Source organism: Puma concolor, chromosome E4 (genome assembly GCF_028749965.1).
Source record: "Puma concolor isolate L17-30 chromosome E4, mPumCon1.1.hap2, whole genome shotgun sequence".
Classification (NCBI taxonomy): Eukaryota; Metazoa; Chordata; class Mammalia; order Carnivora; family Felidae; genus Puma; species Puma concolor.
Window position 1 is genome coordinate 7,000,981 of NC_141683.1, and position 287,647 is coordinate 7,288,627.

Sequence of the window (287,647 nt, forward strand, 5' to 3'; positions counted from 1 at the left end):
CAAGTCTATGAGTTGTGAGTTGGTACCATCCCCCATGTTATAGATAGGAAAGTTAGTGACTTATCCAGGGTGGCTCTCCCACTAGGAGTTTGAACTTGGATCACCTTTTAGGAATGTCTGTCACAGAAGAACAGCATCTAGTAGCCTTTGGGGTTAGGACCCAGCCTATAAAGGGAAACATTTCTTAGGGTCAAGATGATCTTTAAAAGACCTTTAAATCACTCACAAAGATAGTACTCATGCTTCTGTGGACACAGCTTCATACGATAATTCTTTTTTTTCTTTTTAATGTTTTTATTTATTTTTGAGACAGAGACAGAGCATGAGCAGGAGAGGGGCAGAGAGAGAGGAAGACACAGAATCTGAAGCAGGCTCCGGGCTCTGAGCTGTCAGCACAGAGCCTGACGTGGGGCTCGAACTCATGGACTGTGAGATCATGACCTGAGCTGAAGTCGGATGTTTAACTTACTGAGCCACCCAGGTGCCCCTTCATATGATAATTCTTAAGCGCACTAAGATTCCTGAATGATGAGCTAAAATCAAGAAAAAACCAAAGGAAAGTCTCTATAGAGCTGTCTGGACATTCAGACCATTCTGCTGTGAAGAAAACCTAAGTATTTCTATTGCCTACAAGATTTCCTCTATATTGATTAAAAACATTTAGCTTTTGGGGCGCCTGGGTGGCTCAGTTGGTTGGGTGGCCGACTTCGGCTCAGGTCATGATCTCACTGTCTGTGAGTTCGAGCCCCGCGTCGGGCTCTGTGCTGACCGCGCAGAGCCTGGAGCCTGTTTCGGATTCTGTGTCTCCCTCTCTCTTTGCCCCTCCCCTGTTCATGCTCTGCCTCTCTCTGTCTCAAAAATAAATAAACGTTAAAAAATTTTTTTAAAAAATTTAGCTTTTATGCCTTAATATATGTCAATGGATTTGTCTGTTGTGGACAGATTAACCAATAACTAGGCATCTTATTTTAAGGGTTAGGTTCTAAAATTGGTATTTAAATATGTGCACGATATGACTGCACCGTGTACTGTGTTCTCTGGTTTTGGCCGGTGAGGTATAATTTCTATAAAATCCAGGGATCATCAGAAGTTGTTAATTATTGATGCAGCGGATAATGTGACCTGTCTTCTAGTGTATGGCACCCTTTTTCTAAGAAGTGACCCACTTGTGAGTGGGATGGAGCTGTATTCACATTACATGGCCCATTGGTCTCCAGTTTAGAGATAGAGGATGAGAACATGAAACACACCCGACCAATCAAATTCCTCCTCTCAGGGTTCTAGAACTGGGGCATCAACAAAACTAGTCATTCTCTCCTGTTCATTTAAAGTGAGAGAGAACTAAGGCGTCTTTTTAGGCTAACCATCTTCAATAGCATGTGAAAAGAAGCAGAAAAGTCTGATCTGCTGAAAAATAGGTTAAAAGATGTGTTAGGGATACACAGGAGGGAGAGAGAGAGAGAGAGAGAGAGGAGAGAGAGAGAGCAGAAGTGAGGAGAGAAGACAGTTAACTAGGAACTAGGCTACTAGTGGCTAATTTGTACTTTTAACTCCTTGTGAAGCTTAAATGTACCAACTGGGTTTGGTTTCTGTGAATACTCATAGAGTCTTTTAAGATGTGTGTGTGTGTGTGTGTGTGTGTGTGTGTGTGTGTGTGTGTGTGTGTTCAAGTTACACTCCTTACTTCTATCTTGTATTTTATTTCCTGAAGCATCACCAAGGTGTCTAATCCCTGGCCATTTGGAGACAGAAATACCATAGTTATTTCAATTGTTAACACTTGTATTTACTTGAACCTTGGCTTGCAGACCAGAAAAGATTTTGAAAAGTCATCTTGAACATCTCCTTACTTCTAATGAATACCGCATCTTGTCCATTCCAGATCTTTCCTATTTTTAGTAAAGTCCAGGTAGGGGAATTCTATACTCTTGTCAGTAACTCATTTTTAGTGTAAAACAGTCCTCATAATTAGGATGTATTACCTCCCATGCAACATAAATCATTCTGATTGCAATGACTCATGTTTCCCAAGCCAAACCAGGGGGCAAAATCTATTCACACAAGAGTAACAAAATGGTATTTTTCCACATCTGTTCCCACAATTGTAGGAATTCCAGCCTTACTCAAAACTCGATCAAACAGCTCTGAGAGTCTCCAAGAAGTTTTTTCTGTGTATTCCATGAATGACTCCTCTCAGCTTTGAAGTGGCACTTGCTTTTTCTTTCCTTCCAGCCGTGGCTTCCTGTAGCAATGGCTGTTGTCAAGCATGAGAAAACATAGCCCACTCCCCCAACCTGGATGGTCTTCCAAAACGGGGGCTCCAATCTGATCATTCCTCTTGATTCTTTAAATGCCCACTCACATATTTTGGTAAAACATCACCTTGGCTCTTCCTTGCCTTTTTTTTTTTTTTTTTTTTTTTTTTTTGGTAGCGTCTTCTTAAGAGTTCAAGGTCAGACTCCAAATTTGGCTGAGACTAACTTGAGTGAGAGACAAGGTATTTTTCTTAGAGCTCCTCCTTACTTTTGACGCAGCCTATGGAGTAGAACCCCCTTAAATACTTGTGATTGAAGACACATACCTGTAGGTGTCTCTTCTTTATTAGGTTCTAGATTTACGGAATTATTACGCTGCTGTCCGCATGTGACCTGTAGTCTCACCAAATCTGTGAAATTATTATCCTCTGGGTGCATTCTTTATGGTGGTGCCAAATAGGTAAACTACTCTAGACCGCAATATTTGGGGACGATTCTAGGACCCTTCCCAGGACCAGACGTCTGGAGTTGTCTCAGGCAAGCACCCAGCCAAGGGCCTCCAGGTGCTCAATATACATTTACCGCCTTAAGCCAAGTGTCCTGGCCTCAGTCAGCCTCAGACCTGACTTCAGATTTTCTCACTGAAGAGCTTTCTTACGAGTTTTACCTCTTCTCTTTGTAAAATAACCCTGGTTCTAGTTTTTTCTTAGTCTCGTTTTCTACCTTTGGTCCTCTCTGTGGCTGCCCTCTGAGCTGCCTCCAACTTCTCTGTGTCCTCTTCTATATGAGGCATAGACACCAAAGGCCACTTTCTGACTGAGCTTAAGGGCCTTGTGGGGATATAACACCTACAGCATGGCTCTTCATGGCCATTCCAGCTGGAGGTCTCCTTGGCGCCTGGTCCTCTTATGAAGTATCTCCTGCTCCAGACTTACTACGGGAATGTCCTTCCACGGCCCCCTTCTCCTGTCCTTCTCCTGTGTGCCCTGTGTCTCTTCTTGCTCGTCTTGGGGGCTGTGCGATCCTCTGTTGGCTGTCAAAATGCAAGCAGAGAAGAGACAGTGATAGCACAGGCCCAGAGGAAGGGGGTCTCTTTAGGAGGAGGTCATCTCTCAAGGCTGGGTTAGGTGTTCATAACCTCTCTGTTGCCATCTACTGTCCTCCCCGGATCTCCTGACCTAGAGTCTCAGCTTGCCTTGCCTTCCCTGTACTCATGGAGAATCAGGACCCCTGGGACAGCCCAAGCCTGTGCTTGGTCAGGAATGATCCACGCTCTGAAGGGTTAAGGACAGGGGCCTTGATGGATGGGAGAAAAGTATCAGGGAAATGAGGAAGGTCTTTTTCCGTGTCCCTTACACTCCCCTTTCACATGGTCTCTGGCCATAGCCATGGATAGGAGGGAAAGAAAAGAGGAAAAAGGAAAAAAAAAACAAACAAAAAAAAAACGCTTGTGTTTTCATTTAGCAGCATGAATCCAGGACAGCAATAGACCCACAGAAGCAACAACCAACTGGGAATTGAGTGGAAAAAAATAGGAATCCTAGAACTATGAACTGTCCAGTTTTTTTGGTGGGAGAGGGAATCGGGGGAGGGCTTAAATAAAATATTTTTGGGGGAGGGCTCAGCTCTGGGCTTTCATGGATAAAACACCAAAGATCAACTCCATGTGTGTGACCCAACTGTCCTGGAAACTTCAACTGGAAGAGAATCCAAAACTTAAGTTGTGCTTATAACTTCAGCCCAAGTAAGAAAAATGAGGTGGGGGGGGGGGACACAGGGTGGGGACCAAGTCTTAGGTGGTGGGGGAGGGCTTGGGGACGCATGCGGTGGGGACATGGTGGAAGGGAGCTGTGTCTTTAATTCTGTCCTATGGTTATACATATTTTTTCTTCTATGAATGGGTTTTGCTGTAAATTATAGCTTTGCCCGCGGTCCCTTGGGTCAAAAGACATAGTCTCTAAACAGAAAACAGCTCTGATTGGTGACTTTCCTTTTTCCCTCCCCAACCCCCTTCCTAATTGAAACCAAATGTGCAATATATTGGATGCTGGGATCCCTGGCGCTCTCCCAGGAATCCTCAGAATGTGAGGTTTCTCTCAAAGCATCTTGCATCAGCCTGTGGACGTATGCCTGCCACCGGGCTCCTTCGCCGGCAAAGTGGAAAAAGAAGAGTTTCACAACAGATTCGTTTCTGGGGGGGGGGCTGGGGGAACGTGGTGGATTATAACTCTGTTTTCTTCTTTCCAAATCTGTGTGCTCCTCCTGGACGAACGTAAGTTATGTCTTTTTGTTTTTCTTTCCTTTTTTCCCTTTTCTAAAAACGAAAGTTCAGAGTGTACTTCTGATGTCTCAGGAAAAGTTGTAAAAAGGAGGCAGGAGGGGGTTTCAAGCCAGGCGGGGAAGGGAGAGGAATAGAGCACCGTAGACTGGAGAAATCCACGGTCTCACATTTTGGTGGTGGTGGGGTTCCTGGATTTATATTTACGGAGGGAAGAATAAGGAACACTAAACCAAAGACGACAGGAGCAAAAGGAAGGAATCCATAGAGCTGCAGGGTACAATAAACAGCATTAGCAGAGTTGAAATTGTTGGCAGGCAAGACAGGCCGATTGCAGAGCTGGTTCGGGCAGGGGGAAAGCGGAGCAGGGGAGCCAGGTTTTAGGCATTTCGTGGTGGACTTGAGAGTCCCGAGCCTTGGAGAGGGCAGCTTTTTGTACTTTCGTTTTCTCAGCAGCACTGTTGACTTCATCGTGAGAAGGGCCACTTGGGCAGAGGGGCGTCTTCAGGGCGAAGTTTGGGGTGGCCGGGAGGGGGGCCTGCGCGCAGAGGACACTTTTCACCCCACCTGGCTGGCCCGGGGTGCCTTTCCCTTTGTTATCAAATGACTTGGGACTGTTTGCAGCTGGGACCTCTGTGTCCTGGCCGAGGTTCCAGAGTCCCATCCGGGGAGAAAGAGAATTTTTCCAAGTGGCTGAAACTCTCCTGCCAGCAGTTTGAGGCGGGAGCTCGCACCGTTCAAGCCAGTGGAGGGAGGGGGGGGGGCAGCACCATCTTGCCTACCGTTTTCTGCACCCTTTCCCTTGAGGAGCACGGAGTTGGAGCTCTGGAAAGAGCCTTGGAGATCCACCCGGCCCCTCATCTCACGGATGTCGGAAATAGTAGCAAGGAACTGACATGTTCAGGGACGTAGGGCTTGTGGTGGTGGAGCTCCAGCGGTGGGGCTGAAAATTAAGTCGGGGCTTTCTTTGCTGCAGATCTCTGGCTCCTTCCGCCACCTACCTCTGCTTTCTTCTTCATTTCATGGCTGAGATGATGGAGGCACTTTAATAAACAAGTCCCCACAAGGACCCTAGTTACCAGATGGGAGGATGCTAACGGTGGTTCATCCGCTCGTGGTGTCTGTGCTTGTACGGTTGCCCCTTAAACAACAAGGGTCGGGGCATTGACCCCCCCCCCACCCCGCGCATTGAAAACTCACATATAACTTTGGGCTCCCCCCAAAACTTAACTACGAATAGCCTACTGTTGGCCAGAAGCCTTACCCGTAACAGTCGATCAGCACATACTGTGTATGTTATACGTACGTATATGTGTATATATTATATACTGTCTTCATGCAATAAAGCAAGCGAGAGGAAAGAAACTCTTATTGAGAAAACCATAAGGAAGAGAAAATACATGAGCAGTACTGTACTGTATTTACTGAAAAAAGTCTGCGTAAGCAGATCTGTGCGGTTCGAATCCGTGTTTTTCGAGGGTCAACTCTATTTGGTGTGTGTGTGCGTGGAAAATAAAGAAGCTAACGCTGAGGGTTGACTGTGCACCACACTCCATGTTCAGAGCTTTCTATGCAATATTTGATGGATTTTCACAGTTCTGTACGACATGGTTCCTATTTTATAGGTAAGGCTATGAGGGCTTAGCAAAGTGGAAGGACTTGCTCAAAGAAATGCAGCAAATGAGTTTGAAAGTCATGTAGGTCTGACTCTAAAACCTGTGCTTTTTTAAAAAAATCATTTGCATTTTGTTTTTTTATGTTTTTAAGTTCATTTTATGAAAAAGAGCGCACAAGTAAGGGCAGGGCAGAGAGAGAGAGAGAGAGAGAGAAAGAGAGAGAGAATCCCAAGCAGGTTCCGCACCACCAGGATAGAGCCCGACATGGGGCTCGAGCCCACGAACTGCAAGATCATGACCTGAGCCTGAAATCAAGAGTCGGAGGCTTAACCGACTGAGCCACTCAGGTGCCCCAACATTTTATTTTCTTTTAATTGAGGTTGTAATGACTGGATGTTTGTATGCATTAGGAAGTGAACCACAGTCAGTCCAGTTGCCATCTGTCTCCTCACTGGGTGACCCCAAACTGTTTTCTTGGGATAGGAACTAAAATCCAAGTCCCTAGGCTGTAGTGCACCCCTTACCCCTCCACACATAGAGTTAGTTACTTTTGGAGGTGAAGTCCCCATTTCCTTCTGTGACTGCGAGTGACAGTGCCAGGCTGCGAGGACAGTACGGATCCTCTCCTGAGGCCATTTCTGTGCACGTGGATGACTATTTATCTGGACACGGGAAGGGGGCTGCAAGTGGGCATCTTTGATGGGCTAATTTCTGTGCGCTTGGTAAATACTTACCCTTGTTATGCAAGGAGCCTGGGATTTAGAGTCAGAAGAACCAAGTTCAGGTTCTGGCTCTCCTTTTTCCTTGGCGTCTGTACTTACTCCATGGGAATAACAGCCATACTTTTCGGCATCGTTGTTTGCAGAGCTATTGGACACACGTGTGTTCGGAAGGCTATGAAGGGCTTGACCATACCCGTTCTTCTAATGATAATCGTTATCAACACTGGAACCCACTGTGAGGCAGTCCCTGTGCTGTTGTGGCAGCCAGTGCTGGGGCCAGCAGGAGGGTGGCTGTATGTGGCCATGTAACTCTGCAAGGAAGGCCTCAGTCCTTAGCGTCCATCTCTTCTGGGTGGAAGCAATCCCTCCAGGTTTTCTAGCTGGAACTCCCCTCTGGCGGCCAGGCCTGGCCATGACTCCTCACCCAAAGAAGGCAGTGGGGGCGGAAGGACACCATGTTGTTCAAGCATCCCCTGCTTCTGCCTCTGTCCGCACTGCCTCTGAACACGAGGGGTGTAGTCAGGATCAGTTCATTGGTTTCTCCTCAGAGGAGATCAGCTTTGGAGGAACTTTGTATCTAGCTGAGGATAGATCCTTGGCCCAAGACTTTTTGTCATTGGCACAGGCGCATCTCACCCTGTCTCTTACCTCATGTTCCCCCTTCTGTGCCTGGAGTCAGCAGGACTACAGCTGCTCCCGGGGGTGGGGCTGGAGGGCCAGTGGGGCCGTGGGGAGGCCCCTGCCTCTGCTTCTGGTTAAGGTCTGTTTGCTTTATAAACACCAAAGGTAAAGGAAGTGGGGAAGGCATTTTCAGAATCTTTTACCAAGAATCCTCAGATTGAAACTTCCAACGGTATCTGTGTCAGTGGCATAACAGAAAATATATGTATTGGTCTCTGCCCCTGGTTCTTGGCACAGAGCCCCTGAAGTCCTCATAGTTTCCTAAGTGATAAGAGCACTGGGGCATTTTTGTTCTAGTCCTTGGTCTCTGGCTCTGGTTCCTGATGCAGAGCTCCTAAAATCCTCAGAATTTCTTGGGTGATGGGAATGTCCTTTTGTTCTAATGAGGTGACTCTTGGTGGGCTCCTGGATGGGGACTGGTCACCAGAAAGACTGAGCCATGATTAGAAGCCTGGAATTTTCAGCCCCACCTGCTCTCCTCCAGGAAGGGGAGAGAGGCTGGAGAGTGACTTAGTGATCCATCATGCCTATCTGATGAAGCTTCCATGAGAACCCCCAAAGTATGTGGTTTGGGGAGCTTCCAGGAGGGTGAACACTGCCATGAACCGGGAGGGAGGCACACCCCAATCCCACAGGGACAGAGGCTCCTGTCCTCGGGACCCTCCCAGACCATCCCTATGTATCTCTCCTTCTGGCTGTTCTTCTGTATCTGTTGACATATCCTTCTTTATGTAATAAACTGGTGAATGTGTTTCCCTGAGTCCTGTGAGCTGTTCGATGAGCAGCTCAAATCTGAGGAGGGGGTCGTGGGGACCTCCGATTTGTAGCCACATCAGCTGGAAGTTGCAGACCTACTATTTGCAATTGATGTCTGCACTGGAGGAGGATAGTCTTGTGGGACTGAGCCCTCAACCTGTCGGGTGTGCTCCAACTTCAGGCACTTAGTGTCAGAATTTCTGGTTGTGGAAAATCCACAGAGCTGGTGTCAGAGATATTGGGAGTGCGTGAGGAGAGGAAACAGTGTTTTTCCTAGACAGTGTCTGAGCGCAGAGTGGAAGCATCACCCAAAGGAGCCTCATCACCTGCCACTCTCTTCTAGCCTGTTAAGTCACTGTCTTCTTCTCTTCTTTTTTTTTTTTAAATTTTTTTTAACATTTATTTATTTTTTGAGAGACAGAGAGAGTGTGAGTGGGGGAGAGGCAGGGAGACACCAAATCTGAAGCAGGCTCCAGGCTCTGAGCTGTCAGCACAGAGCCCGATGTGGGGCTCGAACTCATGAACCATGAGATCATAACCTGAGCCAAAGTCAGAGGCTTAACCGTCATTGAGCCACCCAGGCACCCCTGTCTTCTACTCTTCTGATCGAGTCACTCCCCAGACTTTAAGTCGGATGAATGACCTATCACACATAAGGGATGTAGTTCAGACTTTTCCCTCTGATTGCATTTTTAATAGACATGCTAAAAAAATTAGAGTGACCACCCCCTTTTGTTAATATCACATCACTCTAAATTAGTGTTAATAACTCTCAGACATGCTTCCCAATCTCCCCTTTATATGAGCCACCTTCAGGCACTTTACATCGCCCACCTCTCAAACATGCAACCCAAACACACGTCTCACTGGCATCCAGATAGCTCACCTCCGTCTAAAGACGGACCTCCACAGACATGCTGAAGTCCTGTGCCACCTCACATAAATGGTGACCATCTGCAGTGCAGACACACTGGGTTCTTTATGCCCCTTCCCCTGTTGGAAGCCGTGCACCATATGAATCGACTCTCTCCCAGCAATGACGACTCAGTCCAGAAATGTGCCCAACATCCCCAGGCATCCGAGCGTCTCTGAATTCAGCAACCATCCACCGTGAGGGCTGTTCCCCAGTAAATTAGAAACCTCGGTGGAACTTAAGGACCTCCAGACCAATTACATCAGAGTATCTGCAGTGGGGGTTGGGAACCAGTACTTTGAAGTGTTCCCCAAGTGATTTTATTGTGAACCTTTGCCGGTAAATGTCCATGTCTGTTGCCTCAGCCTCTCCTTAGCATGGATGAAGGGCGGGCAGGGGAGAGAAACCAGCCCAGGCTACGTCCCCCTCTCCTGTTGTCCTGTAAAGAGTTTCACTCTTAGTGCCTCTCTTCTCTGGTCGGCATACCTCCCTCCTCTAGTTGGCTTCTCTGAGCTTCGTGAAGACCTCCTCGTGATGGGCACGACCTCCCTTTTCCCCTTAAGTGGGAGCTTGTGCAGGCTGCAGACTCTTCCAGTGTGAAGTCGGCCAGACATGGGTTCCAATCCCAGCCTGCGCTCACCTGCTCTGGGACCCGGGGCGACCTGCTCAACCCCCCTAAGTCCTGGTTTCCCACCCTGCGAAATCAGGACTATAATCCCCATCTAACACGCATCATAAATGCCACCCCTGAGCCCTCAGCGTGATGTTGCTCGTGTAGTTCATAGATGATGCCGATGCGGATGATTTTTATTATTAGTTCAGCGTTGCTGCTTGGTCCCCTTGTTGAAGCACAAAACATCAGCCCAGCTGTTTTCCCGCGGCCCGGTTCTTAGTGCAACAACATTCACCTGCCCAAGGCCACCTCTGCCGAGAATACCACCCAAAGTGCTCTCGCAGCGGAAAGGACATGGGCTTAAATTCTGGCTTAGCCCCCACTTATTAACCATGTGACCTTGGATAAGATACCTAACCTCTTCGAATCTCCTTTTTCTCATCTCATAGGTTTGTTATGAGAAATGGGTGCCATTAGATATGCAGGGGGGCCAGCAAAAACCCTCACACATGGCAGATGTTTTGAATAAATAAATGCCCAGTAAATGGTGTCCCTCTCAGTTTTCTGAGGGAACCATTGATTCCTTATGGTCTAAAAGCCTACCATGTATGCACCCTGGGGATTAATATCTTGGGTTGATTCCTTTCATTTGAACGCTTTGACTAGATCATGGATGTGATTCGTTGGAAAATGGCCCTTTGGGATTTGAAAAGACAGTTATCATGTCATGTCCTCCCCTCACCTCCTCCTTCCCCCACCGCATGCACCTTTACCCAACATTTCCCTTATTACCTGACACACACTTGCGCCTACTACCATCTCTTCATGGGGAACTGATCACAAGAGTGGATTACTTGGCTTGGGGTCTGCACAACACCAGGAGAGAAAGGATTGGCAACTTGGGGCAGGTAGGGAAGAAGGGATCATAGAGGTTGTACATTGGGCAGGCTAATCGCACCACAATGGCAAGACTTAGGGTCCATTACAACGAAAAGACAGCCCCATTATGATGAGAAGTATGAGTGACAATTACTACTGCTGTTGTAACTGAATGTAAAATGCATTCAGGAAAGGGAGACCTGAGTTAACAAAAGAGAAATTCAAGTTTTGTGCTTCTGTATAAGTCCTCCAATATCAGACTGGTCCCACCAAAGCCTCCAAGCTGGAGGACGGGGGGCAAACTGGACTTGCCTTGTTCGCATTCACCTGTTTTTCTGTCCTCCTCCTCACTCCCAAGTCCCTACCTCCCTTCCCCATCGTGCTACACTTCTCTGGAGTTTCCATCTGTTTATCTCTGGTTGCTCTGGGTTCCATTTTATTTGGTTTTATCCCATTCAGCAAGCATTTATTCACTGCCTGTTAGTGTAAGACACTCTGTTTAAAATTTTTAAGTAACCATAGCTTAATAAAGGAATTAAGATGTCCAGTCGTCTCTCCAGGAACATTCACCAGAACACCCATCACCTAATGGCTAAAGTGATGGTCTCCCTAAACTTTCTCTGTCTCTTTTCATCTCACTTGCATACATTTGAATTTGTCATGATAGAGCCAGTGTTATTCAGACATGACTTGGTTGAAAATAATTCTCTTCTTATTTTGATTTCCTTTCTCATTTTTGCTTTCCTTTCTGTTTAACGTGGAACTCTTTGATGTTTCCAAGTTGCTGTGATTCTCCAAGCAATGGCGAATCCCAGCATTTGGTAGGGTATATACGTTTTAGCTGGAATCTCACCTTGGCCTCCCGGCACTGAGAAAGGTCAGGTCTGGCCCAGTGCAAGTATCACTGAGGCCTGGAGATGCGCTGAAAAGGCAAAGGGCTTAGACTCAATCCGAAGCCCCTGGATTCAGCTGGGATTCTCTGGGACCCTGGGCATGGTCTGCAGTGGCTCCCTCGGGGGAGGGATTGTGTTTTGTGCCTAGAGAGATACCAAAGAAGTGTTGGAGGAAATGACCTACTGCTCAGAGGTTAATGCCACCTGCTCCATAGTGTGGGGGCCAGAGGGGAGGGTGTGTGAAGCATAGAGCCTCGTGTTGAAAAGGCAGTGAGGGAAAAGAACGCGTGGTAAGGTGTTGGTCCCAGCGCATCATTTTCAAGATTTTTAACCTCAGACAAGTCTCTTATCCTCGTTGGGCCTCAGTGTCCTCATGCCGTGCCTATGAAGTTGGTAGGTAGGTTGTGTGCCCTTTCGGACATGTTTCACAGGGAGCCAATCCAGCACAATTCACCATACACAAGATTGTCTTTAGGGTCTTATGGGCTTAGGCAGCCACAAATGCATTGAGCTGGGAGATGGATTAAAAAGAAGGATGAATAATCTAGTTTTTTTTTTTTTTCATTTCTTTCTTTTAAAATTTTGAACACTGTAGGAGTTCAGAAAAATCAAACAATTAAAGGCTTCGGGAACTCTCATGTCCAAGAGAAGTAGTTTCTCCCTGATTTCATGTCTTTACACCAATAGTGCTGGTTTAAAAAAAAATCAAAATTTTTAATCCATTATGAATATTATAACATTCTGGAAAGCTCTGTCATAACTTTGTTTTTTCTGAATTCATTTATTTATTTCTTAGCCAATAATTATTGTGTGCTCGCTCTCTGTTAGGTGCTTCTCTAGGTGTTAGTGATCAAGAAGACTAGGGACGCCTGGATGGCTCCGTCGGTTGAGCGTCCGGCTTTGGCTCAGGTGGGATCTCGCGGTTCGTGGGTTTGAGCCCCAGGTCAGGCTCTGTGCTGACAGTTCGGAGCCTGGAGCCTGCTTCAGATTCTGTGTCTCCCTCTCTCTCTGCTCCTCCCCTACTTGTGCTCTCTCTCTCTCTCAAAAATAAGTAAACATTAAAAAAATTTAAAAAAAAAGACCAACAAGATGATGGATGTTTATGATCACTCATTACTTTATTATTTTTTAATGTTTGTTTATTTTTAAGAGAGAGAGAGAGAGAAAGAGAGACAGAATGTGAGCAGGGGAGGGGCAGAGAGAGAGGGAGACACAGAATCCAAAGCAGGCTCCAGGCTCGGAACTGGCAGCACAGAGCCCAACGTGGGACTCGAACCCACAAACTGCAAGATCATGACCTGAGCCAACGTCGGACGCTTAACTGCCTGGACCATTCATTCATTATTTTAGATAATCACTACTTTACATTCTGGGGACAAAGTTCAGTTTGGAAAATTGGTATCCAGAATTGGGTTAATAAGATTTTACTTTTTAATTTTTTAATGTATATTTATTTTTGAGAGAGAGGGGGAGAGAGAGAGAGAGAGAGAGCGCATAAGTGGGCGAGGGGTAGAGGGAGGAGGGACAGGATCTGAAGCAGGTTCTGTGTGACAGCGGCGAGCCTGATGTGGGGCTCGAACTCAGGAACCGTGAGATCATGATCTGAGTTGAAGTTGGACACTCAGCTGACTGAGCCAGCCAGGTGCCCCCAGACTTTGCTTTTTAAATTTGAACCGTAATTCAAAAATAGTGTCCTTGCACAGTGATGTCAGCAGAGCTGGATGTTATACAAAAAAATAAGATCCAAAGTTTAATATTTTATTCTTCATAATTTATTTTTTTAAAAATTAATAGACCTTATGTTCTAGAGCAGCTTTAGCTTCACAGAAAACTGAGAAGAAAGCCCAGAGTTCCCACACACTCGCTTTCCTTTTGTACACAGTTTCCCTATTAACATCCTGTATTATTATTACGTTTCTTTCTTTCTTTCTTTTTTTTTTTTTTTGAGAGAGAGGGTTCAAGTGAGTGAGGGGCAGAGAGAGAGAGGGAGAGAGAGAGAGAGAGAGGCAGGACTCACACCTGATGCAGGACTCAAACTCACAAACTGTGAGATCATGACCTGAGCCAAAGTCAGATACTTAACTGACTGAGTCATCCAGGTGCCTTATTACATTTCCTTTTTCTTTTTAAAAAATTTTTAAGTTTATTTATTTTTCACAGAGAGAGAGACAGAGACAGAGACAGAGACAGAGCACAAGTGGGGGAGGGGCAGAGAGAGAGGGAGACACAGAATCCGAAGCAGGCTCCAGACTCTGAGCCATCAGCACAGAGCCCGATGCAAGGCTCGAACTCATGGACTGCAAGATCATGACCTGAGCTGAAGTCAGATGCTCAACCGACTGAGCCACGCAGGTGCCCCTACATTTCTTTTTTTAATCAGTTACTCACTACGTATTTATTAAACATCCGTTGTATGTTCCACACCAGTTATTATGGGGGTAGAAATGAATAAATCATATTGACGCCCCTCAAATTGTTTATAATGTTGCATATCTACAATTTGGAGGCTCTTGTTCATTAAAAATTTTTTCTTGTGCACTTGGTGCCTGCCTGATTCAGGGTTAAGGTTTAGTACAGTGCCTGGACATAGCAGACATTCAGTGAATAGCTGTCGAATATATGAAAAACGAGAACGAAAGATCCAGAAGTAGAAGACATAATCACTGTCCTTAAGAACTTGGGAAACAGCTGACACATATGACAGGGACTAGATAACGTTTCAAAAGTAGAGAAAATAGTATTGGATCTCAGTAAAGGACACATTGGTATAGGCAAATAAGGCATAAAGCAATCAGTGACCATCCCAGCTTCTTTACTGGGATTGTATTCCTCACCTTCTGGTCACCATTGTCTTTGGTGCCATGGTCTTCACATTATTGTCATAATTCTGGCCACCATTATGTGTCTGAATACCAAACATTAAAAAGCAAACTTCCACATCCCCACAGTAAGGCCAGAGAAGTGTGTGTATGTGTGTGATTGTAGTAGGTTTAAAGTGCCCCTACCCCAATACATGCCCATTTCTTTGCTCACCAGGAGCAAAAGGACTTAGGCCGGGTAAAAGGGCACCACCTTAACCCTCACGGGGGCTGTGCAGCCAGGGCATCTCGCAGGACTGTAACTTCCCAGGGGCACGCAAAACTTAAGAGGAGTGGTGAAGGGTCCAAGGCTGCTGGCACTTGGCCTTGAGGACGTGGCCTCTTGAGACCCGGGGAACAAGCTGATCCGAAGAAGAGAGCAGCGAGGGACAAATTCACTCAAGAGTCGTTAATTGTTCCTGGGACAGAGGTAGTTCTAATTTTTAGAATGTTTACATTATGTAGAGTTTTAAAATGGAGATAATAATGATAAGATGATATCACAGGAAATCAAAACGAAATACTAATCCTAATAAAAATCCCAGTAAGTTATTTTTCAGATACTGACAAAATGATTCCAAAGTTTATATGGAGAGGCGGGAGACACTGAACAGCCAATCCAATATTGAAGAAGAAGGACAAAGGCTTACTCCAAAGTCACAGACAGTGTGGTGTTGGTGCAGGTGTAGACAAATAGGCCAATGGGACCGGATAGAGAGCCCAGACTAATACAGTCAACAGATCTTTGACAAAGCAGCAAAGGTGATACGATGGAGAAAAGACAGTCTTTTCAATAAATGGTGCTGGGACAACTGGACATCCTTGTGCAAAAAGAAAACAAATAAATCAAGACACAGAGCCTTCAGAACAATAATCTAGAAGAAAGTCTAGGTGTCCTCAGGTGACTTCAGGTATAGCAATGACTTGTTAGACACAACACTAGGGATATGATACTTTCTTTTTTTTTTTTAATTTAATTTTTTAATTTAATTCAAGGTAGTTAACATGCAGTGTTATATTAGTTTCAGGTGTGCAATATAGTGATTCAACAATTGTATACATCACCTGGTGCTCCTCACAACAAATTCACTCCTTAATCCCCATCATGTATTAAATACCTGATTCTTGAAAGAATCAATAAGCTAGGCTTCATCAAAATGAGAACCCCCTGCTTTTTGAAAGGCAATGTCAAGACAATGAGGATACAAGCCACAGACAGGCAGAAACTATGGGCAAAAACTCAGTTGATAGAGGATGGTTATCCAAAATGTGCCAAGACCTCTTAAAATTCAATGATAAGAAAAGGAACAGTCTGATTAAAAAGTGGGCCAAAGATCTGAACAGACTTCCCCCCAAGGAAGAACACACATAGCAAGTAAGCAGATGAAAAGATGTTCAACATGATACGTCATTAGAAGACCTCACATGAAAATGGCAGTGCTTTACCACTGCATACCGGTTAGAATGGCCAAAATCCAGAACACCTACATCACCAAATGCTGGTGTGGGTGGAGCCACAAGAACTCTCACTTGCTGCTGGTGGGAATGCAAAATGGTGCCGCCAGTTTGGAAGATAGTTTGGTAGGTGTTGTTGTTTTTTTTTTGTTTTTTTGTTTTTTAATAAAACTAAACATGCACTTACCCTATGATTAAAAACTCATGCTCCTTAATGCCCAAATGAATTGAAAATATATGTCCATCTAGAAGCTTGCCTCAGGTATTGGCGATGTTTATAGCAGCTTTGTTTGTAATTGCCAAATGCATAACCTGAACAGGTAAACTGTGGCACACCCAATGGAATATTATGCTGCGGTAAAAAGACGTTAGCTATCAGGCCCTGAGACGACTGAATGCCTATTACTAAGTGAAAGACGGCTGATCTGAAAAGGTTGCAGTCTGCAACTCTGACATTCTAGAAAGGAGCAGAAGTCTGGAGACAGCAGCAAGATTGGTGTTTGCTGGGCGTTAGTGGGAAGGGAGAGATGAATACACCGAGCACAGGATTTTTAAGGCACTGAAACTATTCTGCACGATACCAAATGGTAAACACGTGTCATTATAACTTCATCCGAATGTACCACCCCAAGAGTGAACCCTAACGTGAATGCTGGACTTTGGGTGAGAGTGATACATCAGTGTAAGCACACTGATTGTAAGAGATGTACCACTGTGCTCTAGGATGTTGACGCGGCGGAGGTTTGGTGTGTGTTGGGGGCCCAGGGTGGTTGATACAGGAGAACACTCTAGTTTCTTCTGCTCAGTTTTTCCATGAACTGAAAACTGTTATAAAGTCCCAAATCCCAAATTCCCAGCACTCTGATTTCCTCCTGGCTACTTTCTTATTTGAAGACAGACCTTTTTTTATAGTTATAATGATGAACGTTTCTATTTAAAAGCTATTAATTGTATTTTTCAGATAACTATTGCTATTGCATCATAACTTCAATAATATCTTATTTAATAAAGATAATGGAGGCAAAACCCTTGCTATCAATGGTTGAAACTATTGATAAAGACTAATGGGTTAATATCAGGTATTTGGGAAATCTGTTTGCCACATCATTCAAATTGTAATAGCTATCACCTTAAATAACAGTCATATGGTTTTTGTTTGTTTTTCTGGTCATTTGTTTAAAAAATTTTTTTTAATGTTTATTTATTTTTGAGACAGAGAGAGACATAGCACGAACAGGGGAGTGAGGTCAGAGAGAGGGAGACACAGAATCTGAAGCAGGATCCAGGCTCCGAGCTGTCAGCGCAGAGCCCCACGCGGGGCTCGAACTCACGGACTGTGAGATCATGACCTGAGCTGAAGTGGGATGCTCAACCGACTGAGCCACCTAGGCGCCTGGTCATTTGTTTTAATTAACGCAACATATAAATATTCTCACTTAAAATCATAGTATGGTAGAAAGAGTGGAATAGGCCAGGTTAAAAGAGTAAGCTTCTTATTTTTACGTTTTTATTTAAAGTCCAGTTAGTTAACATACAGTGTAATACCTGTTTCGGGTGACAGTATAGTGATTGAACACTTCTATACATCACCCAGTGCTCATCACGACAAGAGCCCTCCTTCATCCCCATCACCTATTTCACCTACCCCCCACCTACCTCCCTTCTGGTAACCATCAGTTTGTTTTCGATAGTTGAGTCTGTTTCTGGTTTGTTTCTCTCTCTCTTTCCCTTTTTTTCCCTTGGCTCATTTGTGTTGTTTCTGAAATTCTACATATGAGTGAAATCATGTGGTATTTGTCTTTCTCTGACTGGCTTATTTCACTTAGCATAATACGTTCTAGTTCCATCCATGTTGTTGCAAAGGGCAAGATTTCATTCTTTTTTATAGCTGAGTAATATTCCACTGAATATATATACCACATCTTCTTTATCCATTAATCAATTGATGGAGACTTGGGCTGTTTCCATAGTCTGGCTATTGCTGCTATCAACATTGGGGTGAATGTATCCCTTTGAATCAGCATTTTTGTATTCTTTGGGTAAATACTTAGAAGTGCAATTGCTGGATCATAGGGAAGTTCTATTTTTTAACTTTAAAAAAAATGTTTATTTTTGAGACAGAGAGAGAGAGAGAGACAGAGTGTGAGCAGGGGAGGGGCAGAGAGAGAGGGAGACGCAGAATCTGAAGCAGGCTCCAGGCTCTACACTGTCAGTACGGAGCCTGATGCGGGGCTCGAACTCACGAACCATGAAATCATGGTCTGAGCTGAAGTCAGATGCTTAACTGACTGAGCCACCCAGGCACCCCTTTTCAACTTTTTGAGGAACCTCCATATTGTTCTTCAAAGCAGCTGTACCAGATTGCACTCCCACCAATAGTGCCAGAGGGTTCCCCTTTCTCCACATCCTTGTCAAAACCTGTTGTTTCTTGTGTTGGTGACTTTAGCTATTCTGACAGGTGTGAGGTGGTATCTCATTGTGGTTTTGATTTGTATTTTCCTGATGATGAGTGATGTGGAGCATCTTTTCATGTGTCTGTTGGCCATCTGGATGTCTTCTTTGGAGAAATGTCTATTTATGTCTTCTGTCCATTTTTTAATTGGATTATTCATTTTTGGGGTGTTGAGTTTTTAATTTTAATTTTGCCACCTGTTAGCGGTTCAATTTTGTGCAAGTCTTTTTTAAACCTGTCTGCATTTCAGTTTTCTCATCTATACAGGGCAATATAAATTTTCTATGTCTTCTAGTCCAATTAATGTTAGTCACGGTCCATGTCAGCACTCACACCATTTTCACTTTTATGGCTAAGTCTTCAATCGCTACAGTGTCCACGGAAGTTTTCACCCCATCCCAGGTACTCTGAATATCTTCGTCTGTCCTCGTATGTTAGCTAAATGCCACCGTCTCTAAAGGCCAGCCTGAGTTTCAGATCCTCTGGCCACCTCAGATCTTACTTCTTGGAATCCCTCATGTTTTGGGTCATAATCACCTCGTCTAGCAAGGAACATGTCTTAGGTGATCTCTATAACTCACTGTGTAGCCTAACCCATTAGTGTTTGCTGACCTGTCAATATATATTCTATTAAGGTCTTATTATATGCCTAGCACAGTGTTGTTTGTTGCTGAGAACATTCTCAGAGGGCTGTCATTGAAGCCTCATATACTATTGTCTTTGAGGACGTAAGGGAGTTCAATAAATTTCTCTTGCTTGGTTATTCTGTGAGATCAGGATGTCCAGAGAGGCAGGTGACCGAGAAATGGTGTAAGCACTGGGCTTGCTCTGAGGAGTACTGGCCTCAGTTCCTGCTTCTCATGAGCTGTGAACATTGAAGAAAGGAACTAATGTCTTCATGAATACAAATGAAGAGGAGTAAACTCACACGTGAACACTTGGTGGACTTTGGGTATGTAAACACACGCAGGGCTAATTTTTAAAAAGCAGAAAGTAGAGAATAGTTATTCCCAGAGACCGATGACTAGTCAATCCGGATATCAGGATATAACCCCAAACTTGGTTTGACGATGGGCAGAGCTGGTGTCTTTCTCCTGATCACTCTTCTTCTCTCATGGGTTTGCTCAAACCTCTGAGACAAGAAGTCCTTACGTTTCACCCTCTTCTCCGACACTGAGTGTTCACTCTTCTCTGAGACCCCTCTCATGTAAGAAGAATCATTAAAAAAAAAAAAAAACCCTCTCATTTGAACATTAAGTGTCATGTAAAAAGCGAATTAACTGTTGTTTAATATCATGTTTGGAGGTGAAAAAACTTTTAAACCTTTCGTTCAGTCATTCCTTGCCAAAGGGCTGTCAAGTTAGGATGTAAATTCTAGACTTACGTGGATCCCCCAAAGGACTGTGAAAAGTGACTTTCTAATCCTTTTGCTGTGTTTTTGATGGCCAACTTTGTTTTTGCAGGATAGGAGGTGACTGATGGTCTTACTATTATCTCTTCATGACTTTGCAATATTTACTTGCCTTCCTCATTTTTATGAGCAATGGTGCTAACTTTGGCCCCTCTCCTGGTTCCACAGGTACCCCACATCCTCCAGAAAAAGGTGGGGGACGCTCTGCTGTGCTGTATGCTTAGTTGGAGAAAATTCCAGTTCTAGGATCCCGGGTCTCCCTACTTTAATTTTCCAATTGATCACATAGTTGCCAGCATTTATGAAACATATTCAATCAAAGACACTCCGAAAGTCTAATGTTATCCTATGAATGAGATGCAAAGACTTTGCACTCGCTGGTGATCCTATCACCCGGAGCTTCAGGCCTTGGGCAGAATAGTCTGGGAGACAGAAGGCATGCTGAAACAGGCCGAAGGTCTCATTTCCAGGCCTAACCTCCCAAGGAGTACAAATCCTGAAAGGGATTTCAGTGTTTAAGATATAAATCCTCATTTGAGTTGGGCAGGGCAAGGAAAAGTCTGGTGAAGTTCTTGGGCAAGTAAATAGAAAAAAAAAAAAAGAGTTCGACACATTACAAATGGCCCCATATTTGTTATCTGCAGACTGTATGGAACACACGAGTCCTGGTCTCAAGTGAGATGGTGCGTGTGAAAAGTCTAGATACACTTACGATGTTGCTTTGCACAAAGGTGATTAAGGCACGAGCAGGGGCATTTCCAGTTTCTTTTGGAAATAGGCTGATACTTGGTTTTCCAAGGAAGTACTGAAAAAATCACAAGTGAAAAAAAAAAGAAACTTTACTGAATGTTCTTATACTTACTGCTATATTATAGTGGTGTTTTTTCTTTTTTATAACTAAGTACTTGGTGGGGTGAGAGGGGGAGGGTGCCACAATACTTCCAGTGCTCAGAGCCTCTAAAGGTCTCGCTCCAGTGCTTGGTAGGAAGATAAATCATAATTGTTATTGCCGACTCGTTCCCAAATTTATTCAGCCACAGTTCCTCGGGGCTGTTGGAGAAGTACTGTGATGCTATTCAGAAATACATTCAAATCCATCCCCATGATGACGTTATTATAGTTCCTACTGTGTGATCCAGCGATACGCATTAGGGAAGTGGTACGCATCCACCCCACGGGTCACGAGGTGTTAAAACACATTCTCCTTATTAAATGAAGGGTTAGGTGAGCGTGGTGACAAGGCACAGTGCCATCTAGACCCACGTCATTTCTTCTGATCACATCTCAGCAATTCCCGGCCACACCACCAGCCACAGTTCTTAGGGCCAGGGATATGGCTTCAAGTATAAGGTAAATGGTGTTCCACATTCAAAGAAGATATTCTCTAGCGCCGCCCACCTCGGCTGCTCCTGCCACCCCCCCAGAATAGTACTTTTGCTGATGCTGATGTAGGGTGCTTTGGAAAGTTAACGAAATGGCACAGGAGGCTGTGCGGAACAGACATGCTGCGGGGGGTGGCTTTGGTCATGGATTTCGGGAGGAACGGATTCTCCGCGGCTTACCCTTGGTGAAAAAGGGGGAGTGGAAAAGCTTTTCATGGGAGACAGGTGCCGATGGACAGACTCAGCTCGCTAAACGTCTTCCCTTGGGATTATCCAATTCAATGTTCCTCAAACCTGAACACTGTATAGACATAGTTTATAGGAAAAATTTTTTTTGCAGCCTCTCAGGGTAATTGATTATATGGACATCATTAAAATATGTACAAACGTAAAACTAGGTTTCTGCTTCTTACGCTTATAGTTCTTTTGCAACCATAAAGCCGAACCAGATTTAGAAATGAAATCACACATAACTATAAACTCAACAAAATAAATTAAAAACATTATTTTACTGTGTCAAATGATGTGGTTGGTTGAAACTAACCACTAGTGTGGGGGGGTGGGTAAAGATAGAGTGGAACCAGGTGGCCTCAGGGCCTGCTCTATGTTTAATCTGGGTTATTTATTTATTTATTTATTTGATAAAAAAAATTTTTTTTAAATGTTTATATATTTTTAAGAGAGAGAGAGAAGCACAGTGTGAGCAGGGGAGGGGCAGAGAGAGAGAGGGAGGCACAGAATCTGAAGCAGGTCCTAGGCTGTGAGCTGTCAGCACAGAGCTCAACGTGGGGCTCCAACTCACAAACCATGAGATCATGACCTGAGCCGAAGGTGGACGCTTAACTGACTGAGCCACCCAGGCACTCCTATTTAACGTTTTAAAGTTTATTTATTTTTGAGAGAGACAGAGACCCCACGAGTTGGGGAGGGGCAGAGAAAGAGGGAAAGAGAGAATCCCAAGCAGGCCCCACACTGTCAGGACAGAGCCCCCCAATTGGAGGCTCGAACTCACAAAACAGTGAGATCATGACCTGAGCCAAAACCAAAAGTCACCAACTGAGCCACCCAGGCGCCCCTAATCTGGGTCTGTTATTTAAATGTAATTAATATGCACGCAGAAAATGCCCATTGGTATAAGTATGTTAAAGAAAGTGTTAATAATAGCCTCAAAGGTTTATAAGTCCAGGAAAATCGAATCTCATACTTCACCAAACTTGGCGAGTAGGAAATGGTCAAATGTCAGTTTTAATGAGGTATCATTTGATAATTTGCTAACTTGTCTATTCACTTGAAGATCAAGTTTAGCGTTGCGGCGGTATTGAAATAGCTACAGATGAGTATCTTGTGCAGTTACTACCAGAGTTAGAGACAGAACCATCCCGCTTTGTGTATTTCTGCCTCAGGTTTCTGCTTAGGAACCGGTAGGTGTCGGGATGTGGGGAGTCAGAGTCCGCTCCACACATCTGCTCGCAGCACGAACGTGGCACTGACGTCTGTGGTGAGCGGACTGAACAGGCCAAGCCATTCCGTGACTCGGCTCTCCCACCGTGTCCCGTTTGTGATTGGCTCTTGACTTGATCTGGCTCCCATCAGGCATCCGTGCAGTCAGGGACACAAAAGGCAGCCACTGAAAGTGCATGGCAGTATCGTGTCCCCATGAGTATTGTATGAAGAGTTTCAAATGATAGAATCGTAGATACAAAATTTTAAAAATTCTCCAAATCTTGTGGGCTGCAAGAAAACACTTACACTTGGGAGATACTGCTTTAAAACTAAGTTCAGACTTCAGTTTTCTCAGGAAAGACTTTCTCATCCACCCTCTCTCTTTTAAATGTTTATTTATTTTTATTTATTTATTTTTGGGAGGAAGAGAGAGGGAGAGTGCTCTCTTTTAAATATTTTAATAATTAAATGACCAGAGGGCGCCTGGGTAGCTCAGTCGGTTGAGCTCCTCTGATTCTTGACTTCAGCTCAGGTCATGATCTCACAGTTGGTGAGTTTGAGCCCCACATTGGGCTCTGCGCTGACAGCATGGGGCCTGCTTGGGATTCTCTCTCTCTCTCTCTCTCTCTCTCTCTCTCTCTCTCCTCCCCTCCCCTGCTTTTTCTCTCTCTTCCTCAAATTAAATAAATAAACTTTAGAGAAAAATAGAGAAAATATAATTAAACGGTCGTGATGAATTCAGTGATGTTTATTGTGTCCTAAGATTTATGTGAAGCCCTTTTTATAAATATGATCTCACTGAAACCTAATGATAGCTGTGTGAGGTGGGTATTTTTCCTATTTTACATAGAAGGACACACGGCGTGAATCACACAGCAGGTCGGTGGCAGAGTCAGAATTTGCATGTAGGTCTTTCTCATCAGCACACCTAACTTTGTACCACTACTCTGTTCCTCTCTCTGCGCCTCAGTTACATACCATGAACTCCCCTTGCATCGTAAGCAGGCACCACTGTTTATAATGAGCTCCTTCTAAGCCTGTCTTTTCCACTGGCCAGTGGGTCTCAAACTTGAGTATAGGTCAGAATCACCTGGAGAGATTTTTTAAAAATGCAGATTCCAGGCTCCACCACAGACTTAGTGAATAAGACATTTTTGGGGCGCCTGGGTGGCTCAGTCGGTTAAGCGTCCGACTTCGGCTCATGTCACGATCTCGCGGTCCGTGAGTTCGAGCCCCGCGTCGGGCTCTGTGCCGACAGCTCGGAGCCTGGAGCCTGCTTCGGATTCTGTGTCTCCCTCTCCCTCTGCCCCTCCCCTGCTCATGCTCTCTGTCTCTCAAAAATGAATAAACTTAAAAAAAATTTTTTTAAAGAAATTTTCTGTAGTGTCCAGGGAAACCTGTATTTTTTTTTTTTTAAATCATTTCCCTCAGGTGATTTTGTTGCAGGTGTATACCTTTGATGCATTTTGAGCAAAAGTGTTTTCGACTGTGGGTGCCTCATGGCTTCTAACCACCTCTGCATCTCAAGGACTTGCTTGCTAAACGTGTGTTGAATAATTCAAAGAATGAATGAAGAAACAATTGTTGACAGAAAATACATTCTTGAGAAGAACACTTTTGGCCAGACCTTTGGAAAATTTAGAGATACGTGCTTAAATATCATGTAATATACTCAGTCTAGACTCTCCTCTGGGGGCTGCCCGTGGCAAGAAGCCTGCAAGAAGGTAGCAGAAAGCACAACTAAGTCTTGAAGAAAAAGAACAAAAACCCGCCGGGTCCTCCGGGATGGGACACAATCCGTCTTCTTCCGGTTGAAGAAAACCAAGATCAATCGAATTAGAAAAGCTTAAATGCCTTCGAGGGCCAGAATAAGGTTAGTTTCCCTAGCGTGTTATAGGCGTGAAGTTTTCTGCTTAACTTACAGTTCTGAGGTCAAATGTAGATTAATTCCTTTATTTAGCAAGAGGGTTTTTTTTGAATGCTTCCTAAGTGCCTTGAATGTCGTAAGGCATAGTCTTTTTTTTTTTTTTCTTCCTGAGTTTATTACCCAGCAGAAAATTCAGGAAACAGTAAAGCTGTGCAAATGCACGTGGGGCTAGGTGGCCAGTGTCTACAAGCGCGAGAAGTCGCGGAAGGGTTTGTACAGCCAGGGTCTGGAGCTGGGAGCTGCATGAGCCCGGACAGGATTGGATGGGCAAGAGGCAAAGAGCAGCAAAGTTGGAGACTTGGCAGTCAGACTGCTTATGGCCTGCCAGCTCAGTTGACACAGAGGACGTGAGCCCAGCATGGTGGAAGTTGCACGGGGAAGCACCGAGAAAGGACGTTGCATAGCTGTGCTTTCTTACGTTAAGGGGAGCTTTGGATGCTGTGGAGTTCAGAATGTTCTTTTGTGTCTTGAAGCAGGTGAAGGATTGTTTTAAGAAAATGAGTGTCCCTGTAGGGGGTAAGGTAAATGGCAGGGGAGAGGGGGTTGGGTCAGGAGACTTATTAGAAGGCTGTGGTCAGTGTTCCAGATGTGGTTGGGTTTGGGCCAAAGTGGTGAAGTGAGCCAGGAGAAGCCTGAGCAGCTGTGGAAGTCCCTGGAAGGACACGAGGAGAGAGCATGGCTGGTAATGGTGCCCAAAGCCCAGTGACGCCCGGTCCTAGCAACGTGTGGCCGTGAACACCCAAAGAGCCCATTTTCCCACAAGAAGTCTTGGTTGGAGATCAGTGTCCGACGCTTGTGGCCAGGACCCCAAATTTCCCAAATAGCTGTTTCAGCCTTTGTGGCTGGCAGAACAGATGGCTCTCAGACTGGGACTGTTTGTCGTTTCTCTCTCCTTCTCTGGCTCTCGTCACTTCCCCACCTGGTTCCCACACTGAGGACCTGTCAGTCTTGACACGTCTGCTTGGGACCGACAAAGGAATCTTGCTAATTAGACAAAGGTGGCGTCTCCCAAAGTGTGATCCCTGGAAACCTGCGGGGTTTTGAATGGATAACAGCAGGAGCAGGGCAAGAGCCTGCGTTCCGTGGTCAAATAAGTTTGAGAAATATTCTTAGAGAGTGACCCAGGTTTCTTTGTTGCAGGAGTCGCCGAGGTCTTTAATATGGTCATAAGCATCTCAGCTGTTCAAGAGAGGGGTAGCTTATAGCACTCCACAAACTTTCAGGACCATGGAGCTCATTTTTAAAGAAGTGTCTTAGGGGCGCCTGGGTGGCTCAGTCGGTCAAGCGTTCGACTTCGGCTCAGGTCATGATCTCGCGGTTTGTGAGTTCGAGCCCCACGTCGGGCTCTGTGCTGACGGCTCAGAGCCTCGAGCCTGCTTCCGATTCTGTGTCCCCCCCACCGTCCATCCCCTGCTCATGCTCTGTGTCTCTGTCTCTCAATAATAAATTAACATTAAAAAATTAAAAAAAAATAAAGAAGTGTCTTAAGGGGAGAGGGCTTCATGGCAGAAAATAAAGAAGTGTCTTAAGGGGAGAGGGCTTCATTTGGAGAAATTGGAGACTAGGGAGTTTGTCTTTAGAATAAGACTCCTGCACTAAAGGTTGGCAGTGAAATGGAAAGAAACAGGAGACTGGAATTTTGGTCTGATTCTCCTACTAACAGCTTATCTGGTCACTGAACTTCCCTGGGTCTGTTGCCACAGAGGTCACACTAATAGTAGACGTACTCGTAAGTTCTTTCAACCGTAGGAATCTATAATCGTGTGCACATTCAGAAAAAGAACATCAGCTGTGATTTTTCTGTGTAATAAGCCGGGTGGCAGAGACAGTGGTGGGGGACCTCAGGGCCGAGGGGCGGTGACAACGAGATGAGTAAGATATGGTTTGAACCCTGAGCTGATTGTGTGGTTGGGCACAGTTACAGTGCTGGACTGATGTAGCAGACATAGATCAATGAAGTTTCTGGTTTGTTCTCAGGCTCCTGTGAACATATCATATGGTGCACCTGCAAGGTTAAGCGGCTAAGTCAGTGCTAATCCCCAGCGATCACTTAACCATCTCGTTTCAGTTTTGCTACTAAGCAGTTGTGAGGCCTTCGATAAATCAGCCCTCTGGGCTTGGGTTTTCTTCCTCTGCGAGATAAAGGAGTTGGGTTAGATTAAGGGCTGCGGGTGTTGTGTGACGAGGAACTATTTTTGAGTGAAGTTTTTAAGTCCCAGGACTTACCTGGAGATGTTCTTCCTCCAGCCACTCAAGGCAGACAGGCCCCAAGGCTTTGTCTTCATTGTCTTTCTTTTCCTTATTCCCAGATCATTTTTTAAATTTCCAGATCATTTCAGCCGCCTCAGACTTCTCTTACTGCTTTTATGTATTTGATGTTTCAATAGGTATCTGTTGCACCAAACTCCCTTGAATGGCAGACCCAAGTTTCTGTCTGCTCAGCGTGTTTACCTGTTTCCAGCTTTAAAAAATATATATTTTTATTTATCTTATTTTGAGAGAGAGAGAGCGAGCGAAAATGAGGGGCACAGAGAGAGAGAGAGAGAGAGAGAGAGAGAGAATCCCCTGGGTAGCTCAGTACAAGTCTTTTTGCCCCAGTGAATAAACCCCAAGTATAATACTTGGTAAGCCCCAGTAATACAGTGAAAATTTGGATCTTTTCTCAAATGTTGAATACTTCAGTTGCCTGCCTTCTTAGGAAACTAGAAGGCAGAAGAGAGCTGGACTAATATAGGTGACGTCTGTTCTTGTCGCGTGGCCACTTTATTCCCATTAAGTTCCGTGTCCTTTGCTGGAGACAGTGGCAACTTAGAGTAGCGGTTCAGCAACCCACCTGGACGCTGTGACACCACACAGAGTTACACATTGTTTTACCATCTAATGGAGGAAAGAGACCGGCAGAAAAGACGGAAATGATGTAATGACACATGCTAGAATGCAAGCACCCCAACATGTGGAACAGAAAACCCTAGGTGAGAGGTAGAGTGTGCTCATACTTAATTTAAAAAAACATTAGCAAAAACTGTACATCCATATATTTACATTTATGTGTCGATAGTTCTAGAAGACTGCTCAGGTAACTGATAACTAGCAGCATTGAAGAATGGGGGCGATAGTCTGAGGGGGAAGTGAGACCTACTTTGATTGTAAGCTATCTGGACAGCCCTGGTAGCTCTGGAGACACTCCCAGGGGATCTGTGAGAGCAAAACTATTTCCACAATAATCCTAGGATGTTTGGCTTTGTTTCGCTCTCCTCCCACGATTATATGGTGGAATTTTCGAGAGGATGCATGATATGTGATATTGCAACAAATTGAATTCAGAAGTGGATATGAGAATCTGTGTTCAATTAAGCCAGATATTGAAGAGATTTTCTTTATTTTGAGAGTGGGGAGAGGGCAGAGAGAGGGGGAGAGAGAGACAGAGACAGAGACAGAGACAGAGACAGAGAGGGAGAGAGAGAGAATCCCAAGCAGGTTCCACGCCCAGCATGGAGCCCGACACAGGACTCAATCCCATAACCCTGTGATCATGACCTGAGCCGAAATCAAGAGTTGGACGCTCAACTGACTGAGCCCGCCAGGTGCCCCTCAATGAGAGTTTTTTTTTAATGTAAACTAATGCCACTGTTCTCACTAAGAATTTTTTTTGAAAATAGCTATTGTTATTTAAAAAATTATGTTAACACATAATCATCATAATTTAACAATAATTTTTAAGAACTTAAACATTAATAATAAAATTGAGTAATTATTATCTTAAATAAATAGTAAATGTAACATTCTGTTTAAGTTTCTAGATTGATAGATATCAATAGGTGTAGCCCTCCTAAACAGACTCTCTTTGAGATCCCTTCAGTGCCTGGGGTACTTGGGAGGTGTCAAATTGGAAAGAAAGTGCGAATGATGCAAAAGTTTGTAATGCTGGGGCGCTGGGTGGTTCAGTCGGTTGAGTGTCCACCTTCGGCTCGGGTCATGATCTCACAGTTCGTGAGTTTGAGCCCTGGGTTGGGCTCTGTGCTGACAGCTCAGAGCCTGGAGCCTGCTGCAGATTCTGTGTCTCCCTCTCTCTCTGCTCTTCCCCTGCTCACACGCTATCTCTCTCTCTCAAAAATAAAGATTAAAAATAAATAAATAAATAAATAAAAAGTTTGTAATGCAACATTGCTCTCCCTCCCCCCCCCCCCATAAAGGGATATCTACAAGTGGTCTGGGGTTCAGTGCTCTAGAAAGTTCCAAGTCCTGTGGCTTGAAGCAAAGACGTTGTGACAACTGAAGACACACAGAAGCCAGCTGTCGTCGAGGACCCCGTTCCTCAGAGAATGTTCTGCACCCATGGATGTAAGTAAGGCCAGTTGCTGAAGCTGTCACCCCATGAGGCCGGGGGCGAGGGTAGGAGGGGAAACCACCTGCTACCAGTGTGGCCTCCCTGGAGCCCCTCACTTACCTGGCTGGTGTCACAGGGAATGTGGAGCACGCGGGTTCTGTGCCGAGAGCTGGTGTCAGCGGAGACCATGTGTTGGATTGTATAGGAAAGCTGATGTTGAATGTCAGCTCACTCCTCAGACTTCACTGATCCAGATGTGGCTCGCGCCAGGTTCGCGGCTGATCCTGGGGTGTCTTCCCCAACTCTGAGTGGCCCAGGGTATCTTGGTCTTCCCTGTCCCGACAGGACCCACTGGAATTTCGGGGTTCCTACGTCGATCTGGGTCTCTCCCAACACTCCGATTACATTCATTTATTTATTTTTTTGTAAGTTGCCTTCTTCCAGCAATAATTTGAGGTGGCTTAGAGAAAAATAATAATTCACAGAGCTACTAAAATCGGGGTCATTGACTCAGAGTCCTATAATAAGCTTTGGAGGAGCTAAATATATGAGAAAAGCCAGCCTGGGGTACTTACTGTAGATAAATGCAACCCTTAGCCCTGGGACGCAAGGCAGAAAGAGATGTGTGGGACATCTCAGAGCATCCACGAGCAAACTAGGAAGCATTCACCCACCTCAAGGTGTCTGCTCTGGGTGAATCTTTGTCTCCATGGGACTTCTCAGTTCATCCTTTAGCGGACTCAGATCCCATTAATGAATCTAAAATTCTAGTAATTCCATGAGTCTGAGACCTTTTCAGCCTGGAGCTCACCAAAGGCACAAGCCATGTTTCCTTCACGCCGGCATCTCTGGCCTCCAGCATGGGGTCTGGCTCACAGAAGATGCTCGGGGAGAACCTACTGACTTCCATCCATATGGCTTCTGTAGAACTCGCTGAGTGAATGGATGGCTGAGTAAATAATATGGACCCATGAGTCCTCGGGAGTGAAGGATGAGGGCAGGAGGGACAAGTGGTATTTTCTCACATTTTCCAGGAGATTTCTTCTCACTGTCAGGATGTTCATTGGATTATACACTCCTTGCCATTTATTATGTAAGGACTAAACCTCTTCCCCATTTCTCCTTCACCTCCTTGTGGTGAGAAAATATCTTGGGTCCGTTTCTTCCCACAGATCGCCTTGAAACTAATGTATTTCCTTCCTTCCTTCCTTCCTTCCTTCCTTCCTTCCTTCCTTCCTTCCTCCCTCCCTCCCTCCCTCCCTCCCTCCCTCCCTCCCAATAGACTTCAAGTAGACTCTTGATACTGGAAGAGCTAAAAGGTCTTCACTGGAGCCTTCATGATGTGCAGTTGAGAATGAATAATTCATAGCTACAATTTAACCACTAACCAGAAGTTATTGCAGATTTTTTCTATTACACGAGATTCCTCAAACATGATTCATCTGTGGATCATTCCACTTTACCTTTCAGAAGCTATCACTGTGGACTTTTCTTCCCCTGCCACCCGATCTTAAGTGACTGTTTCCAGAAATTACTATTTCAGTATCCACGGCGTGTGCAACCTACAGCCTTGTCTTGTGAAGCCCCATCCGGCTGCCTCCCCTCACGTCCACTATCATGTTACACCGAGAACTATTTCAAGTCCTGCTCCCCCAAGACAGAATCCTTCTGGTCTTTTCCGGTGACCAACGTCGGCTTCCTCCTTTTCTGAGAATGACGACATTAAGTATTTCATTCTGTCCAGAGACTTCAATCTCAGTTTCCTGTGTCTCCTATTAATAGGAGGACCAAGTAATGTAACATCTAAATGGAACACTTGCGAGAGAAAGGCAGTGTTATTAATAGATGCTCTGGAACATGGGGCTGATCCCAACGTAAGGTCAAGATCTGGCATCAGTCGCAAATACTGAGGTTAACAATAGCCTTTGGAGATCAACTCCTCTAGTTCTGTTTGGTTGTTTGTTTTGGGCCCCAGGGGGCTCTGGGGTCCACCCAGCCCAGCCCAGTGTTATACAAGTCCATGGAGACCCTGTCCCCTCGTGGATGTTAGAGCTCCCAGGGGACACCATCAAACTCACCACAGAACTGGTGGCCCGTGTTTGTGAGCCAGCATAGCACAGCCTGTCTTCCCTGCCTTTTCCTCCCTCTTCGTCCCCTCCTCTGCCCTCCCCCTCTGCTCCTTCCCCTTTGGGTCTTCATTCCTTCACTCTGCCCCCCCCCCACCTCCTCCCCCCTCCGCACCTCCCTCCTCTCACTTTTCTCTTTTTGTCTCCTTCTCTCCATTTGTCACTCACACTGTCTTCCTTTCCCTCTCTCTCCCAAAATGGCTCTTCCAGCTTTATTGGAGAGCAGCTCAAAAGAGTAGTACTGCCAACGTTAGCTTCTCCTTTAAAGGAAAAGTTTGTATTTCCAACCGGAGCTTGATTCTCCCTCGTGACTTAGAAGCTGTCTTTCTCCCATTGCAAGTGGCCGAGGGCTGGTCTGTTTCTCATGAGTGTCTTGGGTGGGAGGTTCTGGTTTCAGGTGTCCCGGAGGACATGTTTTCCAGGGCATGGCGACCGCACAGCCTGGGGGGTTGCACGTGGGGGTGGCGTGGGGACAGGTGGCATTCGGAGTGGTGACCGGGACAAACCTGGGAGGCATCTGCCTGTTACAGAGCACGTTACAGTTGAGATAAATGAAGCGCCGTGACCACACTGCTACATAAACCTAGGCGTCTGAGATTTTGGAGTTTGGCTGTGCCAGGATCATTACAGGAAGGACAAGGTCAGGATCGGTGTCTAATCAGAGAGCCACAGCTATTGTGGGTGTGCCACGAGGCGAGGAGAGAAGAGACTGGTTAGGAACTGAGGGACATGCCTGCCCAGGGGAAGGGAGGCCAGGTGTGCAGCTGGCTTAGACGTTTCTAGATGAAATGGGCTCAACAATGTTCTGAAAAGCATGAACTGCGAATGGACGGTGGTGATGTACAAGGAACCGTGGGGCTGGAGAGCAGCGTGGGACCCAAGGACTTTGGGTAACGGCTTTACTTACAAAAATAGTAGCTGTTACGGGGCACCTGTGATGTGTGAGGGACTCCGCAAGTGATTTGAAAGCATACGGATAGGAGTGGGGGATCATTCCAGCCCAAGTGCTCATGGCCAACAAGAAAGGGAAGGAACAAAAAAAAGAATCGTGTTCAAGGAGGTGCCCAGAGGGTGGTGAGTGGTGATGGTAGGGGATGGCACTTGTGGCTGGGGGGGTCCCCGACTGTGGAAGGGGTGGGGCTGGGGCCAAGCATGGGGGTGCCAGGCAGCGGTGCAGTATGCAGAGGGCGAGGTATGGGTTGGTCACTAGCGGTGGGGCTGACCTCAGCAGTGAGGACGAGGAGTGAGCAGTGGACGAAGATGGCACTGGGCGTGGGAATGGAGGGGAGGGGGCAGATGGCAATCAGTGGGGAGCAGAGGGTTAGGACCGAGGGGTGGTGGAAGAGAGAGCTGGAAAGGAGGGTGGCTGCCAGACTGGGAAGAGCTCTGACTGCTGGCTGGTCTGTGACATCTGGACGCCATCTTAGGGATTCAGCATCTGCGTGGGATGTGCCCTAGGAGTGACTTTGCTTTTGAGGATGCCAGTTTCAGATGCCCCTCTTGCTGAGTGGGGGTGCAGTTCTGAGCCAGATTTAGGGGGGAAATATTCAGACGCCTAAGAATATATATGCGTGAAACACGTGGAGGCAGCATGTTCTAAGGTGTCAGTCTCTTGGTTTTGCTTTGATCTTCACAGCTTATAAGAGATTTGAGGGTCAGCCACAGACTGCATCGCCCTCAGGGTACATGTAGGGCTGCTAGCAAGAATCTTATTTCCATTGTTTCCATTTTCATTGCCTTATAATTTCTCATATTATATTAATTATTTTAGCCTGAGATTGTGGGCTGCAGGAATGATGTTAAGTGTTCCTGGCTGGCAACATTTCCTGAATTTCTTTCTGGGCTTGAACCTATTCAAAATTCTTGCTTCCTGGGGCATGGAGCTTCGGGTTCCTCCCCTTGTGATGGATGAGAGGGGTTGGGGTATCCCTTCTAGACATTCATAGTCTTTGTCAGGATTTTTCACTGCTGTCTTATTGTCTTAGACGTTCATGTGACCTCTTACACTGATTAATTTCTTTATGTGTATGAGCTCCTCCTCCCCCACCCCGCCCCCACCAAAAAAAAAGACTGCAAGAACCTCTTAGCCAAGGTCTGAGTCTTTTTGTCAGGTGGTTTTGCTTTTGTGTAACATCTAGCGTAGTATTCCACATGCATTATCTATTGGGGGTTGAGAAACAGGGTTGGTGGTGGTGGGCAGCTGGAACCCATCTGCTCCCATGTTTCACCCTGGAACTGGGTTTTATAGAGGATGGTCCAGAGCAGATCTTTGCTAATCCAAGCCTCATTCACTGATAGCATCGGTTTCAGCTAGGAGCTTGTTGAAGACAGAGTTGCATGCCTTAGACCTCAGAGTCTGTAATTTTTTTTGTTTTTAGTTTTTTTGGGGGGGGATATACATATAGAGCATGTAAGTGGGGGAGAGGGGCAGAGGGAGGGAGGGAGAGAGAGAGAGAGAGAGAGAGAGAGAGAGAGAATCTTAAGCAGGCTCCACGCTCCATGCAGAGCCCAATGAGGGGCTCAGTCCCATGATCCTGGGATTGTGACCTGAGCCGAAATCAAGAGTTGGATGCTCAGCTGACTGAGCCCCCTGGGCACCCCGTAATTTGATCGGTGTTTGAGACACACTGGTCCCCAGATGTAATGTGTACAAAGCACCTGAGGATTGTGTTAACATGCAGCTTCTGATATTATTTTAGGTTCCTTAGGTAATAGTAGACAAGTAGACCTCAAAGTTTTCTCATACCAAAGCAGCAACTTCCTTCCTAAGGGTGTCAGTGAACATCATTCACTCCTCAAACTGATACTCCTGCACAGAACACAGGGTTTTTGTCAGGGTTTGGCACACGACGGCCTGTGGTTGAAATCCAGCCTGCTGCCTGTTTTTGTAAATAAAGTTTTATTAGCACACAGCTCTGCTCATTTATTTGCCTAGTGCCGATGGCTTCTTTTGTGCTACATAGGACAAGGTGAATAGTTATGACAGAGACCTTATGGCCCACAAAGCCTAAAATACTTACTATCTGGGCCTTTACAGAAAATTTTTAAAAAGTTTGCTGGTAGTGGCTGATGAGATGAACCCAAAATATTTCCTTGAAGTAAAGGAAATAGTTGTAGTCTTTTGCCCCAGTGGCAAAATTTGCAAGCCCGTCTTAATCTATCATGGAGAAGCTAAATTGTAAAACAATTCCCTAGTGGGCAATGAAGTGTCTTGAGCCCCAAATCGATCCAGATATCAGTACCAAGGAGTCTGTGACTTTCCAAGGCCCATTTTATAACAACCTCCTCTAAAGAAATGATTGTAATTTTATTGAGCTGACTCCTTCTTCCACAAATCGATTCCATGAACTGTTCAAAGTGAGTTTTGACTTTCCCCAAGAACTGGGAGGATCCAAGAGGAGGAAATCCTGAGGAGAAATGTCCGGGACCAAGGAATCAAACAGCCTGGAAAGGGTTGGGTAGAATCTCCTGAAACAGTAGCCTCAGCCCAGCCCACCTCTGGGCTGTTCCCTGGGCAGCCAGACTCAGACAGTGTGGGCTCGGAGTCCTTCTTTCCATTCCCTGGGAGAATCCCACCACCTGTCTCTTATTTGGGGTTTGTGAATTGTGAAATGATGGCACACTCCGGCTCCAGGCTTGCTGCGTGTATGCCAAGCATACAGAGACGGAAGGCAGAGGCTGGGGCCAAGGAGCAGGAAGTACAGAAAGGGGGGCTGCTGGCCCGAGGCATCTGCTCTGCAAACACAGTGGAGCAGGGGGGTTGTGGGCGGAGAGAAGGCAGCCCCATGTAATCGCTCGAGGATGTGGGCGCGCAGCTCTGATCCCCTGGCTCTCCTTCCAGAACCAAATTTCAGAGGAGATGGGTATAGGAGAATTAGGATCCCTTTTCCTTGTCCAGGGGTTTTCCGGGGCCAGCGTGATTTAGCGTGGGATTCTATGGGATTCTTTGCTGTAGCCCTTGGAGCTCTACACTTCCTTTGTTTCTTTTCCCATTGTCTGCATAGCCCGGGACACTAGCAGGGTTTTTTTGAGGAGGTGTAGACAAGAGTGAGGAGTCCCCTCTCAATTCCAGACTTTATTTTACCTCCAAACTATTCTGAGAGGTTGTAGGAGTGAATTGGTGCCTCCTGTATTGTTATTTCTTCTTTCATCCAGAGGGTGGATATCCATTGAAAGCCTACCATGTAACAGGATGGTGGGAAAAGCATGAACTGGAGAGTCAGACAAACCTGGGTGCAAATTCTGGTTTCTCCACTGTAAGCCCCCCACTCCCCACTCCCGTTCCAGTTGGCAGGTTTCCTCCTTCCTCACCCCACTTTCCCCACATCTCCCTGAATCTTCGGTCGGGCCGGAAGATCCCTTCTCTTTGTGTTTGTTGTAGCCCCATAGTCTGGCTGCGTACAGTATGTTCGGGAAATCATCTGTTCAGGTGTCAGCCTCTCTCCCCACATTTTAAAGTCATCCATGGCAGGGATCTCTGTTAATAGTTTTTACCCTTAGCTCCCGATACACCTGGATATTATGGTGATTCTGCTAAATGGATCAGTTGGGATTTGGTAGATGACAAGTACTGGAGAATCATGAAAATACCTGGAGACGTCCTAGTCCACTTTTCCTGAAGTGAATGGTTGAGGGGGTTGGGGGGAGATTGGATCTGGAGACCCAGGCTTGTGAGGCACAGCTTGGGTGGATGAGTTGACAATGGACAAGCAGCTCTGTGTCTCCCCCAGAACATTATACGCTCACAGCAGTGGGGGCATGTCTTATTTGTTTCTGTGTCCCTTTATATTCTTAGGTACAACCAAGAAAGTGAGTAATTAGACAGTTGGATTTTGATGGACAGTACAAGACCAAAATCTTCCCGTCAAATCTCCCCATGTTCGTGACGTGCATCTATCTTGTCTTGAGAGCCTGGAGAGTGGAACCATTATGTAAAAAACATAGATTTGGGGAGAAGAGAGTAAATTCAGTTTGAAACACGTCGAGTGTGAGATCTGCCTGTCACACACGCAGGACTGGAGAACTGGAAGGAGGTGGGGGCTGGAGCCTTGTGACTTTTCACATGTCTGGGTTAGTTCCCCAAACTAGACCCAGAGCTCATGGTATAGCCTCTGTGGCACTTAATGTGTACCCATTAAAAAGGACCTGGTACATATTTACTGGTCCACTCTAAGATATGGGGCTTCCCACGTAATAGAGATCTGCTGCAGATGCTTGAGCAGAGCTATAAGACGATATAAATTTTGCCCCAGAAAGACTCGATTTTGCTGCAGTGTACAAGAAAGATTGTAAGGGAAGGAGGCAGAGGTGGGGAAGCTTGTTAGGAGGCCAGCAAAAGGGCAGGTGGGCAGTGAAGGAGTCTGAGCAGAGCTGTACCAGGAGGAAAAGAGAAGAGGGGGGTTCTGACTATGCAAGAGACTGGTGAGTTGGCTGGCTCCATAGCATCAGCCCTAGCAAATCTCCTTGCTCTGGGAGGAGCAAGGACCAGCCATGTGTGGCTTTGGAATGAGAGCCAGCGACTGCATCCAGAGGGAGATGATGAGAAACACACAGGCCATGAAGATCAGGAAAGCACCATTAATCTTTTCGTTGCAAACTACTCTCCAGAGCCCTGGGAGAGGGTGCAGAAGCCTGTGTGTGCGGACTCGGGCCCTTTACTAGGAAATACAAGATGGAATCCCCCTTAATAAGCACAAAAGAGACAACATCCTGGAATCGGAGAGGCTGGGAGAGGATGGGGTGGGGTGGGTAGTGAGGAAAGGGAGGGGCGGAGCACTGGTCAGAAGACAGGGGAAAGGAAAAGTGGTCCAGGGTGAGTAGACCTTGAATTTCATAGAAGCTGTATTTCTCTCCCCACCCCCCACCCCCAGTCTAATTTTATGGAGAATTTTTTCCTCAAATATGAAATTAAAAAAAATTTTTTCCAGTTTATTTATTTTGAGAGAGAGAGAGACAGCACAAGTGGGGTAGGGGCAGAGAGAGGGAGAGAGAATTCCAAGCAGCACAGAGCCCAGCATGGGGCTTCAGGTCACAAACTGTGAGATCATGACCTGAGCCGAGATCAAGAGTTGGATGCTTAAAGGGCACCTGGGTGGCTCAGTCAGTTAAGCATCCGATTCTTGGTTTTACCTCAGGTCATGATCTCATGGTTCATGGGTTCGAGCCCTGCATTGGGCGCTGTGCTGACAGCTCGGAGCCTGCTTGGGATTCTGTCTCCCTCTCTCTCTGCCCTTCTTTGCTCACTCTCTCTCTCTCTCTCTCAAAAATAAACAAATAAACATGAAAAAAGTAACACAAAAAAGAGATGGATGCTTGACTGACTGAGCCACCCAGGCACCCTAAGATATGAAATATTTTCGAAATTAAGGAAAAGTCATTAAAACAAAGAAACTACTTTCATTCAATAAAAACTCTGGTTTTTAGAGTTACATGTTATTTATACATATTGTAATGCCCCCAGCATTGTAAATCAATTCGATGAGGTGTGTGAATGACCTTAAAAACTGTCTATACTATTTGATGTAGGAATTTCCCATTTATGAATCTATTCTAAGGAAATACTCTGAAGGGGACAAAAGTTACACACAACAAGGTAGGTAGCATTAGGTAGGAAAAAGAAATGATCTAAAGGCCCAGCACTGAGGGTATGGTTAAATATACAGGTTATAAGCCTTTAAAATGATGGTTTTGAGAATTAAAAAAAAAAATTAATGTTTATTTTTGAGAGAGAGAGAGAGCACATGAGCAGAAGAGGGGCAGAGAGAGAGGGAGACACAGAATCTGAAGCAGGCTCCAGGCTTGGAGCTGTTAGCACAGAGCCTGATGTAGGGCTCGAACTCACGAGCGGTGAGATCATGACCTGAGCTGAAGTCGGATGTTTGACTGAGTCACCCAGATGCCCCTCGTTTTGAGAACTTTAGATAATTTCAGAATTTATGGTTTTATATTAAGTGAAATTAGAAGTTTCAAAGTTACATAAAGGTATTAAATAGTGATGTAACATCCACAGAACAAAAACTCTGAGGAAAATGTGTCAAAATATTAACTGAGTTTGATTTTTTATTAGCTGAGGAGCTCATAGCAGCCATTTTGGTTCTTCATAAGATTGAAAGTTCATAAATAAGCATGCATGGCTTCTCTATTAGAAAAGAAAGAAAAGAAGCTATGTAAGTTTTTTTGAAGAGGAATGATATTATGAAGGAGTAATTGTAGTTTTCAGAGAGAAAATATGAAAAATCAAGGTGGGCTCTTTCCTTCCCTGGGACTCTGAAGGTCTTTCCTCACTCCCAATCGGATGTCCTCATGTGTGCCTGGGGACAGAAAACAGCAAGTTTGCTACCTGAGCTCTGCTCTCACACACGTAGTAGTTCTCTGTCATCTACATGGAAAAAAGACCCAAACCCCTTGGTCTCCTATTCAACATCTTCCAGAAGCAAATCCCAACTCGCCTTTTCCAGTTTGTGTGTATTTTCTATGTGTATTTTCTCCTCAGATCAAATCCCCTCTCAGACTTGCTATTTCTTGTATGTGTCCCCACCTTCCCATTTCTGAACCTCTGCTTGTTCAGGGAACAGCATGTTCACAGAGCGAGTACAAAACACGGCCAAGCAGGCCAGGGGATTGGTTGTGCTGTGTGGTCCTGGCCAGCCCATCTCACCGCTCTGATTCTCACATGGCGCACCTGTGACATGAGGGAGGTAGTGGACGGTTGCCAAGCTTCCTTGCAGCTTCAAAGCCGGGCGAGCCGTGTTACCTCAGTGTCCCAGGAGGGGACAGCTGTCTGTTCCTTGCCCCACATTGTAACTGCTTCCCTTAAGTGTCCCTCCCCCTCTCCACCTGTCAAATCCTGCACTTCCTAGCTCTTGTCCCTTTTCCTTCATGACGTGTCCCTTGGGGTTCTGATGAACAACATGTGTATTGGCCCTTTGGCCCCTCATATGTACTATGTCTTCTCAAAACCATGGCTCGGGTCAAGGATATAACAGATACTCCCATCTGCATAAAAATTCAACTCCACGGGGAAAAAAACAAATTAAGTGAGCTTCTGGGATGAAGTACGTACTTCTCTAGATCCTTTGTTTATGGTCCAAATAGAGCCCAGCTTGTGATCCCCACATACTTTGGGGGAGAGGGGCATATAGATCATTTACAATATTCCCTAAAATCCTAAGAAAAATCACACGTGGGCCCCACAGCAAGTCTGTTTATTTTGAGTCAGAGGAATTTTTTTTCTTTTTTAGCCAGCACATAAATGTGAACTTCACAGCCCGCCCTTCTGCCAACCACTGGTTTGACCTTCAGCTCATGGGTAGCTCCTACCGTGACCAGAGCCCTTCTCTCCCTTCAGATTTCTACAAACACCTACCTCCCCTCCTCTCTCTCTACTACCCATACATCCACATGGGACAAAACGAAGAGGTTGGTTGAGCTGAGATGTACCAGAACGTTGAGGGCATCGTTGCCATGTTCCAGCCCAAAGGCCACTCAAGAAGAAGGGGATCAGAGTCATCTTCTGACTCAACCTCACAAGAACAGCCAGGGCAGCTGGGCAGTCCCCGGCTGTTTACTCTGTCTCTGCCCATGGAGCATTCTGTTTCCTTCTGTTTCATATTAACAGCACAAGAGACTGGGAGCTGCTTAAGGGCAGAAAACTTGCCTTGTTCATCTTTGTAGCTCTTTCTAGAACCAAGTATGGTGCTAAACCGAGGGGAGGCCTTCGTATTAGTGGACTGGATGAATGAACACACAAAGGACAGACATACTCTGATGGCCCTGGGGGCAGTGTGAACTGTGGAGAGCTCAGGGTGATAGCCAGGGCGGACCACGGGCCCTTGCTCTGACTTACTTGTTATGTAACCTTGAGCACGCCTCTTCATCACTGTGGGATGAGTTCCCACAGCTGAGTTTCCCAGCTGTTGAAAAAGTGTGCATGCGTGTGTGTGTGTGTGTGTGTGTGTGTGTGTGTGTGTGAAGTGGCTGGTGATTGAAAATGTGTACCTTCAGGAACGTGTATGTAAAATCGTCTGGCATAGGGTTGCAGTTGAAGAGTAGGCATTTATGTAACACTTTTTTCCCCTTAAACATTTGTAAAATTAAAGGAACCTGAAAATCATCAAATAAACATAACTCAATAATCTCAGCATTTAAGAATGATATAAAATGAGAAGTAAATTTTCCCTTTCCAGCCGTTTCTTTTTTTTTTTTTTTCTCATTTATTTATTTATTTTTTTTTATTTATATATGAAATTTATTGTCAAATTGGTTTCCATACAACACCCAGTGCTCATCCCAAAAGGTGCCCTCCTCAGTACCCATCACCCACCCCCTCCTCCCTCCCACCCCCCATCAACCCTTAGTTTGTTCTCAGTTCTCAACAGTCTCTTATGCTTTGGCTCTCTCCCACTCTAACCTCTTTTTTTTTTTTTTTTTGTTCCCCTCCCCCATGGGTTTCTCTTAAGTTTCTCAGGATCCACATAAGAGTGAAACCATATGGTATCTGTCTTTCTCTGTATGGCTTATTTCACTTAGCATCACACTCTCCAGTTCCATCCACGTTGCTACAAAAGGCCATATTTCATTTTTTCTCATTGCCACGTAGTACTCCATTGTGTATATAAACCACAATTTCTTTATCCATTCATCCGTTGATGGACATTTAGGCTCTTTCCATAATTTGGCTATTGTTGAGAGTGCTGCTATGAACATTGGGGTACAAGTGCCCCTATGCATCAGTACTCCTGTGTCCCTTGGATAAATTCCTAGCAGTGCTATTGCTGGGTCATAGGGTAGGTCTATTTTTAATTTTCTGAGGAACCTCCACACTGCTTTCCAGAGCGGCTGCACCAATTTGCATTCCCACCAACAGTGCAAGAGGGTTCCCGTTTCTCCACATCCTCTCCAGCATCTATAGTCTCCTGATTTGTTCATTTTGGCCACTCTGACTGGCGTGAGGTGATATCTGAGTGTGGTTTTGATTTGTATTTCCCTGATAAGGAGCGACGTCCAGCCGTTTCTTTTAATTCCCCAGAGATAACTGCTTTCCTTAACATTCAAGGTTTTATGCTTATTCTTCCTGATATTTTTCCAAAGTTGCACAGGCTTACCTATATGCACACATACCCACATTTCCAAATGGAGCTAGTCACATCTATTTGTCTATCAATTATCTATCTATCTCCCCACCCACCTATCATCTATCATCTCTAGGTCAGTTACTTAAAACAATTTTTAATATATATTAAATTTTTTTTAATGTTTATTTATTTTTGAGAGGGAGAGAAACAGAGCACAAGTAATGTTTATTTATTTTTGAGAGAGGGAGAGAGAGAGAGAAACAGAGCACAAGTGGGGGAGGAACAGAGAGAGAGGGAGACACAGAATCCAAAGCAGCCTCCAGGCTCCGAGCTGCCAGCACAGAGCCCGACGCGGGGCTCAAACCCATGAACCGTGAGATCATGACCGGGGCCGAAGTCACTCAACCGACTGAGCCACCCAGACGACCCTCTAGCTACCACCGCTTTTGCAATGTTCTCAAGATGATATCCCAGTGCTGAGGCTGGCTTAGGTGCTACATGTGGCCCGAGAGTTACAAAGGACACCCCAACAATGACAGTGACCCCCCACCCTACCCCAGGGCAGTGTCTAAAAGGGGCCTGTGGGCACCTCATTAAGATTGGCATTAATAGACATCTTCCTCAATTATCTGCAGGAAATACCAGCTTTTATTAAAATATTTTTAAAAAGATATAAAAACAGCTGCATTGATAGGCAGTTACTGGAGACCAAGAATTATTTCATAGAATTGGAGAGAGGCTGGCCGGAAGGAGAACAATTCAGCCTGGAAAAATGCAAACTGATGCAAAGAACTTGAAAAGTCTGTAGGGAACGGGGCAGGGCCTGGGCTGAGACAGTGAGGCCCTTCCCTCTGGTGACAAATGTAAAGGACAACTGTAGAGAAGACCCTGTGACCGGGGCGCCTGGGTGGCTTAGTTGGTTGAGCATCCGACTTCGGCTCGGGTCACGATCTCACGGGTTGTGAGTTTGAGCCCCGTATCGGGCTCTGTGCTGACAGCTCCAAGTGGATTCTGTGTCTCCCTCTCTCTCTGTCCCTCTCCTGCTGGCACTCTGTGTGTATCTCTCTCAAAAATAAACAAACATTAAAAAAAGAAGTTTTAAAAATTAAAAAAAAAAGAAGATCCGGTGACCAAGATGAGTACAATTTTAATACAGTATTAAAATAGTCAATTTGGCAAACTAACCCATGGGCTGGTGGCCTGTTTGTGAACACAGTTGAGTTGGAAAGCCCCTGGGAGTGGGCACTGAGCAGCAGGGGGCCTCCACACTAATTCTCTGACACACGGAAACCCTGGCTAAGCATGTGGACGTTAGACACATCAGACCTTAGTCTCCGATTTATGGGACGAATACTGCTGAGGAAAAAGAATGAATGAATTTGACTATTTTTGTTAGTTGCCTGGAGCTGCCTTAACAAATTGCCATAAACTGGGTGGCTTAAGACAATAGAAATCTATTGTCTCACAGTCCTGGAGGCTAGGAGTCCAAAATCAAGGTGTCCGCAGGGTCGGGGTCCCTCTGGAGGCTCTACGGAAGCATCCTTCCTTGCCTCTTCTACTTCCAGGGCTCCTGCAGTCACTCCAACCCCTGCCTCTGTGGTCACATAGCCTTCTTTCCTGTGTGTGTCTCTATATCTCTGTGTACCTAAAACTGGGGGTTCATACTGCTACAGGGGGAGCACCCGGCGCAGCAGGCATTCTGGCACTCGTACGTCACAAGGCGCCCACAGCAGCCCCTCTACCTGTCTTTGCTCTACTCTCTTGCATCTCTGCCATCTAGAACAGGGCATGGCATCCGGCTGACACTCAACGAATATTTACTGACTGGATGCATCTTTTCAAGGGCTACCCCGGATGGCATCATTCAGTGTTCAACCAGAGAAGCAGAACTGGTAGGAGATATACGTCGGGAGGTTATTGCAAGGACTTGGCGTAGGTGACCTCGGGGGCTGCCTCGGCCCGTGCCCAACCCGCAGGGCAGGCCACCAGGGAGGGCAGGCTGGGGATCTTGGTGCTGGGCTGCAGCTGCTGTCCCCAGTGGAACTTCTTCTGCAGGGAAGGCTCAGCTCTGCTTTTGTGGCCTTTCAACAATCAAATCGGTTCCATCCAGATTATCTAGGATGGTCTCTTATATAACGTCATCAGATGATGCACTTTAGCCACATCTACAAAAACAAGTTCACGCTAACCCCTAGATTAGTGTTTGAATAGCTGGGGACTAGAGCCTAGTAGTTGACAGACCCAAGACTATGGCCCCCATGATTAAAGAAACTGTTGCCCTCTAGTTTTCTCTCGGGCATCGACCACGTAGCTAATATCAGCCTGAATATTTCCGACGGTATTGACTGAATTCGGCTCTGCTGCTGCCTCTGACCCTGAGCTGCCTGTGTCGGGTCAGATACCCAAAGGCTCACATGGTCTGGAAGGATAAGTGGCTCCTCTCTGATTTGCCAGAAGCGAGCGGTTATGTTAGCTGAGGAGCCGGAACATTAATTTCGGAGATTTGACTCTGGTGCAAGTTCTGTGGGGCCAGAGGGTAGGAGGATGCTTTTTGCGTTGGCCCCAGTAAACATTCTCTGCTTGTTACGGTGGTTGAAATTCTGGACTGGATCTTTTATTCGTGGGCCAGGAGGTTCACAGTAAATTAGGGGTGTGGTCTGGCCTCTGCACGCTGTCAGCACACACACATGCTCTGTGACATGGGGGCTGCCCCGAGAGACCACAGGCGGCGGTCTGGGGTTGGGGGGGCGGCGGGGAGTGGTAGAAACAGCACTGGACTGGGAATGAGCCCCTGCTGCTAACTTCTCACCGGTGAGGTCCATGGTCAACATGTCCTGATACGGACAGTGCCAGGCTAAGCAGTAGGCTTTTAGGATTGAGTGGTGAGCAAGACGGTCCCTACCCCTCGTCCCCTCCCGAGCTTCCTGTTGAGCAATTCCAATGAGTAGTAACGATCACGTCTTTATTTGTGGCTTTCATTGAAGAGTAGTCGGCACACAACATTCCATCAGGTTCTGGTGCACAGCACAGTGATTGGAGACCTCTACACGCTCGGCCGTGCCCACCGTGAGTGCGGCCGCCCACTGTCACCATGCAGCGCTATGGCAGGGCCCTTGTGGTCCCGGTGCTGCACCTCTCCTCTCCGCAGCTTACGCATTCTGTAGATGGAAAAATGGTCATAGCGTTACTATTTCCTGAAGGTTATCGTTTCCCAAGGGTGTGGGTTATGCATGCGGACGTCGGGGGTTAGTGTGGCTTAGGGGCGGGGAGCCTCTGGAAGGAGATGATTGATTATTAATGCCTTTCCTGCCTGGAGTCACACCCTTCGTCTGACCCTCTTTTCCTGTCCTGTGAGTCCCCTCCCTCGGCTGTGTTGAGCGGCCTGGGTCTCCGCCCGCCTGGGCCTCCCCTCCTCAGAGACCTCTGTCCATCGAGTCTCTCCAGCCTGACCTTTGCCCAAGCTCTTGTCTTGAATCTCCAGCTGCCTGGTGGAAAACCCCTGGTGGAAACCTCTAGTAGACATTTCAAAGGCGCAGCATCTGTGCAAGAACTTAATGTTTCCATTATATTCTTCCTTCCCTTTCCTGTCTCTGATAAGTTTGTCACGATTCTTTTTTCTTTATTATTATTATTTTTTCCATTTGGGTCAAAAACTTCGTCATCTTTGACCTACCCTCCCTATCATGCCTGCCAGTCATTAGCCCCACCCTTTCTGTTCCCTCAAGTCTCTTCTCTCTTTATTTGTCACCCCGTCTGGGCCACTTTTCCCGACAACCTCCATATGGCAGGTTTCCCTCCATGGTAGTCCGTCCTTTCCAGAGCTACCAGAGCTCATGTTCCTGACAGACCTGGCGGGGTCACTCTTACTGGGAAGCCTTCAGTGGATCACTGCTGGGCTCCGCGGCCAGACGCTGGGCTTCTAAGCCCGACCCTGCCACTTAAACCAGCCGGGTGAGCTTGGGCAAGCGATTGCCCACCCTGTGCTGCGCTGTGTCCCCTGCAAAAGAGTCATGCCCATCTCATACAGGTGTGATCTGCTTAAACGGGTCAGTCTGCACGGACAGTGCTTGTAAAAGTGCCTGATGTCCTGGGAGCATTCCATCCGGGTAGATCCTCTGGACCCACGTTCCTCCACGTTTTCTCTCTTATGCCTGGACTTCAGCGTTTTTCTAACTCTCATTGTGTGTCATATGCCAGAATCGTTGTTTGCAAACTAGTCCACGCACTAGTGGCTGGACCTACATGGATATATGATGTATTTGTCTTTCTTCACATCCCGCTGAAGACTATATATATACACCCCTGTGCACATACAGTAGACTATACACACACACATATACATATAGATTTACATATACTCTCTTCTTTGTTTTTTAATTAATGGACTCACTGTTCTGATGATGCTTCTAAATTAAAAAGACTTACTTGGGCAAATCCCTACCCATCGTGTGACAGTAAAAGAGTCATTTTTCAAAACTATCCAGACGCTGGCTTTTCATCACACTAATGATGAGATTCGCCTATTTGCCAGTGTTCCCATCTTTCTGATAAGGGTGGACGGTGCTGACTGGTCTCAGGAAAAGTTTCTCAGGAGCAAGTTCTCAGGGACTCTCTGTCCCTATGAAACAGACCCGCTCAGAGACACGGAAAACTTCTGAGATGAGCTCATGGAGGTACTTTCCTGTGATGAAAATAGCAATGCGAGCTAGTGCCGGGGACTTCAGGTTCCCAGAGTATAATTAGGAGTTTTCCCGACTCATTGCACACTGTAATTCATCATTATGTGCGTCCTTTAATTATGGGCTCTAATTGTCCATTTTAGTTCTGTAATTAGATATAAAGACGTTAATTTTGTAGATATTATAATCAACTCAAATGTCCTTCCAGATTCTTTCCCCTACCCTGCCTTTTAAAGAACATTAATACATCATTAAAAGGCTCGTGCGTGGAAGGAGCCTCGCAGAGGGCACCTTTTGGGAGCCAGTGGTGCCTGGTTCAGGAGGGATATGGAGGCATTATCCTGCCTGTGTCCCCCATAGACCCCCACGGGGCCCGATTCCACATAGCAGCTTCGTGTTGGAGGCATCATGCCGGGTCCAGAACAGTGAAGAACCCTTTTGACTCATCTAGAGACAATTTTTCTTGACTAGAAAATTTAAAGGTGACACCAATGCTTACTGAATCATGGGAGAGGAAAGAACTCATGTTACGGCAGCTCTGGCTTTCTGTTTCTCTCGTGACTTATTCAAGATGAGAATATGAGGCATTTTGGTTTCATGAAATTTGTATTTTTATTTATGTATGGGCAGCAGATTATCTATTTATCATATTTATCTGTGTATTTATATATCTATCATCTATCACCTATTATCTATCAATCTATCTATCTATCTATCTATATCTATCTATCATTATCAGAGAGAGAGAGAGGGAAGGAGAGAAGTTGCTTTACTTTTAAAAAGATACCACTGCAAACCTTAATTAAACTAGAATTCATTTTGTAGGTACTGTCAACAAGTCAGGTCTTCATTTTTCCTCCATCTATAGCACTCTTAAAAAAAAAAAAAAAAAAGACTAACTCCCGAGTTTTAACCAGTGGCTTATGCTATGCCCATTTTATTCTATTTATTCTACGTACTTACCTACTTGCCCCCATTGATAAATCTAGGCAAAAAGAGGCAATGTGGTAGAGTAGAAAGAGCCTCACTCGGGGTTCTGGCCCCTTTCTCGTCTCCATTACTCAAATACACTGCGTGATTGTGCCAGTCTCCGACTTCATGTGCTGTCTATATGCTTCTGTCCCTCAACTTCCTGTCTCCGGCCCCGGCCTTTCCTCTTAGTTCCGGACACAGATAACAATCAGAGCTCTTGATATTTCCTCTCGGATGACTCATAGGCACTTGAAGCTTCGTGTGTCCCAAACCGAATTGGCTTTTCCTCTAAACTCTTTGCTCTTTTCTTCCCAAACTCAATCAGTGGTGACACATGCACTTAGCCAGTCAGGCCAGAACGCTCAGTCATCCTTGATCGTTCCTTTTTCCACCCATGAGCCGCTAGCAAGCCGTGTTTTGCGCTCCAGAGCAAAGCAGGTCTGCCGGGCTCCCGCCGTTGCCCTGGTTCTGGCTGCCATCACGGCCTGCCTCGTGACCATGACCATGGTAGCTCTTTGTTTCCACCTCCAGTGCTTGTCTGTCCCCACCTTTCCTCCCAGTGCAGCAAACACAGTGGCCTAAAAAATATACGTATTAGTTGATGTCACTCCCTTGTTTAAGCTTTCTCATTGATTTCCTTTGCATAAAACTCAAACCTCTTCACCAGCTGCTGTAACACAATGCCATAGACTGCATGGCTTACCCAACTGAAACTTACTTCCTCATAGCTCTGGAGGCTAGCAGGTCCAAGATTAAGATTGGGAAAGGTTCAGCTTCCGGTGAGAGCCACCTTCCTGGCTGTCGACCGCTGGCCACCTTCTTGCCGGGTCCCCACAGGGCACAGAGGGAGAGCCTGTGACCTCTCTGGTTTCTCTTCTTACAAGAATGTTAATCCTATGGGATCCTATAGGATCCACCCCCACCCTTATGACCTTATTTTAGCCTTAATTGCCTCCCTATAGGCTCTGTCTCCCTATACAGTCACAGCAGAGGTTAGGGCTCCAAGGTAGGCATTTGGCAGGGAGGGGGGACAATTCAGATTACAGCACGTCACTGTGGCACGGGGCTCTCCACCCACTCTGGTCGTCTCCAACCCAGCCACTCAGGTTTCTTTTTGTTTTGAACGGGCCAAAACCCTTTTCTGCTGAGGCTTTTCTTGCAGGCTATTTTATTTGCATGGAGTACCCAGCTTCACCAGACCTTTCTCCTGGTGGCTCCTTCTCATTCTTCAGGTCTGGGAGTCATCTCAGGGAGGGTGTCCCCACCTACAGAGACCCTTCGCATTCTCAGTCACTGTGGGCTGGTTGTTTCTGTCACAGGATTCAGCATACCCCAATAACGTAGACCCTTAACTCGCTGATAGGGTATCCAGCACGTAACACAGAACCGGGAACACGTTAGATACTCAGTGACAGACGCCGAAGAATGAACGAACCAGCAACAGGGACTGTGCCCTGCTAGGAGTTAATAACTCAGAGCAGGATTAACCCTCTTTCACAGGTGATCAGTGAACAGGGCAAAGTGTGACATTTATCTTTTGATGGGAGTGGACCACCCCTTCGCTGTATGTACTGTTTCACCAACAAATCTCCCCTTTTTCCTCCAATTTTTTTTCATCACAGTAAAATACATGTAACATAAGAATACCGTGTTAACCATTTTTAAGAACACAGTTTCGTTACATTAAATATACAGCGGACCCTTGAACAGCACAGGGTTGTGAGACATTGACCCCCTGAACGGTCAAAGATCTGTGCATAACTTTTGACGCCCCCCCATCTTAACTACTAATAGCCCACTGTCGACTGGAAGCCTTAGTGAGGACATGAAGAGTTGATTCACAGATTTTGTTTGTTACATGTATTGCATACTGTATGGCTACAACCAAATGAGCAAGAGAAAGGGAAATGTCATTAAGAAAATCATAAGGAAGAGAAAATGCATTGGCAGTATTGTACTGTGTTCATGGGGGAAAAGTCCATACAGAAGTGGACCCATGCAGTTCAAACTCATGCTCAAGGGGCAACTGTATTCGTAACATGCAACCATTACCGCCCTCTCTCCTCACGGCGCTTTCGTCGTGTAAGACCGAAATTCTCCACCCGTTAGGCAGGAGCCCCCCTTTTCCTCTCCTGCCCAGCCCCTGGCTACTGTCATTCTACTTTCTGTCTCTGTCAAAAATGCTTTCTACTAAGACTCATCTACTTGGTCTCCAGGCTTATGACGTTATGCTTCTTCCCTTTTGCTGTGAACACACAGTTCAGTCAAGAGACTGAATGTGAGTGGTGCAGAACACCGTACAAAGCTTATCTGTCATCTGCTAATGACATTGTAATTATTGTTCTTTTGGGTTTTTTTTTAAGTTTATTTATTTATTTTTGAGAGAGAGAGAGAGAGAGAGAGAGCGTGAGCGTGAGCTGGGGAGAAGCAGAGAGAAACTGAGAGAGAGGATCCCAAACAGTGCAGAGCCTGACATGGGGCCTGATTCCATGAACCGTGAGATCATGACCTGGGCCAAAACCAAGAGTCGGATGCTTAACCGACTGAGCCACCCAGGCATCCTTGTAATTATTGTTAATAAAGTATCAATGTCAGAGACCCATGTAGAGTTGTCCTTTCTAGAAGCACTTTAATGGGGAGGGATAAATGGTACAAACCATTTTCACAATTGGGAACTGAGCAGAAACACTGCTTCACTCTGCAAACCCTTCCCGAGAGCTCCTCGTGGTCCAGGGACCGTGCTGGACGCCGCACATGAAGAAGTGTGTAGTACAGAGATCAGGGGCTAGCGGACGGGGGCAGATAGACGACGACTGGAAGAAAGGGACGCGTTTGCTGTGCCACTCTTGCCACAGGTTGGATGGGATCGCAGAGGCGTGCGGTCAGTTCTGTGGGGTGATGATGGTGGGAAGGGAAGGCTGGTGGTCATGTCATGTTGGTGGGGTGTTTACCCGGCAGAACGAACCCGTGAGCAAAGGCCTGAAGGCTAGAGAAAGGCTGGGGCTTTCAGGGAGCCACGCTTTGGCCCGCTGAAGCAAGAGGTACAAGGAGAATATGCCAGGCCCAAAGACTTTCACATAGTAGGCACTCAGTTAATGTTTAGTAAATAAATGAGTGGGTCACAATGGCGGTCTCACAATGAGACTTCGAGAGAGGGGCAAGATCATGGAGGGCCTTGTGTGCCTTGCTGGGGACCGCGGTGGCATGGAGAGGTAGCCCCGGGGGATTTCTCTAAGCAGTGCAGAGGGAGAGACAGTCAGGTGAAACGCCACCACCTGGGCGCTGATTGGAACGTGTAAGCACAATTAAGTTGAATGCATGTGTTGGAGAGAGTTTGTGTGTGTGTGTGTGTGTGTGTGTGTGTGCGCACTTGAGTTGGAATACGTATGTGTATGTTTGGGGGAGTGTATGTGTATGTGTATGTTTGGGGGAGTAAGTTGGAATGTGTGTGTATGTGCAAGTGATTTGGAGTGTGTGCGCGTGCGCTGGAATGCCCTATATGTTAGTGCAGTGGAGCGTGTGTGTGTGCATGTGCACAAACATGCGTAAATGCGAGTGAGCGGTGAGGAATGCTTTCTACTAAGACTCATTTATTTGGCCTGAAGGCTCATGAAGTTATCCTTGTGCCTTACTTCCGATCACATGCTCCAAGTCACATGCAGAAATGGGCAGAACAGCTCAGACCAGTGATTCCGTCCTGACTCACGCTAAGCCGCTTCCAGCCAAGTTAATTAACTGCTCCCTCCTCGTGCTCACACAGCCCTTTGCTCTATAACACTTGTCACACCACTGTTCTTAAGGGTTTATGTAATACTTTCCCCTTGCTAGCCTGTGAAATCCCTAAGGACGGAAAAGTGTGTCATTTCTCTTTCTGTCCCCAAAGCCTTTTCGGGCACGTAGTAGGTTCTCAGCTAATGTTTGTTAACAAACTAAAGGAAAAGCAGCTGTTTTGTAACTTATTTAGCCAAAATTGGCTGGTTACTTAGAAAATCTCATTATTGCCTCCTGGACTTAGGAAACAACAGTAATAATGGTTACCAATTTTTAAGAACCTACTACATGCTAATTACAATGCCAGGTACATTACGTGCAGTGTTTTTAAAAAAATTTTTGTTTTCAACGTTTATTTATTTTTGGGACAGAGACAGAGCATGAACGGGGGAGGGGCAGAGAGAGAGGGAGACACAGAATCGGAAACAGGCTCCAGGCTCCAGGCTCCAGGCTCCGAGCCATCAGCCCAGAGCCTGATGCGGGGCTCGAACTCACGGACCACGAGATCGTGACCTGGCTGAAGTCGGACGCTTAACCGACTGCGCCACCCAGGCGCCCCTGTGCAGTGTTTTTTTAAAAAAATATTTATTTATTTTGAGAGCCGGTGGGGTGGGGTGGGGGAGGGGAAGGAGCAGAGAGGGAGAGAGAGAGAGAGAGAGAGAGAGAGTAGGCGGGGGAGAGAGAATCAAGCAGGTTCCACTCAGTGCAGAGCCTGATGCGGAGCTCGATCCCACCACCGTGAGATCATGACCTGAGCCGAAATCAAGAGTCGGATGCTTAACCGACTGAGCCCTCCAGACATCTCTCATGTACGGTGTTTTTTAAAGTCCCCCGAGGTTCAAAAATCCTAGGAGGTAAATATTATCAAGTGCCTTCTACAGATGACACAGGTAGGCTCTCTAAGGTGAAGTAACTTGCCAGATCACAGTTGGAAAATAGATACAGCCGGAACCAAAGCCTGTGACCTTAATTCGTGTGCTCTCCATCCTGCTGTTCCCCGCGGTGCCCTATCCCCAGCTCTCTCTTCCCCGCACAATGGGAAAAGTTGCTCCTTTTCCTGTAAGGAATAAAAGGGTTTAATTTGGTCAAAGGGCAACAGTGTTTCCTCTGTGCTCAAAAGGAGGTTTGGCCAATCACAGAAAGGGAACCAAAAACAATATTATCCCAGAGACATGGCCAGTCTGGGTTAGCGCCAGCTCTGGATGCTGTGGGCTGGTTCCCAGGAGTGCAGGAAGAATGATAATCGTTCAGTTGAGATCCAAGCTCATGGCGGCGGGATGAGGCTAGCGATTCCCTTTCCCTCAAATGTTTGCCTTTTTCTTTTCTTCCCCAAGGATCTGGACAGGATGTTTTCTACCCCTGGGGAGCCACTTCCCAATTCTACTGTTACTGGGTTGAAGACTTCAAATTTATTGTGGGTTTCCTGTTTCCAACTCTGTGTTGGTTGCTTTGGTGGATTTAGACAAAAGGGTGAGGCGTTTCTATCTCCAGATTGCCTCGCATATATAGTTGGTATTCTATTAATATTCTATTTGTCGATGGGTTTTCATTGGCTAGTTACTCTTTGCAAGTCTCCATTCATGGATAAATCGCGGTTCATCTTTGCAGTCTCCTCAGCTCTTTTCCAGGTGGGTTTCTCATTGTCAGGGGTAACGCAGGGAGGCGGAAGAAGCACAGAAGGGCTTACAGCAGAGACAGGTGGGAGCATCCGAGGGAAGTCTTCTAGCCAGTTTCTTCCTTCCTGACTTTTCTACACTCTCCAGCTTGGATGACTCATCCACACAGACTTTCCATTTAGCGTCTTGGGGCTGAAGGGCACCTCCCAGGCAGCCTTCTGCTGTGGGAACCAGGCAGAAGCCAACATGGGGGTATGAATTTGGGGGAAGTCAGTGATTTCAGGGCTCCTGGAAGGTATCCTACTTCTGAAGTCACTTCCTGGATATTATTTTTATTCTCTCAGCTTTGGGCTCAGATCTCTAGATACGCTGTTTGTCACCTCTCTCATTTCATATTATTGATGTGCCGGGGTTTTGGCAAAGGTTTTGTGGTTGTTGTTGTTTGTTTTTAAGAAATTTCTATCGATGGGAAATCCTCAGACACCTCTTTCGTAGGCCCCAGGTCACAGAGTTTTGGGCAACTTGTAGGGGAAGCGGGGCATGAATTTGGTGAAACCTGAAGTCAGTAAAGGTCACTCTTCTGGGGAGACACTGAGTTCTGCACAGATCTGTCCACAGAGGATAGCACTAAAGAACATGGCTCTGAATCCAAACTGTGAGTGAGTTCAAGAATCAACTCTCCTACCTACTAGTTGTGTGACCTTGGGTAGGTTAAGTAACTTGTTTGAGCCTTAATTTACTCATACGTAAATTAGCGATGATCGTAATTCCTAACCTCACAGGGTCGCTGTCAGCGTTCAATGAAGCAATAGATATAGAACACTAAAAACAGTACATGACACATAGTAAACCCTCATTAAAAAGCTATTGTTAATACTTGGTTGCTAAAGGTCTGTCCTACCTGGTGTGTCAACCTTTGTCAAATAAATCCTCTGGGATTTAGCATTAGGAACCTACGCCTGCAGAAAGTTAGGGTGGGAGGAAACTTAGAGGTTGTCTAATCCAAACATCTCTTTTGTAGATGAGGAAATGTAGGCCCCAGGTCACAGAGTGAGTGACTGAGGCATGAGAAAAGAGCGTCCAGTCTGCTGCCCAGGACGCATTTCTCACAAAGCTGGCCACCCTCCAGGTGTACCTCACGTCTCCCTGTAAATCCATCTCCCGACAACCACTTGTACACTTCCAATTTCTATTAGAGTCTCTCAGATAACGAGGTAGGCTGTGTTCAAAAACCCCAGTGAAGTGAAGAAACTGCCCAGCCGCTGGCCTCCAGCTTGGTTTCGGTGAGGGGAGCTCAGTGGAGTCTGAGAGACTGGGAGACCCATGGGTAAAGGAGAGGCCTTGGGGCAATTTGACATGGAATGAGAAATGTAAAAATTCTCAAAGATGTCGATGGACATCTTATTTTTAAATCAAAGACTTGGGTAAAATGTTGTCATGATGCTTCCTGCAATGCTGAGGCACGTTCTTAACAAGAGCAACACTTCCTAGCTTCTTTCTTTCTTTCTTTCTTTCTTTCTTTCTTTCTTTCTTTCTTTCTTTCTTTCTTTCTGTCTGAAGGCCTCAGTTCATTGGCCTCAGACATAATTAGAGCGACATCAGGAAAACCGGACTCCTTTGAAAAAAAAGTGTAAAAATAAGACAACCAAATCTTGGAGAAAGTTTCCTTTCTGGGGGAGAGAGCTTTACTCAACATCCTATCAGCTTGAACGCATTCCAGTCTTTTTTCTATAAACGCCAAGTCTTATAAAATTGAAACTACAGAGCTAAACATTTCTAAGAAAACCCAAGTCCTGTTCTTGGTTCAGTCAGGGACTTGCTGACTTTTCTCAGGGAAGTCAGTCTGGAGAGCACTGCATCCTTACATTGAGGGTTGGCATCCGCTTCTGCGATGGAGTGTGGTAGAATGGAGAAAGTATGCTCTGGAGCCTAAAGGTCTGGATTGAAACCAGAATTTAAGCCTGAGCTCTGCTTCCCCATTTGTTGGATGACCTTGAGAAAGTGTCTTAACCTTTCTGGATCTGTTTTCTAGCCTTTATAAAATAGATTACTGCCACACAGAGGTCGCATATATTGTTGAATGTGTACTGTGCCCAGCCTCGACGAAGGCGAAAGGTTTCCAGGGCCTCATGCGAGAAAACAGCTCATCTATATGGTCTTCAGCTGCAGTTTGGTTGATTGACTTATGCCAATTTACAGTTGTGGGTTGATTGAGAATCTTTGTTGTTTTTCTTTATGCTGGCTCCCCAGGTCCTCTTCTCTCCATGGTGACAGGGGTACTTAGCAGACCATTATATCCTTCTGTTTTTATTAATCAAACCATCCAAACCCGCCTAGATCCCAGGAGACCCTGCATGGATGGTGGGGGTGGTAGGAGAGTGAATGTTTCCAGCCCAGGGATGTTCACAGCTGAAGGGAGCCATGACTTGTGTACGGAACTCTGCTTCTCTGCCCTGAGTCATCTGATTAGCTGCTTCATTTTTAAGGGAGGAAATTTAATTTTGGGTCCTCTTTGGAACATTCAGGGGACTCTTGCCATGTTCAGAATAGCCTTGAGCTATAACCTCATGAGGCCCCTGATGTGTCTGTGTGTCTGCTTTGGACCAGACCCAAGGTTCTGCCCTGTGTCTTATCCACAGTGAGGGTGGAGGGTGGGGAGGGTCAATGTTTATCTTGGTGGACCTCACTTGAGCTGGACACTGCTGCTTTGTTGGCTCAGGCTGAAGTATGCTTCTCCTTTTTTAATTGGCTAGGGACTCTCCCCCAGGCACTTGGTCTGCCAGTGATTTTGGCCCCTGCTGCTCAGACCCTTGGGGATCATAAGGAGAGCATATTTCCCTCTGTCTGCCCCAACCCAGCAGCAGTCAGTTATGAGTGGCATGCATGGTTGCAAGAACTATCAGACCAAAGGTCTAGCCAGTGACCTGGAACTTTCCTTCTTTCCCTAGCGGGGAAGGCTCCCTGAGCAGGTGGACTTGTTAGAATATGTACAGCCTGTGACAAACAACTCCAGGGACCAGAACTAGGTGGCCTGTTTGCTGACTAGCCCAGGCTGGTGAAGCGTAGGGCTATTATCGTGTTAAGGATTAAACAAACTAATATATTAGATTGAAACACATGTAATTGCTGACGTTTTAACTGTTTTGAATCTATAATGTAACAAAGATAGCAGAGTGCTCTAAAAACATGGCTCAACTATGTGCTATTTGCCAGAAACGCACTTCAAATGTAATGATAAAGCCATGTTGAAAGAAAAAGGATGAAAAAAAGTTATATTATGCAAATATTAACCCAAAGAGAACAGGAATGGCTGTATTAATAGATGTGAAAATCCTTAACAAAAAATTAGCGAATAGAATACAATAATGTAAAAAAGAATTGTATACTATGACCAAGTGGGATTTATTCCAGGTATGTAAAGATGGTTCAGTATGGAAAATCATAGGATCATATTAATTGATATGGAAATAGCACTTACAAAATTCAAAACCCACTCATGATAAGCACTCTAAGCAAGTTAGCAATAGAAGTGAGTTACCTCAACTTGATAATGAGCATTTAGAAAAAGTCTACAGTTAATAGCACACTCAATTGTGAAAGACCAACTGCTTTTTTCCCAAGACGATGCCATTTATAATCACTCAAAAACACTGAAGTGTAAATCTAATAAAACTTGCACAGAACTTGTATGCTGAGGACACCTAGGTGTCTCAGTTGGTTAAGTGTCTGACTTTGTCTCAGGTCATGATCTCCCACTTCATGGGTTAGAGCCCTGCATCGGGGCTCATTCTCTGATAGCTCAGAGCTTGGAGCCTGCTTCTGATTCTGTGTCTCTGTCTCTCTCTGCCCCTCCCCTGCTCATGCTCTGTTTCTCTGTCTCTCTCTGTCTCTCTCTCTCTCAAAATAAACACTATATATAAAAGAACTTATATGCTGAAATTTGTAAAGCACAAGGAAAGAATCAAAAGAACTAAATAAATGGAGAGACATACTATGTTCATGGATTAGAAAATTCGATGTAGCAAAGATCCCAATTCTCCCCAAACTGATATACAGGTTTAACACAACTTCTATCAGAATTTTAGCAATTTTTAAAAAATTTTTAATGTTTATTTATTATTGAAAGAGAGAGAGAGAGCACGAGCAGGGGAGGGTCAGAGAGAGAGACAAGGACACAGAATCTGAAGCAGGCTCCAGGCTCTGAGCTAGCTGTCAGCACAGAGCCAGATATGGGGCTCAAACTCACCAACCATGAGATCAACACCTGAGCCAAAGTTGGATGCTCAACTGATGGAGCCACCCAGATGCCCAGAATTTTAGCAATTTTTAAAATGAATATAAACTAGATTATCTTAAAATTTAGATGAAAAGGGCAAGGAACTATAATAACTAGAATAATTTTGAAAAAAACAAAAGAATAAAGTGGGAGGAATCAGTCTATCCTATTTGAAGACTTATATAGCTATAGTAATCAAGACTGTCCTGACAGATCACCACAGTAATCCGTGGTACTGGCAGAAGAGTAGGCACATAGATCAAAAGAACACAATAGAGAAAATGCCTCTGTGTGGCTTTATTTTGCGAAAAAGCTCTAGACTCAGATTCAGGAGACCCAGGTTTAGGTCGCAGGACTAGTATTCACTTGCTGCATGCCCTTGAATGAATGACTTCTTCCAGTTATAAGTCTTTGATTCTCTGGGTCTACATCACTTAACTTTTTCTGTCTCAGTTTCCTGTTCTATTTAATGGGGACAACCTGCCGTCTCTTCCTTATAGCCTTCTGTTTGACCAGGGATGACAAAATACCTTTCTATTTTTTGTATAAAGAATTCTACAAGCTGAAAGATTTGCTACCTTGATTATTGTCAATAATACACCTCCACACCATGAGAACTCTACTCTGTGCACCTGAAGCCAAATGCCAAGAACATTAGTGTAATGTGTTGTTAATGTGGTTTCTTTCTTCCCATCTAACACCATCAGTTCTTCATTTGGACTTCTTAAGAAGCACAAAGAATAGGACTCATTTTTGAGGAGCTATGTTTAGGGTTCTCTAAGTCCCAAAGTTCCAGACTTGGTTATGTGAGCTCTTGAGAATGTCTGTGAATAAGAGATTTTATAGTTGTTTAAGAGAGGTTCAGAGAGAGATGATATGTTTCCCAGTAGACCGATTCTGCTTGTGTGGGCAGAACAATCTTGAAATGATTCAACCAACCAACAACCAACCACTTGAAGAGGATTTTATGTAAATTCATGGGGTGTGGGTACCGGGAGCTTTGCAAGCCATATACATGGAATACAGACACACAGATACACACATGCATGCACACACACATGCACACACACACACACAGACTAATGCCACCTTATGTGATTATTACCATAAATATTCATGGTTAAAACCAAGCAAAACATTTTTAAGCATATATGATGTTGATAACACCTAACCTTGAACTGGGTCACAGAACTTTTCCTTCTCAAACTATATATTAGAATAGAGTGAAGCAGAAATAGTTGTGGTCTTTCATATAATGTACAAATGCAATGGGATAATTGGGGGCCCACTGCCTTAAAGTCATTTCTCCATGTATCTTATCATGGTGTGGTTACCACAATACTCCTACCATTTTCCATTTCTCTAAAATACAAATATTTTATGTGGAGGGTCAGCAGAATTATTTATAAACTAGCTTCTTAGACCGGGAGCCAGTTTGCAGATCTGGGTGAGGGGCCTGGGTCTAATGCCAAGGCTCCTTTAACAAGATGTGTGTTTTCGGACAGGTCCACTGGTGTCCCACAGCCTCATAGTTACCTGCACACTGAGGAGGTGGAACTGTATGCTCGCTGAAGTCCTTTCCAGGTCTTATATCTGAAGAGACAGCGTGCTCCACAGGTGAAGAGACTGTCTTACCAAAATAAATACTGTGGAATTCTTAGCCACTCTTTTTAACCCTTTGACCCATTTAACCCTTGAAGCATCCTATGAAGAGGCTTTGTTATTATTCCTATTTTGCAGATAAGGAAACTGAGGCAGAGAGAGGCTGCAATTTGCCTCCGGTCACGTGGCTATTAGTGGCAAAGCTGGGCTTCCTATCCATATGGTATAGGATCTATATCCTGGACCTTCAATTCATCACCAGACAGTGCTAGACAACTACTAAAGAGGAGAGACTGTGTCCTCTGTCTTGTTTGCCACACAGCTTTGTATAGGTCCTCAGTAAACATACATCGTTCTTATTGATGCTGCTGCTGCTGCTGCTGCTGATGATGAAGTCAACATTTGTTGACTTCTATTGATTGCAGCCTCCTGTATTGCAAAGATTGTAGCAAAGCTGATGGTGTTAAGCTTCGTTTTCTCTTGTTAATGTTATCCACGTAAGGGGAAGGTTCTGCTTAAGGGCCCAGGAAGGATCCTGACAGGGTGGAAAGTGGGAAAATCCAGAGCACGAGGAAGGCAGTGAGGCTGCCACGCTCTGGGCTCTTCTGGCCTCTCCTCTGCCTGCCATTGTCTTCATTTCATGACTGGTAAGGTGGTCTTGTGGGTTCCTACGAGACAGAGTTGCACCTCTCTGATGTCCCTCCAACTGCCCTGAATATGGTAGCAGGAAGCAGAGGCCGGTCATTACCTAGACCAGGAACACTGACAAGGGTTTGCTCTTTCCCGTGCACCCAGCACACTTGTCGTAAGCCTAAGAACAAGTGTGGCCACCATGGCCATAAAATGGCACGACTGCTCGCTATCCCTTCCCCTGCCTCTGTGAGTTTGGTGCTGATGATGTAGACTTTCCCTCACAATGTGAGAGCTCACTTATGATTTCTGAGAGTGATCATGGTCGAAGAGCAATGTTGCTTTGTTTTGCATTTTTCCTTAAATTTTGCTTTATTCATTTTATTTCATGTTGTTAGTTCTGTGTACTGTTAAAAGGACATAATCAGAGATGTTTTCGCAGCTACCCCAGGAAAAGAGCTCTGATCCTAGCAGCCAGTTGCCCTGGGTGTTCTTGTCCCAGTTCTGGTTTTAACTGAGTGTGATACTATGATGATACTCTGACCCGTGTTCTCTCGTGACCCAGATTTCTGGTGGTGATGGAGCAAGTGCCTCATGCACTGAAGAGGTGATGCTGCCTGGGCCATGGTGGGGATGGGGAGAGGTTGAATTCTAAGACCTCGACCTCATCGATTCTGGCTAAATTGCAGTTACACACCTCATCCCATCGCAAACGATGCGTATTTGGGGGTACACATGCCAAGCACTAATGAGGTAGTAGGGTGGGTCGTTTTTGCGGGTACCCTTTCATATTATGGTGCGATCAGAGAAGCAAAGCATGATGTAGGGGAGCCTCTGGTGTTTTCCTCACAGTTTTTGAACCGGCAACCATATCTACTAAAACTTTCCAGGCTGACTCAGTGCAAAGGTGATTGTTTTGGAAAATTTGAATGAGATTGGTTGGGGCAAGTTCAATGTTATGCAAGTAGAGCGATGGGGGCACTTGAAAGAGCCTTTGCTTTGGACTCATTCTAAGTGACTTTTACCAAGGGGATTACTTGAGCAGGGGTCAAGAGGGAAACCAGGAGACCAGCATATTTCTCCAGTCCAAACACCAGCACACACGAGTGGGCACAGTCTTTTGTCCCGTTCAGCCCGAGACTTCTTCGCGTCTTCTTTTGTCTCCTTTACACCGATACCTTTCCGCCCTAGTGTGAGGGGTATGCTATACTAGCCAGCTGTGTGTGGCGCCTACAATTTATCAGATACTTCCTAACTGTTTCACACATGTTCCCTCCAAAGCCGTGTGCAGTAGGTACAGTTGTTATATTTTTACTGATAGGGCAACCGAGGCACAGACAGGTTAAGTGTCTCACCCACGGTAAATGAGTGCTTCGGTCAAGATTTGAACTCAGGCAGCTCCTGGCTCTAGAATCTAGACTCATAACTACAACCCTGCGGTGTCTCTATAAAATCTACCAGTGTGTTCTGAGCTGTGCGTGTGTTAAGAAAGACTCTGCCCTGACTCACGGAGGAGGGGTGTCCGGGGGCGGGGGGGGGGGGGGCGGTGCGTCAGTAGAGACGATCATCCAAGAGCTGTCCTGGTTTGACCTGAGATGCTGGGGCTTCCAGAACCCCGGCTGGAGAAGGTCCAGGAAAGGACAAAGGGGTAGAAGGTAAGTTGAGAGTATCCCTGGCACCCAGCCCTTGAAATTCGGCCGGTGCTGGGCGAGAACCAGCTTGGTGATGCTGGCTCTCCTCAGACTCTTGTCCGCGGACTGATACCCTGGTGGCTTTGTGTCTGTCCACTGATGATGGAGACCCAAACCCTGAGGTCCGCTCACAATGTACTGCCAGAAAATTGCACCCCCCCTCCCCCACTTTTATTGCATGACCCCGGTTTTTAAATTCAGTCCGACGGACTGGACTTTGTTCTAGTCATCGGTGCTGGCTTCATGTGCTGTTCTGTGCATCTTTTCAGGCTGGCGTCAGGGCTGCCCCGTGGGCTGGGACCGTGGCTCTGGGGCCAGTTGCAGTGTGGTTAACCGCTGCAAGGACAGTGAATGGAAAGATAATCATGCACTGTCATGTAGCTGAATTCATGACTTTGCACATGAATCCACATGCGTGCCCACTGCGCGTGGCAATGGCCGGTCCAAGTGCCTGAAGAGCCCTCACCACAAACAACCCTGTCGGGAGGTGCGGTTGTTAAACTCATTGTAAATTGAAGAAACGTCGGCACAGAGAGTAAATCACTTGCCCCAGGTCATCCGGTAAACAAGTGGAGGAAGTAGAATAGAAACTTCTGCAACTAAGGACCCTCATCCGTGCTCTTGACTGCCAAGGCCATCCCACCTCTCCTAGGCTAGGCTTTCTAGGGGTTAAAGTGATGAATAACGTAGGACCTTCCCTCCAAGACTGTCTCATCGACTTAGGTTTTTGCTAGTTTGGGAGTTTACTTTAAGTTGATGGACTTCCGGAAAAAATGTGAAGTGTCATTTACAAGTAATAGTTCAAGTTTTGTCTCAAGCTAATTCTTCAAAGGGCTCACTTACCAAGAGCACAGAAGACAACGCTGAACCATTAGGAACGAAGATCATTTAGTCCCATCTTATCTGTGGTATAAGAATAATGGCCTTGTATGCCGAACACATCCTGTGAGTTGGGCATTTTCTAAATAATTTACGTATATTTCCTCACCTGATGCTCATAATTGCCCTTGGGAAGTGGACCATGATTATCCCCATTTTATGGAAGGGGAAATTGAGTTTCGAGGATGTTATATAACCTGCTTATAGTCACACCGTTAGTAAGCTGTAGGCCTGGCTCAGGAATCCGGGCAGCCTGGCTCCAGAGCCCCATGTTCTTAATTAACCACCACTCCAGGGTAGAAAGATCACTGGGTTTGGGGTTAGGTCACTCACACCGGCTCTGCCAAAATGTCAACGGGCATAATGCCGGCCAAGTCACGTCTTTTCTCTGGTTCTCGTTCATTCATTCAACAACTATTCATTGCGTACCTACCGTGTGCCGGGCATTGTTGGCACCGGGCACGTCCCGGTGAGTAAGACAGACTTGGTCCGTGCTGGGGTAGGCCTTACAGTTGAATTTTCGTTTTCTTGTTTGTAAAAGAGGAGAATTAAAACATGTTAAAAACATTGCTCATCCCTTTGAAAACACATGCCTTTTTTTATAACTGTAAAACGGTTCCTCCTTCCCTAGTGTTCTTTGAAATTTCCGAGTGAATTACCATGACTAAAAATAAGTTAAATCAATTATAAAATTGAGTAATTTTTGTTTGAATTACACTGGCCCTCCTCCATACCCCGAGGGTGAGTCTGATGCATTGGCCCCCCCAGCCCTGGGCTGTCCTTCCGTTGACAATCCTAGGGATGGTGTTTCCAATCCAACAACAAAGGGACCTACAGTTCGTCTTTTAATTGCTTTGAAATGCCTGGGTTTTGTCTTTTTAATTTGTATTCATTCTTTTGCTAATTTGTGGCTCCTGGGTGTGTGTGGCAAATAAAACTTTGCTCATTCCTTTTACTGAAAACCCCTTACCCCCACCAGGCACTGTTGTGAGTCATGAATTCGTTCACCAACTGACGTTCCCTCATCCTGTTTATGGAGGGAACAACAAGGGACATGTCCTTGTGGCTGACATAGGGGCCCAGGGTTCCCTCCTCATTTAGGGACCCTGTGAGTTGCATGAGCTTTGGGCTCTGGGAAGCATCTGGGCTGTTTTTATTGGGATTTGCCTGGGAAACCAGGCTTCCCAGAGCTCTTAGGAACACCAACTGGCTCATCGATGCCCCCTGAGGCTTGGGCTTCTCAAACAGACCTCCTTGCCCTTGACCCTGCTCTCGCCCCCGGGTTGTTTTGTTGCTTCCTGGATGCGGAAGGTCTCTGGGGATGGTGGCACCTCGCTGAGTAAATGAGCACCACGTGCCGGTTGGTCGGAGGAGTAGAGAACAGGATTCTTTAAACATTTTTTAATTTTATTAAAAAAATTTTTTTTAAATGTTTTATTTATTTTTGAGAGAGAGAGAGGAACAGGGAATCCAAAGCGGGCTCTGTGTTGACAGCCTCAAGCCCCATGCTGGGCTCGAGCTCGCAAACTGAGACCGTGACCTGAGCCGAAGTCGGACACTCAACTGACTGAGCCACCCAGGTGCAACTCCCCCCTTCAATTTTTTTATTTTGATAAGAACACGTAACATGAGAACTATCCTCTTGAACACATTTTGAGTGTAGGCTACGTTGTTGTTGACTGTAGGTGCAGTGTTGGAAGCAGATCTCTGGAGTGTGTTCATGTTAGCTGAAACTTTATGCGTATTGACAGTAAATCCCCATTTTCCCTCTTCCCCCACCAGCCCCCAGGAAATCATCCCAGCCTTTGACTTTATGAATTTGACTATTTGAGATTTCTCATATAAGCGGAATCATGCAGTACTTGCCTTCCTGTGTTTGGCTTGTTTCAGTTAGCATGGTGTCAGTTACAACGGGAAGAATCTGCTTCCTTGTGTTCCAGAAGGAATGGTAGGTGGGGGAAAATGCAATTTAAATGTTTTTTAAATGTTGACTTATTTTTGAGAGAGAGAAAGACAGAGCATGAACCGGGGAGGGGCAGAGAGAAAAGGAGGCCCAGAATCCAAAGCAGGCTCCCGGCTCCGAGCTGTCAGCACAGAGCCTGATGCGGGGCTCGAACTCACAAAACTGGAGATCATGACCTGAGCCGAAGTCGGCCACTTAACTAACTGAGCCGCCCCGGGGGGGGGGGGGGGGCAGGAAAAATGCAACTTAATTCAATGACATCAGTGCAGGCACTAGGCTCGGTGCTGTCATTAGACATGAAGGAGCCCGGCGTCTCATGCTGTGCTGGCCAACCGTTTGACAACAGGCTCTGTGGCAGAGGGTGACGGGTTTGCTGATTTCCATATTCTCACCGAGGTCGATTTCCAACTACCGACATGGTGTCAAACAGGCTTGCGGAATTCTCGAACTTTTAACAGCTCTCATCAGGCTAGGCAAGCTCGTCCCGTGGTCTACTGCCACTGTTTTCAAAAAGTTGTCAGTTTCGACTCCAACGTGGATAAAATACAGTGCGGCTGGACAAGAGCACAGGTGGAGTGTAGACAAGGCAGGAAGGCATCATGGGGGCGGGGAGTGATTCAGTTTTGTGGTGGGCACATCCACACGGTGAGCTGGGGACCTTGGGGGCACCTCCCATGTCTTCAGGTCAAGGGGGAAGTGCGTTGGTCTACCGGGAGGTCCCTCACATCCTCAGGTCACCTCTAGCGGGCTAACCTTTTCTCCTGCGTTGACCCGCACAAACTTTACCTCCAGCCGGTCCAGCCCCGTCTTGGGAACGCAACCTTGCCTCGGTTCACACCAGTCTCCGCGTTTGGAAAGCCCTGGGTCCCCGTCTTCCTACTTCCTCGTGCCCCTTCACCAGCTCTTCCGGATCACAGAAAGCACGAGCCAGAAGGGATAAAAGGTGGACCGAGTGGGGCCCGTCAAAGTGAGGAATGTATGTTCATCCAAGGTCACTGTTAGAAGGTGAAAGGCAGACAGCAGAGTCAGAAAACATAGTTGCAGCTTTTATGAGCACCCAAGGGCTTGCGCTGAGAACACAGAGAGAGAGAGAGAGCTCGTGGGGCAGAAAGAGAAAGACGGAAGTGGGGAGGGGAGACTTGTGCAGGAACTCACCAGAGCAGGTGTCCAGGTGGCATGGATGAAAAGATGCTTATCTGTGCTAGTCAGTCCCCGGGAGGTGAGACACCCCTGCCTACCCACCCCAATGGCCAAAACTAAACAGACTTGCACCACCACCCTACTGCTGATTTGGAACAATGGAAAGTAACACACGTTGCAGGCGAGGGTCGAAATTGCTACAATCGTTGCGAAAACGTTTTTTGGCGGTATTTACTAAAATTGAGCATATTACTGTGACTCAGTAATTACTCTCCTAGAAACATAGCCCAAAAGCACATATGTGGTTCACCTGCAGGCGTGTCCTGGAATGATCATAGCAGCATCAGTAATAATGGCTCCAAATTAGAAATACCCAGGGGTGCCTGGGTGGCTCCGTCCGTTGAGCGTGCAACTTCGTCCCAGGTCATGGTCTCGTGGTTTGTGGGTTTGAGCCCCACGTCGGGCTCTGTGCCGACAGCTTGGAACCTGGAGCCTGATTCAGATTCTGTCTCCCTCTCTCTCTGCCCCGCACCCCCCACGCCCCTGCTCGTACTCTTTCTGTCTCTCTCTCTCTCAAAAATAAATTTAAAAAAACGTTAAAAACATAAAAAGAAATAAAAAAGAAGTACCCAGATGTTCATCAATAGTAGAAAATAAGTTGTGATTCCACTCGTGGGGTGGAATCCTATACAGCCCCCAAAAAACAATGAAGTGTTTCTCCCCATAACAGACACGACGCTCATAAATGTAATATTGAATGAAAAGGGCCAGACACTAAAGAATACAAATGGAATTATTCCATTTATATAAGGTTCAAAACCAGACAAAACTATTTATGGGATTAGAAGTCAGCTTCCAGGGTACCTCTGGGGAGGAGCAAGGTGGGCGGTGGGTGGGAGGGTCACATTGGAAGCCTCTGATGGCGTTTTCTTTCTTTCCCTGAGTGGTGAGGAGTGTGTTTGTTTTGTTATAATCCCCTGAGCTATCCATGTATGATTTGTTGTCTATCTCCCCGTTCATCTTACATTTTCATTAACCGAAAAACAGAGGAGCTTCTGAATGAAAATGTTAGAAATAGAGGTCAGCATGTGTTTTTCTGGACCACTCTTGTGTTTTCTCTTTTAGCGTTTTCTATTTTTATGAATTTAATCTTCAGACAAAATATATTGAGAGTGACTGTATGCCAGGAACTATGTCAGATACTGAGGATAAAACAGGAAACAAAATGGAAAAACTTGCGGCTCTCATGGAACCCCCATTCCCGTGGGGAGAGGAAGGCAAATCTATAAAATGTGAGATGGTGATGAGTGCTATGAACGAGTATAGAGGGTAGGAGGATAGGGAGTCATGAGCTGGGGTGAAGATTTGGGCACTGATTAGGTGTCATTTTATATCGAGTGGTTGAAGAAGTCTCTCTGATAAGGCAGCATTTGAGCAGGGACCTGAATGAGGTGACAGAGTGAGCCCAACAGGTGTGCGGGGAAAGAGCATTGCATGCAGAGAGAACGGTACATGCAAAGGTCCTGTGGTGGGATTCCCCAGTTTCCCACGCCAGAAACTTAGGCCTCATTCTTGGCTTGTCTCTCTCTCCTTCCCCCTCATATTCAAACCAGATTGCCAATCCATTGGATCCATACCTAGATACCTCCATGCTCTTTCTTTTTTTTTTTTTTTTTTTTTCAACGTTTATTTATTTTTGGGACAGAGAGAGACAGAGCATGAACGGGGGAGGGGCAGAGAGAGAGGGAGACACAGAATCGGAAACAGGCTCCAGGCTCCGAGCCATCAGCCCAGAGCCCGACGCGGGGCTCGAACTCACGGACCGCGAGATCGTGACCTGGCTGAAGTCGGACGCCTAACCGACTGCGCCACCCAGGCGCCCCACCTCCATGCTCTTTCTACTTTTTCTCCATCTGTCGTTGTCTCTTTGGGAAACAGTTTCCCTTTTTTAAAATTTTTTTGTCCTCTGACAGGGGCCCCCTTTATGCTCGGATTAAATGCCCCACAAGACTTCTGCTGTCCTCTCTGGTCTCATTTCTTCCTGCTTGTGCCTTACGTCCCATGCTCAGGTCACGCCGAAGTGACAACATTCCTCAGCTTCCCTCTGAGCCCTCTGGTCTCTGGGCCTTTCTCCACGAGGGTGCCCCTACTCGAGCAAACCTTCTTCTCCCCACCTGCTCATTCTAGGCTTTGCACATCCCAGAAGTCTCAACTTAGATGTAGTTGATTCTGGGAAGGTTTTCCTGCCCTTTAACCCCGGTCAGGTGTCACTCCCAGGGGTGTCTCCCCATCGTCACTGTCTTAGGCCATTCTGTGATGGCCGTTGATCTTTCTGAGCTCCCCACCAAACTCAAAGACTCAGGTGGGAAGGAACTGTGGTTTGTGCCTCTGTGCTTACCACAGTTCCTGACGTTTAGAAATTGCACAAAAAATATTAAACGAATGCATGTTGACTTAGATCCCTCTGATATGACAGGAGTCTAGTAATGTTTTCATGGGTACCCAATGGAACTGTTTTACGCTCAAAACAATATTCATTGGTTCACAAAAAGCCAGGCCTGCTGGGTTTAAATTCTCATGCCTGGTCGTTTTGTGTTCCATAATTTCTCCAACACATAAATATTATCCCACAAATTTTAATGTTACCTTATTTCACTCAGTCCTACGTAAAACATCCATTCAGAGAACCTGGGATCTGTGAAAGCGTTCAAATGTAGAGATCCAAATGTTTTGCTCAGGCAGCAGAGCCGTATCATTATTGTGACTTATTTCTAGAGTTGAAACTTAAATTTCTAGAAAAAGAAATCAGAGTTAAACCTTATTCGTTTTGTCAGGTTTGGGGCATGCTAGGTGGATGTTCTTTCCAATTTATCATGGCTCCTTCATATGGAAATGAAAGCTTTTAACATGATGACAGAGTGGGAGACACGGGAAGAAAGATCTGGTAACCCTTCTTATGCCGATGGTTTGTACCCCGGTGAGACGGGAGGTTACTGATCCCTGCTTGGCACGAGGATCAGAAGAGATTGGAGCAGGGACTCGAAATGGGCATGGGGCACTGTGCCAAAGTCTCTCAAGTTGACTTTTAAAAACAGTTTCAACAGGATGATTTGAAAAATGATAAATGTTTGAGCATCAGGTATACCTAGAGCTCCTGTCTATTGAGCCCTTGCTGGGTGGCAGACGCTGTAACTGCTTTAAATAGACAATCTTTTTTAATTTTAGTAGCAGTCATATGGGATCAAAACCATTATATCCCCGTTTTGCAGATGAGGAAGTAAAGCCCAGATAGGTTCAGTGATTTGCCCTAGGTCACACAGCAGATCTGTGGTAGTATTGAGCTCTGAGCCCATTCCCTTTTTCATTTCATTTCATTTCATTTCATTTCATTTCATTTCATTTCATTTCATTTCATTTCATTTCACTTATCTTATTAATTCCAGCATAGTTCACATGCATGTTATATTAGTTTCAGGTGTACAATATAGTGATTCAACAGTTCCATGCATCACCCAGTGCTCATCATGACAAGTGCACTCCTTCATCCCCATCACCTGTTTCACCTACTCCCCCCACCCCTTCCTCTCTGGTAACCATCAGTTTGTTCTCCATAGTTAAGAGTCTGTTTCTTGGCTTATCGCTCTCTCTCTCTCTTCTTTTCCTTCACTCATTTTGTTTGTTTCTTAAATTCCACATATGAGTGAAATCATATGGTATTTGTCTTTCTCTGACTTTTAGTTAGCATTGTACTCTCTAGATCCATCCATGTTGCTGCAAATGCAATTTTAATTCTTTTTATAGCTGAATAATATTCCATTGTATGTATATACCGCATCTTCTTTATTCGTCCATCTACCGATGAATGGGCCGCTCCCATATTTTGGCTACTGTCAATAATGCTGCCGTAGACATAGGGGTGCATATATCCCTCTGAATTAGTGTTTTTGTATTTTTTGTGTAAATGCCCTGTAGCATGACTACTAGATCATAGGGTAGTTCTATTTTTAACTTTTTGAGGAAACTCCACACTGTTTTCCAGAGTGGCTGCACCGGTTTGCATTGCCACAAAGAATGGACGAGATTTTCCCTTTCTCTACATGGTATGAGGTATATTTCATTGTAGTTTTGATTTGCATTTCCCAGACGATGAGTGATGTTGAGTATTTTTTTTCAGGTGTCTGTTGGGCATCTGGCTGTCTTCTTTGGAGAAAGGTCTGTTCATGTCTTCTGCCCATTTTTTAATTGGGCTGTTTGTTTTTTGGTGTTGAGTTGTAGACGTTCTTTCTATATTTTAGATAGTAATCCTTTATTGGATATGTCATTTGCAAATATCGTCTCCCATTCTGTAGGCTGCCTTTTAGTTTTGTTAATTGTTTCCTTTGCTGTGCAGAAGCTTTTTATTTTGATGTTGTCCCAATAGTTTATTTTTGGCTTTTTCCCCTTGCCTTGGGGGACCTATCTAGAAAAATGTTACTAGGGCCCATGTCAGAGACCTTATTGCCTGTGCTCTCTTCAAGCATTTTAATGGTTTCCTGTCTCATATTTAGGTCTTTATTCCATTTTGAATTTATGTGTGTGTATGATGTGAGAAAGTGGTCCAGTTTCATTCTTTTGAGTGTAGCTGACCAGTTTTCCCAAAGCCATTTGTTGAAGAAAACTGTCTTTTTCCCCCCACTGGATAGTCCTTCCTGCTTTGTCAAAGATTAATTGTGGTTTTATTTCTGGATTTTCTATTCTGTTCTATTGATTGATGTGTCTATTTTTGTGCCAGTACCAGACTATTTTGATTACTGGAGCTTTGTAATATAATTTAAAGTCAGGATTATGGTACCTCCAGCTTTGCTTTGCTTTGCTTTTTCAAGATTGCTTTGGCTACTCAGGGTCTTTTGTGGTTCCATACAAATTTTAGAATTTTTTGTTCTGGTTCTGTGAAAAATGCTGTTGGTATTTTGATAGGGATTACATTGAATGTGTAGATCGCTTTGGGTAGAATAGACATTTTAGCAATATTTGTTCTTCCAGTCCATCAACATGGGATGTCTTTCCATTTCTTTGGGTCTTCTTCAATTTCCTTTATCATTCCCTCTTTCTAATCAAGGCTGCACTGCCTCCCATATTGGACAATAAACCAGCTGACTAATTTTGGAGCTAAATGCATCTTACCTTAGGGTATCTATTACTGTGGATTATCCATGGCATCATCTACCCATTATGTTCCAGTACTGGTTAAAGGATAGGAGAGCCGGGATAGCAAATTCCAAATGTGGGCATCTGACCTACAGAAGACTCTTAACATTCTTTTTCATCCAGTAACCACAAAATAAGCTTCACTAAGCAAGGGTTCATAAAAGAGCTTTATTTTATTTATTTATTTTTTAATTTTTTAATGTTTTATTTATTTTTGAGACAGAGACAGAGCATGAGCAGGGAAGGGGCAGAGAGAGAGAGGGAGACACAGAATCAGAAGCAGGCTCCAGGCTCTGAGCTGTCCCTACAGAGCCTGACGCGGGGCTCAAACCCACGAACTGTGAGATCATGACCTGAACCGAAGTCGGGTGCTTTAACCGACTGAGCCACCCGGGTACCCCAAGAAGATCTTTAAATTGTAGGCAGGGTGGATAAATGTAGTCCTTGAACAAAAAGGGTCCCTCCTCTGGGGAAATTGTGATCCTGGAGGGGGTAAGAGAGAGAATAGGAATAGGCTGGCCCTCCTTCCCTCTCTGGGCGCCCCCCCCCCCCCCCCCCCCCCCCCCCCCCCCCCCCCCCCCCCCCCCCGGCTCAGCTCTGGCCAAGGGCGGGTTTGTTTGGCTGTGATTCTTTTCCTTCAGTTTCCCTCTCTCGGTGTCGGTGTCGTGTTTCAAGAGCTCCAGGCCCCTGCCTGTTTCAGCCTGAGCCTCCAGCTTTAATCACTGATCCTCGGCCAAAGCTGAGGCAGGGTTTGCCAAACGTCACCGATTGGATGCACATTTGGTGGGGGCGACTGCTGGACGAGGACCTCACCAATCCCTAGCCCCAAATAAAACGGACAGTGACACCCTCCTGGTTGGGACCCAAACCACTGCCTTATTAAGAGAGGCCCCTTTCCTCTCTGCTCCCCACCCACACCCTTGCCGCTTGCCCTGCTCTTACTGCTGAAATCAGAGCTGGGCCATGCGCCCCACAGCCTTCTTCCTGGCCATGCCCTCTACCCGTCGCTAGTCTCCTCTGACGGAAAGTCCCCACTTGTCTGAGGTTCCAGAATTCCCTTCCCAAACTCTGGATCTCGAGTCCCTGTACTTAGCGGGCCAGAATCTCCACTTCCTGGCTGAGGTTTCCAAGTGAACCAGCGCCTGCTCCTTGGGCATCTGCTCCTGCTTTTGCAGAGCTTCCTGGCACCCCTGGGGAGAGGGGAGACACATGCGTCCGGAGTCTGGTTGTCATCTTAGGGGGAGAGCACACTGGAGAAGTAAGGACCCCTCTAGGAGCGACTTTCTCCGTTCATTTGTTCATTGACTTCATGGAATTCACGGAACAGGATTATTGGTTACAGTGTGTGCCTCTTGCAAGAGAAGGAATTCAAGATCGTTTTGCTTTTAATGTTTATTTATTTTTGAAGGAGAGAGACACAGAGCGTGAGCAGGGGAGGGGCAGAGAGAGAGGGAGACAGAATCCGAAGGAGGCTCCAGCCTCCGAGCTGTCAGCGCAGAGCCCGACTTGGGGCTCGAACTCACGACCCGTGAGATCATGACCTGAGTCAGAGTTGGACGCTTAACCGACTGAGCCACCCAGGAGCCCCTCAACATAGTTTTTAAGAAGAACCAAGGACCAAGAACCAAGAACCAAGGACCACAGAGCAGCTCAAACAACCAGAGCCAAAGTAGCCTCCTGGGTAGGTCGTAAAATCCAGGTCCTAAGAACCCCCTGGCAAGGAGAAGTGGAAACTGAAGAATCTCAAGCAGTCATTTGCTGGGAGCTGAAGTATTCCCCTTCCCCCCGAAGTCTATAATTTAGAGCATTAGGACATACTCGGAGACACACATTCCAGGGGGAGGTGGAATCCGACAATTTTGCACGTGAACCTGGACCGCTTCTTTTTAGAACAAAAGAGGTGGGGCTGTTTGTTCCTGGTATGTTTGTTTTCACTGCCAACTTGTTGTCGTGTCATGGTTATTTAGTATGTATGAGCCCAAGCCGGGTACCAGGGGGAGTCAAATATATTTACTACGAAATGAGACAAACTCCAGTTGTTTCCACACCCCCGGTTGTGATAATCATAGCTAAGACTTGAGGCTAAGGCCTGTTCTAAGTGTTACCTCATTTATTCCTCGTGATGATCCTTTTGGGCAGGACTGCTGTTGGCACCCATCTTTTAGATGGGGACACTGAGGCGTGAGTGCTATGTAACGTGCTTAAAATCACACAGCTAGTGTGACGGTCAGTGTTGAGATTTAAAGACACCCATTCTGGGGCGCCTGGGTGGCTCAGTCAGCTGAGCGTCCGACTTCGGCTCTGGTCGTGATCTCGCGGTCCGTCGGTTCGAGCCCCGCATTGGGCTCTGGGCTGACAGCTCAGAGCCTGGAGCCTGCTTCGGATTCTGTGTCTCCCTGTCTCTCTGCCCCTCCCCAGCTCATGCTCTGTCTCTCTCTCTGTCAAAAATAAATAAGACATTAAAACAAAAATTTAAAAAAATAAAGACACCCATTCTGGAGCTCCCTGCTGAGCTGTGCGGCCCGCTCGGGTTTTGGCGGTTGTAGCATTGATCGGACCAGGGTCATCCATTACTAACCCCAGGAATCTATACTCACTGATAACAGAGACAGCTGCCAATTAAGTAAACCCTCTCTGACGGTGATAGAGAATATAGAACCTGCTAATTTCTTGGTGCCTCATATTTGCGATGTATCTTCTGGAATAGAACCTACTAATTTCTTGGTGCCTCGTATTTGCGATGTTATCTTCTCGTCCTTGCACACGCGAACTGTCTTAGAACACTGTGCTGAGCGACACTGAACACTGGGGCAGCTGACCGTGGCGGGGAAACTGGGAAGGTGGGTGGGATAGTTGAGAGACAGGGAGAGCAGATAAATTTGCAAGCTCTGTGGGGCGCCGTGTTCACGCACAGCAGGCCAGGGATCCGTGTCTCAGAAGCTGTCCAGGTAGACGCTCTGCTTACCAGAGGGCATCAGCCCCTTGCTGTGGGCATGCTTGTGGGCGTGCTTGTTCAAAGCATCAGGAGAGCCACAGTCTGAGACTCATGCAAGATGCCTAATCCTGCTGCCCCTTTAGGCCTGCCTGGTACAGAGAATATGGTTTTGTTTTGTCCTTTAAGTTTATTTATGTATTTTGAGAGAGTGAGATCAGGGGAGGATCAGAGAGAGGGGGAGAGAGAGAATCCCAAGCAGGCTCCGCCCTCTTAGCACAGAGCCTGACATGGGGCTCCAACTCATCTGAGCCAAGATTAAGAGTCAAACACTTAACTGACTGAGCCACCCAGGCGCCCCAGAGAATATGTTTCATTCACCCTTTCTTGTCCTTTATTTACACTCTGGATGTGCCATGGAGATTATAGGGAGGGATGGTACCTCTTGAGCGGGGTTGAGATCCAGCCCCATGATTAGGGCTGCCTCTCTCCTGCCTCCTGCTGTGTGGGCACAGCTCCTTCAGGGCTGGGAGAAGGTCGAGGTCAGGAACATTCCCACCTGCTGAAGCTGATGCCTGGGAAGGTCACAGGCGCCCTGACCCACTCAGCTCCCTTTTGAGCCGTAAGGAAACTCTGAGGAGTTGTTTAGAGTTTCCTCCCTACTTGTCCCTTTGCTAGCTTTAGAGGGTTTCTCGTACAATTCAAGGTCTCTTAAGAATGTGCTTCATTTCTTTTGTCTTTCTTTTTCTTTCTTTTCTTTTCTTTTTTTCTTTTTTTTGAGAGAGGGACAGAGAGAGAGAGAGAGAGAGAGAGAGAGAGAGAGAGGAATGGGGCTCGAGCTCACCATATGTGGGGCTCGAACTCACAAACTGTGAGATCATGACCTGAGCTGAAGCCAGAAGCTTAACGACTCAGCCACCCAGTCCCCCTGAATGTGCTTTATTTTTAAAGGCTGTCCTGGGCATTTTCAGAGGAAAAGGAGGCGAGATAATAGGCTTACCCAGGCCTGAAATTGCTCTGTTTGGTGAACAGGGTGAGGAGTTTTCAATCTGTAATCCCTTTGGGGTTTTCTGTGCTGTGAGCATGGCCTCTGGGGGCTCTTCAGGTCCTTATTTACCCCGGACCTGCCGTAGAGGGCAGGCCTGGACTGTTAACTTATGTCACTGCACCGGGATGCCTGTGGACAGGGCGAGGGAGCAAGGAGATTTGGGGAACTGCCTTTAGGCATGAGGATTTCTCAAGCCTGCCTCAGAAAGTGAGTGCTGAATTGAATTGAAACGTGTCTTGCTGGCATTAGAATTGTAAGTGCTGGCCTAGCTGGGCCATTAATGATTTAACAACGGTTGCCTTCGTAAGATCTGTGCTTGTTCCTCCCGCTCCTCCTTTTATATTCTGTTGTTCCCATTCTGCATTTGTTCTGGACACTTCTACTTTCCCAATATCACTCATTTGCTCTGTCCTGCACTGCACATCCAGATTTTTCTGAAAACCTGACTGTGGTAGTTGCCCTATTTGGGGACTGCTCCCTTTTAGAAGCTTTGGTTTTGAAGGGCATGGAACACTGTTAGCGATGGTTTGCGGCCTGATGTGGTCCTGTGATCTGGTCCCCACGAGCCGCCCTGCAGGCGGCTGGACACTCTCGTGCCATCCTCTGTTTCTTGTTTGGTTCGTTCAAGGCATGCGAAAATAAAAGCAAAATGTGGGCTCTCTCAATGTATTCAGTTTAAGTTTGTTTTCATTTCCTTTCTGTAAGACGCACTCCTTTTTTTTTTTTTCGGTTTTATTTTTTTTCGCACTCCTTATTTCTACAAATGCCATCAACTTTATCCAAGTGAAAACCCGGTTTTAGCTTATGACACCCCGGAAATAAGAATAAAAACCGAGGCTCCCTGGGAACATTCTGAGGCATAAGTGCCAGGATCTTTGGATTTGCAAACAAACCGTTCACATAATGCTCAGAAAGATCTCTTCTTCCTAATTAACTTCTATTCTCATCTACCCTCTTGTCTCGAGAGACACATGGCTAAATTAGTTGGGGAGGTGAGAGCCCACGCGCGCCCTGACTGTAAGCGTACGCGTTTTTGAATCAATGTTGTTACTCATGAGAGAGCTTCTTTAAGCTGCCACGGGCCACACAGAGGTGGGCGTCCAGCACATTCGCAGTGACCCTGACTTTTCCCTGAGACTCTCTCAGCACATTTTTTGTTTCCAGAATTGTAGGACTCTAACCTGATGATTTGTGTTCCCGTTTTCAGCCTTAGCTCACCCGATGTTCAGCAGCATTGCCCTGGCTTCCCCCTGCCACTTTGAGTGAACGTGCTCCTTCTTATCAGCCCTGGATCAGGCTTGGGACCCTCAGGCTTGGGGCCTCGTGAATGCTATGCCTCTTGGGCTCTCATGGAGCCCGCGGCCATGACCTAGATACTTTTGTCTGTCGTGTTCCTTTTCAGGGAGCTAAGCCCAAGATCTCCTGCAACTCTTTTGAGCGCCATATTGGAGATTCGTACCCAGGGGAGTGTTTTGTCCCTGGGCAGCCTGAGACCCTGGGACTCCAAATTACCTGGCTGGTGTTGAACTTTCAGAATTTTTATCACGTGTTTCAGCCTTGGGACCCTGGTGTACATGCAGACTTCTACACAGAGGAAGTGTTTGCATAAGAGGATTGGTATGCTGGGGTTGGGTCATTCTTCCATTAAATGGACATTAAATATGTATGTTTGTTAAAATGTGCATTCAAAGCAAAAATTTGGAAGCCCTGGGACTCTAATTTTGGGATTTGAGGCCATGACAAGCCGTTAGAGGAGATGGTTTTGGGGAGCTGCAGGTATGAGGTGTGGCTCAGTCATTAATCACCTGCAGGGCACTATGGGGACACGGCAGAGTCCAGGCCCCCGAACTGCTTAGAGCTGCTGAGACAGAAAAGGAAACCCTATGCTGTGTGGTCCAAACCAGCGCTGTCTTTCCCTTATTCTGTCTTCCACGTGTGTTGTGGTAGTGAAACGAAATAAGAGAAATACTGAACAGTGCTGGCTTATATTTCAGTGGTATTTAAGACGCTGATAAATAATTTAGGGTCTGGGGAGATCAGGACACGAGAGGAGGAACTGAAAAACAGAGGTAATTTACCAGTGTCTGTTTATAGAGTCAAACCCTTGACTAACTGGGATTTTATGACTGACCGCAGTAGATCTAATCATTCTTTACAACCATTAGGTGGCATTAAATACGTTGACCACATTTTCTTGGAAAAGTGATCAATACTACTCTCCAGATCTCACTTCTAACTGAAGCTCAAAGTTACTTTAAGTAATTTAGCTGTAGTAGAGCAAAGTCCCGATAAGTCACCTTTGCCACAGAATCTGGGCCAGATGGCATGTGCCTAATGAGCAGTTGTGTCTGCTCGTGTACATGGTGTGAGCATGTGAGTGTCTCTATGTCTACAAATCATATGGCTTTGGGGCCATAAGTCATCATTGTGTGAAGCTTCAAATCTGCATCGGCACAAAAAAGAATCTTTCAGCTCATATATGCCTCCCTGTCCTCTGTATTGGACTGGTGTCAGCTTACCCTGTGTTTGGCTGTGACGAACAGACACATGGATTATTAATACTGGAAGGGATTTTAGAAGTTAGCTAGCCAAGTCTCTTGCACAGAGAAGGACTCTTCCCTGGTCTTCTAAATAAGATGATTAGTCAGCCTCCCCTTGAACGCTTCCAGGAATGGGGACCTCATATATCCATAAAGAAACACACCCACATTTTGGATGACTCTAATTTTTAGGACATTCCCCCCTTATTTTGGGTTGAGATCTGCCTCTCTGCAATTTCCTTAGTTATGACTCTGAAGCTCTGTTGTATGTTCGGAAAGTGCATCACATTTTTGAAGACCAACAACTCCTAGTGGAATCTTTCTTATTGATTTATTGATTGATTGATTGATTGATTTTTTGGCCTGGTAAAACATTCCAAGGTCCTCCAGCGAATCTTCTTGTTTTCTTTATAGAGAAACAACTTCCCTCTTCCCACTTGAACCTGTGGACTCTGGAGATTCTATGCCCTCATCACAGGGTCCAATACACGCTCCCTGAGGAAAGTCTCATTCTTCTTATGGTTCCAGCTGTACAATCTGGAGTTCTTCTCTCTCTCCTCTTTTCTTATTTTCTTCCCAGCATCCTCACCACAGACATTATTGTGCACAAAGCACGGAATCACATTCCTCACTTTTGCTTCTTTGTAAATACTGGCACTTCTTCCCTGCTTCCTTGTTGCATTATTTCTTCCATTTTCCTTTGAAAAATGTTCACCTCTCCCATCAGCAGGAACAAAGAGAGATACTCTGTTAGGTCCTTTTCTCTCTCCACCAGCTATAAAACCAGATTGTATTAACGGCCCATGGAACCGATGATTTCAAAAACACCAAAAACAATATAAAGTCTTATATTCGCTCTTGTTCTGCATAGAAGTTGGCTACCCAACTGGATTCACAAGTGTGACTTTGCGTATAGAATATTCACTGAATGTCTGTCGGTCCTGAAGTCTCTGGGTATGGAGTTTGTTGATGTGGGCTTAAAAGTAGCTGCTTCTAGCCACAGAAGCATTTTTTTTTTTTAAGATATGTCTCCTCAGGCAAGGGAAACAGAAGCAAAAATAAACTATTGGGACTACACCAAAATAAAAAGCTTTTGCATAGCAAAGGAAACCATCAATAAAACAAAAAGGCAAGCTGCTGAATGGGAGAATATATTTGCAAATGATATATCCAATGAGGGGTTAGTATCCAAAATACGTAAAGAACTTATACAACTCCACACCAAGAAAAAAAACCCAAAACAACAACAACAACAAAAACAAATAATACGATTAAAAAAATGGGCAGAGTGTCTGAATAGGCATTTTTCCAAAGAAGACATCCAGATGGCCAACAGACACATGAGAAGATCAATGTTGTTAATCATCAGGGAAATGCAAATCAAAACCACAGTGAGCTATCACCTTATACCCTTCAGAATGGCTAGAATCAAAAAGACAAGAAGTAACAAGTGTTGGTGAGGATGTGGGAAAAAAGGAACCCTTGTGCACTGTTGGTGGGAATGCAGATTGGTGCACAGCCACTGTGGAAAACGGTAAGGAGGTTCCTCAAAAAATTAAAAATAGTAATACCATATAACCCAGTAATCCTACTCCTGGATATTTACTCGGAGAAGACAAAAACATGAATTCAAAAAGATATATGCTCCCCTGTGTTTATTGCAGCTTTATTGTAAATAAATTGGCTATTGTAAACATAGCCAAGATATGGAAGCATCCCGTGACCATTGATAGATGAATGGATAAAGAAAACGTGGCATATATATGTAATGGGGTATTCTCAGCCATAAAAGAATGAAATCTTGCCATCTGCAACAATAAGGATGGCACTGGAGAGAGTTGTGCTAAGTGAAGTAAGTCAGAGAAATATAAATAACTATATGAATTCACTCATGGGTGGACTTTAAGAAACAAAACAAATGAACAAGGAGAAAAAGAGACGAACAAAAAAGCCAGACTCTTTTTTTTAGTATGAAATTTATTGTCAGACTGGTTTCCATACAACACCCAGTGAAGAGCCAGACTCTCAAACATGGAAGAGACTGGTGGTTGCCGGAGGTGAGGTGGGTGGGGGGACAGGCGTAATAGGTGAAGAAGATGAGGAGCCGCAAACTTCTAGTTATAAAATAAATAAGTCACAGGGATGATAAGTACAGCACAGGCAATAGAGTCAATAGGGTAATGATGTTGTCCGCTGGCAGGTGGAGATGACACTTGTCGTGGTGAGCACTGAGTAGGGTGCAGAAGGGTTGAGTCATTAGGTTGCACACCCGAAACTGACAGCCACCGTGTGTCGACTCTAACTCAGTTTCAGAAGTAGCTGCTTCTGCACACAGTTTAGATTTTGTCTCCTAACTATTTCAACCTCATGACTCTCATCCTCCTCTCAGAGCTGCAGCTCCTTTCTTCTCTACTACAGATTGTAATCGCATGAACTTTGGTCCTGCTCCTTGTCCACAAGGCACGGAACGTGAGAGAGGACGTGTCCTTGGCATGTCCTTTGTTTTTCAGATTAAGAGACAGAATCTCAGGGAGAGTGTGGGGCTCGTCCAAGGTTACGCCATTAGTTGAGCGGCGGGCCGGGCGCCATTTCCACTGAACCACTCAGCTGGCTAACTCTATTGGCTTTTGTAGAGAACAGACTTAAACTGTGGCATCTCTGATTTACATTGTGTGTGCGTGTGTGCGTGTGTGTCCACACAGGCATACCTTGTTTTGTTGTGCTTTGCTTTATTATACTTCGCAGGTGCGTTTTTTACAGATTGAAGGTCTGTGGCACCCCCGCGTGGGACAAGTGTTGGCACCATTCTTCCAATAGGTTTTGCTCCCTTTGTGTCTCTGTGCCACATTTTGGTAGTTCTCGCATTATTCTAGACTTTTCCATCGTTATATTTGTCATGTTGGTCTGTGATCAGTGGTTGTGACTCACTGAGAGCTCAGGTGATGGTTAGCATTTTTTAGGAATAAAGTAGTTTTAATTGAGGTATGTACTTTTTAAAAATGTTTTTAAGTTTATTCATTTAAAACCTTTTTTTTAATGTTTATTTATTTTTGAGACAGAGACAGAGAGTGAGTGGGGTGGGGGGGGGTGGCATTCAGAGAGAGAGGGAGACACAGAATCTGAAGCAGGCTCCAGGCTCTGAGCTGTGAGCACAGAGCCCAACGTGGGGCTCAAACTCGTAAACCAAGACATCATGACCTGAGCTGAAGTCGGACGCCTAACCAACTGAGCCACCCAGCTGCCCCTGAGTTTATTTTGAGAGAGACAGAGACAGCTCGAGTGGGGGAGGGCCAGAGAGAGAGGGAGGGAGAGAATCCCAAGTAGGCGCTGCACTGTCAGCACAGAGCCCAACGTGGAGATTGAATTCACGAAACCGTGAGATCCTGACCTGAGCTGAAACCAAGAGTTGGACGCTTAACCGACTGAGCCACACAGGTGCCCCAAGGTATGTGCTTTTTAAAGACACAATGCTGTTGTACAGTTACTAGACTACAGTATAGCGTAAATATAGCTTTTATATGCACTGGGAAACCAACAAATTCATTTGATTCATTGATTACGATATTAGCTTTTTTGTGGTGGTCTGGAACGGAACTCTCAGTATCTGTAAGGTATGCCTGTATATAGCTTTTCCTCTTTCTCACCTAGCGCATTGTCTGGTATTTGATAAAGTTGTCAAATGTAGGTTAGGGAATGTTTAGAGGCTTTTTTCCTTTTAAAAGTTGGGAATGCAGGGCACCTGGGTGGCTCCGTCGGTTAAGCATCCAACTCTTGGTTTTGGCTTAGGTCATGATCTCATGGTTCATGAGTTTGAGCCCCTCATCGGGCTCTGTGCCGTCACTAAGGAGCCTGCTTGGGATTCTCTCTCTCTCTCTCTCTCTCTCTCTCTCTCTCTCTCCCTCCCTCCCTCCCTCTCTCCCTCCCCCCCTCTCTCTGGCCCTCCCCTGCTTGTTCTCTCTGGCCCTCCCCTGCGTATTCTCTCTCTCTCTCTCTCTCTCTCTCAAAATAAATAAATAAAATAAATAAATAAAAATTGGGGAATGCATCTAAGGGAAAAGGAGTGGAATGAGTGATGAGGAATACAGTATGACCAGGGAAGTCAAGGCTTGGGAGACTGTGGAGTTTGTTTGGAAACATCTAAAGCTTTGTGCTGGGTGCCAGGGTGCCTACAAAGGCCATATATGTCAGTCCCTGATCTCCGTGAGTTTATAATGAAATAAATATAGTTGACCCTATATAAATGGGATAAAAATAGAGACAAGACTGAATCATATGAAAAAAATTAACTTGCAGATCAAGGCAGAAGATAATCAACATCAGTGAGGAGTTCAGAGAAGGGAAGACGATGGAGAGCTTGCTATTGTGTCGTTGTTCTCAGTGGAAGGTGGTGAGCGTGAGGCGGGAGGGAGGCCAGATGGAAAATGAGAAACAGGTGCTCTAGGACAGTCTTGTCCACTCAGTACCAGCCACAGGTGGCAAAAGGGCCGCCAACCCACAGTCCACTTAAGCTCCTGGAAGACACTGGGAGTGATGGAAAGGGAATGAAGGTTTAGTGAACACCTACTGTACGTCAGTCAACAAATATGTCCTGAGCACCTGCTCCATGGCGGGTGCTGTGTTTGGTGTTGGGGATTCAGCAACGGTCAACAGGGAAAGGTCTCTGCCTTCATGGAGCCTAAATTCAAGTGCAGGCCAGTCCATGTGGTAGGAACCAGACATCCCAGGTCCTGGTTTTCATCTTCAATGGATTTCGCAGTAGCTTACTCCCCACCCCACCCCCCCATCCAACCCCAGCCTTTTCTGAAGACTCTCTAACTTCCTGTGGCCTAGTCCTATCCTCTGCAAGCACGCAGGGATCCCTACGAGATAGGTGATGCACATTCCTGCAGTAACTTCTGGCCGGGATCCTGGCCACAGAAGTTCAGTCTTTCATTTGGCTTTGGAGACCCTTTTAAAATATCTGACTGCCATGACTGTTGAAGAGACTTATCCTGCAAAGAACCTAAAGCTCGGGAAAGAGCAGCCCATGGGTGTTTACTGTCAAACACACATTTTTGGCAAATCGCCTCTCAACTTCCTTTTCTGGGGGGGGGGGCACCGTGTGCGAGGGGGGCAGGGCCTGGACTGGCATGGTGCAGAAAGAGCAGCCGTCTGCCCCCAACCCCTGTCTGTCCCGACGTAAACGCCGGCCACTTTCCCTCGTCACTAGGGACTGCCTTGGAGTGGCGGGGGGCCAGGCAGCCAGAGAGAGGCAGGGGGCGGAGGGGCCAGGTTTGCGGGATGAGGGCGCACGTGGCCCTGTCCACTGGCTGGTGGAGGACCGCTCGGTGTACCTGCCCTTTGTCCTGATCGGGTCTGACCAACACCACATACTGCGTGATAAGGCCTCTGCACAGACGCAGGTCGTTTTACAGAATATGAGTTTCCTGGGGACCCTTCTGTGGTGAGCTGAACAGCATGGCTCTTGCCTCTCGACCTGGATCCCCTGTAGATTGGCCCTGTGGCTTTGGCGGGGTCCCGAGGGACGGAGCGTTGGGCTCCAGGCCTCCCCACGCTGTGCACCCGCTCCTTCCCGGCTGGTGAATGCTTGCGTCCTGCTCTGCGGGCGCCTCCCAGGACCCAGGGGGAGGCTCGCCTCATTTCTGTGGAGACCTTTGGCTGGACTTCTCTGCCTCTCCCAGAGGTGAGAGGCGGTGGTTCCTGCGGCCTCAGGCTTGGCACCAACTCGTCTCTGGGGGATCCAGGACCCAGGTCTCCAATCTCGCTATGGCTAGGGCCTCTCTGTCCCAGAGTGACCTCGCGGGCTTGCTCTCTGACTGGCTCTTCACGGCCCCTGGCGTCGGTGATTTTCATTCCAGATACGAGCCAATGGATTCCTGAAAGGGACGACGTGGGCTTCTGTCGCCATCTCTACTCTGGCCTTGGTCTGGCGGCGCTCTCCTCTGTGGTCTGGACCCGGAATGATGATGGACGCAGGCTGCCCGTTGTTTTTGTTTTGTGATATTTAAAGCCACCAAAGCTCTCATTACTGTAATACAGTATGTGCCTGGGCTGGAGGGAGGAGCAGAATCCCCCCTGGATCAGCAGGCGGTTCTGTTCGGTTGTGGTGAGCCTGGGGACGTGTTTGGCCCCGGGCCTGATGGAAGTCAGCGCGTCAGGGCTGAGGGGGGCCTTGGAGCCACACTCCATTCTTACCCTTCCCAGCCCCTCACTGGAACAAGGGGGAGGCTGAGCCTGATCAGGGAAAGGGATTGCCACTCAGGTGACGGTGGTGAGAAGCAGAGCAGGGACTAGAACTCAGATCCCGAGGCGGATTTGCGGTCAGGTGGTGAAGCTTCTGCCTCTGCCCTCCTTACTTGTTGAAGATCCTTTGGGGCCCGAGCCTAACTTTGTATCTGTAAGTTTATGTTCCATTTCTTAACGAAGTAGGCCTTTCAAATTGTCTGAGCTTCAAGAGCCATAGAAACGGCTACCGCTGACGAGAACTTTCTACTGCCCCGAATCGACCGTGTGTGTGAGTTTGGGTGTGAGCAGAACAGGCAGGTGTGAACACTGAGCTATCCTGATGCCGTGACGCCAAACCCAGCTCCGGGGTCAGGCGCCTGAGAGGCTCAGGTCAGTCAGTGGGAGACAGCAAGTGCCATGTTGGAGTCAGGTGGGAATTCCCTCCCAAAGTCAGAGTCATGCTGGCGGTATGACCGAAACCTTGCAAGAATGGAGTCGACCATACCTTTTGTGCCGGATGAGAGTGTCCCATTAGCCTGATAGTAGGGGTGGCTGTGGAAGATGTGGCATGGCACAGCTTTGGAACCATCGTAATCGTCCTATAAGTGACCATCGATGGATTGCCATCACACTTGCTACCTGTGTGATCTTGGGCAAATTGTCTCTTCTCAGTCTTTTTGTTTGTACAACGAGGATATAATAGTGATAGCCTCAGAGAGGTGTTCTGAGGACCACGTGAGAAGATTCAGGTAAAACTTAGCATACTCTCTGGCATCTCATATGTGTTCCATAAATGCTTATCATACTGTCATAAGCCCTGAGGTGCAAAACATTCCTGCCCTTCAGGAGCTCATAGTCTTATTGAGGAGATAAGATTTTCACACCATATGCAAGCACAGGTAGGGAGTGTAGAAGCTCCTTCCTGTCATCTGCTAAGGAGTATCAATGCAATGGAGTCGAAGGAGGAGACTCCTTTAGACTCAGAAGAAGTGCCAAAGAGAAGAAGCCTGGTGCTCTGTCTTCTCAGCTGGTAGCAGGTGAACTGGGACTCCTGGACATTCCTGGACACTGCAGACCCCTCAGGTCACCCATTCAACCACCCCAGCACCTTCACTACGTATCTCCAGACTCTGCTCTGCACTGGGAATTTGGAGAAGACCTTGACAAGGTCCATCCCTCCAGGAGCTCACAGCCTAGCCAGAGAGAAATATAGATAGATATATATTCACGGATAGAAATATAGAAATATTACAGCTAACAAATGTTATATGCATATCTACTTATGTCCCGAAACCAGTCATCTGAGCCCAAAGTGGGATGGGGTGGGTCGGAAGCTCAGAACCAGTTTGAAAGAAAGTAGGGATCTACTTGGTGAAGGGGGGGCAACTCAAAGCCATGAGCTCCTGTTGGAAGAAGCTGGTGGGTGTGAGCCTTCTGCCGGAGGGGTGGGGTCAGTTGCTCTAAATCAGAGTGTTCTGAGACTGAGATTGAAGCATCTCCAAGGCCAGGATGGGGCAGGTCCTTGGTTCCACACTTGGCCCTGGTGATGTGGTATCTTTGAGCTGGGCTGGGAAGTTGGGGGCGGTGAGTGGGCCTGGCGGACTGGGGAGGGTACTCTTCAGACATCAGGGGTGAGCGCCAGGCTCTGGTGACTCAATGGGGAACTTCCTGAAGGCAGATGGACTCTGCAGATGTCTCATACCCTTAAATAAACTTGTATTTTCTGCACCACTTGCTTCAGAGGCTGCCAGTGAAAGTAACAAGAAGGGAAGGTCCAGTCAGCAATGTGAAGGAAGTGTGAAATGGAAAGTATGAGAAGCTGATTTCTCTTGATGGAGGCCATTACTGTTTTGGCCAGGATGGCGGAAGCTGCAGGTACTGAGGAAGTGACTTGCTTGAAGGAAGGGGTAGGGACCCGGAAAGGAATCTCAGACACTTGGTTCAAACCCAGCTGCCGAATGAGGCTTTTGAGCTCTGCGATTTGGGCAGAAACTCTTGGGCCGTGTTCGTCCAAGGCGGCGGGGCCCGTGAGCCTTGGTGTCTGTATGTCCCTGGACCCGCAGTTGTGTGACACCCAACGTTCCACTTTGCCCTGCCAGCCCCGGAGTCAGAGCAAGATGGGAACTTGCTCAGCCGCTGTCTTGTTTGTTTTTCCAAATGTCTGTATGTGCCAGTCCTGTGCATCTCCCGCCAGGAACCAAGACCGATGCTTTCTGTTGTAACGTCTCCAGGTGACCCAGCCTGTGCCGGGCTCACACCAGATGCCCACTGGACACTTGTCACCTTGACTGTTGACCTTGTGTTCTTCTTATGCACCATCCCATTCATAAAACCACCACTAAATAATACCGAAATGCTAATAAGCGCCGACTGTCTCCCAGGCACCCTGCTGTAAGCCCTTTATAGGCACCATCTTGTTGAGTTATAACAACGACATCATTTTCCACCTCTACCCACATCTCACACTTCCCTAATCTAGAAAAGTGCCCTTCAGCCCAGAGATTACTTAGTATCCGTCTGTTAAAAGGGTCTGACCTGGGGTGCCTGGCTGGCTCCATCAGTAGAGCACATGATTCTTGATCTTGGGCTTGTGAGTTCAAGCCCCTTGCTGGGTGTAGAGCGTACTTTAAAATAGAATAGAATAGGGGTGCCTGGGTGGCTCAGTCGGTTGAGCGTCGACTTTGGCTCAGGTCACCATCTCACAGTTTGTGAGTTCAAGCTCCACGTCAGTCTCTGTGCTGGCAGCTCAGAGCCTGGAGTCTGCTTCTGATTCTGTGTCTCCCTCTCTCTCTCTGCCCCTCCCCAACTCATGCTCAGTCTCTCTGTCTCTCAATAATAAATAAACATTTAGAAAAATTTGATAAAAAAAAAAAAAAAAGCAAGGACTTCATGTTGTTGTTCTTGCCTATTTTATTTTATTACCATTGAGATGGCCCGTCAGTCAACCTACAGCATCCTCTGAGCACCTGCTGCACAGGTGCTGCTTGATCCCCAAATAAAGGTGTGGATGAGGGAGGTATGCTTTTTGCCTCTAACTTGCAGATTTATTGAGGAGACGATGCATAGGCACAGCAAGAGTAAGACAGAAATACAGATAACCATGAACATTTTGGAGCCGGGCCCTGTTCTACACACTTCTTGGCGATAACTCATTCCATCCACACGTCCCTCTCTGGGTGACATGCTTACCCTCATCTTGCAGCTGAGGAAACGGGCGCCAGGGCTCAGGTGTGGGGCCAGGTCCACACAGCCGGTGGAGGAGGAGACAGGATGTAGACTCAGCAAGAGTGGCCTTGACAAGGTGACTCAGAAGGAGCCACCAGGGAGGTTGGAGGCAGAGCTGGGGTTCTCAGGGGCCCAGGGGCCACAGGAAGGGGTGACCCACTGACTCAGGTGCTGCTCCCAGATTCACCGTTGAGCCCTCCAGGGTTTTAACCTCTTGAACTTGACTTCTGGGATTAAGGAGAGGGATGTATCTCTTGTTTACCGTTATTCCCCATGTGACCCCTTTACTATGTGGCCCAACTCTTCACTGTAGGCATGGGAGGCAATGGAAAGATGGGTAACAAGTAAAAACCAGGCCACGTTCCCAAACCAGTACTTAACGTTTGTGGGAGGCGAGGCCTTACTCAGGGAGGTTGTTCTAGTCACTTCTTACTGCGTAGTCACCTCACAGCTCAGACGGACCGCCACGGTATCGTTATTATCGCTCGTGCCCCCGAGGGGACGAGGCTCAGCTGGGCTGTTCTGGCTCCGGGTCTCTCCTGTGTTTGCAGCAGACGGTAGCTGGGGCTTGAGTCACCTGCCAGCCCTCCTCGCTCACTCTGCGAGCTGACCCTGCTGTCTGCTGGGACCTCAGCTAGGACGGGCAGCCTGGATACCAGAAGGTTGTGGCTTCTCCGTGTGGCCTGGGCTTCCCAGGGCAAGGGCTCTAAGAGAGAGGGAGCCAAGTGGTGGCGTATCCCCTTTGTGAACCAAGCTCTGAAGCTCCATAACTATCATTTTTCCTGCATTCACTTTGTGGGAGGCAAGACACTTGCCCGAGCCCGTTCAAGAGATGGGAGATAAGCTACCAGCCCTCACTGGGAGATGGTGGCAAAGCCACCGCAGAGATTTTCCCAGTAACTTCACTCTGGTTTAAGGAGACCAGTTATCCGGGACAGACCGGGCCTGAGGAAGGTGTGTGTGCTCAGAGTTTTAGGAAGGAAAAACAGGACATAGGGCCAGGAGAGGCTGTGTGACAGAACAGAGCCAGTGTGGAGGGCCAGGGCCCCGGGCACAGCCTCTGACCAGCGTTTGCCTGTGACGAGGCTGCTCGGCTGTTCAGGCTACCTTACTTTCCTCACCTTTAACCAGAGAGTTTGAGACGGGTGAGCTCTCCGGTCCCCTAAGCTTCCACTGTTGTGCATGTGTAATTTTGAGGACTAGTGCCTTTCTTTCATAACTTCCAACCCCCTGTGACCCGAGTCCCTCCTGCCGACTTTCCTGTGCCCAGGAACGCGTACAGGCTGCCCTCTGCTCCCCGGCACGTGAGCTGGGGCCGTGAGGAGCCTGGGACAGAGGGTGGGCTGGGGAAGGAATTGGAGGCTGGGTGGGAAAGATGTTCAAGTGCAGGACCATGGAAGCCGAGGGTACCTGTGATCTATCTAAATGAAGAGCCAGGGATTGCTGGAGCTCAGAGAGGCTGGGCCAGCTGCCCAAGGACTCAGCAGGCCCAGGGGTACGGGGTTTTAGAGCCTCTCATGGGTCTTTCTGTGTTTGGAAAATGCCCTGCCTTCACTCTGTATTTACTCTCCTTCCTCCTGCTGATGGCGTGAAGGCATTCGATCTGACATCCCTCGTGCTAACGATATAGAAAGTGAAATCAAGTGATGGCACACGTCAGTGTCCTGTGCCCCACTCTGTCCCTGGCAGCTCTTCTCTCCCCAGGTGTGAGGGGGAGGGGGGGAGGGGGAGGGGGGAGAAAGGATGAGATGGCCACCTGGCCTTTCCCCCTCCACCTCTACTCTACGACAGACTCAAGTTGTCTCTGTTTTACAACCCAAGGAGTGAGCTGGAAGGGAGCACAGCGCTCTTCTAACAAAGGCAGGAGCGTGGCCTGCGAGCCGTGAGGGTTACCTCGGGTCGTCTGGAGCATGTCCCATGTGTAAACACGGATCGGGCCACTGGGGGGCCTTTGGCTTAGCACTGCGGGGATGCATTTGGAGAAGCACGAGGTGGGGACTCCCAGAGGAAAGGGTGGGAGTGAGAAAGACTCTAGCAAGTCTTGGGGAGCCAGATAACGCCAGGTTGGCCAGGGTGTGTGTGTGTGTGTGTGTGTGTGTGTGTGTGCGCGCGCGCGCGTGCGTGCGTGTGTGCTCGCACGCGTGTGTTTGGGGGCCCATCTCTTGCCAAAACCAAGCTCATTTCTGCATCTTTGTTTGCTGAGTATTAAACAGTGCGAAGATTGCTCTTTCCATTTGTTGAATCTGAAATGAAAATGAGTCAGCAGGGAGGACCCAGGGCCCTGAGGGGCCCCTGAGTGAAAATGGACGGCCCTAAAGCAAGTGGGTTTTCGTCTCCCTGCCAGGCCCTGGTCTTCAACACACGCAGGTGCAAGAACTGAGCACACTGGGCCCACACCACGCCTCGTGTGTCTGCTCCCACTCGACCGAGTGCTTTTATCTCACTTCCCATTCCTGTCTCTGCCTTGTCAGACGCCCACCCTTTCCGGAAGGGAAGGCCTGTCTTTAGGTAGAGAGGCCAAGGCTGGAGTCTGCAGATAACTTTCCAGGAAGGCAGGCACTTCCTTGTTGGACCCTGTCACGGACTCAGTGTGAAGATGTCTGCCGGAAATCTGTGACTTTTTATTTTTCGCCAGAGGGGCGGTCACCTCAGATTGTCTCCAGCTTTGGGATCTGGGAGGACGGACTGTCTGGGGAGAATGACCCTTCTTGCTCTGTGCTCAGGCCGTATCCCTGAACACTTGATTATGACCTGGATTCAAGTATATCGAATCATAGGTTGAATGTCCCGGAAAGATTCGCTACTCGAAGGACCCGGGCACTGGATCATTGTACAAAGTGAAGAACTAGTTTGTGATGTGGACCCCTCCTCAGTGATTTATGAGTCCAGTTAAGTAGATGGAACATTCCTGTGTGCTGAATGTTATTTTAATCGTGCCACATGGAAACTTGTTATTCAAAGGTACCTGGCGCTTTGGGGTGGTGCAAAGAATTCTTCTGTAATGCGGATGAAAATTTCACAACGTATGAGTTTGGCAACTACAGGCATTTCTTAAAGTGGGGTGTACCTCTAGTTCTGCATCAGAGAAAAAGATGGTTTGTGCTCATATTCAGACTTGGGGGACAAAGAGAGCTCTACTCTCTGTGAGCGATGGTCTCGTCAGAGGCACTCGAAGCGTCCAACTAGTTAGAGCAAGAGGTCCCAACAGATGCTTGCTCTGCGTACTTTCCATATCATCACAGGAAATGATGGTACTTTTTCCCCCAAATAAATTCAGTGAACTATTATAGCTACATTTCTAAAAGTGTTTCAGTTTATATCTAAATATGTGTCATCTAAATTTTTATGTCTATCATCTATCATCTATTATCTATCTATCATCCATCTATATATCTATCTACCTATCAATCATCTATCTATCTATCTATCTATCTATCTATCTATCTATCTATCTACCTACCTACCTACCTATCATGTGTTTTCATTTCTGTAGTAAAAAAAGAGACACGGTGTAGGGCTCGTGCTCGGGAGCCCTGAAAGGCTGTTGTGCCACCAGTGTGGAGGGAGAGAGTTGAACTTGCTCCCACCCTTTCTCACTCAGCAGCCCCCAAATCATTTCCACACCCCACCCTCACCTACCATCCTATTTGGACACTAGAGTAGAGCCTGTTACTAGGGAAACAGTCTGATATTCAAGGCAGTTGGAGAAGGGGAGTGTGGTCGTCCTCAGGTGTGTATGACCTAGAGCCACAGGAGACTTGGGGCTGACCAGGAGTGAGCCCTCAGCGTGTGAACTGTCGCAGGATGGGATGGTGTCAGGCAGCGAGTGTGACTTGCTTTGCCACCATGGTGTGGCCCAGACTACGTTTCAACGTTTATTTATTTTTGGGACAGAGAGAGACAGAGCATGAACAGGGGAGGGGCAGAGAGAGAGGGAGACACAGAATCGGAAACAGGCTCCAGGCTCTGAGCCGTCAGCCCAGAGCCCGACGCGGGGCTCGAACTCCCGGACTGCGAGATCGTGACCTGGCTGAAGTCGGACGCTTAACCGACTGCGCCACCCAGGCGCCCCCAGACTACGTTTCAGAAAGAGGCTTTAGGAAGCCTCAATTTGCTCAATTACCCAGATAATTTGTAAGACATTTGACCTTCTAGATTCTTGTTTTTTTTTAATTCTTGCTTATTTCTAGTTGTGGCTGCCGCACTCCCATCTGCCCTCCATTTACTTGCTGGTTTTCCTGATGGCTTTGACCCACAGCCTGTCCAGATCCTGATGTGGGTGGTCCTGAGATGGACAGCTACCCGTCTCCTAGCAGGCCCGGGAAGTCCTGAGCCACGGTCTCATTGCAGTCAGTTTGGAATGTTCATCCAGCTTGGCCTGGGGAGGGGATTTTCACTGAGAAGAGGGAAGTGTGGGTTTTTTATTACAAGGGACACATTCTCTCTGGGCTACCTGTCCATTGATATTCCTTGGAAAAATATTGGGTTGTGAGTGAAGAAACACTGGCCTTAGAGTCAGAGCAACTGGAATTGATTCTTAACTCTTTCTAGTTTTGTGACCCAGGCAAGTCACAGTGAACCTGATTTTGATATAGAGATAAACAAGGTCTTTGACGTTAAATGACTTATATATTTTGACCTTAAATGACTCAGGGTCCAGCATGACAGATGGGTCAACGTGCCAACTCAGAGCATGTAAGTCTACGTATATTCTGGGTAAAGTGACTTAGGTCCTTACTTTCCTTCTTCGTAAAGGCAGTGGTAATCTTTCTCCTTAGAATTGTTGTAAGGCCCACTAGTAATGCATCCATAAGCATCCACTGAAGTACAAGTGTTCTAAAACAACAAAATAATGTCTAAGCGGCAATTCTCAACTGCTACTGTTGTTGTTGTTGTTGTTTGCTTACTTTATTCATGTATAAGATGTACCAACCGATAGTATGTCTCAATCCCACAAGTGATTCTTCAGGTACAAGACAAGTTCTCCATGTACCTCTAACCTCTGGGATATGCACAGTTGGTTGGAAAGCATCCTCCAATGCTTCTGATAGACTGCCCCCAGGAAATTGGTTTTTGTCGGAAAAACCAATGTAAAAGGCAGTAACAAGGAACATATTTTCCTTGTTAAGAATCAACACAACAAACAAGTCTAGAGTTTCCTTTTGATCACCATTCCTGGTCTCCTCTGCCAAGCAGTCCAATCTCTGAGGGAACTACTGTTACCAGCCTTGTCTCCTGAAGCCCCTTGCTCTGTCCCCACTCACCCTCTTATCTGAGCACCAGAGCGAGCCCTAGAGTGAAGCTTGTTATTAGCACGGTATTTACCCTTCTCAATCTTTTGTGTATACATACATGTATGCGTGTGTGTGTGTGTGTGTGTGTGTGTGTGCACTTATCCACAAAGATACATAGCATGCTTTACATAAATCTTACAACCTGTTTGTTCATCCAAAAGTAGTCATGGACGCCTATCCAGCTCAGACTTTTAAAGTCTTGCATAGTATTTCACAGTAGGAGTATACCATCATCTATAGCATTCTCCTATTCATAGAAATTTCCCCAAGTTTTTGTTAATAAAAAAATATATAGCGCCAACAGTGTCTTCACATCCTTGCCAACACTTGTCCTTGTTTTTTTTTTTTTTTTTGTTTGTTTTTTTTCAACTTTTATTTATTTTTGGGACAGAGAGAGACAGAGCATGAACGGGGGAGGGGCAGAGAGAGAGGGAGACACAGAATCGGAAACAGGCTCCAGGCTCTGAGCCATCAGCCCAGAGCCTGACTCGGGGCACGAACCCACGGACCGCGAGATCGTGATCTGGCTGAAGTCGGACGCTTAACCGACTGCGCCACCCAGGCGCCCCTTGTTTTTGTTTTTTGATAATAGCCACCTGACAGGTGTGAAGTGATACCTCATTGTGGTTTTGATTTGCATTCCCCTGATGATTAGTGATGTTAAGCATCCCCCCCGCACCCCATATATCTGTTGACCATTTGTATGTCTTCTTTGGAGAAATGTCTATTCAAGTCCTTAACCCATTTTAAAATCAGGTTATTGGTTTTTTGTTATTGAGTTGTAGTAGTTTCTTATATATTTTGAATGTGAATCCTTTATCAGATGTATGGCTGACAAATATTTTCTCCCATTGTATAGGTTGCCTTTTCACTCTGTTGATGGCTTCCTTTACCGTGCAGAAGCTTTTTAGTTTGGTGTAATCCTGCTCGTTTGTTTCTGTTGTTGTTCCCTGTGCATTTGTCATATCTGTGAAATCATTGCCAAGACCAATGTCCTGAAGCTTTTCCTGTATGTTTTCTTCGAGGAGTCTTAAAATTTCAGGTCTTACATTCAAGTCTTTAATCCATTTTGAGTTGATCTTTGTGTGTGGTGTAAGATAATGGTCCAATTCCATTCTTTGACATATGGGTGTCCGGTTTTCCCAATGCCATTTGTTGAAGAGACTATCCTTTCCCCTCTGTGTATTCTTGGCATCCTTCTCGAAGATAAGTTAGCCACAACCTCTACGGAAAATAGCATGGGGGTTCAGTAAAAAATTAAAAATAGGACTACCATATAATCCACTTCTAGGTATTTTCTCCAAAGAATTGAAATCAGGGTCTTGAAGAGGAATTAGCTCTCCCATGTTCATTGCAGCACTAGATGTGGAAACAATATAGATATCTATCCATACATATGTGAATGAATAGAAAAATGTGGTATATGTACACAGTGGAATATTATTCATCCTTTGAAAAGAAGGACATTCTGTAATAGTCAACATCGAGGAACCTTGAGGACATTATGTTAAGCGAAATAAACCAGTCACAGAAGGACAAATACTGCCTAATTCCACTATATTAGGTACCTAAAATAGTCACATTTATCTAATGAAAGAGTGCAATGGTGGTTGCCAGGGGATGAGGGGAGGGGGAAATAAAGTTAAGGTTGAGCAAGATGAATAAGTTCTAGAAATTCGATGCCCAACATTGTACCCACAGTCAACAATAATGGATTGAATACTTAAAAATTTGTTAAGAGAGTAGATCTTTTGTGAAGTGTTCTTACCCCAATAAAATAAAATTTGAGGAAATATTGCAAAGCACTTCTTTGTGCGTACCTCGTTAGGCAGATACCTAGGTCTTTCTCTAGGGTAACTAATAATAAGGGAAATATAGGGATCATAAGGTATATGCATTTTTTAAAACAATTTTTTATTTTATTTATTTTTTAATGTTTATTGACTTCTGCGGGGGGTGGGGCAGAGAGCGAGAGGGACAGAGGATCAGAAGTGGACTCTGTGTTGATAGTAGCAAGCCCGACGTGGGGTTCAAACTCACCAACTGGGAGATCATGACCTGAGCCGAAGTCTGATGCTTAACTGACTGAGCCACCTAGGTGGCCCTGCTTGGCCCACTTTTATAGTGGTTTTCAAAAAATGATCTATAGATCTATATTTATACCAGAAACTATGTTGTTATAAAACTCCAAAATTTATCTTAGCCTATTGTTTATCTGTTGATGCTTTTGGTGTCAAAGACATTTAAAATTTTGATGGAAAATTTTATCATTTTTGGATTTTGTTTTCTACATCTCACTTGTGCAGTCCTTCCTTACCTTTAGCTCCTAGCAAATGCTCTTATATTTTCTTGAAATACTTTGATAGTTCTCTTTTTGCATTTTGGGAATTCTCTTTTTTCATGTGTAGGCTGTGGATATACTTTTATTTGTTTTTGAAAACAAATGAACTGTTTCACTGATTTTATTTTATTAAAAAAATTTTTTTTTAACATTTATTTTTGAGAGACAGAGAGAGACAGAGCATGAGCAGGGAAGGGGCAGAGAGAGAGGGAGACACAGAATCTGCAGCAGGCTCCAGGCTCTGAGCTGTTGGCATAGAGCTGGACGCGGCACTCGAACTCACAGACTGTGGGTTCATGACCTGAGTCAAAGTTGGACACTTAACTGACTGAGCCACCCAGGCACCCCTGTTTCACTGATTTTAAGTGCCCCTTTTATAAAATAGTAAGTTCCCATTCATATGAGTCTTTTCTGGGTTGCCTCTTCTCTTCATTGTTCTCCTTATATGTTTCTGTGCCAATCCCATACTCAGAGAGGCCTTTCCTGACCACCTTGCCTGAAATAGCCCGCATTCACTCTCTGTTGCATCACCCCATTTTATTTTCTTCATGACACATACATCTCTTTGGATTTCTTATTTATTTACTTGTCTGCTTGTGCATTACAAGCTCCATGATGAGAGCTCCAAGCTGCCTTTTACAGCACGTGGAACAGCACCTAGTAGACACATAGAGAATAGTTACTGAAAAAAACGAATGAAAGAATACTGCTTGGCCAGAGATATTTGCATTTTGAGCTTTATTTTCAAAGATTGAATAAATTGTCAGGGGAATTTGTACTATCAACCAAAGAAATGGATAGGAAAGGGCCTTTCTACCTCCTTGAAGTTCTTCTTTGTATGTTTGTGGGTTCTGTTCACATGTCACATTGCTTAAATCCGGAACCCTCGGAGAAACTCATTCAAAGGTGCAGAATAGGGTGATGTAGGCTTATAATAAGCCTTGGGTACATTTCTGTTTAGGGTGTGGAATTGAGTGTGGCCAGATGTAATCACTGAATATATGGCTCAAGGCAATCATTAATTTCCTCTGCAAATATTTACCCAGCACTCTGGTGGGTGTTCAGAACGCAATGGCGAGTAAAATAAACATCGAGTTTATGGAGGGGATGGGGAAGACCCTACAGCAATGAATATATGATCAGAAACGGAATCACTTCTATGTAGACAAATAATGAAAAGCTTTCAGAGCATGTAACAAGAGGGCCAGAGAGGTTTCCACAGAGGAAGTGACCGTTGAACAGAGGGTTGATCTGGACAAAGAGAGCCTGAAGTATCCCGGCAGAGGCCGTGAGGCAGAAGCAGGAGAATAGCTTGGGTCTTGTAGGCGAGGCCAGATCAAAGGGGAGTGCAGTATAATGACAAACAAAGACAAAACAAACAGTAACAACAAAACCCATGTGGATGTTGGAGTGATACAAACTCTGGGTTCACGTGAGCACCTGTCAACTGTGTAATCAGATCAGTTTTACTCTCTTCCCGCTCAGTTACCTTGTTGATGAAAAACAACCTCATTGGGTTACTGTGAATATTACATGAGAGCGTCTTTGGCTCACGTTAGATATACACGCTGTAGTTACCATACCTCTGAGTTTGTTAATGGTTCTTCTGTGTTCGTTAGCTGCTGACACCCTAATTTGAAGCCAGCAAAGTAGAAATAATCACTTGTTTTGGAGATTCACAGCCTGAAACCCTCAAGTAACAGTTTCCAAAAGGAAAGTCAGTCAGATAGTTTTAAGCATCTAGTAAGTGCTGCGGAGTTCAGTTGAAAACCATTTTTGAGTGCATGCTTTGTACAAAATGGAAAGTATTCTTTTGGAGATACAAGAATGAGCCATTTTGAAGGTAATGACTAAATGGATTTTTTTTATAACTATGCCATGGAGGATCTAATAGAGGCAAAATCAGCGTGTGTTTTGGTTAAGGGAATGAGGTATAAGACATTCCTTGTAGAGGGAACTGCTGGGGAAGGTTATAGAGGGGAGAGGTTATGGCCAACAACTCATGAGAAAGTGTCCCAAGAGAGAATTGTGGGACTCTTCTACCAAAGGAGAGAGTGGTTAGTCAAGGCAGTGCTGACAAGGCTGAGTGGTTGTGCACAAGAAGCTTGGGTCTTTGTGGAAGGACATCCTGGACCATGGTCATGGCTAGTGCTAGATTATAGCTATGACCAATGTCTCCAAGATCTGCCCATGTCTTCCTTTCTCTGGGCATATTAGTTTGGGGACTCCTTTATGAAAACACAATGTTTCTGCTGCTGGCAGTGACTATGCACACTGAGACACATATTTTACCCCATCCAAATCAATTCCATGAAACCACGCTTATCACCATTTTGTGGTCTGTGGATCACCCACCCCCACCAGAAGGCCACTTTAGTCTTTTGTCCTTGATTCGTTTTGGCTTCATCCTCTTCAAGCATTTGAATATCTGCCTTTCCTTCCCTCTTTCTTTCTTTCTTTCTTCCTTCCTTCCTTCCTTCCTTCCTTCCTTCCTTCCTTCCTTCCTTTTCCTACTGGTTTATTGAGGAGGGCAGGTGAGAGTTCTACCACCTAGAAAACATCATAGAAAGTTTCTGCTTCCTCAACAGGTATCTTGGCTATGTTCCCCCTTTATTTACTCCATTCCCATTATAGCCCATTAAAATCCTACTCATCATTCAAGAGCCTGATCAGGTCAGATTTCTCCATGAAGCTTTCTGTAATCACCCCAGCTTAATGGGATTTTGTCTTCCTTTGTTAATTATGTATTGCATATTATTTATAACAATGGGTCCATTGTTGTTTTGGTTGATGATTAGTGTTACCTGGCAGAAACTTTTTAGTACAATTTTTATTCTAGAACAGTTTCATACTTGCAGAGTCAATGCAAAGATAGTACATAGAATTCCTGTTTACCCAATACCCAGTTTCCCCTATTATTAACATCCTACATTAGCACAGTAGCTTTGTCATAGTTAATGAACCAATGTTGATACATTATAATGAACTAAAGTCTATACTTCATTCAGATTTCCTCAGTTTTCCCCTATGTCCTTTATCTATTCCAGGATCATCATCCAGGATGTCACTTTACAGTTAGTTGTCATGCCTCCTTAGGCTCCCTTAGCTGTGACAGTTTCTTAGACTTTCTTGTCTTTTGTGATCTTGATAGCTTAGAGGATTATTCAATAGGAATTTTGTAGAATGTCCCTAAAATGGGACTGAACTGATGTTTTTCTCATGATTAGTCTGAGGTAATGGGTTTTTAGGAGGAAGACCACAGAGGCTATCCTGTGCCATTCTCATCATATCATATCCAGGGTATATATTAACAGTATGACTTATCAAAGGTGATGTTAACCTCCATCACCTGGCTTGAGGTAGCATTTGTCAAGTTCCTCCACTGAAAAACTACTTCCTCCATTTCCATGCTGGACTATTTGGGAGAAGGTCACTGTGTGCAGTTCACCCTAAGGGAAGGGATTATGTGCCACCTCCTTAAAAGCAGAGTATCTACGTAAATTATTTAGAATTCTTTCGAATGGGAAGATTTTCTCTTCTCCCCCTTTTGCTTATTCAGTCATTTATTTATATCAACATGGACTTGTAGATATTTATTTTGTTCCTTGGGTTGTAGTCCAATACTACTTTATTTATTCTGTTGCTCAAATTCTTCCAGCTTTGACCACTGAGAACTCTTTCAGTTGGTTCCTGTGTCCCGTTGATATATCCCCATCACTTGGGGGGTGGGGGTGTATACTTTCTTGATTTCTGCCACTAAAAGATTCTCCAGGCTCATATTGTATATATCCTGCCCCAGGCCTGGGATCAGCCACTTCTCCAAGGAACTCTGACTCCTTTTATTGGAGAATGGTATTAAAAACCAAGATCTGGGCACTAGGCATGCTTGTTGCTATTGTGGTGTTTGGCTTTTAGGCCCTCTCAACTGATACAGCAAAGAGATGCATGTGTGTATACTAACCTGTATATATGTATGTATCTGTAAATATTCCCCATATATATATTTTTTTTCTTGGTTTAATATTGGAGTCAATATCAAAATTGTGAGGACGTCATAAATGTAAGTTTTAGACTATCACTGTTCACAATGTGGGTAAGTATTAATCTTAGTAAAACTTTGTTACTTGCCTATAGTTTTGGTAATTGTAATTTCATGATCTGAGTTTGGAAATTCTTACATTATGTGATTATTGAATGTCCCACAAGACTCTCCAAGTCTGTGACTTGAAGTCCTAAATATAGAAATAAAGGCTGTAAGAACCCAAACATAATAGTGCAAATTGTATCCATTCATTTTGATAGTATCTGTCTCACTCCTCTCCTCTCCTTCTCTTTCTCGTTTGCTTGCATTTTGGTGGGCTGCAGGCTCCAGTTCCGACACCATCTTCTGAGATGACTTCGATTCCCAGAATACCCTTGATGCTACTCCTGCTGCTGTCCATCTTGAGTTCTGCAAAAGCTCAGGTTAATCCAGGTAACACAGCCATTGCTCAGCCACATGCTAGAAGACCAGCCGAACACTCAAGTCCATCAATGTTCATCTTGGCAAAGGCCCTGCCAAGGGTATCCAAAGGGTCATCTTTTCCCCTTATTCCTTCCTTCCTTCCTTCCTTCCTTCCTTCCTTCCTTCCTTCCTTCCTTCCTCCCTCCCTCCCTCCCTCCCTCCCTCCCTCCCTCCCTCTCTCCCTCCCCTCCTTCCTTCCTTCCTTCCTCCCTTCCTTCCTCCCTCCCTCCCTCCCTCCCTCCCTCCCCTTCCTTCCTCCCTCCCTCTCTTCTTCCCTCCTTCTCCTTCTTCCTTCCTTCCTTCCTTCCTTCCTTCCTTCCTTCCTTCCTTCCTTCCTTTCTTCCTTCCTACCTTCCTTCCCTTTCATGATGAAACTTGTCTAAAGCAGAAACAGAAACTAATATCCTCTGTCTATATGACATCTTGGCTGTTGTGAAAGGGCTCTTGATATAAACTAGAGTGGAGTAAATGGGAATTTTAAAATATGGGAGGCGGAGGAAGCATCTGTTTACTTCTGCATCTTCTTGGAAACAGGAAAGAATTTTTAGATGACTTGGAGAACTTCCACAGGTTGGGTTTCCAGTTATTTTTGGCTGGTTTAGGCCTATGTTTTACTTGGATGTCATGTTGTGCTTCTGGGACCCTGGTCTTATGGGATCTCAGGCAGTCTTTCTTTCCTATCAGGTGTGGCCATACTCAAATATAGATGTGTCCAGAGAAATCTTTTAGTTCTCCCCAACTTTTTAAAACAATTTGTATGTGTGTCTCTCTCTATATATTTTATTTTATTTTTATTTTTTTAATTAATTAATTACTTAATTTTTAAATTTACATCCAAGTTAGTTAGCACATAGTACAACAGTGATTTCAGGAGTAGATTCCTTAATGCCCCTTACCCATTTAGCCCATCCCCCTCCCACACCCCCTCTAGCAACCCTCTGTTTATTCTCCATATTTAAGAGTCTCTTCTGTCTTGTCCCCTTCCCTGTTTTTATATTATCTTTGCTTCCCTTCCCTTCTGTTCATCTGTTTGTATCTTAAATTCCTCATATGAGTGAAGTCATAGGATATTTGTCTTTCTCTAATTTCACTTAGCATAATGCCCTCCGGTTACATCCATGTGGTTGCAAATGGCAAGATTTCATTCTTTTTGATTGCCGAGTAATACTCCATTGTATCTATAAGCCACACCTTCTTTATCCATTCATCCGTCAATGGACGTTTGGGATGTTTCCATACTTTGGCTATTGTCGATAGTGCTGATATAAACATTGGGGAAAATTGCATGTATATTTTAACTTTAAATTGAAGTACACAATTTTATCACTTGTCTATTACCAGAGTAATGTCTCTTAACAACTTACGTAAAGTTGGTGATCCAATCTGGGCTTGGTTGAAGTATTCTTCTGATCTCTGGTTTCATGCACCTATCTGGAAGTCAGCTGGTTATTGGTTCATCTAGGATGGCCTTGGCTCTGACGACTGGGCAACTTGGCTGTCCTCTCCTCTAGCAGACTAGCATGGATATGTTTTAATGGAAATTGCACAGGAGCAATAGCAGAAGCAGAAATGTGCAGCATTTTCCAAGCCAATGCTTTAGTCACATTCGCTGAGATCTCATTGGCCAAAGCAAGTCACATGGCCAAGCCCTGAGTCAGAGTGGGATGGCATAAAAAAATCACATGGGGATGGCCTGAATACAGGGAAGGGTAAAGGATTGGAGTCATTTTTTTTCCATGTTGACACAAATATAAATATAGGAAAGTATACATATATCTTTATACTTAGTATAAGTGCTCAATGTGATGAATTTTACAAACTGAATACATCATCTAAGCAGCATCCAGATTAAGAAACAGAGGTTTACCAGATTTCAGAAGCTCACCTCATGCTTCTTTTCAGTCACTTCTTCTCACCCTCACTCCAAGGGTAATCATTATCCTGCTTTATAACAATATAGATTAATTTTGCCTGTTTTTATACTGTATATAAATGGAAGCAGATGATGCATAAATACTATTTCACATCTGGCTTCTTTCATTCAATATTTTGTTCATGATATTCATCCACCCTTCTGCATGCAGTTGGCAACTGTTTGTTTTCATTGTTGTGTGATATTACTTTGTTTGAATATTTTATTTGTCCAGTCTACTGTGGATGGGAATTTGGATCGTTTCCAGTTTGGGCCCATCATGAATAAACCTGCTATAATCATTCTTGTAAAGGTCTTTTGGTAGAAGTGTGTATTCAGCTTTTTGGGGGCATATACCTGGAAGTGGAGTTACTGAGTTATATGTTACATACAGTATGTTTTTCTACACATTACCAGAGTTTTCCAAAGAGATTTTACCAATTTGCCCATCCCACGGTAATGTATGAAAGTTCTGTTGCTCCGTGTTGTATATGGATTTTTGAGGACATTTTTCTTTTGTCCTCTTCATATAGCATGAGGGTACATTGTGAAAATCCTCACCCTCTTCTCCTAACTAGAATTCTGTCTCTGTGGGATATTCTTTATACCTGAAAAGGAAATATAATCAAAACACCTTAAAATCAAGGATTTCTTGTTTTAATAAACCCAGTGCCTTATTACTTTCTTGTAATAAGTTTAGTTGGTTCACCTCAGATCTGAACTTGAACACCATTCCTTCATTTCTCTCCTCTGTATTCCTCCCACCCCGTTGAAGTGTGGTTGCTTCCTGCTACATTGAACAAGCAAATGGTCATCTCCCTGATTCGGTCTCCAAGGAAGGGGTCACTATGTGTGCACAGAATGGTAGCGTGTTTTGGTTCCAGGCACATTCACAGAGACTAGGATGATATGAGGACATTTTGATGAATGAACCAAAAGAGCTAGGGTTCTGTGTTCAAGAGCATTGTTATAGCCCTGTGGCAGGAAATGAGCTGTGTGAAGACAGAAAGCAGTTATCATTAAAACATTTTCCTCATATTCCTGGTGCCAATCATTTCTGTTGGCTCTTTTTTTTTAAGTTTTTTAATTTATTTTGGGAGAGAGAGAGAGAACCAGAGAGAAAGGGAGAGAGAGAGAGAGAGAGAGAGAGAGAGAGAGAGAGAGAATCCCAAGCATGCTCCACACCATCAGCACAGAGCCCTAAGCAGGGTTTGGACTCGTGAACTGTGAGATCATGACCTAAGCCAAAATCAAAAGTCAGAGACTTAACCAACTGAGCCACCCAAGTGCCCCTTCTGTTGCCTCTTTCTCCCAGGGAGAAAGGAATAAATGTCTTGACTTGCAAAGATCTTTATAGAACATAGAATATTTGAGGTATGTTGAAGAACTAATCCTTCTCTCTACCATTTCTTCTGTTTTACAAAGTTAAGCTAGAGACCAGCAACGAGAAACAGTAATCAGTGTTAAAGGATCGAGGCACAAATCTTGGGGTTTGTGGAGTCCTAGGGCCTGCACACTGATGAATGTAGAGTAGATACATAATAAACGCATGTTGATTTATGGGTGACTTTTCAGAAGTCCTTATTGGTTTCTACTGAAAGACAAAAATTCTTGGCCAGGTAGGTTTTCCTCACAGGTTGGTCCCATGGTATAAATAGATGCCATCTTGGATGTAAGTTGGGAGAACTGGGTTGTAAACAGATCTTAAAATATCGACACATTTTAATAGAGTATTTGATATAAAATATTGGCTGGCAAATAGCAACTGGGCTAAACATTAAATTTAATTAATATAAAGTCTACAACCAGCTCATTAGTTTAAGCCCGTTGTGGAGATTTCATCATGGCTGCTGGTGTCACACCATGGAGGCTCCCGGGTAGTACTAGTGTGATATAGGTAGTAGGTCATGACACGATGGCAGGGAGGCCGTTGGCTCCCTGCTCTAAAGCACCAGAGCTTTGACAGCGGCAGCCAAGCAGGTAGTGAGACAGGTAGTAATAGTGGCATTTCCAGTAATGGCAGGCTTCAAGGTGGCGTTGTCACTGGGGGCTGCAGTGTAGGCTCTACGGGTCCACCCAGGAAATACTGACATGCAGGAGTATGTACACAGTTCTGAAGTGTGGACAGCATGCCTCGCCAGCTTCCCATTGTAACCGTGCACCAGGGACAGGGACCGGATGACTGTCGATTCAATGGAAGGTCATTGGAAGAGGTTGAGGCAGTTTCCTCTGTCACAATCATGGCTCAGGAGATCAGTTAGCTAGTCTCCATCAAACGATCATACGAACAATTTGTGAAAAACATTTCTACAAATCAACAAATGATGTGGATATTGTTAGAATATTCTGCCGAATGATTTGCAGTTTACTTAGAAAATAGTATTTAACTCATTGGGGTGCCCAGGTGGCTTAATCGGTTGAATATCTGGCTCTTGATTTTGGCTCAGGTCATGAGCCCAGGGTCATGGGATTGAGCCTGCATTGGGCTCCATGCTGGGTGTGGAGCCTGCTTAACATTCTCTCTCTCCCTTTCCCTCTGCCCCTCCCCTGCTCATGCTCTCTCTCAAATAAAAGAAAAAAGAAAGACAAGAAAATGGTATTTAACTCACTTAGAAAGTGATTCTGAGGAAAAACCTGGTTATGATCCTGGCTTGTTCTTTAATTAGTTATGTGACATTACACCTGCCATTGTATTTCTCTTCGTATTTCCTTAATCCTTTTACCTGTAGTAAGGTGATGTTGGATTAGGTGATCTGTGAGAGCCTTTCTGTCACAAACTTAGTGTGATTTTATGGTGTGGGAGCTTTACCACCTATACTGGAAGATATGGATGGGCTTTGGACTTGGAAGCAGGGTCCCTGATCTTGCATGGCTGTTCTTTGTAAGAAAATCCACTTGTCCCCAGCTCCCTGGCACTTCTCAGACTTGGGGTTCTAAAATCTGAACTTTGGAAGAACCTCGCCTTTGAGGTTAAGCACAAAGAAGATAGCTGATATATATATATCAGTGTGTACACACACACACACACGTACCCTAAAATGCCCCCTAGTGACATGTTGGGTACACAAAGCCTGCCCCAGCCTAATCTGTAGGAGTTTCATAGTACAAGAAGCTTTTTGTTGGGCAATTTTTTTCCTCTGGAGGTGGGTCTAAGAAGAAGCCTTTCAGGAAGAAGAAATAACATGTATGCAATGGCCAGAAGGGACGGGGAGGAACATGGGGGGCCGCCTGGTGGAGGGTGCTGAGTGAGAGACCCAAAGGGGCAGCCTTTTCATCCTCTTGTAGATCCTTGGGCGGGGCGACTGGACTTAACAGGAGAGCCTGAGAGTACCTCCAGGACAAAGGGACATCTCTAGACGCCACAACGAAGTATAAGAATAGTCTGGGTTATTAATAGTGGTTTGATCACCTGGCCAGGTTAGACGCCTCCAGGCTTCTCCTTCAGTGGTCAGTCAGGGCCCAGAATCTTAGGGATTTCGAGGGAGGAGGATGAGTAGAAGTGACCTGATTATCCTGGACACCAAGCCCAGGGGTCTGAGGTCCTGAAGACTCAGCCAACCAACCAGACAGTTGCTGTCTGTGAGGAGCACAAAGGCAGTTGGCCCCACCCTCTCTCTGACTTGGCCTGTGAGAAGTGCTTTTACTTGGAAGAGGGAGAAACAGCTCTTTTCCCTAACAGGCAACCCAGGCATTCAGGATGCACAGGACAGAGCCAGGGCAGGGCAGTGTTGGGGCTTCCTGTTTCCGTTCCGCATTTTCCCTTCATAGGAGGCAGGAAGCTTACTAGCAATTCAGAACCCTGGGGTGGGGGAGTCCTCCTTTGGTGTCTAGAATGTTCCTACTTTCAGGGGAGGGACAAAGACATTAAAGGGTTGGGATTCTGAGAGGAGGAATTTCTTCTCCTATAGACTCCTGTAGTTTTAGGTTCATCCCTGTGGTTTTGTTGTTTCCAGCATCAATCCTACATCCCCGTGAGTTCTTTGGACCTAGGCAACTAGTGTCCTAGGCTATTTGAGTTGCAATGAACCTTAACGATACCCAAGTCCCTCTTCCCCATTTTACAGGTAAAGGAAGTGATGTCAAAGGGAGTGAGAGGTTTGTCCACGAGCACACATCTAGCAAATGGTAAAACAGGAGCCCACGACTCCCGTCTCCCAGCTCCAAGGTCATTCCACCAAAACCACTCAGCCCCTCGGGGAGCCGGTGAGGAAATGACCTTTCTCCAATAATCATGTAATAGCTGGGCAGCCTGATGGCTACTTTTCTGTGACCGCCAGTGTGCATTTGAGGGGGTGAGAGGTAATTGGGGTTTGAGGGATGGCCTGAGGCGAAGGAATAGAAAAGACTCAGAGGATCATGCAGAGCTCGCTCTGGGAAACTTGGTCTCATTAGCATGACCAGCAAGCAAGGGTCTAGAAGCCCTTTGGTACTGACTCAGCCTCGCAAAGATACCAAAGCTCCAGAGATACCCTGGTTCCCTTCTGCACAGCGTTGTCCACTTCTCCTCACCCCCTTGTCTACCGCCAAAGCCGGTACATGTAACTTTACTTACACACATTTCCAAATTGGAAAATCCTGGGCTCTCATCCTTCATGTCCCTAGAGACGTGTGAGAAGGTTCGTGGGGCTTCATCTAATGAAAATGTGGCACTGGTTTCAGATTTCTGAAACCAGACCCGAGATGCTAGGGCTCTCTGTGTGTGTGTGTGTGTGTGTGTGTGTGTGTGTGTGTGTGAGAGAGAGAGAGAGAGAGACAGAGACAGAGACAGAGAGAGATTGCTTGTTTGCTTTATTCAGACTGAGCAGGGCCCTCAGAGGGAGATAAAAAGGCTGCGAAGGGACCTCCCTGCTTGAATTCTCTTAAGCAAGCAATGCCTGATGCTGCCCAGATTGGCTCTTTCTTGCTTATATGTTTGTTTGTCGAGTCTAGCCTGAGGGTGGCCTTTGGTATCCTTCCTGCCAGTAAAAGGAAATTTCTCTGGGGACAACCGAAGCTCATCTGCCCCTTAAACACCCTCTGTTGTGCCAAATAGCGAAAAAGAGAATGCAGAGTTCAAAGGGGAATACCAACTAACACTCAACCAGCACTTAATATATTCCTGGTGCCATTCGAAGTGGGCGTCAGCAAATTTAATCTTTGCAGTAATCTTATGAAGTAGGTAGTATTGTCTTTCCAGCTTCACAGGAGAAACTGAGGCCCAGAAACCTTAGGTAACTCACTCAAGGTTGCAGAGCTAGCTAAGTGAGGGAGCTAAGAGGCGCTCTTGACCAGCAAGCGTGCTCTTGACCTCTGTGCTCCTGGATTGTCAGACGCACAGGATGCTCACGTACTACCCAACCAGGTCAGCTCCCCAGGGTCTGAGTGGTTGAAATACTGAGGGTATGAATGTGGGCCAGACATGGAGGAATTTGCCAGGCTAGGTGGAAAGAGGAAAAGAGAGCGTTTGAGCTAAGAAAAGGCTCAGAGGCACAACTAGGAAAGTAAGAGTGTAGAGATGGTTGTCACTGAGGGGTCATGAGGGCAACAGTGAGGTTGGGGTCGTACCAGAAACAGGAGCCACCTAACTTTGGGATCCCCGGTATGTGACAGGTACTTTCCCATCAGAGGCTTTGTCCTCACCCGGTGATAACAAAATAGGATGCCATGTCCTTCCTCCCAGGTTGCGAGTTCTTTCCACTGCCTCCCCCCACCCACAGTTAGATTCCTTATTTTACTTTTTAATAAATTTAAATCGCCTTCACCCGTTTTTTCCACCCTCTGCCCCCTGCCTCAGGTAACCACCGGTCTGTTCTCTGTATCTGTGAACTTTTTAAAAAAAAAAAATTTAATGTTTTTATTCATTTTTGAGAGAGAGAGACAGAGCGTGAGTGGGGGAGGGGCAGAGAGAGAGGGAGACACAGAATCCAAAGCAGGTTCCAGGCTCCGAGGTGTCAGCACAGAGCCTGTTTGAGCCATGAGGTCATGACCTGAGCCAAAGTCAGACACTTAACCGACTGAATCACCCAAGCGTCCCTTATATATATATTTTTAGATCCCACATATAAGAGAGACCTCTGTCTGACTTATTTCAGTTAGTGTAATGCCCTCAGGTTTTATTCGTTGTCACAAATGGCAGGATTTCCTTTTTTCTCATGACCGATATTCCACTGTATACACAATTTCCTTATCCGTCCATCCACTGGTGGACACTTTGGTTGTTTCTGTATCTTGCCTATTGTAAATAATGCTGCAGTGAACAGGGGGTGTGTGTGTGCACATATCTTTTTGAGTTAGTGTTTCATTTTCTTCAGATGAACACCCAAAAGTGGGACTGCTGGGTCACATGGCAGTTCTATTTTTAATGTCTTGTAGAGACTCCACACTGTCTTCCCTAAGTGCAGAAGGATTTCTTTTTCTCCACAGCCTCGCCGACACTTATTATCTCTTGCCTTTTTGACAGTAGCCATTTTAAGAGGTTTGAGGCGATATCTCATCGTTGTGATGTGGCTTGCCCTGATGATGAGTGATGCTGAACCTTTTTTTTTCATGTACCTGCCGATCACCTGTATGTCTGCTTTGGAAAATGCCTGTTTGCATCTTCTGCCTGTTTTTTAATTGGACCATTTGGTTTTGTGCTATTGAGTTGTAGGAGTTCTGTGTATATTTTGGATATTAGTCCCTTATCAGATACATGATTTGCAAATATTTTCTCCCGTTCAGCGGGTTGCCTTTTTATTTGTTGGTGGTTTCCTTTGCTGTGCACAAGCTTTTTAGTATGATGTATTCCTGCTTCTCTATGTTTTTCTTTTGTTGCTTTTGGTTATGGTGTCAGATTCAAAAAATCATTGCCAAAACCCATGTCAGGAGCCTTAGTGCCTATGTTTTCTTCTAGGAGTTCTATGGTTTCAGGTCTCCCATTCATGTCTTGAATTGATTTTGAATTAATTTTTGTGCATGGTATAAGGTAGTGGTCAGGTTTCATTCTTTTGCATGTGGCTGTCTCATTTTCCCAGCACCATTTATTGAAGAGATAGTCCTTTTCCCATTGTGTGTTCTTGGCTCCTTTGTCATAAATTAACTGACCATGTACGTGTAGATTTATTTCTAGGGTCTCTATTTTGTATGCCAATACCATACTGTTTTAATTACTATAGCTTTGTCATATATCTAGTAATTGGGGGACATGATGCCTCCAGCTTTGTTCTTCTTTCTCAAGATTGGTTTGGCTATTCAGAATTTTTTGTGGTTCCATACCAATTTTAGGATTATTCGTTCTATCTCCATCATTTGTTTAGGATTATTAGAAAAACACCATTGGAATTTGGATCGAGCTTGCTTTGGCTCTGTAGATTCTTTGGATAATATGGACATTTTAACAATATTGATTCTTTCATCCATCAGCATGGAATAGGTTTCTATTTATTTGTATTTTCTTTGGTTTCTTGTATTAATGTTTTGTACTTTTCGATATGCAGGTCTTTCACCTCCTCGGTTAAATGTATTCCTGGGTATTTTATTATTTTTATGCAATTATAAAACGGGATTTTTTTTTTTTAAATTTCTCTTTCTGGTACTTAATTATCAACGTATAGAAATGCAACCGTTTTTTTTTTTTTTTTGCGTATTGATTTTACAGCCCATAACCAGGATGCAGGATGTCCTTTTGCTATCATATTTCAGCAAATCTGAGACGAAGATGTTCCAAGAAATTAGACAGGCAGTAAGCCTTCCCGGGTCCTCTGTCCAGATTGTTCCCTGAATCGCTGGTTCTTCTTGACCCTGAGGTCTCATTATAGCCTGGAGAGTGAGTGCAGACATACCGTGTGATGCCAATGTGGTTTGGTGAAGAGACCGGGTGATGGAAATCAAGAGACCTCGAGCCTGGTTCCACCTCTGTCACTATCTAGCTTTGTGACTTTAGGTAAAGCTCCGTATCTCGCTTTGCTCACTGACACAACGGGGGAAAATGAACTCTGCCCTCTGCACCTCACGTGGCTACGATAGGGGGACCAAATGAGATAACAGAAGTCAGTGGGCTTTCGAAAGTGATATGCAAATATTGAGGGTTGTGATTTGTTCCTTTTGGAAGAAGAGAAAAATAAAATAAACCAAATACCATAAAACAATGGTTTCTATGTAGTAGACGGTGGGGGAGGAAAGAGAAAAAGAGTTCATTAGTGACCATTATGGTCCCTTGTGGTCTCCAAGAGAGACTCAAGTTACCTTTGGGAAGTGGGGGCTTCTAACAACCCTGAACTCTGGCCATCCTAACTCCAAGGGGATGCAGGGCCCTGTGCCCAGGAGAGCTTATCCATGGAAGTGTATTTTTCTGAGGAGAACAGTGTGATTGTTGGCTTAGCTTTTGGTCCTAGCCAGCAGGCCTCTGAAGAGCATGGATGTGGCAAGATAGGCCTCCCAGAATTTTTCGTGGTTTGGACACATACACAGTGAAGTAAAGTAAAAGTTAAGACATTCAAAACAGTGAGGTTTTGGGGGGGGCTTAAGTAGGAGGTGATGAGTTGTTAAAAAATATGCAACTTTTCCCCCCTGCTGCACAGACACTTATGACCTTGGTCTTTGTCTTATTTCGTGTGGCAATGATCTCTTGTGTATTCATGGCCAATACCTGTGACAGTACCTGTCTTATATAGACAATCGATAAGTGCCTGAGGAATAAGGAGAAGACAAGAAGGAAGGGAGTCAAGGGCCTCCCAGGCTTCTCTGTATTTTTCTTCAAAAAAAGCATCTAAATTATGCCATTTGAGGTTTGGTCTCACAAAGATGTTAGGAAGCTGAGAAGGAGTTCATAAGAATATCAACCCTTTGGGGGCGCCTGGGTGGCTCAGTGGGTTGCATGTCCGACTTCGGCTCAGGTCACGATCTCGCAGTCCGTGGGTTCGAGTCCCGCGTTGGGCTCTGTGCTGACAGCTCAGAGCCTGGAGCCTGCTTCCGATTCTGTGTCTCCCTCTCTCTCTCTCTGCCCCTCCCCTGCTTGTGCTCTGTCTCTCTCAAAAAAAAAAAAAAGCCCAACCACGAAGTGTATTTTCTCTATATATACAAGCATAGCTAACAAGAAATGATTCATCCTGGCACAGGAGGAGCCCCAGCTATGGGGAGAAGAGGGGAGGGGGTGGGTAAGTCCACCTTTGGAAAGCTATAATTTTAATTTATTCGCTTTTAGTAGGTTAGACCAATATTCAGGACTCTGTAGGAGCTTTCTTACTGAGAAACTCGCTCAGCTGTGATTGATAACTATGCATTTGGCAAATGTGCAGAGTGAGAAAGATGCTGCTGGCTACAGTGATCACCCGTCTCCTTCAGAAGCTCTGGGGTTTTGCCCCATAGCGAAGCTTCTCTACCTGCGCAAAGCCCAGAGCCAGCCCCGTGCCCCTGCTCCAAACTGAGGAACGGCTGAAAGGGGCTGCAGGAGGTATATCCCCTCTCAGATTCTCCCTTCTTTGAAGTTCTAGTCCCCTGTTCTAACGATCTGTTCGGAGAAAAAAAATTCTATTTGGATGTTTTGCCCATTTTTAACTTTTTTTTAAACCTCAGAGCAGGCAGATGCTTTCAAATAGATGATTTATAAGTTTTATCTGCATCTTTCAAATGCAGGGGGGAGCACTGGTTACTGTAAGCTACTCCGTCCCACCTGGAAACAGAAATAGAAAGTTAACTTTTACCTTATTGCCAGATTATGTTAACTGATGGTGTCTTGCTTTTTGAATTGGCTAGCGGGAAGCTCAGAGCCAAATGTGAGGCCCATCACTAGCAAAGGTATATAGACCCACATGCAGTATCTTTTGGATATCAACCTTAGCTCTTTAGCTTATACTTTTTTTTCCCTATTCTCTTTCCCCTGAACACACATACGTTTATTCATTTATTAATTATTTTATACCATTTGGGAAGCCAATTCCAATCTCTGTTTTAGAATGAGTCAGGGTAAAAATAGTTAAAATATAAATAACATCTATAAATAACATCTATCCGGTTTTAAGCATTATTCTGCTTTAAATTTTTTTTTTTTACATTTATTTCTTTTTGAGAGACAGAGCACAAGTTGGGGGAGGGGCAGAGAGAGAAGGAGACACAGAATCCGAAGCCGGCTCCAGGCTCTGAGCCATCAGCACAGAGCCCGATGTGGGGCTCGAACTCACGAACCGTAAAATCAGGACCTGAGCCGAAGTCGGACGCTTAACCGACTGAGCCACCCAGGCGCCCCAAGCATTATTCTGCTTTAAACATCACTAAGTACTTGATATATCTTAACTCATGCTTCCTGATAGCATTCTTATAAACAAATACTATTATTACCATTAAGCTGAGAGGCTGAAAGTTAAGTAACCTTCCCAGGACCATAAAACCTCCAAATTGCTTTAGAGTGAATGTAACATTTAAAACAAATAATCCTCTCTCTTCCTCCTTCTGAGTGTCATATCTGGAGCCCTATTGTATTTCATGAAGCCTGCTAAATTCTTTGTATTCATTATGTCAAATCTCCACAACAGCCCTCTTGGCAACACTGCTAAAGATGAGGAGATTCAGGTTCAGAGAGGTTTACTAACTTGTCTTGAAGTCCCATGATTTGGAAGTGGCAGAATCCAGTTTTAAGCTTCCAGACCATGGCTCCAGTTTTCTTCTCGGTTCCTGACCTGCTGTCTCTTCAACTCGCCTTCATTTTTTTTTAAATTGAAAAAAAAAAGTTTATTATTTATTTTTGAAAGGGAGAGAGAGAGACAGCATGCAAGTGGGGGAGGGTAGAGAGAGAGGGAGACACAGAATCCGAAGCAGGCTCCAGGTTCCATCCAAGCTGTCAGCACAGAGCCTGACGTGGGGCTCAAACTCACAAGCCGTGAGATCATGACCTGAGCTGAAGTCGGATGTTTAACCGACTGAGTCACTCAGCCCTCCCTTCAACTCACCTTCTTATTGGAAGGAAGGACATACTATTCTACTATGAAACCTTCGCTAACTTTGGCAGCCAGGAAGAAGAGTGTATCTTGACTGACCCTCACTTTGATACCCTGGAATCCAGTACAGCCTGGGGACTCCTCTTCCAGAGCTCTGCAATAATTGTTTCTGGAAAGTATTTTGGGCTTCCAGGAAGGCTGCAATTCTAAAGGGCTAATCCCAAGGGGAACCTCAACTTGGGCAAAAGGGGTGTTGGCAGAATCACCCTATGTGCCTAGAGGAACCCAAATAATCTTCGTTGGCCTCTACTAGCATCCCGCTGTATAGATATTTACCTGAATAATGAACCAGTCTGGAGTAGCAGCCAATGTGGAGCTTGGGGGAACAGGGACCCAAGTGACAGCTTCTCTAATGGGACCACCTTGTCCTTTCTGGAATTGGAAGAACTTGATCATGGTAGCTGGGGTTGAAGAAAGAGGAACCAGGGATCAGGAGAAGTGAGTCTCAGTCCTGTGCAGGAATTTCAGTCCTCATCAGCTGTGCGTCCTTGACTAAGGGGACGCACACCTTTTGGGGGCTCAGAGGTTCTAACTAATATTTGATATGGAGCCATTGGAGGGGTTGGTTTTCTGAAGCCCCTTCTTAGCTCTAAAGTTTATGATTGCAGATGTTCTTTTAGACCAGAGACCGTCTTGGGTCCCCTGGTTGACCCCAGTGTCCCCCCTCCTGGTCAGTCTGGTCTTCCTTGTACCCAGAGAGGCCCAGGTGTCAGCTCTCCATGCTTCAGGACTCACGTGTGCCATGCGTGTGTTTTCCTGGAAGCTGCATATAGGACACTCATTGATGGGTAAGCTTGTGGTCTGGAACTAGCAGGGAGATGGTAAACATCACGGAACAAGCTGCCCTTTCAGGCTCTCAACCTTGGCAGCATAGTATGAAAATAATTCTTGGGAAGCTGGAGCCTGGTGGCAGCTGCCTGCTTCTCCTCTGCCTGCCTGCCAGGCCCTACCAGAGCTCAGGACAGATCGAGCTCTGCCTGGGCATGCGGTGGCCGGCACTGGTAGTTTTCCACTCTGGGAAACTGGAAAGTGAATTGGCTTCTCTGTCCAGGAGATTGGTGGGTAGTGGAAGTGTCAAGAACCACCAAGAACAACTCAGCAAGCAAAATCAGGACGCCCTTCTTTGCTGCTGGGTCTCTGGGTCCCTCGCTGTCCCTTGCTGTCCTCCGCCTTTCCATGCTTCCTGATCTTTCATAATGTGGAGTTCAGAGATGGATGGATGGGATCTGATAAAAAAAAAAAAAAATGAAGTGGGCTTGGGGAAAAGCACAGGGGCCTGACATTTAGGATTTGGCACTCTGAGTCTTTGCTATTGGCTGGGGTCCCTTCCACAGGAGTTTACCAAAAATAGGCATATTCACTAGGAAAACCGCACTGGTACTGCTGAAAAGTGCCACGTTGGTTGCCCTGGGCCAAGGCTTATCCTGGTTCCAAAGACCCACTAGGATGAGGAAGGCCATCCAAGATCAGCTTGTCTTTTTTCCTCTGCCCTTTCTCTGAGGCCCCTGGGAATATTGATTCACCAAGAAACTTCGCCTACTGGCTGCTTTTCTGGCTCTTATCTCTGAATTCCCTATCCTCATCCTTATTATCTTTGGTTCCAACATCTAGACCTCAAGACCCACTCCAATTGTCTCAAGAAGCTTTGTAATATCTCTGGCTCAGAGCCTTGCTCTGGCATTGAGCTGGAGATCTTCATCAAGGCATAGAGTGAGACTCCGAGCTCTTTCCCTCACCAAAGCTTGGGGACCCCTCCTTAGTGCAGCTTCTTGGACCTTTATCCAGTGTCCATTGACTACAATTCATGCTAAAGCTTCTCTTCCTCTCATGCAAATGCCCACAAAGCCCTTCAAAGCACATCCCTGAAACTTGGTGTCCTTTGGTGATTGCTGAGAAATGAAACAATCCTAGAGAAATGAATCAATTACAGAACCTGCCCTCACGAGTTCAACACATGGTGAACTCTCCATTCATCCAGCGTTGGGTTCATCCATCCATCCACCTGCCTTCTACCCTTTGCTTACTTATTTATTTGCCAAATGTGTATTGAGCATCTAATGGGTACCATGTGTTGGCAGCTGCCCAGCGGGAAAAGGAAGAATCTGACATGATTACTATTCTCAAAATTGCTTACAGTTTCACTAAGGAGGTAAACAAGCATGAGTGAACTAGAAAATCTCTGGTGAAGGTTGTTACCTAAAAGAACCCCCCACCCATCTCTTTTATCCCCCTATCATATTTTAGAGTTTTCCGTAGTTTTGTCATACTATCTGAAATAGTAACAATTCGTAATAGCTATTGTCAGACAATTTGATTGCCTATTTGAGAATCGAAAATCTACTGCCTCTTGTCTTTCTCCTCTACCAGAATGTAGGATCCGTGGGCTAAGTCATTTTATCTGTCCTGTTCACCACTGTATCTTCACAGCAGGAACTGATTTGTTAGATAAATTCATAAGCGTTAAATAAATTAACATTAATATTAAGTAAATATATTTGTTAAATAAATACATGAACAAAAAGATGGGTTGCAATAGATATGTAATGCCCCAGAATTACAAAGAAGTCTTATATGTCTGCTGCCTGGTTAAGCATCATTAGTCAGGGCTACCCTTTCCTGACTTCCCAGGTCTTTTTTTTTAAGCCTCCTAATTAGGAACAACAGAAAACTCTTCTTTTATCACCATTTCAACAGATATTTACTGAACACTCAGTTAATACCCAGACACCCTACTAGAAATGAGGCAAACAACGGAGAGAAAGATAGACAAGATCTCTGGCCATATGACACTGAATAGTTAGTGGAGAGACCAAAATGAAACAATTATTTGTATTGAAACAAACAATTATTTGTTTTACAAGTGTGAAAAGTGCTAAGAAGGAAAGCAGCGCACTGTAAGAGCATGTAACAGAAATTCCTAATTTCCCCAAAGGCTCGGAGGAATTCTCTAAGAGCTGGAGGATGAGCAGGAGTCAGCAGGTAAGGGAGGGGAGGGGAAGAACATTCCAGGTACACGGAACATGACATGCAGGGAGACCCTGAGGCTGGAAGGTACTTTGTGCACTTACGAAGTCAGGATGAGAGCCAGCAGAGATGTGCAGAAAGCCCAAGGTGAGGCCGGAGAGGTAGGCTGGGCCCGATCCCGCAGGCATCATGGGCCACACTATCCGAGGAAGACTGGACAGCTGTTAGAAGATTCATGTCAGAATAAGATTCTAGGAAGCTCGCTTGGGCTGCTGCGTGGAGAAGGACTGGTAGAGGAACCGGAGGAAGAGCTAGAAGGCATTATAGTCATTCAGATGTGAGGTGGCAGAGGCTGGGCCCTGCATGGGAGGAGTGGAGAAGGAGAGAGACAGCTGGACTCAAGAAATTTGCGGGACGTAGTGATGAGGGACCATAAGGCAAGCTGAGGGCAAAGCACAAGCCAGCACATGCCCCTCCCCCACCCAAGTGGGCTCTGTGCGACGTTCCTCAGGCTCTCCTGGCCACCCAAGAACAAAGGAAAGGAAAGAAAACAAATGGTTAACTGTGATAGAGATCACAGTCATGCGGGACATGAGTCTCCTTCAGGTTACAAATGTCTTAGTAAATTATAAGAAAAAGGCAATTTTATCAATAGCCTGATCTCCAGAAACCTGTAGACTCAGTTTCCTGGAGCCCCAACATCACCCTCCATAGTGATGTGGGGACATAGGCAAGAAGAAAATGGCAGGTAAAATTAAATTTCCGTGTGACTTGCAGCCCATTGACAAATACCTGAGGCAAGTACAAAGTATAACATTTCTCCAGGAACCCCCTACTGTCTTAATGTCAATGGCTTCCTAGAGGGAAAACAACCTTAGCTTGACCCTAGCAAGGCTGTGGCATCCTATGAGTCCTCTTTAGCAGATGAAAGTCCTTCTGGAGGCTTCCCTTTGGCCTTTCCCTCCCCCAACTCCATAGTACATAAGCAGTCACTCTTTACAAGCCCAGTGCAGCACTTCCTGCCCACGGGTCCTGTCCCTGTGCTTTAATAAAGCCACCTTTTTGCACCAAAGACATCTCAAGAATTCTTTCTTGGCCATCGGCTCTGGACCCCTACCACTCCGAAACCCCATCCATACGAGCGGTAGGCTTTGCTAATAGAGCAGCTGACTCCCGAAGGACAGGTTTACTTCCCACTCCTCCACTGCTCCTAAAGCAGAAATGAACGTGTCACGTGTCATTCCAGAACTCTTCCTGTCCCAGAGTCCCGTCCTGGTCCAGGTTCAGGGCCACGTGTGCCGCGGCTCAGGGAGGCCTTCCAGTTCTCGACATGTTGTTGCCACAGCTGTCCACACGTGGTTGGCTTACACCCTTCCGTGCGAGGGAAGCACTGGAGGGGATGAGGAGGAGGGGCGCACTGACACATTTAGAATTTTCTTTTTTGATGTGGACAAACTGCAGCCTCGTTTCATCCCCCGGTTCTTCCAGTTATCAAACCTGAGCAGCAGCAGAGTCACCTGGAGGGCTGATGAAAACCTGGTTGGCTGGGCTCCGCCTTCAGAGTGATTCAGTAGGTCTAGGGTGGGGACTGAGAATTTGCATCTCTTTTCTTTCTTTAAAAATTTATTTTATTATTTATTTATTTATCAAAGCAATTTTTTCAATGTTTATGTATTTTTGAGAGAGAGAGACAGAACACGAGTGGGGGAGGGGCAGAGAGCGAGGGAGACACAGAATCGGAAGCAGGCTCCAGGCTCCCAGCTGTAAGCGCAGAGCCCGACGCAGGGCTCGAACCCACAAAATGTGACCTGAGCTGAAGTCGGATGCTTAACCGACTGAGCCACCCAGGCACCCCCCAATTTTTTTAAAAATTGAAGTTAGTAGTCTTGGCTTCAGGAGTAGAACCCAGTGACTCATCTCTTACGTATGACACCCAGTGCTCATCCCCAAAAGTGCCCTCCTTAATGCCCATCACCCATTTCACCCCTCCCCCCACAGTGGAATTGGGGAAGGTATTGGCAAATGACATGTCAGAGAACTTCCATTTCTAACAACTTCTCAGATAGTGTTGGGGGCTGCCAGTCCTGGGAGACCACTTTGAGGATCAAAACCTTAGCCCAGTAATGAAGGGGAGCAAAGAGCCTCAGCCAGGCAACTGGCCCTCCTTGGACACCAAATAGAGTATCCTAGGTGGGATCTCTCTCTCTGTCTGTCTCTCGGTTTTTCTCTCCCTTTGTTTGTTAAATATGGAAAGTACCTATATAGGCATAATTGGAACACAAAATAGATAGGGTTCCTAAGCCCAGGAAATATCAACATGCTTCATACAGGCAGCTGCAGCTAAGGCAACTGTGTTAAAACTCCCTGGTTGCTGTTTCCAGGACAAGCAGTGCCTTGGTGGGGAAGTTATTTGCAACAATATCATGACTCACCCCATGCGACCCTCTTTCCCCATTTCTGGTTTACTTTAGATGTTCTGAGAAACAGAAGTTCTCGTTACACTCATGGCCCAGTGACTAGAGATTCATGATAGCCAGGAACGCAAGCCCAGTGGGACTGTGAATGTGGATGTCCCTGGACTTTGGAATGGCCCCAGAGAATGATCATGTGTCCAGGCTGGAAGGGACCTGGAAGCATGGTTTCCAAGTGTGGCTGCATAGCAGAATCACCTGGGAAATTAAAAAAAAAAAAAAAAAAAAGGGGGCGCCTGGGTGGCGCAGTCGGTTAAGTGTCCGACTTCAGCCAGGTCACGATCTCGCGGTCCGTGGGTTCGAGCCCCGCGTCGGGCTCTGGGCTGATGGCTCAGAGCCTGGAGCCTGTTTCCGATTCTGTGTCTCCCTCTCTCTCTGCCCCTCCCCCGTTCATGCTCTGTCTCTCTCTGTCCCAAAAATAAATAAACGTTGAAAAAAAAAATTAAAAAAAAAAAAAATGTAGGTTCCTGGGCACAGTTTCAGACCTACCGAAGAAAAATCTCTTAAGACAGGGCTCACAAACCTATATTCTACAACCTTCCCAAGCAATTCTAAAGCAGTCGGTCCATGGACTGGCTTTTGGGAATCACTGCCTTAGAAAACATCTAATCCAGCTCCCCTGATTTCCACAGGAGAAAACTGAGACCCAGAAAGGATGTGAACTTTGCTCAGATCCTGAGTGGATTTGAAATCTCTTTTTTTTTTTCCTTCAGAGGTTGTGTAGCTTAGAGAGAGCCGTCTTTAGAGTCCGAATCTAAAGTGAGTTAGTATTTACTCCACGAGTGGCCCTAGGCAGTTATTTAATGTCTTACCTGTAGATGGGGGATTCGTGAGAAACAGGAAGTAATGAGTGACAAAAATACCATATCGTCTGACATTTGATAAGTGCTGTTTATAAGTGGTTACCATTATTACAGTATATCATCAAATTGAAGAGCCTGCTGATTCTACTGTACTGATTCTACTGATTCTACTGTGTCACTCTAAGAAAAAACCCCAGCTATGACTCACCATTTGCTTGTGAAATGCGTTCAGATTTCAGATATGTTAGCGCGTGGAAAATAATGGGAGATACAGTCTTCCACTTCTCTTTCCCCAACCCAGCACAGATTACTACCATTATTGAATTAAGTAGTTAAATGTCTGAAGAAGAAGCATACTTAGTGTGCTTGAGGAGCAGCCAGGAGGCCAGCGTGACTGGAGGGGGGAGTGCGCTGGACGTGAGGTCCAGGATAGCCCGGGATCAGCTCTGCAGGACCCTGGAGACCACGCATGCGTTTTCAATGTTATCATGAGTGAGGTGGGAACTCCCTGGAGGGTGCTGGGCAAAAGAGTTACGTGGTCTGACTTACATTTTCATAGATAAATGGGACAAGGTGGACAAAAGGACGTCTGGTTAGGAGATTATTGTTTTATTCCAGGATCGACCTAGAATGGTAGTGGCATATGTGGAAAGGAGGTGGGTTATGGGAATTCTTTAGGGTGGCTAATGGGATTTCCTCATCGGCTGTTGGGCTGGATATGGAATACGAAAGGAGTCAAGGGTGGCCTCAAGATTTTTGTCTCAAGTCATTGGAAGAGTGGAGTTGGTTGAAATGGAACAGACTGGGGGTAAGGTTTGCAGGGTGACATATTTAACTCCACTTTATTCTAACTCCTAATCTATGTCTACCTCTGTTTTCAGTCAATATTTTTGAGCACCTGTTGTCTCCCCAGACGTGCCCTGAGAAATAAAATTGAATAAGATCTAGTCTCCCCGCTTACGCCGTTTTCCCCCCCAAAAGTTTGCCATCTGTAGGAGAGATGAGACTCACACACAGACAATTATATGACAAAGCACTATGTACCGAAGGCTATAAAACAGATACTAAAAATGTCGGACGTCGGAGTAAGGAGAAATTTACCGAAATTGGTACTATTCCTTCTTTAAAAAACACTTGCTTTGGTTGCAACCAAGTTCATTACATTGCAAAGGGACAGTGCTAGATACTAACTTAAGCTAGTCTTTCCACTTCAGGTGTACGAACCTCCTTGCTGTACCCGAAGCCACTAAGAAGGCTATTTTCTTGACTTCTGTTCCCTTTCCATGAAACATTCCGCCCTCCAAGAGTCACCTGGCTGTCTTCCTTCACTCAGATCTCTGCTCAGAGACACCTTATCCGAGAGACCTCCCTTATCTCTTGACATGAAGGAGCAGCTATTTCCTTTCCCTGTGTTCTTTCCTTCACAACACTTGCCACTTTTTCTCATCTTATATATTTATTTGCCTTTTCCCATACTAGAATGTAAACTCTGGCAAAGGGTACTTTGTTCTGTTTATGCCTATATTCCCACGGGGCTCAAAAAAAAAATCATTGAATGAATGAATTAATAAAAAATAGGAGCTTAAAAACCCTATGGATTTGGAGAGCAATAAGTTGATTACCACACTGGGAATGGAGATAGGACTGGGTCCATGAATAAAGCTTTGGTTTCTGAAGGGAAAGAAGGTGCCAGAGGCCAGCTGTCTTACAAATCTGCAATACTTCTGCCTGCAGCCTGGTGTGTTGGGAGAAACAGCTTACATCTTGCCATTCCTTTGGTTAGAGCAGAGAGTGGCAGTCTGGTACATTGGACTAACTTTGGATTAGGACCCCTTCATAGCCATGGGGCTCTAACTGGTTTTCTCACGTGTGATTTGAGAATAATAATACATGCCCCGCCTACCACACAGGGTTATCATAAGGGTAAACAAGATGAAAACAATGGGACAACACTTTGAAAACTGTGAAGAATGAACTGTATTTTAGGAGTCAAGATAGCAACTGGGGGCACCACGACATGAATGATAGCCAAAGGTGCAAGGACCGTCTACCCTGGCCGGCCAGGTCCCCTCCCCAGAAGATCGTTGAGGGATATATACACGCAGAGAGCAGTAACAATGGGAAAGCAAAGTTACTTTATTAGTAGCTGGCTTGGGTCACAAATGCCAAGGCAAGGGTTCTGGTAACCTGGACTGGGGCGTGTAGCCTGTGAGATAAAGGTGTCCAGAAGCTTCTCCTGGCCCATTGAGTCACTGGTACTGAGGGACACTAAGCAGCAGTGCGAAAACGTTTAGCACACCCAAAAACAGGCAGGACAAGCATCTGGGAGGGGGCCGGAGGAGGCCTTGAGGCAGGGCATGGCCTCCACTGCATAAAGGGGTGGAGCACAAGAGAGGGCGCACCCTGTGAGTGATTTCTGAAATGTTCATTGACCTCACTCACTGGTAATTTGGGCCCCATTGGCATTCTGTATCAGTATTTCCTCATCCTTACTCCTCCCTTGAATTTCACATTCCAGAGGGTTTAGAATTTGAGAACTTGATGCTTCATTCCTGAACAGCCCAGAATTACACTCGAGATTCAAACATAATGATTATTTGTAGAACCTGTCACCCCAGATGCAGAAGTTATACATTTGACAAGAACAGGCAAAATGATACTAGATCCCATGTTCATCTCTTGATTTAAATTTGACTTGGAAGGGGCGCCTGGGTGGCTCAGTCGGTTAAGCGTCCGACTTCAGCTCAGGTCACGATCTCGCGGTCCGTGAGTTCGAGCCCCGCGTCGGGCTCTGGGCTGATGGCTCAGAGCCTGGAGCCTGCTTCCAATTCTGTGTCTCCCTCTCTCTCTGCCCCTCCCCCGTTCATGCTCTGTCTCTCTCTGTCTCAAAAATAAATAAAACGTTAAAAAAAAATTAAAAAAAAAAATTGACTTGGAAAATGCAGGGGACAGGAACATGGAAGTGTTTCGGTGGTGTATATGGCCATGATTCTTGCCAAAGTGGCTGAGTCTGGTTTTGTTTCATCGTACTGTTCCTGGAAGTATCAGATGACATCATGCATGTTGCGCGTTGTCAAATGCTTTTTCTGCATCTATTGAAATGATCATATGGTGTTTATCCATTCTCTTGTTGATGTGACATAGCATGTTGATTGTTTTGCAAATATTAAACTACGCTTGCATCCTGGGAATAAATTCCATTTGATTGTGGTGCATGATTTTTTAAATATATTGTTGGATTCAGTTTGCTAATATTTTGTTGAGGATTTTTGCATCTATATTCATGAGAGATATTGGCCTGTACTTCTTTTGTTTTGTGGTGTCTTGATCTGGTTTTGGTATCAGGATGATTCCTTCCTCTTGTATTTTTTGGAATAGTTTGAGAAGAAGAGGTATTAACTCTTCTTTAAATGTTTGGTAGAATTTGCCAGTGAAGCTGTCTGGTCCTGGACTTGTGTTTTTGGGGAGGTTTTTGATTACTGAGTCAATTTCATAGCTGGTGATTGGTCTCTTCAAATTTTCTATTTCTTCCTGATTCAGTTTTGGTAGTTTATGTTTCTAGGAATTTATCCATTTCCCCTAAGTTGTCCAATTTGTTGGCATTTAGGTTTTCATAACATTCGGTTACAATTGTTTATATTGAGAAAATTCCTTTCTACTTCTAGTTTGCTGAGAATTGTTATCAGGAAATGATGTTTGATTTCAGCAAATGCTTTTTCTGTGTCTTTTGAAGTGACGATACAGTTTCACTTTCTAAATCTGTGGTGAATTACATTGAATGATTTCTGAATGTCAAACCAACCTTGCATTCCTAGAATAAATCCTACTTGATCATGGTGTATTATTCTTTTTATATATTCTTTGATTCAGTTTACTAAAATTGTGTTTAGAGTTTTCGTATCTATGTTCATGAGAGTTATTGGTCTATAGTTTTCTTATAAGCTTCCTGTTTGGTTTTTGTATTAGACTAATAGGATTTCATAAAATGAATCAGGAAATATCCCCTTCTATCTTCTCCTCTTTAATTTTCTGGAAGAGTTTGTGAGTGCTTGGTAATTTTTCTTTCTGAAACATTTGGCAGAATTCTACAGTAAAGCCATCTTGTCCTGGGGTTTTCTTTGTAGGAAGGTTGTTGACTATATATTTAAATTTTTTAGAACATAAATGATACTCAGGTTTTTATCTATCTCTTTATAAATGAGCTTTAGTGGTTTGTATCTTTCAAAAATTTGATTATTTTATCTAAGTTGTTGAAATTATTGGCATAACATTGTTTATAAGATTCTTTTATTATGCATTTAATATCTTTAATTTCTGTAACAAGGAAACTTCCTTCATTCCTGATGTTTGTAGTGTTTTCTTTTTTCTCTCCCAATCTGGCTAGAGATTCTTTTTGCCTTTTTTTTTTTTTTTTTAAGTCTTGTCAAAGAACCAGCTTTTGGTTTTTTAGAGTTTCTCTATTGTTTTTCTGTTTTCTATTTCACTGATTTCCACTAATAATCTATTATTTCCTTTCTTGTAATTACTTTGTATTTTATTTGCTCTACTTTTTCTAGTTTCTTAAGGTGAAGACTGAAGTTATTATTTAGAGATCTTTGCTCTTTTCTAATGGAGGATTTTACTGTGGTGATTTTCTCCATAAGTACTTGTCAGGTGGTATCCACACATTTTGTTATATTTTCATTATCTTGCAGTACAGAATACTTTCTAATACTAATACTTTTCTAATACTTTCTAATTTGTTTTCTAATTTCTTCTAATTTTCCTTTTTTCTTTGACCCATGGCATATTTAGGAAAGTGTTATGCTAGTTTGAAAATATTTGGGGATTTTCCAGATATCTTTCTATTATGTATTTTTTCTAACTAGTAATTGCATTATGACAGAGAACATACTTTGTATGACTTGAATATTTAAAATTTATTGGGACTTGTTTCATGATTCAGAATATGGTCTATCTTGGTACATATCACAGGTGCACTTCAAAAGAATGAATACTCTATGTTTTTCAGTAGAATTCTATAAATGTCAAGCTAGGAAAAACCAGTGGATAATGTTCACATCTTCCGTATAGTTACTGATTTTTTGTCTAATTGTTTTACCAATTATTGAGACGTAAGTATTGAAATCTTCAACGACATGTGGTTTTGTTCATTTTTCCCTGCAGCTTTGTTTTGTTTTGTTTTGTTTTGTTTTGTTTTGTTTTGTAAAGCTCTGTTACGTGAATAAACATTTAGGACTGTCATGTGTTCTTGATGAGCTAACCCCTTTATCATTGTGAAATACCATCGCTATTTCTTGTCTTAAAATCTGTTGTGTCTGGTATTAATATAACCACTCCAGCTTTTTTTTTTTTTAATTACATTTTCGTGGTATATCTTTTCGCATCCTTTTATGTGTAAACTTACCTGTGGTTTTCTGCTTTCCTTTCAGTGAATTGAACTTTTTATGATTCAGTTTTATCTTTTGTTGATTTATTAGCCATGAACCTTTTTGAAAATATTATTTTAGTGCTTGCTTTAGGGTTTGTCATGTACATCTTTAATTAAATAAAGTCTATCTTGTAAGTGATAGTATATCACTTCACATACAGTATAAAAATCTGACAAGAGGGATGTCTGGGTGGCTCAGTCGGTTAAGTGTCCGACTTTGGCTCAGGTCACGATCTTGCGGTTCGTGAGTTCAGGCCCTGTGTTGGGTTCTGTGCTGACAGCTTCGAACCTGGAGCCTGCTTCAGATTCTGTGTCTCTCTCTCTCTCTGCCCCTCCCCTGCTTGTGCACTCTCTCTCTTTCTCAAAAATAAACATTTAAAAAATCTTCGAACAGGATGTCTTCCGTTTTTCCCTTTTCAGCCCTCATGCTATTGTTTTCATGCATTTTAGTTTTGTGCATATTATAAACCCCACGGTATATTGTTACTGTTTTTATATAAATAGTCAATTACCATTTAAAGAGATTTAAATAACATGAAAAATCGTCTTAATCTAAATAGTCAATCACCATTTAAAGAAATGTAAATAACATGAAAACTCATCTTATATATTTACGATGTAATTACCATTTCCAAAGGGACATTTGTAATCATTTTTATCTTTGGTCCTCTGTTCATAATGTATCCTTTTCTCTGGCTGCTTAAAAACTTTTCTCCTTATCACCTGTTTTAAGCAGTTGAATTATGATGTCCTGTAGTATAGTTTTCTTCATGTTTCTTATGGTTCAAGTCACTGAGCCTCTCGGGTTTATAATTTCATCAAATTCGAAAAGAATTTCCACCATGTTTTATTCAAATAATTTTTTGATTCCTCTCTATTCTTCTTTAAGGAATCCATTTACATGTATAATAGGATATTTGCAATTGTTTCACAACTTAGGTTCTATCTTTTTGTTTGATTGATTATTTGAGTGATTTGATGAATTTCTGTCATTGTTTCACTTTGGATAATTTCTATTGCTGTCTTTAAGTTCACCAATCTTTTCTTTAATGTATAATCTTCCTTTAATCTTATTCAATGTATTTTCTCATATAGTCAAGTTTCATCTCTAGAAATTTTATTTATATCCTTCCCTATCTCACTTAGCTCTCCTTATATATATTTATTATTTTTTTAATTAAAGTATAATTATCACACAGTGTTATATTAGTTTCAGGTGTACAATATAATGATTCAACAATTCAGCATTTCTCAGTGCTCATCAAGCTAAGTGTACTTTTGTTCCCCTTTGTCTATTTCCCACATCCTCCTCACCTACCTCCCCTCTGGCAACCACCAGTTCTCTGTATTTAAGCGACTGGATTTTTGGTTTGTCGTCTCTTGTTTTGATTTATTTGTTCATTTGTTTTGTTTCTTAAATGCATTTTATGAGTGAAATCGTATGATATTTGCCTTTCTCTGACTGACTTATTCCACTTAGCATTATACCCTCTAGGTCCATCCACATTGTTGTAAATGGCAAGATTTCATTCTTTTTTATGACTAATATTCCATTATATTCCAATATATACCACATATCCTTGATCCTATCGATTAAGTCTTATGGATGGATACTTGGATTGCTTCCATATCTTGTCTATTATAATTAATGCTGCAATTAACATGGGGTACAGGGATGCCTGGGTGGCTCAGTCGGTTAAGCGTCTGACTTTGGCTCAGGTCATGATCTCACAGTTCGTGAGTTTGAGCCCTGCATTGGTCTCTGATGACAGCTCAGAGCCTGGAGCCCACTTCGGATTCTGGGTCTCCCTCTCTCTCTGCCCCTCCTCTGCTTTCTCTCTCTCTCTCTCTCTCTCTCTCAAAAATAAATAAACATTAAAAAAATTTTAAAAAACTTAGTAATCCCTTCAAATTACTGTTTTTGTATTCTTTGAGTAAATACCCAATAGTGGAATTACTGGATCATATGGTAATTCTTTTTAAAAATGTTTTTGAGGAAACTCCATAGTGTTTTCCACAGTGGCTGACCTTATAACAATATAATTATAATTGGTTTAATGTTCTTTTTAAATTCTTTTTTTTAATGTTTTTGTTTTTGAGAGAGAGCGAGAGAGAGAGAGACAGCACAAGAGGAGGAAAGGCAGAAAAAGAGGGGGACAGTGGATCCGAAGCGGGCTCTGCACTGACAGCAGAGAAGGCCATGTAGGGCTGGAACTCACAAACTGTGAGATCATGACCTGAGACGAGTTGGACGCTCAGCCACCTGAGCCACCCAGGCGCCTCTCTTCTATATTCTGAATCAATTCCATTGATTGATTGTTTTTCTCATTATAGGTTCTATTTCTCTGCTTCTTTATATGCCTGCCATCATTGTACATATTTATACTAAAAAATTCTTCATTGTTTATCTGAAATTTAAGTTTAGCTAGGAATCCTGTATTTCTCTGGCAACCCTAGATTCCCCCGACCTCTCCAGACTCTTATCCTTGTCTCCTTGATTGGGAGCCCTCCAAACTCTGCCTTGTTCTCACTCACTGTGGACTCTGCCACAGCAGTAAGCTGGTGCCACTGTAGGACTCATCTTCTTTGTCCCCTCTCAGGGATTGTTGGCCTTTGTTATTCGGTATTCATTGTTTGAAACTCAATGTTTTGAATACTTTGTCCATTCTTTGGTTGTTTCACCCAGGAGAGTCAATCTGGTCCTTGTTACTCTATCTTGGCTGGAGGTGGAAGTCCTTCCCCAGAGGCCATTGTTTATAGCCAGAGGCGAAAACATGGTGCTGATGGGGGCCAAAGCTGTGTGTCCAGTACTTTCATAGGACAGTTGGCTTTGCCCTGTAGTTTTGTGCAATCAGCTACCTAGAAAAACGAATGCTTTGGATCAGGTGGTACCTGGTGGCCGTGAGGATGACTCAGCACCTTTGGGAAACTGGTTAGTAGTACACATCTGCTGATAAGGTAATGGGGATGGGCCATGGGCTTATTACCAAATAAAAGAATAAATCAGCACATTGCATCACATTACATTACTTGGGTCTGGGACTGAAAGATAGATGTGGCTGAAGGTCCGTGCTTGGGGGATTGAACACTACTAAGTTTGGAGGCAGGCCCAGGGAGAAAGGCTGAGAGAGTCAAGGTGATCAAACTGGGGTCATAGAAAGCCTTAGGAAGATGTAAGCCTGTGTTTTCCTGTCCAATAGTCAATCACATTCTTCCTAGAAGGGGGTGGGGCATCCATGGAAATAAAAAGAAAAGTATTTCCTCTCTTTTTCCTTTCGGTGTCTCTTGGTCCAGCCATATGCCGCTATCCTCTGGGTATGTCAGGAGGCCACATTCCAGATGAGGACATCACAGCTTCCAGTCAGTGGTCAGAATCCACAGCTGCCAAATACGGAAGGTGAGGACAGATGCCCCAAGAAAGCCCAAGCCATGGGCTGGATGCACTTTCTGGCTCAAGGGGCTGGGGAAGAAGGGTGGGAGCTGGTAGGCACGGGGGAGGCCTGTCCTGTATGTTTTTGGGGAGAAAATTCAGGGTTTGGCAGCATGTGCTGGTCTGGCCACCCCTTCCCAATCACAGGGCCTTGAGCCACCCTGCCCACAGCAGATGGGTTCATGGATATGCAGTGGGTTTGCTTTACTTCACCTTCTCAGTGTGAGAAATTACAGGAAGCTGACTACCGTAGTGGACTGGGGAAGGCGCAGATGGGGTAGGACACTGGAAGCGAGGACACCCCATCCTCTTGTCAGTGGGTGTCTGTGAAACATTATTCACGGTGCAAAGCATCAAGGCTTTGAGCAGACACTGAGGACTCCAGAAAAGTCTTCCCTTCTCTCATTGAAGGGCCATCCTCACCCACAAAGAGTATGGTGGGTTCCTAGTGGCCTAGTACCAGGGGTCCTCCAAAGCAACGAACTCCCTTGTCAAAAGCTACTCTGCTGGTGAGGGTCTAATCCTTCTCCTGGGATCTGATTTTTTTGGTCTAAAGTGTTGATTTCTGTTCAAATGGAATCACCCACGAGAAAAGCAACCTTAGTAAACCTTCTCCATAATTTCTGAGTATGTGAAAGACGAGAGTGATGGTTGGTGGGGTTGGAAGAGAACGGCAATGAGTAGGTTGACATCTGTGAGAAAAGGAACATTCCAGGGAAGAGGGAAAGTGGTAAGACGTTCCCAAAAAGAAACCTTCCACTGATTTCACAATTTTGCTCACTGGTAGCTTAGCTTGGAGGTAATAAAATGAAACCAGATTATTTACTACTCTCCTGACATGCTCCTACCCCTCACTCTCATCATGGGTTCCCATGGCGTTTTGCTGGGCTGCCATGCCCATCCTGTTGGTTAAAATTCCACTGCATTACATAACCCACACTGGAGATCTTATGATCCTTCCCTCCTCCTTCCTATAACTTGATATCCAAGCAAGGGGTGGCCACCCTTGTTATGCTGGGACTGAAAGTGGAACGGGGAGGTAAAATGACTCATGGGGGAGTAGAGGGCAGAAAGAGTTTCATTTCCCTTGTGGTCTTTAAATCAGGGTGAGAAATAAAGGCTACATCTGATCTGAAGGACTCTAACCCTGGTGGTGATGGTCTATCTGGGTTTCATGGTGCCCCAGGGACAGAAGACTGTCAGGCTTGAGGGGAGACCCAAAGAATCTTTTTAGACTGGGGTCCCAACTTTTTAGACTGAGTCTTGGGTTGGATACATCTTCTCCCCTCAGGACAGAGCAGCTGCTTGCTCTGAATTGGTAAACAACTCTAGTTCCATGGTTCCTCTCTGTCTCCCACCCCTTGTGTCAAAAGGCTGGACTCAGAAGAAGGGGACGGAGCCTGGTGCCCTGAGATTCCAGTGGAACCTGATGACCTGAAGGAATTCCTACAGATTGACTTGCACACCCTGCACTTTATCACTCTGGTGGGGACCCAAGGGCGCCATGCTGGGGGCCATGGCATTGAGTTTGCCCCCATGTACAAGATCAATTACAGTCGGGATGGCACTCGCTGGATCTCTTGGCGGAACCGGCATGGAAAACAGGTAGGAAGAAGAGACATCCAGACCCTGAGATGTCCAGGACCATATTTTGACTTAGGCTAGAAGAGGAAGTACACAGGCTGTCTTGTAGGTATGTGCATCCACAGACCTGGCATGCCCTTGTAAATGTGTGACTGAGGAGGAGGGAGGGTGGGGAGGGGGCACCGGGAGGAATATCAAGGCTGCTGGGAAAGCTGAGTGGATACATTCTGCTCCTTCAATTAAAAAGAGAGGGTCCATGAAAGAGGCTATGAAGAAGACTCAGCATAACCTCACAGCATCTCCCCACTATTTCTCTTCTGTCTCCTCAGGTGCTGGATGGGAACAGTAACCCCTATGACATTTTCCTAAAGGACTTAGAGCCACCCATTGTGGCCAGATTTGTCCGCTTCATTCCAGTCACTGACCACTCCATGAATGTGTGCATGCGAGTGGAGCTTTATGGCTGTGTCTGGCTAGGTAGGTCTCTAGAGACAGAGCGTATGGACCTTATTAAAACCTCCAACTCCTGGAACATAAAGGCAATTAAGTCAGAAAAGTATGGGATTAGTAATCTCTGGGGTGAAGTGATTCCCTGTAGGTTAGAGTCAAGAAAGGACATTGTTCCTCCACCCAAGGCTTCATTCCATTCCTGGAATAATGCATTCTGAGTCACTTCACTGACTGCTAGTGAGGAGTGCTCCTCAGCAGTGCTCCCTGTGTACCCAGATTGAGTCCTATGTGGATACACTGAACAAGTGTACCTTTGAAGTCACATGGAGCTCCCTGGGGTATTTGGTCTGAGCCATAGGTACACTTCCTTCCCAAAGGCACTGACACATCTGTGTTTCCTTTGACAGATGGCTTGGTGTCTTATAATGCTCCAGCTGGACAGCAATTTGTACTCCCTGGAGGCTCTATCATTTATCTGAATGATTCTGTCTATGATGGAGCCGTTGGATACAGGTAAATCCTGGGAAGCTTTGGTCATCAGACTGGGAAAGTGGCCACTAGAAGAGATAATATTTTATTATGGCTTGGGATCAATAATCAATCAACTGGTCAACCAACTAGTGTTTTTTTTTAGGCCCTGTACTAGGCATTGTGAGATAATTTAGATGAAGTAAAACATGGAGTCTTTATCTGCAAGGAACGTATGCCTGGTTTGGGAAGACAAGGGAAACAATAAATTACACAAAACAAGAGCTAAAATTGTAGTATGGCTCTAGGTACGATAGCCATATTTTTTTGACTCTTAAAACAGGACATGTGGTCTGACACAAATAATGGCCTACTTATGGAGACAAAGGGCCAGAAGAATTGAAGTTATAAGTATAATAAATTGGACAGGTCAAGAAGTTCGGGAAGAATGAACCCCATAAATAGAAATGCTTTAGAAATTATGAAAAGGACACCCGTAAGACTTACAGTAAACAAGGAGAGTTTCCGTGATGAGATGATAATTAGGGCAGGGGAGGCAGGTAGCAGGGAGCGGAGGAAAGAAAGCAGGGCTGAGGACAAGAGTGGCCTGACTGCAGCAGAAGCTTGATCCGGGAACAGCAGGAGGGACCAATGGGTAGTCCTGAAGTGGACCTAGGAAGGGCCATGGTGGAAGAGTATGATCAGACACAGTGGGAATTTAGGGTTGGATGAGAGCTTTTCCTCCCTATCTCACTTCACTCTGAGCCTTGCCATTTTTCTTCTAGTCCACTTCCACACTTTTCTCTCTCTTAGCTTGGTCTTTGCCTGCAAAGATTGAGCCTGGGAGAGAGGTTAGGTCCAGACCAGATGATGGAGGTTTCTAGTGGTTGAGAGAGGGAGAGATTAATCTCAGGAAGGGGAGTGAGGGATTATAGCACTTCCATTGTCTTAGGTGTGAAGAATAAATTCCTGCCCCACCAGCTGCCATCCCTGAGTGAAGACCTGACTCATCCAGTATTCAATTTCCAGCTACATCCTTTCCATGTGCTTAGTCACCGTTCTTCCCCATTCGCTTAAATTATCTGGGCATCATTTCACTCAGCCACACCCCAACTGGCATATGCTTGAGGCATAGAGGAAATCAGAGATCAGTTGAATTCAGTTTAGTTCAATAAATCTTTGCTGATCCTCCGTTACTACCTGCAAGGAATTTGGCCAGACTTGGTAGGTATTCAAACATAAGGAAGTCCTTGATCCTACCTTTAAGAAGCTCACCGTTAGGAATGGGGACTAAGCCAGGATATAAATTGCTGTGATATAAGCCCTGGAGTAAGAGATCGTAGGAGTGCTCTGGGGATCAAGGGAAAGAGCAAGCCAAGGTAGGAGAAAGCACAGCACTGGGAGTGAAAACACCTGGATTCACATAATAAAAGTTAGTTCTGTTTGCTTAAGTGATAAAAATGTATAAGAAAAGCATTTTGTAAAGGTAAAGTGCTAAATACATATAAGTTTGTATCTGATTGGGAAACCAGCAAAGACATGATGGAATAAGATGAAATCTGAAGCAGGCTCCAACGGATGGGTGGAGCTTTCACAGGTAAACAATCTTGAAATGGCATTTCAGGCAGAGTCAATAGCATGGGGACAAAAGGACGACCCTGTAAAGTTTAGGAGAATGCCTGGTAAAGATCAATAGTTTAGTGAACCACCAGCCGTATTTCTGCAGCAAAATAGTAGATGGAGAAGCACTATAGGGCAGATTACATCAGATTTTGGAGGAACTTGAATGTCAGGGCCAGGAGGAATGGGAGGAGGAGTTGACTTTCTCTTCATCAGCATAATCATTGATAGAACACATCACTGAAGATTTTTAAACTTGGGGAAGGACACGATTGGCACGGTGCTTTAGACAGATTAATCAAGCAGGTCGCAAAGGTTAGATGTGACGGGAAAGAGGAGGTGATGAGGGACATTTTCTCGTTGCAAACACTATCAGGTAAAAAGCGTGTGGGCCCAGGGCTGTAATGGTGACTGTGGGAACAGAAGAGGAGCAGCCATCCATGTGGGGACCGTTTGCAATCTGATTGGGTGTAGGGGCGAGACAGTAGGGTGAGGAGAAGTAGATCAAACAGTGGGGGTGGCATTTATTCATTCAACGGGTATATCTTGGTGCTTCTGGTACACCAGGCACCTTCACTGAGCGTGAAGGAAAAGTAGAATGGGCAGAAATGCAAATGGATTTAGTTTAGAAAAAGGGCAATGATGGGGTTAGTTCGGGGCATAAGTTTAAGGGACTGGCAAGACATTCAAATAGATAAGGCAGGTAACTGGTAACAGAAGGAAAGATCAAGAATAAGATTTGGATACAGACTGCCTCCACTTGATAACTGAGGTAGTGAGGTATCTCTTTGGAGTGTGCCTGAGTGGTGAGGTATTAAAGTCATCTAATTCAGAGTCTCAAGAATAGATAGTTTTAGGAGCAAAAGTTCCTTTTCTAAAAACTAAAAAAATTATAGAAGTAGTATATGCTTGTTATAGGAATTCTAACAATTCTAAAGGATATGGCAGGGAAAGTTTCTCTGCTTATCCCATCCCCATTTGATTTAATTTTGACTGCGAGAAATTAATTTTTAATTTGTGTTGCTTTTCATAAGAGTTTCATGGGGATTTATTACTCTGGGGACAATGGGAAATATATTTATTGCAAGTAAACTTATGTTCTCCCAGCCTTCTGATCTGTAGAGAGAAGAAAAAGATGGCAAATCCTTGGAAGGGACACCCAAGCTCTGGTCACTGTGGATAAGGCCAGTCAAATTTTATAATTTGCCAAACATTTTTCAATGAACAAACAAAGCGTATCTGTAAGGCTGGCGTAATCACTCAATTATTTTTTTGTAAATTCACAACTTTTATATAACCTCAAGGGGTGCATGCATTATCGCTTGAGGGTGAGTATCCCAGTTTCTTCACTTGGGAGACTCCTGATTCATCGTTTAAATCTTGAAAGGCAGAGCTTGAGGAGAGAGAAGTTCCAGAAGTTCCTTGCTCTGTCTTTCATAAAGAAGGAAGAAGGTCTCTGTGTTCCTGAAATAGTCAATCTGACATAAATACACAATCATCCCATATACCAATCAAGCAAAGCCTTACAATCAGAAGTGGAAAGACTGCCAAGCTAGAAAACAAGACTAAATCCAATGCCTGAGACCCTCATGTAAATAATGCCTTTTATTCCATGAGTCTAGTATTCTACCAATTTAATTAAAATTATTTAATTAATTACTAATATAAATTAGTATTTAAATTTGGGATTGATCACCTTTGCCCCCCGCCTTTAGTTGGACTCAAATTGGGTTGTTGGATGTGGGGTAGAAGAGAGCATGACTGGCTTATCTGGAATTGATTCACTGAAAAATGACAACATACAGTCAAAGGAGAGTCAGAAAAATTTCCAACAAGCTCTGGGACTGTTTAGTGATGGTCAAATGCTACCGTCTACTGTAGTGTTCACTCTATGCATTGATCCATCCATTCCCTCATTTACTTGTTAATGGATTAATCAAATGCATTTGATAATGTTGAGTTATTATAGAAAAACTTATAGAAAAAAATAATTTTTTTTTTCTAGGCAAGAATAGGTAAGGATACAATAGATTATAGAAAGCTTTTCTTAGAAAATGATAAAATACTGTTTCAAAGCTTTCCTAATGAAGGAGTAAGCATTAAGTATTTTGTAAAATTCATTGATACGAAATTCTTTGCTCTCCATTGATGCAGGATAAATGAGTCAATACTATAAAATATACTGGGTTTTTCACAATCCTCGAACCTTCAAGATAATCAACTCTTACAAAACCCCGGGGTGAAGAAGCTGGGTAAAGGCTCTTCCACGAATGTGTAATTAATTCCAGGCTCATTTCTCCCTTCTCCCTTCTCTTCCTCTGGCCTAAGCAGCATGACCGAAGGGTTGGGCCAGCTGACAGATGGGGTGTCGGGCCTAGACGACTTCACTCAGACCCATGAATACCACGTGTGGCCAGGCTATGACTACGTGGGCTGGAGGAACGAGAGTGCCCCCAGTGGTTACATCGAGATCATGTTTGAATTTGACCGCATCAGGAATTTCACCGCCATGAAGGTCAGTGGAGTTAGGGGTGGTGGAAGCCAAAACAATGGCAGTGAGAAAAGGCATATGCTAGAAAGATCCCTGGGTGTTGCCAGCAGAACTGGATTCAAATGGGTGTTCTGCTACCAACTAGCTACATGCGCCTGACAAGTCACTTCATCTCTGTGGGCTTCCTGCTTCGTTTGTGCAAAGGGGGCTTAGACTAGGTCGCTGTTTCTCAGTGTTTTGTGTCGTTGTTCCAGCATCAGCGTCTAGGTACCATTAGGCACGGTGGGTCCAGCGTCTAGAGCCCACAATACTTTGAAGCCCTGTGGAAATGTTTTAACTTCTTTTAACATCAGGGGTAAAAAAAGAACTTATAGGGTCAAAAATTATTTTCATCTACTTCACAACACGGTTTTAAAATACGATTTTGATTTTTTTTTTATGGAGGGAGGGCCCACAAAAGCAAAAGTAACCAGAGCCCGTGAAAATCATTTTATGGCTCTGCCTAGGGCTCCCCAGGGACAAGACATACTTTTATCAGTAAAGCTGGCTCATTGCAGCTCTGATTCTCAATGGGAGAATTGAGTATTTTGTACTTTGTCTTTGGAATCATTTTCTACCCCTACTCTGTTTCCTCTACCCATGCAACCCTGAGAAATCATTCTAGAAGCCTCCTTTCACTTCTGTCTCCAGAGTTCTTTGTTTCCTTGTCTGTGGCAACAACACATCTGTCTGGTTGTCTTACTAGATTTCAAGCTCCTTTGACCTGAACTCTAAGCTTGAGTAAAACTGGGGCTTAGCAGTAGAAAATCCTTTTGTTAAATGTAAGAGAGACCCCTGAAATTTTTGTGGTTCACGTATAACTCTTACTGGTCTGTGAAGGAGCCTTAGAGGAATTCCAGTATGAGGCCCAAGAAAGAGAGTGGGCAAGTGAATTTGACCTCACACATGGATTCTGTTTATCTGTTATTTCCCCTATTAATAGCTGGGTACAGAATATTAATGGCCAACAAATTGGTAACTCTGCCTCTATTTCAATATTTGTTTCCTAAATTCATTCATTCTTCTTTGTTCTTAATGTAGCAACAGTATTTGAAGTATACGTAGCTCTGTGCTAAGTTCTGGGGGTAAGCGGATGAATAAGAAGTGGTCCTGGCCTTGGGATGGTTTGCAGTTCAGTGGGAGAAGGCACTATTTATTTGCAAAAGGAGGTATGTAGGACGACATGGGGACCCAGAAGAAGGAAATCTGTGTCATCATTAAGGGCCCCTAGTAAATCAAAATGTGTTATTCTTGGCACAAACTTGGAGTCAAAAAGATATAGAATTTATATAAAAAAGAAATAAAAATAAAATGGATTCCTTATATTACTATTATATTACTCTATTATGTACTGTCTATTCTAATACTATTCTATTATATAATTATAATATTATATTCCTCTCTATTATATTACTCTATTATGTTTACTCTCACATGTTAATGTGATAATATCTCCTAACTGGATTACTAGCCATTAGTTAAATGGTCAAACATTTAAGATGAGAACAGAAGGAGCAACATTCACCCATCTGCCTGGATATTGTCGAAGGATGGCTCCTTGGCGGTTATAAAACATAACCGTGTGCAACTGTGTGTAACGCATTATTCTTCACAGGTTCTTCTGGGAGAGGGGGGTGTGCGTATGCACAGTAACAAAGATATACCTCAAGGGAAAATTTATTTATATTGCTGAATAATGATATATCCACATGCACCTATGAACATGCGTATCAATTCACAAAAATGTACCATTGGGATAGTTTTTTTGTCTCACAATTAATAAAATGTATTTTAAACTCTCCATGAAGTTATAATATTCAGTCGATAGACTTTGATCTTCCTGAGCCCCCCGTAGCTCCTGTGTAACTAATTTGTCACACATCAAAATTACTCAGAAGCGTATTCTGCAGTAAGCAGGTGCCAGGAACTTCTAAGGAGCTAACTCAGGGTCAGTCCTGTCTAGGCCAAACAGGTCTCTAGCATATTTTAATTTTTCTGAGACAAATCAAATGTAAACGATGACTTTCAGGTCACTAACATCTAGAGAGTAGTTACTGCTTTCTCGGCAAATTACTGCTCATTTTCCCCACCCCTGAAGTGTAGTCAAGATATACCATTGACATATATTGATATACTTTTAAAATGTCTTGTGTTTATTAAACAAATATGTAAGTCCATAGGGGAATGAAATTCTATACTATTTATTGGCATTCTAGGAGAATTCCCCAAACATCTGTGGGATATATCATTACCTCCCCTGCAGGCTTCTTACCCAACACTTGGCAGATTTCAATGTCTATTCATTTTTGAGAGAGAGAGAGGCAGAGGGAGAGAGAGATGCAGAATCCGAAACAGGCTCCAGGCTCCGAGCTGTCAGCACAGAGCCCGACATGGGGCTCGAACCCACCAACTGTGAGATCAGGACCTGAGCCAAAGCCGGACGCTTAACCGACTGAGCCACCCAGGTGCCCCTAACACTCTGCAGATTTAAAAAAAAAAAAAAAAAAAAAAAAAAGATCTGAAAAATCTATTCAAGCTGTAGTTGGTATTTTTTTTCTTAGTTTTGCTCCATTGACTTGTGCTCCATAAACTGGAATGGTTAATGCATCCCAAGGAAGGTACTAACAGATGTTTTCATCATTATAACATTTACGGGAAAGTCCAAATGGAAAAGTTGGGGCACCTTGTTCCACTGCTGTGTGACATGCTATTGGCAAGAGCACTGGACGAGGCATTTAGGGTTCTAGACTCCATTCTGTTGTTGACTGGCCACTGGCAGGTCAAACCTAGCTGAGCCCTAGCTCACTGGGACATAAAAAGTCCAAGTAGGTGATTCTATTCTATTCTTTCAGAGCATCTCTGCTCATTTCTTTGATCATACAATTTCTATAATCATTGCTGCTGCTGCTTCAGCTGAAAATAAACTCTGAACAGCAGTCCTGTATTTGCCACCCAGAATGCAGAGGAGGGTGTCAAAGACAGTTGAAGGGTTGCAATTCGGGGCCTGAGCGAGACATGAAAATGCAAACAGCAAATATATTCCCAGAATGCCAATGATACTTTTCCAACCTATGAAGCCTTGTATTTTTTTATTATTTTTGTAATGTTTATTTAGTTTTGAGAGAGAGAGAGACAGAGACAGAGTGCGAGCAGGGGAGGGGGAGAGAGAGAGGGAGACAGAATCAGAAGCAGGCTCCAGGCTCTGAGCTGTCAGCACAGAGCCCGATGTGGGGCTCGAACTCAAGCCGTGAGATCATGACCTGAGCCGAAGTTGGACGCTTAACTGACTGAGTCACCCAGGCGCCCCTGACCTATAAGGTCTTTTAATTAAGGGGACAGTGACCAGAAGGGCTCCATTTTCCACGTGTGACTGAGCCAGAGGAAATGTCACTGAACTGTCACAAGAGACCTGACCTAGTTACAAATATGCATATCCCATTTTTAAGGGACGTTAGACACAGCAAGGTGCTCCAGAGGAACTGTTGTGGGATCTTTGTTTATGACCTTTTGAAAGCCATACAAATATCCCGGTGAAAGAGTCACGACAGCAGGGCAAGAGGATACAAACTGCTTTCCAAAAGGCCTTCTTTTCTCGTCTCAGAAAATATCTGTGAGGAAGTTCCATGCCCTTATCGGAATGGCTTTCCCTAAACTGAATTTAATCACAATAGATAATTAAGTCTTGTGTCCCTGGCTGAAAACTGCTAATAAATACGTGGCACTTGACATGAGATTTCTAAAGAGAAAGCTGAACTTGTTTCGCACTGCGTCTTATTTCTTTCTCAACTACCTGTTAGAAGGAGTGGACTGGCTTTAGCATGTACCTGGGAGGGAGGGCGGGCTCCCCTCACCTCAGTTCAGAATAGCTTGATTCTGGGTGGACGACAAGTGGGCTGGAGAGGATTAGAGACTTGGGGGTGTTAAGGGCAAGGAAGGACCCAAGGGGAGGCTGGTCCAGCCCTCATTTAGCAGATGAGGCAACAGGAAATGAGGTGGTCAGGGGCACACAGGTGCAGAGAGGTGACTGGGGAGCCACCGTGGTGTTGGAGGAGCAGACCGATATGCCACACGCTCTGAAGTTCCTGGAGGGGCAGATCCAAAAGACAGCAGGGCACCAACTACCCACCAAGGGCAGTGCTCAGAGAAACCGGCGGGGCTAGGATTTTGTTGGGTTAGGTTGTCCCCATGCCACTTATTGGAGCCAGCCTGTCACTCACGGGCCTCTTTCCCTGTCAGGTGCACTGCAACAACATGTTTGCTAAAGGTGTGAAGATTTTCAAGGAGGTGCAGTGCTACTTCCGCTCTGAAGCCAATGAGTGGGAACCTAACGCCGTGTCCTTCCCCCTTGTCCTGGACGACGTCAACCCCAGCGCTCGCTTTGTCACGGTGCCCCTCCACCACCGCATGGCCAGCGCCATCAAGTGCCAGTACCATTTTGCTGACACCTGGATGATGTTCAGTGAGATCACCTTCCAATCAGGTTGGGAGCTGGCGGGGGGGGTGGGGGGGGTGGGGGTTCTCCTGTGGACATTGGGGTCGGGTGGTGATGGAGGAGGGTGGGGGTCTCTGAGAAAGAGGGTTGCACGGCGGCTTCTCGTCGACAGACAGAAGAATCTTCTGTGTGACTAAAATATTTACTGGGCTCTCCCATATTGTCTAAGAGGCATGTAAAATAAAGCATTAAAGCCTGAGAGTCCAATGTGTTAAAGCTATATCAATCAAGCCAGCTAAGGGGAAGCACACTCTTAAAACATTTAAGTAAGAATTTCTAAATATACACAGAAGTAAAGAGAACAGTGAACCCCACTGGTCAGTCACTCAGCCATACTAACCACTGATGTTTTTCCATGCTTGTTTTATCTGTCTCTCCCTTTTGCTGTCATATTTTAAGCAAATCTGAGATATTATTTGATTTCATTACTAAACATTTGAGAATACGTCAAAGAAAATAACATCGTCTTTTTAAACATGATGCCTTGTAAGCTTAGAGCATTATAACATCTAACAGCATTTCTTAGTATGTAATTCCTTAATATTATCTAATATAATCTAATTTGTTAGTATTATCTAATAGACAATCATAGATATGTCTAATGTTGTCTGCAACTACAGCTGGCTTGATTGAATTAGGATCCAAATAAGGTCCTCTTGGAAGATTTTCTTTATTATGTTCCTAAGTGTCTCTTTTAATATAAAACAGTCCTTTTAAAAACATCCATTCTGGTTTGACTGATTGCTTTCTTTGATGTCATTTTCCAGAGCTTCTATCTTTTGTCATTCCAATAGACTGGAGGTGATATCTACAGGCTAATTTGATTCAAGTTCGATATTTCTTTTTCTCAAGAATTTGTCATAGATAGGGTTGTGTCCTTTACGTTCAACCCCATCATGGGGATGTAATATTAGATTCTCTCACCTTTAGTGGTGCTAAGATTAATTTCTGGGCTCAGGTTGTCTCCATGAACTGATGACCACTGCTTGAATTATTTATTTCATTAGGGATTCTAATTCTTGCATTCCTTCGGCATTTATTAGCTGAATTTCTTCAGATTAGTAGAACTGTTCCTCATGAACTTGCTTACCCTGAAATACAGTTTACATTGGAAGGACAGGATACACGATTAATTTTTTCTCTTTTCAGAGTTGATGCCCTAGCAACTTCTAATAATGTCTAATGAGTTTTGTTTTGTTTTTCATAGTTGTTTTTTTTGGTATCATTATGCACTTGTTGCATTTTTATAAATTCAATATGTTTAATCAATTGCAAACAGTTTCCTTGAAGGAAAGAGCCTCTTAGCACTGTCTACCCCATGCCCACTCACCCACCGTATTCTCTCCACATCTTGCTGAATTTGGGTCTGAATTCCTGTGCATGCTTTATGATAATGTGTGGTCACAGCCCTCTGAACCACTATTCCTTAAACTTTTTTGTACCATGGCAGCCAGTGTCACTGCAACAAACATTTCACAAAACAAGAGTTGCCCTTACTATATAGATGAGTGGTGATTTTTAAATTTAGAATATTATATGATTTCATTTTTGAGAAAGCCCGGTGGCAACCCACTAAATGGATTTCACCATGTGCTAGGTCACAATCTACCTCCAGAAAAATCACTACTTCACTGTCTTCTCCCCTGCTCTGACTCACCCTTCTTTTGTAACAGATGCGGCCATGTACAACAACTCTGGAGCCCTGCCTACCTCACCTGTGGCGCCCACAACCTATGGTATGTGTGATCTCTAGTTACAAAAGGTCAACTGAGGGTGTCTTCAGAGGATGGAGATGGGCGGAGATTCGCAAGGGCCTAACTGTCTGCGTAGGAGGCTTTATACCAGGTGGCTTTGGATGAAGAGTAGCTCTGGGAAAGTAGGCCAGTCCACCTCCAAAGTAAAGGACCCCCAACTCACTCTTCTCACTGCTGTTCCATGTGACTCTTCAGCTAAAGGAGAGTCTGGAGTTGCTCCAGTTGCTTCATGAAAGTTCAGGTTGCTTGGAACAGAAACACAGGAAGGGACATTTCTGAGTAAGACCCATAGTGGGGATCTCAGTGAATGGATGAAGTCATTAAACAAAATGCTAGTCTCTCTAATTGGAGATACATGCAAAAGCGTGTCCAGCGCCTCAGATGGTCACCGGTCATATGAGTAGCAATCTGGGAAACACAGGTGATTGAGTGTCTCCAAAGAGAACTCTCAGCTACCTCGGCATGCTTCACAGAATGAGAAGGGTGAAACTGGCTCTTCACCTGTTTTTCACAAGGTATGATTGGGGGCCAGTAGATCCAGGCAATGGTAATAAAGGAACAAAATTTGAGGATGAATGCAAAACCTCTCCATTATCCAGTCTGATAGGTGAGGAGGAGAAGGCTACTGTCCCAAGGAGGAGGCCTATACAGTGTAGAAGCGAAGTACTACGTGAGTAGCAAGACCCAAACGAAGCAGAAGCGTTGAGGTGGCATCTTGCAGAATTATCCTGAAGGAAGAGTTTCTACCTCCCTGTCTCTGGTCCAGTCCTTCATGCCTTGCCTTGCCCCATAAGATGATGGTGTTCTCCATCTTTCTTTTCCTGATGCCAGATCCAATGCTTAAAGTCGATGACAGCAACACTCGGATCCTGATCGGCTGCTTGGTGGCCATTATCTTCATCCTCCTGGCCATCATTGTCATCATCCTCTGGAGGCAGTTCTGGCAGAAGATGCTGGAGAAGGTGAGGAAATGCAGAACAGTCATGGGATAGGAACCTACCCCACCCTTGCCTAAGCCACTGTTGCCCTAGGAGAAAATGGCAAAGTATAAGAACTTATAAATGCTTAGAGCATTAACTGGGGCTACTAAGAAGCCTGGGAGTGGCGAAGCTTGTTATTGAAAGGAGTCAGAAAAGAACAAGCTAAGTCCATTTTCTCATATTTGGAATGGAGAGTTTGGAACCTCCCTAGAAAACTCAGAAAACTCTTCCTAATACATTGAATCTCAACTCAAGCATCTCCCTTGAAGGTTTTGATTCACTGGGTTTGGCAGGGAGGAGTGCAGGAATCTGTATATATATTTTTAATTTTTGAATTAAAAAAACCTAGCCGAAACTTCTGATAATGCTATCCCTTCTCTTCCGTTACAGTTTACATTTGTGTGTGTGCGTGTGTGTGTGCACGCACGCACACACATGCATGTGTGTGTGTGTATGTGCAGAAAAACATTCAGCCTCATTAATATCCAAGCCAAGTTTCTTGTAATCTTATTCCTACTTCTTTGTGTACTTGGAAGTTATGATGACGCATCTTTCTGAGTCCCTCCTCAGATTTGTTTCGTCCAGTCTAAATTATCTGAGTAATTTTTTATACATTTGTCTAATACTTGACAGTCTGCAAGGACTTTTTTCACATGTATTATTTTACTTGAACCTCAATGAATACTTCCAGTGAGCTGGGCAGAGTAGTTATATTGAACTGTTTTTCTGTTGAGAAAATGTGACGTGCTCAAGGTCATACAACTGGTATCCTATTTTCTATGCTCATTCCCATCTTGAAATTTGTTGACGTTTTTCTTCCAAAATATGTACATTCCACCAAAGATGGAATATCTATGACTTTCTTTGGTTTCCTAAGGCCAGATAGCAGCTTTCTGGGCACTCCTGCTAAGCATCTGATGCTCTTGGGGTCTGCTGATGATTACATATGTCTACATTTGGCCGTGGACGTCTTCACTTGATCAATGAGTTCAAAGGGATGTGGACCGTGAGATGTTGTAGAAGTTCTGAGCTGTGAGGCACGATGAGGCAATGTTAAAACCTTCCTTCTTCTAGAATGCTGGAACCTACTGGGTGTCTAGATCCAGGATGAGGGGCAGCAAAGAGTACTGGTGGTAGTAGAAGCTGGTGGACTAGAGATTCATGGGACAGCTGGAAGCTACTGTATGTCCTTGAGTAATTTGTTATGACTGCATTTTCTTTGGGAAGAGGGAGTCTGTGTTCTATACTCTATGAGCTATTTCTTTCTTTATTGGAACCAGAATTTACCGGACTTCTCTGGGTCTTTCTTCTGAGTCTAATTGGAATATGTTCATGGGTTGGAAGATGACTGTCACATTGGAGACTCTTTAAGTAAAAGCGAGAGGAAAAATTTTGCCCTGGAATATTTAACTTGGTCCTTCAAGAAATCCTTTCTAACCCTGTATATCCTAGTAAGATAACTCTGGATGCTCTTGAATGACCCGAGATTTCTTCCTGGGGACAGAATTTGTGTGTGTGTGTGTGTGTGTGTGTGTGTGTGTGTGTGTGTGTGTGTAAAACCCTTAAGCATGCACATATATTCCAAGAAACATTACTCAAAATAGCTTTAGACTAAGCATTACTTGTAGGATACTTTTGGTGGCGTCATTTTTTCTTTGAGAGAGTTAACCCATATTTACTGAGTACCTACTATGTGCTAGATCCCATGCAGTATCGAGGACGTTGCTGCAACAAAGGACTTTTCAGTCTAGGGGATGAAGCAGACATAAGTTTCTCCTGAGCAACCAAAGTGTGTTTGTTGGAGTGGAGTGGAACATTTTACATGTTCAGATCCAAATAGTCACATAATTCAGATTCTGGCATTTTCCTTTGGAAGGAGCAGGTAGGTCACATTGAACAGGATGCCAAAACAATTTGTTATTTTCATCTTCCTCTTTCTTTACCAGGTGTAATTCACCTCAGTATCCTCAGGGCTTTTCTTTCCCATTCTGTAGCCATTTTATTTTTGGCTAGTAAAAATGAAGGATTGAGGACATATTATCCTAACCTACAGGGTCAGAGTGATCAGGTGGACTGCAAACCCATCATGTTGCAGCACGTTTGTTGACTGAATGAGCATTTTAGTGTATGTCTACGCAAAATCAAACCAGTTGAAGGATAAGTCTGCAAAAATCTATTATTTAATAGAACATCAAAAACTCTGCAAGATTGAGAAGATCTTTGATTGGCTACTGAGGGGTTCTTCTAGTGTCACGTAAATAACGCTTCTAAGTGCTTCAGTGAAAGCTAATGAATGTTGGCAGCATGGAAGTTCGGATGTCAGATTCTGCCTTGACACAATGAAGGGTTATTCTAAATTTCTATGACACAGGCATTTGTGGAACCAGACTGTGCCTTATCCTGTCACCTGTGGTGCTTCCAGAGTTTAAGAGTAACAGAGAGGTATCTCAGCTGAGTGAAAGAGCTGGGTTTGAGGAGAGGAGGAAGTGATGATCCCCCTTCTGCCAACTTGCCTTCCCCATCCTTCTCCTTCAGGCTTCCAGGAGGATGCTGGATGATGAAATGACAGTCAGCCTGTCCCTGCCCAGTGAGTCCAGCATGTTCAACAACAACCGCTCCTCATCGCCAAGTGAGCAGGAGTCCAATTCCACTTATGATCGCATCTTTCCCCTTCGCCCTGACTACCAGGAGCCATCGAGGCTGATACGAAAACTCCCAGAATTTGCACCGGGGGAGGAAGAGTCAGGTGAGGATGACCCAGTGGCACAGAATGAGGGAGACGTCTTGACAGGGATAATGAAGGTGTGATGCTTTGCTCCTACTCAACCAAATCTTGGTTTGATCGAGAGAGGTCCACATTCTCCTGAGAAGTTCACACCCTTTTTCTAGATTGATCTGCTGCTTCTCCTACCCTAATCTGAGCGCCTCTCCTTCACTACTGCACATAGCCGGTGTTTGAAGGGACCCCCAGGTCAGAAGAGGAAAGGTGTCCCCTAAGTGTTAACACCAGAAGACTCAAAGCAGTCCAACTAGTCTGATCTCCTCATTTTCCATAGGAAGAAGATGAGGAAGCCCGGATAGGATACTCACCCACTACTAAACATCATTCGTGGTAAATTCAAGGCTAGCACTTCCCCTGGAGAAAACAAATACATGAAGCTAAAGACATCCTAGAATTCCCAGTTTTTTTTGGCCATCTAGATAATAGAGTTTATCTAATTTTTGTTGATTTATCTTTGGTGAAAGTTTATTAGAATAATACAAAAAATTTTTATGACAGCAAATATTTCTTGCCTTTCTTCAGTAAAAGCATTGCTTTGGTAAAACTGTGCCAATTGATTCACATCCAGGTTTTTTTTAACGTGTTTCAGAGTGACATCAGAAGGGATTCTGGGGTCATCGCTGGGGCTCAAAGTAGCTTCTCCATAAGGTCAGCAACTGAAGAGTGATCCAAGTTAGTAGAAGAACTGGGGGGGGGAGGGCAGGAAGAGCTGGATAGAGAAGTAGACAGGACTAACTGGGGTGCATAGGCTTTTCAAGGGCTCTTTTCAAAGGAAGGAAGGAAACTAGCATGTATTTATCATTCCACAGACAGCAAACATTGAAGGAGCACATTGAACTCAGGCAATTTTACAGAGATAGCAAGAATAAGGGATATAAACGAATTTATTTCCTAGGTTGAACTAAAGTAATTTATGTATTTTCCAAAGTCTTAAAACATCTCCCCCCGCATGTTTTAATGTTTATTTTTAATTTTTTAAAGTTTATTTATTTTGGGAGAGAGAGAGAGAATGAGCTAGTGAGTGAGAAGGAGAGGTGGAGAGAGAGGGAAAGAGAGAGCATTCCAAGCAGTGTGGAGCCTAACAGGCTCAATCTCATGAACCATGAGATCACTGTCTGAACCAAAATCAAGAGTCGGACGCTCAACCCATGAGCCACCCAGGTGTCCTGTAATGCTTATTTTTTAAAGAAGGATATATCTTAAACTAGATCATATAATCAGAAAGTTTTTTAAATCCCTAATATAGGTTATTAAATCAATGATGGTGTCTTAAAATTAAAGAAACATGATTAAATCTTCAAACTTTAATACTCCTGCCCTTACAGTGCATGAAGTGGCCTATAGCTTCACCACAATCCCATAAGATTAGCCAAGGAGGTTGTTGGTGATCATGCAGTTTGAAAAGAATAAGAGAGAAAATGATGGTCTACATTCCAAAGGCCCTAAGAAAGAGTCTCTAGAGGAGCCATTCTCCAAATGACAATGGCATGGGGTATGGTGGGTGATCTTGGGGGCGCCTCCCAGTCTTCCTGTCAAGATGCCCCTTGGAGTAAGACTCATCGCCCATGTCTTCCCAGGCTGCAGTGGTGTTGCAAAGCCGGCCCAGCCCAGCGGGCCCGAGGGGGCGCCCCACTACGCGGAGGCTGACATTGTGAACCTGCAGGGGGTAACCGGAGGCAACACCTATTCAGTGCCTGCTGTTACCATGGACTTGCTTTCAGGAAAAGACGTGGCTGTGGAAGAGTTCCCCAGGAAACTCCTAACATTCAAGGAGAAGCTAGGAGAAGGCCAGTTTGGGGAGGTGAGTTGAGTCTTCTATTGGGGTCTCCAGTTCTTGGTATCTCAAAACTGTCCAGTAGAGCATAGGACCCCTTTCCAAAGTGGATTCATACTAGAATGTCTCCTTCACTTATCTCTCCTCACCTTGTCTTCCAGAAGGCTGGTGTTGGGTCAACCTCATCTCTGCGAAATAACAGAGACCCTGGGTCTTCTGATTTCTGTGTAGGAGGTTTTTTTTTTAATGTTTTTTATTTTATTTTATTTTATTTTATTTTATTTTATTTTATTTTATTTTATTTTATTTTATTTTATTTTATCTTTTAAATATGATATTTATTCTCAGATTGGTTTCCATACAACACCCAGTGCTCACCCCAATAGGTGCCCTCCTCAGTACCCATCACCCACCCTCCCACCCCCCATCAACCCTCAGTTTGTTCTTTAAGCCAGTAAGTCACTGGACTTCAGATATCCTGAAAAACATTCAATATTTTCAGCAACTTTTACGATAGGTTACAGAGGGTGGGGACCCATAAGATGTGATCATCTTTTATAAACTGTCCAAGAACATCTTGCTGCTTGATAGGCACTTTGTTTTCTTCCTTTCAATGGGAGTTATGTGTAAAGTGGTCAAAAACAACCTCGCCCCTGACTTTAGTCCCAGAATCAGCCACCAGGGAATGAACTGCCAACTGAGATAAGGAGGAGCACTCTTCCCAATTGCCCTCCGAGTGATGCACGTAATAGTGACTTTGCACTCTTCCATCGGTCACATGAACCTTCTGAGAATTCCAAGCCATGATTTAAGTGGCAATAGGCACTTCAACAGTGCCATCTGAACTCTAAATGAAATATAAGAATGTGTTATTGGTTTTCAGTATGGGTGGCGCTCTACCCTTGGGTAGGTTTGGTGTTGGTAGGGGTAGAAGGGTCCATGGCATTTGTTTGTGATGTTGTAGGTACTCATTCTGTCCCCTGGGTTGAAAACACAGGCTCGTTACACTGTTGATAATACATCGGGGTTACTTACATTGCTGATGCCATACCAAAGGATGACTTAGAGAGGAGATTGCCATGTGTTTTGTATGATCCGCTAACTAAACTCCCTTGAGTCAAAGTTGGAGCATTTATGCCAAGTGACATTTTATAATGGACTGTGCTGTAATAAAATACCATGTTGTAGATTCGTTGACATATTTAATGTTCCAATCAATGTATGTTTCTTTCACAAAGCAGTAACGTATCATATCAGCTGGGTACTTTACCGTTGTGTGTGTCAACCACTTGAATTAAAGGTGTGTCACACGTATCTTAACAGTCTCTTGATGATTTTTACTGGAGTTGTTAAGAGTTAGCTTGTCTCCAGGAAATGCCCAGCAAGAGCACTGAGGCGTCTTCAGGAGAAACGATGATGCTGAAAGTAGGTGACTTTTGTCTAGGTTCATCTCTGTGAAGTGGAGGGGATGGAAAAGTTCAAAGACAAAGATTTTGCCCTAGATGTCAGTGCCAACCAGCCTGTCCTGGTGGCCGTGAAAATGCTCCGAGCAGATGCCAACAAGAACGCCAGGTCTGTGGTCTGCATTTTGAATTCTCCTTTATGTATTTCACCTTCGGGATCAGGAACACCCCTGGAAACCTTTGAGCAATTTTTTCTTTTGAGATGGGAAGGTCTGTGAGCTGCCTCACCTGTCACTGTTACGCTTTATTTTTCTGATGGGCTTGTCGCCCTCGTCTCCTCTCCCCTCCATCCCTGGCAGACGCAAATGCCCACCATCCATCGAATTAGCTACCTATCTACCTCCTAACTCCTTCTGCACAGAGCTGTACTTCCCAACACACACAACAGCCTGAATATTTGCTCCTGCCATGGTTATGCACAGACATACTCCTGAATGTCATTACCACGTCTTGGCAGACTTCCACGTTCACACACATCTCTCTTGCTGAGTCTCTTCCGTTCTCCTTTTTTCGCATCTCTACTTACTTTCTCATCCCTTTTTTTTTCTCTTTTATGCTTCTTCTCTTCTGTGTCCAGCAACCCCCCAAATGAGAAGCTACCTCTACTTGGAAAAGTATCCATGGACCTCAAAGCAAAAGGATCCACAGTCCTTTTAGCTGTTTCCCAAACTGGCTAATAGTCTCTTGGATCCTTTGCCACATAAATTGCAGTTTCCAGCCATACTCCGTTGTCTGACAGCCTTTCCATTACAGTAATGGTGAGTTAATCCTCACCCAGGGAGGCGTGCTGGTTGAAAGCTGGTTGTCTGTGTCTCAGAGAAGTCTGCACATCTGGGTAACGTATGTATTTTCCCATTTGTGTTGACTTGATTAGTCTCACTGATACTCACAGTGAGAGAAAACTTACTATTCCTATTCCCCAAATTATTGTCAATTCCACGAGTGGTGGTAGAGTTTCACTAAAAGTGTTGCAATGGACAGGATGTGGAATGAAGAAAGGTGAGGGAACAAAACTGGAATTTCAACTGTGAGAATTTCAATCTTTTTTTTTTTTTAATGTTTATTCTTGAGAGAGACAGCGAGAGAGAGAGCAAGCGGGGGAGGGACAGAGAGAGAGGGAGACACAGAATCCAAAGCAGGCTCCAGGCTCTGAGCTGTCAGCACAGAACCCCACACGCAGCTTGAATTCACGAGCCGTGAGATCATGACCTGAGCCGAAGTCAGATGCTCAACAGACTGAGCCACCCAGGCGCCCCTGAGAATTTCAATCTTAAGGACATCAGTATGCACTGATGACATCCTCTGCCTCCCTTAGAGAGATGGAATATTCTTTATATTGGCCTTAGCACATGATTGGAGAGAGTGGCAAGAGGAAGAAAGTGTAGGATGTGACAAAGCCTTTGCCCATTGTTTTGGTTGGCAAGGTTTGGTGTTTCTCCTCTTGTACCCACTGCACTTTAGCAGTGATGGGTGACGTAGACTCTGCCCCGCCCCCCAAAGCTGTGGAAACCCCTGGTTTGGAATGGAGGGGGAATCCAAGAGGGCAGGTTTCATATCACGACTACATTGATTTCAAGGGTGTTATATTAACACGATATGACTGCCAGTCCAGGTTCCTAGAAAACTCACTGGAGATGACTCCTCTGCTCCGATAGTTTCCAGAATGTGGGCCAGTGGTCTCACTAACGCAGCTATTGTTACTGGGAAGGTGATAGCCCACTTTGTGACTCAAGGGTGGTTGTCACTAAGTACTCAATCAGTTAACGGTCTTGGCCACACGAGTGCTGTTTTTGAAATGACCCCACATTACCACCCTGAGCTTTCAACAGCTCTGTTTTGAACGGGCTACTCAGTGTGTGTTGTGACTGACTGTTGGTGTGCCCTGTATCAGGAAAAGCCAGTATGAGGGGGGAAAAATAAAAGAATGATCAGATAAACCAGAGGATAATTATTCACTTTATAAAAGATTTCTTTGCTTTATTCATAGAGTGACTCCCTGGCTTTTTAAAAAGGTAAATCCCCAGGGCACTTAAGATACGATTACCAGTGAAAAGTTTCATTTCGCAGACTCGTTGTTAGCAGCGTGTATTCGATTCAGCAAGTGGTAATCATTTTCTACGTGGTGGGCCTTCTGTCAGGTTCTAGGGATTCAAATGTGAGCAGATCATGGTTCGTGTTCTCCAAAAGATTTCAGTTGAAGAGGGTGCATCCGATACCAGGGTGAATAGAATGAGACAGTTTCCGGGTGCCAACTTCTCTGTCCTCTCAAAGGTTATCCAAAGGGAGACAAGACTTGGAATAATGGGCGGGACCAGGCTTTGCCGTGTCTTCTTCCCCTTCCTGTTTCTAACCCTGGCAACCTCTGGGTTTACCCGTGTCTGTGTCCTCCAAAGGAACGATTTTCTTAAGGAGATAAAGATCATGTCCCGGCTCAAGGACCCAAACATCATCCGCCTCTTAGCTGTGTGCATCACCGAGGACCCTCTGTGCATGATCACTGAGTACATGGAGAATGGAGATCTCAATCAGTTTCTTTCCCGCCACGAGCCCCCCAGTTCTGCCTCCAGCAACGCACCCACTGTCAGGTAAGCAAGCCAGCTCGTCTGTCCCTTCTGTGTGTTCCTGAGACAAACCTGGGCTCTGAAGAAGCGGAGCGGTGAACTTGAAAGTACCTTGGTGTTCTGGGATGGCAGGGAGGTTAGTATGCAGGGAATAATGGAGCAACTGTCCTGCGGGGGGAAAGCAAGGAGATTCACGGAGAGCAGAGAAGGGATGCTGAGGTCGAAACTCCAGTTCGTAGGAAGCACCCAGGGAATGCATGCCTTTCACGGCTCCCTCTTTCCGCAGGCTACTTTCTCTCTTCCTTTTTATTCCCTCAGTTATGCCAACCTGAAGTTTATGGCTACCCAGATAGCCTCTGGTATGAAGTACCTTTCCTCTCTTAATTTTGTCCACCGAGACCTGGCCACACGAAACTGCTTGGTGGGTAAGAACTATACCATCAAGATAGCTGACTTTGGGATGAGCAGAAACCTGTACAGCGGTGACTACTACCGGATCCAGGGACGGGCAGTCCTCCCTATCCGCTGGATGTCTTGGGAGAGCATCTTACTGGTGAGTCCCTCACGTCTGTAAGCCCTACCTTAGCGACTGACGTGGAGGCAGGTGCATATGGCGCATAGGGACCCACTTTTAAGTTTATTTATTTATTTTGAGAGGAAGAGAAAGAGAACATGAGCAGGAGAGGGGCAGAGAGAGAGAGAGAGAGAGAGAGAGAGAGAGAGAGAGAATCCCAAGCAGGCTCCACACTGTGAGCACAGAGCCCGTGTCAGGGCTTGAACTCACAAACCGCCAAGATCGTGACCTGAGTCAGACCAGGAGTCGGATGCCCAAACGACTGAGCCAGCCAGGTGCCTCCACTTTATAATTTTTATTCAACGCTTGGTATTCTGGACCATGAGTGAATAGTTTTTCAAATGTCTCTTTTGGAGGTGTATTTTCTGACCGTGTATGTTTGAGATATTTTATTGTTGGTTTTATACCACTTAGCTGATTTGTGGAATTTTTAGACTTTAAACATTTACTTCCTGCCATGCTGCACACAGGTAATTTCGTCTTAATTGGCTAAATTAATATCACTGAGAAAATCCTGGAAGCAATCTAGCTTTCCTTGTTTATAGTTAATCTGTTTATTCCTCTTTCATATTCTTAAAGGATTCATTAATTAAATTTGAAATGAAAAAATATATATAGCCATTTCCTTTCTCTCACCAAGATATCCATTATTAGTAGTTTGGCATATTTCCTTTGAGGGTTGTTTTCTGTACACACATTTCTGTGTATATATAGATGTGTGTGTGTATGTGTGTGTATATATACGTGTATATATATGTATATGTATATATGTATATATACACACAGTAGCCTCCCTTTATTTGCGGGGGAGATGTTCCAAGACCCTCCAGTGGATACCTGAAACCACTATATATACTATGTTTTCCCCCCATACATACATACCTATAATAAAGCTTAATGCATAAATTTGGCACAGTAACAGGGTAAAAACAATAGTAGTATTGTTATATTATATTGTATAACAAGATTCTGTTTATAACAAGATACTGTCATCAAAGTTACGCAAACATGGTCTCTCTCTCTCTCTGTCTCCAAAATATCGTACTATGCTCCCCCTTCCTCTTGTGATGATGTAGGATGATACAATGCCTACATGAGGAGATGAAGTAGGTGAATTGCGTAGGTGTCGTGAAGTGGCGTTAGGCTACCATGTAGCGTGGGCAGAGCGTTCTTGGCTTCTGGATCGCGGTTGACCATGGGCAGCTGAAATCGTGGAAAGTGCAACTACAGATAAGGGGGACTCCTGTGTACAGATAATTACATTCCATAATTGGGACCATACGATGCACATATAACTCTACAACGTTAGCATTTCCTATGTCATTAAACGTTCTTCAAAAATATGATTTTAGGGGCACCTGGGTGGCTCAGCCGGTTAAGCATCCAACTTCGGCTCAGGTCATGATCTCACGGTTCACAGGTTCGAGCCCTGGGTCAGACTCTGTGCTGATAGCTCGGAGCCTCCTTCACATTCTGTCTCCTTCTCTCTCTGCCTCTCTCTCTCTCAAAAATAAATAAAACATTTACAAAAATGTGATTTTAATGGCTGCATCATACCCTATGGTGTGTGTATAGCCGATAATTTAATGATATCTCTGTAATTTGAGATGTCAGTGTTTTTCTGATTCCCACTATTATGAATGCTGCCTGTATACACCAGATTACTTAAGTCCTTACAAGGATCTTTACCATCTACACATGATGCACACATTTTTCCCATTTCTGATGTGATTATTGAGCAGTGCTCTCTTTGAAGGTATTATAGAGTGTTGTAAAAGATTATTAGTCTGAGATTCAGAGGGTCCTGTTCCAAATCTCAGTTTTTCCATGACTAATGGTCTTGCTATCTAGGAGATTTTTAGTAAACGTCTCTTGTCTCACTTTTCTGACCCAAATAAATAAGGGTAAATAACCTCATCTACTTGAGGGTTGTACTTATTGAATAGAAAATGTGCACGTATTTAATGCATGCTGATTACATCTGAATCCCATTGCTGTCACGTGTTAGTCTACCCTTCAAGACTGGGACTCTCACTGACCTGGGAAGCAAGGGTCCTGCATTCTCCCAGGGACTTTGGGCACCTAAACTAGATTTCTCTGTCTCTAATGTAAAGGCGATTGACTTTCCATTCTAATTTTGCCATTCCCATGGGCATTTTCCCAAGGCTACCCTACAGCCTGAAGTTTGAGCTTCTGACACTTGGTGGAAGAGTCAGGTGGCTTACGGCTGCACCTCTTTCAGCCCTGGGATCTCATCCCCAAGGGAAGCAGGTCTAAGCTGAGGCCACGGGGGACAAGATAATGATCTGCAGCTTGAGGCCCAAGCAACTTCATTTTGTTGTTGTTGTTGTTTTAAGTTTATTTGTTTATTTTGAGAGAGAGAGAGAGTGTGCAAGTGCACGAGTGGGGGAGGGGCAGAGAGAGAGGGAGAGAGAGAATCCCAGGCAGGCTCCATGCTATCAGTGCAGAGCCCATCACGGGGCTCCATGTCGCGAACTGTGAGATCGTGACCTGACCTGAAACCAAGAGTTGGCCGCTCAACTGACTGAGCCACCCAGGCGCCCCATTTTGTCATTTTAGATTCTCCATGCACATCTTGGCAGTCCCAGTCTTCCTTGCCCTGGGGCGTGGAAGGGGGTGACCAGGGCATGCAGATCTCACCCGCGCATATCATGCACTGGCTATCCTGGTTTCCTCTTCTCTTCCTTACGTGAACAGGGCAAATTCACGACAGCGAGTGACGTGTGGGCCTTTGGGGTGACTCTGTGGGAGACGTTCACCTTTTGCCAGGAGCAGCCCTATTCCCAGCTGTCTGATGAGCAGGTCATTGAGAATACTGGAGAGTTCTTCCGGGACCAAGGGAGGCAGGTGAGAACTGCTGGGGGTGGGAGGGTGTACACCTGGGTGCTTCACAAGGTGAGAAGAAGAAAGTCCTGATTTAGCAGGATAGCCGGAGCCGGGAGATGGGCTACGTGGATGGCAGTCTTTGGTCACTAATTATCCAGAGAACGTGAAAGACTGAGGTCCGCCCCCCACCACCCCTGCCAGCCATACACTCTGCCCGATCCACATGGCAGGGATCCGTTCCGCCAGGTGCCTCTGCGACTCGAAGACAGCAGGAAATCAAATCCGCTCTCTCACGTTTGCCCTATTTCTTGCTGTGGACCGTATGGTTCATCTTCCTGGTTGAAACACTAAGAACAAAAATATAAGTTTAAAAAATGAATAAGGGATTCATTGACAGTACCTAAAAACTTGGTTTGGACTAAATATTTAGCAATGTTTCTGGATTGTTGTGCCGGGAGATGAGCAGATGTGTCCAGAACTCGGGGAACAGCGGGGTCCCACGCTGACGAGGGTCCCAATTCCCAGTCAGGATACTCTAACATTTCTTTAGTGACTCGGTTTGTAAAGACCCCGTGACCTGTAGGATTTGGAGCTTGCTGATGTGGCTGGAGCACTGAGCCTCCCCAAAGTGGCCTGGCCACAGCACCCTGGAGGGTGGCAGTTGAAGCCAGCTAGTGAGAGGGAGAAGGCCTGCGGAAAATGAAAACGTAGGGGCGCCTGGGTGACTCGGTTGGTTAAGGGTCCGACTTCAGCTCAGGTCATGGTCTCACGGTTCGTGAGTTCGAGCCCCACATTGGGGGGGTGGGGGAAGAAAAGAAAAGAAAAGAAGAACTTAAATCCTTAAATACATCGAAGTAAGCAAAAGATAAGAAAGATAAGCAAAAGATAAGAAGAGATAAGACAATATGCAGGTTGAAAGCAAGAGGAAGAGGGCCTGGGATTTCACTTTATCTTGCTGCTCTGTAGATCTTTTGGGAGCAGGGGATCCAAATGACCTGTCTTGGTTGTAAAATAATTGTGTTCATACCATGACAAAGGGCAAATTCACCCCTGTGTGCAGTGGACCAAGGCCAAGTGAGCGGACCAAGGAAAAAAGTGATTTTTCTACTGGACTAATACATCATGACACGAGGCTGACCTATTCTAGTTTTAATTTCTAACAATGCCCAGGATTTTATTTTTCTTATTTATTTTTAAATACTCAGCTTAAAAGGGTCCCCCAGTTCATCTTCACTACTAGTAGTGAGCCAAATGTATTTTCACCCACTACCAAGGGGTCAAATAGCAAAGTTAAGTTATTGAATGAAGCTGAGGTCAAAATCAGGTATTACCATTATATGCTCAGTGAACTTCTCCCCTATAAGCAAAAGTTGTAATTTTCGATAAAAATGTATTACATTTAGCACCTTAATCACTAAACATAACTTGTCAAAGTTAAACTTTATTGTAGTCTACAAAATTTCATTACTTTAAATTTTATTCCTAAAATGTCCGTATTCAAATTTTAAGTTTGACATTAGAGTGTAGGGACAGCAGTTTCTCAATACTGTCAGCTGCAAGGTGGACTCTGAGGTCAGCAGACTCCTCTGCGTGGCCCAATCCGGGGCAGGGGGTCCCAGAGAACATTATGGGAGGAGCAACACGGATATTTCCAGCATTCCGGTGTCTGCATCCGGCTGGGGTCCTATTCTGGTAGAGGAGCTGAGACCACCTAATTCACTTTCTGCCCCTGCCGTGATGGGCTCCGCCAAGATAAACCTCAACACTTGGGCCGTAACCAGAGGACTTGGTGTTCTAACAACTTGCTTTTCAGTCTGAGACCTCTTTTTGGCTAGAGTTTCGTCTTTTGTATGACAGTGGGGACCTCAGAATGGTTCATCAGGAAACGCTGCTGCAAACAACTAGGCAAGACAAGCGAAGGGACGGGGGCCGAGATGTGAGCGGGAAGAACAGACACCACACCTGTTTTAGTTTTCAAGTTCAAGCAGGGAGGGAGGCAGACAAAACTATAATGCAACCACACTTCCTTCCCCCCCACCCCCGCTTCTTAACATCCTTGTTTTCTGTTCACCTTTGTTTTCAAAGACCTACCTCCCTCAGCCTGCCATCTGCCCTGACTCTGTGTACAAGCTGATGCTCAGTTGCTGGAGAAGAGACACCAAGCATCGTCCTTCGTTCCAGGAGATCCACCTTCTGCTCCTTCAGCAAGGGGACGAGTGACGCTATCACTGCCTGGCGACATTCCGATGGCCCAGGTCCTTCTCACGAGACCTACCACTCACCCACGCCTAAGCCACTCCATCCGGACGTTGAATGGGCCGGGAGACGGAGGCTTATTCACTTCTCTGTCTCTGTCCCTGGCCTGCCTTCACTTCACTCCCCCACTCTCTACCCCTGACCCATATATACTCTTTTTTTTTTTTTTTACATTAAAGAAGTCAAAAAGAAAAAAAAAATCCTAGGAAAGATAAAATCTAGTAAAGAAATCTTACTTAATATACCAAAGTGTTGGATAGCAAGCTAGACAATTTAGATAATTTATAAAGGTTAAATATGCTATGTTTATAAATGTGCAGATGCTACAATATTTTTTCCATGTCACCTTTCAAAATGTATCTTCAGAAAGAAAAAACTTGAAGAATACTGATATCTTAGGAAACGTGGGATTAAGCTTAGGGAAGACACTCGGTAAGCGTGGAGAATCCGATGAGATGGTTGGTATTCGGTAACTGATCAGAGATTTCTGAGTTTCCTAATGTGGCCTCTGGACACGTCCTACCCTCTGCCTTTCCTTCTCCTGTCAAAGTGGATGATACATGCTTGAAAAACCCCAGGTTCTCAGAATGGGTGTTTTGTTCATTTTGTGGGCGGGGTCAAGGGGGAGGTCTAGATGCATAGGAAATACAGAGAATGTGTGTAGGAGAGAGCGTATCGCAAGGCCGTGTGAAGGGCAATCGTCATTTGCCAAAAAAGTACCTTGTGCGTGGAAGGGTTCCTGAACAGAGAATGGACATAGGAAAAGAAGTCTATGGAGGGCAGGTACACGTGGACTATTCCCTTGTGATTTCTGCTGAGGGTCCCCCACTTGCTCAGATATTTTCAGGCATGTGTTTCAGTGAGAGCCTGGTGTTGAATCAGTAGAGACTGGTGTTTTGATACCTGGACCATGGGTCCTTTGGTTCGTCTTTTCCAAGTCTTTCAGCTCTTTTATTAGGTGCATCCCCCAGGGGACCCGTGGGCTGGGGTGTGTGTGTGAATTTCTCTGGCACGAATACCTGAAGGCCCTGTGGAGTAGGGAGTAGGTCTGTTCTGAGTGTTTCCAAAATGTTGACCTAGGGCCAACGAGGGAAAGTCGCAAAGAGATAGCTTTCCACTCCTTATTAGAGCGAGCATAACCAACAGAACACACGAGGGTGAACGGGTCACCTCCAGAGGTCGGGGGGAGTCCTTTGTTGCCGAAGAGTTTCAGATGCAGGCTGAGGAGTCAGGCAAGAAAGAGAGAGGCTTTGAAACCCAAGGTAAATGGTTGTATGAGAGTCCTTGATTGCAGAGAGGCACAGGGTGAGCGTGAGAGAGAAGTCCCTCACTGCTCCTGCTTCGTGTGGAGGCTCTTACCCCGGCGGATGGTGCGGCCAGCAGGAAAGAAATCCTGGGGTTCTGGGTTCAGAAGCCAAGGAAACTGATACACTATTTAGTAAGAGTCCCCTCGGAACAGATGATGAGCTGTCTCCTCCACGAGGCCTCAGACTTAATGAGAAGCAGGAAAAGGCGCCCCTCCATTCCCTCCGAGGGAGCAACAAGAAAAGGTTACAGAATACGCTTCCCAAGTGTAAGAAATAGTCTTGAGATCTTGGGTCTGCTTCCCTAGCCCTCACCCGGCCCCCTGTGCACAGTCGCTCAGGGACTTGACTGTCCTCCCTGGTTCAGCCTTTAACATCTCTCCAGGCTATCGCAGAAGCCAAGTGCCCAAGTCCCCCAGACGGTCTTGTGACCCGAGCGGACATCTTCTCCCATAGCTGCCCTTCGACTCTGGGCTCCAGTCTCTGCCAGGGCTAACTCTGCCGAGATCACTGGCGTGGGGGTCAGGAGAGCGTTGGCTTGGAGCTCTGATCCTACTTCTGCCTCAAGCCAAGTGTGTTATTCTTCACACTTTCTGGAATCACTTCACCTTTCCGGACTTTACTTTCCCTAGCCGTCAAATGAGGGGATGGGGTTAGACGGCCTTGAAACCTTGCCCAGTTCTGATAGGTTCAGTGCTGGCTGGGTAATTGCATCTAGAGTTGACGCAGAGTCTGTCATCTGGTCACGTGGTTGTCCTGCTCTGCCGATCGCGGTCAGCAAAAGCAATGATGCAGGGAACGCACTGTCATAGTCATAGTAGCAGCGGCCACTTGTACAGCGCTTTCAAGTTCATCAGGCATTTCCATAGACATTATCTCATCTGACACGCGCAGGGCCAGACTCATTCTCCTACGTCCCAGGACCTGTCACACTGCTTTCAAGACCCGTGTTAACTTCATGTACCCGAGAGCTCTCTAGAGAAACAGAACCAATAGGATATATATGTACACACACACACACACAAATTTATTATAAGGATTTGGCCCATGTGATTAGGAGGCTCAAAAGTCTCACAAGCTGTCCCCTGCAGCTGCAAACCCAGGGAAGTGGGTGGGGGGCCCAGTTCCGGGAAAACGGAGGAGAGAAGACTGACGTTCAAGTTCAGCAGTCAGGCAGAGAGAGCAGACTCCCCTCCTCTGTCTTTTGCATCTTTTCCCGAGCGGCCCACACCAGAGAGGGCAGTCCTTTTCACTCAGTGCACCAATTCAGATGCTGAAGTCCTCTGGAAACACCCTCACAGAGGCACCCAGAAACCCTGTTTCATCTGGGCACATTGACACGGAAATTTCATCACCTCGCTGCAGGTGAAATCCAGGCCTACGGCCTATCCTCCGTTTTGCACCTGCCTCTGGTAGACCCACAGGCAGCCCGCGCCCGCGGCTTCTTATGTGGCCAGAGAGAATAACATCATCTCCCCGTCTTTGCCTAATCTCTCCACTTCTTTCTTTTCACACTTCTGCCTCAAACCACCGCACGCATTCCATGATCCCCCGTATAAAAAGAAAATCATACTGGAGATAAACTGAACGTGTCTGGATTTTCCTGGCCTTGAGCCACAGAGTAATTGGTTTCACGTGGCTCCCAAACCCGTTCAGGAGGAACGGAGGAAGAAGGAGGAGGAAGCTTTCTGGCACTGAGACTCCTACCTTAGAGACCCTGCTCTAGCTCCTAGCCCGGCCATGCCCGCAGAGCCTCGCTGCACGGACCAAAGAAACCCAATAGCAGGACATGGTGAAGAAGGCTTAGTACGTAGAATTTCAAAGTAGCTCAAACTTCGATGAGAAGAACGTAGCTGGGAGCTTTGAGAAAAGGAGATAGGAAAGGGGACAGCGAACCACGGAGGCCTTGTTAACCTTCGTAGTGAGTCATCCCCTTCGTGATAGATATGAGCTACTTCATATCCAGATTGTGTTTGGGGATCGTCAGATTTCACGTTGTACTTTTGCTGGTGAATGTGCTGCTAACTAGGTCCAAATCTGGATGTGCTGTCCAGACGCCTGTGTGATCAGAAGGGATCTGGAATGGAAGGAGACACAGAGGGGAAAGTGTGGTCTTGATGCTGTGGAAAGATCACGTACAAGTACACAAGACAGTATGAGGAAGAGCATTATATGGAAAGGGAGTAACAAACAAAGAAAAAGAATAAATGAATGTGCATGTGCCTGAGTGGGGAGGCGGGTGGGGACTAGAAAGAAGGCTACACAAAAAAAGGTAAGGGAGAGTGCAGGGGAAGGACCCTGGGCGAGTCAGGGCGGCAAGGCAGAAACAGGTGGGGCAGGTGAGAATCCATGCCGAAGCATGAAAGCAAATCTCGGAAGAGAGATCCGAGAGAGGGCAGAAAATGTAAGTGTTATTGGAGATAAAAGGTAAATATGTGTAGGGAAAGAAATTCTGGATGACAGAGATGATAAAAGTATTTATTAAAAAATGAAAAGTCAGGTGCGGTGTATGAAAAGGAAGGGAGCTTTTCAGAGTTTTGGGAAAGGGAAGGTCCTTATAAAAACACATAAGCAACCATCAGGGAATGATCTAATTTCAGACGGGGGCAGGTGAGGGGGCGCCCCGTCGAAGTGTATTCTGGGCCCTGCAGGCGCTGGGTAAACGGTGGTGGGAAGAGATCGTTCCTTTGCTTGAACTGGACTGTGTTTCCCAAGTGCTGCTTTGGAAATGATTTACGGCAGTTCACGGGGCGTTGTTTCCCTTCCCTTGCTTCTGTTGATCAAATCCATTTAAAATAATGCCCATCACTGCTGTGCCCAGAAAAGCCACAGGGAAACACTGAAATAATAGGCCGAAGTTAGACAAGACCAAATCTCACTTGATATCTATGCAGAGAGGTATACGCCACGTTGGAAGCAAGTGTTTCTCTAGTCCCATCCAGACTTCCCACGAGGAAGCCATGATGTGGGGCTGAGCCATATGTTTTGAGTAAAGGGGAACAGAAGAGGGGGAGTGTCTGCAAGAGGGAGAGATGAAGATATCCCAAGGAAATATTCCAAAGCAGAACAGCATCTTGTTTTGCCCAAAACTGAAAAGAAAATGAAGAAAATTACAGCCAGGGCCCAGATCACTTCCAGCATATGGTTAATAAGTCTTTGATCCTAACTGGAATTTATGTACCTGCCGTCTTGGCCTTTTCAGTAAGATCTCTGACCTCTGGCTGTGTATACGGTAGGTCCCTAAAAGTTTCTGGAATACCGATTGCAGATTCTGATCTATGCTGGGAAGTCCTTCTTGAGTTGAAAGTTAACATTTTTATAGAAACAGATGAACGCCTTTTCCACTTGGTAAATGCCTTGGAATGCTGAATCAATACGGAAAGAGACCAGAATGGTCAATGGTGATTGGATTTCTGGCATTTTTAGTTCTCTGGCACGATTAGCTGCATTGCTTGATGGCAGACAAGTGGTGGGTAATTATTTACTTGGTGTATCTTTTATTTAAAAACTTGTTATTTTGAAATACTTTAAGACTCACAAGAAGTTATAAAAAAGTAGAGCGGCCTTACCCTAACACCAGGCTTTCCCCATTGATAACATCACATGTGACCGTAGTCTATTCTCAAAACCAGAAAATTGACATTTGTAATTCTATTCATTAAACTGCAGACCTCACTCAGATGTCACCAGTTTTTTTTACATGTATTTATTTAGTTTCTGGATACTTTATCCCTTTCTGATTTGTAACCTGGCCCCGCGTGGGATGCGGCAGGAAACACACTACAATCCTACAGAATTCTAGAGAGAATACAACAAATTAATGTGTTCCTTTGTCAATGAGAAAGATCCTGCCTACACCGCTTCCACATTTTCTGACTAGTTTTGCTGTTTAGCCTCTGGAACAACCCAAAAACAACTCAGAAGGATTTGGAAACACAAAAGAGAGTGAGACCCGCACGTAGTTTGCTGGCTAGAGAATCAGTTGTAGGACGTTCTAGATGGTTCCTGCAGTTCCTACAAGTGGTAAGATTTGTAATGGTGGCAAGCAGGGGACTTAGGGTAAACGGGTCTTTTGGTCAAGAGCTAGGTGGCACTTAGTTGATGGCACCAGGGCTGGCTTGTGGAAGGAACAGAGTACGGTGGCATAGGGTCCCCTAACGTGTGATGAACACAATTTTCGGAGTAGTACAGACATTTAATTTGCCTAAATACCAATTCTTAAACGGAATGGCAGGTACATTGGACCAAATTAAATGTAAACACAGAAGCAACTTTGGGGGCAGTTGAAACTCTGGGTTTGCGGATCGCAGCCATGAGTTTTGTGATGGCATCTTTAACGTGCCCTATTTAAGGGTCACAAGGTGGTAACCGTGTTCACACTGCTTAGCCTGTGTCCTGTAAAGTTCCAAGCATGTAGTGAGCACTCAGCAAATATTTGCTGAGTGTTGTTTTTTGAATGAATAAAAGATAGAAACCGAAACTTGTCATTCAGCGTAACTGGGGTGAATTTAGGGAGAATTGCTTTGCTATATCGTAGAGGGTTTATTTTCAAACGAAGACAGAAAAAAGAGTGCGCAGACTTGTACCTGGTGAAGTTCATTCTCAGTTTGTATATTTTCTAACGATGACATCGATCTATGGAAATACCTCATTCCTTGAGGTGTTTAGACAGCAGTTCAAGGCAGTTCTCTGCAATGCACCCCAGCAAGAGCCCCAAACCCAGCCCATTTGAAGCTCTTTGGTTTCTCCTGCAGACACCTGGTCAAGAACTTGTAAAGGAGAAAGGTCAAAGTCCCAAGCAGGCCTGTGCTTACCCACATTCACAATTGCATATAAGGGGAGACTTTGCACAAAGACTTACTGGGAAAGCATAATGTGATAAGGCAATTACTTTGAGTGAAAACCTGTTTTCTTGCAAAGAGGCTTGGAAATAGTTGAAATTGGGGAGGATTCCTGCAAACACACCAAGAGTTTGTAATCTAGCCTATTCATTTTATGCCCTTTACTACTCATGATATCCTATTTTTTCTACCCTGTTGTCTGGTAACTTCCTAAGGGTTGAGTTTCTGAATCAACACGGCTCACTCTTCCTACGAGGAGGGAATATCTGAGCCTCATTTTGCGGGCTTTGGAGGATGATGTGTCTTGTCAAGGGGCAAAGAGCAAACTGATTGATTTCTGCTTAAAACTATCCTAGTCATTCCGAAACAGAATAGGTAAAAGTTCTCTGTATTAGAAAAGGAAACAAGATACCAATTGTATATTTTCTTTATTTATTCTCTGTAAGTCTGTCAGATGATAAATTGTAAATAACAATGATTAAAGAAATACGCTACTGACGGATCCTTCTTCTGTGCAAATAGCGCCGGCTCCTGGCTTTGCGATCTTCACTCCTTACAGTATTTCTGGAGTAGTGAGGGGGCAAGGGGGCAGAGCCAAGGGTGTGCGCGGGGTGCGCGGAGTCGGTAGAGGGTCTCTTGCACAAGCCTGTCTCCTATTCCTTGACTGTGTACGGGAAGGAAAGCGTCTGGGTCTCTGGCACATCCAAACATACTAGAGACCTGGAGTTTTGTGTCGTCCCATTAGCCCAGCTCCGGAGAGTCCAGTCCAGAATTAATTGAGGATGCTTTATTATTGTTACAAAGTTGTCTTGCCTGATACATAGAAATCCCTCCCAAATCCAAAGATCGTCTGGCTCAAGACAGACCACGCATACAAAAAGCGACAAAAACTATGAACAGAATACGGACCGAGTCTTCATACGACACATTAAGATGAACCTCCCCTCCCCCCCCCAGCCACCCCCACAACATGTTTCTTGGTCTCTGAAGAATAAATTTATACTTTGAATTTTCTGAAGAATTATATGTTTTTTCAGCGATGGCCATGATAGAGAATGGATAAAAATTCTCAGAGGACAATAATAATTCAGGAACGCACACTCTGACCCCCAAAGTATCTAGTTTGATTTCAGTGCCAAAGGCCCGGGGATGCAAATATCTGTGTGGTGGGAGTGGGTCGGAGGCAAAGGAGAAAAAAAAGTAACAGACAGAGCAGAGATGTTCAAAGAGGTCCAATTCCATGGTCAACACCTGTCGCCAAGCTTTAAAGGTGGGTGTGAGTGATACAGCATAGGTATATGCTGTGCATGTATCTGAGTATGTAATTTGTTCTGAGGACACATATTAAGTCTGCTCTTTTATGTTTCATTTATGTAAAAAAAATTTTTTTTAATGTTTGTTTCTGAGACGGAGAGAGACAGAGCATGAACAGGGGAGGGGCAGAGAGAGGGAGACACAGAATCCGAAGCAGGCTCCAGGCTCTGAGCTGTCAGCACAGAGCCCGACACGGGGCCCGAACTCACGGACCGTGAGATCATGACCTGAGCCGGAGCCGGACGCTCAACCGACTGAGCCACGCAGGCGCCCCTGCTCTTTTACGTTTTAACTAACAACTTCGGGGACTCTATTTTGCTTAGTATTGAGCACTACAAACTGATTTGTCGCCACTTACAATTTTATATTCATTTCGTATTTGAAAAAGAAGTATACACACTCATCTTCTGGTCCTTGAATCACACTGAACAATAACTCCTTACGGATTATATGTCTTATAATAAGACATATTACCTCTTGCTACCTGAGGAAATGGGTAAAATCCCACTCTTAAAGCAGGTTTGGTCCAGGCTGGATGTACAGTGATTGGAAGAGGAGACAGATAAAAGACACCCACAAGAAATGCTACATGGCCCCACGGTAGCTGTTTTGTTTGTTTGTTTTGTTTTGTTTTTTTCTGACCCTGTTTGCAAACCAGAGACAAGTTAGTTCTGGAGAGGTTTCTGAGGACCCAGAATAGAGCTCTGTCATGGGTGCTAAAGGTAACTTTACTGATCTTTGTCTACCTGAGGACTGTTTCAGGTATCATAAAAGAAACCAAAGATCGGTTTCAGGGTTTAGGGTAGAGCAAAATTTATTTTATAAGGCAGTAAATAGTCAATTTACTATTCTGATCAAGGGGCCAAGGTTTGCCAGGGGTAAACGGGATCAGTCATTGTGTACCAGGTTCTTCTGGTTTCCAGGAAAACAGCTCACAAACAATACAAACTCAAGATGACTCGTTTGGGAAGATGAAAGTCATACTAACTCACCTATCAGTAAACTATATATTATAACTTTTACTGAGCTGTGTCCTACACGTGATAAAATATTTTTTAAAATACAAAATTCAATGACATGTGTTGTCAACAGATTTCCGTTCTCTTAGTCTCTCTGGCCCCTCTAGTGGTTCAGCCCATCCCGTGAATGTTAAAGAACTTTGAAAGCCCCAACTTCAAATGAAAGAAGGAAGCAGAGACCAAGGTTTCCCCCTTGGATGGGACGGACATCACGCTAGTAGGAGACTGCCCGTCTCACTCTGCTTTTCCTGCCTTCACTTAACTCATAGTCCTGTACTCTTGTCATCCCCAGATTGTGGTGATGCTGACTCTCCAGAATCTGCGCCCCCCCCCACCCCTGCCCTCGTAGGAATGAGTTTGCCACAGGACAAACATGGAGTTATATTCCCTTTACATGTCACTTCTGAGCCCTAGGACACTTTAAAAGGAGCCTTTGGGTCTAGACTGTAAAGATTGGGGTTAACTTTAGTCTTAGGACTCCCAGAAAATATTGTTAAAGTGTGGTTTCTTTAGAATGGTTGAAACATGGGGTAAGGGTAGGAGCTGAGTTCCATCCAGAGAACAATAACGAAGTTTTGGGGCCCTGGGCAGCTCAGTCAGTTAAGCAACCAACTCTTGATTTTGGCTTAGGTCAGGATCATAGGGTCATGGGGTCAAGGACCGAGTTGGGCTCTGCACTGAGCATGGAGCCTGCTTGGGATTCTATCACTTTCTCTCTCTCTCTCTCTCTCTGCCCCTCTCCTCCCCCCCCCTAAAAAATTGAAAAAACTGTGATTATTTAGGAATCCAATATTTAAATAATAGGATTTATTTTTAATATAATTTTATTGGTATAAGATTAGGGATTTCTAAACTAGCTGATATTATCAGTGGACAGAGAACCAGTTCTGAACTCGGGTTCAGGTGCTCCCCACTCGAAATCAACACTCGAGAAACAAGTGATGGTGGGAAACAAAGGATGCTTTATTCAAGGAAGCCGGCGACCTGGGAAGATCGTAGAGTAACTTCTCAAAGACCATCTCCCCATCCAGGTGAAGCTGGAGCGTTTTAAAGGAGAAGGCATGGGAGAAGGGAGGGGGGCCGTGTGCAGGAGAAGCAGGCGTCCAGGCAGTTAGTTATGTGTCAACATGACCCTGCACAGACGTGCTGGCCTCCGTGGCACCCGTTTTCGAATGTAGTCCGGTCTTATCTTCTGGGAAAGTTTGGTTCTTTACTCCCTAAGGCCAGAGGCACATACACTTGAAGCGACTTAACTCTTACAACCGGTTGGAGTGCTGTTACAATATCAAATTAATCAAGACCTCTATGATTTCAAAAGACAGTATAGATTATATCAGTCTCATATTGCTCGGGGATCATTGCTGTGTATAAATAATTGAAACTGTTACAGAGGCCATGAAGTAGATTAAAGCGAGTTCCCTAGAGTTAGATACATGATGTGGGGAGTTTCTTAGCGTGAACCCGGACCAGTGATGGTCACCTTGTTACCAATGCACGATAAATATAGAAACCTGGATTAAGCATTAGAAACTTTTATAGCACTTGGGCAGAAGACTCTTTTATGTGTTAAATCTAATAATAAAAAAATCCGGGCTTGAATTTTGCATCCTTTGCTTTTTATTTCATTTTTCTCATGACTCATTGCTCTCGTATTTTTCAGGAGTACCCATCTGGGATGGCTGGGAAAAACAAAAGGGGTTGTTTATCACAGAGTTTGAGAAGCACTGAAGTAGGAGTTTATAGTACACCACTGATAATGTCCTATGAAGTTCTTAGGTTCTCAGGTTCATAGATGTTCCAAATTTTGAAAACTGGCAACTCATCCATGATTGTATAAAAAATTTTTAAGGAAATCAATGTTCATTTTTCCAAAGAGGATTTTTTTTTTTTAGAGGAACAGCAGGTCTGGGACCAGAAGCTTGTCTGTAAAGTGGCACAGTGCCTGGATCTACACATCCCAAAAGGAGTAGAAAACGAAGTAGATGACAGTACCCAAACTTTAACTCCTAGACCCAAATCTTTTCTCTAAAACAAGGAGTTCTGGTGCAAACATCCTGAGGCCTTCCTGCAAGAGAGGCCAGGCGGGGGCACCAGGGTACAGATCCCGTGCGTGCCACTCATCCCGCGCCCCAGTGCTCTGCAGGGGGAAAGCCCGACCCAGCAAAGGGCAGGTGCAGCAGCAGCCGGGCGGGTCCCGCGGGACACCTGAGCTACGGAGGGACGACGAGCGTCCGGATTGGCTCGGGTGCGGCTCCGCCCCTCGGCCTACCTCACCCCACCCGGGGCCGGGCGCCTAGAGCGCACCGCCGGCAGCGATTGGAGAAGAGCCGATGACGCGAGGGGAGCACCGTCGGGTCCTGATTGGACAGCAGCGGCGTGGGCGTGGCCGAGGAGGGCTTCTGGTTTCCACCGCTCGCGAGGCAGTGGCGGGTGCCGGCTCCGCGGCAGGGCGGCGGGGTGGGAGACCATGCGGAAAGCGGTGTTGGTCACCGGGGCGAGCAGGTGAGGCGTCCTCGGCGGTCGCGGCGGCGGCAGCGGCGGGTCAGGGGTCTCAGGGAGCAGGAAGTACGGGGCGGGCAACCGCTGGCGACCGCCCCCGGGAGCGCGCGTCTCCGGCCTTGCGCGGTGGGACCTCGCGGGAGCACCTGCCCCGCTGTTCCCGGGTCCCCGGCGCGCGACGTCCCGGCGTCCGGCCGCGCAGGGGGCTCGGTAGCCGGTGCCGGAATTGAACGTGACGGCGGAAAAGCAGCCTGGGGGCGTCGCGGGGGTCCTGTTGGTGTCCGGGACAGGGGCGCTCTCCACGCCGACCCCCGCCTCCTGCACCTGGTCCGTCTTGTAGTCCCGGTGTCCTGTCTGTGCAGGACGCTGCACCCCGGATATGTGTCGACACCCGTGAGCAGGAGGACGGGGTGGGGGTGGGGTGTGTCATTCCATCCAGCACAGAGCTGGACGCCTGCACACACTGTTAGAAAGCTAACCGTCTTCTGCAAAGTCCCGGGAGGCGCGCACAGCACCGTCACCGCCCGTTTCTAGTTATTCCAGGGTGGCCCGCGTGGACTCCGCCCCCTCTGCTTTCTCTTTGCACTAATGTGAAGAATGTGTGGAGGCGACACCCCCCCAGCCCCAGCCACTCTCCTGCCCGTTGCAGTGGGGAGGGATGAAGGCGGGGGGTATGTCCAATGTCATCTAAAATCCGTCCACTCGGGGCTACCTAGCCGCATCCCTATTAGCTAAGCCAGCGTGGCAGGTGTCTGTGAGTGGCCTGGTTTAGCGTGTCCTCTCCTCAGTGCCCTGAACAACGGATTCGGGGCTTCCCAAACTGTCCTTGAAGTGACCCAGAGTTGATTTTGTATGTTTGCTTCTTTTGCATACGTTGTGATGGATGCAATTGGATAATTATCGTAAAGACCTGCTATTCTCAAGTGAGCAGGAACAAGTGTAAATACACCTGATGCTCTGTTGGCAAAGCCCAGGCTCCGGCCGCCCCCAGCCAGGCTGGTCTGAGTACTGTTCCCACCTACTGTGCAGTTTCAAATGCCTTTTCTAAGGAGTTTATCTGTCCTTGACTCGTCCTCTTTCCTGGTGCCCATCTTGTATTTCCTCTTCCTACCTTCTACTTAATCACGTTGAGTTTTTTCTCTCCTAGTGGTTATTCGATCTCGTAGTAGTTGAGAGGAACCTGCCTCCTGCCGCGGTAGTGAAAGATCCATCCAGTCCTTATCGGGAGCTGCTCTTGCCCCTGATAGTGGCCACCATACCAACGGGGCGTGGAGCCCTTGCCCTTGAGTGACCTAGACAGCAAAGTCAAACATGCACACGGGAAACAGCTCATATGATGCTCTTTTCAGCTCTTGCTGGCGATGCTCTGAATCACGTTCATGAGTGTCGTAACAAGTACAGAAGGAACCCTGCCCGCAGGTTAATCGCTGCATTGAAAGACAGCTCTCATTTGCAGTGCAGTTATTTGTGGGTGACAGCGTTTGCAGAATGAGAGAAACAAACGGGACAGCATCCTGAGAGAGGGACTGACTGTTCAGTTGGGGTAGGGGGTTCCTTTCTTTTCATAGTTTTTGAGTCTTTTCTCCCCGCCCGGGCCCCTCATCGGAGCTCACGTTGACAAGGTCGGCTCTCTGAACCGGGGGGAAAGGCCTCTGTGGCACCGCCTGAATTAACGCATGTTCCGTGTCCGAACTGACCCCCAGCGGCGTTGGCCTCGCCCTCTGCAAGCGGCTGCTGGAGGAGGACCACGAGCTGCACCTGTGTCTGGCCTGCAGGAACAGGAGCAAAGCGGAAGCGGTCTGCGAGGCTCTGCTGGCCTCTCACCCCCTCGCCGAGGTCAGCATCGTGCAGGTGGATGTCAGCGACCTGCAGTCGGTGTTCCGGGCTTCCGGGGAGCTCAAGCAAAGGTACGCCTCTTGCTGATGGGTTTTCTTTCACCTGATCGCGTCACACAGCGGCGAACAGAATATGAAAGGGTAGGGAAACCTACAAAGAAAAAGGCGCGGCGCAAGCCGTAGTCGTGCTGGGGAGATCCGTATGGAGCGACTCATCGCACCTTCGTTCTCAATCGTAATCGTGATTATCTCACGGGGATGAATTTATGAGGACGCCTTGATGTGTGGTCAGTTGCGTGGGCAGCAAGGTGATTCCTTTCTGAATGCAGTTTTTGTATCTCTCCTCTGTGTCACACCTGCATGAAGTAGGTTGGACAGGTGTTGACATTTACCAGGTGAAGAGCCTGAGACGCAGAGATAAGAGGAATGTGGCTGAGAAGGTGGTTGGACTTCCTGTCGGTTGGGTTGGTCTTAGAGCCCACGTCTACATCCTATTTCTTCGGAGATTTTTTCCCCCCACAGGTCCATAAAGATTTGTTCACATCGACACAGTAATTGGCGTATAACAGGTATCTGAGAAATATTTCGTGTATGAAGGCATAGGGTCCTTGGACGTATAACTCCCTAGAAAGTGTGCACAAAATCGCATACAGGTGCACAGTGCATTTGTTTTCTGGGGAAAGAAGGCGTGCTTTTTTTTTGTTGTTTGTTTTTTTTGTAAATTTTAAATTCTAGGAAGAATTTATGATCCAAAAAGGTCAGGAGCCCTGCACTGGTCCGTACTGAGCCCCAGAGATATGTGGAATACTTAATTTTCAAACATTTTTGTCCTTGAGGTCCTTTTTTTTTTTAAGTTTTTTTTTAAACATTTATTCATTTTCGAGGGACAAAGAGAGACAGAGCAGTAGCGGGGGAGGGGCACACAGAATCCAGGCTCTGAGCTGTCAGCACAGAGCCCGACACAGGGCTCAAACCCACGAACTGTGAGATCATGACCTGAGCCAAAGCCAGACGCTCAATGGGCTGAGGCACCCAGGTGCCCCTGTCCTCGAGGTCCTTAAGCCACTTTGTTTCCGTGGACAGTAAAATGATGTCTGGTAAAAACGAGGAAGGCCTTCTTGGTAAAGGCATCTACTGAAGAATGCAACTTCGTGTTTTGCGTGTGGGAATTGCTGGCCATTTGCCTGTCCCTGTTCCAAAGACACAAGGGACAGGGTGAAGGTGGAAGCCGGCCTTCTTCACCCGGCTCTTCTGGGTGCAGCCTCACCCTGTTGGGAAATCTCACTTCTCACTAGTCCTGAGCTCCTGGAATTTTCTGCCACATCATCCTTCTAAAAAACTAAGAATATCTACATTTCCTATCCCCTGCTCTTCCATAACTTTGACTTTCCAAGTCTGTGAAACCGCACAATAAAGGTATTTAAAAACCCTAGCGTCAGGACAGACGTTTCGAGCTCAAATCAGGTTTCAGGCATCGTTTTCCCCAAACCTTCTCAGCCAGCGTGTCTTTTCTGTTTTGTAGAGATTTCGTGGTGTTTCCTCACTTAGCAGAGAAGAGCCTTTGTCCTCAGTTAAGAGTAGCCCGTGCTAGTACAGTTGACTTTCGAGATTTTAAGTTGTAACGTTCATAGTATTGACTTTTCTCGGTTGCCTTCAAAGTTTCAAGATGTTTAGTTATCACAAGCTTAGTGACTTAGCATTTAGTGTGAGTTGTAGTGGTTTCGCAGGGATTTGAGGCCGCAGGGCAGTAAGGTGGAAGGCAGCACGAAGGTAATACGTGTCTGCCGTCAGCATTTTGTGCAGCTTTGATGTATTTATTTCATCAGCAGAACAGCTCTTGCTGAGCTGGGTGGTGTCTCCCAAAGTTAGGAAATGATAGTTGTAGTAAGAGTCACAAATTTGGGGATGTGTGCTCGTGTCCAGACATATCCATTACTATGTCAAGAATCTCCTGGGCGCCCGGTGGCTCAGTCGGTTGAGTGTCCGACTTCAGCTCAGGTCATGATCTCACGGTTCATGAGTTCGAGCCCCACACTGGGCTCTGCGCTGACAGGGTGGAGCCCACTTGGGATCCTGTCTCTGCCCCGACCCTGCTCTTATCTGTCTGTCTCTCTCTCAAAATAAATAAATAACCTTAAAAAAAAAAAAAGGATCCCCTGCACTTAATGGCCCCAAATGGTTGTCCACGATGGTAGACCCGAGGTAAATTCGAGCCAAAGAGAGCTTGGGAAGGTCCCTTCCGTTGGCTAATTCAGCACCATTCCTGACACCTGGGTTTTCTGGCCGCACGACTCTCTTCTGTAAGCTACGTGCAGAGGAAAACCAGTAAGAAATTGTAGTTCCATTTTATCCAGACTAGAGCACTTAATGTTCTGTCACTTAATCTTTGAGAGTGGTAAGTATGCCATTTTACTGAAGCCAGACCTGAATCTGGCATTCTGGTGCAATTTCCACCCTTTGCTAAACATTTCCTTTCCATTCCTAGCAAGATGTGTTCATGTTCTTAGATGGAAGTTTGCAAGTTAGGTAACGGAACATCCAACAATAGATGGGCCCACATGACTGGTGCTTATGTGGATGGCCCAGTAGTATCCACATCAGCATGTTTAAAAATAATTTTTTATGGGGCGCCTGGGTGGCGCAGTCGGTTAAGCGTTCGACTTCAGCCAGGTCACGATCTCGCGGTCCGTGAGTTCGAGCCCCGCGTCGGGCTCTGGGCTGATGGCTCAGAGCCTGGAGCCTGTTTCCGATTCTGTGTCTCCCTCTCTCTCTGACCCTCCCCCGTTCATGCTCTGTCTCTCTCTGTCCCAAAAATAAATAAACGTTGAAAAAAAAAAAAAAAAAAAAAAAAAATTAAAAAAAAAAAAAATAATTTTTTATAACTTTTTTATTTTTGAGAGAGAGAGAGAGACAGACAGAGGGTGAACAGGGGAGGGCCAGAGAGAGAGAGGGAGACACAGAACCCGAAGCAGGCTCCGGGCTGTCCGCACAGAGCCCGACGCGGGGCTCGAACTCACGAACCGTGAGGTCCTGACCTGAGCCGAAGTCAGATGCTCAACCGACTGAGCCACCCAGGCACCCCTTCCACGTCAGTATTTTAAACAGTAAATTTAGTAATTAGAGTCATTTGGCTGTTCATTACTTGTAGACTGATCAAGAAATGTTTGTGTGGGATCTGAATTGGTGAGCGTGGATGTATTTTAAGGTCCCAGCTTTAGTAGCTACAGCCCGTGTTGTCCTGGGCTGCACGCAAGAGGGCACGGAGACCGTGTAATGCGCAGAAGTCTAGGGGATATTCTGAATATTCATGATGTCTGTGAGTGTCATGAGGGCAGGCTTGCCCCTAGCTCGAGGAGTACACTACATTAAGTCTTACATGGGGTTTCAATATGAAAGTGCTCCCTCTAGTCCACATTTCACTGTTCTCTCCATGACGGGTTCCATGACATGTGCCTTCCCCCCATTCAGCTTCCGTAATCTCCTTGTATTCTTATGAGCCCCCCTCATCTTGTGATACAGAGGAGCCGGCCATGAACAGTGACAGGTTTCCACATGCATCTTTTGCTTTAGTAGATATCTTGGCATTCAGGTTCCAGCATTAATGGATCAGATTGGGCGATTATCAATATGATATAAATTTTACCTATCAACAGGGAAGATGTGACTTTTTTTTTAATTTTTTTTTTAATGCTTATTTATTTTTGAGACAGAGAGAGACAGAGCATGAACAGGGGAGGGGCAGAGAGAGACACAGAATCCGAAGCAGGCTCCAGGCTCTGAGCTGTCAGCACAGAGCCCGACGCGGGGCTCGAACTCATGGACCGTGAGATCATGACCTGAGCTGAAGTCAGCCGCTTAACCGACTGAGCCACCCAGGCGCCCCCGTGACTCTTTTAAAAAAAAAAAAAAAAAAAGGCAAAATGTTTCTAAGACCAGAAGGAGAGTTGGTTTAGTAGACTGAGGGTGGCCGTGTGCAGATCCTAATTGGGAGGACAGAGGTGGGAGGACTGTTGATCTGAGATGTAACTTCAAAACCCAGCCTAGCTCCCCAAATTCTGTTTGCAGCCACCGTCAAAAAAAAAGAATACTCAGATATTTTTTGTGGCTAAAGAGAAACCGTTGAGAAAGAAGTGGGTGTAATGTGTGATGTGTTGTACCTTCCCTTCAACTGGCTGTGGCCGCTTTTTTTGGTTCAGAAAGTGTTTTCTGTCCCTCGTAGGCTTTCTTTATTCCAGTTGCTCTCGGGATAATGAACCGTCTTATCGTGGTGTTTTCCTTGCAGGTTTCAGAGATTAGACTATGTCTATCTGAACGCTGGGATCATGCCCAACCCACAGCTGAATATCAAAGCGCTTTTCTCTGGCCTCTTTTCAAGGTAATGTTCAATTTCTAGATGAACCGAGTGGAAGGAACCCGTTCCTTTTTTTGCCTCGTTTTGCCCTCAGCAGGTTAAGTTAGGGGGCTGAGGGGCGGTGGACAAGAGTCGAGACAGGAAGTGTTGCAGCCGCATCATGAAAGAAAAGCATCCGTCTTTTGTGGGAGAGGCTGGAAGTCCTGGATCTCAGGGTGTTCTAGGTCTCCAGGACATTCCAAACTGCTGGATGTTTCAGAAGGTGCATTTCTAGTCTGCCTGAGTGTGATTAGCAGCAAGAACATTTCAGAATCAGGCAGCATTGTCCGCGAGACTCCAGTATCCATGAGACCGGCTTTGGAAGTATCTCCCAGCTCTGTGGCAGGTGCTTTGCCCGGTGAGCTGGGGAGCGCGCCCAGCTAAAGGTGTCCCTGGGAGATTCTCCATACGGAGTAGCACAGTGGCTCCAGAAGTGTTTGACCGTGACCTGTAGTAAGAAATATACCTTATTTTGTGACCTCGTGTACTTATAAATAGATATTCATACTCTTTTTGCATGCTCCTTACTACGTTGCTACTTTTATTTTACTTCTCTTCCATCACACACACACGCTGGTCTTGACCTAATAAGTTGATCTCGTGGCAAATCACCGTGTTAATATGTTGGGTGCTTCAGGAATTCCCTGTAGAAAACTAACCTGTGTAACTTTCACAGTTAAACATCAGTTTGTGCTGGGGTGAGACATTTTCCCCTTGGCATGGCTGTTCTTTCCCCACAGAGGTTCACCTGCACCCCAATGCGGGAAAAGGTGAAGAGACTTTTAGCAGCAGGTTTTTTGTGTCAGGTTCCTGTTGGTGGTAGGAGTTAGAGGTATGTAAATATGTCTCTGAATTGGGAGAAAGGAAGCATTTTTGCGTCTTATTATGCACTCACAGTGACACAGTCTGAGAAATCGACATTTTTATTCTTTTTAAAAAAACGTTTAGGGCGCCTGGCTGGCTCAGTCGGTTAAACATCTGACTTTGGCTCAGGTCACCATCTCACGGTTCGTGAGATCAAGCCCCGCGTCGGGCTCTGTGCTGACAGCTCAGAGCCTGGAGCCTGTTCGGATTCTGTGTCTCCCTCTCTCTCTGCCCCTCCCCAGCTTGTGCTCTGTCTCTCTTGCTCTCAAAAATAAATAAAACATTAAAAAAAAGCCTTAAAAAAATGTTTACTTATTTTGTGAGAGACAGAGTGGGGGAGGGGCAGAGAGAGAGAAGGAGAGAGAGCATCCCAAGCAGGCCCTGTACGCTGTCAGCACAGAGCCCGACACGGGGCTTGAACTCACAAACCATGAGATCATGACTGGGGCCGAGATCGAGTCGGCTGCTTAACCAGCGGAGCCACCCGGGCACCCCACGTGTTTTTATTCCTGATGTTATAGGATCAAGGAAAATGTAGTTTTGGGGCAGGGGAGGGGCAGCAGGGAGCGTTTTTCAGGATCTTCAGTTAAAGAAGCTTTTAAAAGTCATACAATTGTCTTCTCCTGTTTCAGAAAAGTGATTCATATGTTCTCCACAGCTGAAGGATTGCTGACCCAGGAAGATCAAATCACTGCCGACGGGCTCCAGGAGGTGTTTGAGACCAACGTCTTTGGCCACTTCATCCTGGTAAAAAGACTTGAGGCTCATTCGGCTCACATTAGTGTTGCAACCTTGAAGGCTCACATGGCTGCAGCCCAGGGCTCTTTGTTCAGCTCACAAATTCCTGGCTAGCATTAAGTCGTTGGGTACTTAAATAGGATGATCGCTGTACTCTCTGAAAACATTGCTTCCCTAAAGCAGTGTATCAATACATTAATTTTTTCTTTTGACATTGGCTCTAGAGAGTGGAGGGAGAAGTGCGAAAGAGGCACACGGCGTGTGTGTGTGTGTGCGTGCGCGTGCGTGCGTGCACGCATGCGCAGAACTGTGAGAAAGTATACCAGTCCTGTTCTGAATGTTCTTTGACACTGGGCTTGGCATCAGATAGGATGGGGTGGTGGGCAAGCCGTTGTTAAATGGGAATTCATACCTGATCTTTTATTGATTGGGTTTCTTGGGTGTGATTGCGGATTCTTGGGTGTCTATACTGCATTACAGTTCCAGGCACGCGCGTGGAGTTAAGCAGGAGATGTGCAGTTTGCCTGGCTTGTTCAGGGCTCTTGCCTCAGGCTTGACCCCATGGGACAGCTTTACTGTCTGCGTGAAGTAATGCCAGACCACGTTGCTGGTTGCCTGTAATTCCTTGGTGTTGGAGGGACTCCTTCTGATGCTGGCTGGCCAGCGCAGAACCTGTATTTCTGACACCTTTTTATTCACCGCCACCTGTCTCCACCTTAAGCCTAATTTCCCTTAAAATTGGACCTCTTTCAGCACCAGCCTGTATTTGCAATAAATGAAGGTGTAGCCAAACTCTGGAACAGTATGGACCCGTTCAAAGACATGTGATAAATATTTTGCACTTCTGTGGGACAGCTTCTAGCATTTTATCATAAAGAAGGACTAGCGAGGCATAATGTGTATAGTGTGGTCTCGTGTATGTAAACACACAGGAGAAGATGTATCCTCACAGAGTGTAGATAAATGTGTATAATATTTCTAGAATGATACAGAGGAAGCTGGGAGCACTGGTCACCTTGATGAACTCGGGTACCAGGGTATCAGCAAGGAGGGGGACTTTCATGTTTCAGTCCATAACCTTTAGTGCTGTTTATTTAATGCGATGTGGTGTTACTTTTTCAATGGCAAAAGTTCGTTAGAACGCAAAGTCGGAACGGGATTGAATTCTTGTCTGGTCTTTGTTTTTATACCTTTCCACAGATCAGTTATCTAGTGTTTCCTGTATCTTTTTATGATACTCGTTCTTTGCCCTCTTCTTGAATTATTAAATTAATCGATAACGATAGAAGATAATTATTGCTATTACGACTCCGTGAGTTTTTTGATGAATCTAGTGTTTAAAAATTAGGTTGTTCCGAAGATCAAGCATTGGGGTCATCTGGGTGAGGAGAGTGGTGGCCGTGGGCAGAGTTAGCATAGGTGTCCTGCTGACACGACCCAGCCTGTGGATCCTTTGACAGGTGGGCAAGGCAGCTGGACTTTGGGAATTGACTTGTCTAATAAAATAATCAGGAGGCTTAGAATGCTTCCCACTCTCTTCAAATAGGTTTAAGAATCTTACCACTTTCTATGGAACGCAAACTTGCATTCTAGGCTCCAGGTGTCAGTGCATTTTGTAAACGGATCCATCCCAAGTTTGATCCATATGCAACATGACCAAACTTTTAGGATCGTTACAGAGTATAGAGGTAATTTCCGTGAAGTTCCAAGCACAGAGTGGTACCAGTTAAACTTGATTTAATCTCGTGTTTTTGAGTTCTCTTGCTTGCATTTGATTTATTCATCACAAATGTGGATGGAGTGCATCTGGAACCTTTCCTAGGTTTTTCTTTAGTAAGTTTTTTGTTTGTTTTCCAATAGTTTGATTTACAGAATTACTGCAGATATAGTACAGAGAGTTCCTGGACCCCCAGTTTTCTGTCTCATTTAACACCTTTCCTTGATGTAGTACATCTGTTGCAATCTGAGAACCAACCTTGTTATTAGCGGGAGTCCAAACTTCATTCAGATTTCTTCAATCTTCTAAGATCCCATCTTGGATACCACAGTACATTTAGTAGCTGTCCCCTTAGGTTCCCCTTGGTTGTGACAGTTGTTCAGACTGCCGTTGGTTTTGATGACCTTGACAGTTTTGAGGATCACTGCTGAGGTATTTTGTAGGCAGCCCTCAGTTGGGATTTGTCTGAAGTTTTTCTCGTGGTTAGACTTGAGTCATGTGTGGGAGGAGGACCACAGAGGTTAAGTACCATTCTCGTCACATAATATCAAGGGTGTGAACTGTCAACGTGGCTTATCAGCATTGATGTTCTCTTCAATCCCCTGGCTCAAGGTAGTGTCGGTCAGGTTTCTCATTGTCAAGTTCCTCTCTGGTTTTTCTCTCCTTTTCCATGTTGTACTCTTTGGAAGAGAGTTAGTGTGTGTAGCTCACACTTGTGTTTGACCCCCTGAAGGGTCGATTAGCTACCTAAATTATCTGGAAGCTTTCTGCAAGAAAGATTTGTCTGTTCCCCGTTTAATTCTTTTTTTTTTTTTAATTTTTTTTTTTTTAAACATTTATTTAGTTTTGAGAGAGAGTGAGTAGGGTCGGGGCAGAGAGAGAGAGAGGGAGACACAGAATTTGAAGCAGGCTTCAGGCTCTGAGCTGTCAGCACAGAGCCTGATGCGAGGCTTGAACTCATGAATCATGAGATCATGACCTGAGCTGAAGTTGGATGCTTCACCAACTGAGCCATCCGGGCGCCCCCCGCCCCATTTAATTCTTTATTCAATCATTTCTTGGTCGATTTGATCTCAAAAAAGCTAAAAAAAAATCGTTTACTATATTCACGTGGGCTTGCGGATACTCATTTCCTACTTTGAGTTGTAAATACCGTATTTTGTGCAAAAAAAATGATTTGCTCAAGTTGTGTCCCTTTGGGCCATTGGGGGTGCTCTCTGTTGGATCTTGCATGTCTTTGACGTAGCCTCATTGTCATGGTTTCCCGTTTATGTTTTGAGCATGCCCGTTCTGGCACTACACGATGCTGTGGGCTCATCGGGTACATTTTCTGCCCCAGACCTAGAATCCGCCTTTTCTCTAAGGAGATCTGGTTCCTCTTGCTGGACACTGGTATGAGAAACCAAGATTCGAGGGCTCGTTGCTATTGATGCATCAGTAGCTTCTAGGCTGACGGAGCAGGGAGAGAATCCGTGCATAGTAACCCATGTATATGTTAGTATATATTATAGTGATGTTATAGTATATGTTATAAATATTTTTATATGTAACCATCTGTGTCTTTATGAAGCTAAACATCAGTTCATCTGATGTCTCGAACTCATTTCCACATGGATCATTCTGGCCTCCTCTCTCGTGTGTCTGTAAGAGCCGGCCCGGCAACGACCTACCTGTTCAGTCGCAGCATACATTTATAGTAGTTTCCCGGTTGTTACCCTGTACGCCTCCGGTAGATTTCGATCCATTTTTTGTTCCTTTTTTGTTCTTTTTTAAATCTCCTTCAGATTCAGGAACTGGCACCTCTCCTCTGTCACAGTGACAGTCCTTCCCAGCTTATCTGGACATCGTCTCGCAATGCGAGGAAATCGAATTTCTGCCTCGAGGACATCCAGCACAGCAGAGGCCAGGAGCCCTACAGCTCCTCCAAGTACGCGGTTGACCTGCTCAGCGTGGCTGTGAACAAGAACTTCAACTCGCGGGTGAGTCCTGTCTCCGTGACGCAGGAATGGCAGGGTGGCGATTTCTGAACTACAGTTGATTTTCTGGTCACCTTGGCTTTCTGTTAGAAGATGCGGTACTGTTTCTTGAGCAGGATTGCTGTGAAGACAAGAGAAGACATGAATAGGAGTGACAGGTGGTGCGTGTCAAAGTTTTAGGGCAGAGATAATTAGCTCCTGGCCTTGGGTACACGGGCATTCATTCGCCGTCCCGTAGCTCCTCAGCAGCTCTGGCTTCCGCAGCAGAACGGGACCCACGAATGATGCGAGTACCTACTATGAAGCACCTGCTGCGTTTCAGGTGCTGTATCTTTACCTGTGTGTGTCATTCAATGCCTTTCCTGTCCCAGGGACAGTGCGGACAGTAGGTCTGAGTATCCCCATCTTCAGATGAGGGTTAGGTGATTGCCCCCAGCCGTCACGCACAACTCGTTACTGATGGTAGAGCTCAGAGTTGAGCCCAGGGCCGTGTGACTGTAGGGTGGAATTTTCCCACTAAACCATGCTGTGTCCCAGTGTCTGCCATATCAGGTGCTACAGGACAGCCAGGGGTGACAAAGCCTTCTGCACAGTGGGCTTGGGTGACGCTCCAGAGCTCTGTCTTTATGAGGACGCTGGGTTTAGGGGGTGTGTCTTTGCAGAAGGCAACCCTTGTCAGTCTCGCTGGCTCCTTGTGGCCTCTGTGGTCTGGAACTCACTGCTGCTCTGAATGTCTCTCTTGTTCGGGTCTAAAATCTTAACTGAAAATCTCCAGTCTTTCCCATGGCATTTTCCTTTGTTTGCTTTGACTCTGCTGTTTGAGCGTGGGACTGTGGGGAAATTTAATTCCACTAATATTTACAAAAGACCTACCGCGTGTAGGGCACTGGGCCAGGCTTAGGGTTGCAGAGAAAGGAGAGAGAAAAAGATAACCAAGGAGCTGTCTGCCCTTGCCGGACCTTCTCTGATGATACGTCAGAAATAGTCTAAGACTTTTTTTTTTTTTAATTTATTTATTTCTGAGAGAGAGCACACGCAGGAGAGAGGCAGAGAGAGGGAGACAGGATCCGAAGCAGGCTCCGCACCGTCAGCGCAGAGCCTGATGCAGGGCTCGAACTCGTGAACTCTGAGATCGTGACCGGAGCCGAAATCAAGAGTCAGCCAGTTAACCGACTGAGCCACCCAGGCGCCCCCATAGTCTGGGCCTTCTGTGATAGTCTAGACCTGGTTTATTCTGGAATGGACACCTTGTCAGGTGGAGCTCTCTCTTCTGTGGTCCGGGTCCTAGAACCGTGCCTCTCAGTGAAGAGTCGAAGCTGAGAACATTCCCCTAGAACTGGATTGGAATCCTTGGACAAATGATCTCATCTCCCCGTGCCTCAGTTTCCTCATCTGAAAAACAGTGCCTGCTTCACAGATTCGTTAGGAGGGTTGAAGAGGGGCCGGGTGTGATGCAGTCGCAGCCGTGGTCTCGGAATGCGCTTGTGCGTGCGCGCGTCTGCACGTGTGCACACGAGGGTGTGCCTGCCCACACGCACCTGTCGGGTTTGCAGGTGTGTGCAGATGTGAATGTGATCGTGTAGGTGGTGTGTGCACGTGTGGAGGTGCCCCGGGTGTACAGAAGGCGTGTGGTCTATGTGTGTGCACCTGTGCTGGTACGTGTTTGTGTGGCCATCATCATCAGGATTATTATTGTTATTATTATTTCTTGAGTTCGTGTGTTGGTCTAGTTGTTGGCCCCCTTCTGAGGTTCCTTGAGATGTTTAAAAAGTTGTCACAACTGCTTGTTTCTGGCAGCTCCCTTTTGGGGACAAGGTCAGAGTGGATTAGCTGCTCTTTTCGTAAAAGGCTCTGGGATTTTGCGTATGTTTAATTGTCCAGTAAGCTTTGGGATTTCATCTTTTACAAGAAAGGGAGTTTTGGCTAATGCTGCTGCCTTCTAAGGTCTGTATGATTGGTTTTCCTTTTTTTTTATATATACATTTATTTATTTTTGAGAGACAGAGAGACAGAGCATAAGTAGGGGAGGGGCAGAGAGAGGGGAGACCCAGAATCTGAAGCAGGCTCCATGCTCCGAGCTGTCAGCACAGAGCCCGACGCGTGGCTCGAACCCACGGACCGCGAGATCATGACCTGAGCCGAAGTCGGACGCTTGACCGACGGAGCCACCCAGGCGCCCCGGAAGAACTCCATCCTCTTAAAGGCTTGTAGCACTGGAAATGCTGGCGGGTCCGTGCAGGCTACCTGGTAGAGTTTAATCGTTCATTAATGACCCGTCACACGCATCTGCGAACCACTCAGGTCCTCACAGCTGATTCCCTGTGATGTGTGGGGGGACCGTGTTCTTGGACGAGGCTGCCTCCTTGTTTGTTTCTTTTGTTGCTCAACGTTAGAACATCACGTGTCTCAGGGACCTTGGGTTTCAGTTCACAGGTTTCTTCGCTTAGGACTGAGTAGGCCCTGACTTCCTAGCTAGTTGCCAGAATAAGAAATCCTCCTCAGCTATCTGCGGCGGGGGGAGCTGTGTTACTTTCCTGGGAAGAATTTGGGGTCGCTGATGAGTCCAGACTCTTAACTGTTTTCAGGGGACCTTTGGTGGACCACAGGATCCCCGGGCATTGGATTGTCTGTGTCAGGCGCCATCAGACCTCTGCCGCTCTGAATAAAGAAAGCAAAACTCTAGCTTCTGTTACCCAGGGCGCTTTCTGTCCACTGACCAGTTGGTGGTACACTGATGTGTCCTATTTCCTTTTAAAAGAAAACATAGGGGCGCCTGGGTGGCGCAGTCGGTTAAGCGTCCGACTTCAACCAGGTCACGATCTCGCGGTCCGTGAGTTCGAGCCCCGCGTCGGGCTCTGGGCTGATGGCTCAGAGCCTGGAGCCTGTTTCCGATTCTGTGTCTCCCTCTGTCTCTGTCCCTCCCCCGTTCATGCTCTGTCTCTCTCTGTCCCAAAAATAAATAAACGTTGAAAAAAAAAAAAAAATTAAAAAAAAAAAAAAAAGAAAACATAAAATTACAAGCGAGAAAAGTAGGAGTTAAAATGGTCAGCAGCTACGTGAGGTAAAATGTAGTAAAAATTGACCTGAATAAACTAGCAAGACGAATCCCAGTGCTCCAGGGATTAGTAAAGGCCGCACAGGGCCCTTCCTGGTAGCTGGGCTCTCTTCTTAGGGCAGATCTTTCTAAAATGACAGGTGCCGGGCTAGGGAGCTGATGGAGGGCTGGCTGTGCGAGGGGTGTCTTTGTGGCGCCACACGCAACCCTCCATTCCCCTCTCACGGCACGAGCTCCCCCCTCGAGCTAGAGGTGTGCTTCTTCTGTGCCTGCGGGGGGCAGACCCAGGCTTTTAGGTTTGGCTGTCTGTGACGTGTAGATCAGAAACTTCTTGAAGGCAGACACCATACTGGAAATGTCTTCTTCATCTTCAGGACTTACTACGATCAATAAACTGGCCTTCGATTACGCCAACACGTCGCAGACTCGGGTAACCAGATCCTGCTTTTCTCTTCCAGCCTCTAGTGTGGCTGTTCTTTGTACTGGGAGTTTCTTGAGAGCAGAGAAGTGCCTCTCCGTAGCGAGCTCTCCGCACGTGATTCTTACGCCGAAATGGCTTGCCCACCTTCGAGGGCAGCTCAGAGCACAAACCGTCCGCGCCCTGGCTTCCTGGCTCATTGGTGTCTCTCCTGTATTCAGGAGCATGTAGATGGGCTGCGTTGGTATGCACGGAATTTGAGTCTTACGACTGCTCCTGTCTCTGCTCCCAGGGTCTGTATTCCAGTGTGGTGTGCCCGGGTACCATGGTGACCAATATGACGTGTGGAATTCTCCCTCCCTTTGTGTGGACACTGCTGATGCCAATCATATGGCTGGTGAGTGACAGACGCTTCTGCTCCTACTTTCTCTTCGACTTGGGACCCAAAAGGTGTGTTTAAGGGTTGGGAAATGATCTAAGCAGTTGAACCAGAAGGTGGCAGGGTTTCACTTCATCGGAGGTTCCTTAGTAAGGAACCTCTACGTCTCCCGCAGCACCACCCATCTGAATGGCCCCTTCTCTTTAAGGGAGTGAGCCCTTGATCATGCATCGTAGTTCCCAAGAGTTCTAGGATGGCATAATTTGGGGAAATCTGTGTTAGGTGACGTTAAAGTGGATTTCTCTGAGCCGTCAATGCATTGAAAGTTCCCACAAGAAGGGAATGGCTGTGCATTGTGTGACCACGGAACCACGTTTTTGCTCATTTGTTTTTGTTTTGTGCTTCGGGCATGTGGCAGGACCAGAGTTTTCACAGCACACGTTAGAAAATGCTTGCTTACGGGAAAGGTTTCTCTCTCGCAGAGCTCTGGCAGAAAACGTCCCTCTGTTGTGGCAGGCAAGGGGAAAAGAGGAGAAGGAAATACGCCTCCGTGTTAAAAGTGGCTGGCTCAGAGTGATGGCGATTATGTGATATTTCTCTTCTAGACTTGTGATACTTAAGTGTTCAGTGATACGAAATGCAAGTTAACCTTTTTCAGTATGTGAATGAATAATGCTTTGGTGACTCTTCTAAACCACCACAAAATGACTGTTGTTTTCTTTTCCTCAGCTTCGCTTTTTTGCAAATGCTTTCACTCTGACACCGTACAATGGAACAGAAGCCCTGGTAGGTCGCTAGAGTTGCAGTAGCTTGTACGGTCGCTAAGCAGATATAAATGTATTTACGTACGTGTTTTAAATGTTTACTTATTTTTAAGAGAGAAGGAGTGCGTGCGGGGGAGGAGCAGAGAGAGGAGGGACAGAGGATCCGAAGCAGGTTCCGTGCTGACAGCAGAGAGCCCGATGTGGGGCTCGAACTCACGCACCGTGAGATCTCGGCCTGAGCCAAAGTCGGATGTTCAACCGACTGAGCCACTCAGGTGCCCCAGAGCGGATATAAATTGCAGCTCACTGATAGTGGAAACAATCTCAACAGAAACGATAGGCTATGTAAATCATCAGCGTCCTGTTTTGGACTAAGGCCGAGTGCAGAGTATTAGGAGTGAAGTTTAAGTTTAGTATCCACCGTAGCCCTGGATACCATGGTTGTAGGGACAGCGCGTCTGTGGAAGCAAAGTTCGCCAACAGCTAGAGAGCAGAGCAGCGGAATACTACAGGGGCAGGCAGAGCAGGATGGTCACCGGGCCCTCGGTTCCATGGAGAAGGTCATCTTGCAGGCCAAGAGTACAGGCGACACAGTCCAACTCCCGTTTCCTTATACGAAGATTCTCTTTCCTCTGTTTAAATATTAGAGAATCGGTTTGTTGCTTTGTTAGAAAACCAGTGCATTTCCTTAAATCACACGTGACAAGTGGATCCCGTGTGGCAGACATGATTAACTACACAAGTGCTGTCTCTCAGGGTTTGTCAACCCAGGGCCCAAGGGTGCCCTCTGCTAACGGATCTGAATTGTCACACGAGATGAAGCTTATCTGTCCTCTGTCACTGTAGTGCTTGTACTTAGCAGCCTCTTAAATCTTGGCTGAGTTGAAATTAACCAAGGAAAACATGAAAGAAATTGGTTGCCACTCTTGTTTTGGTAAACGTTGCAGAAATGAATGCATTTATTATAGGGACACAAATTGATTGTAGAAGCAAGTGCTTTTAAGCCACTTCTAATGAGTCCTTAATATATTTGCCAAAGCATTAGAGACAATGTGATTACTCATTCACATCCCAGATACTGAAAATCAGGTGTGGCGGTCAAGTATATGCTGAGTGTCGGTGGTGCGAGGAACACTTAGAAGACAAAACCTCCAGGTACTAAGGCGCTTAGAGTCGTATTTGGAAAAAAAGAGAATGTCGAAAATAAAAATAGGCGAGAAAATAAGACATTCTGTCATCGGGTGGTAAGTCCTCAGACTAATCACCGGGGGATCAGTGGGAGCCGGGCTGGTTGAAGCAGGCTTTGCTTCCTTGGTCTGGGCTCTGAGGGATAAGTTGGCTCTGGATAGGACAGCGTGACCCACGTCACAGTTTAAAGAAATCTGTTGTGACCCTGCTGTTTTTTCCTAAAATGTCGATGGATGAGTCACTATCCCCCTGACTGCCATTTAGTGATGGTTGTAGATGCTGGTGGATGTGGATGGATGGGGATTTGGGTACAGCGCACATGCAGGAAGGATCTCAGGTGAGATTCACCTCCTTACGTGGGCTAAGCCGGAGTGGCCGAAAGCACAGTGGTTGAGGGTGTGGACTCTGGAATTCTACGGATTCTCTTCAGATCCCACGTCTCTGGTTTCTGGCTGCGAACGCCGGGGCACATGTTTTCATTTGCTTTTATCATTATCTGCAAAACAGGAATTCCAGGCACGGACGAGAGGAAGCTTTACTATAAAGGGTTTTGTGTGTTTCAGCGTTAACGATTTCAAAGAAAACTGTCCTAATGAAAACAGTATAGTTCTGGCAGGTGCATGGACAGGTCAGTGGAGTAGAATAGGAAATTCAGCACAGGCCCCCAGCACACAGGTATCTAGTATATGGTAACGATGGCCTTCCAAATTAGTGGGAGAGAGGGGTTATTCTGGAAATTGTGCCAAAAAATAGAATAGGATCTTCATACCTCACACCCAAATAAAACTCTAGATAAATTCAAAGATTTACACACGACGGAGTTAAAATATATAATGACTAGAAGGAAATATGGGGGACGTTTCTAAATCGTCTAAGAGTGTGGGGGCATCCTTACTCCCAGGAACAGACTGAACATTTTGATTAAATAAAAGTAATCAAATTTTGTGTGACCCAAATCCTCACTGTAAATCTACTCCAAAGACTAACCACGATGCCCAAGAAAAAGTACCTGGCACTCATATCACAGTAACAGGTTAAGTTTCTTCCTGGTTAAGGAGCTTCAACAGTCCAGAGAAACAACAACCTATTGGAACAGTGGGCAAAAGTTGTGAACAGAGAGTTCTTAAACTGTCTTAATCGCACGGAAAGGTGCTCGACCTTACTCATACTAGGAGGCAGCCCCCTTAAGGCTGTAATGAGATGGTTTCTCAACTCTGATCAGCAAAGATTAGAAAGTTTGGTACCGCACTGTCCTGTCAGGGGCGTAGAGAGAGAGCGTTCTCCCATCTAGCCAGGGGGAGGGTTGACTGACGTAGCCTGGATCAAGGACTGTTGGGCAAGATCATTCAAAATAACACACGCACGTCCCCTTGACCCAGAAATTCCATCATTGGTATTTATCTTACAGATGTTCTCAGACTTAGATCATTCGCTACAGCGTGGTTTGTACTAGCAGAGGCTGGAGACCGCGTGTATGTCCATCCTTTGGAAATTGATTGTGTACATTCCATCCTTGATTGATTGTGTCAATTTCCATCCATGAGATAGAACACTGTTTCTTTAAAAAAGAATGAAACAGCTCTCTATTTACCGAGTTGAAAATATCTCAAAGGGCCTATTGTTCAAATCAAAATGGCAAAGTATCGAATAGTATACATTTGGCTTCCATTTGAGTAAGAGAAAAGAATATACAAGCTTTTAAGCAAATACCTTTTCTTTGGAGGAATATGTAAGATACTAGCTTGCTTCCAGAGGGGAGAGCTAGGTGGCTGGAAAATTGTGAAGGTAGGGAGACTTACTTTTTACCAGTACATCTCCTGAATGGTGTTCACGTTCAGGCCTATGAAGAACGTGAAATAACGTAACAATATATCGTGTACTTACCGTAGCATGAGCCGAGTATCAACTCTGAAAAAGCCCTTCTCTATGCTGTGAACTTCAATTTGGGATTAAGGGGAGAGATGGCTAAAACACAAGGGGTTCTTTGCTTTAAATAAATTTTCAAAGAGGACCATTAAGCAGATTGCCCTACTTCCTTCAGGGTACAGTAGTGGTTCATGAAGACGTTACAGTTCGCTGATGATATTCAAGAGAAGGTTTAGAGTTTGTTTGGAGCTTGGTAAAGTGCTGATTATCAATCCCCACCAGCCTCACTCATGTCGGGCAGAAGAAGAAAAGAATCATGGACACCCTCTTCCTTCCTAGGTATGGCTTTTCCACCAAAAGCCCGAGTCTCTCAATCCCCTGACCAAATACCTGAGCGCCACCACTGGCTTTGGAAGCAATTACGTAATGACCCAGAAGGTAAATGTGTTTACACTGTGGCTCGGCTGCTGAACTGGCCCTCATGGCGTCCCGGCTTCCCTTCCCTTGTTTCCCGTTCTGGTCACTGGCATCTCACTGGCCTGTTTTCCTTTCCATCTGCTCCCTCCTGCCTCCTGCCTCCGGGCCTTTGCATGTCCTCTGCCTGAATGTCTACCTCTTCTTTCAACTGACGGACAATTTCTGCTTACGCTTGAGACCTCGGCTTGTCCCTCAGCCCTGTGTGACCCGGTAGACCAGGTCCAGTGCCTCCGTCGTAGGCTCTCTTGACATCTCATACCTCTTCTGTGTAGGATTCATTCAACGCCGGACTTCTCTGGCCAACTGTAAGCTCTGTGAGCAGGAGGATTATACCCCCTTTTCGAGCACGTTGCCTCGCATGTGATAGGTGCTCAATAGATGTGCTGCAACTTGGGTGAAACATGAAGCGTCTGAGTGAAGTTAACTTCCCTTTGGGTGTTCAGTTCTGCTCGCGACGGTTACTGGCTTCCGTGCATTGGTATTTTCAGGAGGCACGGGATGAACTGTGGGAAAAAAACCCAGAGTGCTGTTTTTTAGACTCCATATAGTCTTCCAGAAAGAAGTCACACATGGAGTGACATACAAGAAAATAGGGTAATTTCTTCTGAACTTACAGAACTATTTTTGTTGTATTTTTGTCCCTGTTAGCAAGGTTTATTTCAGCCTCCCATTTCCCACTGCCTCATTTACGTGGGAGGCATCGGCATAAAATAAAATGAGATGGAGGCAGACCAGTTACCCCAGCGACGTCGCATAATCGGCGGTGGTCTTGTCTGTGTGAGGAACGTGAGGCCTGAGGGGACTGTGCTCTCGCTTCCCATGGTGTCTGTTTACTAACAATGAACCTCTGAACCTCCAGCGTTTTCCAAAATATGCCCTGTGGGATTCTGGTTCCTTGAGAAGATTTGCAAAGAGCAGTTTGTCAGCCAAGTTTGAGAAATGCCTCGTATTTTATTCCCCCTTTTCCGAGGCCTCCACGATGCACACTGGCCCAGGACAGGCTCTGAGAAGTTGCTGCAGTTCGCGCGCGCGTGCGTGCGTGCGTGCGTGCGTGTGTGTGTGATGTCTCATCCTGCTGTTTCTGTTTCCTGACTCTATGACTTGTTTTCCCTTCAAATTTTATGTAACACTTCATAGTATCCTGAAGAAGAAATCCTTGGGAATTCTGTTGTAAGTTAGTAAGCTTCCTTGTTTACAAATTTTTGTTTTCTTTAACATTTGTTCAGTTTTGAGAGGCAGAACGTGAGCAGGGGAGGAGCAGAGAGAGAGAGGGAGACACAGAGTCCAAAGCAGGCTCCAGGCTCCGAGTTGTCAGCTTCAGTGCCCCACACGGGGCTCGAACCCACGAGCCACGAGATCATGACCTGAGCCGAAGTTGGATGCTTAACCGACTGAGCCACCCAGGCGCTCCAATAAGCTTCCTTTTAAAAAGGCCCTTAGAGGGAATGCCTTGTTTATGAACGGGGAGAAAATGTTTAATTCCATACACCAAAATATTTTACTGGCATTTCATTGAAATGCATTGAAGAAAGTGTTTTAAATGTTGATTAATTCAGAGAAGTCAGCTTTCTCCTCTGTTCAGAGGTGGGGTTGAAGGAGATCTCGAACACCTCTAACAGTTCCAATATGGAAAAATGCTTGACAGGGTTTAAAATGAATGTAAATGTTATTTCCAGAATGTTAGGTTTTCTTTGATTTTCAGCCTCTCAGCTCTGGGAAGAAAGAGACTGTTTTTTTTTCCGAAGTTTAGGCTCGGTGTTGACCTGAAAAGAGACACCACTTTATTTTATAGGCGGTGAAAGCTTGCTTTTACATACAGTGTATCACTTAAAACAGAAGAGTGTGAAATAACAGCAGGTTAAACAAGATGAAAGCTTAGATTTCTTGCGCGTAAAAGCAGTTTTGGAGAGAGGTAGTGTTGGGCCGGTATGGCACCCCCCAGACTGTCAGGTCCCCAGGGTCCTTCCGTCACCCCTCTACCGTCCATAAGGTGTGACGCTCATTCTTATGGCTCAAGAGAGCAGTACAGAAGCAGGGAGAAAGGAAGGGATGCCCATGCCTGTAAAGGAGACTCCTGGGCAGTACGACATGCTTCCACTCAGACCTCGCTGGCCAAAGCGTGAATGCATGGCACCCAGCGTCTTCAATGGAGCCTGGACATGTGGGCTTTTATCTGGAGGGCAGTGCACGCAGCTGAAACTCGGGCTCCATATGAAAGAAGGTGGACATTGGGTAGATGGCGGTTTGAGTTCAAAAAAAATCTTTTGATCTTTCTGTTTTGTCCTTATATGACAGTCGGTTGATGTCTTCTGTTACTGGATGCACAGGGGTTAGCGGGGAGAGAAAAACCAGACCTTTCAGTCTTGCTGGGCAAGGGCAGCGTCGGTAGGTTTGGTGAGTGTTGGAGTTTGGTCTTAACATGTCCTCAGGATCTCAGAGTCGGAAACCCCAGCCCTGTCCTCCCGGCCCTGTTCTCTTGTTTCCGGTTCTCTAATGCATGTTGAAGGCCTTCCTTTTACACAGAGCCCATTTGTTTCATTTTTCCTCTCTGGTCATCGCTGTCTTCGCTTCTTTTCTAGATGGACCTAGATGAAGACACCGCTGAAAAATTTTACCAAAACTTACTGGAACTGGAAAAGCACGTTAGGGCCACCATTCAAAAAAGAAATCATCAGAGCTGACCGTTATCCCCTCAGAAACACTGCGTGCCTTCTGTGCATTCTGGACTTCCGTTGAGTTGGATGAGGTGCACTTTTGGGAGACCGTGAACTAGAAGGGTCTCTTTTCCTTCCTTTCAGGATTCTAAGACTGTGTGTGTGTGTGTGTATGTGTGTGTGTGTGCGTGCGCGTGTGTGTGTGTACCCATGAGAAAAAGATGGGTAAGTAAAATATCAGTTAAATAGTCTCCAGGATGGTGTCACAGCAAAATTGTGCGAGGGTCACCCAACCAAGTATGTGCTCATTGGTTCTGCCAACTGGAGCCCAAGGCCCACGGCGTGGGATGAGGTGTGGACCCGAGTAGCCGTGACACAGGCACTCGCTGGTCTTCCACTTGGCCTGCTTGAGCAGGAGAAAGTACTGGTCGCCCTCTGAGCGGTAATCTGAGCTCTGTCCCTTTTCTTGTGAATAGTTTTCTTGGGTCTTGTACCCGATTTCTTCCTCCACATGCTGCTTCTAAAAATCCTGACGTCGTTAGAATCCTAACAGTCCTAATACAGATACCCATGTAGTTCATCGCAGGAACAGAAGTGTCTTTGTGTTTGCACCACTTGAATCCTGTCTTCTTTTGAAAGTGTCTTTTACTGATGTTGAGGTGGCCTGTGTTAATACTGTGCCCGACCCTTAGCACCATTTGCAAATTGGTTCATTACTGACCAACCTGTGTTCGTGCTTATATTTTAGCGTAGGCACACTTGCAGCAAAACGTGATTTACTCACGTTGTTTCAAATTTTCCAATTGAATAATTGCCGGTGAGCTATCTGCTGGTGTCAGCAGCAGCTGGAAGTGGTTAGGACTCAAGTTTGCGTGATGTGAAGACAAAATGCTATGAGACGCCTAGGTGTTTTTGCCCCGAATACAACCAGCACCCTACCTGGATTGTAATAAAGCGAGCAAAAGTTTGAATGACTTAATAAAAGCAAAACAGGTTCTAGAAATGTCATTTCTATACATTCTCAGTACGGATTTTGGTTATGGTTTCTCTAATTTTGTTGCTAGAGATGCCGTTGATGCCGTTAAACATTCTGTGCGTGAAGAGAAGGACCGAATGGTTCTGCCCGCCCCCCAGTGTCTTTGGGGTTGGAGAGTGGAGGGCAGGCTGGGTTGAACTCTCGCAGCCACTCACACTGCAAGTTTGCAGGAAGCACTTTATTGTGGATCTCGGGCTCCACATCAGGGAAGTGGAGTAGTTAGCGTCCTGCTTCCTGTGGTCACGGGTGTGGAGGGACATTAAATGCAATAACACATGGGAATGAATAAAGAGCATTTTTTGAGAATGGTGACAGTATGTTTTTTTTTAATGTTTATTTTGAGAGAGAGAGAGAAACGGAGAAAGAATGTGAGCGGAGGAGAAGGGGAGAGGGGAGGGAGAATCCCAGGCAGCCTCCACGTGGGGCTCGAACTCAAACTGTGAGGTCATGACCTGAGCCAGAATCAAGAGTCGGATGCTCAACCGACCGAGCCACCCGGGCGCCCCAACCATACAGTTTTTATCAGAGATGAACAGGCCGGAACATCCTGGTTCAAATGGTGCCGCGTACCGTGATGACTGTCCGTGTCCCATCTGACTGAGAATTGGTTGGCAGCATCCAGACCAGCAGGATGGTACCAGGGGAAGAGTGTGGATTCTGGGGCTGGGCGGACACTGGATCAAATTTGGGTTCAGTCATTAGCTAACTTAACGACTTAGGGCAAATCTCTTCCATTTATACCTGGATTTAACTACAAAATATTTAATATTGCTACCAGTGTGACCTCGAAGGATTGTGAGGCTATATCCTAGTAGATGCACAGTCAGCACAAACTATTATTTATTTCTGTTCTACAGGAAGTGCCCCAGAGGAGACTTGAAATATGAACTAAATCCCGGTATCCTGCCATTTATGATGCGTCAGTGGGTTGGGGCTCTGCATATTTTCTGAGCCATTTTATCAGGTTTCTTTGAAATAGAGAACAAATCACGGCTCCCCTGGCCCCCACCAAGTACATACCCCAAGTGGCATACCTCAACAATTGGTTCTTGTCATTAAATCGTCTCAGATTTCACTGTCTCTGTATCTGAACGTGGCTACTAGATTGAAGAAGATTCAACTACTGGGAAGTTGGGCTCCAGGAGATGCCTGAGCTTCCTCTTCTAAATGGCTGATCAGATTTCTGTGGACTGGTGCATTTATTCCGATTTCCACGACGGGTTCAACATGAGTAGTTCATTCATGGTGCAGGTATGTTTGGGGCGCTGGCTCTGCCCCAGGCCCTGTTGGGTTTTGAGGATGTAAAGTGAGCATGTGGGTGATAGACTGGGGATTCCCAAATGCACTTAATAGGTGTTCCCAACAGAAGGAATTGAGAAATGGGAAAAAGGCAATATTTGAAGAGAGAAGAGCTGAGCATTCGTCAGAATTGATGGCAGCCGTGATTACAGGAGACTGGGGGGAAATGACAAGTCTCAAACCCAAACAAACTTAGACACAGTAAACCGGAGAGACCCCGAGAAGCTGGCTTGCCAATCAGAGAAAAGAGATTACCAATGAGAGTTCACGAGACTGACAGCAGATTTCTTCCAGGGTTATGTTCGAGAAGACAGGAAAATAGTAAGCACTGAGTGACATTAGACCCATCTGAACTGTAACTCAGGAGTGAGGCTGAAATAAAATTTGAAGACAAAAGTTGCAAGTTGATCTCTAACCCTTCACGAAAGCCTTTACCTCTAACATCCCGTTTTTGGAAAAGATTCCTAAAAGGTGTATTTGAGGCAGAAAATTGAATCCCACAAGGCAAAAGTGAGATGCGCCAAGGAATAATGAGTGAAGATATTTGCAAGCATGTAGATAAAGCCTTAAACACCGACTTTATCAAACAATAATAAAACTGGCTAGTTTCAGGAGGAAAGAAGTCTAGGTAGAAATTGGCGAGCTGCAAGAGTCAATTACAGATATTCAAGATACCGTTCAGAAGAAGAGATTGTGGTTCACTTTAACTCTTGTTTCCAAGACCATTTTATGAAGCCAGCAGAACACCTTTACTAAACCCAGACAAGTGCAATACTTTGAAGGAAAATCGTAGGCTGAATTCATTTAACATGGTTACAAAGATGTTGTAACTGAATACAGCAATATATTAATAAACAAAACTAAATGTGACCAAGTTGTCTTTACACGAAAATACAGGATAGCTGAGCACCAGAAGAGTTAATAATTTATGATGTTAAAAGAATAAGGAGGAAAAGTAATATGCTCCTCTTGGTAGATGCAGAAATAGATTTAATATGTCAACACTCATGCATAATAAAAACATCTGAAGAGATCAGTAATAAGAAAGGAACTTTCATATCCGGACATGGCAAGTACCCATAATGCCACATTCAATGAAATAATGGAGAGCATTTTTTTAAAAGACAGGCACAAAGTACACATGTCTACTCTGCCCATTTCTTTTCAACGCGGTACTGGAAGTTTGAGCCAGACTATAAGACAAAGAAATAATGTGTAAGGATCAGAAAGCAAGAAGCAAAGTAGCCACATCTTTGCAGACGACGTAGAAATCAAAAGGATCAACAAAAGAGAGGTACAAATTAATTTTTTTAAAAAGCCACTTGCATTCCTGCTCGTCAGAAAGTTACATGACTATTAGCAAGAGAGTAGTTAGACGATAAAATTCTGCAGAGCACTTTAAAGCTAATGACCTGCAGATATTTGTGTCAATAGGGATACATCTACAAATATGTAATATTGAATGAAGACAAACTTCGGAAGGATGTATACAGTTTGGTTCCACTCATAGTTTAAGAACACGTTCATATGTAGAAAGCGAACGTTACATCAAGTTAAGGATACTGGTTACTTTTGAAAGTGAGCACAGCATGGGTTTTGCATCGGTGTCTATGTATTTCCTAAACTAGATTGTGTGCACATGTACACAGTTCAAGGTTGTGTATTGTGTGTGCTCCTCTCCTGCAGTTGTTTCCTTGGGGTTGTGCGGAGGAGGGAGGTAATTAGGGTGCTTCGTTCATGGGGTTTGCTTCTCATTTTGTTTTCTGCCCTGATTCTCAGTGGGCTCCTTTCTGATCTCGTCTGAAATCTCATCATGCCTGACAAGTTTTCTCACCTTCCCCGTTTTTCTTCTTTACCATTCGTTACTACCTATCATATGTATTTTACTTATTTGTCTTGTTTGTTGCCTTTTAACCCTATCAAAGTATAAGCTCCAGGAGGGTTGGGGGACTTTTTGTTCTTGTTCCTTGTTGTATGCCCAACACTAAATCAGTGCCTGGCACATAGTGGGCTCTTGATAAGTACTTGTCACATAAGTAAATATATAAACAATTGATTAAACAAACATTTGGATAAAAATATCCTGCTTCTTGCTATTTCTGTGTTATAGCCTTAATCAACTGTTTTATTGTAGCCATATTAAAAAAGAAACGAACTATATGACAATTTCACACTCTTTTTTTCTTTAAAGATTTTTTAAATGTTTTTTATTTATTTTGAGAGAGAGTGAAAGAGCGTGAGTGGGGGAGTGGCAGAGAGAGGGAGAGAGAATCCCAAGCGGGCTTCATGCTGTCAGCAAGGAGCCTGACACGGGGTGATCCCACCAGGCGCGAGATCATGACCTGAGCCGAAATCAAGAATCGGACGTTTAACTGCCTGAGCCACCCAGGCGCTCCTTGGTTTCACTCTCTTACTGTGGAATGGTGTTGGGAGTACCAAGCCAGAATTTACGGAGGTTCTCTCTGCTGTTACTGCCACCTTCAAAATCACTTTGTGCGATGTGATTCCTTCTTGTGGAAAAGAATTAAAAAGTAGTAAGAACAACTTGAGTGCAGAGTGAGCTCTATTCCTAGTAATGAAACCCCACCCCACCTCCCCTACCCCCCAAAATGCATGTTTCTTATCTGGCACCTGAAAATCTGAGTTATTTCCATTGTCTGATAAATCATGTTTTTTATCGCTATGAAATACAGACAAGGGTCTGTTGATGATGGACGGTAGAATACTGGATTAGAGAGGGCCCATCTCAGTCTCCCTGGGGGTTATTCCTTGCTATCCAGTTTGACTCCTGCTTCAAGGACAGGAATTCTGGGAAGTTTTATAGAGGGTTTGTAGTGGGAAAGAAAAGTCCCAGAGACTCTTGATGTTTAAGAACCACATTTGTTGTGGGGCGCCTGGGTGGCGCAGTCGGTTAAGCGTCCGACTTCAGCCAGGTCACGATCTCGCGGTCCGTGAGTTCGAGCCCCGCGTCGGGCTCTGGGCTGATGGCTCAGAGCCTGGAGCCTGTTTCCGATTCTGTGTCTCCCTCTCTCTCTGCCCCTCCCCCGTTCATGCTCTGTCTCTCTCTGTCTCAAAAATAAATAAACGTTGAAAAAAAAAAAAAAAAAAAAAAAAAAGAACCACATTTGTTGTTGTTGTAGTGATTCATAAATGAGTTTACCTGTGGATAGGTGTCATAGGTACAACTTTAGATATAGGCTATACACAGATTTCTTTCTTCCTTAGGCTAGGAAGTAACTCTATCCCATTCTATTTAACAAGTGGACTGATGCTGTATTCTCTATGTCTTTGACTACAAAAGGATCTCCATTTGTAACTAACATTTACATTCTGTAATTGAAAAGAAAGCATATTCACAAGCATGTATTTTCTCATTTCTGAGACTTTTAGAAAGGGAAAATGGTTTTTTATTTGTGGCCTATGAGTAAGATTATAAGATATTTTAAAAAACCCAATAAATAGGGGCGCCTGGGTGGCGCAGTCGGTTAAGCGTCCGACTTCAGCCAGGTCACGATCTCGCGGTCCGTGAGTTCGAGCCCCGCGTCGGGCTCTGGGCTGATGGCTCAGAGCCTGGAGCCTGTTTCCGATTCTGTGTCTCCCTCTCTCTGCCCCTCCCTCGTTCATGCTCTGTCTCTCTCTGTCCCAAAAATAAATAAACGTTGAAAAAAAAAAAACCCAATAAATAAAAAACAATACAAAAAATCCCGTCACATGCTTTAGTTCTGAGCCTGGCTGGATGCGTGGGGATTTGAAAAGAATAGCTACGAGGAATAGGAGGGAAGGAAAAGAAAGGAGGGAGTATTTGATTTCAAGACACTACTTATTTTTTCCCTGCTTCCAACTGGAGGCAAGCTCTTTCCAGAGAGAGTTACAGAGAAATCTGTTATAATGAGTTAAGGGCAAGTCATTTCATTCTTGGTCATCTACGACAATTCCGGCACAAGGAGGGGATCAGAGCTGGATTTTAAAGTTCAGAGTAGAAATGGATGAGGAAAATAGCAAATAGCCAGCCAGGGAGAGAGCCGGCAGATTGTTAGTAAGGGACTGGATCAAAGACTGTACAGGAATAGGGTTACCGCGACCAGGCCGTCCTGCCGAGTGTCCAGAAACCAAACTATCCACAACAACAAAACCAAAGTCAAGCCTAGAGCGCTGGAGTTCTTGGAAGCACACGTGGAGATGTGGACAGAAGGATGATGTGATGACAACTATCCTTTACAAAATACAACAATTTAACAGCTTGAGTAAATGACATTGCGATCCTCCCAAATGCTGTCCTGGCTTCTCTGTCATTTTTAACTGCTCAGCCGTTCAAAGTCTGCAGCCGCTTGAAGGTCACTTTTTCAGTGGAGGCCAAGTTGAAGTTGAAGCCAAGTCTCTGGAAATACAAGCAACTAGGTCTTTTCCGCAGGGTGCGGGGTGGGGGGTAGATGGGGGGGGCAGAGGGGGGGGCTGCCAGCAGTGCTCCAATGCCTTGAAGCCCCCGGGGCTCAATTTTCTCTGGCTGTCACTCCCAGAGTCTAATGAGCACTGAACCTACAAGATCCAGACCCTTCCCTCATCTCTACAGGGGTGAGCTCTTCATGGAACAGCCATACACCTGAGTTTCCACTCTTTCTTCCCTCACGTGGCACCACTGAGCCCTGGACCTTTCATCTGGAGTCTGCGGGACTGGCCCCAGAATGGGACTATTCTGGCTTCCGGGAGTTTTAGAATTGACAAACACTGATCTCTTGCTCCTAGAGGAGTTGAGGTGGCCGAAAGGTATGGGCTGAGTTCCACTCAGATCATCGAATTCCTGAATTGTCCAGACCTCCGAATTTCGAACAACCAAACAAATTGGTGTCGTTGGTTTCTTCAAGATAATCTGGGGACAACTGCCTAACAATCGAAAGAAGTTGGAGTTGTTTTGGAGTTCTTGATTGCTTGTGGTAGGCAGAATTCAAAACGTGCCCCATGATCTTTGCCCAGAGTGACTCTCATGGTTGTGTTGTCTTTGGGCACAGTTGACCTTCAGATAGGGAGATGATCCCAGAATTTTGAAGTGGGCCCAGTGTAAACACACGAGCCTTTATAAGCAGAAGAGAAATAGAGCTCAAGTCAGACCGAAGCTAGAGTAGATGGGAGTCTGTGGCTGCTCAAGAAACAAACCATCATATTGTGGGAAGGGCCATGTGACCGGAGAGGATAGGTGTCCTGTAGAAGCTGAGGTTGGTCCCCTACCTGACAAACACCAGGAAAAGAGGGACTTCAGACCTCCTGTGCAAGGAGCTAGAATCCTGCCTGCCAATACTTTGATTTCAGCCCAGTGAGACTCTGAATCAGGCTGTGCTGGGTTTTTTTTAATTTTTTAAAAATATTCATTTATTTTTGAGAGAGAGGGAGACACAGAATCTGAAGCAGGCTCCAGGCTTTGAGCTGTCAGCACAGAGCCCGACACAGGACTTGAACTCACGAACTGCAAGATCATAACCTGAGCTGAAGTTGGTTGCCTAACCGACTGAGCCACCCAGGTGCCCCCAGGCTGTGCTGATTCTAATATCAGCCATGCTGGACTTCTGGTCTACACAATCGAGAGACAATACATTTCTTAAACTGCTAACTTTGTGACAATTTGTTATGGCATGCAAACAATTCCTTACATCAAATTAAATTCCAGTTGGAGCAGTGATGAGTAAATATAATTACAAAATAAATTACATCTGTACAATAAGTTATCATAAAACCAAACGAAAACACAAACTGGGAAAAAAATATTTGGCACACAGGTTGAGAGTCAATGGTGTAATTAACCTAATACTTAAAGAATGTACATAAAATCAGGGTGAATTCTAAAGATGCTTCATCTCACCCATAATAAAATGAACTCAAAACTATGCAAGTTACTATCTTTTCACTGATCACAGTAGCAAATATCGGAAAGGTTTTGTATGGGGGTGAAAGAACAGGCATTTTTATTTAATCCTGTTTGTGATGTAAATCGTTTGCTCCTTTGAAGAACAATTTGACAGTCTGTCAGAATTTCAAATGCACATATCATTAGCAAGTCTACTTTTGCAAATGTATCCTGAACATACAAACTCATAAGTATGTACCAAGATATCTATACAGGGCTACCATCACCGCTCTAAAACTGTAGTGCTGAATGTGCTTTAGAACTTAAAATTGCCTGCATTTTAGAAAGATAAGTCTGTGCATACAACACAGTATTTTTTTTTTTTTTTTGCAACAACTCCAGTGGGAGTTGGGATAACAACCTGTAATGAAACCCAGTAACATGTCAGCAAAAAGATCTATGAATTCACATTAAGTAGTATAAAGAGTATAAATAGCCTTACATTGGTTCAAGCTATAGTTTAGCTGCCAAATGAGTGTGCCAAAAATTTGAAGAGACTTGCATTTTTTAAAGCTGTTCGGGCTTCGGAATTGCAGACAAGGATTTTAGACAAGAACATTCATTGCAGCATATTTTTTTTGGTCCTGTAACAGCAAAAGAGGAGAAACAACTTAAACATCTTTATCTAGCCACGAGGGTACTGGGTAAAGAACGATGTCATAGCCATAAAAATGTAATGAAAATATTTAAAGTAATAAAATTATTAAAAATCCTTAAGTAAAAAGACTGTAAGGAGGTATATATGGGTTGATGTTATTAAGTGAATACAAAGATGCTGTGAAGTGTGTATATTTTGCTTCCATTTGTGTTACACGCGCGCACACACACACACACACACACACACAGAATCTCGAAGGACAGAAAGAAACCAGGATTTTGTGACAGTGACTGGTTTTTCTGGGAAGATGAACTAGACAGGCTTTTCTCTGCGTTTCTCTTGCACTGACTTTGTAGTTTATATATTTTATCTTTAATTGCCAACATGTATTACTCAAAAAGAAAAAAAAATCTCGAGGATATTAAGTGGTTGGCTCATATTTCTCTGTCCCCAGGTATCCAACACGGCCCTTGCCACCTCTCTGAGGGTGGATATTTGGGAAGACGGCCCTGAGTAGCAGAGAAAAAGTGACGGGAAGAAATTGAAATATTTTATAGACGTTCAGTTTTAACCACAGGCGGTAGGAGGGGATCACCTCTTCTACATCATGAAATGACATATCCTGTCATAGTGCATATAATTCCTTACCAAAACCCAGATTACTTGCCCCTTCCGCCTGGAAACAAAGAAATAAAGACAAATGGAGAGTTTTCCGGAAGGCGACTGAAATTAGCAGTGTCGTGGCAATGGAGGGATTGGAACGTGAACTCGAAAATGATACACAGGCTCGATTTTTACATTCAAAAGGAAGCGAAAGAACAAGTGAAACAACGATTCAAAATGTTAGCTCGGGGTGGGGGGGGGGGGGAAGCTCTGGAACAGCTGGAGCCTGTTGGGGGTGGGGGGACGCACAGGTGCAGCCCGGGAGCCTGGTGGCCCAAGGGGCCCCGCCGTGCGTCTCGGCCAGTAGGGGTCGCCCTCCCGCCGGGAGTGGCGCGGGGCACGGAGAGCGAGCGTGCCGGGGACCCGGGGCTGCGCGGTGGGCCGGGCCACAGGGGTCGTCGCGGGTGGAAATCAACTCTGGGAATCTGTGGTCCCCCCGCTGGGTGCTCGCTTTTCTGCCCGCCGCGCGGAGGAGGAGGGTGGTCTTGGTCAAGGGGCGAGCGGGTGAGCGCCCTCCCGCGGACCCCACCGGAGGCACCTGCCGGCTCCACCCGGGGCGGTGGCGACCCGATCCCCTAAGCTCGCCGCCCCCCCCCCCCCCCGCCCCATGGCGCCCCGCGGGGGGTGGGGGGAGAGGGCTCAGCGAACGTGCAGTTGAATCAACCAGATTCAGTAGCAACCGGAGTCCCGCCGCCACGCAGATCCAAGCAGTGATCCAGGCGTGATGGGCACGACCAGCTCCGCTCAGAACGGGAGCCGGCGGTCCTGACCCCGGGGATCCGGGATGGTTTCCAGTTGTGTGCCGGGTACCCTTCTCTCCGCGGAGAGAAGATCTGATTATCTTCTATTTAGATCTAATGATCAAGTGGGACAGGAACTGGGGGGAGGGAGCTTGTGGAGCGCACTGGCTAGCTTCTGTCAGTTCTTGCTGGGCGACTAACCGATTGGAGGGATAAATCATTTACCTTTCGAATATGGACGGGATCAAACCACCAGAACTCCAGTGCCTCATCCTGTTGACTCTGTTTCTGGATGTTTGGCTCATTTGCCTTTCCAGCGCAGGCCCACGAAGAGGCAAGGCTTTAGACATTAACCGATACATTTTGTTACTTTTGGAAGCCGGCACTTACAGTCTATGCTGGTGCTAGATTTAACGGGTTTAATTAAAATTACACAGCACTGACAGTATTTCCCTATACTCTGTATTAACTAGAACAGCTCTTTAGTGCTTGAGAGCACCTTGGCCACACCCAGTGAATCCTCAGCCTTCCAGGCACCCCAACCTCCGGGAAGAAACACTGCCTTCCACCCAGCGGCCCCTAAATGGTGCCCATAAGCTCAGAGACAGTCTTGGAGAAAGCTATGTTAAACAATTAAATAATATTAACCAGGTACTGGGTACAGCTCTAAGTATGCGATGTGTATTTTTCTGGTGATTTTAACGCTATGGGGTAGGCACCATCATTATTCACGTATTACGCACGAGGCAGAGGGTAACTTGCCCAAGGTATAGAGCTAGTAAGCAATAGAGTCAGGGTTCCACCCCGGCCAGTCTAGTTTCCAGATTCTGTACTTCTAACTCCTACATTAAATCTCTCAGGGCAGCACGCTATACGCAATTTCCCTTCAGGGGAGGTCCCTTCCGCAAGATAGAGCAAATGTATCTGCATAGAAGGTAGACAGTTGAACCTGGGGATACTGGACACCACGCCCTCTATCTTCTTTTCCTTAGAAAAGAATAGTGCGTTTCCCTTGTTTGGGAGGAGGGGCCTAATCTTACTAGTTGCAGCTAACAATACCACGTTTGTGCTCCGTTTACAACTTGGAGATTACACTATGCGCAACTAAATGCTGGAATCCCGCTTGATCCTCCGCTGGACAGGAAAGCATTTTTCTCTGGCCTCTTTTCAAGGTAACTTCTACAGTCTAGATGTATCCTTGGAGTGAAAGTCTTCACTTTTCTGCTTCGTTTTGTCCTTGAAGTACGAAATCGTGGTGGCAAAACACGAGGGGAGGTGGAATAGGGTGAATGGGGGAGGAATGGGTATTGCATGTTATGAAAGGAACATTTCTATGATGAGAAATGCTGCTGGGCATGGATGTTTTAATAGGATTCAAAGTCTCGGGATACTACAAAAATTGGATTTTTTTCAGGCTGGAATAGGCAATTAGTAATACTTGGAATGAATGAATCAATGTGTCAGCGTTTTCCTTCTTTACAAAAATCAGTCGAACCAAAACGTCTTTACTCCATTCACCCAGGCAACTTACTACTCCAGTGTTTTGCTCTTCTTGTAGCAACATTCAGAAGACCTGTCTTGAATGTCTTCAGTGCCTCTCCTCCCTTCCTCTCTTAAATCCACTTCAGACTTTCACTCTCACCCCTCTACCCAAACAGCTCTTAACCACCTCAACAATGACCTTCACTGCTTCTTGGCATGGAGTCTATCTTCTGGAGCCTTCCGCAGCGTTTGACTCCGTGGATCACTTCTACTTTAGCAAAACCCTTTCTCACTTAGCTTCCAGGACTCGGTGCTTTCCTGATGGTCCTTCTACCTTGCCAGTGATTCCTTCACAAGTTCCTTTTCCCTTTGACGTCTAAATGTTGGGGTTCTCTGGGGTGCAGTTCTTCGTCCTTGTTCTTTGTATACACCTCCAGATCCACCCGGCCCCTTGGTCCACGCTGCTGTGTGGCTAGAGATGCTGTCATTATAAACGGTCTACCAGAGCCCCCCGCCATCTGGCTTCCAGTTGGTTTTAGCCATTGGAAGGAGGAGGTGAGATGGCAAGATGGGAGAAAAGGAGGATTGGAGTATTTACTTCCTTGGGTCCCTCCCTGCTGGGCCAAAGTTGGGAAGAGGCTATGTTTTACTGAAGGCCACAGCCTCAGCAGGTGCCCTCTTATAGCTACAGCCACAGCCACAGCTCTCTTTGGATTCTGGCGTCTGTTGTTTCTTTTTGCCTTTCACTTAGGAAATTCTGAGGATTTTAGGAGCTCTGTGCCAGGAATGGGGGACGAAGACCAAATGTGTATTTCTTATTATTAATCACAGTATCACCATAACATGTCCAAAAGTGAGCTGGTTTTCAAGGTCCAGTTCTGGGGGCGCCTGGATGGCTTAGTAGGTTAAGCATCTGCCTTCGGGTCAAGTTCGTGAGTTCGAGTCCTGCATTGGGCTCTGTGCTGACAGCTCAGAGCCTGGAGCCTGCTTCAGATCTGTGTCCCCGTCTCTCCTTGCCCTTCCCCTGCTTGCACTCTGTCTGTCTGTCTCTCTCTCTCAAAAATAAACATTAAAAGAAAAGTTTTGTTTCTTGTGTGCCCTTTGTCACTCTGACCATCCACCTCAGCTCATCTGGACGTCATCCTGCGGTGCCTCGAAATCTCATTTCAGTCTTGAGGACAGGCAGCGCAGCATAGGCCAGGAACCTTCCAGCTCTTCCATATACTCCGCTGACTTTCTGAGTGTGGCTTCAGCCCACAGGGGAGGCCTGTTTCGGTGATGTGGAAATCGCAGCAAAAGAGTCTCTTTATTACCATTTAATTCCTGATGATGAGACTGACCACCCGATAACCACCATCGTTTCACAAAGTACATTGCAGCCACTTGAGCAAGATTGCCGGGAGGACGAGGTGGAACCCGAGTGTTGCTAGGTGGCATGAGGGAACATTCTAGAGCAGTGAATGGGGGTTCGTGGCCTTCCACTGACAGGGAGCTCATTCTTGCACACTCTGAAGCTCGCTGGGGCCTCTCATGTATCTAACGAATGATAATAAAGCAACGGCCATCTGTTCTGGCACTGTACCAGACTATCTGTATTAGCTCACAAGCCTGCGAGGCACCCGTGATGTCTCCATATTCCAGAGGGGGTGACTAAGGTACAGAGGAGACTCTACTTACCTAAGGTCAATAAATAACCCACTGCTACCCTTTCCCTTCCCACGTGGGCACTATTTGAGTCACGTGCACACAGGGATTACCGGATAGGCCTTTATTTCCGGCAAACTGGGCCTGAGGCTCAAAGTAGATTTTGCTAGTCCTTTCTCTGCGAACTGAGATCACCCTGCACGGTGATCTCATGACGACACGGATGCATGTCGTCAGCCTTCGCTCTGGTGGCAGAGCCTGCCTTACGGGCGCAGGAAAGAGAATTTGCACGGCCTGGGGGCAGGCCAGCTCTGGGTGAGCCCAGTGTGCCCGCTCATTCCCTTTGTTTCATGTCATGTGTGAGTCACCCGGCATCCCACAGGGCGGACCGGCAGAGGTGGCCGGAGGTCCAGCAGCTTCTGGGCGATGTCGTGGAGCCACACGTCCTGGAGATTTTGGAAACTTTGGGTCTATATATACTTGTGAGAGAAAAGAGTGGAAAGGCAGTAATGTATTGCTGTGGAAATCGTTTTGACCTCGTGGGCCCTCTGCCCGACTTTCCTGGATCACACTTCGGGCACCGTCGTTCCAGCACCACCTACTGCTTCTTGGTGTTTCCCCTGGGTTCATCAGGTAAACTTTTGCTCCCAGAAAGTTCTGGAAGGGGTCAGAACAGCGGGTGCAATGAAATTATAATGAGGGAGGGGCCCGCGAGGCTGTGACTTTCTGCTCTCGTTCTTTTTCTAATACTGATTTATGTGTTGGGGACTCTGAGTTTTTGTTCCGAGATTTCCTTGCCGAGGGACTTAGTGCATGTTCTAAAAATAAGATGGCAACATAGCTCTCTCAGCTCTTCTGAGCGCTCCTTGAGGTGGGGCTCATTACTCTTTTGGGGGGAAGTTCTGGGTCAGTATTTATAAAATGCTTAGAACAGTATCTGGCATACAGCAGCTACTGCTATATTAGTGTTTATTAAAATAAATAAGTAAAAAATAAATAATGAGTTGCCAAGGGCCGTGATGGTGAGTCTAAGGCTATTTACCTGACCTTCCCCAGAGGATATTAGGGGCTTCTCATTTAACCACAGAAGGAACTAGATTTCCTTTATGAATTCTGCCCTGATGGGGACATTGTGATAGCCTGAAAGCCAAAAAACCCCCCAAAAACAAAAAAAAAACCAAAACAACCCAAGGAACTCAATAGGGGTTGTGCTTTAAGGGATCACAGACTTCTGTCCCGCTGACTAGGGAAGAAGAAAGGCCTCGGACTTTTATTCGGGGCGGAGGCCAAACACGGGCTAGCTCACAAACGTCAGCATTTTCTATTCCTCACTTCAAGGAAAAGAATTAAGGTTAAGACGATGAAGACTAGCATACTTTGTTACCGAAAATAATTACGGTAAGGTTATATATGATAGGTATAATCATATCACGTAATTATGTATAATCATATGGTCTGTAATTATGTAACAGGATTATTATCGTGCTTATGAAAAATAGATCAAAATTTAGGTTTAAAATGAATGGAAACCAAGGTGACAAATAGTACATAAGTTTCAAAGATACATGATCAGTAATGAAGATAAATCACCCACGATTAAACTAGATAAAACAGTAGAACAATTTGGCTGTGGGTATCACTGAAGATCAAGCCTTTATATGAAATACAGTAAGTGGCTATGCACACAGAATGCTATGCTGTTCATTATAGGGGCAGAATTTTCTGGAGTGAGGGGACCTTGGCTAAGCGTCTCACTTTGAGGCTTCTCTGGGGCCAGAAGTTCCCCCTTCTGGGGACACGGCCCATCCCCCAGCCATTTCCTAGGTAAAGGCACCGGATAGCTGCCAGTGTTTTCATACTAGAAGATTCCGGGGATTAGAGCCTTTCTTTCAATTTGCAGCCTCCTGTCACAGAGTGGACACGCAGTACGTGGTGGTCAAACCCGACATTCGGTTTCACAGAAAATTAAGAGAACGTTTCCTACACTTGATCTTAGCCAAAAGGCCGAGGAGTGATAAGAGAACGTTTCCTTAGGGCGGTAACTTGCAGATATTGATGACTTAGTGGGTATCCGATGACTCCAGATGCTCACAGCGCCTGCCCCCCTGCCCTCAGGGCCTTTATTCCCGTGGTGCACGGGTCCACATTTGGAGTCCTGTTTCCTTTCATGCGGCTGCTGCTGGGGCCCATCATACTGTTGGCAAATAAGTAGTATGTTTTACGTATGAAAGTGCATTCACTGTGGATCATAGGAGACGCATTTCAGGTCTGGGAAATGAAGATAGCGGATATTTATGTAAATTGAAAGTTTTAAGAGTTTTCAGAGTTTACTTTGCCTTTCTCCTACCCATTCCAGTGGGTCCTGCCCAGTAGGGTTTTGTCTGACAGTCTAGTCCCACCCACGCAGGATTTTCCAAGCTAGCGTTCCACGCGCTACGCGAGCCTCTTAGCATTTACCGTCGCAAGCACTTAGCACTTACGAGAACGGCCTGCTTCCCTCATGTTGGTTGCTTGGCTCGGGGGAACATATAAATGTGGGGATGAGGGAACATCAACGGAGAAACTATTTCCCCAGCGTGTCCTGTAGGAATGTTACTCTGCTGCAAAATGCTGGCTGGTAATAAAAGCAAGTAGGGCGGAAAGAAAGGAAGGAGAGGAGAGAGGAGAGGGAGAGGGTGAGAAGAAGGAAGGAGGGAAGGAAGGAAGGAGGGAAGGGAGGAAGGAAGGAAGGGATGGAAGAAGGAAGGAAGGGAGGGAGGGAGGGAAGGAGGGAGGAAGGAAGGAAAGGAAGGAAGGGAGGAAGGAAGGAAGGGATGGAAGAAGGAAGGGAGGGAGGGAGGGAGGAAGGAAGGAAGGAAGGAAGGAAGGAAGGGATGGAGGAAGGAAGGAAAGAAGGAAGGAAGGGAGGGAGGGAGGAAGGAAGGAAAGAAGGAAGGAAGGAAGGAAGGAGGGAAGGTAGACAGTAACAAAAAAAGGGAAATTTCCATGGGAATTCTTTACCGTGAAACCTCCAGGATCTTTGTTATGCTAATCCCATGTTACGGCGGTCCCTCCCTCCACCCCACGAAGCGGTGCACCCCAAATGCATTTGATCGCAGATCCCCTTTTTGAGAGCATCTTGTGGCGAGAATGCCCTGTGAATACACTCTGGAGACTGCTGTCCTTCCTGTATATTTATTGTTGTCGTAATGTTTCTCCTTTTTGAGGATGCTTACAAACAAACTGGCAAGAAACATGCTAGCATAGTAACCGTGTTGCCTCTCCGTGACCCTGGCCCAACGACCAAAATGTTGCAAGTTGTTAATGAGTGACCTGTCACTCTTTGCTCAGCTGTGCTGTTTGTGAATTCCTTCCCAGCCATGCCTTCCGGTGGCACAGATCGGTGGGTGAGTTCTAGGGCCTCAGAACCCTTTTCAACACCGTCACCCCGAAGCAGCTACCATTATGGCCCAAACCTTTCTTGGGTCACGTGCATTGTGACATATGTGTCTTGTATCACAGGGCATTATGCTTGCACGTTGGGGTGTCTGCCCCCCACAGCCTCTCTGTGAGCAGCCTCCAGCCCTCATCTGGCCCGGGGAGGGGGTCCAAGAGCAGTGTCACTCTTCTCTTTGCATCTCTGCCACTACCTCGGAAGTGCCTACTCCTAACTAATACTTCATAGCTGGTGGCTGGAGGGGCGCCCGGTTGGCTCAGTCGGTTAAGCGTCCGACTTCGGCTCAGGTCATCATCTCACGGTCTGTGAGTTCGAGCCCCACGTCGGGCTCTGGGCTGACAGCTCGGAGCCCGGAGCCTGCTTCAGATTCTGTCTCCCTCTCTCTCTGCCCCTCCCCTGCTCATGCTCTGTCTCTCTCTGTCTCAAAAGTAAATAAAAACATAATTGGTGGCTGGATTCAAACCAAGTAAAGGATTTACCGAAGGGGAGATTTGTCGTCCGAGTGACAAACCTTGCATCGATTTTCTTATGAGGCTTTCTCTTTTTGAAAAGAGCCAGTAACGCTAATAAGCAACCTACTGGGAGCGTTCACACTTTGCATTTTAGAGCGCTGGGGGGAGAACAAGTCAAGAGCATGGGTATTTACGGATGTACTCGCTAAAACTCCTTGGGATAGATAGAAAGTGTGGTCCCCAGTAATCCCTCCCCCTCGTACACACAACACACACACACACACACACACACACACACACACACACACACACTTGCAAGAACCTTTATTCCTGATGCCGGAACACCATTGAAAACAGAAATGGTGAGAGGTGAAAATCAGACTTTCTATATCGAGTTTGGGATCGCGTAGCACGAACGCAGGTCTTCCAGCAGTGATGGGAAGGGCCATCCGTCGGGAAAGGCTTCATGCATCCGGTGGGACTTCAGCGGGAATAAAGGGATGTCAGCACAATCGAAATGTGCCGATGTGATCTTTTTCCGATCTCTTATGATTTGGGCAACAGGAGACAATCACCCAAGACTATGTTCTAACATGATGTTTGGTTGTGGACAGGTTCACAGACATGAAAAAAACTAGGTGTGTGCCACGCACCCAATATACACCCTCAGATAGACCTCGTTTCTTCAATTCTAACACTTACATTTTCATGTTTTAACTTCTTGGAAATTATGATGGGTCTTCCAGTCAACAGGATGTCAGTTTAATTGGCAGCATTTTTTTTCTTTCTTACTAGAAAATAATGGTTCATGTCATAAAATATGGTATCCTGGGTCAGATGAAATATGGCAATGAATATTTATGTGCCTATTTCCATATGTATAAATGTACATGCTTGTGCATATGTATATCTCTACTCACATCGGCGTTTGAGCTTGTGTTAGGGATGTAGTTTGCTGTCCTCTGGTAATTTGGAAAGGATGAGGTGCTCTAGTAGGCATAAGGCTTAGCCCTTTATTATCTGTCTAACCTGCCTTTTGGATGTGACTGGTCTCCATTTTTACTCGGAAAACTAGCAGAATAATTATGCTAAGCGGTGTCTATAACACATGTTGAATTAGTTATGGTTGAGGGGTCTGTTTAGATCCATGTCTTCCCAGACCATTTTCAAGTCCCAGGAGATTAGGGATTTGTGTCTTGTGTTGACACAGGCTGTGCTAAGTTATATTCCATAAGCCCGAGGGCAGGAGACAGCCGTGATGGAACTTTTTTTCCCTGAAGTAACTTGCGAGGACACTGCTCATCAGTTGGTCCTACTTCCTTCCTCTGGCTTATTTTCCAGGTACATGCAATCACCAGAGAGATGACAAATATAAGAATAAGGGTCTTGTGAGGCTGTTCACTGTCAGGTACTAGGTGAGCAGCACCAGAGACTCCCTCCCTTGGCTTCAGTAGGAATGAGTCATACACATTCCTGTTTCTTTTCTGGTTGTGCCCGTTCCAGCAAAAGTCTGAGTCTCCTGGTCCACTCACCATTATCGCAGGCCTTCGAAGCAGTGGTATGAATCCCCCCAAAGTACTGTTGACCCTTGAGCAACGACGCGGGGGTTGGGGCATTGACCCCTCAAGCAGTTGAAATTCCACATTTAACTTTAGACTCCCTCTAAAACTTAACCACTAATAGCCTACTGTTGGCCGGAAGCCCTACCCATAAAATAAACAGTAGATTAACACACATTTGGTATGTTATATGTATTACATGCTGTCTTCCTACAATAAAGCAAGCTAGAGAAAAGGAAACGTTAAGAAAATCATAAGGAAGAGAAAACCCATGTACAGTACTGTACCTTATTTATCGCAGAAAATCCCCTTATAGGTGGACCTACGCAGTTCAAACCTGTGTGGTTCGAGGGTCAACTGTAAGTCACGTGAACATTGTTTAACTGAAAACTGCCTCCTCTACAACTTTTCCAGACCTTTCTCTGCTTCTTCTCTCTAAGTGCCAGCCACACTGCTCTTCCTTGGGGACCCCCTAACCCCATGCTTCTTCTCATCTAAGGCCCTTATCTCAGGTTCATCTTCCTTCTAGAAACTCACCTCCCCTTTTCCCTTGGCGACATCTCCTTTCCCTCTGGGAAGTCTTCCTTATCTCTCCGGATGAGGTCAGGTCCCCTGTTCCAGGCTTTCTTAGCCCCTGTACTCCTTCCTAGCACTCATCATAATCGTGATTAAAACATTAATTGAATAATTACTGTCTTACTGTTTGATGTCCCTGCCAGAGTAAAAGCTCCAAGAGGGAGGGTTATTTATGGGTGTTTTCTGTGTCCCCAACACCTGGGACGGGGACTTTATAGAGAGAAGCCAATAGAAAACACACTGAATGAATGACCAGATAGGGGAGCTCTCATTAACTGAAAGGAGTTTTCCCTTAAGAGGTGAACTATTTTTGAGTCATCCTAAGGCCGCTCTCGCTTTGAGCACCACCAACCATGAGAGTTGGCGATAGACGCTGTGGTTTTGAAGGCACTGACGACAGAATACAGAAAGAGGGAAGGTCTTCTTAGGCTCCGAAGGGTCTTTTTGCAAGATGAGCTATAATAGGGAAAGAGAAAACTCATCGTTGGCCTACAGAAACTGTGTATTATTTGATCGTGGTCACACTCAAGGCCAACTTCAGTTAGCCTCTTGATGTTTTTCTCTGTGGCTCTTGTAGAGTGCGTCGTAAGGTCATCGATTTGGAAGGGAAATTGGGAGGAGAGAGAGCGGCGTGTTTTCTGGACAAACACCAGCCTATCAGATGTCCTTATTGGATTAGATCACAGGCATGAACAAACAGCCTGGAAGTTGGCCGGACATGCACTGATCATGCCTTGTTTTCTGTTCTCTGTGATGAAAGGACAGACCTATCACATAATGGTGTTCAGTAGAGGTATTTGTTAAATGAATGAGTTAATGAATTCCCAAGCAATAAGGCAGTGGGCATTTTTTCCCCCCGGCCAGTAACACCACATTGCATACATTGCCTCGGCCGGGCATTGGAATGCGTAATAAAAGTTGGGCCCCCTAGTGGTAGTAAAACTGATAAGACAACAAGGAGAGGAAATGAGGGAGAGACAGATTGATCTGGGGGAGAAAGGGAATGATTTGAACAGAGTCACAGCATGCATGTGATCTAAAATCCAGGCACGAAGTGAGAGTTTGTCTCCTTGATGTGTCCTGGGCCTCAAACACGTCACAATATGTTGCCCTCAGTCTTTTCTTGTTGACAGTCTGATAGATGAGCCACTAACTGATTCTTGTCCCTCACATTTTTCTCTCATTCTTAATCTTTGTCAGAACAAACAATTTCCCCCCACCCCTAATTTACTTTCTACGAATCCCTTCAAGATGCCATCTCACACACAAGCCTCTTCAGCGGGTCCAGGGGAGCTCAGCCTACCCCAGTCTTCAGAGTTTGGTCACTGAGGCCTTCCCCGGGGTGAGGTGAGGACTGTGGCCTTCATGTGGCCCCAGTCCTGGGAAGTGACACCATCTTTCATGTAGACGTCCATGCCAGGAACTGGATTCCATCCTCAGAATCCCATCTTCTTCCTTCAGAGCTACTCAGCCTCCAGGTTCTCCCAGTTATTTTCCTTCTAAACACTTTTCATCCTTTTCATCTCGACGACATGCCCATGGTCAGTCCTTCCACCTCTCTACTATGGACCATGCCTCCAGCCTTATCCCAATTCTTGGCCTGTTCCATGAACCTCTTCTCCCCACTGTGGCCAGAAAGGTGTAACTAAGCTGCCTTCCTTTCCTTAAAAGCTGTGAAGTGCCCAGACCCAGGCAAAGCCCACACTCCTTGGCATCGGATGCAAGAAGATCTGTCCCTTTTGTGCCTGTTAGCTCAGCATATTTATTAGTAGCATCCCCGAGCTCACTCTCAGAAGTGCTCTGGGTTGGATGGTAAATTATATAGTCACCCAACACATAAAGCCTTTTATGATCTGCCTCCCACCCACTTGTCCAGCTCTGCCTTTTGCTCCTCACTGACTGGGCTTCCTCCTCAGTCTCAAGCAGGACGATTGCAGCCGTTCAGGGAATCACATGCAGGTACGACAGTGTCTAAAAGACGAGCACAACTGTTTTCTCCGTGTTGTTTTCTTGGGACTGGGGAGACCTGTTCCAGGGCCCTTGGCTGACTTCTCCTCATGTCTGAATGGCAAGGATCGAGTCACATGCCCTTTCCTGAATGAGTTCCTGGCAGGCAGAATAGAGTCACCACGATTGGTTTTGTTTGATCCTTTGGGGTAGAATAGATGTTAGAGAACAGAGCCCAATAGTGACTACAACGCCAATCTTAGCTGAATTTGTCTTCGGGTCTGTTCATTCCCCTCAATGGCAAACTCCGCGAGACCAGCGCCTGTGCTGGTTGCCCTTAGCCCAGTGCTTGGAGTTAGCGATTATTATTGTTGAGCTTTTGGGTGGAAGTAAGCAAGGTTATGGAATGTGGGCAGAAAGAGGCTTGATCCCGGTTCTGTGTTTACTGCCTATGCAGGATCCAGAATTCAGATTTCTCACCTGTGAAATGAAGCAAAGATTACTGCCCAACACATGTAACCTATATAAAGTGGCTGAAACAGCCACAAATATTGCCTCGCCTTCTTACCATTTTTGTCATTTTGCCCGAAGACATTTTCTGAGTGAGGCCATTGTCACGTTTGTGTGCGTGTGTGTGTGCGCGTGCGCAAGCAGGGACACCTGAAAGGAAAATAGTTTCTACAAAAAGTGTCATTCGTGCTACTGTCATCTGGAATTTGTAAGCTCTTGGTTGACTCTTAGACTGACCTGAGGAAAAAAAAAACCTCTCCTAATCTAGTTTTTATTCCAAGACAATGTTTCTAAAGTGCAGCTAGCAAATTACCACAGCACCCGAAGATGATTTATGCACAAAAAATTTCATGATTGTGTCATTTAGGGGAACACAATTTCCCCTCAGACATTCATCATAACGTTAGCACATTAGAGACTTAGGTCCCTTTGGAGAGAGACTCTTGTCTTTATTGTTTAACCCGTATCCCCCCAAACTTATTTTAGCCCAGAGTCTTTTTTTTCCTCTGGCACTCAGCAACATCTCTGGGAATGCCTTCTAGGGAATCATATCAGTCTAATAACTAAACCCCTGGTTCTCAAGGTTAGGTGCTCAGACCTCCCATCTTCCTCACGAGGGAAGGTCATTGGTGTACATGGAGTCTAGACTCTTTAGACTCTAGACCGGACTCCAGGCCAAAACTCTAGAACAACTCTAGACCCAGGTTATTGGTGGGAGAGTCACTGAAGGTGAGTATTTTCATTTTCTGTTTGTTTTGAAGAAGTCATCTTACGCCGTGGGACTGAGCTTGAACTGCTTCATGCCCAAAGCCTTTCCCAACCCCAATATCCTATGAAAAACTCCAAGATGAGTATAAATAAGATGGTTATTTCTATTTTATCAAACATAGGCTTCTTTTCTTTCTTTCTTTTTTTTTTTTTTAGTGATATTTAGGTTTAAACAGTAACGTGGGGGTGAGCTTTAGAACCCTTCACCCTAGGGGTTCTGATCACTCTAAGTCGGATTTCAGAGAGTGTGAATTATTTCCTGAGTGTGGATCATTTACAGCCTCTGCTGGGCTGCCTCTAAGGCAAAAGTATAGTAGATATGGCTGAACAATTATTGCTTGTTCTCTGTTTTTTAATGTTTATTTATTTGTTTTGAGGAGGGGGGGATGAGTGGGGGAGGGGCAGAGAGAGGGGGAGAGAGAGAATCTCAAGCAAGTCCCTCCCTGTCAGCCCAGAGCCCGACATGGGGCTCAAACTCACAAACCATGAGATCCAAGAGTGAGATCATGACCTGAGCCAAAATCAAGAGTCAGACACGGAACCAACTGAGCCACCCAGGTACCCCAACGATTATTGCTTATTTTCTATACTGAAGGAATGTCTGTTGAGAATCAGTTGTAATAGGAAAGAAGTTTATACTTTTAGTTGTTCAGATAATTATGAGTGAGTCTTGAGTTCAGAATTGAGGTCCCTGTTGTGTTTTTAATATAGGGGCTTGTCTCTTCTTGGGTCATGGCACCAGTAGTTAGCTTCTGCCCCAAAACAAGGGCGTTGTGGGCAGCAAAGCTCAGATCTGTCAGCTTTGCTGCTCCTGAGGGTCCCAGCTGACCTGGTAAGGGACAGGGTTGGGACCATGAGATCACATGTCTTCAGTCTGCCAGTAATTCCTAGAGGAGCCCAACTCGCTGGTCTCTTTCCAATTTATAGCTTTCCACCCTTCCTATACATGTTAAATACCACCCATTTTAACCCAAATTCTATTAATCTCGTTTTCCTTTAATTTTAAGACCAAATTATATCTATTTTTGCTTTCGCTTCCAGATGGACCTGGATGAAGACACTGCTGAAAATTTTTACCAAATTTGCTAGAATGTGAAACGCGTATTAGGTCGACTGTTCACATCTCATATCTGAAACTGAGGATGAAGCTCCCTGAAACACCACCACCTCCCACCCACATGCCGAGAGCTGCCATGTTGTTAGTGGGAGCATTTGTAGTGAACCAGCCCAGGTGCCCTGAGACCATGGGGCACCTGGCTTTCACGGCCAGGTTAGAAGAGTGTTGTGTGTGAGTGTTTGTGTGAGTGCGTACCCCCTAAGAAAATGAAGGAAAAGTCTTTAGGGAAATTATCTTTCAAATATGAATGCTTGCACATATTCTACAACATTCGACCTAACGTTTTATGTAATGATGTTAAGACAACTGTTGGAATCGCTCATTGTTCTGCTCATACCATCCTATTTGCTAGGGCTTAGCCGGAAGTGGGGAATAGGCTGAGGCCCCAGTGATGGCCATGTAGGAGCCTACTTCCCACTTCCGGTGGCTTCTCCCGCACTGTCAGACCTCCTCCTGCAGTCTTAGCTTTTATCCTTTGCTTTTGAACATATTGTCTGTTGTCTCATTTCTTTTGCCTCAACATGCACAAATAGTCCTCAGCAAGAGTGTTCAAAATTTCCGAGTAGTAGGGTGCCTGGGTGGCCCATCCGGTTGAGTTTCCAACTTTGGCTCACGTCATGACCTCACGGTTCGTGAGTTCGAGCCCCACATCAGGCTCGCTGCTGTCAGCACAGAGCTCTCTTCGGATCCTCTGTCCTCCTTGCTCTCTGCCCCTCCACCTCCTCTCTCTCTCAAAACTAAATAAACATGAAAAAAAATTCCCAGCAGTGAATTGCAGAATTAGACATGTTTATCGATAGCTTGCCTACATTTTCTGTCACACACTTTTGGAATAATATTTTATTACAAATAGTTTTGAGTTGAGAAGCCCCATGCTAACATTGGGTTTGATTCCAAGCAACGTGTGTTAAGTGTGTTTGGAGTCTTTATATGTATAGTTGCACGTGTTTTCCTTTTCCTGGGAAGGGTTGTTCCTGGCCCAGCTTCGTGGTGCAACTCGAAGGGAATTAAACTTGAGCAATTCAAAGTAATTGAACTGATTACACTACATCTCATCCACAGTTTCTAAGTGATGCAGCTGTTGGGACCCAGAGCACGTTCACAGCAGGGGCAGGACTATGGGAGGACTGGTGCCTAGTTCATACAACATCTAATTAAGGAAATTTTCTCCTATAAGTCTCAGGTGAGCCACATCCCCAGCCCCATCTGAGATGAGGTTGTGTAATAAGCACGTGTGTTCCTTGCTGAATGTTTCTCAGCACGATGCTGTTCCATGTAGAGTGGACTGAGAAATCCCAGCTCGATGATGTGTAACCACGGGATGCGGTGGGGTGGGGTGGGGGGGCTCTTCTCCTGGTAACTGCTACCAGCTTGGCTTAATCCGACCTCAGTCTGATCTGACAACTTCCGGTCACTTCTGTTTTACAAGTTTCATCTCTGGTAGACATTCTTCGACCACATTAGATATTATCACTTTGGGTCCTCGTCCGGTTTAAAGTCTTTCTTCCCCACCCCAGTGCAGCTTGGGCTCAGCACAAGTGTGAGGTTGTACCTCCTCTGTCTCCCTCCTTCTGCCCTCAGTGTCCCAACGCCTGCACAGGGCTGGGGTCGGGTCGGGTCGGGCGAGGGAAGGACTTGGCTCACACATCCCTGGCTTCCCTTTGTTTTTTAATTTTTTTTTTTTTTTTTTAAATTTTTTTTTTCAACGTTTATTTATTTTTGGGACAGAGAGAGACAGAGCATGAACGGGGGAGGGGCAGAGAGAGAGGGAGACACAGAATCGGAAACAGGCTCCAGGCTCTGAGCCATCAGCCCAGAGCCTGACGCGGGGCTCGAACTCACGGACCGCGAGATCGTGACCTGGCTGAAGTCGGACGCTTAACCGACTGCGCCACCCAGGCGCCCCTGTTTTTTAATTTTTTAAAAAATGTATTTTATAGAGAGAGAGAGAGCTCATGAGTGGGGGAGAGGGAGAATCTCAAGCAAGCTCCATGCTCAGCGTGGAGCCTGAGGCAGGGCTCGATCCAATGACCCCGGGATCATGACCTGAACCAAAATCAAGAGTCAGATGCTCAACCGACTGAGCCACCCAGGCGTCCTGGCTTTCCTTTGTTTTTCAGCAGTTCTTGCTATGCTGGTGGCTGTTGCTGGTGATGTGGGACCGTTGACTTCTGTTTGGTTGGACTGAGCCTCTGCTGTCCTGGGGTTCTTGGTGTGGGGGCGACGCCCTCCAAGTTCTCCTCCCTTCGCCTTGCCTCTGGGGCTTTCACCCTCAGGGGGGCTGCTGCTCCAGAGTTACTGGTAGCAACTTACCTAATCACTGCGGGTTGTGGGAACCTTTGGGGTCCCTCTCAACAGCCTCCAGAACTTCGGGACCCTGGGCAAGAGGCTGAGCAACCACCTCAGAGTTTCCAGGTGCCTCTGCCTACAGGTGAAGCATGGATTCCCCTGCCCATTGGATGGGTTCAGGTATCAAGGTGAAAGCCCCCTTTTCCTCATGGGCGGGGGGGCTAAATGGAGAAGACATTCTCCTCAATATATCTCTAAATACATGAATGGATGTAGTAAAAAGTGTCATATTCCCTCAAAATTGAAGTACTCAGTTTTCCTTTTCACCATTTCTTTCTAATTTGATTGTTTAAGATTTTTATTTATAGGGAGAAAGTATTTCAAAGTGAAAATGAGGACACAAGCCATTGGACAACTGTGCCATGACCCTCCCCCTGCCACCCCCTTTTTGAGAGAGAAGTTAGGACAGGAAAGCAGCGTCCTGACCTTTGTGCCTCAGTCACACTCTGGAACGGAGAGAGTCGCTTGGCTTATCATGAGGCTCGATTTTCTTTTCTGTAAAACAGAAGCAGTCGTCTCACGGATTTCCTACCCTTCAGAGGGTTTTGCAAAGATTCAATGCAACGGTATATAGGTTGGGGTTTCTTAAACCCCTTGCCTGGGTTGTGACAACTCGAATTGTCTCTGGACACTGCCGAATGTCTTTTGGGGAGCACGTGTATCCCCAGCTGAGACCAGGGTATGAATGAGTGACTTCAGGATGACTGGGTACAAGCCATCCTGGAGCTTGATATGCCTTGTGAAGCCCAGGGATTTCAGCTGCTCTTCTCCTTCTCTTCCTCCTCCTCCTTCTTTTTTTAAAAAATGTTTTTTTATTTATTTTTGAGAGAGAGAGAGAGAGAGAGACAGAGTACAAGCAGGGGAGGGTCAGAGAGAGAGAGGGAGACACAGAATCCGAAGCGGGCTCCAGGCTCTGAGCTGTCAGCACAGAGCCCGATGTGGGGCTGGAACTCACAAATCGTGAGATCATGACCTGAGCCGAAGTGGGACGCTTAACCGACTAAGCCACCCTGGAAATGCACAATTTTGTGGCAATGCATCACATGTCATTCAAAGTAGCGTGTCCAAAATACTGGCGTTAGAAGCACAGACAGATCCGGGCCCGTCAGGTCTATGAAGACACAAGCACAGTTATGAGGAGGCATGTGCAGAATATTTATTTCTCGAGCTCACAAGACGGAGGTGTCCTTGGAGTGGAGGATTTGATGGCGTGTGGAGCAGAGGCTCAGGCTGGGGCCACGCTCCCGGCTGCCTTGGTGATGGCCCGTCCTCCAGTGGCTGAGCCAGAGAAAAGGCTCACGTAGAAGTAGGGTAAATCATTTTTGGAAATTCACCCTTGGAGGGTGATTGTAATGGAGACAGATGGGGTTTAAGCAGAAGACAAGGAGGAAGAACGAAGGAAGGACGTAAAAGAAAGGGCTGGGGGCACTTTGCAGAGGGGTTCTGTAAACTATGTGACCCTGTACCTGCTAGCTTGGTCACGGGCCAGTGTGAATACATTCAGTATCCATGAATCGGTTTTGTTGCCCCGGCCCGCCTTCCTCTGTTGCTTTGCTTCTTGAGAGAAACGTCAGATGTTAGAGGAAATGTTGTAAATTGTGTATTAATCTGTTATTAGGATCCAGAAAGTGTGATATGAGCACGTGGAAACGAGAATGAGAAAGCTAAAATGGAGCCACGTGGAAAGGAAAGAGGTGAGGCAAGGACTTTCGATGAGCCCAGGGCTGTGGCAGGAGAGAGCAGGTTTTAATTATAGACGGCGTGATGGTAACTGTTTCCAACTGAGTCCCTCTCCCCGCATGGATGTTAGAGGTGAACTGGAAGAGAAGAGCTATGTCATTGTGCCAGAAGGTGGCACCATAAGAACTTCCTATAAGAAAAGGGTGGCCAACATAAGCAGGACCCTTCATATTTTTCCTTTCGAAAAAAGTCTAGTCGTCGATGTAGATTCATATTTTTGATGACATCCGCAACATATGCGCATCCCTTAAAGTGTTGTCAGAAGATTCATCTCTCCCCTCCTTTTTTGTATACTTGTATTGCTCATTCAGTGAGAGATTATATCCCTGTAAAAGGAAAAAAAAAGAAAAACCTGAGGGTTTAAAATAAAATTGACATATATGTATATGTGTGTGTGTGTGTGTGTGTACCTATATATGTGTATGTATATATACAATTACTTGAGGAATACATCTTTTTAGCAAGTTATTGTGAGGTTACACTAGGTGGTTAGAGAGGAAGGAAATTAGATGCTCACCCTGTTCTTACACTCCTGTCCTGTTCTGGGCTGTAAGGATTCCTTGTGCCCAAATATCTCCCCAATGCTAAGCAATCTCTCAGACTCCGGGGGGACCCTGTGCCGGAGGTAGTGGGCATTTCTGACCTTAGCAAACAGCTCTAAGAAGGTAGGTGTTATGGACTCGCCTTTCAAGTTTCTTGCACATTCCATGGGATTCAAGGGACTTTGTTTCCCAGCATTGGGGTCTGGCTTTAGGCTGGCATCCTTTGGTCTGGTCTCATCCATGTGTGGTGTTCCACTTTCACAAACTGGGCTGGAACCAGGGCCTTGGTCTAGGGTGTTGATGGAGACGTCTTGATGTTGACACAGAATAGAGATGCCCTTGTTGGAGTCTTTGCCTTTTGGTGGGCTCATAAAATCTTTTTCTTGGGCTTGTGGCTTCTCGGCTGTGAAGTGAGAAGCTCTGTAATTTTGAGATAGCGACTGCTCTTTGCTTTTCGTGGCGTCTTTGAAGCCAGCGTGATGGAAAAGAGGCATCTGGGACTTAGTTCTGTACATTTGTTGGGTCATGTTGGTGGCCAGCACTCTGGGGAAGGAGGTAAAAAGAAGAAAGGTCTGTGAAAAACAACAAGAAGGCCTATATTTTGAGTTTTCCAGTTGTCAGACCATGGTCCCCTTCAGTTGGTATCGGCTGAGGTAATGAAGTGGCTGAGAAGGGGGTGGTCACAGAATGGGGAAGTGTCTTGTTGCTTAAGGAGAAAAGGCAGCATTTTCTCAGGGAGAGGATCACTTTGGGAGGTCAGTTGGGAAGAGGGATTCAATGACATCTCCATGAGTTTAGCAAGCATTTTCTTACCTAACGTTATTAGTGTGTGGACCTCCATGCTTCTTCCCTCTTGGTGGTGAGGACACAAGGACGTCTTCTGGTCTCTTCTGAATTCCATTCCGCAAATCAGAGGAGAGCTTTTTCTTGACAATATCTGCTTTGAGTTAATGAATAAGTGTTATGGGTTGATTGTGTCTTCCCCAAATGTCACATGTTGAAGTCCTAATCCCCACAGCACCTCAGAATGTGATCTTATTTGGAAATAGGGCCTTTGCAGAGATAGTCAAGTTAAGATGAGGTCATTAGGGGGAGCCCTAATCCATAGGACTGGTAGCCTTATAAAAAGGGGAAATTTGGACACAGACACAGACAGAGGGAAGACAGTGTGAAGAGATGTAGGGGAAAGACAGCCATCGACATTGTAAGGAGAGAGGCCTAGAAGAAGTCCTTCCCACACAGCCTCAGAAGGAATCAACCTTCCGGACACCTTGATCTTGGACTTGTAGCCTCCAGAACCATGTGACAATAAATAAGTCACCCAGTTAGTGGTTCTCTCTTATGGAAGCCCTAAAAACTAATCTAGTAAGAGAAGAAGGGAAAGGATGCTGGTCTCTGGGCAAAGAAGGAGCATGTGAATACCCTCTGACCACATACACATAAGGCTGATCTGCCATGATGGATGAAGACAGAAAACCTTACAGCTATTCCCCAGCTACAACATGTTAATAAGGATTTAGAAACACTGAGATCAGAGGTTTAAACCGGCTGTGAGGCCCGTGGAGGGTTTGCTTTTGAATGTTGTATTTGGCAAGCCTGGTGTTTTCAAGGCAAAATAACTAGGTGTGAGCGATACCCAGAGATGGCGCCCTATTATTTCATTCACCTCAATTATGTGACCTCCTTCTCGCCCAAACCACGAGCGGCAACTGCTGGCTATGATTAAGTGGGTTTTTCACTCTTGGAGTAAATGTTTCGGCATCTTGTAGTCATGGTCGCTGTGGAGGACCCAGTTAGTTTTCAAGACACCTCATGAGTCGCTCACTTGGGGTTGAAAGTCTTGCACTGGTTTGCTTTAATGGGAGTGGGTTCCCTGAACCTGCACTGGGGTTAGCAGGCACCGGGCAGAGGGAACATGTCCAGATGAGGGGACTAGAATTCACATTCATCTCCTAACACTGTTTCATCCGATCATTGCCTTAGAAGGTAGTCGAGACAAGAGACAGTCTTTTGTGAGCCCTTCTTCCTCCGTCACCTGCTTGAGTGTGTGCGTGCCTGCCTGTATGTGTGTAGGTCTGAACCATGTAGGAACTGCATCTATTTCCTATAAGCCAGGAGATTTTAAGCTACTTCTCCCGCCCAGGCCATTCGTCTGCAGTTTAGCCCTGTTGGGCCAACAGGCTCAGAAATGAATGTATCTTTTCTCCAAAACTTGATCTTTCTCCAGGGTTCTCCTGTGGAGGCATGCCACCTGTACGCATCCAGCTATCCAACTCACAAGGCTGTTTGGATGCCTGCCCTGTGCCAGGCAATAGACTCTTGATTCTGGTTTTAGTTCCTCCTGGACGCATAATTAATCACAAAGCTCTGACAATTCCACTTTCTGGATATCGCAAAATACTTCTCTTCCTCACTTGGCCGATTCCCTAGTTTAGGCCTGGGCTTTGGAATTCTCCTAAACATTGCAGCTAGAGGGAATGTGTCATCTCCCCACTCGCGATAGGGTGAAATCTAAACTCTTTTGGAAGACCCATCACCCTCTTCATGATCAGAGACACTGTCTACACCGCTTTGCGTCTACACAGCGCCTCCCTCATCTTCTCCTCGCCCCTTAGCCTCCTCAGTACCGGGCTGTTTGTAGCAAGCCTTGTGCACTCATGCACACGCGTTTGTACGTGCTCTTCCTTCTCGCAGGAGCAGCCTCACTCCACATGTGCTCATGACAAACCACACCCCCCCCCCCCACCCCTTCATTCTTCCCCTCCTCTAAGATTCTGCTTACACTCTGCCTCTTTGGGGGAGATCTCACCTCAGTTCCTTTGACAGACACAGGAATCGTCTTATACTCGTGCCCTACTATGCAAATAACTCTAATTTAGTAATTACTATCTCGTATCATAATTTTTTCACAAGCTCCGCTACCTTCCAAATCAAATGTGACCATCGAAGGGGGCACAGACCATGGTTTTTTGTTTTGTTTTGTTTTTTTCACATTTACATTCCTTCATCTATGGGAGTAGCTGTCACAGTGCTTTGTAAAGTCCGGTCCACGAAATACCTGTCCCAGAATAATCTGCCTTAGTACCACCTCAGTTGCGAATGTAGATTTTTGAGCCTGATTCCCAACCTGCCGATCCAAATCTCTACAGATGAGGGCTGGGAATATGCACTTTAGACAGTCCATCACCTGGCATATAGTTGAATCTCAGTAACAATTTTGGTGAGTGAATCATGGGAAAACACCACCTAGTACAGTGCCTGATAAATACTGAGACTTAATATATATTATTTCTTCCCCTTTCCCTTAACTTTACCATCTAAAAGTCTGAGGGTTAGAGAGGATATAACTTTCTGAAGGACGTAGAGTTGGAGGCCCCTGAATCAGTTTTCTGCCTCCTGGTCCAGATTTTCCCCACACCCCCTGCCGCTGGGGCAAACTCTCTACTCAGCCAGCACAGCCACCTACCTCGGGGCCTGGCCTTTTGCATGACCAGCGCCCCCTCCCTGAAAATAGGTATATGGCCTTCAGTGTCCTTTCTGAGAATGGAAGTGGGATTCAGCCAGATGGCTTCGAAGATTCTTTGCCAGCGTGTGAGCTCTTAGTCTAGTTTGTTGTAACCATTTAAGACAGGGAAATGGAAAGCAGAGAAGTTCAGCTACTTGCTCTGAGTCATCTTTCAGACCCAACCTGGGTTAGAAATAATCCCCAGACCAGCTGTTTGGACATTGCTCTTCACTCCTATGTCCACATATTAGCTGTGTAGACCTAAACACATTTACATTGATTCACGATGCCAGGTTTTCCTCTGGAACATGCTGCAGCATTTTCAGAGCTTCTGAGTTCCGGCACCTGCCTTCAGTGAGAAGGGCCGTAGTTTTGCTGAGCTGGGGTGGATCCTTTCCGTGCTGAATTTTTTTTTTTTTAAGGAAATTTATTGTCAAATTGGTTTCCATACAACCCCCAGTGCTCATCCCCACAGGTGCCCTCCTCAATGCCCATCACCCCCTTTCCCCTCCCTCCCCCCCCATCAACCTTCAGTTTATTCTCAGTTTTTTTTTAAGAGTCTCTTATGGTTTGGCTCCCTCCCTCTCTAACTTTTTTTTTCCTTCCCCTCCCCCATGCATGCTGAATTTTGAAGTAATATCACAACCTAATTATTTCAAGGATGGATGCGATTTCTATAAACTACACAACGGTGGCAATTTTCAACAAAGCAGTAGCAAGGTTTAATCCTGTAATCATCTTTTATTGACTGATTGATTAAGGCCTAGGAGAAAACACTTATATGACACTGATTGTGTGTTTAGGTGCTGTTCCAACTGCTTGCTGAATCCTCAGATAACTTCACAAGGTAGGGAACATCTTTCCCATTTTACATGTGAGGAAACTGAGGCACAGACAGGTCCAGCAAGCCACCCAAGGCCTCACTGCTAGTAAGTGACAGAGTCAGTGTTTCAACCCTGACAGTCTGGGTCCAGAGTCTATGTTCTTAGCCACCATGTTTTTTTTTTTAAGTTTATTTTTATTTATTTTGAGAGAGAGAGAAAGAACAAGAGGGGGAGGGGCAGAAAGAGGGAGACAGAATCCCAAGCAGGCTCTGTGCTGTCAGCCCAGAGCCCAAGGGGGGGCCCAAACTCACAAACTGTGAGATCGTGACCTGAGCCAAAATCAAGAGTCAGACGCTTAACTGACTGAGCCACCCAGACGCCCCAAGCCACCATGTTTTAATGGGATCATTGAGAAGGGAGTTCTCCTTCTCAATTTTTACTGAATGGTGTAGACAGCTTTGGAAAGTCCGAGATTCTGGACACCACTGTGTAGTCCTTCGTTCTGGGATGACCAGTAGCTACGAACTAGAAACTAGTTTTTGAAGTTAGTTACATTATTTTTGTTATCACTACTTAACGCTATAGTCTCTGGGAACCAGATAGCCTTCTAAGTGACGTATATATTTGGAAAGGGTTATTCTGTGGAGACTGGGGGTGTTTTGGAAGAGCAATGTTATCAAGAATGGGAGCACACAGCTTATAGGTAAAGAGGCCTCTTTGGGAAAATGACAGAAATATTTGCCCCTTGGCTTATGGAGTCAAAGAAAACACAGTACCAATACACGACGATGGCTTATTTGAAATTTTCTAATCGAAGCCAGATCTGGAGGCTCTAGTGGGAACACACGTTAAAGCCCAAGAAGGGTGGTTGAGAAGTTCCTTTTGCCCAGAAGGCAAGGAGGCCCTCCGTGTCTCCAACATTGGAGAGTGTTGAAAATGGCGGAATGCTCTGTCCTCAGCCCTCTCGGAGGGTGGCCATCAGTTCGAGGATAACTGCTCTGTGGTCGCTAAGCCCGGGGGTCTTTTTTTGGCTGTTTTCACTTCCCTTTCCTAAGGCGGCTTGCGCATTAACAGTTGCTCAATCCATGGTTGTTGACCAGGTGTAAAAAAAAAAAAAAAAAAAGAGGTGAAACCAAATCCCCAAATCCACCCAGATGTAGTGAAAGGACAGCGGAAGGAGACATAAGAAAGAAGGAAATGAAGAACTTAAGCGAGGCAGAGCTCATCTGAAACACAGAAGTGACTGGAAGCCTGAGAGGTATTAGCTCAAAAAGGCTTGTTGTGTGAGCCTCTCCAGCAAGCTGTGTACATGAGGAAGGAGGGCTGTGGAAGGGAGGGCAGCCTGAAATCCAGGTCGGGTCAGGGTCTTGCTTCCTTGGGATTCAGGCCTCTGAGAGAGCCCTCCTAGGAGGTGACGGTGTCACTCTGGCCTCAGCCCGATGGCTCGCCGCCCTGCCTTTCCCCAGAGCCGGAGGCCTCACCTTCCTGCAGCCTCTGCAGTTCTTTCTGGAGCTGTCTCTGCTCGCGGGTCAGCAACTTCATGTGGTAGAGGCAGACCCGCTCCAGTCTCTGCAGTCTTTGGCTGAGCCTGGCGTCGGCCTGCCTGGCGTTCTTCCTCTCCAAATCGAAGTGCTTATACAGAGGCCCCCCGACCATGTGCCTCTCCATCCTCTTCCCGATCTAGGGGCAGTAAAACAAGATTCTCCCCAGGCCCCGCGATTCACCCGATAGAGCAAGACGGGGACCCAGACCCCTGGCTTTCAATCAGGTTTCAGCGTTTGATGAAGTCACACCATTGGGAAATTTTGCCCTATCCTAATGGATTCCCAGATTGAGGGCAAAATCATTGCTCTGAGGCTCAGTGTCCTTGTCAATAAGATAGCGATAGATGATAGGGTCCCCCAGGGCCCCAGTCACACTGCCGTGAAGATCAAGCATACGAATAACTCTTTGGGAAAAAAATAGAAACATTTTACATCTCTAAGGCATGATGCACCCAATAAAAGAGATCCTTCTATTCCTTGAAGCCTCCCCAAAAAGCCTGCTCAGGGGTCTAGAGAGGATCTGGGACTTAGGCGGAGACATTCTGGGGCCCCTTCTGTTCATTCATTCACACATGCATGGGTCCACGAAGGCTGTTAGCCTACCAGGTGCTAGGTGCTATGCTAAGTGCTGAGGGTGGTGGTGACTGAGTCACAGTGTCTACTCCCAAGGGGGCTTTCAGACTTGTGGCTGTGGAATCCAAGGATCCACACCAAATCTGAACAATCAACATTTCGAATATGGAAGGGTCGGGACCTACTGGTCACAAAACGGTGCAGGCATCCCAGACCAGCAGTCTGGGCGGCACTGGTGAGACAGCTTGGGTGGGACGCCCTCACCCGTCTTTTCAGAGCCCCGTGGTCTCTGCCCTTCTTGTCCCCCGATCCCCAAGCCCAAGCTGGCTTCGTCCTCTGGGGAACTCTATCGCACACACAGGCTGGACACACCTTCCTGGTCTTGGAGTCCTTTGCAATAACATATTCAGCGCTAAGAGCACAATATGTGCCCAGGATATAAATGCATCGCTATCAATGGAGCTTTGGTGGTAATAATGCAGGAGAAAGCTTGGTGTTGAAAGGGAGGATAAGGCCAGGGCCCAGGAAGGACGCGTTAAGACAGCTCGCTTTATAGTCTAAGTGTAGACTGAACTTTAAACAAAGGACAGGTGAGTGGCACTTACCTACAAAGCCAGGTTGCTCACCGGGAGAATGCTGCTTGTATCTTTTGTGGCGTCAGGCTGAGACTGGGTTAATGCACTTGTTTTCCTTCAGAAAATTTAGGAGTTTGGTGTTGAGGAGCGAGGAGGGAGAGGCCGGGCTCGGGGGGGGGGGGGGGGGGGGGGGGGCGGGGGGGGGGGAGAATGTTTGAATACGCTTTAAGCTCTCTCCAATGCCACCTCCCCTACGCAGGCATGCTAACTCCCTGGACACGGGCACCAATCCCAGTGCTCTAAATAGCTCTGTGAGTTAAGGAAGCCTGCCAGCTTCCAGCCCTCCCAGAGCGGGGCCCACAGCGCTCCTCTGGGTTGTGTCCATGGGAACCAAGAATGAAAGCAGAGAGTGTCTTGCTGTACTCACAGTCTCTCTCCTTCCCCGCCCCCCTCTCTTTTTCCTCCTGCTTTGCCATACCCTCCCCTCCCCCCCGCCCACTACGCTCCTTCCTGCCTCTTGGGAATCACGCTCCCAGAGAAGGCACCCGGTTTTGGTTTTGGCTTTTGCCTTGGTCAGATTGGGCACATTTTGTGGCGAGAGTCGCGAATTGTTTCATTCTGCATTGTTGCACACCCTGCTGACTTTTCTCGGGCTTCTACCCGTCTTGTGTACTTCATAGCTTCTTGAGATTTTCAGCTGTGACCACAGAATTAGGCAAACTGAACTCGAAGTTGACTTTTGTCATCAGAGTTTGGAGAGCTGCGGCAGAAGGCCAGTTGAACTACGGGTTGTAGAACAGGATATTAAGTGGGATTTTTACTGTTGCAGGGGGTTGCTTCGCTGGAAAACAAGAGGCACTCCTGTGTCAGTCTAAAGAGGACTGCCAGTCCTAGGACCTGTCCATCCCCCCCTTCCCCCCCCCCCCCCCCGCCCCCCAGAGCTTGCTGAGAGGAACGAAAACAGCCCTATTACCCACAGTCATCACCTAGCAAACAAGCTATTATGAAGAGATTACTGGGGACAGGGGGAGGGAAAGGGGGAAGCCATCATTCTCTCAGCAGGAGGTAATTCCCTTCCCATCCCTTCCCATGAGGTAATTCTCTCACCTCCAGAATTTAAATGAAGGCGCTGGGGGTTCCAAGAATACCAACCTAGAGCTTAGAGTGCCAACAGGGGGAGAGACTGGCAGCTCGCTCCCCAGAGGGACTCGATGACCCACAGAACCTCAGAAATATTCCCCTTCGCTGCCGCCAGGGCTGATGATGGTGAGGGATTTCTTAGAAAAGCTGGTTACTCCATGTCATCTTGAGAGAGAGCTGAGAAGGGAGGCTTGGAGAGATAATCCAAGGCTGGAGGACAGGAATGAGACTTAGCGTGGTGAGTGTGGAAGGGAATGGTGGCTAAACCCATCCAAGCTCCCCTTGGTCCTTTGAGAGTGCCAAAGAGGACCTCGGCAGCTTCCTGGCTCCACGTGAAGGGGCAGAGGGGTTATAGAAGGAGGCAGAAACCATGGAAGACTCTAGGTTAAATAAGGTAATACTTCACCAGAGCGGGTATAGAACCACACGCAGGGCCAAAGGAGCAGGGACAGAGAGAGCTGACTGAAGGTGGCTTCCTCATGAAAATACATCTTAAGAGCAGAGCACAGCAGGAAAATAGGAACCTCACAGGCCAGGACAAGACTAGTAGTGCCTCAGCACCACCCAAGCAGCAGTTATACAGGAAGAGCTCTGCCTCTTCTGTTCCCCTTTGACCCCTCAACCTCAGAGGGGTCAGATATTGAGAAGACAGGGAGGGGAAGTATACAAAACAAGACCATGTTCCTCGTGCCACCCCAGGGGTTGGAGAAGGAAGACTGGTAAATTCTCTCCAAGTCCCTTGGAGTCTAGTGAGGGAAGGGTTTAGATTGCATATGGGATTGGAACTTCAAAGTGGACTGGACCTTTTATAGCCAAAGTGGCCAGAAATGTGGAGAATCTGCCCATGATACCATTAAAGGGCAAGAAAGGAAAATCAACAAAGATAGTCATTGGAAATGTAAAATTGTCGTTCCCAGATCACATCTTGCTATCACCACTAGAAAAAGGGGCAGTTTCAACTGATCATTTAAATAGTTATGATTAAAATAAATTTTACAGAGTGGATTTTATTTATTTGCATTCATGCACTTTTCTATCTCTCTGCTTTATGTGGAGGTAGCATCCTTTTGTAGTAAAATACATCTGTGATCAAATAATTCTGTTATTTATGTATTTATTTATTTAAGTTTATTCATTTATTTGGAGAGGGAGAGAAATCACAAGCAGGGGAGGTGCCAAGAGAGAAGGAGAGAGAGAATTCCAAGCAGGCTCTGTGCTGTCAGCTCAGAGTCTGACACGGGGCTCAGTCACACGAATCATGAGATCATGACCTGAACTGAAATTAAGAGTCAGATGCTTAACTTACCAAGGCATCCAGTTGCCCCTAGTTCTGTCATTTAATACGATGTATGACTTTGTTCATTAATTTGTCATATTCCCTGGTTTCCTCATCTGTGAAAAGGATTAATAGTGTACGTTCATCATAGGACTTCTAATAGAATTGATTGAAAGAAGAAATGAAAAGTGTTTGTGCATAGTAGATATTCAGTAGAAGTTAGTTCCTGGTTTCCAGCAAAGATGGAGTAGCAGGAACTAGATTTACTCTTCTCTATGAAACAATGTAAAAATCAGACAAAATTCATGAAATGATTTTTTTTGTTCCATTGGACATCAGACAGATAGGATTGCAGTCCCTGAGAGAGCAGAAACAAGCCAGGGATCTTTATTATTGCCAAGCTTACTGCTGGAAAGAGTTTGTAGGCCACATCATAGGAATGGGCAGACAGGCAGTGGATTCCCTGAGTTGAGGAGACAGAACTAGAAGTCCAGTAAAGTAAGGCAGCTAGGATCAGCAGGGAGGAGTACCAAATTCAAGAAGCTCAATGAATCCCAAGCAAAAGAAACACGAATGGAATGACTCCAAAGTATGCAAAATCTAACTGCTAAAAAAAAAAAAAAAAAAAAAAAAAAAGTAATAAAGAAAGAGAGAAGACAACATTTACCAATATCAGAAATAACAGAGGGGACATCACTACAGACTCGATAGATAGTAAAAAGCTATTAGAGTTTTATAAGTAAGTTTACACCAACAACCTGACAAACTAGATGAAAAAGACAACTTCCTTGAAAGACATAAAATGCCAAAGATCATTCAAAGACATTGATCAACTAAATACCCTCATACAGATGAAACAAACAGAATTTGTAGTTTAAACCTTCCTGCACAGTAAACTGGGCAATTCTACCAAACATTGGAGGAGCAACTAATACCAATTTTACAGAAACTCTCCCAGAAAATTGAAAAGGAGACATTATTTTTATGAGGTTAGCCTAACCTGGATACCACAACCAGAAAAAGACATTACAAGAAAAATGAATACTATAGAACAACATTCTTTAAAAAAAATTTTTTAAATTGTTTATTCCTTTTTTGAGAGAGAGAGAGAGAGAGAGAGGGAGAGAGAGAGAGAGAGAGAGCATGAGCAGGGGAGGGGCAGAGAGAGAGGGAGACACAGAATCTGAAGCAGGCTCCAGGCTCCGAGCTGTCAGCACAGAGCCTGACGTGGGGCTCGAACTCACGGAGTGTGAGATCCTGGCCTGAGTTGAAGTTGGACACCTAACTGACTGAGCCACCCATGTGCCCCAACATTCTTTGTGATCATAAATGTAAAGGTCTGTCTTATCAAATATACCAAATATATAAAAAGGATAATTCATTATGACCAAATGTGGTTATCCCAAGAATGGAAGGGTGATTAACATTGGAAAATAAATCAATGTGAATCATCATATTAACAGACGAATAAAGAAAAGTATATAATTAGCACCCTCGATAAAGAAAAAGGATGACAAAACCCAAAATTCCTTCTAGGTAAAATCTGTTAGCAAACCAAGACTGAGAGGGAACTTATTCAGTCTCATAAAGGATAGCTATGAAAAGCTGATAGCTAGCAATCGTGCTTAATTGTGAAAGATTGAATTCTTTCTCATAAGATCACAGACCAAGCAAAGATGTCTGCCTTCACCACTTATATTCAGTATTTAGATTAAATTGAAGTTTTAAAAAGCGGCAAAACCATTCTTGGTGATAATACAGAGCAATTGAAACTTTTAGGCCTTGCTGCTGGAAATGTAAAATTGTGTAACCATTTTGGAAAAGAGTTTGGCAATTTCTCATAAAATTTAGCATATACTTACATAAGACCCAGCAATTCTACTCCTAGGTATTTAACCAAAAGGAATGAAAGCATGTACCCAGAAATAAAAAAGCCAAAACATTGTTATATACAATGACGTGAATAAATCTTCAGACATGATACTGGTGAAGGAAGCCAGTTACAATAGACAAAATGATTCTATATATTTAAAATATCAGGACAGATGCAATTACTCTGTAGTGACAGAGAGTAGATAAGTGGTTGCCCAGGTTGAGAGGTGTGGATGAAGACTGATGGCAAAAAGGAATGAGGGAACTTTCCGGGGGAGATAGAGGTGATTATATGTTGCATGCATTTGTCAAAATCAACAACCTGGAGACATCAACTGTGAATTTTAAAGTATATAGATTATACCTCAGTAAAGTTGATTGAAAAAATAACGAATTTCAGCTTGTCAAAAAGATTCAGGAGGCTTCTGCTTCCACCATGAAGGATTGAATTCTACGGGAATTGCCCTTCTCCCTTAAAAACCTGGAAGACTGAACAAAATATATAAAGTGACTGTTTTCAGACATTGGACAGACAATGCATGTTTGTGATCCCCCTGAGATAAGATACAAACAAGGTGAGCTCTGTACCTGCCCTAAATTAGTGCCTAGAAGAAGTTTTCAGGCTGTGGTGCAGGAAGGGGCAACCGAGACAGAGCCCAACTGTCCCTTTGAGTTGAGCATCCAGACAATGGGGTTTGGGCAGGCTGCAGAGGGTGAAGGTACAGAACAGAGTACCAAACAGGATGTAAATACACGGGAGGGGGTAGGAGGTCCAGAGATCTGCAGAGGGGTCCCTTCGAGTCTTTGGCAGAGTATTGATCTACTTATGCAAGGATAAAATGTCCAACAAAACTGTGGATTAATAAATAAAATGGGGTGTATTCATATAAAAAGAACTACCAACACATGAAACAGCATAGATTAATCTCAAAAACATTATGCTAAGAGAAAGATGCCCATAGAAAAGACTAAATCTGGGTGATTTCACTTATAGAACATTCTAGGAAATGTAGACAATGTGATAGAAAGCAGACAGAGGCTGCTTGGAGACAGGGTGGGGAGCACAGATTGACTTGAAAGGACAAGAGAAAAGTTTTTGGGGGGTCCTGGAGATGTTCTAATCTTTTAAAAAATATTGATTGATTTAAAAAGAGAGAGAGCGGGGGAGGGGCAGAGAGAGAGGGAGAAAGAGAATCCCAAGCAGCCTCTGTGCTGTCCCTATGGATCCTGACACGGGGCTCGATCCCACGAACCGTGAGACCATGACCTGAGTCGAAATCAAGAGTCACATGCTTAACCACCAGCATCCCGAGATGTTCTAATCCTGACTGTGATGTGTTTGCATAAATATTTCATTCATCAGAACTCCTCAAACTGTATACTCAACATAGGTGAATTTTATTGGATGAACATTCAAGTAAAGCTGATTTTTCCAAAAAGAAGAAGAAGAAGAAGAAGAAGAAGAAGAAGAAGAAGAAGAAGAAGAAAGCCACAAGAATCCTTCTGGAAAGGCTCTACGGACCAACTGTGTTTGGAGGTGGCTTAAGCACCTTAATTTTCTGTCCTGAAAATTAAGAGGGATAGGATCCAGCATCTATGCTGTCTTTCCTGTACAAACTGTATTTTTAGGACACTGAAAGAGTAGATGGAGGAGAGGTTTTCTAGAAGGTTTGCAGCTACTTGCTCAGAAGGAATGGGAGCAGTAAGAAAACCATTGCTTTTAAGTCTCTGTTGAAGTCACAAATCTAGGCAACAGTCCCCAGTGGTTCTAAAACCTTGGGTGGAAGGTCGAGGGGGGACTTCATAATGGAGGCATCAGCTGACACACTTTGAAACCATTGTTTAATCTTAGAGCCGCTAAACAGGGAAAAGCAAACCTTTTATTCATCATGAATACGCTGAAAAAATTCACTTGCCTCAAATATTCTGAACTCAAACCCAATCAAACCTGTAGGTCTGACTGACAATTCATAGCAATGTGAAGAAATTAACCAACAACTAGAGAAAACCAAATCTCTAGAATGTGGGTCTTTCTAAAGAATTATCTGTTTTGTTTTGTTTTTCTGACAAACGTATAGCAAGGGGAGAAAAAATCAAGAAAGGGCCGCTTCTAACAAAATCATCTTAAGGGAAATAACAACCGAGGCGATATGTGGACTTCTTTAGATCCTGATTCCCACCAACCAGCTGTGAAAAGCCCCTGTGGGACAAGCAGGAAATGTGAACAGAAAATGTGTATTAGAAGAGTTAAGGGGTTTTGCTGATTTGACTGGTTGTGATAATGGCTTGGCTCTTATGTTAATAAAGTCCTTATCAGTTCGAGGTGCATATTGAAGGCTTTACAGATGAAAAGACATGAGATAATATTTTGTATCTGTTCTAAAATACACCAGTAAAAATAAAATCCTAAAACTAGTGCCTAAGTGTGTGCATATGTGGGAAGAGCTGACACAAAAGTGGCAAAAATGTTGATAATTATTGAAGCTGGGATGTGGGCATGAAAGGGTTTATTAGATGAGTCTTTCTAACTATGAACATGTTTTAAAATTTCCATAACAAGTAGTTACAATTTTTTTTTTTTTTTGAGGCAGCCAGATTGAGGGGAAGACTGACTATATTCAAAGGAGTGATAGGTACCCTTTTAGCTGAGTTTTAAACAGCAATAACGGAAATCAGAAAACCGTGGGATATCTTCAATATCCTGAAAGAGAACATTATCAATCTGAAATTATTATTGTTTTTTTTAAGAGAGAGGGCACAAGTGAGCTGGGGATAGAGAGAGAGAGAGAGAGAGAGAGAGAGAGAGAGAGAGGCGGGGCTCACCTGGGTCTCGTGTTTTTACTCAAAGCGGGGATCGTGCTCACCCGATGTGGGACTCGAACTCACCAACTGTGAGATCATGATCTGAGCCAAAGTCAGATGCTTAACGACTGAGCCACCCAGGCACCCTCAGCCTAAAATTCTATACACAGTAAGATATTTTCAGACGAACAAAACAGAATTTGTTCTGCACTAAATAAGATTCTAAAGGATGTACTTGAGGCAGAAGGAAATGTTCCTAGATGTAGGGCCAAGATTCAGGAAGGAATGAAGGGCAGAGTATGAATATGTGGGTACATCTAAATGAATGCAGGCTCTATAAACCTGAGATTTGGAAAATAAGATATGTAATGCGCAGTAGTAAAGTATGGGGCTTTCAAAGGAGGAGGGTGGTGACATGTCCTGAGTTTCTTCCATTGTCCAAGAGAAGAATAAAAACACTTATTAACATTACATACCTGTAAACTAAGATTCATGTTACCATGTCTGGGATAACTACTAAAAGGATTAAATAAGAGAGTATGATTTACAAACCGGTACAGGATAAGAATGCCAGTGGAAAAAAACAGTCTAAAAAGGGAGAGAGAAAGATGGGGAAAGAAGAATGTATAAAATAAGGTGGAAATTTAAGTCCAAACATATATCAGGAATTGTGTATACAAATGACTAAATGCTCTAATTAAAAGACTGAGTTTTGTTTTTGTTTTTTTTTTAAAGAACACTCCTGGCACCGAAATGGTTATAAATCTACAAATGGAAATGAGGAAATCATGTGAAATTTCTCTATTAAATGATGGTTACTGAGATGATCCAAATATTTTCATATTGTTCCCCCGAACATGAACTTGATACTTATAAGGTGAAAATTGAAATAGGTATAAGAAAAAAACAGACACCCGGAATCACAGTGGAAAAGGTTAATTCGCCTGTATCAGTAATTAACAGAATCAGTTAAGAATCAATAAGGACATGGGGCATTTGAACAACACAGTGGTAAACTTCACCTTATGAACATATAGAGAAAATCACCTTGCTGTTAAGAAAGGTTCCCTGGGGTGCCTGGGTGGACCAGTGAGTAAAGCATCTGACTCTTGATTTTGGCTCAGGTCATGATCTCTTCGTTCGTGGGATTGAGCCCCACGTCAGGCTCTGTGCTGTCACTGCAAAACCTGCCTGGGATTCTCTCTCTCCTTCTCTCTTTGCCCCTCCCCCAGTGGCTCGTGCTCTCTGTCTCAAAATAAATAAACACATAAAGACATCTTTTTTTTTTTTTTTTTTAAAGAAAATTTCCTGGAAGCTGTCACAAGGTACTTCTGCTTATACCTGACTTGTTGACTTGAACTTGAGCTAGCTTCAAAAAAGACTGGGCAATGTGGCTTTTGTTTGTCTGGGTTTTTTTTTTTTTTTTTTTTTTTTTTTTTTTTTTTTTCTGGACAGCTATGTGCCTGCCTAAGTCTTTGGGGTTTCATGACTTTGAAAAAAGGAGAAACTTGTATTAGGAGACAACCAGTAGTCTCTGCCCCAGATCCTACTAGTACACAGACACAGACAGCTAAGAGTTCCTGAATGTTCACCACACTTAGTATGTGACAAGCTACAATCAAATAAGCACTGCTTGGGGCAAACGTTGTTCTAAATGCAAATGCAAAGCCTAAAATCACTGGCAGTGCTCTCTTACAAGGTGGTTTATCCAGATGGTCAGAATATGTTAATATGATGTTTTTTAGATATTTGAAACAAGGCACCATCACATGCATGCATGCGTTCTTACAGAGAAGTTCAAAATCCCTCCATGTGTTTATGGACACCAGTCTGGAAACACCTGGGTCAGGGAATGAGGCTCACACACAGATTTTCAAGATACGGCCCCGGCCTCGTGTCCCGCTCTCCCACATCATCTCCTGTGCTGTTGGCATTTCTGCAAAGACTACATGAATTCCTAAGGCTCCAGGTCTCTTGCTGGCCCTTTTCTCCCTCCCTTGGCTCTTTGGAGGAATAGGAGCTTGCCAATGGGACAGACGGGCACCCTTATCACTCCAGAGGGAGCTGGGCACACTTTTCTCTCTGCTCCCTTAACGTATGTAAAACATATAGTACATTCGACATTATTATTACCACTATCGTTATTATTATCACAACCCCCAACAGGGACCGTTATTGCACTGCAATTTTTTAAAACGTCAGTATCCTCTAGCTATTTATTTCTTTGTCTGTCTCTCCCACTGGTGTGCATACTCCTTGAGAACAGAGACTTGAAAAAAGTTCTTGGTCTCTTCAGCAGGTAAGTGTTCAATGCGTGTTTGCTGAATTAAAACTTCCTTAGGAAAAAAATACTCAGCAAGTTAAATAATCTCCCCTGGAAACTTACACAACTCAAACTTCAAATTTTCCTGTTAATTAATAACCAAGAGGATGTTGGGGCTTTTCTTACCACACTGAAAAGGGGAGAGTGTTTTTTTGTAAGAGAATGCCAAATGTCTTACTAACATTTCGAGTGGGGAAGACTGTAGCCTACGGGGCACATCCGTGCTTGTCATGGTTATCTCATATTATTGAAACTTGACTCCTTTTCCCCTTTTGTCTCCACAGCTGGCTCATTCTCGATTTATAGACGAGCTTCTTGTCTTTTGTCTTCCCGTGTTATGTTGGAACATTCTGTGAGCTTGTTGGCCTTCCAAGCACCAGCAGCCTTCACCAGGGAGGAAGGGGTACACTGAGGTGCCTAGGACGTGTTTCTTTGGTGGGGATGGGGTGTGCTAGGAGAGTGGGCTGGCCAAACACCTCTTTGTTTCTGGTGACGAGGCTTCAGCCTTCATCACACAGTGATAAGGGCAGCAGCCACCCTTATCAAGGAAAAAGTACACAGAGTTATTGGACCAACACGCTCCTAATCTCCCCATCTGTTTCATGGGTAACTTTACATGGCGTGTGGCTCTCCATAGTGACATAATCCTGTAATATCCACCCCGCCTTCAAAACTAAACATCTACCTCTCCTCGTGTGCTCTGAGTGTTCAAGAGGGACTGTATTAGTCTCCAGTCCTGCCATAGCAAAGTGGGCAGTTTAAAACAACAGAAATGTATTCCCTCGTAGCTCTGGAGGCTACAAGTCTGAAATCAAGGTGTAGACAGGACGTGTTGTCTCCTATGCTTCTGGAGGAGGAGTCTCCCAGCTTCCGGTAGCTCTGGACTTGACTTGTGGCAGCAGTCTCCGCCACCATCCTCTCCTGGCTGTCTCCCTTCTGCGTCTGTTTTTATGTCTGTTCTTGTCTTTTTGTATTCTTTTTTAAAGGACTACTTATTTTTGAGACAGAGAGAGACAGAGCATGAGGAGGGCAGGGACAGAGAGAGAGGGAGACACAGAACCCAAAGCAGGCTCCAGGCTCCGAGCTGTCAGCACAGAGCCCTATACCCGGGGCTCGAACTCACAGAGTGTGAGACCATGACCTGAGCCAAAGCCGGACACTTGACTGACTGAGCCATCCCAGTGCCCCGATGTTTTTTCTTGTCTTAAAAGGACTCTGGTCACAATGGATTAGGGCCCACCTGATTCTGTGTGAACTCATCATTTTAAATTGATTACGTCTGCAGAGACCCTATTTTGAAGTAAGGTCACATTCATAGGGACCAGGGAAATCCTATGGAACCCTTTCTTTTGGGTTCCCCTAATTTTTTAGTTCTAATTTTTGCAAATGGATAATTTGTATATGTATAGTTTTAAAATGTTTATTTATTTATTTTTGAGAGAGAGATAGAGACAGAGAATCCCAAGCAGGACCTGTGTTGTCACTGCAGAGCCTGATGTGGGGCTCGAACTCATGGATGGTGAGATCATGAGCTGAGCTGAAATCAAGAGTCAGACACTTAACCAACTGAGCCATCCAGGTGCCCTGTATATTTTTTAAAATAAAGGCATTGCTGTCATTAAAAGATTTTTGTTTAATGTTTATTTTTGAAGGAGAGAGAGACAAAGTGTGAGCGAGGGAGGGGCAGAGAGAGAGGGCGACAGAATCCAAAGTAGGCTCTGGCCTCCCAGCTGTCAGCACAGAGCCTGATGCAGGGCTTGAACTCATGAGCCGTGAGATCATGACCTGAGCCAGTCAGATGCTTAACCGACTGAGCCACCAAGGCGCCCCCCAAAATTGCTGTAATATTAACATTTACTATATTCACTAATAGGTGTTACGCTATTTTAATGACCCAACATATCCTGTTAATCTATTAAAATTTTTTTTTTACATTTATTTATTTTTGAGAGACAGAGTGAGACAGAGCACAAGCAGGGGAGGGGCAGAGAGAGGAGACACAGAATCCTAAGCAGGCTCCAGGCTCTGAGCCATCAGCACAGAGCCCGACGCGGGGCTCGAACTCCTGAGCCAGGAGATCGTAACCTGAGCTGAAGTCAGACACTTAACCGACTGAGCCACCCAGGCGCCCCAATCTGTTTCAAAACTTCCAGTAACATGACACGTCTTAATGCACCATCTTTGCCATTTGACTTACTTATTTCTGTCACCAGTACTCGAATGTTTCCAGATGCTTGGCCTTGTCCCCATTACTGATTCCTCTTTTCCCCTTGAACTGCTTATCCATTACTAAACCCTCTGTACCCATCCGTTAGAATACCTCTTGCTTCCATTTCTTCCTTAATACTGCCATCATGCTTTTGACTCCTAAACCATGATAACGGACTCCTAACTGATTTCCCAACCTTGGTCTCTCCTCATACCATTGGATTAGTACTCATGTAACCCCATTGTTTAAAACTTTTCTAGAATATGTCTTTGATGAATGAGAGAAATGCTTTAACTTGGGAGAACTGGAAGCTTGACATGGAAACAACTCTATAGCGTGGGTGATAGAAGGGTTCATGTTCTGTATGTCTTACCAATATGGCATCAGGACACATAATATCCACAGCATCGAGCACAATGATCTCCAACGTGCCCAATCATCCAAGAGAAGTCAGATTTTGTCACTCACTACTTACAAACAGAGATAATAGAACCAGTATAACTTAGATATTGAATATTGATATAAAAGAGATTTTTGTAATAATATTTAATATTTGGTAGGTATGAAATGAAGATCTATTTTGTGCAGAAAATTTGGAAAATTTTGTCGGTAAAATAGTGGAAAACGTTCTGTGGGCTCATCAACCTATTAACATTTTGAAATGCTTCTGTCTAGTCTTTAAGGAGGAAAAGTGTCTAATGAGGGCGGTTTAATGAATGTCTAACGAATGTGTAGTCTCTCTCCAGGCCACCACAGACCTCCTTACCCCTCTTATTATCCCTACCTCTTCAGTCTCAGACTATTTTAACTTAGCCAATACATGCTTATTCCATGTTCAATGTTTTCCACACGTTCTTTTCTTATGTCTAGGAGCTGAGTTGAGGCTTCTTCTCCCCAAACCAAGCTTCAGAGGAATTGGGGTCTTGAGGATTTCCAAAGCATCTTGAATCTTATTGCGCCACCTGCTGGAGAGAAAAGGAAGTAAGGCGATTGCAAACCAGCAGCACCCGGGGAACCTTCCCAGAGGAGATCTTCAAGAGTGGGGGGCAAGAGCACGAGACAGGACGGTTCTGGCCACTCTCCATGGAGACCCACAGGCATCTCTGAGCATTCTGACCTGCCTTCTTGCTTCTAGGAAGACGAGTTCCACTTTGAACTCAACTACCCGTGCAGAGAGGCTGATGTCCCTCTTTGTATGATCCCATCTGACCTCGTCCCTGAAATGGACAAATTAAAGACATCCTTGGCTTCCAAGATCCATTCAACTTCCCCTTCATTAAGAAGAGAAACCTGGGAATGGCTTCGCGGATGCAAACCATTGAACTGGAAGCTCCCGGAGGAGAGTGGAAACGACCACGGAAGAGTATCAGTGTCTCCTCACATGCAGAAGACGGACATTCCTTTCAGGCTCTTCCCTGTACGTCTCTCCCTCTACTCCCATCCCCTCCTCATTCCCTCCATCTTTACACTGGATGGCGGTTCACAGGCTGGGTTATTTATCCAAAGCGGTTACTGTTTGAGAAGCTAGAGTCCTTTCTTGAGATTTGGAGCTTCTTGCCCTCACATCCACTCCCTTCTTAAGGAGCCCCAGAGCCAGGGATTCTGTTCCTGCCCATGGCCGCCCATTCTGAAGTTCTGTCACTGCCACTATCAAGAAGTTTCCTCCACATCAACTGTCATTCTTTGCGGGTGAGTTCAACACACACATGCACTGAGAGTTACGCTGTGCTCAGTAGTTGGAGAGCTGTGGAGAAGGTAAAAATAATTCTTGCTTCGAGGAAGTGAAAAGCAGGTTGAGGGGAACTAGTGGGTAGAAAGATGAAGAGATTCCAAAATTGAGTTTGTTCCCCTTTTTAAGGTATTGTCTGTACAAAAACAGGTCACATGTTTGGGGAAATTATGACCAGAGAGAAATGACTTCAATAAAAGGCCATCTGTTCTGGAATCAGCAGAAGCATCTGAGTTAATGTGGGGAGCATTTGTAATTAAAACCAAGAAAAGAAGAAGTCAGATTTACTTTTAACAGAATGAGGTCAGGGTTACTATTTTGCAAGTAGAGCTAAGGACTTTTTGTTTTTACAAGGAATGTATAGGTTGATCTATATGATCATTGGGAGAAAATTAAGTTCTGAGGCACCAAGTGTGTTAACATTTTAGGTGAATTAGGGGGGAAATACGATGGAGGGGTGCCTTGAAGCTGAAGCACCTGTTTTTCTCTCCAGGCTCTGTCCCACCTGCCCCGTGCCCTGGCCCACCTGCCCACCCACATGCCCTAATCCATTTTCTACTTCCTTTTTCCATCCCTAAAACCAAGGCACATCCTTTCCTGATTCCAAATTCAGCAAAATTTGGACCAAAAAGAACGTCTTGGAGATTGAACTGATGTCTGAGGTGGCAGAATTTTCAAGACACAAGAAGGGTTTGGGTGAGGCTTGGTTATTCCCTCAGGTGTAGGGTGTAAAGGTGGGGCGGTTTGAAGAAGAGACTCAAGGGCATTAACACACTCAGCAAAGGGGAGGGCTTCCACTTGGAAACACCTGAATCTTTAGGGCACGTGCCCACATGGTCAAGGGAGTACTTAGTGATCAGTGACGATGATGGTGATGATATATATCCGGTCCCTATTTGGCCTTCAGACAGTGCGTGAATCATCCTATATAGAACTCTTTTTTTTTAAACTTGTTTTAAATTTACATCCAAATTAGTTAGCATATAGTGCAACAATGATTTCAGGAGTAGATTCCTTAGAGCCCCTTACCCATTTAGCCCATCCCCCCTTCCACAACCCCTCCCATAACCCTCAGTTTGTTCTCCAGATTTATGAGTCTCTTCTGTTTTGTCCCCCTTCCTGTTTTTATATTATTTTTGTTTCCCTTCCCTTATGTTCATCTGTTTTGTCTCTTAAAGTCTTCAGATGAGTGAAGTCATGATTTTTGTCTTTCTCTGACTAATTTCACTTAGCATAATACCCTCCAGTTCCATCCACGTAGTTGCAAATGGCAAGATTTCATTCTTTTTGATTGCACAGTAATACTCCATTGTGTGTGTGTATATATATATATATATATATATATATATATATATATATATACACCACATTTTCTTTATCCATTCATCCATTGATGGACATCATTTGGGCTCTTTCCATACTTTGGCTATTGTTGATAGTGCTGCTATAAACATTGGGGTGCATGTGCCCCTTCGAAACAGCACACCTGTATCCCTTGGATAAAAGCCTAGTAGTGCAATTGCTGAGTCATAGGGCGGTTCTATTTTTAGTTTTCTGAAGAACCTCCATACTGTTTTCCAGAGTGGCTGCACCAGCTTGCATTCCCACCAACAATGCAAAAGAGATCCTCTTTCTCCGAATCCTCGCCAACATCTCATTGTTGCCTGAGTTGTTAATGTTAGCCATTCTGACAGGTGTGAGGTGGTATCTCCTTGTGGTTTTGATTTGTATTTCCCTGATGATGAGTGATGTGGAGCATTTTTTCATGTGTTGGTTGGCCATCTGGATGTCTTCTTTGGAGAAGTGTCTATTCATGTCTTTTTCCCATTTCTTCACTGTATTGTTTTTGGGTGTTGTGTTTGATAAGTTCTTTATAGATATTGGATACTAACCCTTTATCTGATATGTCATTTGCAAATATCTTCTCCCATTCTGTCAGTTGCCTTTTAGTTTTGCTGATTGTTTCCTTCGCTGTGCAGAAGCTTTTTATTTTGAAGAGGTCCCAGTAATTCATTTTTGCCTCCGGAGACGTGTTGAGTAAGAAGTTGCTGCGGCCAAGATCAAAGAGGTTTTTGCCTGCTTTCTCCTCCAGGATTTTGATGGCTTCCTGTCTTACATTGAGGTCTTTCATCCATTTTGAGTTTGTTTTTGTGTCTGGTGTAAGAAAGTGGTCCAGGTTCATTCTTCTGCATGTCGCTGTCCAGTTTTCCCAGCACCACTTGCTGAAGAGACTGTCTTTATTCCACTGGATATTCTTTACTGCTTTGTCAAAGATCAGTTGGCCATACGTTTGTGGGTCCATTTCTGGGTTCTCTATTCTGTTCCATTGATCTGAGTGTCTGTTCTTGTGCCAGTACCATACTGTCTTGATGATTACAACTTTGTAGTATAGCTTGAAGTCTGGGATTGTGATGCCTCCTGCTTTGGTTTTCTTTTTCAAGATCGCTTTGGCTATTCAGGGTCTTTTCTGGTTCCATACAAATTTTAGGATTATTTGTTATAGCTCTGTGAAGAATGCTGGTGTTACTTTGATAGGGATTGCATTGAATATGTAGATTGCTTTGGGTAGTATCGACATTTTAACAATATTTGTTCTTCCTATCCAGAAGCATGGAATCTTTTTCCGTTTTTTTTTGTTTGTTTGTTTTTTGTGTGTCTTCTTCAATTTCTTTCATAAGCTTTCTATAGTTTTCAGTGTATAGATTTTTCACCTCTTTGGTTAGATTTATTCCTGGGTATTTTACAGTTTGTGTGTGTGTGTGTGTGTGCGCAACTGTAAATGGGATCGATTCCTTGATTTCTCTGTCACTTCATTGTTGTTGTATAGGAATGCAACTGATTTCTGTGCATTGATTTTATATCCTGCAACTTTGCTGAATTCATGAATCAATTCTAGCAGGTTTTTGGTGGAATCTTTTGGGTTTTCCATATAGACTATCATGTCATCTGAGAAGAGTGAAAGTGTGACCTCCTTCTGGCCGGTTTGGATGCATTTTATTTCTTTGTGTTGTCTGATTGCAAAGGCTAAGACTTCCAATATTGTGTTGAATAACAGTGGCGAGAGTGGACATCCCTGTCTTGTTCCTGACCTTAGGGGGAAAGCTCTCAATTTTTCCCCAGTGAGGATGATATTAGCTTTGGGTTGTTCATATATGGCTTTTATGATCTCGAGGTATGCTCCTTCTATCCCTACTTTCTGGAGGGTTTTTATCAAGAAAGGATGCTGTATTTTGTCCAATGCTTTCTCTGCATCTATTGAGAGGATCATATGGTTCTTGTCCTTTCTTTTATTGATGTGATGAATCACATTAATTGTTTTGCAGATATTGAACCAACCCTGCATCCCAGGTATAAATCCCACTTGGTCGTGGTGAATATTTTTTTTAATGTATTATTGGATCCAGTTGGCTAATATCTTGTTGAGGATTTTTGCATCCATGTTCATCAGGGAAATTGGTCTATAGTTCTCCTTTTTAGTGGGGTCTCTGTCTGGTTTTGGAATCAGGGTAATGTTGGCTCTATGGAAAGAGTTTGGAAGTTTTCCTTCCGTTTCTATTTTTTGGAACAGCTTCAAGAGAATAGGTGTTAACTCTTCCCTTAAATGTTTGGTAGAATTCCCCTGGAAAGCCATCTGGCCCTGGACTCTTGTTTTTTGGCAGATTTTTGATTACTAATTCAATTTCCTTACCGGTTATGGGTCTGTTCAAATTTTCTATTTCTTCCTGTTTCAGTTTTGGTAGTGTATATGTTTCTAGGAGTTTGTCCATTTCTTCCAGATTGCCCATTTTATTGGCATATAATTGCTCATAATATTCTCCTATTATTGTTTTTATTTCTGCTGTGTTGGTTGTGATCTCTTCTCTTCCATTTTTTATTTATTTGGGTCCTTTGCTTTTTCTTTTTGATCAAACTGGCTAGTGGTTTATCAATTTTGTTAATACTTTCAAAGAACCAGCTTCTGGTTTCACTGATCTGTTCTCCTGTTTTGTTTTGTTTGTTTTGTTTTGATAATCTTTATTATTTCCTGTCCTCTGCTGGTTTTGGGTTTTATTTGCTGTTCTTTTTCCAGTTCCTTAAGGCGCAAGGTTAGGTTGTGTATCTGAGATGTTTCTTCCTTCTTTAGGAAGGCCTGGATTGCTATATTCTTTCCTCTTATGACCACCTTTGCTGTGTCCCAGAGGTTTTGGGTTGTGGTGTTATCATTTTCATTGACTTCCATATACTTTTTAATTTCCTCTTTAACTGCTTGGTTAGCCCATTTATTCTTTAATAGGATGTTCTTCAGTCTCCAAGTATTTGTTACTTTTCCGATTTTTTTCTTGTGGTTGATTTCGAGTTTCATAGTGTTGTGATCTAAAAATATGCACTGTATGATCTCGATCTTTTTGTATTTACTTAGGGCTGATTTGTGTCCCAGTATATGGTCTATTCTGGAGAACGTTCCAAGTGCACTGGAGAAGAATGTATATTCTGCTGCTTTAGGGTGAAATGTTCTGAATATATCTGTTAAGTCCATCTGGTCCAGTGTGTCATTCAAAGCCATTGTTTCCTCGTTGATTTTTTGATTAGATGATCTGTCCATTGCTATGAGCAGGGTGTTGAAGTCTCCTACTATTATGGTATTACTATCGATGAGTTTCTTTATGTTTGTGATTAATTGATTTATATACTTGGCTGTTCCACATTTGGCACATAAATGTTTACAATTGTTAGGTCTTCTTGGTGGATAGACCCTTTGATTATGATATAATGCCCTTCTGCATCTCTTGATACAGTCTTTATTTTAAAGTCTAGATTGTCTGATATAAGTATGGCTACTCCGGCTTTCTTTTGTTGACCATTAGCATGATAGATGTTTCTCCATCCCCTTATTTTCAGTCTGAAGGTGTCTTTAGGTCTAAAGTGGGTCTCTTGTAAACAGTATATAGATGGATCTTGTTTTCTCATCCATTCTGTTACCCTATGTCTTTTGATTGGAGCACTGAGTCCATTGACATTTAGAGTGAGTACTGAAAGATATGAATTTATTGCCATTATCATGCTTGTAGAGTTGGAGTTTCTGGTGGCGTTTTCTGGTCCTTTCTAATCGTTGTTGCTTTTGGTATGTATGTGTGTGTGTGTGTGTGTGTGTATATATATATATATATATATATATATATATATATTTCATATTTTCTCCCCTCAGAGGGTCCCCTTAAAATTTCTTGCAGGGCTGGTTTAGTGGTTACAAACTCCTTTAATTTTTGTTGGTCTGAGAAACTTTTTATCTATCCTTCTATTTTGAATGACAGCCTTGCTGGCTAAATAATTCTTGGCTGCATATTTTTCTGATTCAGCACACTGAATATATCCTGCCACTCCTTTCTGGGCTGCCAAATTTCTGTGGATGGGTCTGCTGCAAACCCGATCTGTCTTCCCTTGTAGGTTAAGGACTTTTTTTCCCTTGCTGCTTTCATGATTCTCTCCTCGCCTGAGTATTTTGTGAATTTGACTATGACATGCCTTGTTGATGGTCGGTTTTTGTTGAATCTAATGGGGGTCCTCTGTGCTTCCTGGATTTTGATGTCTGTGTCTTTCCCCAGGTTAGGAAAGTTTTCTGCTATGCTTTGCTCACATAATCCTTCTACCCCTATTTCTCTCTTCCTCTTCTGGGATCCCTATGATTCTGATGTTCCTTTTTAATGAGTCACTGATTTCTCTAATTCTTAAATTGTGTTCTTTTGCATAATATCCCTCTTTTTTCTGCTTCATTATTCTCTGTAAGTTTGTCCTCTATATCGCTGACTCTCTGTTCTGCCTCATCCATGCATCCTTGCCACGGCTGCATCCATCCATGATTGCAGCTCAGTTATAGCATTTTTAATTTCATTCGGACTATTTTTTACTTCTTTTATCTCTGCAGAAAGGGATTCTAATCTATTTTCGACTCCAGCTAGTATTCTTTTTTTTTAATGTTTATTTATTTTTGACAGAGAAATAGAGAGAGAGAGAGAGAGAGAGAGAGAGAGAGAGAGCATGAGTGGGGGAGGGGCAGAGAGAGAGGGAGACACAGAATCTGAAGCAGGCTCCAGGCTGTGAGCTGTCAGCACAGAGCCTGATGCAGAGCTCGAACTCACAGACTGCGAGATCGTGACCTGAGCCGAAGTCGGACGCTCAACTGACTGAGTCACCCAGACACCCCATCCAGCTAGTATTCTTATTATCGTGATTCTAAATTCTGGTTCAGACATCTTGATTGTATCTGTGTTGGTTAAATCCCTGGCTGTCGTTTCTTTGTGGTCTTTCTTTGGGGCTGAATTCATTCGTTTTGTCATTTTGAAGGTAGAAAAGGAATTAATGAGGTAGAAATATTAAAATTAAAAAAATTAAAATAAAAAAATATTAAAATTAAAAATTACACACAACACACACAAAATCTAATAAATGATGCTAGATCCTAGGTGTGTTTTGGTCTGCGTGTTGAAAGTGGTTTGACAGATTAGACAAAAAAAGGGGGGGGGGGAAGGAAATCGTTTGAGAATTTGAAAAAATGAATACACTGAAGTAGACTAAAGTGAGATGATGGGAGTAAAATAGAATTTGAAAAAATTTACACAAAAGTAAAGAATATAGTAGAAAAAATTAAAGAAAAATATTTTTAATAAAAATTAAAAATAAAAATGAATTTTTCTCTTTCTGTATTCAGGAAAAAGAAAAGAAACAAAAGAGAGGAAAAAGAGAAAAAAGAAATTGAAAATTTCAAAAAGTGAATACACTGTAGTAGACTAACAAAATGATGGAAGTAAAATAGAATTTGAAAAAATTTATACAAAAGCAAAAAATATAGTAGAAAAATTAAAGAAAATATCTTTAATAGGAATTGAAAGTAAAAATGAAGTTTTTCTCTTTCTGCATTCAAGAAAAAGAAAAGAAATGAAAAAGAGAAAAAAGAAAAAAAGGAAATCGTTTGAAAATTTGAAAAGATGAGTACAGTGAGGTAGACTAAAATAAAATGATGGAAGTAGGATGGAGTTTGAAAAAAATTTACACAGAAGTAAAAAATATGGTAAAAAAATTAACGAAAAATAATTTAATAAAAACTGAAAATAAAAATGAATTTTTTCTTTCTGTATTCAAGAAAAAGTAGTGTAAAAGAGAGAAAAAAGAAAGAAAATTGAATAGATGGACCTGCTAACAGACTGAAATACGACTGAAATTACTTCGTTTTCCCCTAGAAGTCAGATCATGAAGCTCTTTATAGTCCATAAACTAAGCCGGCGGTGAGATTTGTGTCCTTGAAGAGCGAGGTTGACCCGGTTGGGCGGGGCTCAGTGTAATGGCTCCCGTCTCCACTAGATGGTGCTGCTTGCCTACTGGGGTGGAGTGTTGCCGCGCTCATAGGTGCGTATGCGCCTGCGCGGGAATGGTAAAAATGGCGTCACCCGGCTACCCGGTCTGTTCTCCCAGATCGGCAGTCGCACACCCGTCCTCTGTCTTCAGCTCTCGTCCACTCCCCGCTTCTTCGCTCTCCGTGACCAGGTCCCAGGCAGCAGCTCTCTCCCGAGTTTTGTCTCAGACGTCGCTGTTTTCCCCAGCCCCTTACTTCCGAAGGACTGCGGCCTTGACCCACTCCGCCCCTCTGCGCGAGGGTCTCCCGGAGCAATGGCCAAATGTCGGCTGCACCCAGGGACACCCGCTGGACCCTGCTGCTGCTGGTGCCCGAGACTGCGCCGAGGTGCCAGCCCGGCCCAGAAAAACTTCGCGAGCTAGTGCAGCAGCAGCGTTTCAGGGATGATGGGAAATCACAACACATCTGGCACCAGGGTCCACCCCCAACGACCCTGTTCCAGCACCAGCGAATGTGGCCGTTTTCTGGGGTCTGCCGGGACCAGGTGGCTTCAACAGTCTCCACCAAATGTCCCTCCGGCAGTGGAACCGCTTCTCCCCTTGTGGCCCGAGAACGTCCCGGACCCCACTCTGCTCCTGGGGATTCGCCCTTCCCACCAGAGCACCGCCAGGTAGGGAGCTGCGGAGTTGCAGCCTTTGCGCTCCCCTTGTTTACAGTCTTAATGGAATGGAAACCCTCTCCTTTCTCCTTTTTCCCTTCTTAGTTTAGTGCCTGTGGCCGTTTCCAATTTTCCACTTTCTCTCCAGCTGCTTTTGGGGAGCGGTGCTTTTCCCGAATTCTCCCCCCCTCCCCAGTCTCCGTCCTCTCTCCACCCGCAAAAGCGGTTCCCTATCCTCAGCGGCTTCTCGCTCCCCAAAGTCACCTCTCTGCGCCGCGTACCTGCTGAATGCTGTGGTTCGGGTTGTGCAGATTGTTGTGTTCATTCTCCGATCAGTTGTCTAGGTGTGTAGGATGGTTTCGTGTTGGTCTGGCTGCATTTCACGGACGGGAGACACACAAAAAACTTCCGTGCTGTTCCTCCATCTTGGCTCCTCTCCTGTATAGAACTCTTAAAAGTGTGCTGGAATTAGGTTTCTTGGGCTCCAGAAATAACCCCAGGCAAGAAGTTTGTGCCTGCGCCAAATTTCAGAAGGAGGCCTCCAGTTACAGCCTTTCAGGTGAAAACTTGTTGTGGTTTGTGAATCTGGCACCGGGTGGCGCTGCTAAACCACTTGCTTGGCGTTCAGGCCTCTGCGCTGCACTGGGAGCGGGAAATGCAGGCCAGAGGGGGGTGGAGGTGAGAGGGGGGCTGAGCCGGGTTTCCACCAACAAGGGGACCCTCCCTCTGCCTTTTCCTCACATTGAACGTTTGCCGGTCTTCCAGTCCTCCAGATCCCGTTTTGTGAAATGGGGTTTCATTTTTTTTTGGCGGGGAGGGGGGTTATTCTTTTAATGGGACTTATGCTGCGGCAATGTTTTTTTCATGATAGAATTTGGGATACATTTAAAAAATACCTTTTTTTATTATTTATTAAAAAAATTTTTTTTAACGTTTATTCGTTTTTGAGAGACAGAGAATGAGCAGGGAAGGGGCAGAGAGAGAGGGAGACACAGAATCTGAAGCAGGCTCCAGGCTCTGAGCTGTCAGCACAGAGCCCGACGCGGGGCTCGAACTCACAAACGGTGAGATCATGACCTGAGCCGAAGTCGGACGCTCAACCGACTGGGCCAACCAGGCGCCCCCAAAATACCTTTTTTTAAATGGTAAAACTATGCCACGTGAGTTGATTCCGTCTTTGGTGTGAGTGAAATTAAGACAACTCTTCTGCGTCCAAGAATTATTTCTGCAGGGCCCTGCCCAAAGAACCACATCAACTCTTCATCCTGAACCACCTAAGCCATTTTGAAGTTAAATTCATCAAATAGCAGGGAGGACTTTTTAAAAACCATAAAATGATGATTGTCATTATAAAATTTTGCCTGGGCAAGAGGTTTGTGTTCTTTTGTGTCGCTGAGGACTTTGTTATTATCATTTCACTTATTTTGGTCGTCAGTTCTTCCCCAGTTCCGAACTGGCCGATGCTTGTCCTCCCAGGAGAGGGATGCACACAGTCCCCATCATCCACCCAGACAGCGCCCTTGCTAAGGGGCGGCTCCCTCTTTTCTGTTCATCTGAACACTGGCTGAGCACCTGTTCCACCTCAGAGAAGAATCTCCTTTGTTCTCTAAGCCTTTTTCTCCTGCCCGGTTCACTCCAGACGTTTGCCTCTCTGACACCTGTCCTCACAGCCCCAGGCCACCCTCAGTGGGTGCAGACTGAGCTACTTCCATTTTGTGGCTCCTTATTTTATATTATTACTTTATGTGTGTATAATATATCATTCTATTTCTATTTACTACGTAGCATATTGGTATAATTAAGATTATATAATATATATTACTGTAGCACTACAACAATTAATATAATGTATATTACATAATATATAGCCATGCGTATAATATATACAAGGACATGTGTGTGTGTGTGTATAATATAGAGAACCTCCCATTCATCTACTTTGGTTTGCTTTATGCGGATCCCCTGAACTTACTTTTCTATTATTTGTTTTGTTTTTGTTTTTATTTATTTTGGGGACAGAGAGAGACAACATGAGCAGGGGAGGGGCAGAAAGAGAGGGAGACACAGAATCTGAAGCAGCTCCCAGGCTCTGAGCTGTCAGCACAGAGCCCGATGTGAGGCTCAAACTCATGGACCACGAGATCACGACCTGAGCTGAAGTCGGACTCTTAACCGACTGAGCCACCCAGGTGCCCCATTTTTCTATTATTTTGAATTATTTCTATGTAATTTTCTGTTATATATTTTTAGACATATGTCTGATTATATATTTGTTTTTTCTGGACTTAAGTCTGCTTTCCTGAGAGCTCATTTGGCCACAGAGAATCTCCTTTTTTTGTGCTGAAGACTCCAAGGTGACAGTTCTGCTGTATCTCTCTCCGCAGAGGTCACTGTGTGTCTGTCTGGTTTTATTTTTTATTTTTTTAATGTTTATTTTTGAGACAGAGACAAAGTGTGAGTGGGGGAGGGGCAGAGAGAGGGAGACACAGAATCTGAAGCAGGCTCCAGTCTCCAAGCTGTCAGCACAGAGCCCAACGCGGGACTCGAACTCACAAACTGGGAGATCATGACCTGAGCTGAAGTCAGTTGCTTCACCAACTGAGCCACCCGGGCGCCCCATGTCTTTATCTCTACTTCTCCAGTTCTTTTTCCTTAAGTCCTCAAATTTTGGTTTATAGTAGCAATGTGTCATCACGCTTCTTAAAGCCCAACTTGTGAGCTCTGAGAACTTGAGAAATGGAATTGAAAGAAACTACTTATTAATACAAATAAACTTCTTAGCAACACGTCCTGCGTGTGGGTTCCGCCCATTGAATGAAAGGCATTACTAGTAGTTTCCCATCCAATTTAACTCAGGACGCGTCCTTTCAAATCCCTGCCTGATGCCCATCACTTCGTCCTGGAGATGGGAATACAAATAAGTCCCCATCTCTTTCCTTGAGAAACTCCTAGAGCAGCAGATAGGCATCCGAACTAATAATGGAGAAACAGTGTGAGCGCTCTACTTAGGAATCGTTGGGGAAAGCGGTGAGAGAGGATGGGGAGAGTCAGGAGGGTGTTCCTGGAAAAAGACCAGCAGCCATCCTGTGTTTCCTATGGAGCAGGTGTTGTTTTAAACCTTTCCCAGGGGGCGCCTGGGTGGTTCTGTTGGCTAAATGTCCGGCTCTTGATTTCAGCTCAGGTCATGATCTCACGGTTCCTGAGATTGAGCCCTGCATTGCACTCTGCACTGACAATGTGGAGCCTGCTCTCTCTCTCTCTCTCTCTCTCTCTCTCTCTCTGTCAAAAATAAATAAACTTAAAAAAATCTTTTATAAGTATTAGCTTATTTAATTCTGTTTTTTTTTTAAGATTTATTTTTTTAAGTAATCGCTACACCCAATGTGGGACTCGAACTCACAACCCCGAGATCGAGTTGCACACTCCACCCACTGAGTCGGCCAGGTGCCCTGGCTCGATTAATTCTCAAAGCAGCCATGTGAAGTAACTACTGGGTAGTCATCATCCTCACGCTCCGGGAAAGGAAAGTAAGGGACGGAGAGGCCAGGGAGGCATCTACTAAGGGTGGCCCAGCTAGGTTCTGAACCCAGGACAGCTGGCACTCAGAGGTGGTGTTCTTGCCCCCTCTTCTGCTTCCTGTATGTTGAAGAGGTGGGGTGGAGCAGGACGACATTCCAGAAAGAGAGCTCAGGCTGTGCTGGTCATGGAGGCAGGAGAACACAGGGTGGGGGAGGGGTGGTCTTCACAAAAGCCCAGTTAGCTGTGGTGGGACACAGCCAGGCATGGGAGGCTGGGGCTTGGGGCTCTCAGGACTTCTCAGGACATCTGCTCTGGTCTTCTAGTTTGGACATCAGGCTGAGGGGCTGAGGGGGGACCCTGACCCATCCTGGGGAAGGGAGGCACATTAGGGCATCAGGGCACCTGAGCAGAGGAAGGTGGGATTTGCTGTTGTGCGTCCCACCTTCTGAATGGCCATCAGCCTTTGGACACCGCATGGGGTCCTCCGGAGGTTCGTGGAGAAAGGGTTGTGGAGGTAAGCACTGGGTTTTCTGGGTGGCCCCCACCGAGGGCCTCAACAGCCCCACAGCAGAGCCTCCTCTTGTCTAAGGCTTGGACAGTCTGTGGATGTGACTATTCCCAGTGCTCTTTGCTGGACAGTCCTGGACGTACGTGCTCCTTCCGGGGAGGTGAGAGAAGATAACAGATCAGGGCTGGGATGGCAGGAAGGAGCCTGTACACCTTGCTCAGAACCTGCTTCTACCAGCAGCCTGTGAGCCTGTGTCCATGGCCCCACATTCTTCTCCCTCCGTCCCCATGGGAGCGGTGTCTCGTGTCCCAAGCAGATGCTTCCTAAATGTGTGATTTCCAGCTTGAGACATGCAGGCTGGGAGAGGCTGTCGTGTATAACTAGAATCAGCTGCCTGTTAAGGCTATAATTGGCTTTCCAGTCCAGATGGCTGGCCTTCGGGCCAACCCGCATCTGGCTAAGAGTGCTGCGGAGCACGTAGCGGCCCCGGGTGCGGGCCGGGCCCTCCGGAGGACGCGAAGGGGGGAAGAACACTCTCCATGTGTCTGGGATACTTTTCTCCACTGCCCTGCTGGTTGCCACCCCGACCTCTGACCCCATAGCACAAAGACCAGAGCTAATACCAGATGTCTGGTTCCGCGCCTCTGATTTCTGCTTCCCTGCCCTGAATACAAGGGCTTTCCTCAGGGAAACCCTACAGAACTTCCAGTTAAACGGAGCCAAGAAAAGCCCTCTAAGGCTGGCATCAGTATATCCACAGGGTTGCCCTTTGGCCGCATGAACACCCCCGAAAGGTCAGATTTACTTCCCGTTGACTGTGGAGGCCTTGAGAATGTCCGGAAGATCACCAGCCATGGGGAGCCAGTAAGAGGCAGGTGCCCTATGTAAGCTGACCTGGCAGATCAGTCTTCGATATGGGTTTTTAGGAATGTCGCTGCTGTGCGGGGCCAGAGGTTTTGAGGGTTGAGACATGCTTTAGAGATCATGGAGTAGATATTTCCTTCCTCCTTGCCTCATTGTCTACGAGGGGATCTGAGATGCAGAGGCAGAAAAGAACTTGCCCGAAGCCACACAGTTAGAAGCAGAGCTAGGGTCCAAATCTAGATTTCCTAGCCCATAGCTTGGTGTTTTCTACCCAAAGCACACCTAAACTTACGTTCTGCCCTCCAGCGGCCATGATAGATTCATTTCTTTTTTTTTTTTTTTTAAGTTTATTTTTGTTTATTTTGAGAGAGAGAGAGAGAGCAAGAGCGAGACGGGGAGGGGTAGAGAGGGAAGGAGACAGAATCCCAAGCAGGCTCTGTGCTGTCAACGCAGAGCTCGATGCCGGGGCTCGAAATCACGAACTGCTGTGAGATCATGACCTGAGCTGAAATCAAGAGTTTGACCTAACCTACTGAGCTTCCCAGGTGCCCCTTGATAGATTCGTTTCTAACAGAGAATGAGGGCAGGCTGTGGTAGGCACACCATGGTCACTGGTAGAGAAAACTATGCAAATACAACCAGGAATGAGTTTGCAACTCTATTCACTCGATAAACCTGATTGAATATCTATTGTTTGCGGTCCTCTGCTACCCTGGTGGACTGGGCTCTGGAACTTGGTTCCCTGCCGTCTCCTTGTCCTGGTATAAGCCGCATCTGGTTTCAAACAGAATCAGGATCAGGGACATTTATACTACAAACTTTTATGTCTTGCTGTCATTCGGTGTTTGGATTTGGCCTGTTTCTAAGTTCTTGACTCCTGTTACTCTGTCCGCGGACGCCTGTGCTCCCATCCACTGTTTACATTTTCTCCAATTTAGTGTATAATCTAGATCCCTGGTTCATATCACTGAAATTGGCACTGCATGGTTCCCCATATCCTGATCCAGACTTACTCGCTCTGTGTTGCCTTCTGCCTCTGCACTCATCCCGTGACCCTCTACTCCTCTGGGGCCATCTAACTCCCAGGTCCAGTGTCTCCTAGAGGTTTCCATTTTGCCACTACCCATGCCCAAGTAGGACATCCCTTCTGGAACTCAAGGCATATAAGCCACGAACTGGATTGCCTCTCGCCGAAGCCAGGTATACAAGTATCCTTAGAAACAAGCAACAGGGTGGTCACTTTCAGGCTGAGCTACCTGGAAGTTAAAGTTAAATTACTAAGACAGTTGTCAATCCTACAATGATATGGGATGAGTTGACAAGAGTGAAATATCATCGGGAAAGTTACTGTTGCATACCAAACACTTGTAAACTTTGTTCTAAACCATTGCTTTTAAAACTGATGGGTGCTTAATCTTTGTTGATTTTACCTGGTTTGATAAACGTGTTTTTATTTTTTAAAAAGGTTCACGGGAACCTAACTGCAGCGTTTGAACACAGGGGCGCACCAGACTCAGTAAGTGAGGCTGTCGAGGAACGTGGGACCATGGGAAAGGGCTCTCACCTGGTGGCAGCCTACCTATCTAGGTTTTTCCATCAACGTTTTGAAAGGCGAGTAACTCCTTGAAAAGTTCTTCAAAACTGAAGTGGCTGTAAATGCCAGACACAGAGGAATTCTCAGAGCCTGGGTAGGGACCGATTTTTGACTTTTAGCTTGGTGGTTCCCACACTTTGCCACACATTGGGATCACCTGGGGAGTTTTTAAAACTCCCCAGCACAGCCTATACCAATTAAATTGAATATCCCTAGGGGTATCCCCCTAGAGGGATTGTTCAAACACGGATGGCTGAGTCTCACCCTCAGAATTTCTAATTCAGTGGGTTTGGGGCAAGGCCCAGAAATTTGCATTTTTTTTAAGTTTATTTATATTTGAGAGAGAGAGAGAGAGCAGAGGAGGGGCAGAGAGAGAAGGAGAGAGAGAATATCCCAAGCAGGCTGCACGCCATCAGCGCAGTGTCCGATGCAGGGCTGGAACTCAAACTGTGAGACCATGACCTGAGCTGAAATCAAGACTGGGACGCTTAACCTGCTGAGCCACCCAGGTGTCCCCAGAAATTTGCATTTCTAACAAGCTCTCAGGTGATACTGATTTTGATCTGGGGGCCACAATTTGAGGACCACTGAGCTACTCTGTACATCAAAAGCAATGGCCCTTGTTGTTGATACCATTGTTGTTATCAGAAGTTGATGAACGAGCCCTGCCTTGAATTGATGCCTTTTGATCCTTATGCCTTTTGCCTGGTGAATATTTTTGCAAAAACAAAACCAATTAGTCATACCTCTTACCTATTCTATATCCGTGAGGCAGTAACAAGTACACATGCCCCTTAAAGGAAAAACGTGACATTGAAAAACTTAGAAATGAGCTTTTCCATCTCGGGCGCATTTTCCCCCAGAGGCAAGAGATCTGTCAAGTGTCGGGTTCCAGGCTGGTGTTTCCAACACCCGGTTTATTGCCCCTTACACAACAATGATGCGTCTGTGCTGAGGAAAATGTTCGTATTTTCTAAAACTAGATGTCTTGTTATGTTTTCTGGAATCTTGAAATGTTTTATGGCTGGATTTTTCCTGGGTGGGAGCTGTGTTTCTCCCTCAGTGGTGGTGGGTGGAGGGAGCCATCCATCAGGGTCTAATGGAAGTTTAACCACAACAATTCTGTTCCGGTGCCAGAATCGTGTGGGGAGGGATTCGGGTTCACCTGGACCCTGCTCTTTTCTTGTTTCTATTTTGGTATTTCTTGCAAACAGAGCAGGTCAGATTGATCGTATCCATCTTCCAATCTTGGCCTGCTGGTGATAGGAATGATCCAGCCCCAAATGTTGGGGGGGCAGCTCTGTGTTTTTCTCCAACAGGCCAGAATGAAATTCTACCAGGCAGCTGCCCTTCGTGGGTTCAGATCGGGAGAGTTTCTGCAAACAGGCATCCGCTGGGCCAAGCTAACCAGCTTGATCAATAGAGCCTTTCCTGATTAGGGATTTGCAGAGATGAACGGTTGCCAGGTGTCCTTCATGCTGTGCACAGCACATCATTATGTTGTTTAACTTCCTCTGACCTTGTAATTCAGGCCCCAGGGCAAGGAGAGAGTGGGAAGTAAGTGGTTGAGGGAGATTGCTGGGTTCTCTGGCCCCTGCTCCACACAGGTGAGTCCTGACTGGTTTGTGAGCACTTCTCGCTGTCATTCAGCTGGCAAGAAGGGGAGGGGTCTGCAAGGTTCCCCAACGTGGGGAGCCTTGTGGAGTTCCCGATGGGGTAGGCAGACGGAGCCCCCCAGTCTCTGACCTTCATGAAAGCTCTGTGATTTGGTCTTTGTCCTGCATCCAAAATTGTGGACAAACAATGAAGTCCAGTTGTGATAAAGAGGGGCTGGTGGGGGGTGCCTAGGTGGCTCAGTCGGTTAAGCATCCAACTCTTGATTTCAGCTCAGGTCATGATCTCATGGTTCAAAGTTCGAGCCCCAAGTCAGACTCTGCACTGACGGTATGGAGCCTGCTTGGGATTCTCTCTCTGCCCCTTCCCCTCTCTCTCTCTCTCTCTCAAAAAATACTAATAAACTTAAAAAAAGTTTACATATATAAAAAAGTAAGAGGGGCCGGTGGCCTGACCTGACTCAGTGCAGTCACAGAAAGTGGCACATTTTCAATTTACAAGTGATTCTTGACTCCCCTACATATCTGGCACCACACTCAGCAGTGAAATTCTAAACATGCTGGACCTGAAGAGGTTCACAGCTTTCAGTTATTACCATGCTTATCTCTGTGCTCAAAATACATTTCCAGAGGATTCCACACAACTAGTGGAGGAAAAACCCCACATTCTTTACTGTCTTATGATGGCTGGTGTGATTGTTCCTTCCTTCCACATGTTCCCCGCACCTAATGTATGTCAACACTGGGCCACATCCTGGAGATTAAGACGTGGACCAGATGCACTTCCTACCCTTGAAGGGCACATAGTTGGGCCCACAGGTGAATCGGAACCACAATCTCTTGAGGAAGATTAGGACTTCAGCTGCTTTCTAGGTGGAATTTGGGAACCTTTTTTTGGAGGGGTGGCCACGGTAGAACAGGAAGAGCCACCATTTAGGTCTACTCACCAATGTCCTTGCTGTTTGTCCCAGCTCCTGACAGCGTTCTCACCATTCAGCCATTGCCTTTCTGCCCGAGTCACATGGTTGGTCCGTAGGAAATTCAGGGGTGGCCAAAAGCTACCGAAAAAGTGGATAAATAATGCAGGTGGCCACTTCACCTCATCAAAGACTTGACAATTATGTAAAAGGGACAATGTATAAACACTGGGATAGCTAGATTAAAGACCATTGCAAGCATCATGGGAGTTATTTGCTTCTGGGTAACCAGTAATAATATTTACCTCTTGGGTGAGTGGGAACAAGTGGGATGAGATGGTCTGGTTTGAGTCACAATTCTCTTAGGAAAGCACAAGATTCCTTAGAAACCTCTCCAATTGTCCCCTCCTGTTGGGGACGGCTACGTTTGTTCACAGACATTTTCATTTTTTTTTTAAAGTTTATTTACTTATTTTGAGAGAGAGAGAGAGAGTGAGCACAAGTGGGGGAGGGGCGGGGGGGGGAGAGAGAGAATCCCAAGCAGGTTCTGCTCTGTCAGCACAGAGCCTGATGTGGGGCTTGAACTCACAAACTATGAGATCATGACCTGAGCCAAAGTGGGATGCTCAACTGACCGAGCCACCCAGGTGCCCCCCGCCACGGACATTTTTAGATAGAGGTGTCCTATGTGGCAACAGGAGCCTTAATATCTACAGGGGAGCTTTGGGGAGTTAGGTGAGATGAGACATGGTCTTGAGTCATGTTTATTTTCCCGAATAGGAGGTGATGCCCCCGTGGCTCTACCGGCTGCTTCTGACACATTATGGCCAAAGAAATGACTCCCTAAGTTGGCTTTGATGAAGTTAATTTTGTGTTTAGAAAATGATTCTCCTGTTTTCCTAAGGCTCTGTGTGATTTGTTACATTACCAAGTCCTACCTTGGTATTCTCAGCCCTTGCTTTCATTAGAACATTCCTGAACAAATATTTCCTCTCATTGCTTCCAATTGTGTAGCGAATCAAGACCGTCCATGGGTCTCAGGTCTGCCTACCATTATTATTATTATCCCAAAGGAGCCCTGAAAGGATGGACACCTTTAGGGCAACATTTTGGAATTTAATAATGCACAAAATCCTGTGGTATAGCATGATTTCATATTGGCATGGTATCTGTTATAAGTAATCATAGATAACATCTAAGAACCCTGGCTTGTTGGGGTCATGGAGTCTGACCATATTTCTGTGGAAGAAATGGGGTTTTCCAGAAAGGTGATTGGTATTACATGGCCAAACATCCTACAAAGTGTTGGGGCTCACGGCATAATTTGCTGACCCGTGCAGAATGAAAATGTGGGCCCTGGGCAGGGATGGGGCAATCAGTCCGCCCTTTCCACGGCCCCCACTGCCCCAAACCCTGGCGGACAGGAGGATGTCAAGGGATCGCAACATTGGTGCAGACACTTGGCAAGAGCTCCCCACCAAGGCCCTGCCTGTCACTCCTTTTTGCTGCCAAATGCTCTTTGGTGCTGCCAGCCTGGTGTGGAGGGATGCCTATTGCCCTGGCTGGGACACCTGCCCCTACTCTCCTGTCGTACCCAGGACCACCCTCACCCCCATCCAGATGACGTCATACCTACGACCACCCCACCCCCATCCAGGTGACGTCATACCTAGGACCACCCCATCCCCATCCAGATGACGTCATACCTAGGACCACCCCATCCCCATTCAGATGACGTCATACCTACGACCACCCCACCCCCCATCCAGGTGACGTCATACCTAGGACCACCCCACCCCCATCCAGATGACGTCATACCTACGGCCAACCCCACCCTCATCCAGACGATGTCATATTCGGACCACCCCACCCTCATTCAGATGACATCATACCCAGGACCACCCCACCCCCATCCAGATGAAGCAGTCATCCTGAGCAGAGGACAATAGCAGTCATGGGGCAAGGGGTGAGGAGAGGGAGGCTAAGAGCCTGTCCCATGGAGCTGGGGAGGTCACAGCACATGCTCCATAGTCTTGTTGGACTTCACTTATATAACATAAATTCAAAGATAAAATTATTAAGAATTTCAAGATGGTCACCACAGAGCCCCAAGCACGGAGCCCTTCTGCATCAGTCACATGCCAGTGAAGTTGGTCCTGGCAGGGTTTAGTCTTCAGATGGGAATAGGCCTCCATCTGGGCCAGAAGTAGACAAGACCCGGATGCTAGGGTATCACGAAGCCTGTACTGGCTCCCACCACGTGGTAGGCTGACAAAGACAGGCTGAGTCCACTAAGGGACTCTCGCGCAGGTCTAAGCTTATGTTATAGTTGTGCCTCTTATCTGTGGGTTTGCCTTCCAAGGTTTCAGTTACTCGTGCTCAACCGCTATCTGGAAGCAGAGCCTGATGCAGGGCTCGATCCCATGACTGTGAGATCAGGATCTGAGCTGAAATCAAGAATCTGATGATTAACCGACTAAGCCACCCAGGTGCCCCAGAGGTTCCTCCTTCTGATGTAGCATCAATAGTAGCCTAAAGCTGTGTCACGATGCCTTCATCATTCCCCTGCTCTTGTCTCATGATGTGGGCATTTTATCATCTCCCGTCCTCACCAGAGGAAGGGTGAGTCCAGCATAGTGACGTATTTTGAGAGAGAGAGACCACATTCACATAACTTCTATCCCAGTGTGTTGTTGTAATCGTTCTATTTTATTATTAGTTGTTAGTTATCATTGTTCATCTCTTACGGTGCCTAAAGTATAAATTAAACTCGAGCATAGGTGTGCGTGTGTAGGACAGAGCATAGTATATACGGGGTTTGGTACATCCACAGTTTCAGGCATTCACTGGGGGTCTCAGAATGGCTTTCCTCATCCAGTGGGGGGGATGCGGTTCCGTGAGTTCAGGCTGTGCTTGGGATGGTGCGGTCCGGAGGGAGCAGTCTTCTCTCCCCCGATGTCACAAGGCACAGAATGGGTGGTTCAGATAGGCCAGCCCGGGGTAGCGCGAGGCCACCGGCTTTGAGTGGCCGCTCTTGCAGGAAGAGCAGCGCAGAGATGGCTTGTTCTGGCATCCGGGGCAGCTTTGGAGCCTTCTACCCCTCCCCCGCTCCTGGGATTACACGAGCATCTTGGCTCTCTGCTTGAGCTGGGAGAGGAGCTACTGGTGACCTTGTTCTACATGCCCCGGGCTAAGTGTTCTGAGTACACATCAGGGGTTGTATTGGGATGTTATGGGCTTGGGCCGCCATTGTTTCTTTCCAAGTAGGTACAATTGGACCTACTAGTTCCCTACCCGATACTTACAGGTTATAGGTTTCACATATGTAACCTCACTGCAGCCTTCTGATGACCCAGCCTTCCCTGAGAGAGGGAAGGAAGGATGACTAGAAAGCCTTCGCTCTGCCATGTTCTGCTCTGTGACATAGGGCAAGTGACTTAACCTCTCTGAGAATCTATTTTCTTCGGTTTGCCTCCTCCTTGGAGGTCAATGTGCTATTTCTATTTGCATTTTTGAAATGCACAAAAAATAAGTTTGTGAAACTCTGTTTTTATCTTGGAGGACCTCTTAAACTCTGGGGCTCCAAACGGGGCACATCGATCTGTTCCAAAGTATTGCCGTAGTTTCTTACAGTTTCTAAAGTTTTTCCATATTGTTCCTGTCTTCCATGCTGGGGGACACCACAGAGCTACCACACCTGCTATTGCCAACTGTCCTGAAGTTTCTGGATTGTGAGGGGTGAAGCCAGGGAGTGGACGGCACTATCATGGGCTTTCTTACGTGGTATAATCACGCACTGCATGAGAGGAGACAGGAAACAATTGAATATGCTCTTAAGTATGGGTGTATTGACCATATCAAATGTAGTTCTGCTTTCTCCAAGTCCCCAATTCAGGCTGTTTTTCTTATTCATGCTTAATTACAAGTGTTTTTAATTGGATGAATTCCATTAATGGCCGATTAAGTTTCAATTTAGAGGTCACATACGAACACTGGCGGCCCCATCACAGCCTGGGCTCCGTGCAAAGTGACCCGGGTCTGACTTCCATCTGCTTAATGTTGCTTTGCCCATTAAGGGAAGTTAATGCTTCCTAATTGTTTGCTTTGGGAGAGGAGCCAAGTCGTGCCCTGTCCTCAGCAGCCTGTACTTTCCCAGCTGTGGTGGGGGGCATCCTGGACACGGCAGGGAGGAGAATGAGAGGGGGAGAAAGAGAGGGGAGGCCTGGGGGGGTATGGGGAGGAAGGGGGTTCAGAGGAGGGATTTCTCAGAAGGACTTAGGGCACTTTGAGGGCTGGCAGGGACTGTTTGTGACCATGTGTCGCGAAGAGGGTGATGCTTTGGGTTTCTCAGCCTGAAGGAGGCTTATTTCTTCCTACATGGTTTGCCTGGGGATTAGCACACACTACAGGGTAGCCAAGAGGTCTGGGCTCAGTGGAGAGAGGAGGGTGGTCCTGGGATGGGGGGAAGGGGGCCATGTGGGCAGCAGGAGGGGTCCCAAGTTGTGGTGGAAATGGCACATGCTGATAGGAGTTTGGGTGAAAACCAATGATGATTCGATCTCAGCATGTGGGGACTTATTCCCTGTACCAGGGGAGGGGAAGTATGCTTTTGGAGTTTGGGGATGAGAATCTTCTTGTGTAAACCTGCTTATTTGTAAACTTTAAGCATGGTGGTCATTAACCCACATGTGGTGATTTCAAGAATGCTCAACTATTAGCATCATAGAAACTCAATGTCAAAAGGTCCTTAGAAGTGGATACTTCAAGCTTCTAAATTTGTAGTTGGAGAAATAGAGGTCCAGAGAGGAAGAGTGATCCACCTGAAGTTTGACGCTGGAGAGTGGCAGGGAAGCTAAATCTCAGGCCTGAGGGCTTGAAGGCCAGTGTTTTTCCCATTTCATGCATTGTTTCCATCCACATTTTTCTTGTTTATAAATTAAAAAAAATTTTTTAAAAGGTTTATTCACTTTTCAGAGACAGAGACAGAGCGTGGGGGTGGGGGTGGGGGTTGGGGAGGGGCAGGAAAGAGGGAGACACAGAATCCGAAGCAGGCTCCAGGCTCTGAGCTGTCAGCACAGAGCCCGATGCGGGGCTCGAACCCATGAAACTAAGATCATGACCTGAGCCTAAATCAAGAGTTGGAAGATTAACCGACTGAGCCACCCAGGTGACCCTGTGCCCACATTACTGAACAATGTCTGTGATCACTGTGTAGAGAGAGAAGAAATGCTTGTCTTTCCCCCCTCTTTCCATCTCTTTCTCGGTACCGGGGGCTGATGTGATGACAGTGTCCCTCTCAGCATGAAGGACTGAGCCTGACGTCCTCTCTCTTGCCCACGTGCCCCTCTCCTCTGCTCCTGTACCTCCTGCAGCTAAGCTAAGCAATGAATAATTTAAATACCCAGCAGCACAATGCTTAAGGTTTATCTTAAATTGTAGATACCTGATGCTAGGACTCTTGAGAGTGGGTTTTGAGGAATAGAGGAAAAGAGAGCTCAGTGGACACATGGCAAGAGGGCAGAGACAGCAAAGGGGGATACTGTCAGCTTTCTTTGCCCTCGTGAGAATTTTGCGGTGGGTCTACCTCTGGTGCTGGATCAGACTTGCATAGTTTTTAACTAAATAGTTGATCGTTGATGGGGACATGAGCATATTTAGGCAATAATTAAATTTAAATTTATGAATTTTAAAAATAAGATTTCATTACTCTCTATTTATAGAGCATGCTGACTGCCTGTGATATAAATAGGTTATCGTAGGAATAAATTAAATGTTGAGTCACAGACTCTCTCATGTTGAGGCTGCAAACACATAAGCATCCCTGTGATCAGATTTACAGATAACTTCGTATGTTTTAGGTCACGGTAGGACGTGCCTGCCTCTGATAACTTTGCATGATTACTTCTGCTTCTTCCACATTAAAAAGAGGATGGTCAGGTTTTCAGAAGGCAAGTGCTCTGCTCAGGATAGAGCCAGAATTCTGTGGCCTGAGCACGTGCCCTGGAATCAGACATTGGCATTGAAGTCCTGGCTCTACCACTGACTTCCCAGATGCGTAACCACCTCGGGTTTGGAACTTATCTGTGCCTCGGTTTTTCAACCGTAAAATGAGAATGAAAAACATCCAATAGGGTTGTTGTGAAGATCAAATAAGAGAACAGTGATTCACGTATACAAAGCCCTTGTTTTTTTTGAACAAAGTCATTGTCAAATGCTGTTTTTGTTGCCTTCCCCTGTCTCTTTTCCAGTTTGCTTACAAAGAAAGCCTCTGAGACGGGCGATGCTCAGTAGCTTCTCCAACAGCTTACAGCAAGAATGCACTCACTGGGAAGGCCTGGAAATAGGCTTGGTGTCCCTCCTCTATCCTGTCCACTGAGCCTCATGGCTGTTCCCTTGCTGCTGTTCACAGTGGAGACACCATATGACTCCTTGACAAACAGCCACTCCCTTACTGAGACCCCATGCCTTAGGATTTCATGTGGGGCCCAGGGCAAGCCTCTTCCATTGGGTTTCCACAAACGTATCTGGACAAACAATAGTCAGAGGTGAGGCCCAGCAAACATTTTCTTCTCCTTTTCTTCCTCCCTTTTATTCTTTCCTCTCCTCCTGATTTACCCTGGAGATCCCACCTTTGTCTGGATCTAAGGTAGGTTCTCTAGTCAGGAGACAGGACTAAGGAATATTTGACTTCTCTGAGTCCCAGCAGCCCAACCAGTGATGGGCCTTTTGTGCTGGATGAGGCTTTAGTCCTGTCGAGAGGCGAGGCAGTGACTTCCTGCTTTGGGTTCTGGGTTCACATGGGAATTTGGGAGGAGAGTTTTACATTCCTCAGAATTGGAACAGGTGAGGACTTGAGGACTTTCAGGGCTTTCCTTTAATTTGTCCTAGGACATTCCTTCTGTGCAGACTGCATTTCCAGAAAGTCATGTAGTATATAAAAGGCCCCTAACGATAAACCATCTGTCACTGGGGAGCCTGGGTGGCTCAGTTGGTTAAGTGTTTGACTTCAGCTCAGGTCATGATCTCACAGTTCATGGGTTCTAGCCCTGCATCGGGCTCTGTGATGACAGTTCAGAGCCTGGAGCCTGCTTTGGATTCTGTGTCTCTCTCTCTCTCTGCCCCTCCCCATTCATGTTCTGTCTCTATCTCAAAATTAAATAAACATTTAAAAATAAATAAACCATCTGTCACCTTCCAAATAAAATATCCAATGCAAAGGTGAGTGCTCTTAAACACAGGGGGCAGAAGTAGAAGTCAGTATTACTTATCAGAAGAGTCACTGGAAAATATTTCTAGCATGTACAAGTCTCCAACTAATTAATTTCACACTCATGATATTTTTGAAGACTATCTAATGATACAGAGCTAAAATCTGATGGTTCAATATTAAATTCAAAATCGGGAATCAAATCTAAATCTATACAGATCTAAGTCTATAATGTATGATCAGTTTTATAAAAAATGTTGGCTGTGCTTCAAATGCCTAAAATAAATAAACCAAAATACTAACAAGGATGATCTGTGACTACTGGTTTACTATTGATGTTTTTATTTTCTTTCTTTTACTTTTCTGCATTTTCCATGTTTTCTACCACAAAAGATGTGTTTGTTTTCTAATTAGAAAATATCATGAGGGAGCCTGGATGTGTCCAACTTTTGATTTTGGCTCAGGTCATGATCTTATTATGGTTTGTGGGTTCAAGTCCCATGTCAGGTTCTGTGCTAACAGTGCAGGGCCTGCTTGGGGTTCTCTCTCTCCCTCCCTCTCTGCCCCTCCCCAACACGTGCACGCACGTGTGTTCTCTCTTTCTCTCTCTCTAAACAAATAAATAAGTAAACTTTAAAAAAGAAAATATTATGTAAAAAATGGAAAAAGTAGAAAGTGTATCTGGTACTTTCCGATGTAATGAAATGCAAAATATTTTCAGAATCTTTTCCAACATTCTCCCTTATTCTTCCTGTGGAAAATAAAATTGGCATTACGGATGGTTTAAAGATTTAAACATAAAAATAACTCATAAAATTTGCAAATGAAAGTGCCAGCTGATAAATTGGAAATCCTGGAATGCCTCTAATCAAGAGAGAAAATCCAGAAGTCACATAGAAAATGAGAGATAAATTTGACTGCCAAAGAAATTAAAAAAAAATCTATCTGGCAAAAAGAAATGCTTCAAATAATGTCAAACGTCAAACCACAGACCAAGAGAAAAATATTTGTAGCACATATGACAGCTAACTAATATTCTTAATTTACAAGGACACCATCTAAATCAAGAAAATAAGAGATGACCTATGCATTAGAAAAATGGGATTTATGTTTTTGGTAATAGCAGGCTAGGTACTTAGACCCACTATCTTGCTTTAGGTAGAAAATCTATGTAAATATAGTAGGAAGACTTATCAAGTATTGAATCTCCCAGGCAAGATTTGGGAGAATATGGATTTGTGGAGGAATAAGCCCCCATTTTCCACTAAGGTACCTGCCAGTCTAGAAAGGGCAGCTGAGTTCCTGATCAGACCATTTGACAGGGAATGATGCCCTGAGAGGGGTCTGATTTCAGGTTTTTGAGTGATTCGGGGAGAAATAGTAATTATAAACACTATGGAATCAGTTGACTACTTTGGCTGTCTTTAATGCACGGGAGAAAGATTGAAAGGCTGAAGGCAACCAATCACCAATTTAAAGTCAATTATGAAAGACAGAGGATCTTCCTTGTTACAGAAAGAACAGAGAATAAGGTTCAGGACTTAATTATCAGGGTTGCAGAGGACCGGAGAAAATTGAGAGCAAAGCTGAGCCCCTGATGTGGCACCATTTCTTGAGGAAACCAATGAATCCCTTGATGGCCAGTTGATTTGCAGTGGACTTCTCCCTTCCTCCCCTTCCCCCTCTCCCCCCTTCCTCCCCTTCCTCCCCTTCCTCCCCTTCCTCCCCTTCCTCCCCTTCCTCCCCTTCCTCCCCTTCCTCCCCTTCCTCTTCTGCAATGTTACACTTTACTGCCTATACCTCGTCTTGCCCTTCTCCCCAGCAGACAACCTGTTCCCTTAGATCTTGCCACATTTCCCCAGTTTTGATGTTTACTCTGCCCTCAGGGAGGTGTGGTGAGGTATAGCAGAAAACATCTGAAGTTTGTTCAAGTCCTGGCTCTACCAATAATGTCTGTGATGGTGGACGAGTTACTTAATAATAGCAAAAATAACTTATTTAAGGCCAAGTATAAGCTAGGCACTGGCCATGCATCTCTCTCTCACACAGTTCTTCCTTTGAAATCTGAAAAAACTGAGATTTGAAGGGGGTTAAAAAATTGCCCAGTCAGTTCAGCATCTGACTCTTGATTTCAGCTCAGGTCATGATGTCACGTTTCGTGGGTTTGAGCCCTGCGTCAGGATCTGTGCTGACAGTGTGGAGCCTAACTTGGGATTCTCTGTCTCCCTCCCTCTCTCTCTCTCTGCCCCTCCCCCACTCTCTCTCTCTCTCTCTCTCTCAAAAATAAATAAAATTAACATTAAAAAATGTGCCCAAAGTTACATAGCGAGGGGTTGGCAGAGTTAGGATTCCAACCCAGATCCACCTGTACCCCAGACCTGCCCCATACTGTCTAATTAAAACATCTGGGCATCAGAACCTCCAATAGTAAAATGTAAATAATAATGCTACCCTCATGGAATTTGAGGGAAGATGAATTGAAATATGTGGAAGTGTTTGTTATTTACAGCACACTAATAATAGTGGTGAGTATTCATTGAAGACATACTATATGCCAGACACTGTGCTAAGAAGAGTATTAGCTCATTTTATTCTATGAAGTAGGACTATTATTATGTCCATCTTATGATTGAGGAAACTTGTCTGAAGGTCAAGCAGCATTCCTGTGGCTTCATAGCTTCTAGGTGATGGATCCAGCTTTGTTCTTTTTTTTTTTTTTTTTTTTTTAATTCAAGTTAGTTAACATACAGGGTAGTCTTGGCTTCAGGGGTAGAACACAGTGATTCATCTCTTACGTATGACACCCATTGCTCATTCCATGCTCAAGGATAGGAAGAACAAATATTGTTAAAATGTCGATACTGCCCAAAGCCATCTACACATTCAATGCAATCCCTATCAAGATAACACCAGCATTCTTCACAGACTAGAACAAACAATCCTAAAATGTGTATGGAACCAGGATACACCCCGAATAGCCCAAGTCATGTTGAGAAAGAAAACCAAAGCTGGAGGCATCACAATTCCAGACTTTATGCTGTTACAAAGCTGTAATCATCAAGACAGTATGGTACTGGCACAAAAACACATAGATGAATAGAACAGAATAGAGAACCCAGAAATGGACCCACAAACGTATGGCCAACTAATCTTTGACAAAGCAGGAAAGAATATCCAGTGGAATAAAGACAGTCTCTTCAGCAAGTGGTGCTGGGAAAACTGGACAGCGACATGCAGAAGAATGAGCCCGGACCACTTTCTTACACCAGACACAAAAACAAACTCAAAATGGATGAAAGACCTCAATGTAAGACAGGAAGCCATCAAAATCCTGGAGGAGAAAGCAGGCAAAAACCTCTATGACCTTGGCCGCAGCAACTTCTTGACATGTCTCCAGAGGTAAGGGAAATAAACACAGCCTGGTTCTTAAGCAGAGAGACCAAGCTCTGGTCATTATACATTGCAGCCAGTGTCACGTGTTATTTTTTATTCATTGAATCGTGGGCTTGTTTGCTAGGGCTTCTGCAACAAAGTACCACAAAGCAAGTGGCTTAAACCACGGAATTGTATAGTGTCACAGTCTGGAGGCTAGAGGTCTGAGATCAAGGTGCTGTCTGTGTTGATTCCTTCATAGGCTGTGAGGGAGAATTCGTTCCATGTCTCTCCCCAGCTTCTGATAATCTATGGTGTTCCCTGGTCTATAGAAACATCACCCCAGCCTCAGCCTTTATCTTCATGTGGTGTTCTTTCTGTGTGTGTGTGTGTGTGTCCAAATCCCCCCTTTTCATAAGCACACTAGTCTTACTGTCTTAGGAACCCACCCAACTCCAGTATGACCTCATCTTAACGAATTCCATCTGCACAAATGGCATTTCCAAATCTGGTCACATTCTGATGGACTGGAGCCTGAGACTCAATCTATGAATTTTGGGAGGGGGGCGGGGAACACACTTCGGTCCAGAGCAGGGCTCATCGGCAGAAGCATGTCAGGGTAATTGTTCATTATCGTTCTTTCATGACCTGCAAAATGAACAGATCTCGGGGGCACGTGGTAGTGTGGTGACAGAAGTTCCTTCAGAGATCCAGAGGCTCCTTAGGCCTTATGCTGTTTTCCAACAGCAAGAGGCCAGGTTGGCGGGTCTGGTGGCTGGGGTAACATAGCGGATCGAGAGGCTGTGTACACACTGTGAGTTCTGCGGGATAAATGTGATGGACGTGTTTTTAATCATTTCTGCTCGATTGCTGTTTGTTCTGGTCAACCAGTGTCTAAATTCAGTTCACCCTTTACATAATGTCTCATTATGTAAAGTCGGAGAAAGCTTTCTAGAAGGGTCCTTTTGCCTTTTAGCAAGGACTGGGGAAAAGGGGGCTGGACTGATAGTCTGGAGACAATAGAATAGACTGAGCGGGACTTTTCCCTTCCTTGTGCCTCACGTTCCTCATCCTGTAATTTTCCGGAGATGAGTTGTGTGCCTTCCTGACCCCACCTGTTGCCCACATGTCACAATCCCTGCTCCCAGCCTGTTCCTTCTTTAGTCAATGTGGCCCAAGTAATTCTTATACACGATAACCACCCCCCCCCCTTTTGGCTTCACGTGCAGAGGGGTAGATACACCTTAATTTACGGAAATTGTCATCACTGGTCTATGCAAAGGGCTGTCACCTGCTTTTTATTTATTTATTTATTTATTTTTTTTTTTTTTTTAATTTTTTTTTTCAACGTTTATTTATTTTTGGGACAGAGAGAGACAGAGCATGAACGGGCGAGGGGCAGAGAGAGAGGGAGACACAGAATCGGAAACAGGCTCCAGGCTCTGAGCCATCAGCCCAGAGCCCGACGCGGGGCTCAAACTCACGGACCGCGAGATCATGACCTGGCTGAAGTCGGACGCTTAACCGACTGCGCCACCCAGGCGCCCCTTTTTTTTTATTTTTTATTTATTTATTTATTTATTTTTTATTTTTATTTTTTTATTTTTTTTTTTGTCACCTGCTTTTTATATTTCCTTTTAGATGAGTTCCCTCTTTGTTCTTCTCTGGAAACAGTTACTCTGACGTGGCGTTTGTTGTTTCGTTGAGTATTTCTGTGCTTACTGAGATTTTATTCACAAAAAGTATTTTAACAATTTTTTTAATATTAATTTATTTTGATATATAGAGACAGAGTGTGAGCAGGGGAGGGGCAGAGAGAGAGAGAGAGACCCAGAATCCGAAGTGGGCTCTGGGCTCCAAACGGTCAGCACAGAGCCCCGATGCGGGGTTCGAACCCACGAACTGTGAGATCACGACCTGAGCCGAAGTCAGATGCTTAACCGACTGAGCCACCCAGGTGCCCCTCACAAAGAATATTTTGCTCAAGACCATCTTAACGCGCATGGTAGAGGTCATTTTTGGCTCATTGATCGAAAGTGGATTTTTATTCTTTAGTAAATTCAGAAATTCTGGTGACCTCACTTCATTTTGCAGAGGAGAGTGAAGTGACTTGCTCTGTGTCACAGCCCATGAGGGCTGCCTGGGGACTGGAAACCAGTTTTCCTGTCTCCCTCCATCAGGGCTCTCTCTACTGGCCCTTGATGACCTTACAACTGGGAACTTTTCAGTTCAGAGAAGTTCTTGTGCTTTGGCGATTCCTCAAAATACCTGATATCTGTGTAAGGGAAGGTACAGGAACTGAGCTTTTGGGGAGGGGGCGATGAGGGGAAGAAACGGGAGTCACGGAATATTCCCGGAAAGGCTGCGTCAACTCCCAACATGATTTCATTAAGTTTAACAAATATGAGTCCGGCCTTAGGCCAGGAGCTCTTAATACGGCGAGACACATCCCTGTCCTCAAGTGGCTCACCATGTTGGCAGAGACAGACTCAAAAAGAAGAGACAAATGGTGTATCAGAGGCTAAAGTGGAGAGAGGCTAAGGGAGACCGTGGGCATGACAGGACAGAGAGTGAGGCCTCCCTGGAGGTCAGGGCAGGTGGTCAAGCCCAAGAAGAACATTTTAGGCAAGTACAAAGCCATGAAGGGGTAAAGCAGCCACAGCCTGGTGTGTTGGGCAAACACCAACTGTTTCTTTGTGGCCAAGAGCAGCGAGGCCATAGTCACCTCCTTTCTTTCCAGCGTGAGCTGACCACCCCAGCAAGCAGGCCCTGAAACCCTACGGTCCTGCTGTGGTCTGATGTTGTACCTCGTGCCCAACCTCAGCCTAGAGGAAAGGAGTTACTCTGGGGAGATGTTCAAGATTCTCACTTTTGGCCACATTTTAACCTGTATTTGCAACAAACTCCCAGTGATCTCTGCCTGAGCCCCCACCAATTCCATTGTTGAACCAGCTGGCCTGGGCTTGTGTGTATCTTCCTAGAGACCTAGGTCGGGATCCAATCTTGTTCTCTGTCTTTGGTCGGGACAGCAGCCTCACTGTCAACCAGGCAGCTCATTAGGGCCACAGCTGCTCGGATGGATCCCTGGTCACTGTTCTGCCCCCCTATTGGGATATTGCTTCCACCCCAGTGAGACACCTACGTGCCCTCTCTTTTACCTCGTGGGCATCGGGGGCTCTGTTTCTTTCCCTTTTGTCTGATTTGAGGAACGCCGTCTCCTTGTCCTCTCAACGAGGGGAAAATTCCAGTTTAGCCCCCGCCCAGTTGTCCGGTGGGACCCTGCCCCACTGCATTTCCATCTTGAGGATAGACCCAGGGGTTCATCATATTCTTTAAAACAGCCCGAGCCATTCTGCGTTAGCAAGGAATGAGTTCACCATGGCTTTAGTGGAGCTACGTCGGATGTTATAAAGAATATCTACCTGTGCACTGTACAACGAGGCGTTCTAAATATTCTGCTTAGATGTTACTTTGGGCCCCAAATCATTTCTGGATGACACCTGTCTCATCCCATTTTTTAAAAGTTTATTTCTTTCTTTTGAGAGAGAGAGAGAGAGCGAGAGACTGAGCACAAGCATGGGAGGGGCAGAGAGAGAGGGAGAGGGGGAGAAAGAATCCCAAGCAGGCTCCTTGATGTCAGTGTGGGGCCTGATGCGGGGGTCGATCCCATGAACCGTGAGAACTCGACCTGAGCCAAAAGCAAAAGGCAGACACCTAACTGACTGAGCCACCCAGGCGCCCTCTCATTCCATTTTTTAAATTTCTCCACTGCCTCTAACCTATTCAGTTTAGAACCTCTGCCTTCAGAGAAAGAGAGCAAAGCAGAATCCAGCCCCACTTGCCAAAATAATCATCCCCCAAACAGTTCTCTTCTTGGGGGCAGGCAGTGGATAATCCACTACTGCGAAAACAGGATTTTGTTAAAATCTCAAACTCACTCTGGTGTTCAATTTGCCGTTTTCTGTCCTTGTTAGAATCTCCATCCTGTGTTTACAGCTTTTAAGGGCAATGAATCATTCAGCAAATATTTATTGAAAGCCTACCGCGTGTACTCTTGACTAGGTGTAGAAAATTTCGTGGTGTTCCTTATCTCTGTGGAACTTACCTTCTGGGGGTGGGGAGGAAATCAACAACAAACAAGTAGCAAGTAAATTCGTGAGGTAGTAAGGGATTGTGATAAACTCCGCCTAGGAAAAAAACACTGGGATACTTATTTATTTATTAAAAATTAAAAAATGTTTATTTTTGAGAGAGAGAGCGAGAGAGAGAACAAGTGGGGGAGGGATAGAGAGAGAAGGAGGCACCGAATTGGAAGCAGGCTCCAGGTCCTGAGCAGGGCTCGAACTCACAAACCGTGAGATCATGACTTGAGCCAAAGTCAGCCGCTCAAGCGCTGAGCCTCCCCAGGTGCCCCCAGGAGTACTTGTTTAGAAACAGTGTCTCCTGTGTGCCAGGGCATGCTAAGGGCTTTACCTGCGTTAACTCATTTAATCTTTAACAGGTCCTGTGAGATTGGTCCCCCTAGGCCATCCCACCTTTGTAACAACCCCGTGAGGTAGGTAGAGCAGGTATTTTTATTTGTATTTTAAAATCACATCTGAGAACTGCTGAGCCAAAGCCACCAAGCTAGTGAGTAGGGGCCAGGATTTGGATCCTGGTTTTGTGGTTCTAAATTTTTTTTTTTCAACGTTTATTTATTTTTGGGACAGAGAGAGACAGCATGAACGGGGGAGGGGCAGAGAGAGAGGGAGACACAGAATCGGAAGCGGGCTCCAGGCTCTGAGCCATCAGCCCAGAGCCCGACGCAGGGCTCGAACTCACGGACCACGAGATCGTGACCTGAGCTAAAGTCGGACGCTTAACCGACTGCACCACCCAGGCACCCCATGTGGTTCTAAATCACACGCTCTGAGCCCCAGTGATGCTGTTTCATGTGTCGAAGGGAGAGAGCACTCACCGGAGAAGGGGGCAGGGCTCTCAGGGCATCGCTGGTCTATCTCGCGGTGGCAGCTCCTGGGGCCTCCCTGGTCACCGCTGGGGGTGTGTGTGTGCCCATTTCTCTGACCTGACAGCCGGTTCCTGAGAAGCAGGAATTGTGCTCACCTGTTTTTCATGCACTCCTCATGCCTAGCGTGGTGGGAACTGAGCCGAACAGCCAGCTGTCTGCAGGGGGACGTCATCGAGGGAACGTGACTGCCAGTGGAAACCGTGAGGCTCCGCCCACCTCCCCTGACCTTGGAACGTGCATTCTGCTTGTCTTTCCTGCTCCCAGCAGTTGCCCCAAGGACACAGCCTCGAGATAGTGACTTGGTGTTGACACATTCTGAGACCCAGCTGTGGCTTCTATAGAAACTTTTGAGATTTGGCAGGTGGGTGCAGACACGTTCGGGTTTGCCTCCGCCCAAGACCAGCCTCCTGCAGAAGTTCCCTTGCTCATTAAACCTGCCACCTTGAGTTGGCAGTGACCTGCCTTTTTCTTCAGTCTCTCCCGAAGTGGTTCAGTTTGTATCCGGGAAGCCATACCAGCGCTATCCAGTAGAAACATAACGCAAGCCACCCATCTAACTTTTCTGAATTTTCTAGGAGCTACATTACAACAAGGGAGAAGAAACAGTGAAAAAACTGATCTTAATAATATATTGTCATTTCCACATGTAATCGATATAAAATATATTGAGATATTTGGCATTACTCTTTTCTACCCAGTCTTCAAAAAATCTGATGGGTGTTTCACATTTATAGTATATCTCGATTGGGATTAGCCACATTTTAGGTGCTCTGTAGCCATACATGGGTTAGTGGTTACTGCACTGGATAGTGTAGAACGATATTAATGAAACCAAGGATGAGTCCCAGGGAGACCAGACCAGGTATTAGCCACCCAAATTCCAAAACCAGTTTGGATCAAGCCATGTATATAATTCTCAATATATCTCACATGGGCAAAGGATCTCTGTGTCACTGGCCTTTCAAGTGGAGCCTTCTTCTTCTTTTTTTTTTTTTTTACTGTTTATTTATTTATTTTGAGAGAGCGTGAGAGCGAGCGAGCTCATGTGTATGGGGGAGGGGCAGATGAGAGGAAGAGAGAGAATCCCAAGCAGACTCTGTGCTTTCAGCATAGAGCCTGACTCAAGGTCCGATCTCATGAACTGTGAGATCATGACGTAAGTTGAAATCAAGAGTAGGACACTGAACCGACGGAGTCACCCAGGCGCCCCTAGAGCGATGCCTTCTGAGAGTGGGAGTCAGTGAGGTCTAGTGGAAAGCATTTGTTTTGGACAGGCTTCCTCCTAATTATGTAACCTGGAGTGAGTTACTTAATCCTCTGAACCCATTTTCATTCTCTGTAAAAGATAGATGTCCCCCCCGCCCAATCTCTTAGAGTTGAAATATATTTATATGCCCAGCACAAGATAGGTACTCAATCAATGAGAGCTCTCATTAAATATTTTATTTTGTGATATCAGACACATTATTGGCTGGAATAAAAAGATCTGACAAATGAGATCCCTCAAAGATATTAATCACCCCCAAAATAATCATGTGGTATCTACCGTGTGTTCAGCACTGTGCCAGGCACTTGAGACACATTAGTGAACAAAATGGATGAATGAGATGTGCTCTCTCCCAAATAATCAGCACAAGGCCCTGGTGGGAGTGCCCCATGATTCTGTCTTTAGGCAAAACTTTTAAGCATTTCAACATGAATCTTTAAAAAAAATTTTTTTTAATGTTTATTAATTTTTGAGAGAGAGAGAGAGATGGAGGGCATGAGCAGGGAAGGGGCAGAGGAAAGGGGAGACACAGAATCCAAAGCAGGCTCCAGGCTGTGACCTGTCAGCACAGAGCCCGAGGTGGAGCTCGAACCCATGAACCGTGAGATCATGACCTGAGCTGAAGTCAGAGGCTTAACCAACTGAGCCACCCAAGTTCCCCTAAATGTTTACTTATTTTTGATACAGAGAGAAAGCAAGAGTGAGAGAGAGAATATGAGCGGGGAGGGGCAGAGAGAGGGAGAGACAGAGGATCCAAAGCAGGCTCTGTGCTGACAGCAGCAAGTCTGATAAGGGGCCTGAACTCAACCGTGAGATCATGACCTGAGCTCAAGTTGGATGTTCAACCAACTGAGCCACCCAGGCACCCCTGTATTATGATTTATTTTAATACAGAATTCCCGAATGGGATAATTCTGGGAGAGAGCACGATATTTATTTTGTATCCCTTCTCCAACATACAGGAAGTGTTTTAGACTGTGATATTGCCATGAGGTTGTTTTAGCCCCTCTGTGAACAGAGATGGGTGGATGCCAGAATGGGGAGAAAGGAGTGTTTTATCACTAGTTGACTCAAGTCTGATGGCCTGGGTCTAAGATGAGAGCCTGAGGATATGTTTCAATCCCTGCAACTCAAGAGCCTGGGGACTTGGGTTCATTCAGTTCCATCACTGTAGTCCCTGCTTCTCTTTCACACAAAGTGAAATCAGAAATCATGACTGTGTTCAGTAAGAATAAGGTCAGCAGAGAGAAAAAGCATCTAGGGACTATTCAAATTGCCAAGGGCTTGGCAGTCCCCACAACGGTACCTGTTATAGGTTGAGTCCCTGCTCCCAGGAAGCCAGTGGCCACAGGACCTGGGTTTCAGCATAGCTTATTGGCAGCAAGAAGCTATCCCCTATTAAACTTTGTGGAGAAAAACTCCTCGGTACCTGCCCTGAGAGTCTGCAGTCTTGGCCAGTAAATGCTGAATTCAATAAAACAACTATTTTTTTTTTTAAATGTTTGTTCAGTGACAGGTTGAGTCAGCCTTGGAGGTGCCTGGCATCCCTGCCAACCTGACCAGGGAGCAAGAACGATGACTCACTTTGTATAACGGTTTATGAATGACAAAAGTCTTGCTCCTGTATCATTCTCTGTGTTCGCCACAACAGCCCTATTTGGCACAGATGGAGACGTGTCCCCACAAGATCTGTCCCCTTATTCCCCGCGATAACATAATCTGTAAACTCTGGATGGTCTTTTGGAATAAATACACCTCCAAGCCTCGCATGATTTATAATTTCATTCTGTGTGGCCAGAGAAGATGCTTTGTATGATTTCAGTACTTTTAAGTTTGTTGCGACTTATTTTATGGCCCAATATACATATGGTCTGTGGGCCACCCTGAATAATGTTTCGTGCACACTTGAGAAGGATATGTACTCTGCCGTTGCTGGACGTTGGTTTATATTGCTGTTCGAGCCTTTTCTTTCCTTGTTGATCTCATGTCTACTTGCTCTCTCCATTACTCACAGCGAGTAGTCAAAGCTCCATTATTATCGTTGAATTTCCTGTTTGTCCCTTCAATTCAGTCAGCTTTTGCTTCATGTATTTTGGGCCTCTGATGTTGCATATATGTTTATAATTGTTATCTCTTGTTGAATTGCCCCCAAGTCAGGTGTCCTTTTTTGTCTCTAGTAACAATTTTTGTCGTAAAGTCTGTTTTGTCTGATGTTTGTGGCTGCACTCCAGTCTCTCTCGGTTATTGTTAGCATGGCACATCTTTTTCCAGCCTTTAACTTTCAATCCATTTGTGTCTTTGAGTGTAAAGCATGTTTTGTAGACAATATATAGTTGAAACGCTTAAAAAAAAAATCCATTATGCCAATCTCTGTCTCTTCATTGGAGTGATGGCTTAATGTAATTACTGGTCAAATAAGGCTCATTCTGCCATTATGTAATTGTTTTCTACATGTCTTTTTTTTCCTTCCTCTATTCCTCCATTATGGCTTCTTTTCTGTTAAATAGATGCTTTTTCAGGTACCATTTTAATTTCCTTGTCACTTGTCTTACTGATTTTTTATTTTGAGTTGTTTTCTTAAGTGATTGTCCTGGGATTTCCATGAACAATTTAATTTCTCATATTCTACTTTACCAATTTAATTACAACAGTATACACTATACATAGCTCCATTCCATTCCTATTCCTTTTTGCTAGTATTGTCACACAATTTGTATTTCTACATATTTGAAATACATTCCGTTGAAGATTTGGGCAATGCACATGGGATTGTCCGCATCAGGAAGAGCAGAGCTGGAGGAGTGAGGAGAGTGGAGAAAGGGCCACAGGGAAGAAGGTCAAAGTGAAATGCAAAAACACTTGGAGGGCTGGGGAGAGAGGAGAAATTCATACAGTTGTGGCTAAGACCAAACAGAATAAGAAATGAATGAATGGAGAATCTAAAACAATTTTTTTTAATCTTTATTTATTTTGGGGTGAGAGACAGAGGATGAGCAGGGGAGGGGCAGAGAGAGGGGGAGACACAGAATCCGACGCAGGCTCCAGGCTCTGAGCTGTCAGTGCAGAGCCTGACGATGGGCTTGAACCCATGAAACCATGAGATCGTGACCTGAGTTGAAGTCAGATGCTTAACCGATTGAGCCACCCAGGTGCCCCTGAATGGAGAATTTTAGACTTTATTTTTTTTTTAGATACCATCAGCATTTTAAAATATCTCTGTGTCCAATGCGGGGCTTGAACTCACAACCCTGGGACCAAGAGTCCCATGCTCTACCAGCTTAGCCAGACAGCTGCCCCCATCAGTATTTTTTTTTTTTTTTTTACCCAGGGAAGGAAAGTCAATTTAATTTTAACTTTTTTCAATTTTGAATTCTAATTTCTATATTGGACCTTAGTAATAAGTGGGAATTCATATTATATTATTTGGAGTATCGTAGAACATCCTCTGTTGAAAAGTTGTCAAACTCAAGGACTCTGCAGCCAGAGTTCCCATGTTCTAATCCTCGCTCTACTATTTCTAAGCTATGCTGTCTAGAACCACTCTCTGGGACTCAGGAATAAAGTAGGCAGAGGTCTTGTGGGTGCGAAGGAAGACACTTTAGGTCTCCTAGCTACATGCTCTAAGCTAGCTTTGACCAAAAAAGTTTGCATTGGAATATTAAGCCCTTCCCAGGTCAACTAAGCCAGTATTTTATTCTGTCTCTTGTTATAATCCCTTGTATGCATCGGCCGTCAGCGGCAAGTGGGGGAGGGGAGGGCTAAATGCAGTGCTGTTTAGCCATCAAAACCCCAGTGTGGCCACCCTTCCGAAGTCAAAAGGCATCTGTGGGATTTCCAGGCTAGTAGTCACCTTCGCCAGGACAATAACGTTGCTATTTTGAAAGCTTCATAAAATATGGATAAATATATAGATAACTATTCCCTAGTTAACTATTTCATTAAAGTCCCGATGGCCTTTACGGGGAATATCCTGGAACTAGGTTAATTTTTTTTCCGAGGCTTGCTCTTTTAGGACCTTGGGAAACGCTGACAATGTGAGTGGGCTAGAAACACCGCTTTTGCTGGTTTTTGAAGTCCTGCACAGACCGAGGTGTTTGAGAGGCCCTGCACCACACATGCATCCGTCCTCTTGTACAAGCAAAGAAGACTTTTAGCCTTGAACTCATCTCCGTATCGCTACCCATAAGCTGAAAACATTACCATTTGTTGCAAACTTACTATGTGCCATACATTGTGGGAGATACCGTCATCTCCCCCAGATCGCAGATTTTCAGAACTGGAAGTGACCATGGCAAGCACCTGGCTCAATTTATGGATGAGTAATCTGAGGTCCAGAAAGGTGAAGATGCTGGAATGCAGGGGCACCAGTGAACTCTATACCCCTCTCAATTAAAAAAAAAAAGACAATAAATTAGATACAGCCTAAATATTACCTATATTGCTGATACGCCGTGTTCCTGGATCATGTGGTTTTTATCTGTGAACAAATAATCTCGATACTGAACCTCAGTGTTTAAGTCGATCAACTCACTCAGCTATGCTGAAGTGAAGGAAGCCGTCCTCATGGGAAGAGTCCCCCTGCACAGGAGCAGAGCAGAACACATTCCCTGTGGACAGTAGCTCATAAAACAAGTGGAAGAGCACTGGGCGCCTGGGGGGCTCAGTCGGTTAAGCATCCAACTTTGGCTCAGGTCAAGATCTTGTGGTTCATGAGTTCGAGCCCCACGTTGGGCTCTGTGCTATCAGCAGTCTCTCTCTGCCCCTCGCCCGCACTTTGTCTCTCTCTCTCTCTTTCAAAAATAAATAAACATGAAGAAAATTAAAAAAAAAAAGTAAAAAAAAAATTTAAAAAAGGAATGGAAGAGTAAAGGGATGGGCAGATCAACCTTCACTCTCCATGGATAAGGATGAACGAGTGGGTGGGAAGGAAGCCAGGAAGGTTATGCCTCTTACCCTCCCTGCACCCAGAAAAAAAACATCAAGAATGTGTGTGTGGAGGGGGAAGTGTCTTACTACCACCCAATCCTCTAACAGGGAAGGTTTACCCAAGTTAGTAAAACCAGTTAAAGCAGAGCCGGGACGAGGGCAGAGGACTTTGGTTTGCCACTATACAGTTCTGTTCTCACCAATAAAGAGCTAATTTTGAAAATGTCACAGTGTCTCCATTATAGAGAGCAAGCATCAGAGAGGCCACGACAGACAAGATTCTCAAATTCTCCTCGCCACAACGTTGTGCAATAAGCGTTAATTATCAACGTTTTGCAGATAAAGAGATGTCCGTACAGAGTGGTTCAGTATCTTGCTGGCAATCACAGTCCTAGGGTGGGGTGACTTTGACATACGAACGCAGACTTGCTGGACTCCACAGTCACGCCCTCCTGCACCACAAGTCCTCCTGATAGACTCAACAGGTGGCAGGTGAGTAGCATTTGGTGGTGTGACAGTTCATTGGAAGGCAAAAATATCTCCTGAGTACAAGAGACACCGAGTTCAAGTACAAGAGTTCACGGAGGATGTTGAGAGCACAGGTAAGAGGATTCTGAGAAAATTGGATGCAGGAAGCAAAGCTATGCAACTGGGAACCTGTACAGCATTACTGGAGAGATATTAAGTGAGCCAGTTATTCTGAAGCTGAGAATTGCCTACCATGTTCTACTGAAGTATCAACTCTTGTTGAAGAGAGACACAGAGCTGGGCCTTGGCTCAGGGGCCCAGGCCAGAGAGAAGAGTGAATCAGCCCAAGACAGCTAGTCAGGGAAGACAGGGCATAGGGCCCCAGCCACGAAGATGCTTACAGGAAGATCTACTGCACCTGCCAGAGGAAGGTTTCACACTATACACCAAAGAGCAGAAAAACTCAATGCTAATGCTGGATGGGCTGGGCAGGTAGGGATCTGCAAAGATGCACGGAGTAGTTGACATGGAAATGGGGCCATGTATGGCGTGAGTGGGGATGAGAACAGCATCTGTCTCTCTTAGACCATCAGCTCTGACTTGTATTCTTTATCCTTCCTTCCTTCCTTCCTTCCTTCCTTCCTGAGAGAGAGCGCTCATGATTCAGGGAGGGACAGAGAGAGAAAGAGAGAATCCACATTTGGCATGCAGCTCAATCCCATGACATTGGGATCATGACCTGAACTGAAATCAAGAGTTGGACCCTTGGGGCACCTGAGTGGTTCACTCAGTTGAGCATCTGACTTGGTTTTGGCTCAGGTCATCATCTCATGATTTGTGAGATCGAGCCCCTCATCAGGACCTGTAGACAGTGTAGAGCCTGCTTGGGATTCTCTCCCTCTCTCTCTCTCTCTCTCCTCCTCTCCCACTCACGCTCATTCTCTCTTTCTCAAAATAAATAAACAAACAAAAAAAAAGTCAGACACTCAACTGATTGAGCCACCCAGGCACCCCAACTAGTATCCCGTTCATGTGGGGTCTGAGTCTAGCCCTAAAAGGCTGTCTCACAATGAATCAAGAGACCAATAGGCCAGGCAGACTTTCTGATCAATCAAGAATGAGGAAATCAAGCAACTGATAGCACATAATACTGGACAGATAGGACTTTTCAGAACAAAGTGTCTACTTCATAGAAAAGACTTCTGAGGAATTCTTGGTGATGAAAAGTTTGGAACCAAAGTGTCAACCGATGATCTCTAAGATCTTTCCCATTTAACGTTTGTACATTTCCCCCCCTCAATTTCTTATTCTCTTCTTGCCAGAGCCTGAAGTCATCCAAACACTGTTCCTTCTTAGGAATTCTGGTGAGCATTATTAATATGAATATTATTAGTGTTGTTATTATAATAAGTAATACAATGGAATAGTATTCTGAAATACGGTGTTCTTTTCTCTCAGTGTTTCCAATCATCTTAGCATTCTTCCCTCATTTAGGTAGTTAGATCATGTACCTTAATACATATGACACTAGAAGCAGAAAGGGGGTTTGAAATTTCAGAAGCCTGGGCTCTGAGAAGACACAGAGAACAGAAAATGCAAAATGAATCAGATCCGTTTCTCATTTTCCCCAAAGATTTAAGGTTTACTGGAGTAGATGGGGCAGTGGGCTGGAATGAAGGAGGTGAATGTCACAGAAGAAGCTCGAAATAAGTAGATATGTTGGTTTATAAGATGAATTTGGAGATCCAGCTGCAGAGAGGACTCACAGTTCCTTTCTTCTTGGATGGGTGCCAGTGAGGCAGCGATACTCCAGAACAGAAGGAGGTATATGGTACGTCTAGTGTGCTAGGCCTGGGAGGGTCTAACAGCCTGCACTGTTCATTGTGATATGGGAGCCAAAAAGCCCGAGAGGAGCATGTATTTGGTGCAGGATGATGGGCAACCATGTGACATGGAAACAGCAGTACATCAGTCCCAGAGTAGGACATTGGAGCTCTCTGAGAGGACACCAACAAAGTGGATCTTGGGTTGAGAATGAGGGGTGATTCAGCAGTGACCCCCATGGAACTAAAGGCTGGTTAGGAACAAAACCAGGAGGCAGGTGCCTGTCTAGAAGGGTAGCAGCCCAGACTAGGTGCTCCTCTGACTTCCCCTTGAACCTGATCTGCCCCCCTAAACCCTTGTTCAGCCCAATATACTATCTCCTAGGAAATCAAACCCTGAGGATATTGGTTGGTGGAGGTGGGGGGATGCTGGTCACCAAACTGAGCTAAAGTCTCTGCCTCTTTGCAGATTAGGGATGCATCTGTAGATTTTAGATTGAATTATAGAAAAAGTGGCATTCAAACACTCTTCATTTGGCAGATTAAAATTCTTAGCCACTGTATCTTTAATTAGATTATTTAGAATCCTCCCAAAGATCCTTTAGTAACCTTTTCCCTTATTTGATGTTCTTAACTTCCCTCCAAGTCAGGACATACAGGACCTCCCTCGTGTCTGCAAGCAATACCCATCACAGTGCTGCATTTTTCTTTCATCCCCATTTCACAGATGAGAACTTGAGGCCAAGAGATTAAGTAACTTGCCCAAAGGCACCCACTGGCCAGTGGAGAAAGGAGGACTTAAGTCCATCTGGTTATGATGACCCCATTTTTTCTATAGACCACATCACTTTTTTTTTTTTTTTTTTAAGATGTGCCTACCCAAGGTGGGTTAGGCAGAAAGCGAGAGCAACCAAGTCCTGGGCGCCAATCCAAAATCGTTACTGGGCCAACTGCCAAATTCTCTTTGAAATAACTGTGATTCACTCACAAGAAGGAAGGAAGCTGCTTACAAAGAATGAAAATGTGTCTTTTAGCAAGAGGCAGTTAAATTCTGGTCTCCTTGGGTCAAATCTCCTTTATGGCTCTTGGGTGCACATACAATGACTCAAATTCTGTCTAAAGAAAAGGCTATTTGCTCTAGGCTATATACTGATGGGATAAACCCAGGACACCGTCTATTGAATTTGTAAACAGAATTCTCCAGGTTGGCTCTCTATAGCAGCCCTCTTTGTGTGTCTACCTTGAGTAGGAACAGGCCCCAGAAGGACCCGGCACAAGGGCCCCTGTTCCAGGTACAACAAAAGACAGTGACAAAATGCCTGCCGAAGCCCGTAGAATTATTTTGGGTTTGTTTACTTGTGGCGGTTGTTGAAGGCCTAATGGAAGGCAGGGAGGTGGCGGTTAGCTTAGTTCATGCCATGGACACCAGGGGAGTGGACGGATGTAGCCTCTTTTCTGCAAGAGGCATGTGTAATGGGCATGTAGGTCGCAGTGGGTAAGCCAGACTCTCTCAGAAGGTAAATGGGAGAATGAAGAAAAGAAGGCCTTGTAATTCAATAGCACCAGCTTCAAGTACTGTTTCACGAGGCTGGCATTGTGTGTGTGCACATACACAACAGTTAAAAAGTAAGGCCATGCCACAAACTTTTGCTTCAGTTCCTGGTTCAGAAAGACACTGACATTTCGACTTAGACCCCCTCAAAGTAGTAAGACTTCCTTCTGGGTTTACTGTATGCTTCCTTTTGATTCAAATCATGGCCTTTAGTGACCTCCTTCCTCTCTTTGATGCCCTTACCTCCCCTCCAAGGCCAGGGCACATAGGACATCCCTCATGTCTGCAAGCAACACCGGTCCCAGTAGTTGCTTCTGGCTGCCAGAGGGAGCTTTTCTTTCATGAGGGATCAACTCCTGTGTAAAGTCTTTGTCACTCGCCATGTGATGTAGCTTCTGAGTCCATGTGCCATCCTAGCGGAAGGTTCCCCAAGTGGACCATGAGCCATCTTCCTGTGACCCCACTCTGACCTCCTCACTGTGTTGCCCTTTTATTTTGACATTTCCTGTCATTCCCTCTTGCACAAACTTCACCCTCTGGAAAGAAGTCTTGCATTTTTTCCTTGTTCTCTTTGAGAAATGCTTCTACCCTGTGATTTCTTTCTGGTGTGTGTGTGTGTGTGTGTGTGTGTGTGTGTGTGTGTGTGTGTGTGTGTGTGTTCTCATCTATTCACATGTCCTCAAGACATGCCAAACCATTTTTAAAAATTTTTTTAATGTTTACTTACTTTGGAGAGAGAGAGAGAGCATGAGAAGGGGAGGGGTGGAGAGAGAGAGGGAGACACAGAATCCAAAGCAGGCGCCAGGCTCTGAGCTGTACAGAGTCTGACATGGGGCTTGAACCCACGAACTGTGAGATCATGACTTGAGCCGAAGTCAGTTGCTCAACCGACTGAGCCACCCAGGCGCCCTGCCAAACCATTTTTGACTAGATTTTGGTTACTACTAATAACACTAATAGTAATAAAACCCTTTAGAGTTTACAGAGCATTTCTGAATACTACCTGTGAGTGGACTTAACTGTGTTCAATAGCGAAAGTTCTGGGTTCTTCTACAGCAAGGAGTTGTTAGGTTTAAAATTCCTATTCAGGGAAGGGACACCTGGATGGCTCAGTTGGTTAAGCATCTGACTCTTGATTTCGGCTCAGGTCATGATCTCAGGGTTCGTGGGTTCTTACTTTCCCTTCTTGTTTGCTTATTGCTAGAACATTCTAATGATGTTTTAAAGAAAGCCACTCAGATTTATCCCATCAAAGACCCCATGTCTGTGTCTACAGATATAAATTCGAGAAGCTACATCACTGCTTGACATAAGGGGAGTGTTGGACTCCGTGCTGACAGTGTGGAGCCTGCTTGGGATTCTCTCTCTCCCTCTCATTGCCCCTCACCGCACTCTCTCTCTCTCTCAAAATAAATAAAGAAAAAAACTTAAAAAAAAATCCTGTTCAGGGGAAATTTACTCAGCACTCATTCAAAGATGGATTGTTATAATCATGCCCAAGTCATAAAAACAGAAACCAACCAACTGACACAAAAACTAAAACATTACAGTATGCAATTTCTGAGATTATATTTTGTTGGGAGATTATCTTCTAGAAGTTCTTGATTTGCATGATCCTGAGCTTTAGAATGGTAGCAGTTGGAGCTGAGAATAAATAATTGATGGTGACTTATAAATTTGCAACAACTGCACATAGAATAAGTGTTCTCTTTCCTTCGGGAACACCACATTTGTATAGACCGAGGTGCCAATGAAGAACAAATTGGCCACATCCAGAGCGAGGACAGAGCAGCTTGCCTTCCCAAAACCGATTGTCTAATTCCCTGCTTCCTGCTCAGCACTTTACAGACATCCTCTAATTAAAATTTCCCCACAAACTCCTGGAAATAAGGCTTAATTATCTCCCTCCCCATTTTTCAGCTGAGGATATGACGGTCAACGATTTAATCAATCATGACTGTGCGATGGAGGCTCCAAGAAAACCCAAAAGGACGAGGTCAGAAAAGCTTCCAGGTTGGTGAACACGTGGAGGTGCAGGGAGGGTGGCCTGCCTGGAGGGGGCAGGAAAGCTCGGCGCACTTCCCCCATGCCTTGCCCTGTGAGTCTCTTCTACCTGGCTATTCTTGAGGTATAGCCTTTTGTAATAAACCAGTGATCGAGTAAGGGAAATGTTTCTCTGAGTTCTGTGAGCCACCCTGAGAAATTAATTGAACCCGAGGTGGGGTGGGGGTGTCTTTGGAGCCCAGCCAGTTGGTCAGAAGTAAGGAGTACAAGCTGGACTTCTGAACTGGAAGAGGTCGTAGGAGCCTCTGATTTACAGCCAGTCAGTTATAAGAACAACGTACAGCGTGGGGTGTCACTGGCATCTGAAGTGGCATCTGAACCCCTAACCTGTGGAATCTGATGCTGTCTGTGGGTAGGCAGTGCCCAAATTGAGTTGAATTGTGGGACACCCAGCTGGTACAGCCTCATGACAAATGAAGTTTACATCGGAGTTCCGCGTACTTTCCAGTGTCAAATCTCCAACATCTCACTCATACGGATGAGTTGTTTTCTCAAAACAGGGCTGATAATTTGTTTATAATCCAGTGTTTTCTGTTTGCCTGTTCCCAGGATTGCCATCTCTTGAATTATCCACCTGTTTAACGGACCCCATAGATTGTCTTTGGAGAGCAGCATTTCCAACCTAAACTTCCGTAAGGGTGTGTTTTCATGATTCAAATGCTTATGGCAAATTCCATATCTGAAATTTTGATCCGGCTCCCATTTTAATTGGCATCTTTCTGTATCAGTTGTGGAGATCTTCAATATCAAACGTGTATGCAGGGATCGATTGTTTTTCTATCCAATAAGAAACAGGTTAGTGACTTTCTTTCTCCCCTGAAACCCACCCCCTTTGTCATCTCTGATTTACATCTCTCTTTGGGTACTTATGAATCTGTACATTTTACATAATTTTCATCAGTTTCACCTGTAAGAATCTGTGCCTCCTTGAGGATAGAAGCTGTATCTTTTTTATTTTGTACTCATATGCCTAACAAGGGTCTTTACATAACATCTGTTAATGATTTTGTCCCTCTTGTTCATTGCTATATCTGCAGAAACCCAGAAAAATCCCCGGCACTGGTAATTGTTGAATGACTAAAACGATGGTGTTTATAACTGGAACTTTAGTAATTCTGGAGAAGAAGAAATTCATGCAAAAGACCAGACAGATAGTGGACACTCGTGCACTCTGTCTGAATTACAATCCATGAGTTAGTGAATGTAATGAATTATTTAGAAAATGCAACATTAATAATTCATATTTAATCCAGGATGAATACTTGGTGTCCTCTCTGCATATTTTCCATTAATGATGCTCATTTGTCTGAAAGTTCCCAAGACACGGAAGAAAGAATGTGAGAGCTTCGTGTGGTTATCTCCACCCCCACCTCAATCCACACACATGAAGTTGTTTTCAGGAGGCAAATGCAGGCAATGGGGGAACAGAGGGGAGCCAGAGGTTGTGTGTGTGGCATTTTCGGAATACAGGATTGTTTCTGGGGCGCCTGGGTGGCTCAGTAGGTTAAGCATCTGACTCTTCATCTCCATTCAGCTCATGATCTCATGGTTCCGGAACTTGAGCCCCGCCTCAGGCTCTGTGCTGATGGCGTGGAGCCTGGCTGGGATTCTCTCTCTTCCTCTCTCTCCCCCCTCCCCCACTTGTTCTCCCTCTCTCTCTCTCTCTCTCAAATCCTTAAATCCTTAAAAAAAGAATACTTTATAGTCTCAGCTCCACGAAGACCACCTATGTAATTTGAGGAGTCCGGCGGAAAAAGAAAAGGCAGGGCCCCTTGTTGAAAAAGTATCAAGGATTTCAAGATGGCAGCAGCAGAGCATGAAGCCAGGCACAGGGTCCTCTGAGGGCGGGTGCGGGTGTTGCGTCCATGAAGCCCGCCTGGGTTCCGTGTGAGGTTGGCCACTGTGATCCTCCTGGCTTAGTTTCAGTTATTCTGTGGAGGAAGCACTCACTGTGGAAGAAAAAAAGCTGCTTTTGGTCATCCTGTAGGTTGTAACACGGAGAATAATCCTGGGGTTCTTCCCACCGGAGCTGGTATTTGCTGAGGCAGGGCACTGGGAAGAGATATGGAGCTGTTGGCATCATGGGGGCATCGGCAGGGAGGACCCGAGGACTCCGTGGTGCCTAGAAAACACATGGGTCTTTGTGGTCCTTTGCCTACAGAGGAGGTAGACAGGACTCTCACCTGAGAGCTTGGGAATGACCTTGCCAACATCAAGCTCTCTAATGAGAGAGAGAGAGAGAGAGAGAACACGAGTGGGGGAGGGGGCAGAGGGAGAGGGAGAGAGTCTTAAGCAGGCCCCATGCCCAGCACAGAGCCTGAAGTGGGGCTCAATCTCACAAACTGTGAGTCCATGACCTGAACCAGAATCAAGAGACGCTTCACCAGTTGAGTCACCCAGGTGCCCCTAACATCAAGTTCTCTTAGGATTAGAGTCCCAAATATCTGTACTGTGGCTTGAATTCAGTGCAGTTTTCAATTTAACATGAGTTCCTTAGTTGAATAGCAACGGATGTGACCTGGGAGATGTGAGCTGCGCGTGAGTAACGTGCAACGGACAATGGGCATCGTGGGAAGCCTACCCAGAAGGTCTGTGCTGCAATTCTGCCTTGGCCTTGGGCACCTATGACCCTCTGGGCACCCTTCTCCTAGTCCCAGCTTCCCAAAGAGACAGTCAAACCAGCTGATTCCCCCAGTTACCTTTCAGTATCAAGAGTCAAAAAGAAGCCATGATTCTGGTGGTGTTACCTTCACACATGATGCTTCATTCTGTAGTTGTTGAAACCAGGCTTCTGCTTCCGGTTCAGGCTCCTTCCACTTCCCCACGCTGCGTTCTGGCACAGATTTCCTTATTTACAGATGGGCAGTGAGGTTCACTACCAATCACAAACCAGCTTGGGATTGTTTCTCGAGCTGGGTTTACTCTCTGGGATACATCTTTTGCGAGTGTCTAGGTGGGGCGGAGACATCCAAGAGGTGTCCCTGCTTCTGCAGGCCCAGGCAGCGAGTGACTTGACCTCTGGGATGGGAAGTGATCCTCCTTTCCCTAGAAGCAGGTGTAAGTCAGTGCGCCAGGGGACATCCCTGAGCACATTTGGACTCAGTTGTTGTTATTTGGACTCAGTTGTTTTTGTTGTTGTTGTTCTTCTTTTTAATTTTTTTTTTAATTTATTTTTGAGACAGCATGAGCAGGGGAGGGGCAGAGAGAGAGGGAGACACAGAATCTGAAGCAGGCCCCAGGCTCTGAGCTGTCAGCACAGAGCCCACACGGGGTTCGAACTCACAGAGTGTGAGATCATGACCTGAGCTGGTCAGATGCCCAACCAACTAAGCCACCCAGTCACCCCCTTGCTTTATTATTTTTTTTAATTTTTAAATGCTTATTTATTTATTTATTTTTAATGTTTTATTATTTATTTTTGAGAGAGAGACACACACAGAATCTGAAGCAGGCTCTAGGCTCCGAGCTGTCAGCACAGAACCCGACTCGGGGCTCGAACCCACGAACTGTGAGATCATGACCTAAGCTGAAATCGGAGGCTCAACTGACTGAGCCCCCCAGGCACCCCGGATTCAGCTGTAACTCACGTTAAATCCTCTGCATACCTTGTAGGAAAATAAGGAAGTACAGTACTTTCTTGCTCCTGTCACCAAAGGGGAAATAAAACAACAAGAAAACCAACTCCACAAAGCAACAGACCGGGGTGACAGAAATAGAATGCTAACCTTTAGAATCTGACATGACAGAACCACTGTAGGCTTGGAAAGAGCCCGGTGCTCACGACCCACAGGAGGGCCAGGCCACCAGTGCGAAGTTCTGGGGGGAAGGCAGGAAGTTGTGTCGCACACGGAACACAGACAGTAAGAAGCTGTGGTTTTGCCACAGACTTCTGGCAAATTTACATTCTGCCCGGAATCGCACTTCTGGCTGCTGTGTTCAGTTGGTTTTGTTGGCCAAAGGTGAATCCGTTGATAACTTTGTCACTGTTTTAATTTGATTAGCATCGTGCAGAGAATGTGGTCTTTGGACCACACAAGGTATCAACCCTTACGTCTGTGTGAATTTGTAAAATAGAAACTACTCCTAATGATACTGTTTTCAGAGGTTGATTTAAGGATTTCATAATAAAATATACGTGAAAGTTTGTGGAACTTGGTGGTTACCAAAAATCAGGGTTAAATTCTGTACCATCATTGGAATAGTTACAAACCTCTCAAGTCAAGAGCCATTACTCTTAAAGTAAAGAGGGCCTGTCACAGAGACTGTGTGGGCACCATGAAGTCAGGATTCCATAGAATGGGATTCGGTATTAGATTAACCAAAAAGCAATGGAAGGCACAGATGAGACAGGTTTGATGTCAATCACCAAGTGGACCAAGCAAGGACTTGAGCCCAGGGACTCGTCTTTCATTCTTGCGCAAGAAAAAGTTAGTTAAACTGGTGGGAAATGAGGTCAAGACAAAGCACGGACGGTCCCAAGGAGGATGTCAGGTCAGGACTGAGGAAGAGAGTGGGTTGTTTGCATTGTCACTCAATAAGCATTTATTGGACCTTAACAAATATGTATTAGGGACAAGGCATTTGAAGTTGCCTTCAAGTTCTGGGCTAACAGGAGATGTGGGCACATCACAGGCACGAGAAAGCAAAATGCCAAAGGGAAGCAGTGTAGGCGTTCGGGTGGCACAGGGCTGGATGGCTTAGGGAGCTTTGCCAAGAAGGGAACATCGGAGGTAGTCCTTAACGCAAGTCCTTCGGATTGTGGGTTGTCAATTTATTAAGAATGGGAAAGAAACAAGAAACTGTACCTAGTAAGAAAGAATTAAGTATTCTTTTCTGGAATTTTTGTTCCAATGCGTGCACTAGGTCAAAACATGCATTTCTTATTGTGGTTCATGGTCAAAAGAAGTCGAAAGTCCTTGCCTTAAGAGATGAGTTGATTTGAATATGGTTTTTTTGTCCTTTGCACTGAGCTATTTTCATGTCTTGAGCCACTCTTCTGTTACTATCCTCTCTTTCTCGCCTTCCCAACACTGATTTGAGCTGCAGAACTCCGTCTAGGCACTGCCTCTTTCCATAAGACTTTCCTGACCCCCTCCTACTTACTCTCCATCTCCTAGCTAGTGTGGGTTGAGAGCTCCACCCCCTACCACGGCCCTCAGTGCTTCCGCATTTCACAGCACTTACCATCAGATAGAATTGTTTTTAGTCACCTGTCACTTTCTATCCTAATGAGCTTCTTGGGGCCAGAGGCCCATTTATTTATTAGTGAGAGAGCCTGAGGGTGCGGGGGAGGGGCAGACAGAGGGGGAGAGAGAGAGAGAGAAAGAATCCCTAGCAGGCTGTCAACACAGAGCCCCACACGGGGCTCCAAGTCACAGATTGTATGACCACGATCCGAGCTGAAACCAAGAGCTGGACGCTTAACCAACTGAGCCATCCAGGTGCCCCAAGAGGCTGTGTCTTATTCAGGGCCAGCCTATGGGTTTGCAACCTGTTTGGCCATACAGGGCTCCAGACTCGGAAGGACCCTACGCTTCTAATACACTGTGGTCCCTGTCTTGAGATTCTTCATAATTTTAAAGCAAAGGCCTCACTCTTAACAGCATAACAATTGACGTCGTCAGTTCTGTTCTTATCCATCCTAGTGTAACCGGGGCCCAGCTTGGTCTACAATGTAGGCAAACCACGCATCAATGCATCAAGGATGAATGAATGTGTGAATTCAGGCCCATCACGTGCTGAGAGCCTCTTACGTTAGCCCAAGCACTGGGCTGACACGGGGCATACGCATTATGTCATTTCTATGTCTGCGGAACTGGGGACAGGGACTGGCAGGAACGGTATGTAGGCAAAATGGGAGATGGGAAGGAACAAGTACGCAAAGAAACTGAGGCACACGGGTTAATTAGAAGGAGAAGGCATTGGGGGAAGATGTATCTGGAAAGTAAGTTAAGGCCAGATGGTAGAGGAGAGCTAAGGAGTTGGCCTTCATTCTACTGATAATGGAAGGTCAAGGAACGATTTTGAATGACTAAGTGAGGGCGTGGAGAAAAGCTTTGGAACTGCTTAATATCTGTTCAGCTCTCCAGAACCTATTTATCTTTTGGGAACGGAAATCTTGGAGGACTCGGCGAAGTCAGTGTTAGACTGCATCGCCTGTGTTTCTGCGGAAGTGTGAAAACCAAATGTCTCAAGTCAAACAGCTTTTTAAAATCAAATGTTTTAAATGCACTGAGAGAGACTGTTATTTCAAAGAATTTTTTTTAAAGCAATAACCAATTTGATTTACAACTTTGGAAAGGAATTTCTTTAAAAAAATGTTTTTTTAGCATTTATCCACTTCTGAGAGACAGAGGCAGAGTGTGAGCCGGGGAGAGGCAGAGAGAGAGGGAGACACAGAATCGGAAGCAGGCTCCAGGCTCTGAGCTATCAGCACAGAGCCTGACGTGGGGCTTGAACCCCCAAGCACTAGATCATGACTGACGTTGGACGCTCAACCGACTGAGTCACCCAGGTGCCCCTGGAAAGGCATTTCTTAAGATGTGCTCTTCTGTGATTAGGAAGTAGTTGATGCAGAATAGATTAGATTATTTATAAGACGCCAATATTCAACTTTATTAAGAAAAAAAAAAGGCAAAGATGGAAGCAGGCACATTCATGTTGGGAACAGTGACAGAGTCTTTCCAGGTAAGGAGGACATATGTCTCTGGCAGAAAGAGATCGGACGCGCCCGGTCACTCAACGTGTGGTTCCAGCAAATCACGTCATGACACAGCAGACTGTATAGACATGCTGGGATGAATTCTGCGAGAAATCGATGGAATTAGATCTTTCAAGGTCTTATTTAGACCCAACTCCTCCTACAAGTGTCAAAACTGAGGCACAGAGAGCAGCTGGCCTAGGCTCGCAAAGCCACTTAGTGGCTGAGATGAACGAGTGCTCAACCAAAGCTAATTAGGTTGAATTCTGAAGATGACTGCTGATTTCCAGTTTTCTTGGGGGAAGATGCATTTCTTTCAGTGGTTGATGCTGACCAGGAACTCACCCATTGCTTTGGAAATAATAAACATTTGGACCCTTAAGTCTACTCCTATGTGGGGTGTGTGTGTGTGTGTGTGTGTGTGTGTGTGTGTGTGTGTGTTTTCCCCCTTCTTTTCTCTGGCATCATGGAATCCAAAATAGAACAAACAGGTTTGAGATATTCACACTGTGCCTAGCTAGCATTTTTTAGCTATCCCTATCTAAACACCTTGTATATCAAATATC

At 45.3% G+C, this 287,647-nt stretch overlaps 3 protein-coding genes and 1 long non-coding RNA gene across 23 annotated transcripts; 3 read left to right on the forward strand and 1 right to left on the reverse strand.

Annotated features, from left to right (window-relative positions):
* The first annotated feature begins 3,903 nt into the window (after positions 1-3,903).
* DDR2 (discoidin domain receptor tyrosine kinase 2) lies at positions 3,904-160,313 on the forward strand. Of its 6 annotated transcripts, XM_086693125.1 has the most exons (18): positions 3,915-3,999; positions 28,728-28,875; positions 97,437-97,545; positions 125,400-125,502; positions 126,909-127,140; positions 127,449-127,596; positions 127,977-128,082; positions 131,989-132,172; positions 136,424-136,667; positions 138,353-138,415; positions 139,265-139,395; positions 141,949-142,159; positions 143,773-143,996; positions 145,414-145,541; positions 147,826-148,017; positions 148,312-148,546; positions 151,286-151,435; positions 153,500-160,313. In XM_086693125.1, exons 2-18 carry the CDS (start codon positions 28,870-28,872, stop codon positions 153,632-153,634), a joined length of 2,601 nt encoding a protein of 866 aa, XP_086549251.1. In that variant the 5' UTR covers positions 3,915-3,999; positions 28,728-28,869; the 3' UTR covers positions 153,635-160,313. The 6 variants fall into 6 exon arrangements, with proteins under 6 accessions (XP_086549253.1, XP_086549251.1, XP_086549256.1 ...); XM_086693127.1 differs by lacking the exon at positions 28,728-28,875 and having other exon boundaries at positions 3,904-3,999; XM_086693130.1 differs by lacking the exons at positions 3,915-3,999; positions 97,437-97,545 and adding an exon at positions 4,274-4,527.
* Positions 160,314-164,505: 4,192 nt separating this feature from the next.
* HSD17B7 (hydroxysteroid 17-beta dehydrogenase 7) lies at positions 164,506-188,310 on the forward strand. Of its 8 annotated transcripts, XR_015246325.1 has the most exons (11): positions 164,507-164,650; positions 166,351-166,554; positions 170,765-170,857; positions 172,369-172,483; positions 175,976-176,170; positions 179,933-180,037; positions 180,749-180,805; positions 184,177-184,275; positions 185,452-185,484; positions 186,610-186,708; positions 186,894-188,310. XR_015246325.1 is itself a non-coding variant. In XM_086694442.1 (10 exons), the coding sequence occupies exons 1-10, from the start codon at positions 164,616-164,618 to the stop codon at positions 186,993-186,995; spliced, it is 1,038 nt and encodes a 345-aa protein (XP_086550568.1). In that variant the 5' UTR covers positions 164,507-164,615; the 3' UTR covers positions 186,996-188,310. The 8 variants fall into 8 exon arrangements, 7 of the variants coding, with proteins under 7 accessions (XP_086550572.1, XP_086550568.1, XP_086550569.1 ...); XM_086694442.1 differs by lacking the exon at positions 186,610-186,708; XM_086694443.1 differs by lacking the exons at positions 180,749-180,805; positions 186,610-186,708.
* A 9,562-nt stretch (positions 188,311-197,872) lies between these two features.
* LOC147572440 (uncharacterized) lies at positions 197,873-235,919 on the forward strand. 6 transcript variants are annotated; one of them, XR_015246274.1, is made up of 6 exons: positions 198,411-200,959; positions 210,616-210,844; positions 211,754-211,874; positions 212,812-214,734; positions 219,631-219,756; positions 234,836-235,919. It is a non-coding gene; the product is annotated as an uncharacterized LOC147572440 (long non-coding RNA). The 6 variants fall into 6 exon arrangements; XR_015246276.1 differs by lacking the exons at positions 198,411-200,959; positions 234,836-235,919 and adding an exon at positions 197,873-198,372 and having other exon boundaries at positions 219,631-222,826; XR_015246273.1 differs by lacking the exon at positions 234,836-235,919 and having other exon boundaries at positions 198,455-200,959; positions 214,659-214,734; positions 219,631-222,826.
* CCDC190 (coiled-coil domain containing 190) lies at positions 214,172-222,526 on the reverse strand. 3 transcript variants are annotated; one of them, XM_025927864.2, is made up of 5 exons: positions 222,374-222,526; positions 221,133-221,331; positions 216,136-216,259; positions 215,298-215,865; positions 214,172-215,106 (listed from the first exon to the last, which is right to left on the reverse strand). In XM_025927864.2, exons 2-5 carry the CDS (start codon positions 221,317-221,319, stop codon positions 214,990-214,992), a joined length of 996 nt encoding a protein of 331 aa, XP_025783649.2. In that variant the 5' UTR covers positions 221,320-221,331; positions 222,374-222,526; the 3' UTR covers positions 214,172-214,989. The 3 variants fall into 3 exon arrangements, with proteins under 3 accessions (XP_025783649.2, XP_086550461.1, XP_086550462.1); XM_086694335.1 differs by having other exon boundaries at positions 221,133-221,599; XM_086694336.1 differs by lacking the exon at positions 214,172-215,106 and having other exon boundaries at positions 215,125-215,865.
* Positions 235,920-287,647: the final 51,728 nt, after the last annotated feature.

Excerpts from the sequence above, each read along its gene's own strand:
- DDR2 (XM_086693125.1), top strand. Across the intron at positions 127,141-127,448 it reads GGAACCGGCATGGAAAACAG|GTGCTGGATGGGAACAGTAA; the intron begins GTAGGAAGAAGA and ends CTGTCTCCTCAG. Across the intron at positions 148,547-151,285 it reads CTTGGGAGAGCATCTTACTG|GGCAAATTCACGACAGCGAG; the intron begins GTGAGTCCCTCA and ends TTACGTGAACAG.
- HSD17B7 (XM_086694442.1), top strand. The coding sequence starts at position 164,616 with ATGCGGAAAGCGGTGTTGGTCACCGGGGCGAGCAG. Across the intron at positions 166,555-170,764 it reads TCCGGGGAGCTCAAGCAAAG|GTTTCAGAGATTAGACTATG; the intron begins GTACGCCTCTTG and ends TTTTCCTTGCAG. Across the intron at positions 176,171-179,932 it reads ACAAGAACTTCAACTCGCGG|GGTCTGTATTCCAGTGTGGT; the intron begins GTGAGTCCTGTC and ends CTCTGCTCCCAG.
- CCDC190 (XM_025927864.2), bottom strand. The coding sequence starts at position 221,319 with ATGGAGAGGCACATGGTCGGGGGGCCTCTGTATAAGCACTTCGATTTG. Across the intron at positions 215,866-216,135 it reads CCACACACTAATAACGTTAG|AGTGCTGGCCACCAACATGA; the intron begins GTAAGAAAATGC and ends CTCCTTCCCCAG. Across the intron at positions 215,107-215,297 it reads GACAGGAGTGTAAGAACAGG|GGATATAATCTCTCACTGAA; the intron begins GTGAGCATCTAA and ends TTCCTTTTACAG.